General features: G+C 38.0%; 6 protein-coding genes and 4 long non-coding RNA genes across 16 annotated transcripts; 5 read left to right on the top strand and 5 right to left on the bottom strand.

Annotated features, from left to right (window-relative positions):
* Positions 1-2446: 2446 nt before the first annotated feature.
* On the bottom strand, positions 2447-20938 carry LOC136250928 (uncharacterized). Its single transcript, XM_066043274.1, has 12 exons — positions 20638-20938; positions 17161-17230; positions 15729-15868; positions 15355-15409; positions 13271-13344; positions 13141-13221; positions 9320-9400; positions 9077-9268; positions 7555-7624; positions 6451-6532; positions 4892-5078; positions 2447-2647 (listed from the first exon to the last, which is right to left on the bottom strand). The coding sequence occupies exons 1-12, from the start codon at positions 20865-20867 to the stop codon at positions 2524-2526; spliced, it is 1386 nt and encodes a 461-aa protein (XP_065899346.1). The 5' UTR covers positions 20868-20938; the 3' UTR covers positions 2447-2523.
* Positions 20939-63508: 42570 nt separating this feature from the next.
* LOC136248271 (uncharacterized) lies at positions 63509-195914 on the bottom strand. Its single transcript, XM_066040070.1, has 8 exons — positions 195743-195914; positions 118329-118592; positions 118125-118211; positions 117960-118071; positions 117687-117894; positions 102658-102838; positions 63925-64100; positions 63509-63632 (listed from the first exon to the last, which is right to left on the bottom strand). Exons 1-8 carry the CDS (start codon positions 195798-195800, stop codon positions 63627-63629), a joined length of 1092 nt encoding a protein of 363 aa, XP_065896142.1. The 5' UTR covers positions 195801-195914; the 3' UTR covers positions 63509-63626.
* On the top strand, positions 158521-166941 carry LOC136250924 (uncharacterized). 3 transcript variants are annotated; one of them, XR_010698824.1, is made up of 5 exons: positions 158521-158634; positions 158790-159057; positions 159109-159313; positions 165645-165929; positions 166317-166941. It is a non-coding gene; the product is annotated as an uncharacterized lncRNA (long non-coding RNA). The 3 variants fall into 3 exon arrangements; XR_010698823.1 differs by having other exon boundaries at positions 158568-159057; XR_010698825.1 differs by lacking the exon at positions 165645-165929 and having other exon boundaries at positions 158575-159057.
* Positions 170181-172778, bottom strand: LOC136250923 (uncharacterized). Of its 2 annotated transcripts, none has more exons than XR_010698822.1 (3): positions 171928-172778; positions 170779-171094; positions 170181-170714 (listed from the first exon to the last, which is right to left on the bottom strand). It is a non-coding gene; the product is annotated as an uncharacterized lncRNA (long non-coding RNA). The 2 variants fall into 2 exon arrangements; XR_010698821.1 differs by having other exon boundaries at positions 170182-170714; positions 171972-172777.
* Positions 171918-180877, top strand: LOC136250922 (C-type lectin domain-containing protein 180-like). Of its 2 annotated transcripts, none has more exons than XM_066043269.1 (13): positions 171918-172263; positions 172315-172482; positions 174254-174354; positions 174400-174477; positions 174897-174941; positions 175000-175047; positions 175986-176057; positions 176863-176991; positions 178804-178890; positions 179775-179898; positions 179947-180225; positions 180283-180368; positions 180501-180877. In XM_066043269.1, the coding sequence occupies exons 1-13, from the start codon at positions 172200-172202 to the stop codon at positions 180792-180794; spliced, it is 1575 nt and encodes a 524-aa protein (XP_065899341.1). In that variant the 5' UTR covers positions 171918-172199; the 3' UTR covers positions 180795-180877. The 2 variants fall into 2 exon arrangements, with proteins under 2 accessions (XP_065899341.1, XP_065899342.1); XM_066043270.1 differs by having other exon boundaries at positions 171919-172263; positions 174205-174354.
* Positions 195915-207074: 11160 nt separating the features above from the next.
* On the top strand, positions 207075-212099 carry LOC136250921 (uncharacterized). 2 transcript variants are annotated; one of them, XR_010698820.1, is made up of 5 exons: positions 207075-208239; positions 208686-209950; positions 210361-210836; positions 211110-211304; positions 211354-212099. It is a non-coding gene; the product is annotated as an uncharacterized lncRNA (long non-coding RNA). The 2 variants fall into 2 exon arrangements; XR_010698819.1 differs by having other exon boundaries at positions 207075-209950; positions 211354-212093.
* Positions 212100-231969: 19870 nt separating this feature from the next.
* On the bottom strand, positions 231970-239263 carry LOC136248270 (uncharacterized). The gene is made up of 8 exons (XM_066040069.1): positions 239129-239263; positions 238994-239074; positions 238617-238697; positions 236982-237173; positions 236127-236196; positions 235998-236079; positions 233060-233249; positions 231970-232126 (listed from the first exon to the last, which is right to left on the bottom strand). The coding sequence occupies exons 1-8, from the start codon at positions 239182-239184 to the stop codon at positions 232003-232005; spliced, it is 876 nt and encodes a 291-aa protein (XP_065896141.1). The 5' UTR covers positions 239185-239263; the 3' UTR covers positions 231970-232002.
* A 14216-nt stretch (positions 239264-253479) lies between these two features.
* Positions 253480-269823, top strand: LOC136250927 (uncharacterized). The gene is made up of 2 exons (XR_010698826.1): positions 253480-253643; positions 269482-269823. It is a non-coding gene; the product is annotated as an uncharacterized lncRNA (long non-coding RNA).
* Positions 264823-272939, bottom strand: LOC136250926 (uncharacterized). 2 transcript variants are annotated; one of them, XM_066043273.1, is made up of 8 exons: positions 272646-272939; positions 270889-271264; positions 270444-270839; positions 269457-269558; positions 268151-268762; positions 266567-266768; positions 266244-266456; positions 264823-265164 (listed from the first exon to the last, which is right to left on the bottom strand). In XM_066043273.1, exons 3-8 carry the CDS (start codon positions 270459-270461, stop codon positions 265004-265006), a joined length of 1308 nt encoding a protein of 435 aa, XP_065899345.1. In that variant the 5' UTR covers positions 270462-270839; positions 270889-271264; positions 272646-272939; the 3' UTR covers positions 264823-265003. The 2 variants fall into 2 exon arrangements, with proteins under 2 accessions (XP_065899345.1, XP_065899344.1); XM_066043272.1 differs by lacking the exon at positions 272646-272939 and having other exon boundaries at positions 270889-271803.
* A 207-nt stretch (positions 272940-273146) lies between these two features.
* On the top strand, positions 273147-279433 carry LOC136248507 (uncharacterized). Its single transcript, XM_066040282.1, has 7 exons — positions 273147-274184; positions 275035-275153; positions 275203-275611; positions 276058-276163; positions 276659-276891; positions 276949-277266; positions 278968-279433. Exons 1-7 carry the CDS (start codon positions 273147-273149, stop codon positions 279331-279333), a joined length of 2589 nt encoding a protein of 862 aa, XP_065896354.1. The 3' UTR covers positions 279334-279433.
* The last annotated feature ends 5968 nt before the right edge of the window (positions 279434-285401 follow it).

Raw genomic sequence — 285401 nt, 5'->3', positions numbered from 1 at the left:
ATTACCACTTTCCCACAAGCTAGATTGTATGGTGTTCAATGAATTACATTGAATAGGTAATTTAGCAACTCTGAAGCTTCTACAAAGTAATGTGAACTTATTTAAGTAGTGTAGTTGACTCTCTATTATTATGCGCTCTGAAAGATTTATTATTCTTTGGGATAGCTACTTATGATACCTAAAAGGGAAGGCTGTGCCAGACTACTAATATTTATGACATATTTTCAATCCAGTGCTGTACGCTAAATCATTATAACTCAAAAGTACTGTTTCCTCCTATAATATATGTGACTGGATTTATGAAAATCTGGTCACATATAGCTTACTAAATATAATCTTAAACTTGTTAATTATGTTAAATAGTGTTGTGTATCTGTTTGTGCTGTTTATTAATTGTACTATGCATTAGCTCTGCCCGGTAGGGAAAAACAGCTTATGCTGATTACCAAGAGGGTAACTAATAAAATCTGTTGTTATACTGGTAGGACCTACTTTTCTTTCTACATAGCTGGACCATCTATAATAGAGGGGGATCACAGCCATTAACTTTGAAAGTAGTGAAACAAGGGAGGTCATCTACACCTGCAGATATATTAGTGGACATTAATCCCAGTTGCCAGATACTGTTAAACTATGGAACAATCTCCCAGCATCTATTGTTAACTATCTGTTCTAATTTTAAACTACAACTATCACACTGTCCTCTTATAATTAATGTTTATTCATGTTTTATATATGTATATTATACTTATTGGTTTTTAAACCGCAATCATTACTTTCAGGAGCCCATAAGCACCGCAAGATGAAGCAGTTCTGGTGACCAGGTGATTAATAATAGCCCAACTTAAGGTAATTAATTACCTTGATTAATAATAGCTTGTAGTTCTTCTTGTGGAGCATTTGTGCCTTGCGGTGCTTATGGGCTTCCGTTATTTTGTGATATCTTAAGGGAGGTCGTCTACACTGGACATTTTATCCCTAATTCATGATCTGCCTTAGTATGGGCTATTATTCAAAAACGTCTTGGGGGAGTACTGGCACTTTATAATTTCTCATGCCGCACAAGCCCTTTTACCTGTTTGGATATATAGCTATACAGCACAAAATAATACTTCAAACACTTAGTTTCTTTTACCCCCTCCTAGTTTCAGGTTAGGGCTAGTTAGCCATTCCTATAATATAATGCTGATTATCATGGAAATTTAGTGCATGTTACTTCTAAGCAAGTTTTGTTTTTTAATATCTTTTAAGACTTGCAGTGATGCAAAAACATACTGTCAGATGGATGGTTTTAGAGTGGAGAATCAATTATCCAAATTAATATGGGGGAAGGGGTGTTCGTATAATTGAATAGTACATAAAATCAAACATCCATTGATTTACATTTAGAGCTTTGTTCAATTATTCTAACAAAGCATACACTTTTTGAAGAAAAAAAAACACACACACCATTAAATTGGGCATTATAATAAGTCCACTGGTTTTTCCAAAATGATGATTTTGGTGCTATCCTTTTCATGGTAGTTGTGAGTGGTTTGGCAACACCAAAAGTTATGGAGGAAGTTACAGTGGAACCTCTGACACTTAAGGATCCAGAATTTTGACCTATTTGTGTTGCTTACTGGTAGACTGTATTGAGTTAGACCAACATCTATAATTTGTCCTAATTATGAAGGTTTTTAAAGAGTTTGTTTCAAAATGGTTACCTATACTGAATGGCAAATCTGTACAATATTAAACATATACCTTTATAATAAAGCAAAGTGCTTTTTCAGCTGACATTATGAATTTGTGTATACGCCTATACCAACCATTATAATCTCAGGCTCAATGTTGATTAGTAGTGCACTTTATATCCCTGGTGGGCTTAAAATGATCACTATATCAATGATGATGCCAGACATTTTTTATAGCTACAGTTACTGGAGCTATATAACTATGAATTTTAGTTTATAATAGTATATTCAGTAGTGATACAGTGGAATCTGTCTTGTTAGATGACTTGAGGTTGCCACCTACAGTAGTATACATGAACTGTATCAAATACAAGGCCCAGACTAGATGATAAGTGTGATAATTATTACAAAATGCGATAACATTTCGAAGGCTAAATACATGCGATGATTGTTTTGCAGACATATATTGAAATATTGCCCCGCCCTACTTCATACACTGTGGTGCGTGTTATGTACGGCTAGTGCATATGATGCACCCACCTCATGTGAATGTGCGTACATATGTGGTGGGAGTTGTGTATATGTGTCAAATATAATTGCGTACTGTAACAATCTACATAGCTAACTCATCTCTACATAGTAACATGCAAAATGAGGATACATTAGGATTGGCCAAAAGATTTCCAGCTCAGCTTATGTACCAAAGAGGCACTGAGGAGCTTAACTAAGTGTCTGGATTATGTAGACGCCCTCACTTTCAATTTCCCATATTTAATGGAATAAGCTCTTCAAAATTAATACATATATCATGTATAGTTGTTGATTCACTGACTAAGCTGATGGTGATTTAAGTTAGTGCTACAGAATCAATGGATGCTCCAGATGTACTAACACCTGCTTCATTTTGTGTAGTTGCTTTACTCCTGATTAAGTAACCAGCTGATGAGTTGAGTAACACTTTCTCTCCATGCCTGCAAGAAGCAAAATCATTATGTAACTTGGTAAATTACATTTATATACCCATACCAACCTGAATGTACTACACAAATAGTGACTTCTAGTTCTCTAATCACATGTAGGGATCCCCCCAATAACTAGGGCACCCACTACTAAAAACAATTTGTACTGGATGATGAAAAGTATCTTCATGCAAGAGTCATAATGTATTTGGTGTTGAATATTACACCATAATGTATTTATTGTACATTAAAAACAAGAAATGCAAAAAATATAGTATTCCAGACTGACCACAGTTGCAAGGCTACAGGCTAAATAATGCATTGTACAGCCAATATTCTCTGCCACAATACCTAACCTATGTCTGTGATATGACTTTTAGAGTTCTAATCAGTGTCTGCCTACTATTGGACTACACCTTGTCTTTACTTTTATCTGCTTGTGATGTTCATGCAACAAAACCATATCGAGGCTTTAACTTCTCACTTTCCTTGAATAGTTTATCAAGAGGTAATAGATTCCCAGTAGTACCTGTAGCTACATGATAGGTTTGTCACTGAAACAAAACATGATGACCACACCCCTTAATGATTTAGTTTTAACTTCTAAGGCTTTTTTGCAGTTGGGGAAGCTGTCTAAGGTGGTGATGTAGTGAGTGTTCTATTAGGATGTTGGTAAAAACGTAGGTGATCTCTATTATGAATCATGATATGAATGATGTTGTTACAAAACAGCTTGGAGGGAAAATCCCTATTGAACAAAAAAATGCTACAGTAGGAATTTCCAACATTGTAAAACTAATTGTTTTACATATACTAGTTTGTATATTCTCTAATTAATCTAAAAAATATTAGACTATTGTTTTTGAGTATTGTGATGTGTATACACAGGTTAATGACTTGATTGTTTGTAAAAAAAGCAAGAATTTTTATGCACTGGATGTTGCTAAACTCACTGGAATGCAATTAGATTACATCCCAGTATTGATTTGTACCAAGGATGATGAATATTTATACCTGGAATGATTATTTGGTGAATATAATTATTTGGTGAATATTTATACCTGGAATGATTATTAAATCATTCCAGTTATAAATATTCACCAAATAATTGCCTAGAGCTAGCTGACAATATACAGAGAAGAAGGGTCATCATTAAAGGCCTTTTCACACTTAATGCGCATTGAATGCGGATCAAGCTGCGGTCAGACTTGAGAGTGGATTGAATGTGCATCAATCTATTTTACACTACATATGCAACAACTGAATTCAATTCACTTTCATAGCACATTTATTAATTACCATTTACGAAATGAAAGTTTTAATGGCATCATTCATTATACTACCTTCTTCATATTCCCTAAAGTCAGAAAAGTATTCGCAGTGAGGAATGTTGTTAGTACACTTACAAAATGTTGGGTGCCAAGAAGCTGGTTAGTTCTTATGAGGAAACCTGCACGATTATTTCAGAAGGGTACACTATTCCTTCAACACTCACTCATGGTCACTGTATCACTTTCACAAGCCAAGTATAACACTAGGTATGCTGTCGCTTTAGTCTTGGAGCAATAGCCATGCTTTGCATGAGATATCTGGCGCCCCCTTGCCAATTGTAAGTGTTCAAGTGTTAATCGGATGGCTGCCGGTTCGAGGCTGCCCAGGTCCAGTCATGGATTTTTTTTCTTCCTTGTCCACCTTTTCAAACATACTTCCTGTAACAACTTTAAACAGGCTGTAGGACCAGGTGTCCTATAGACCTTCAGCACTTGTACTGTAAAGCCTTAATAAATAAATAACTAAGGGACCATCCATAAATTTCAGTCTTTATGCAAGCGTACAAAGAGTACTCTTTTTTCTAACCCCCTCCCTCCTTCACAAAGCATACTGTATAAATGTTGATACTATGTACAGTATATACACAATGATTATTCATCATTTTATAAGCGTACGTGTGATTTAACCCCCTCCCCCCTAGCGTACTCTTTGTACTCTTGCGTATAAAGGCTGAAAATAATGGATGACCCCTAAATAAATTGAGCTAATGCGCATTAAGTCCGGCCAATTCACCTCTCGAGGTGAATTGACATGAAGCCAGACTGAATACGCATTGCGGTGTAGGTGTGAAATCTTTTGATCCGGCTTCGATGCGCATTCAACTGTAGTGAGAAAGTGATAAATCCACCATGATAACTCCCACTACATATGTTCAAAATACATATGCATCACAGAAGGCAAAAACGTAAGGATCAGCACACTTACTTCACAAATACACCAAAGATGCCTATTTCATTGTTTATTTGCAACTGATGATAACCAGTTGTATCAATAATCACAGCCTCACTAGCAGGAGGGTTAATACGTTGCATAAGAATAAATGCAGTCCGCTCTCTTGAGTTCTGTATTTCTATCAGCTTTGCTTTAAGGGAATCATCAAAGTAGTTGTTGCCTACAAATTAAGAATGTAATTACAATACTGTACACTGCAACTGGTTATGAAAAATCACCTTGCTTCATAAAGATAGCACATATGTAGCTATGCATGTGCATTACTGTCCTTTCTGTTAATTACACACTTGTGTGCATGGAACACAAGCTTCTTAGATTGCATGACACCAATTGTACATTTTGATGGAAACCATTATATGCATTTAGTAAATGGTGTTTCCTATGTACTTATAATGAACGCTGATCGATTTGCCCTTCAGTGACAAATCATGCAAACAATTTTACAAATGGCTATCACTGCAATGTGTGTGAAAATTCAGCAATGATACGCAGTTGTTCATCACATCACAACAAACAGGTAGTGTTGCATTAATAATCAGTTCAATAATCATTATCAGGTGATATTTTAACACCAATATTAAGCAATGTGTACTATAATGATGTGGGGGAGGCTAGTTATTGTATATGTTGATGGTCTAGTGGTTACTACAAGCCATGCCAAAGTAAACTGTAAGGTTTTAGACTTTGCTCAATGTAAACTACGAGGTTTTAGGTTTACATGTAGCGCCAGCCATTTTTCTCAACTATTACTGTAAATCCGGAAAATTTCAACACTGAAATAATTTGTTGTTTAATTTTTAAATGCAACATATTTTCATCACTTGGGTAAATGATGAAAATTTGTTACAGCAAATTTAAAACACAGTGTAGCTAGAAGTGAAATGTGAAAATAGTACATTTGAAAATAAATAGCTGTTATATCTACATCAGTATCCAGAACACTAGTAGTTCTACTGGATTGATCGGCCTGGCATGGTGAGCCCATCCCCCTCCCCCCCAACCTGATGATATGAGCTCCTCGTGATTGGATGCTCATTGCACTGAAGTATAATGGAATTGAGCTTAACCCTAACATCATACCCTAACTGAATTCCCTCGTGGGTGGCGGCGTAGATAACACCAACAGGATATTATACTGTACGTCATGTGGCAGTAGCATGCTATTACTATAGCAAAAAAAATTTGTTGTTTTAATATTTTTTAATGGCGAATTTTATTTTAACCTAGAATGAGCTGTATACCAATGTTTATGTCACAAATGAGTCAATAATAATAATGAGTGTTAGTGTTATTAGTGTATATCAGATTGGTTATTGGCATCAGCTATTTATGACACTTAAATATTGGCTATTAGAATAATCAGCTAATTCAGTTATCAGTACAACGCTATAAGTAAGGAATCATTCCTCTAAGAAATTGAATGGATAAATGCCTTAAACATTTAAGGACTAAAAATGCAAAAGCAAGCTTTTATAAAGCAATACATCACAATCGGAATGAATAATTAATAAGTAACATAAACATAAGCTTACCTCCTCCTTCTCTTGAAGGTTTTAGAACATAGTTATGAGGATTGTTTAGCGCCATATCAATCATCTTATCACCTTCAGGACCCTGTCATAGTAGATGATAAGAATGGTGTATTGTAAAGACAGCAATAATGACGCTAGCTGGTCACTCACTGGTCAAACTTTCATAAATTATAAAGGTGGATCATTACATAAATTTCTCATCTGGGGAATTGTTTGCTGGTAAAAGAGGTAGTCACTAATAGCAGGTTGTACCATACATACATTTATCTGTACTTGGACCCACTAAGTGCTGTAAGAGATTTTAAAGGAATCAAATTGAAATAAAGAAAATCACTGAATGCTAACTAGACTACAGTGACATGCTATCAACACCATAAACTATCAAACAAATTTCACTACACATTGCGTACATGTATGTAACAGCGTTGAAACCGGGTTGGGTCATCTGGGTCACATTTTGTCTGGGTTATCCGGGTTTGACCTGCTTTACAGATTATCTGGATCTGACCCGGGGGTTGAATCACGTGAAAAATTAATTAATTAGTTTGATGTTATGGAAGTGTGTTAATGCATCATAGTCTAGTCCTGCTGTAGCCCAACTTTTTGCGAGCCACGCCCACTTTTTGGAATTAGTGTCTGTAGGCATACATGTAGCTGCACCCATTTATGAGTAGTATAATATACTATTGTAGTCTGTAGGTATTCATGAATCCATGTCTATTGCTGTCTGCAAGCTTACATGGGGCCACGCCCACTAATTGATTGTCGAGGCATAGTCTAGTATTGCGAAAATCCAGCTTCTTTCATGAACCATGACCACTTAGGAATGTGTGATATTGTTTGTAAGCATCACACCCACTCACAACAAACGCATTTTGTTGTCTTAAACTTACTTGGAACCATTCTCACTGACTGATCATAATTATAAACCTAACCTGTTTAGTTTTATATAGCTACTATTGTTAACATTTCTAATCAAGCACTCAAAATGAAACCCTTGCCACACGCCTCAGTTTTAATTAATCTGAAGAAAGTCCGGGTCAGTAGATCATCTGGGTCAGCAGTAGTGACACAGTTTCAACGCTGATATTTAGTAGTACATACTTCATCAAGAGCATACTGTCCTACAAAAGTAGATCTTATTCTTTGTACTGATGTTACATCACTGATCAAACTGTAAAGAGATAAATATGATATAATATGTACTGTACTACTGTATTATCCAATGGTAATACCATAATGCCTGGTTAAAATGGATGCAAGCTTAAATAAGGAAATTGTAGGTTGTATTCAAGACTATAAGTATCTTCTCTACCATACAGGTTATTATTTTCCTGGGATAAAATTTTCGAATCTCACTAAAACTCAAGAGCAAAAAAAAAAAAAAAAAAAAAACTAACACAAATCACTTTCCTATCACAAGCATACTGCAATTCACAAGCGAAATTTCATAATTGGAGCATTTCATCAATAATCCCGTCACATGGTACGACAACAACCAATTATTATACATTTGCTCCAGTATTAGACTAGGTCTAATTTAGACAGGACACGTTTCAGTAATTTTGTAATAAACAAATTGTGAATGCTGATTGCTGACATTGAGAATTAAGTTATTGTGATATTATGTAGCACAGTAGAAGTTTGCCACATAAAATCTCAATAATCAAATCACATACATCTATGGTAGTTTATTTTATTCCAAAAATTTTGAATTTTAAGTTTGATTAGGGATCATAGAAAAAAAAGTGGGAAACAAAGGAGGTTGCCTATACTTACTGAACATTTAATCCCTACTTCCCATGACTGAATTAGGGATTAAATGTTCACTAGTACAGTATCCTATTTTTTTTCTATGATCCCTAATCAAACTTAAAATTCAAAATTTTCCTTATAATTTGTTTGTTTGTTTACTTTTTCTGTAACATTATTATGACAGGTGAATTCACGCATATTGCATCAAAAGAAAGGATGGCACCAGAATTAATGTTTTCATCTGAATGCGCGCACCAGCTATCAATAATTGACTCGAAAGTGAAGTGTCATTACACTTCACTTCCACTTATGTTCAACCCATTACACAGCACTACAAATGAAGAACAGCAGGAGAGGTGCCTCTGTAGTTACTATGAAAAGTACAGACCATTCCCTCTCCCCAACTATCAATTGCTGACTCAAAAGTGATATGGCCATTACACTTCGCAATCACCTATTTTCAGCCTGTCACACAATATTACAAATTAAGATACCTTTGCATCAATCCAGTCACCAGGGAAAATACAAATGATTCCCATTCACAAATGGGAAGCCATGCATTGTGCTACTGTGAATTGACACCTTATACTGTCACCAAAAAGAATGGAACACAGGAGGACAAAGGTAAGTGCATGATGCATGCATTTTACATTCTGCGGTATGCCAAAAGGCACATCTAGGGCCAAAGCAACATTGAACAGCACCAATACTGCCAAGGCACCATGCATGATGGTATTGTGAAGCTGGTTTTTGGGTGATATTATTGGCCAGAAAAACCCAAACCTTCATGATCCCTAATATACAGTACTACCGTACTGTATGATATTGTTATCTGTCAATATGTACATGGCATGTGCCCATTTCCACTTACTTTTCTAATACAGTTGCATTGTATAAAACCTGCTGGATTTTCTTAGAACCAGATAGGTGATATGAAATTGATGGACACTTAATAGCTCTGGACTTCTCCACCAAAGAGTAAGCACTCCAATCCTTCTCAGACACAAACAGATCAGGGTGATATGCACTTCTGTAGTAAACAACTGCCACCTCTGTGCCATTTCTATATCACAACAAGAGTGAAGGATAATTCTATATACTGTGTGTAACATACACTATTAGTCTTCCATCAGTGTCTAGAGTAGCTACATCATGTAACCAGCTAAGAGTACACCTTATCATCTTGATGTGATGTCTGTAAGATAAACATACTATGATCGCATTACATGTTACTCACTTAACATTTACAAGTATAAGAAAAAATTAGGAATTTTAAACTAGAGTAGGGACAATGTAATACCACTGCAATAAAAAGTACTGAACAAGCTGGATCAGAGTAGTACATGATGTCCAGATACTGTAAAACAGTAAGAAGGTCTGGCATAGTTGCCAGACTACTTCACTTATAAGCAGCTACGCAAGACTAACTCACTTACAACAATAGTCTACTTTCATACATACGTATGCTTTGTAGCATTGAAACCGGGTCAGGTCATCCAGGTCACATTTTCTCTGGGTCATCCGGTTTACAAATTATCCTGGTCTGACCCGGATTGGATCATATGAGAAACGAAATTGTTCGTTTGACACCATGGAAACTTATAAACGCTAGTTGCATAGCTCTTTCATGAGCCATGCCCACTTATTGCATTACAAACATACACTCAGCCACACCCATTTATTAGTAAGTGCAGTTTGTAGCACAAAACTGTGTCTGTTGCTGTCTGCAAGCTTGCGTGGAGCCACACCCACTAATCGATTATTGTACGAGTAGTATATAGTCTAGTCTTGCAGCTGGATAAGTACTTTTGTGAGCCACACCCACTTTAACATATTGGGGAAACTGCACTGCACTGATCCTGCACTGCACTGCACTAGCTCCTGCACTGATCACTCTGGCTATCAGTGTATGGTAACCCTGAGTCTAGGGTTGGGCAATATACCGGTATGACGGTAACAAGGCGATATTACAGCTGGCAATAACCAATACCGCCTTGTTTTTGAAAAACCGTCATAGCTACAGCTGCAACTACACACTTACACGTGTTAACAATGCCATATTGTACTTGTCAATCAGTATTACCAAGAGTTAATAATAAGAGAGGAGAGTATCTAACGCTGTATAGTCCTGTAACAAATGATTGCGCAGAAGTTAAACGGCTTCTTTTCCGCATAACGTACAGACTGGCTAGTATATTTTTGCATTTAACCACAAAGGCTATCCCAGACACAAGGGCGTGCTTTCAACTCGATGTTCAAGTTCATCACGAAGAGCATCGCTCTGTTGCGTAAAGAAGTGTGGCTGTTAACCTCGAAGATAACTCTGGGGGAGAGCGTCTGAGAAACCAATAAACACTGAACCAAAGGCGGAGCATCGCTTTGAATTTTCACTGCGTCGCCATGTTACCCTACCTTTGAGCATTCTTCAATTGAAGGAGCACTGTTCCCTGTACATACAGCTCAGTCTTTAGTTCAGTCTTTGAATATTCTCGAGGATTCATCACGGTGCGACTAAACTAATTGCAGTAAGGAAACAAACAAATACTAGAAGCCTGTACGTTACACGGAAAGGAAGCCGTTTAACTTCTGCGCAATCATCTATTACAGGCCTATAAAGCGTTAGACACTCTCCTCTCTTATTATTAACTCTTGGTATTACAGCACTTCTGTGATTGTGGGATAAAAATTTTGGCTTCACATTAGTAAGCCTTAGTAAATTATCTGCTAGCTATATACATAGATAGAAACTAGCTATCTCTCCTTCAAAATTTATATGCACTCCATGCTCTATAAGTTTTTCCAAACTCCTAGCTAGATGGTAAACAAAGTTCACCCATGCATTATATGCATTATACTGTGTAAACAGTTTTGAGTGTACTTGCTATAGTTCCGTGATATTTGCAATAATCGTGATAATAAGCTCCACAATAACTGTGGGAGGAAATTTTCAATATCGCCCAACCCTACCTGAGTCTAGGCCCCTGTTTGTATACTACATATTGTTTTAATAATCAATAAGACGTTTATCATCATACTAAGTATGCACGAAGCCACACCCAATTACTGTCTGCAAACTCATAGTAGCTACGTGGAACCAAACCCATTGACTGATTTTAAATCATAAGCTTACCGGCTTAGTTAGCACATAACTACTCGTTTACTCAACATGAATCGAACGCTCAAAATGTAGTCTCACTCGCTCGAGACTACTCAAAACATAGCTCTTATCGCACGCCTCGGCTTTAATTAATCTGGGTCACATCCGGGTCAAATCCGGGTCTGACCCAGATTGCTGTCCAGGTCAGTGGGTCAGCAGCATTGACCTGGTTTCAACACTGATGCTTTGTCATACTATTCCACAAGCAGTCCATTTCCTAGCTGGTGGCAGGCGACATCTTGTCTATAACAAAGAACAGCCCAGCTCACTGAACTACCCACATGTGTATTCCAATATGTTGGTACAATGACATTGCAAAATGTGCATGCCTGGAGATCAAAAGCTGTACTGTGCTACGGCCGCTCTAATATATGGAAGGATAAAAGTAAGATAATAGCGCACGTATTATTTGACTATCAGTATTCCAAAGGATTCTTCTTAAGTGAATTCAAAGAGTTTCTATGAAAGAAGTAGGGCCATAGCTGCAGCCACTTTTCTGCTACAGTTGACTGAAAGCATCAGGCAGGCAGGCAATAGAAAATTCTGTTCAATATTTTTATAATTCTGGAGCAACTTGACGAAAACGTTTTGAGTTGATCTGAAGGCACTTTTGGGCTAGACAGTACTGTCGTGTTGTCATAAGGGGAAATTGAGGCAAGTATTTGGGTGATATTTTATCGCGGGCCACACCCACACCTTCATTATTGTCCCTACTATATAGTACCATTGTACTGTATCGTTTCCATATGCTACATAATGGTTGGACAAGACAGTTTGATGTTTATCTAGGCCTAGTATAGTAAAGTACGCGTTGAGCAGGATCCTTAAAAACATGTAATAATTTATCTCATGGATAAATTACTCATGATCTTGAAATTTGACACATCTGTAGCACTGCTTGACCCACTAAAAATGTGAATATGTGACCTGATCTGCGAAAACCCAACATAATCATACATTTTTTTTTCAAATTCTAATACTTATAATCTACTTAGTCAAGTGCATGCTCTGGAAAAGTTTCAGCCTCGTGTGCCAATAACTACAGCCCTGCAAAGCGACAGAAAAATCGATTTGTACAACAAGTAGAGGGAAAATAAATAACAGGCACTTACTGAAACAGTTGTAACTTAAAAAGTTAGCAACATACAGAGTTGCAACTTGCACCATCGTGTAAACAGTAAATAGGAGGAATCAATTACTGAGTAAGTATTCCCTTGTATCACTTTTCTTCACTACATACAAAGGCGAATTCACTGAAGAAAGATCAATGGCATACTATTGCTTTGACTGGATGTAAACAAATGTCCATAACTCCTTTAGTCTACTGCAACAAAACGAAGATTTTTGAACTCCTCTTGAGTAAGCGAATAAGGTGGTATACAGGTTTTAATCGTTAGGCCCTTTCTTCACTAAGAACAAAGCATTCAAAAAAATTTACAGAATTTTTTAATAGTACACAAGTATTTTACCCATTGTAAACAATGCTATATACTGTAAAAATCATACATTTCCTTTGGGAAAGCCATAAAATGTAGTTTATAACAACCCTCTCCTGAACTTGTAATGGAGCCAAACCACACATGTCTGTTTCCAACCATCTGTTTGGCTGAAATGTTAATTCTCTTCAGAAAAAATCCACCTTTTCATTTTTACAGGGATTATAGCTATTTTTCAGGATCCAACTCAACTTCTATATACTAGCTACTTGACACACCAATGTCACAGTGTGGAGCATGCAAACACCATGGGAAAATTTGCATTTGGTACTGCCTACTCACCTTAGTGCTAAACTGCTTTCTATCCTGCTTTGATCAAAAACGTTTGACTCTTCGTTTTTCACCACCATAGCAAACACTGCCCTACAAACAACATGCATACAATTATCAGAGCATGCATAGGTTTCCCTACTTTGGTCGTCCATACTCTTTCCAAGCTAATGCCATTGCATCAGAGATCATTGAGATGCTATCCACATGTGCAATCTAAACATGTATAAATGTGATGCAATGACACAGCAAAACAAATTTAAAACCTTTTAGTGTTCCACCGATAATCGGATTGGTATTGAATTGAAGCCCGAAATTTGCCATTCCTGTACCAGTCAGTATCGGTTATTAGGCTACTATACCGACTAACAGTCACTCACACCGATTGTCATTATCATCATAAATGCTAGCAATAGTAATTAAAACTTGGGGCATAACAGATTTGAAGTAGTGTTAAGCATTATTCTAGCATAAAAGGTGCAAGATTCGCTCTGGAGAACTTTGAGTAACTGAAATTATCACACTCTCTTGAAAAAGATATACTCTAGTGCAAATCTATCCTAATAGAAATTTACTTTGTTATACAGTGGAACCTCAGTTATCTGGACCCCACTTATCTGGATTCTCAGTTAACTGAACTACAGAAATGACTGCTGTATTAGAGCAGTGACTGTTCTATTTAGGGTAGTTAATAATGCTGATAATTTAAAAAATTTTCTTTATTGCTGTTTTATGGTTATTTATACACAGTTTCAGAGATACGGACTGACTTATGGACCACCCCTGGTCCCAAGAGATTCGGATAATTGAGGTTCCACTGTGAAACACTAGTGCAAAGAAATACAAGACAATAAAATTATAGCCATGAGCAAACATAAAATAATTATATGGCAATTACCAGTATTGGTAGGTATTGGCATAGATAATAGAGTAAAAGGGATAGGAAATGCAAGCAATTTCCGGTTTGATTTCTGTTACGCGTGACTTGAAAGGACAAGACAGTTTTGTGCTCAAGCATGGGAATTAGTGTTCTAAGCAGTGTAAATAGTAATCCAACAGACTACAGCAAGTATTTAGGCCTATGTGAGAGATTTTGGCAAGAGAATTCAGACTGTAGATTTTGTAACAAAGCGCATCACATTAACCGTGATTGTTACATGCTGTCATACTTTCGTTCATAGTACCTTCATGCCTCATCCATCCGCTTCTTTTATAGCCCGTTCCACTTTCAAATCTTGTGGTAAGCTAGGCGTGTCACCAACACAGTCTTTTACCATTGCGTTGTACTGCAAGGTGGTTTAAACTTTTGGTAAAAAATGGAAGATACTTAGTCGTTTCTTCAAGCAACAGTTTCTGTTTTGCTCTGATATTTCCTCTGGTTCTCTCTGTTAAATGGTAAGGAATAGGTTTATCACAGTTAAAAGGACAGAATATATTTACGAAGAAAGTAAAGTGGTTTAAAGTAATTTTTGGGCCATTTTTCACTTTCAATCTCCTTTAATTTTGCGCATAACTTTTTTGAGGGTTGGTACCATCCTAGTTCCCTCGATTACTTCCTTGGGTTAATTGTAGCAAAGTTTCACAGTTTTTGGTTGCAAAATTCTGTCGTTACAAGAATTTGTTTCTCTTTGATACAAGCACAGCAAGCATAACGAGTATGTTCGTGACGTAATACACGGAATTCCAATAGAAATGTACGGATTTCGTGATGTCACGTTATTGCGTTTCCTATCCCTTTTATGGTATTGGTATCAGATCGGTAGGTATTTTTTCTGTATTGGTGGAACACTAGAACTTCTTCAGGGTTGAATGATACAATAATCATACAGTGTACCTTATCAAAGTGGCCACCTCTGGGACTAAAAATTATTCTTAATAACAAGGTAGTTTTATCACTGAGGGCTCGAAAGTACACATTTACTTCAGTACAGGATGTTGGACATGGCCACTTCAATAAGACAATCTTACTAAAAGGCGGACACACTACAACTTTGAGGCAACAATCCTGTAGGTTACAAAACCTGGGAAACTTACAGCCCTTCAAAAAGTTAATACATATTTAATAGACAGATCAATCCACATACTCATGCAAGGTCCTAAACTACTAGTTTAATAATGAAACCAAGAGTTCAAAAGTGGGAGAACACCTTGACAACTAGGACATGGTCCTACATGTCAAGTCATGTAACTATACAACGAATACATACAAAACACATTTATACGTACTTCTCCAGTGTAATGCTCTCTGTAACTATCATCCTTATGCTTTACTTGTAGAACTCTGCATGCAAAAAGGAAGCAAATTATACAATACTCTGAAGCCTGACAAAACAGACGTACTATGATAAGACATTAACAGTGCTCCCTTGATTATCCGACCTTCTTGGGACCAAGACATGTTCAGATAATTAAAAAGTTCGGATAATCAAAGCCCATTCTTTTATATACAGAGCCCTGTACAAATACTCTAATAGAACAGTCATTTCTACCCTTCGGATAACCAAGTGTTTGCATATCAGAGGTTCAAGGGAGCACTGTACATACAAATGATATTCTTTCTATCACAGATCTGCTTCACTTTTGTTCAATTATAATTTTACCTATGGAGTTTAGCAACTTCAGGGGAGATCCCCATGTAACTGACAGATATCGTGTTCATCTCCACTAGTTTGGGTGACACCATATCTGGTTCATCACTTAACATGTAGTCACATCTGCTGATACCTAGAGTAATGCCACTCTGCAAAGAATTAAAAATGGATCAGTATGAACAACTTGAAGGGACCCATGAATGTGCTTCACAGTAGAAATAAGGCTCAGTAGGGTTTTGGTTCAAAAACATAAAATCCTACGTAATTAATAGATTTCAGAATTAATCAAAATCAAGAGTAGTTGACCAATCATTGAGGAATGTTGTATACATGCTCAGAAAAGTACCGGTTCACTAGTACATGGTATTTACATGAGAGAGATTTATGGATATCATACAACTGTCTTGCATAAAATTTAAATAGTTCATGTCATTTCATGATTGTTTTGTTTGTGTTGTTAGGCACTGCTAAAGGAACATAGTCTTGCTTGGCTAACCCACAGAGGGTTTGTATCACTTAATACAATGCTGAGTTGAGTGGAAGCTGTTTAAGATAAAGATTGTAAGTCACCAACGAAATTTGATATCTTCAATTGTGTCATAGACCTGGTTAAACTTCATAGTGTAATGATAAGATCATGTATTCGATGAACAATTATAACTACTCAGTACATGAACGAAGGTCCAACACTTCGTAATTGTTGTAGTAGTGAAGTGAATATGAAGCATGATGCTAAAAGCGAAGAGAGGATGGACAATCAGCATTATCAAGAGATGTTTACTGCAGAAGGCTTAAATTTTTGCAGCTTGTCATGATTTCATTACTTACATAGCCACAATTAATTTCCTGTACAAACAGTTTTGAAAGGTTTCCAGGCTTTGGTATTGAGTGACACCAGAGCCTGTACAGATCAAGCGTGTGAGGCTAGCAAGACTATTTCAAACAAACCGCAATAAATACAAAATGTATCTTCTCAAGTATACAAAACTTCAAGGCTGCTCTTCATTCACATTAGAAAGAGACAAACCTACCACCAACAATAGAGAATCCCTTTACAACTGGTACCCTGTTATATAAACCTGTGGCTCAATCCAGCATAAATAAGCAACCTCACAAGTGAGAACAGTGTGGAAGTTTAATACAGACTCTATAAAACTTTTAGTTTTTCATATACGTACTGGCTGCTTTCTCACATGCATGGATGTGGACCAACATACGTAGAACCATACATACACACATGGTCTTTGGGAAAAGATTTCAGGAACCAGGCATGTGCCCGTGGCTGAATAAGCAAATATGGTCTTAATAATGTGACCACCTTAGCTGTTTTTGAAACCTACTAGAGATGACCACTGTGTGGTCATTGTGTGGTCATACAAAGGAATGTCTGTGAACTGTAGCCATAATTGGTACATGCATACTGTACAACAGCACTGATCACCTGTTTACTCTGATCAACTTCATTATAAATTTCAACTAATCTTCTGGTGAACTCATCATAGTTGAGTACCCTACACATACCAAAACAATACATGACTCCTTTGAATACAGCTGAATTTATATAAAGGGCAACACAGTACAGTAGTATAATGGCACGTACATCTGTAAATGTAGACAAACAAAAAGGTATTTTCTTTCAGTCTAGAAGGTGTATGTTAGGCAATATACCATATACCCTAAATATTTTGATGGGAAATTTTTTTGCTGATTTTGGAGTTTTGGGATCACCATACATTTTGGAAGTTGCTATAAATCTGTGAAAAATTTAAATTAGGTAACACAGCTCAACCTTGAAAAATTAATCCCTAGAAACATTTAGGCTATATGGTATTTACCCTGTAAATAACATGATCAGAACAAGATGCAGAGCATGCATAATAATCTCTCTTCCAAGGGCAGAGTGGATTATAACGGTTGGCCATTGGACATTTACCGACCAACTGGCTCGAAGACTGCCCAATTACGTACTGAGCCGGTCAAGGATGGCCGACTGATTTCCGCTAGAAAAGATCGATATACTCTAATAGAGCAGTCGAACAGATTTTTAAAAGGTGTACCTAAAAGGTTTTAAAAAGCGAAAAAGGTTGTATGACTTAGGGAATCGAACCTGCACCTTTCAACGAAGTACAATCTGCACCATTCTACCACATGCTCACACATTATTTTAGTGACTTCTAAAGGGGTTTTAAATGTCCTGCAGTTAAAACATCACATTGGATAATTTCATATCAAATCATCATAATGTTATTATTACATTTACTAGGACCACGTCACATACAACCAAGTACATACACCAACATAGCAACCTACCCATTGGGCAAGTATAAACAGTGCCATAGGCAGTACTCAGAGCAGTGTGTGTGTACCGGTGGAAATGATACATATGCATACATACACAGGCAAGGGAGTTTAACTGGCATCAGAAAGCCACAATACTAAAACACAACCTACACAAAAACCAAGTTAAGTTAGCTATATTGAAAGTAACTATATATTGTAGGTGTGACGTGTGTCTGAAGATTACTCAGCAGTGAAGTGAGGCTATGCAGAACAAGGGACATGGTGAAGGCACAATTAGCAATTGATCCCAATCAAGCCAATATGGCATAACAGACTCTGTTGTAACTAGAGGTGGCCACTGGTGATGTGCCAGTATATGTGCCAGTATATCAGCGGTGTGGCATTGGCACAGTGATCACAGTCTATAATATTATGCATACAGCCATGCACAACATACAGGAGATAGTTACACATTGTTGTATATGCAGTACTGCATCGGCTTCTTGTTTAGCTATTACAGACTCACAGTAGAGTAGTAGTTAAGCCGAGTGGAAAATAATTCCAGCTGCTAGCAAGCCAGACGAAAGATGAAGATGTATAATACAACTACCAGTACAAGTATTGCATTACTCATTACCTTGTTGTTCCAGCTGGTATCCCAACTGGTCATCAGCTGGTTGTTCACTGCATGACGCCTGGAGCGCATATCCTGCATACAAAATACATAGTTACAAACATTTAAACATACTTGTAATCTAATGTTGTTGTTTACGTGTAAGGTGGCCTCTGGCTCTGCTGTAGTCACCCTGTGGACGTTTACTAATCTTCTCCTGTAATTAAACAAGGGTGTGGTGCTGGGTGTTATATAGAATTACACGTACGGTAAAGTCATCAGCACAAACAGGCATACTTATTATACGGTTGTGCCTTCATTCACAGGCGAATCTATCCCCACTTAGCTCATGTCTCTAGGCCTCGTAGTTTTCTCAAACATTATTTACTTATTTATTCATTATTAATGACGTAATTTTAACCGCATTTCGTATTATTCTTAGTACTTAGTTGTATAATTATGTATGTGGTTTAACAACGTAACAGTGCATGGCTGCTGAAGGAGTTTTGGGTGTCAAAATACTCACATCTAAGCTTTGAAATTTTTTTCAGGGGTATGCCCCAACTTGGCATGCTTACGCATACTGCTAAGCATTGCCATACAATGTCAGATCATCTTTGACTTTGATCTGACATAATGTCAGATCAACAAAGACTAGTTATAATCCTCTCTGATCTTAGGCTAGAAATTAGCTAATATGGAAATCTCATACTTAGTTAATTTCCAGTCTGTTCCTAGATGATTTTTCTAGTACTACTACCTGGTGAAAATTAAAAGACAATTCAATTTAGGTATCAAAGTGGCTACTTCATGTGATACAGATAGAACCATTGTGCAGGATGGCAGATAGGTATTAACCAGACCACTTTTCTTTTTTTTTGTATTGGGTTGGAAAGGAAAAGGGTCTGGTGAATGCAGTATAGCAGTTTTGTTCTGGCACCTCCAGATTTTTGGGATCCTGCTACGTGGTTTCAGATTGTTGTGAAAGGCTTGTTGATTGGTAAGAACCACACATGATGGCTTCGCAATGGTTCTTAAACTAGTGGAAGCCACCATGCGCATCATCATGCAGTAGTGGTAAACATCAGTGCATAGGTTGAGCTAGGAACAATACACTTTAAACAATGCAATTGGTGTACAAATCAAGGGATAGCTTATGATTGCCAAATATGTGTAATATTTCAATGAACATTAAATACAATTTTTATTTTCTTTTCAGTAGTACATAAACGAATGTACTACATTCATTCACTGGTTCGAAGGGTGCATTATTTTAATGACATAATAAGTGATATTCAAATATGTGCATGTGCAACCTGGCTCATAGTGACAATTGGAATTACAGCAAAAGACCGCAAGAATTCGACGACATGAACAATTTTCACCGTGGACAGTTACACTTGAGACACTAGTAAGGAGTTGAGGATGATTGTACGCAAAGCCACTAGTTGTCTGTCAAGTTAATTAGCTTGTGCCACGAGTGACCACACCCACTGCTAATGGTGAAGTGCAGTTGGAAATCTTGCTGGACAAACTTTAAAGGAAGAATTTTCGCAAGTTGTGTACTACTGTTGTAAAGTCTTTAGCAGCAGCTATATCTTGCTTTGTGTTTTCTCCTTGACAAGAGCAAAAGTGTAGTTTGTGCAGATTAATTCACGAAATATCTGGCAGCCAAAACTCCAAATAGCCATTGTAACTACTTAGTCATCGTCTGAAAGCTTGATCTTCACCATGATTTTGCAGTTGTGACTTGTTGCCATTCTTGAAATTGAGTGCGTGAACAGACAGAAATAAAAACAGTATTCCAAATTTTGGGATTTCTAAATATTTAATGGATTTCTAATTGGATTTCTCAGATGGCGTACGAGAGTCCATAAGGTATGAACACAGCTGCATGAATAAAAGTTGGCTCTGCATACACGTAGCTAGCTGAGGGTTGATTCACCCCGCTTAAAAAGTTTAAAGTCTGGAAAGGTATTAGACTCATAAAAAGAGCACAGTTAAAGAATAAATTTTAACACTCACTGCTGTAAAGAATCCAGGAGTAATCGCTTGCTTTGACTAATTCCATCTATCAATAAGTTGAAATCTGTCTGTAGTTGAGTTAAGAAATCAAACTGCTTCTTCGGGAACTGCGTAGGCCACAGCGTAAACGGGATTAGATCTACCATTCTTTCCTGGTTAATACTTTTCTTCAACACGCCGTTCTCAATAGCGTGATTCTTAGCTTCCAGCACTAAACCTTCAAGATCCATGTCTATTCAAGGAACCAACAAGCTTGAGAATAAGGGAAATCGTCTTGTTCCCGTATATAAGCGCCTGCGCTTACAAGCTTAATTGAAAAGTAAACCGGTAATTGGGTAATTAATTGGCGATAATCAATAAATAGGTGCGTAATCTTTTTGAACACATGTAGTTACTGGGAAATAGAGATTGCTGAAATTTATTTATAAACAATTTTTGTCAATGACAGGGATCACACAAAAGGCATAAGCCTGTACTGGGTGCTTCCCCACAAAAATTACACACAACATACAACTATACCACACAAACAGCTACAAAAACAAATATACATGCAAACAATAAGATGAAAGTTACAGAAAATTAATTAGAATTTAAAAACAAAAACGTTTCAGTTTTAGCTTTAAATGATTAACAGAAGTTGTCAACACATCAAAAGGGAAAAAACAAAAGAAACTAAACAAAAGAAACACAAATCAGCATGGTAAACATACTTGCCATGGCATGGATCTCTATTTGGACTCACTGATACTATGCTGATAGCTACTGATGGCAGAGACTTAGGAAAAAAATAGTTTCCAAACCTAAAGCTAACCTGATGTTTGCCTCTTAAACGTAATAATAACTTTCACTGTCTGTATGAAGGTAAGTTTTTCGGTGAGTTCGAGGTAAGCTAGGATTGGCCCGGGTTTGCGAGTGGCAAATATCAGGTCAGCGTTAGGGTTAGGGTTGGGTTCAGCTTTGGTTTCTTCTTCATTGGTGTGGGTTATATTTGTAACATTTAAATAGTACAAAAACAAGAGGTGTGTTTGATACTAGAGTTATAGGTGACACTTCCTAATGTTTATACAACAAACAACCGGCTAAATAAATATTTGCACCGTGACCGGTGACCGGCTAAATATTCACTTTGTTTCATACTGTCATGTGTTTATTACTGTCGTTAATGATTGATTGTGGGTTTAGGTTATTGGCAAATAACCTCCTCTTCATAGCCGATACCGATACCTGCAAAATCACCTAAGTTATATCGGCTGTTAAAGAATTATCGGTGCAACACTTACAGCAAACTGCTAAGGAGTCTATTCAAACTGCAGCAACTGGCCAGTAGCAAACAAACACAACAGACGCAATCGTTGAAAGCTGCTATGTCAAGCAAGTTGATTTTTGGATATGGTTTAACAGAACTTAACATTATCAAGTACATATAACTAGGATCTCATTTGCCTGCCCTAAATCCTCAGTCACCACCTACAGTGTAGCTATATAAATAATATTTAGAAGTGATATAACACATTACAAACCTCACACATGATCATACCAGGTCACTAAAAACTTTATGCATATATATGTGCACACATATATGTATATATCCATGATTATGGTATAAGCAGCATGACCATTCACTTTTAGACAGTGTGGCTTTTCCCGTCACTCAATGCCTATCACATTACCCAACACCAGCTAAATTAGTCTAGGAATTGTGTAATGCCTCTGACATCACTATGTTTAGTTAGCATACCCATGCACACCAAGCATGTTAACTTTAATAATATTGTGATGTAATAAATTACATGAAATGACACATTTCTCCTATAATTATAAAAGTGAGCAAAATTAGTATATAATAATCATCCAAATCAGGATTTTTCCAGTCATCCACTTTTGTATAAAAATTTTACTATAAATGAATGATCAATTTCTAGTCGTCCACTTTAAGGAGTTTTAATCCCATATTTCTAGTTATTATATCAACTGATGATTTTAAAATAACAAGCAGGTTGATTAGGGATCATAGATATAAAAAGTAAAGAAACAAGGAAGATATATATTGCTTATAATTTATACTGGTGGACTTTAACCCCTAATTCAGTCATGTTTTACAGGGGCGTACTGAGGGGTTCAGGAAACCCCTTTGGATTTTACACACTACTTGAAACATTAAGAAATTGAAACTTCAGGTTTCCAGATTCTGGAATCTATCATGGAACAGGACATTTTAAACTTCTATCTTAGTTAAATAATAGTTTCTAACATGATAGTAAACACTTATAGCATTGTTCTGAGTTATAATTTTGGTGAAAAGATCGAGATATTCTAATAGAGCAGTCAGGAAATATAAACTACTCTAATATAACAGTCACTTAGCTGTAGTGGAAACCCTTTTCAAAATTCCTGTGCACGCCCCTGTTTTATATAGACTACATGAATTAGGGATTAGATTGTTATTGTTGATGCTTTACAGTGACCAGCACTGAAGGTCTGACAGCAACTTGTGCCGCAGCCTTAGGATTACCGCAAGGGCGGATTTAGGGGGTGCTTGTGGTGCTGAAGCACCCCCCCTCCAAAATTTTACCATGTGCAAGCTAGAAAGCTTCTAGAAGTTGCAGTATAGCATCTTATAGATATGCATTGGCAATGAAAAGATGGAAAGAGAAGGGAGAATGGTTTTAGAATTACTAAGAGGGGTTCAAATTATACTTTTGGTAAACTAAAAGTCGAAATACTCTAATAGAACAGTCAACTACTCTAATAGAACAGTCAACTACTCTAATAGAACAACTATCATAATGTTTTTCAAGAAGTTGCCAATGTGTTTTCTTGACCTGTGCACTGCTATCTTCACATTGCTCCAAACATCCTGCCATATACTAATCAGTTTCTGAGAACAACTTCTGTCAAATAGTTTAATATTATAGTGAGTATTTTCAGTTGTTGCTACATTGATGCTTGGGTTAACACGCTTAAGTAAAACAGTTAATCTCTTAGCATGTATACAGTTAACAAGGCTGTAGTATCTGAGAACTAGCTGTTTGTTTTTGCTTTATCAGTACCAAAGTTCCATGCTGCATTTATCTGAATCTAGCATCAATTGATTAAGCTAATATAATTTAATGTCATACAGGGTTTACACTCCCAAACCCCTTGAAGCTCAACTTTATAAGCTCAAATGATACCACAGCATTTACACTGTCGCATTATAAGGGATTAGTTGTGGCCAAAAACTAGTTGTATATGTATAAGTGACTTTGGACTCTGGCTGTAAAATTAATATGGTGATGAGGCCATATAGTTGAAAAAGTCAGAGTAACAGAACAGTCTGTGGCTATGTATACTACAAAGTTGGAGTTATTTTTGTGTGCATGTTAAATCTCTACAGTGACCTTAAGATCCAATCCTGGGTATGTCTTTGACAATCCACTATTATGTATTGCCTTATAATCTAATAGCATTTAAAGGTGTAGTTCTGTTTTACTAAAATTGCTTACAACCGAACTCATCCATCTTGTATCCCACAATCTTTCAGTACAATAGAGTATTTGGTTAAAAATAGCTTCCAGATTCAATCTTGTGATAGCTATATTCCAAAAATTACCAGAGGAAGCATCACCCCAGACCCCCCTAGCTGGAAAATTCTACGTATGCGTACTCTACACACTACATGGTGAGTATATACTTGCCCTCTCATCATTGTTACTGTTTGGATGTTATAGTTTGAGCCATGAGACTGTAAAGCACACTAACTATACCTTAAGCCAAGCAATACACTAAATTTAGTAATCTTGTATATTGATGAATTTACATTATTAATTCGTGAATTGATGTAATAATTAGCAAAAAACCAAACTTCAAAATTACTAAATTTAATGTACTGCTAAATAATTAAGGTATTTCAAGCACAAAATTGATGGCAAGTATTGATCATGTATAGCTGCATCCTTCTCCTTCCTGTTCTCTTTATGTAAAGAATATATTTTTAGTTACTGGCTGTGCCCTTATATGACAGCTAATATTACAACTGTTCTGAAATATAATGATGGTGTCATTCCATCATTATTACACTTAGGTGACTCGCAATGCTTTACAAGCATTGTGAAAGCATTGTAAATCACTTAAACAAAATGGCATCATTTTTCAGTCAAAAATATTGCCAAATTTTAATACTGAATAGGATAAATTTGCAAAATTTTTCTGTGGGAGACATGCCCCCAGACCCCCTTAGATAGAGCATGCTCTGCATGCTGAGTGTGTTTTGCATGCTATAGCTAGTTGCATTAACCAGATATCGCTTTTCTTAACCAACCAACCAACCATTATGTTAGCACCCCCCTTCTGAAATCCTAGATCTGCCCCTGTTATCTAACCTAATAATGGAACACAGAGACTAAATAAACTTAGAAATTACATGGCCAATAACTTATAATAAGGTGAAACAGAAAAATGTTCACTAGTGTATCTACAAGTATAGGCAATCTCCCATTATTCTTTACTTTATATCCATGATCCCAGAAAATCACCAAATTTTTTTTCTATTTGTTTGTCTACATTTTTGTACATAAGTATGACTGGTGAACCCACATTTACTGCATCAAAGATAAAGGGGCACCAGACTAAAATGTCATTTGAATGCATGCTGTACCTATATATCAATTAGAGAAAAGTGTATCAGTTATATTACTATTACATATATTTTAGCACATTACACAGACAAAGAATAGCAGGACAAGCCCTTTTGTAATCCATCCAGTCACTGTGGAAAATAGGGACAATTCTGAGAAGCTATTGCAAAGCTTATAGTTACACTGTTAGCAACAAGAAATGGGAAGCAAAGGAAGACAAAGGTAAGCCCATGGTTTGTCTACTGTACATACTGTGGAATGCCAGAAAGTACCAGTCTGGCTGAAGTGATGTTTAACAGTAAAAAAACCTGTAGCCTTAAAGCCATTGTTGTCTGAAGGAATTATTAACATTCCACTGAATAAAAACTCCACAGCAACCTATTCAAAGTATTTTTGGCTATTCTGAAGATACTTAGCCAATTGCCAAGGTGTCATGATAGCATTGTGAGGCTGATTCTTAGTCAATATTTTTTGTGCAAAGGCACAACGCACTAATATACAGTACTACTGTATTGTATGATTATCAAAACTTCTATATCTTAATCGATAACATGGATGACAATGAGCTCCTGTAATTAAACCATAGTAGAAAGCATGAAGGTTTCAACTTTCTTGTCCCAAAAAGCCAGCCTCACTTTTCCTTCTGTGTGACTAATACCAACCTATATAATTGTCTTCAGAGCAACCCCAAACCCTTCCTATATAAAATTTCAAAAAAATCATTTTAACAGAATTTTTAACTAGTCTATATAACTAGCTATTTATAACTGATGCCTTAGCCAAGTATAACCCAATTATGGATAAACTGTGGGCTTGATTTCTTCACTGTTTGACATCACTTCTGTCCAAGACGTGCATTTTATCCAACTGGACCAGCTACAATACATGCATCATTGACTTACTTTTGTCCACCTTTGTCCTGTGGTTCTTCAGTTCTCCAGTAGTTACATGCATACTGCATAGGTTTTGATTATGGTCAGGGGCGGATCTAGGGGGTGGGCTTTGGGAGCTGAAGCCCCCCCCCTTCATTTTTAGACTTTATTTAATCAATATGCTGAGGATTATAATGAAATTTTGTCTTAGCATAATTATATGATCACTAATAATAGAAATACTCATAAACCCACCTTGTAAACATCTTTCCAAGGCATTATTAGTGGATTTATGCTAAAGGCTATGCAACAAGGACCCGGATCAGCATTGGAGGTGTACAAGATCGAGATACTCTAACAGAACAGTCACCTAACTACTCTAATAGAACATTCAGTGTAAGCATAAAATTAAAGTTGGTTCTGTTAGGGAATTTTTCTAAATCTGCCTGTGCCTATTCAATGAAGTGTACTGGTCTGTTTAAAAGGCTTGTTCATCTACTTGTGTAGTTATTACCAGTATACTTAATTCAGGTACACAATTTCCATTGAAAATGCTCTCAGATTCAATCTCATATCATTCAAATTTCAAAATTTTCCAGGTTTCAACATTATCATTCTACCATGCATGCAATTGTGAGAGGGTGCATCATGTGCTTGGTTGTCTGAACTTACCCAAACCTTTCCATTAGTAAATGCTGCAGAGAGCCATATATATCTAAATTCAGAATATAAAATATCTATAGGCAGAAATGTGTATTTTATGTCAAAATGTCTTCAAATTGCAGTATTTTAGCATCTATTTTTCAAAAATTTCCTGGGGGAGGGTGGGGCATGCATCCAGACCCCTCTAGTTCTAGCATGCTTCACATGCTGGGAGGTGTACTTTGCACACCTCTACCCAAGAGATTAGTACCTTGAGTTAGCCCCCTTTTTATAAATCCTAGATCCACCCCTGACGGTAATGTAACTTTAGGCTTTATAGTGTGCATTCTGTAATGACTGGATTAATAAAGGCACTGTTCTGCATGCATTCATAATACTGTACATTGGGTGGAACAAGAAAATAAAGTTTAATGCCACCATTATACATAAGAATAGCTGGCTACTAAAATATTACTTGCAGGAACCCAGTTTAATTATACTCCATGGTATATAAAATTTTAAAATCCATATTTGGATGATTATTTTATGCATTGTACAATTTCTTTCCAAAAGTGGATTACTAGAACAATCCAAATTTGGATTATTACTCATTTTTCTTACTATATAGGAGAAATGTGTCACTCCCACATCATACCCTGACTACACCATACACCCCCAGTACACATGCATATACTCTCTCACCCAATAGGATTGTGCCACCACTGCTGTTGGCTATTGATACACTAGAACACAAGCAAAAACACATCACACCATACACTACATTACTATCATTATTGGCAATTTGCATGAATGCTTGGGTGGCAGAGTGGGGGGCTAGCATAGTTCTGCTTCATTGCCATCCGTCCCATCTAGAACACGGCTAAGGAAAATAGGGAAGGGGGGGTGAGAGCCAACCTGTACTAAACACATGACATGGCGTAGAATGAATTAAAGCACACTATACCCACCTTATATACCCCCTGCATCATGTGAGGTGTGATGCAACACATTATGTATTCTTGTGGGAACTTATTTTGTCTAATTCACTACGTTCAACTGCCAGAAAATATATCTCCCACATCATACCCTGACTACACCATACATGCATATACTCTCACCCAATGGGGTTGTGCCACCACAGTGGTTGGCTATTGATACACTAGGGCTAAAAAGAATATATTGCGCATTGAAGATACAATCCAATCTTTTTCGAGACCTCCAATCGGTTCTCCAGACTAGTGTTGTTTTAGTAATGCATTTGACTTTTAGTTTTAGTTATAGCTGTAGATAGAAAACAAATTTAGTTAAAGTTTTAGTTACCATCATTAATACATTTTAGTTATAGTTTAAGATGTTAGATTTTTATAGTTTAAGTTAAAGTTTTAGATATCATCTTCAATACATTTTAGTTATAATTTTAGATATTAGATTTCAAGAGTTTTAGTTTCATTTTACCATTCAATACAAATACAATATAGTACTAAATATGATCATTGGTCTTTTCTGGCCAAAATATCACTGCTGCACATATACCCATGTGGCTTTTGGATTTAGATGCAAATATGTAAGTCAGTTTATATGTTAGTTGCAATGATGTATTTAAATGGCGGTTAATGTTGGGAGGCATTCAATAATGTTACTTACTGACAGCTTGTAGTTGATGACCAGGTAGATGCAATAGGGTAAATGGGTTCCACAATGCAAAGTAGGCAGGAAACGGTGAACATTATAATCAGGATTACTCCATTATAACTCTCAAAGCATGCATTGGAAAAAAAGTGTACAGATGGCCACATGGAAAGTTGAAAAAAGTTTGGCTCTGCCCAAAGCCCACCCCTAGATCTAGGAGACTATATTGAGTACATTCAAAATATGTGTATATATTGTGAATTATAAGCAGTACAAATAATAATAAAACAAACAAAAATCATAAGCTAAATTAATAAATAAAAGATACATGTCAGGCTGGGGAAGGATATATGCACCCACATGTGAGTCTCATGGGGTAGACGTTTGCTCCAATTTCCTCCATTCCATGCATGAGTTGCCTCCAACTCAAAGGTTAGCTTGAGGTGTGATAGTGCTAGGTTTTATTAGGATATTGGTAAGAGGACATTAGAAATTCCTGTGGCTTATTATTACTGAAATTCTGTGATAGTTTAAGTTAGCTACGTCCTGCTTGACAACATCCCAGTAGTAACATTTTCCTTGTGATGATTACTAAATATCTTTATAGCAAAACACTTTTAGTTACTTTAAAATAAACTGGCAAATAGTAGCTATATGTGTTACTACAATATAGCAAGGTACATTTAGTTTTAAACAGTCAACAACTTTTATAATTGTAGGTGGTAAGTACTTTTAATTATTTGTATACTTGGCAAGTACTTTTAGTTTCAGTTAGGCCTAAATCTTTTGTTTCTCGGGCGAAATTCAGCCAAATAAAGGTCAGTAAAATAAAAATAGGCTATTTTGCTAGCTGAAGAGTGATATTGCGAGTCAAACGGTAGCTAAGCTACATTACAGTTGCTGTATACTTACTTTTTGAGAGCTTAAAGATAAATTTGCAACTCCTTCGTGGCGTTATCATTCTTTACAAGGTGATCACGTGATTAACATAGTTATTTTATGCTGAAAAATATAAGGTCGGTCGGGCCCGAGAAACAAAAGATTTAGTTGAAGTGGCCTTATTTGTAAACATTAAATGATAGTTTTAGTATAAGTTTCTGCATAAAAATTGAGGCACTTTTAGTCTTTTGACAAACGATAACTAAAAGTAAAAGCCCTAAAACCACTTTTTTTTTTTTTTTTTTTTGAAACCATCAGAATAATGATGAAATGACAAAATTACATACAGAGCCTCGGACACATGCGACTACAAAGATAAGATCCGCGTAGGCATGGCAAGGATACATACAAAAATAATTAACTACAAAACTTAACTTAAAGTGTCCAGGTTGGATTACTACGTGCATAAAAGATTCTCTGAGAGGAAGTTATAGCCACAGCAGCTGCTCTATCAAGCAATGCTTTCGTCTTGGAAAAACTCAGATTTGAAACTCTTTTCATAGATGTTACTGTCTCTGTAAGGTAATGGCCAAGGCAACCAATTTCAACTGTGTGGTAATGACTAACAAAACCCAAGCGGTTAAGCTCAGCAATAATTTGCAGATATTCTGGCTTCTCCTGCTTACGTTCTCGTGCAGCAGAAAGGTCAGCACGAGAATTAAATGGGCAGGTAAGTTCCAGAAGTACAACAGATTTCATTTTTAGTTTTAGTAACTAAAATTTGTTTTAGTTTTAGTAACTAAAACAACACTACTCCAGACTATCCTTCACATACCCATCTTTAGCATTCTCACTTCTTCCATCTCCCGTGCCTCTTGAAAATACGATCTGGCACATTGGCATTAGCTGTAGCAGTGACATCTCCTGACCTCATACTGTGAAGTCCGAACTCTTGGACTGGGAAACCCAGACTTTCCAACTTCTTAAGATATAGACTGCGTAGACAGGTGTAACTTATCCTTCCAGGCTCTCTCCATTCTTCGTATTTTTGGATTGCTCGGAACAGGAACCAGTGGCATAGCTAGACTTTTAGTGATGGTAGGGCCTAGGTGGGGCACACCCTTCAAGCTTCGCATCACGACAAGTCCGCCTATGCAATTATAAATACACAACATACGAGTCCATCTCACTGTGGACTCTAACACATTTATAAAGAAATCTTATTAAAGTGCATGGTTGTGCCTAGCTATAGCTAATATACTGCTACACTGCTGTTTCTGTAGCTAATTGACACTACAACCTACGCTATTGCTCGATCAGCATGCAATTTTACCTAATTTCTTCTTCCACAGCTCTCACGGATCAACTCTGGATCCAACTTTTAATCGGCTAGCAACATGTCACACATCAGCACTGTAGTGTTGGAGATCTGCTAAATCATAGTAGTGATGGGCGATACCAGGATTCTCAGAACGATACGATATCGACTAAAATTGACCGATATTGATACTTTTCGACATGATATTGTAACATTAATTTGCACGTGTAAATTGCTAATTTTCTCACATAATTTGATAGTAAGCTAGACGATGTGCACACTTATTACTTGAACGAAAAATGATCAATGTAGCGTAGACAGCGCAAAACTCAACGGTGACTTAAAAGCGGAAGTCCCATACAAAAGTATGGGAAGCAGGCTCACCACTTGAGCTAAGTGCAGGCCATCTCGCTTGCCATACACTTCTTTTGCAGGGAAAGAAGTGTATGGCGAGTAATATAGTGTGCATATCGTCTATCAGAAAATTGCTAAAGGTAGCTAATGGAAAGCTACAATTAACTATTAAATAAGCTAAAATAGACATTTTAAATTAACTCAGATCACGTGATGTATCATATCAAAATATCGAGTTTTAAAAATAAATTGATACTTTTCGATATCAGCAAAAAATCTAACGATACGATATAATATCGATATGTACTACTCTGCGTGGGCAGTTCAAAGGCACCGCCAGTGCCATAATTTGTATATTGCACTGCTGCAGACCGCAGCGAGTGCATTATAACTTATAACGCACTGGTTGCGGTTTTTTAGACCACAACGAGTGCATTATAAGTTATAATGCACCGACCGCAGTGCGATATACAGATATTGCACTGGCTGCGGTTTTGTGCAGCATAGCACAAGTGCCGATGGCGAAGACCACTACGACACCTCACCTAATAGGTGGAAAGACATTTCACATATCACTCGAATTCTTTTATAGCCTGACATGTAAAGGTCGATTGTGGGCCATAACGTCACCAATACGTATAATGTTTACAAGCAGCCAATGGCAATCGAAAAAGCCAACACGGGTGGCCACAACTCTAGTATGAGCTTAAATGGTGTAGCTTGGAGGTTAGAAGACAAGTAAGTAGACTGATGATGTTTTATAAGATATTGCAAGGTTCTGTCGCACTAGAACTACCCTATGAGATATCTCTCATCGACACTGTTACTAGAGGGCACAATAGAAGATATCAAACACCTTTTTCAAGAATTGATATACACAAATTCAGTTTCTTCCCAGCTACTGTCAGATTGTGGAATAGTTCACCTGACTCAGTTGTTAATTTGGATTCCCTTGAAGCATTCCGTAGATCTGCTACTGATTTCTTAAACAATTTATAATTTATAATTCTTTTTATACTTAATTAACTACTTAACTTAACTACATACTATATTGCACGTATACTCTTTCAGAGTCCTGCAATTATAATAATAATCTAGTCTACACATATATAAACGTACTTATACACCTTACTAGTGCTGGTCACTGTAAAGTGTTAATAATAAATAATAATAATAAATAGTCTGGTGCCATCTTAGCCCAGATTAAACTGTAGTCCACTTCGACAATGACTCAATAAAACAAATATATTCTAAATAATACTAACCTTTACGTTGGATTGTGGTAACCAGTTCTGTCATGCCAACAGATTCGAGTTTAGCCCAGGGGCGTACCGAGGGGATTTCCAGGGGTTTCAGGAAACCTCTTTGAATTTTACACACTACTTGATACAGTAAGAAATTGAAACTTCAGGTTTCCAGAATCTGGAATCTATCATGGAACAGGACACATTGCAAACTTTTATCTTAGTTAAATAATAGTTTCTCACACGATAACAACACTTATAGCTTATGATTTTGGTGAAAAGATCGAGATACTCTAATAAAGCAGTCAGGCAATATAAACTACTCTAATATAACAGTCACTTGACTGTAGTGGAAACCCCTTTTCAAAATTCCTGCGTACGTCCCTGGTAGCCAGTGTGAATAGTAAGAATTAGACTAGCATCATTTAGTAGTTAGGTTTTGTGTACTTAAAACGTCTATTTAGCTACTTTTTTTCACTCGAGAGAATCACTCTGGCGATTAGTCTGGCGCTTAGTCTATATGGCGATTGAGTGATCACGCTGGCATGCTGAGCACTACATGAGAGTCGAACAGCAAATGCAGGTTAGTGATATAACCCATAGCGTACTATCTCAGGAGGCTGCAGTACTGCAGGGGGAACGTCATCGCAACGTCTGGCTTGGTTACCCACAATCAATGTTAGAAACCTGGCCTTTATAAGTGTTACAGCTGTCTTGTGAGACTCTCCCCACCTATTAGGTGAGTGGTACATAACAGTTATACAACGTGCACTCGTGCTCTGCCTGTATAAACGCACTTGCCTTCGGGCCTAACGGCCCTCAGGCTTGTGCGTTTATATCAGGCAGAGCACTCGTGGCCGTTGTATAACTATATAATATCGTCCAACACTAAATCATAGCGGGCATTAAAAGGAATACGTAGTAGCACGTGCCTCATCACCTCGATAATCTTCTTAGTATCATAGGTCAAACCTCCAATCACTATTAGCATCACTATCAGCTCACTATCCATAACTTTTTGCAGTTGGCTTTTAAAGGAATACTGGCTTCATTTATTAAACCTCTTGCACGTCTTCTATCACTCAACACCTGTCAGAGTAGTTTTTTAAATTTTTTTTTATTTAATCAGGGAAAATAGCATCAGCCAAAAAAAGGCTGTTTTTCAGCTATGCCCTGAGAACACAAATACAGTATGAGTAACTTACAGTACATACATACGTACACAAAACGAAGTTACAACATGCAATACAATTTCTTAAATGTTATCACTTTGACTTGATATCATCACAATGCGTACAGCCTCATACGGACACCTTCCCTCCAACTGGTTCAATCACGTGATAGTGGGAATTAAATGGAATTTTAATTTTTTCCCCCCTCTGCCTGCTGATGTTAGTAATAGTGAAATAATAAGGAGATGTACCTGCAGCGATGATTTTCATATTAAAAACTGCGTGGTAGCGTTGTGAGAAATCGTCGCGCGTCGAATCACGTGATTTACAACATTTACTGACGGTGGGGCACAGGCCCCAGTGTACTGACAGGAACCTGCTATCACCAGGGCCGCCCACAGGGGGGGGGGCATTTTGCCCCGGGCCCCAGATCGATATAATTATTCTAATAGAGCAGTCAGATCTATATACTCTAATAGAGCAGTCACAGTATTCTTCAGAGGAGCAGTATATCTACCCAGCTTATAAATAGGAGATATGGTTGGTGAGGGGTAGCTATTGTCATTGTCAGCATGTAATGACTTTTTTTTTGGTCTTCAACTTACAGCTTGGGTGAATTTGTGATCATAGATTAGATTAGATTAGATTATCAATTTTTGTCAAAGACATGGGTACACAAAAGGCACAGCCTGCAAACGTGCTCCCCATACAGAACATACAAGTACAAAAAACAAACACTTAACAGTAACACAAAAACAAAACACAAAACAATAACATTAGAATACACGGATTGAAAAACAAAACAGTTATAAGATTATGCAAAAAGAAAACGACGAAGTGCAGTCCGGAACGCAACTGGATTAGTCAATTTTAGAATACGATGGGGAATGGTGTTCCATAGGAAGGGAGAGTTGATGAAAAAGGAAAAACGCCGGGAGTTAATAGTGGAGGATGGAATATATAACGACATTGGATGAGATCTAGTGACGGTGGTAGAAAATTGAAAATACTTAGAAAATGGGATAGCATAATGGAAACCTCCTTGCCCCTAGGGTCCCACTTTAACTCTTTGCCCTGGGCCCCCTAAATTTCTCTGGACGGCCCTGGCTATCACTTGTGGTCATTCAGACTCTCACTAGGTAACGTTCAAACATATATAGGTCCAGGACCATGCTCTATTATTATTATTAATACTTTACAATACAGTAAACGTATTGAGGGTCAACCAACAACCCGTGTTGGCAGCCCGAAAAAAATAAAACTTAATTTACTTAATTACAAAACTAAACTACCGAGAAATCGCTAGATAACCTACGTTATAACAATTACTACATCTGCAACCAAAATGATACGTACAAGGATTGTCAGCTGAAAAATGAAGTGTGAAGTGTTGATGTAGATACTTGTAGATGTTGACTTTAATGACTGATAGTGGCTGGCTTAGATCGATGGATGGTAATTTATTCCACAGTCTTGATATTCTGTTGAAATAGAAGTTCCTGGTGTAATTGTTACAAGTGTAGACATGGTTGAGTTTATTATTAGAGGATGATCTGGTGTTCGTAGTGCTAAAAGAAACATGATCATATATATTAAAATGGTTGGAAGGTTGCTTTAGAGCTTTGATGAAAAACATGATGTCTCTGGCAATAACCACCTCATCACCCTGCCTCAACTGGCCATTTTTGCTGTGCCTGATTTGAATTAACATCATTTCCCCGTTGACAGCAAAATCAGCTGGTGTGAGATCTACCAGCTCACTGAACCTGAAAAATCCACCGTACCCTAGAACACATGAGGTTGCAAGCCTCAAATCCGACAAGGACCCTGATTGTTCAGCATCTCTAACAACTGCCTCGATCATCCCAATGGTCATTGGCTCTTTTTTCACCACTGGCTTAGCTAAAGAACGCTGTATGCCTGACAACATAGCATTCACAAGGGGGTGGGTTGCTAATCCTGATATAGAGTGGACCCAGGACAATGCATTGCAGGCTTCTTCTGCTGCTGACTTTGATCCCGATCGTTCACCGATGAACTGAAGATACAAGGCAAATTCATGCAGCCTGGCTGGAATAGGCAGCAACTTGTGCGCCACTGCCCAGGTTTTCCATCTCCTGAAAGCACCACAGTACTTTTTAACAGTACTATCTGCACAATTGTGCATTATCATATGTGGCAACCTGCTGGAAAGATCGTTTAGCTCCGGGTCCTCCAGGTCTTTCATGAATAACCAGCTCCCATGTACTAGCATACCTACAGAACTAAAACCGTGCACATGTAGTGAAGTTATTCAGGCACTGGCTGCAGGCTGAATTCCTGTGTTATGGGCCATGACACTGTGTGACCAGTACAACCCTGGGACTGCAGCTGACACAGAATGCTTTATTGAGATGAGACCGACCCATCATACTTTTATAAGCCGTGACCAACACAGCATAAGCCCCTGAGCTGTGACTGACACAACATATATAAATAAATACCTCTAAGCCGTGATCAACACACATATTAAGCCTCTGAGCTGTGACTGACACAGCACATACCTCTAAGTAGTGACCAACACAGCATATACCTCTAAGCTGTGACCAACCAATAAGTCTCTGATATACCTCTAAGCTGTGACCAACGAATAAGCCTCTGAGCTGTGACCAACACAGCATATACCTCTAAGCTGTGTACCAACACAGCATAAGCCTCTGAACTGTGACCAACACAGCATAAACCTCCAAGATGTGACCACCACAGCATGTCCCTGAGCTGTGACGAACATGCCATACTTCTGTGCTGTAATCGACATGATATGCACTTAACTCTTGGCTGTCTGTCTAATACAGCTTATACTTACAACCCATAATTTATTTGGTCAGCTACAGCACTCTGAATGAAGTGTCTTTCCTTTTTAAAAAAATTATTATTTATATATATATATATATATTTTTTTTACTGCTTAATTGTCTAGTAACTTAACAATGAAACCTTATGGCCAGGATTGGGGGTATTTGGGAGGCCAAGGAATAAGTTTGAACCCGAAAGTCCCGGCAGAATCAGTGCATCACTTAGTGGTAATTCAAGCCATTCTATAATGAAGTCTGCTGGTTCAGTGCCATTCGAGAACAGTAAGGGCCAGAAACTAAGCCATCGGGGAACTATTAGAGTACATTTAGCAGCTGCTGCTTGTGCACCCTTGGGACTTAGGCAGGAGGGAACAGCCAGTTGTTATTGGTACCCCAGTCACACGTAAATGCGTCCACAGTTTCTGATCCAGGAGCTCAGAATCTAGTATTAAATCTATCAAGGTGGGCATTATTTGGGCTGGCAAATCTGTCAACACCATGTGGACCCCAAAGCTAGCAAAAACAGATGAGTTAAACATATAGTCATCATGGTCCACAATACGGCTATAATAGTCAGCAAACTCATTCCGTTCCCTTGGTATCCATTCAGGCTCCAGTCTGATTGAGTTATTAACACACAGAGAAAATATTTCTAAAGTTTCCACTTGCAAGACTACTTTGGGGCTACTGTTCTAACCACATTCTCATTGTCTATGAACCAGTGGACTTGCTCATTTGCCAGCTTTCCTGAAATGACTTTTAACACCAATTTTACTTCTCACAACTCCCGCCATATAGAACTTTGGGCTGCTTCCTCGACTGACCATTGCCCATTAGCTACTAGGTTACCATGTTCTACTGTATAGCGACCAAAGCCTGTAGAGCTAGCATCTGAATAAACAATGTGAAGGGCTGATGACTTAGGCCATATATTCTATCCATTAAACTCTTAACTTCTAGCAAGCCAGAAGCCCACCTTATCCTGCTCTTGCTTAAGTTTTTGCTACCATGAAATTCTACTATTCAGTACAGCAAACAAACTACGAGTCATTAGTCTGGACACTGAGCCAAGCGCTAATGACATTGAAATTATTGATCCCGTAATACTAGCTATTCACTTTGCACCAGCCAATTTGGCATTATTCAGCTCTAGCAATTTAGTTTTTAGTCTATTTATTTTGTCATTGGGAACTGAGAACTCACTCTTAGACAGGTCAATAAGGAACCCAAGCCATTCGATGCTATGGGAAGGGTCCCACTGGCTCTTTTCTACATTAATGACAAAACCAGCACACTCCAAGTCTTTTTTCACCGAGGCACTTTCCCTTACGGCTCTCTCTTTCCCATGTACAGCCACAATACCATTGTCAAAGTAAATAATAGCTTTTAGACCTCTGCCTCTCCACAACCAAATAAATGGCTGTAGAAACTTAGTAAATAAGTAGCAGGCACTAGAAAGCCCAAATGGCAACACTGTAAATACATAGAAAACACCCTTCCACTGAAAACTTAGGAATTTATAACACTCAGGGTGGATGTCCACATGGTAATAGCCTGATTTGAGGTCGAATTTAAAGAAGTATTCGTTATTTTCAAACATAAGGGCTACCACACGTACATCTTTGTTTTGAAAGTCAGGACATGTAGAAATTGATTCACATACCTTAAATTCAATACCAAGCGTAACTTCCCACTGCATTGGATACAACAGATAGTAGGGCTACAACCATGCAGCTGTACGTCCACCCTGATGATGCAATGATTTGTGGTTAAGGTACTTATTGCTTCATCCACAAAGCTCTGGTAGGTCTCTGTTGACTGGTGGTTATGTTGGATATGGGGTGGGGGAATAATTTTAAGGGCAAGTGATAGCCATGTTCAATGCATTCAAGTATGTGGGAAGGTGCATGTAGCACATCCCTCCAAAAGTGTAAACTTTGCTTAAGACGGCCCTGCACATCTGTTATTTGCACTGGCCTTTGGCTTTCTAGCTCCCAAAATTGAGTTATCTCTGAATTCACTTTATTGTCAGGCATACTCTTATCATCACTTGCATGCTCATGAGATAGAATATCAACACCTTCTTTTGACATAACCTGGTTAATACCAACCAGCTCATTAACACATACACTAGGTGTGGTTGAGCTACCACAAACACTGTCATAACATAGACAGCTCCTCTAACCCTGGGCTAGGCTCATACACCTCAGCATTGCTTACCACATGCTGAGAAAAAGGATACAGTCTGTTGGGCCCTGAGCAGAACTTGGCTAAATGTCCGTAGCCACCACACTGGAAACAAGGTCCAAGTACTTATGGCTTGTAAGGTCTCTGAGGCGTCATGGCAGGTGGGCCACTGCTCCCTCCTCTCATAATATCCAGGAGCCTGATGCTCACCCCACTGCGGGTATGGCTTTAACCGCCTCCTTTTCCCACCTCTGCCTCCACCTCGATGCTTGAAACTCTTTTGTGCTTATTTAGCATCTCGTTTTGCATCCTTCTCTGCTCTGTTCTATTTCTTTTTTGTCCTCAGGATTGGATTCCAAGGGATCTTCCTGATAGTGGGCAACTGTGTCCCATCCATGTTTGGAGCTAAAAGCATATCGAACTGCTGCTCCATGACGGTATATTCGTAATTCACTTCTATGACAGACACATGTATGCAGTAGAGGTGCACCAATATCAATATCGGTGGAAAGTTTACTTTTTAGCAGATATGAGCAGATATTACACATAAGTACTATAATTGCCCAAGGAATGCTGTAGTTGGCTCAGTAGCACAATGGTTAAAGTGTGGAGCTCAAGTTTGAGTTTTTTTTTGTGATGGCTATGGTTCAAATCCTGAATTGGTCACTTTTTCTTTTTTGCACACCTTTTTATCATCACCTTTTTACAATTCTTTTCTTTTCTTTACTTAGGTTTTAGTGAACACCTTTTAAGCTTTTTGCCACACTTTAAAAACATTTATTGTAGTGTCCATACTGAAAACCTTTTATTCTCAGATATCGGTGTCAATATCGGAATTGGTCAGTTTTGTAGCCAATATATCGGTTATTATCGGTATATTGGTGCACCTCTAGTATGCAGTCAACCTGTACTAAACATGTGGCATAGAATGAATTAAAGCACACTATATCCAACTTATATACCCCATACTGGGTGAGCTCCAGCGTGATGACGACCAATTCATTATTACAAGTACACTGAAAATTTTAGAATTTTCAACTAGAGTAGGGACCATAGCACATCGATAAAAAGTACTGAAACAAGCTGGAGTAGTGCACGATATTAAATCACAGTAACACAATAAGAAGTGTTATATCCCTACTGTGCACTTCCATTATGGTATCTTGAGCACAGTAGGGATATAACACTTATGATTTAATGTTGTTCACTACTCCAGCTTGTTTCAGTACTTTTTATTGATGTGCTATGGTCCCTACTCTAGTTGAAAATTCCAAATTTTTCTGTGTACTTGTTTGCTAATTTTTTTGTAAATAATAATTATGACTGGTGAACCCATGCATACTGCATCTGAAATGGTGCCGCACACCCAAATTATCATCTAAAAAGTGAAGTATCCATTACAATTTGTTGTCAGCTATGTTCAACCTGTTACACAGCATTTTGAATCAATAACTGCTCGAAAAGTACCTCACATACCGCAAGAAAGAAATGGTGCCGTGCACCCCAGATATATCAATTATCATCTGAAAAGTGAAGTATCCATTACGCTTCGTTGTCGGCTATGTCCAACCCGTTACACAGCAGTATGAATCAAGAACTGGTTGAAAAACACCTCTGATATCAAAATACCCGCTGTGACAAATACGGACGATTTCTATTACGAAGGGAAGCCATCACGTGCTATCGCCAAATTACACTTTTTCGTAGATGTATGGGACACAAAGGAGGACACTGGTAAGTCCATGAAGAATGCATTGCATGTACTGCGGTATGCCAAAAGGCACTTGTAGGACCGAAGCGACATCAAACAGTGAAAAAATCGAGCCCGTAGCCTTAGCCGTTATCGAGTTAGCTACGGCTTGTCTGAAGGCATCAGTCAGTCAGTCAGTTACTTACTCAAACAGTAGAAAATTTTGTTAAATAAACTATTTTTAAAATCCCGTAGCAACTTGCTGAAAGCATTTCGGATCTATCTGAAAGCTTGTTTGGGCTTAGTTTTACCTAACTAATACTGCCTCATCGTCATCAGGGAAAATTGAGGTTGTTTTTTGGGTGATATTATTTCGTGGGCCATGCCTACTCCTTAAGCTTCAGTATGAATTTACAGATTTCCCAGTTAGGTGCTGGAGGGCAAACACAGGTAAGGGGGGTGTTTCCATACACTACTTACCCACGTACATGTAGCTTTGATTGACTGTTTGATCATTGTTCTTTACTTAAAATTGGCCTTCTCCATTTACCTTTTGATTTGACCACAATTGTGAATTGTAGTATGGCAGCTATATTTTAGAGTAGCACCCCTTGACAGAGAATTAATTATTAAAATAATGTATGAAAGCTGGAGGACAATAGCTACTAATGTTCACCATGACTCTGCACGAGCATCCCTCAAAGTACACACAGACACACAACTACAGACTGATCTGACTCGCTTCATCATTGTTTTAATAAGCGATTATCAGTACACAGTATGATGCAGAGGTTGAGCCTGCAGCCTCTCGGAACATTTCAGCAGAAAACTGACAATGTTCAGGATGGGGCACATTTAGACATGGATTTTGGGGTGGTTGCTATGAAAATGTTATATGGACATCACAGTGCTTGCATTCATCTAACAGCGGAACACTACATAAGAGGGCACACGAGTAATGAATCTGTGTAGTGAAACACAGTTCACTCTTTTAGTACTGGGGGAATGGGTCAGGAAGCCATTGTGTTTTACAAGTGACTAGCCAGTTTATCAGACAAACGGAAAGATCCACATAATGCTGTACTGGATAATAATTTATGTAGACTGTTATTTTGTTTACTGCATTCAGCAATAGAGTGCACGAGAGAAGTATTCGATCATCACAGGGCCATTAAAACTCCTGTGGCCTTGGAATCAACTGAGTTTTCATTAATAGTTCTTGTGTTTGCTGATGCTGCTAATAATAATAAGTATACACTACCGAGAAGTACTGGATGTATGCGTTTACGTGGGATGCAATACAACAAACCTTTGTAAAAGAAAAAAAGATGACAGAGTGTACTGAGCTACCAAGTGAAATCCAGCTACGCCACCCAGGAATTCTTCACTGCCCACTCTCAAAATGTGGCTGCTATGGCATGACACAACCAGAGTGTATTTACTCACATTCATTGCCGTATTTTCAATTCACAATTACATGGCACATCTGACAGGAGATATCCCTATCACACGGGCTAATATAGATGAGGATATATCTCGTAAACTTTAAGCAAAGTGGGTGAACTTGCTGACAACGGATGCACCATTCGCGATATCACGTTTGATCACCTGCATGCATATCACATCACGTGAGACAAATTGACATCGGGATTCTTCCTCCACCAACATCGCTTATCGGATATTGGTGTCGGACGTTGGTGACCTTTCAGGGCCACCATAAATATTGGTTGATACCAATATCATCGCCAACACCGATACGATATACTGATATATAAAGCTGAACTATATCTTTGTTATGATTGAGCTACATTATACTCTCTGTCATATAGTTAAACAAGGCTGGGAAACAGTAGTTTTCTACTTGAAATAAAGTGCTACACTACAAGAAGCCATAGAAATACATGCGTAGCTGACATTCATTGTTACAATACTTACCAGTCGCACAACAAATAGTCATAGTGGAAAGCTACAGTATAAAAAGCAACCATGGAATAAATGAACCAGAAACACAACTTGAAACAGCCAGCCATCTTTACAAGCTATTAAAATATGGAGTAATGTGGACCAATCTTGGTGGGAGCATGCATTAAAATATTTATTGGGTTCTTACTGTCTAGGTTGTTAATTGAGGCCACACCACAACAGGCAACCATGCATTGCTGGTGATTGTTAGTACTTTGAACTAGCATGACTAGCAAAAAATTTAAGTGTAAAGTTTCCTAGTTCTAATTTAAATCACTACACTTTATTTTATTAGTATATACTGTAGGATCGGTATTGGTGTTTAGACTCAGTATATCAGATCAGTTTAAAATTTCTCTATTGGTACACCTCTAATTAGGTAGTATTCACTTATTTATTAGCAACTCTTCATTCACTCCATTTCCTCTGCAAATAAAACATGGCATTCTCAGCAATAATTAAAAATGCTAACAAAACGGAAACGCCACAGAATGGAACGCCTTACCAAAAACATAAATGGAATGAGAACTCTCTGCTACTATAGAAAAGCTTGCTGCACATATTGATAATACATATAGTTGCCTCGAAATTAAGTGACATGATAGTACATTATTACACATACAACTACTTGCATGATATAAATTTGGTTCAGCAATAAGCAGCAACATATTGTTTTAAAAAGTTTTCAAATACTATTATTGTTGAGAAAAATTTGCTAAATTAGCTGTAAGGTCGTAATCACTGGAGGGAGGTGCAAAGATTTTCAAGTGTTTCAGTCCTATTCTCTTTAATAAAACCATTTATTGCATTCCAATGTGTCTTCACAGTACATCGCATTACCAGAAAAAAAGAGTATCTGTCATGAATAGTCTCTCTAGGTTGATCTGGCTTGGCATCGGGATGACGTACATAAAAATGTTCATTATAGTTGCCAGGATATTTCGTATTCACTTTGTCAGCCAAATCATAATCAATTAATTTACTACTTCCACCTCGCAAGAACACCATATTAGCAAGCCGCACATCAGAATGTACTATTCCTTTACTATGGAGCAGATCCAGTGCTTTGGCAACACCCTTAAAACATTCCGGTCCTATCTGTAGGTCTTCTTCCTCTTCAAGGTAATCATAAGTAAACATCTGAAAATGGCTGTCTTCAGTCAAGGGTGTCAGCTCCATATTGGCCAAGTAATTTTCACCAAGACAAGATTTGATTATCTCTATATTGGGTAAGCCATAGTCGTTCCCCTCAAAAAACTTATACACTCGATTGTCCCAAATATATACACGCTTATTACAACGGTTTGTTAGAGGCAACAAACTGGGATCTAAGCAATTCACGCCATACTTGACTGTGTCAAAAAAAAGTGCCAATTCGGTTTCTTCGGCAACATTTGCCTCCTTTATCTTTATGTATGCCAGATTCTTTTGTCCAGGAATGCATAAAAGCAGCTGAAATTTTTTAGCTGTGCAAGGCATTATAAACATTGGACGAGCATCCTTCATTACGATGGACATACAATGATGAAAACTTTGTGCAATGGCATCATCCATTTTAGAGATTTTAAAATCACCGACCAACTTTGGACACTGTGGAAAGCTGTCTTGTAATGAAGCCATATAGAAGTCAGGAATTGACCCACCGTGAACCGCACACTGGTGGAGGCAACAATGTTTAGGTTGTAGAAAATTTCCAAATGCCATTGACAACAGGCTTGCGTACATTTTCTCCTCAATTTTTTCTTGAAGCCTCAATTCGGAAGAATAATTATCTTCGTTCAAAATCTTCTGCACAAGCTTTGAGAGCTGTGTATCTCTGGAAGGCACATAGCTATAGACACCCATTGCAAGATGATGTGCAAACAAAGGATACTCTGTAGTTTGACTCATTATTTTCTCTCTTTCCTCTTTAGTTCTTGATGCTATTGATGCGCATGATGCCAAACTATACTGACACAAGTTGTCAGATATTTTGGAAATGCAACAATTTCCCTCCTTGAACACATCAAACAGTGTAACGTCAATATCAATATGCTGTCCCAAACTTGTAGCAACATATTCATCATTTTCGTGGGAAAGTTTTAACATATCCATCAACTCACTCAGAGTCTCACAGTTGAGTAAGTCTACTGAAGCTGTGTAGGGCAACTGCAGGTATTTGCTTATCTGTTTAATGTACAGTGGATTGTTCCTGGTGGTAGAGTATTCGCGAATGAAAGCCCCCTCCATTCTGAATACCATCTTCAAACATTATTACTTCAACAGCGGGATTATATAAACAAACCAGTTGATTTCTATGCTCATAATACTTGTAATTCCGTACCTTCTTATTTTGGTTTACCCATACCACACACCTGCTAGTATACATGTACAGTGAGCTATCTTCCGTAGTGTCACTGGCATAATGACGCAAAAACCCATCAGGAAGCAATCTAGAACCATTTAATTCCGCTATAGTATCACCTCTAGATCCGTACATGTCTTTAATGACATCATCACGCCGATAGTGAACTGGTGCTGCTTTTTCAGCTCCATACTTGATCCAAACTGTACGTTCTATGATATACTACAAGTAAACCGGCACATATAAACCAGAGAGACTACTTACCATCCACGCTAGCATTTGTCTTTGCTTGCGTTTCCACATGGCTGCTTTCCCTACATTGGATAGAATCGTGTAAATTTGCTTGTCAACAACACAATGAGTACCTTACTGTTTAAAATTCATTGTTTCGAGTGGGTCCTTTCAAACAGCTTACACTGAAGCCAAAACCTCAGCCAAAACTCACACCGATGGTCACAAGAAAGGCTACCAAAAATCTATGCTGATCATATTCACATGAAAAAATTTCACCTGCTTAGTCATAATGTTAATCGTTTATTTGTTCCTAGAGTGTTTATCAACTATGGCAAGCGAACTTTTTCTACCGAGGAACTGTTTTATGGAACAACCTTACGTCCACTGTTATTGGGGCTGCCACTTTGTCATCATTTCGTAATTATTATCTTAATTCTTGTTTTTTTTGTATATTATTAGTTATTGTATGTGTCTATTGTATGTTTGTTCAGGGCTCCACTGAAAATCAGTTTTACTGAGTGGACTCCCTGCTTAAAAATTACAATTCAGTACAATGGACGATATCCGCAATGACGAAAATTGATGTCATAATTGATAAAATGGCCGTGTTAGTGTGGGGGCTTCAGAGACTTTAGCACACAGTATTCGAAATAAATGTTGTCTATAATTTTCTACACTTGGAACCACGAGATAATAAAGGTAAGAAGTAGTACAAGTACCGTGACGAGGCAAAACGCGTTCCAATAGGGAAAGCAGACCGAAAATTTTTAATTCGGACACAACTAGGCTTATTTGTATTGCATTATATACTATATGCCTCACCTTCGCCCTTTTTCGAATTTATAAACGCTATCATAGGGAAACACTATCTCTCCCAATACCTTCACGTGTATAAAATCACGTGACCATTCGATGACAGCTTATCAAGTTGCTCTTCTTCCCCAACTTAAAGACTGTGGTACCGTGGTTATTTTTGTGTCTACTAACGGTACATGTTAAGGTAGCAGCATCGTCTCGTCAGAACTATTGTTTTTGAACTATTGTTTTTGTCTAGCACTTCAACATCTAGTGCTAGGGGTGGTGGCAAGGGGTGCTGGTTACCCCGGGAAAAAAAAAGTTTTTGTGCGTGCTTTCGCTAGTTTCACCCGGGACGCGTTAATTGGAGTGATGGAAACCCTTAAGCGAACTGCCAGTTCACCGCCTAATAAAGACGGCAAAAGTATTAGAGACGAGGACTGTGCACTTTGCTGCAACCCAGCTACAGATAGTGTTATAGAGTGTATATGGTGTGAGGCTCGTCTGCACGCGAAGTGTGCAAAGCTAAGTGAAGAGCAGTGTATTCTAATTGGTAACGCTACTAGAAATGTTGTGTTTTCTGTAGCTACCCCCTGTCTGGAAGCACTTCCAGAAGCTTTCAAGTCTTATGACGGTTTTTCGCTCGTAGACTCAAGAGTCTCAACCATTGAGAAATCAATCAGTGACATGCAAACCTCCACCCTTCAGGGACTAAAAGCAGAACTAACAACTCTTCAAACAATTACTTCTAACCTTGCAACCAAAGTCAAAGATCTGTGTACTCAGAACACTACACTTCAGGAACAGTTGTAAGTGGCTTGGTCTGATTTGACAACCAAGTCAACTTCGTCCCTGAGTGACTCTGATGCAGCTTCATCTACCTTTGATGTAGCTAATGAAATTGCTGAACGTGACCGATGCAAGAGAAATATTATTGTTTACAACCTTCCCGAAAAAACGGAACGAGCTGCTGACAAGGTTAAGTTTACTGAAATGTGTAAAGAAATTACTGATGTTGAACTAAAAATTACCACAACTTTTCGACTTGGAAAGAGGGTTGAGAGCAAACATCACCCTTTGTTGGTCATGTCTGGGCACTACCAATGTAGCTCATGCCTGAGTGCTACCGACGTATAGTAGTTTGTGTTTACGTGCTACCAACATAGCTCGTATTGTGAGATGTAGACTCATGTTTGAGTACCAACTTACCTCATTTGGGTGCTAGCAACATAGCTCATTTCTGGGTGCTATAGCCACTCATGTCTGGCTACTGGTGATGTAGCTCATGTCTGAGTGCAACTGACAGCTCATTTTGGGTGTTACCAACATATTGAGTGCTACCGATGTAACTCAGATTTGGGTACTACCAATGTAGCTCATGATCGTGTTTGAGAACTGCTGACATAGCTCGTTTGAGTGCTATACCGTCTTAACTCATGTTTCAGTGCTGCTGACATAGCTTATGTGTGAGTGCTACCAATGTAGCTCATGTTTGAGTGCTACTGGCGTAGCTTATGCTGTGTGAGTGCTACCGACATGGCTCATGTTGTGAGATGTAGCTCATGTTTGTGTACCAACTTGAGTGCTACCAACATAGCTCATGTCTGGCTACAGCTACTGATGTAGCTCATGTCTGGGTGCTACTGACAGCTCATGTCTGGGTGTTGCTGACATATTGAGTGCTACCGATGTCACTCAGGTTACTACCGACGTACCTCTTGTTTGAGTGCTACCGATGTGACTGCTACCAATGTATTTTTCTACAGTTGTGACTCATGTTTGAGTGCTACCGACATAGCTCATGTGTAAATGCTTTTAACTTACCACATTTGAGTGCTACCGATGTAGCTCATGTATGGGTGCTACCGACGTAGCTTATGTCTGGGTATTACCAATGTAGCCTATGTCTGATTGCCACTGATGTATAGTAGTTCAGTTTGAGTGCTACTGACATAGCACATGTTTAAGTGCTACTGACATAGCTCATACTGTGAGATGTAGCTCATGTTTTAGTACCAACTTACCTCATTAGAGTGCTACCAACATAGCTCATCTCTGGGTGCTATACGTGTCTGGCTACTAATGATGTAGTTCATGTCTGGGTGTTACTGACATATTGAGTGCTACTGATGTAACTCAGGTTTGGGTGCTACCGACGTAGCTCATGTTTGACTACTACTGACATAGCTCATGTTTGCAACATAGCTAGTGTTTGACTGAGTGCTACCAATGTAGCTCATGTTTGAGTGCTACCGTTGTAGCTCATGTGTGAGTGCTACCAACATGGCTCACATTGTGTGAGATGTAGCTGATGTTTGAGTACCAACTTGCCTCATTTGAGCGCTGCCAAGTCTGAGTGCTACTGACAGATCGTGTCTGGGTGTTAATAACACATTGAATGCTACTGACAGCTCAAGTCTAGGTGTTAATGACATATTGAGTACTACTGATGTAGCTCAGGTTTGAGTACTATTGATGTAGCTCATGTTCGAGTACTAATGACATAGCTCATGCGTGAGTCCTACCGATGTAGCTCAAGTGTGAGTGCTGCCAACGTAGCTGATGTTTGAGTGCTACTACTGATGTAGCTCATGTTTGAGTGCTACTACTGATGTAGCTGATGTTTGAGTGCTACTACCAATTAATGTAGCTGATGTTTTGAGTGCTACAAACGTAGCTGATGTGAGTGCTACTGACGTAGCTGATGTTTGAGTGCTACCGACGTAGCTGGTGTTTGAGTGCTGCCAACATAGCTGATGTTTGAGTGCTACTGATGTGAGTGCTACTGAAGTAGCTGATGTTTGTGTGCTACCGACGTAGCTGATGCGAGTGCTACTGACGTAGCTGATGTTTGTGCTACTGACGTAGCTGATGTTTGAGTGCCACCGACGTAGCTGGTGTTTGAGTGCTACCGACGTAGCTGATGTTTGAGTGCTACCGACGTAGCTGATGTTTGAGTGCCACCGACGTAGCTGGTGTTTGAGTGCTACCGACGTAGCTGGTGTTTGAGTGCTACCGACGTACTGTAGCTGATGTTTGAGTGCTACCGATGTAGCTGGTGTTTGAGTGCTACCGACGTAGCTGATGTTTGAGTGCTACTGATGTAGCTGGTGTTTGAGTGCTACCAACGTAGCTGATGTTTGAGTGCTACTGATGTAGCTGATGTGTGTGCTACAGAAGTAGCTGATGTTTGAGTGCTACCAACGTAGCTGATGTGAGTGCTACCGACGTAGCTGATGTGAGTGCTACCGACGTAGCTGATGTGAGTGCTACCGACGTAGCTGATGTGAGTGCTACCGACGTAGCTGATGTGAGTGCTACCGACGTAGCTGATGTGAGTGCTACCGACGTAGCTGATGTGAGTGCTACCGACGTAGCTGATGTGAGTGCTACCGACGTAGCTGATGTTTGAGTGCTACTGATGTAGCTGCCAATCCACCTGTCCCCAACTGAACCAGGCCTAGCTATCATTCCCCTTTTCCCTCCCTCCTAGGGGCTATACTTTAAAATGTGGAATCCAACCAGCTTAATTTGCGGTCAACCAATCCATAAATTCCTTTCAAAAGAAAATTCCAGCAACTTTACCCTAAAAGGCCAGGTACCCTCTACGCCTACCTCCAGGATGTACTATATTTCACTCCCTTCCTGTGTGAAGGGAGGAGAATGATCGATGACTGGTTAGTGGGGACTTCCGGTGGTAGGTGATAACTCACTCGGCGAGACGATACTGGAGCATCTACCGATAGAATCAGTTGTGATCTGTGTGTGCCACCGCGGCTAGAGCACTATTGATCAAACTAGTGCCGGTGTCACAGTGATATATGTTTCCCCGGGTAACGTGTTTCCCGCACACATATCCCTAGGGATCCGTGTTTCCCCGCACACATATCACTAACTCGCTAGCGACCTACAAGTCACAGTGATATGTGTTTCCCCGGGTAATATGTTTCCCCTTTATAAAGTCATGTGCAACGTACGTAGTGTTATAGCATATAGGCGCGCATACACTTTTAATAATCATAGCTAGCAGCCATACCTATACAACTAATGCTATAATTATACATGTTGATGGAGGAAATCAAGCCATTCACTGGCATTCAACTATAACTGCTAAACTGTGCTGTGATTTGGCTATGTAGCTATAGCATCAGTTTAATAAAACAGTAGCTACAAGTACATGTATATACAATAAAATACTATCTCTAGCTATATAGAGTAAATCATGTGATTGCAGCTATGTAAAACTAATCAATGTAGCTACAGCTTTGGCATGCAGTCAGTCATTATCTACCCCCCTGCCGGTTCTATCTGGGGTTCCCCAAGGGAGTATTTTGGGACCTCTACTCTTCATTTTTACATGAATGATTTACCGTCTTGTGTTACCATCAGTAAAACTTTACTATTCATTGACGACACCAAGATTTATAATACTGTTTGTAGTCCTGGAGATATTTCACTGTTTCAAAATGATTTAGACTCAGCAACTTTGTGGAGTACGAGATATAATATGTCCTTTAATCCAAAAGAGTGTCCACTTATATTAATGCAAAAGTCATCACCAATTACTAAATAGCTGACACACAGGTTTTAACAAATAGTTCACATAAAAATCTCGGAATTATAATATCATCAGACCTATCTTGGGATCAACACTACAAAAACATAAGACCTACAGAATGCTAGGACTGCTCCATCGCAGCTTTAGCAAGCATCAAACAATGACAGCCAAGAGAACTTTGTATATTTCCTTAGTGAGATCGCAAGTTATATACGGTTCAGTGATTTGGAAACCTAACCATATCAAGCAGAGGGGGGACTGAAGCCCCCTTTCATATTTAGGCTTTACTTGATCAATATGCTGAGAATTATAATGAAATTTTGTCTTAGCATAATTATATGATCACTAATAATACAAATACTCATAAACCCACCTTATAAACATCTTTCCAAGGTATTATCAGTGGATTTATGCTAAAGTTTATGCAACAAGGACCTGGATCAGCATTGGAGGTGTACAAGATCGAGATACTCTAATAGAGCAGTCAGCTAACTACTCTAATAGAACATTCACTGGAAACATGTAGTTGGTTCTGTTATGAAATTTTTCCAAATCTGCCTACACCTATGCATACAATGAAGTGTATTGGTCTGTTTAAAGGGCTTCATTCATCCACTTGTGTAGTTAATATGTATGACAATATTTAATTCAGGTACACAATTTCCATTGAAAATGCTCTCAGATTCAATCTAGTATTGTTCAAATTTCAAAATTTTCCACTTTCAACATTATTATTCTAACATGCACCTATTCAGTGTTGTGCAGTTGTGAGAGGGGTGCATCATGTGCTTGGTTGTTTGTGCCTACCCAAACTTTTCCATTAGCAAAATGCTTCAGAGAGCCATACCTATAATCTAAAGGCAGTATATATAATCTACAGGCAGAAAATATTATGAATTTTATGTGGGAATGCCTCCAAATTGCAGTATTTTAGCATCTATTTTTCAAAATTTCCTGGAGGAGGGGGGGGGGGGGGGGCATGCCCCCAGGCCCCTCTAGTTCCAGCATGCTTTTGCTGAGCCCCCCCCCCTTATAAATCCTAGATCCGCCCCTGTCAAGGACATCACACTTATTGAGCAGGTCCAGAGAAGAGCAACAAAGTTTATTTTAAATGACTATAGTTCTGATTATTAGTATAGCTAGCTAGTATAATTATTGTATTAGCTTATATAGTAGCTATATAGTTAGTTAGCTAACTATAGCTATATACATGCAATATGCATGGGTGTCTATTAGCTAGATATAGCAATATATCTACTGAATGGTTGGATCGCGTACTGTTTGCAACTATAGCCATATAGACCTTGGAGTTACTGCACGATGGCTATATCTTAGTGGGAAACACGGATCCCTGGTGATATATGTGCGGGGAAACACGAATCCCTAGGGATATGTGTGTGCGGTGAAATATTAAAAAAATCGCTACGGGAAACACATATCACTGACAGCCTTTGGTGGGAAACACGGATCCCTAGTGATATGTGTGCGGGGAAACACGGATCCCTAGGGATATGTGTGCGGGAAACACGTTACCCGGGGAAACATATATCACTGTGACACCGGAAACTTTCTTGAAAATCTTCCTGGTCACATTCTGACGGTTATCACTGTGGTTCGCGGGGTAAAAGTAGAAGTTGATACCCTGTTCATCACGATATCATTCCGTTTGAGGTAGAGATGAATTATCATTGCTCTCCGTCTCGCACTTTTACGCACGACGAGTTGAAGTTCGATCACACGAGCCAGCAAATGGCGCCTTCTGCATCACGTGCGTAACTGGCTGGAGGCGTGCGTGATTCTTTTTGTGCTAACTACAGTTAAGCTATTATTATTATTATTATTATTGGGGGTACAGGTAAGGAGGCAAAGCCTGTAAAAACCTGATCTAAACAATCAAACTACTGTACTACAAAAATAACTATACAATATCATACTGGTAATCATAATAAAATCTATCTAGATGTGTCTTAAACAAATTGGTTGAATGAACATTAACTGAGTCATATGGGAGTCCATTCCAATCTATTAACCTCCATTCAACGGAAGAACGGATTCTAACATGCTTGGTGTCGAATTGTAGCCAATGAAATAGGCTATCAGTGGTATAATTAGTGAGTGGTAAAGTGTAAGGTGCTAGAAGAAAGAACGGTCTAAACTTGCAATTTGAGAAAATACTAAAACTTTATGTGGCTGGGGTTTCCGGACACCAGTAAAAGTAAGCGTACCTGGCATTGCTATGGGAATTGCTGCACTCCACTGAGTTCCATGGCCCAGCAGAGACTGATAGCGTTCTGTTTGGCTGGTTACTTTGTTTATGGCAGCGATTTTTTTTACAGCAGAATTGTGTTATGCTGCTTCGGATCTTGCAGTTGTCTTGCAACGCTTTCAAAGATGCGACGTTTGATCTATTGCCTGGAAATCTGTACCAGCCCTTACCTGAACACAGAAACAGCATACTGGCCCAGCAGATCCTTGCTGCAGGCTTCTCCGGGCTGCTGGTTGTTAGTCTCGTGCCCAGACCGCTTTTTTTTCTTACTGTGTGGGGGCGGAGAAAAAAGGGTCTGGTGGATCTCCAATACATTTTTTGTGCAGCCGGATCTACAACTTTTGGGGATCGTTGATTAGTGGTGATGGATAGCAAAGGCTTGTTAACGAAGCGACAATAGGAAATACGGCGCGCGTACCCAAGGATGCAGCCTTGCTAAGCAAACGCGCACCGTATTTTCTATCGTCGCTTCGTTAACAAGCCTTTGCTATCCATCACCACTAATCAACGATCCCCAAAAGTTGTAGATCCGGCTGCACAAAAAAATGTATTGGAGATCCACCAGACCCTTTTTTCTCCGCCCCCACACAAAAAGAAAAAAAAAGCGGTCTGGGCACGAGACTGTTGATTGCGCATTCAAGTTGACACGACGCAGGTAATGGGCGTGGAATCCAGTTGTACTATCTCTAAATCATATATCCGTTCACTGTATAGTGTGATTGACAATTTTTGGTGCATACGGTCGCTCAAAATTACGAACGATGCCCTCAATCTACTGTTAACACGCGTATAGAAAGTTTTTTTTACACAAAAATATTCTACATGCGCAAGCAAATCGTGACGAATCTCACTAATCCTTGAAGCTATCGAGATAAAACGTTGGTATTTTATAGCACACAAATGGGGTACTTAGGCACTCAAACCATAGCCTGATTGGTTTCCATTCCATCCTTCAGTAGCGGATTAAAAACGAAGTGTCCGGAATACCCAGCTGTCCGGAAACCCCCTTACTTACCTTAGCATATATTGCAATACAAAAAAGCCTAGTTGTATCCGAATTTAAAATTTTCGATCTGCTTTCCTTATTGGAACGTGTTTTGCCTCGTAACGGTACGTGTATTACTTACATTTATTATTTGTTAGTCTGGAAAATTTACTCCAACAAAGATGAGCCAGTAGCTATTATCAGTGTCAGATTACATATTTGACAGTGTTTGCACATACAGTTACAAGTTGTGTATTAATAGCTACAAGTGTACAATATCAATAATTGTAAGGCACGTGTGCTAGCTACATTAAGACTGTGGCGATTCATTACAATTACCATGTCAACCATGACTGACTCACGTGGTCTGCTAGACTACAGAACCTTAGCTTATATGAAATTCAAACCATCTTGTACATCTGCAAGATGTCTTGTCAGCTACCTGACTCCTATCATGCCCACACTGATTATATGGTCACTTGCCGGTATCTTGAAGAAGCAGAATCATGATTACTATATATGCACTCTTTACATGAACTCACCCTGAAAATGCCCATGATACAGTAAAACACGTCATTAAGCTTAGCTAAAAGGATACACCACTTATTTATTTATTTTATTTAAAAACTTTACAGTGCTGCTGGAGACTGATGGTCCATTGGTATCCTGTACCAGCGGCCAGAAGTTATGCTTATCAAGTAAATACTAACCCTACTATTATAAAGTACAAGATGAGAATTACATTGATTATAGCTAGTGTGTTAAAGAAAGTCAAAGTTTGGAGTTCTCGGGTGCTTGCTGCAATAATACACAAGGACACAATAAGGAATAAGTACATTTGATATCTGAGTTAAAGTTTAATAGGAAGTGATTCCAAAGGTAAGTACATAGTTTTTGCTTGATGGTAAGAACATTAAGATCCAAATCAATGACAGGAAGGTGATTCCAAATTCTAGGCAGTCTGTTAGTATAGTGGTGTTGTCTGAAGACCTGGTTTAATTGGTTCAATTTATGATGGGTGGCATGTTGAGTGTTGCCAGTAGCAAATGAGATGTATTTTGTGATGTTGAAGCTATAATTGATTACAATGCCTTAAATTTGAACAATAATATTGGTAAAATTTTGTAGTACTTGTGTAATGTATCTTTACTTTTATTCTAACAGGAAAATCCACCAATTGAGTTTGGTAGACAATCATCTTATTTCATGAGGACACTCTGCCAATCTTACCGGATGACATATCTGAGCTTTACTCAGAAATTCTTTCGCCATCAGGCCACCCTGGTGGAATTCATTACCTGACATTATTAAAGAGCAACCTTCATTCACCAACTTTTATAATGACTTGAGGCTTCACTTCATAAATTTAACTAATGTTTTATGTGTATTTACTGTGTTTGTTTTACTGTTATTTATTGTTTTGTGTTGTTTTTGTTATTGCAGTGATCTATTGTGCATTGTGATGTTTTTGTTACTGTGTTGGTATTGTTCTTTGTACTCCAACAAGGAGGAATGGCTTTAGCCGATTGTTGTGAGTTAATTACTGGTTATACCATGGCTGTGAAAGATTTTGCTGATGCACCCGAAGCATGAGAGCCGCAGGCCTGAAGGCTAAGGGTGTATATTAGTAAAACCTAAATGATTATTTTATTGATCATTCGTCATTTAGTAACTGTCAACTAGCTGAAATTTAGCAGCTACAATGAGCCTACCCAAACCTGTAAACCCAAGCCTACAATTAAATGCTTCGTGTTGCTCAATATAATGAGTCAAAGTGTATCATCAGTATCATATTTTTGAGCTGGTTGGGCACCAAAGCCATATGAGCAAACCGCATTCCCATGATGTTGCCCGTGCAATATCAAGATATTTCCCAGGAAATATGCGAATTAAACTCTGAGTGGAACCTTTGAACGCCCACCCATAACCACAACTTTTTAAAGTGAAGTAGGCATTCCAGCCCAAATTGCAATTTTTAAATTTTGGAAAAATGGAGTATTGATTGCTGATCTCAGAAATATATAGTTTGTTGGGTTGGAATTTACTACTTTGACATGCAAGGTGCTTAAAAACTGAAAAAAGGTACGTTTTTTTCTCCAGGGGTCTCCATACAGCCATCTAGCAACCTGAAACTGCAGTTGCTTCTAGCTGCAAGTTTGTACATGTAAGGGGAGTAACTTCAGGTCTTATCATATCTCAGTGATCTGTGTATGCTTTGTGGTGAGAAAATATGTTTTACCTAGTCTCGCGTGGCCAGACCTTTTTTTTTTCAATTTGGTCAGGAAACCAATTAAAAAGAAAGAAAAAAGAGGTCTGGCCACGCGAGACTATATTTCACCTACTGCACACTTCTCAATACAATGGCATAGCTATAGCTAACCATAGGCAAGATATGTCAAGTAAGTAAAAACATCAAATTAACAACTTATAAAGGTAAACAACTAAAGTGGAGGTGTCACAATGCCGGATGCAACAATACCTAAGGTGGAGTTGTGGTTTCAGTTACGGTAGCTATTGTTATGCCGACTTTGAAGTGGTTTATACTTTGAACTGATGACACAGCCATCAGAAAATTGCTGTGGAGCTGAAAATCGCTAACCCGAGCGAAGTAACTATGTCCTTTATTAAAGTAAGTACCAGTGACTACCTTCCACCCGACAGTATGTTTTTTAAAGTTTAAAAAAATAATTTGTTTAATACACATGACAAAAAAATGCTATTTAAAAAAATATATATATTTTACGTACATTACAAGGCTTGAAATGTTTACAAAACAATACAAAACATATTTGTAACGCGCACGATAAACTAAGATTTCATGATGATCAGCGTGTGGACAAACCCCATAGCGATTTTTAACCTCATTGGATCTCAGATGACGGATTAATCCTAAGTTAAACATGTTCTATTATTTGACTGCGAAAAAATTCTTAAGTTAAACACGAGTTTGTTATTTTGTGCCAGGGTTCTATTGGAGAATATACGGAGAATTTTTTAAATTAAAAAATCTCGGATACTCGAATGCCTAAGTGAAGTGCTTCTATACTCTCGCATGGCCAGATCGATTTTTCTCTTTGTCATTGGGTAGGGAGAAAAAAGGGTCTGGAACAGTTCGAATCCCACAATCGTCTTGACACGTCACGAGGTTACGTCATAAGTATGCACCCCATGCGCTTAAACTCCATTGTAACAAGAATGCCACAACAATAAACAAAGACTTAACTTACCTAAACAACTAGCAATCGATTCAGCCTCAAAGGCAGATGGGTTTCTGGGTTTCGACAGAAACCCCCTTTTAAATTTAGCTCAGTGGCAGTCTAAACCCATAAAAATTGTTGTACTGACAATTTGTCATAGCAAACAACTGGTCGTACAGACAATGACTTAAAAAGGGAGAAAATCCCACGTGTTACACATGGGAGTGATTTAAGTCAGCGTGACCACGTGTAACACATGGGATTGTTTTAAGTTAACCTTATACATGGGACGGATTTAAGTCAAACGCGTTTGACACAAAACGATCCCTAGTAGTAAAGGTAAGAGAGTGTATACCTGGGACGATTTTAAGTCAAATACAGAACTGTAATTTAACTAAATATATTTGTATTTATAAATTCTGCGCATGCGCATAGCGTGACATGCGTGGGAAAAGGTATCACGGGCGAAAATGTGTTACCTCGTGTTGGCTTGACCAGGAGAGAATGTGGCGTGTAGTGACAGTGTTATTGGTTTATTTGGTGATTATCCCACTTAGCCAAGAAGACCCATTGGTGAAAAATGCTGTAGCGGTGTTAGTTATGATGTCCATGCTGTCTCTAGCGTATTTTGCGGTCTTATTCATTGGTGGTGGCAAGCCGGTTAGTGTCAATGAGCACAGCTTAGAACAAGACAATATGTAACTATTGGTGCTGGATATTACGATATTTAATCCCTAATTCAGTTACAACTATTCTACTGACTGGCTTTATATGACTGAAGTAGGAATGAAATGTCAACTAGCATAACTGTAAGAGTACAGTAGATGATTTTCCTTGTTTGATTGCTTTTTATTCTACTCAATTGTCAAAAGTTTTCCTTATACTTTATACAAAGACATACCTGCCGTTTGGTGGTTAACTCGAGCACGATCTTTCTCGGTGTTACAAGCTAGTTTGCTGCTTTCAGTGTCTGAAGAAAACCTATGAATAAAGAATTTTTTTATGTATGGAAAAATGTATACAGCTGTATCATTTGATTCATATATATGTCACACACAGCATTGCATGCAATAGTAGTGTGTGATTTGTAGTAAACATTAGACTTAAGGGTGCTCTGTACAGTTAGTACAAGGCTTCCCAAGACATAGTCTGTTTTGCACTAAAAGAAATATTATGGTCACTTAATCAGTCTGTGACATGTTGATGCATTTAAGTACCTGTAAATTAGGTATCCCATAGCAACAAGCGCACGCATCTTGCTATTCTACACCCTATCACTTAAATTAGAACTACTCCATCATTTTTAATCCAATAGACATGAAATTTTCACACAAGCTACTTTAGTAATTTTGCCAAAGAAGAGCGTTTTCCATTTTTAAATAGCAAGTTCAAATGATGAATAAAGTGGAAGTAAAGAAAAGGATTTCTGGGAGTGTCAACCCGAAAGATAAATATGTGATGATTGAGAAGCTAAAAGACAAAAATAAAAATGCACAATGGTTTGTGCTGTTTAGCATGGTGTATCATAAAAGTATCAAGGCTCTTGTGTGTAAACTGTAGGACTAGTTCTAGTATAAAGGGAAAAACTGTAACTCATGTTGTAAAGCAAATTTAGCAGTTGGGTTTGGACTAAACTGTGTACTAGTATTAGCTTATATCCAGTAAAAAAAGTACAGAACATTTGCTAAAACCATTTGTAAGTTATAGAACAAATCAATTTTCATAGGAAGCCATATAAGCGGAATGTACAGAGCACCCTTAAAATGCTCCCATATAATTATAGAAACTATCTAATATATAAGGTGTCTTTTAAGTGTAAAGCAATTGACTTAAATCAATCCCATGTATTACACATGGTATGGTTTACTTAAAACAATCCCATGTGTAACACATGGGAACACTTACTTAAATCAATCCCATGTGTAACACATGGGATTTTTTGTAGTTTTAAGTCAACATCTGCATGACCTTCACTCAGCATTGTATCAAGTAAACTAGATAACATACAGTTCATTAAAATTTATTGCAAGCTTTGAATGCCTTATCAGTTTACTAAATCAACCAAAATTTTATGAGGCAGCTACTTCACAAGCCGTCCCGAGCTAGAAGGGAAGCCTCGTGCACTGACATAACCTAGACCTAGTCAAAGGCTGTCCAGCCCCATGCATGAAAGTGAGTAGAGGGGGAGAGGCATTCACGATGTGTTCCTTGGGATTAGCTAAAGGTAGTATTGCAATGCTGTATAGAAACCTTATAGCCACTCAGAGCCGAGTGTAATGGTGTATGCGTATATAATGGCTTCAATTAATGGAGCAATTAACGCTGGGTGGCCACAAAAGCCAAGCAAACCAGACATGGTTAAGCTTAAAAGCTCAAATTTGGAAATTGGATTTGGCGAAATCCAACTTCCTAAACTGTAAACAATAAGACTTTAGCTCGTTGCGCGCTGTGTGAGCAAAGCGCTAAAGTTTAATGCTTTTTATGTAGTAATAATTGGATGATGGAAAGATCCCCTTATCTGGAAAGATCCCCTTATCTTGCAGTAATAGACAACACTCTTTAAATGATGACCATAATTCATTAACATTTGAGTAACTATCAGATGATCATATAGTGGAAGTAACATTGAGTGGAAATCTGACTCCCATGGAGCCCTATTATATAAATAAATTTTTCTTAATTGTTCCTGCACTATTGGCATACTTTTTGTTGAGACTGAAACTAGACCAGGTAAAACCTTGCATTCTTCTACAGTAGATGGACTATTGGTAAAAAAGAGACATCTAGTATGTTTTTATTTCAAGTTGGAGAGTTTACCATTTGGTAGAGACCATGGTCTTGAATAATATCCAAGAGATAATTTAAGACACCTCCATACCCGTCATATCTATCTATTATATAGTTTAATTCAGGGGAAAATGTCACGTGTAAGCCAAGTCTCTGTACCAATGATTATGTGAGGGTTTTTGGAATTAATTAGTTCATGTAGATTTGAAACCTTATTTTGAATTGACTGAAAATTAACATCTAAAATTTTGAGATTATTATTATTTACTACGTAATGTTTCTCTTGAATATAGGGGGGTGTGAGTCCTTACTACCCTTTGACACAATCTTACCTCTTTTTATCATTATTTCTTTCTCACCCTGTGCCTTTCTTCGTTTAAGTTCTTTTCTAAGTGCCTTGTTTACTTCACGCTCCTTTGCAGTAAGGTCTGGGGACACATAAACTTTATTCCATCTTGTACTCTTCCTTAGGTTATAGGTTGCACTTTTAATTATAGAGCGCTCATGTTGCTCACTATCTAGTGTGGTCAACAACAACCTTGATCTATTGACTATTGTCCCAGTCTTGTAACTTTGACAGTGTACAATCCAGATACACTGAACTCTGATTCAAATATTTCTGTAGCCACTTTTAGATCGAGAGTCTATTTGCTCTGGCACATTGTAAAGAATGACATTGCATTTCCTTCGATCTCTGTCAAGATATTCTTCAATTACTCCAGTAGTTGGAGTGTGAGTAAGAGGAACAGCTGCAGTTGGATTTTCTTCAATTGATACATCCATTAGTGTTGAGTGAATCGATGAACTTTTTAGAAGATCAAGGCTTTCTACAACTGCATGGTTTTACCAGCTTCTCCATCATGGCTTTAAGAGACTTAACGATTCCTCGTACAATAGTGTTGGTAAATTTAGTACAGTTGATAGAATTTGATTGGGAAGCAGGAACAACATTTTCAGTGGAGTGTTTATTGAAAAGTTTAAAGACCTCTGTCTCACAGGGTTGACAAAACCAGTGAACGGCACTGTTCACCTCACCAATAGCATCTAACACTTCCTCAGAAATGTCGTAACATTTGGAACAGTACCAAAGGGAGCAACATTCACACTGTAATACACCACTGAGAGAATCATTACATTGACTGCAAGCACTGGTCTAGCTCAGTGAAGTGGCTAGGCTGCGAATTAGGCTGTGAAGCAGAGACTTGAACATGATCATTTTCACGAGTAGGAGGTTTTTCATAAGGCTTTTTAGTGGTCTTTTTCTTAAACTTTGGCATTTCTACTCAAACTCTAAATACTGCTCACCTCAGTAACAAAGTGCTAATAAGTCAGCCTAACAAACTTGCAAAGCTCTTTTCATTTACTGTTGACAATTTAGAGGATGACAGATCAGTCCAGTAGCAATTATAGTATCAAAATTTAATACTAAGTCTCAATTTTCTTGTACTAGCTACTATCAATCACTTTTTTTTTCATTCACCAGAAATCACCGCTCTGCAAGAGGCACTGATACAGTCCACGTTATGAATCAATTCGCACTTCATCCACTGTCATGACGTGTTAAAAATCAAGTGCTTACTAGAATGGGTTCGGTATGCATGTCCTCGATCTTGACAGGTGCAAAAGCTAAAGTCCTTCTGAAATAAAGTGATGGAGCTCCATTTCCTTCCCCCTTCGCTACCACACCTGTTACTGCTTGTATAATAATAAAAGGTCTACAGTCATATTAACACTCTTTTTAAGAGATCATGTGATTTACATTTATTGGGTTTGCCAAAACATTGACCCGCCGTATCCATGAAACATAAGATTAATTTGTCATGGCCTAATGGATAATGGTAATGACCTGCCCACCCACACTTTACATTTGGAATTTTCTGATGAAAAACAGAAAATCACCCTGATTTTGGAAAATCAGTCTTAAATTAATATCACATTTGAAATACATAGAAATCCACACTTACATGTGTGTAACCACTGAAGAACTCATGCACCTAGTAAAATATTTCACAGAATTTCTTGTAATTCAGGACTGATCTAATCACTGTAAAGCATGAGTAGATGCTTATAGTGCAATTTTAAATGTTGTACAATGTGACATTAAGACTAATTTTCCAAACTCCGGTCACAAATAGTGGCCATAATGACTGAAAAACAATGTAACAGGCTACCAGGAATGGTGCATCTGTTCTCCAGTTGAAAGTGGTGTACGTAAATAAAAATTAAGAGCCTTTGTGTAGAGAATTTGAATATGAAAACATGATAAACAAACTATAAACAGTTATGAAGAAACCTACTGATGTGTGTAATTTGTGGTTTAAAGAGGTTTGCTTGAGTTACGCTTCTGTAGTGATGCGTATAGCAACATAATTGATGAATTATGAAATATTTGGTGAATTATGAAATGTGGTAAATTTTAATGTACTGCATGCATTGTTACAAAACAAGGCAAGAAACAAAGCTATAGCATGCTCAGCTATATAGTTAATTTTAATTCAAGGGATAGTATTTTAGTTTTTAGAAGTAGTACAACATCAACTTGTTTTCAGTGGAGATAAAGTGTTTAAAATGTAGGATGTATGCTGAGATAGTCAAGACATATGATGCATTTATCTATTCATTTTATTTTTTTTACAGATCAGCATACAAATTAAAGACCTAATTACGATTAAATTACAGACCTGATGGTCTACCAGTGTCTTGCACTGGTAGCCATAATTAATTACTTACTTACAAATTACAATTAGCTATCTACAAATAATAATTACAAGGGGTAGCTATAATGAGTAAAAGAAAAATTAATAGTTTGTATTGCGATATAATAATCCCAAGACATTGAAACATGACTGCAATCTATGGATAAAATTGAGCAAAATCAGCCTGTAATTTTAGTAACAACACACTTAACCAACCTTGAATGCTTTCTACATCCATTAGCAGTAAATTTGAATCAGTGATATAGATTGCAAGTATAAATATAGAAAGAGAGAGACAGAGAAAATGCAAAAAAAGTTACTGTACGTATCACTAAACAAAGGTTGTGCCAAAAAGCTTCAGAAACAGAATAAAAAAGGTTCCACCATAAGATGCAACAGTGAAAAAAACAAGGAAGTGTCATCAGCTGGACTCAAACTCAGGACCTCATACTTTCCAGAGGTGTGCACTAACCACTAAACTATAAGGATCACACATGGAAACAATGCTGGTTTCCAAGTTGTTTAAAACATGCATAGTTGAATGGCATGGGTGTGTGCAGTGAGATTTAGGTGTACTCACAAATGACGAATGATGGCAGTTGGAAGCTTCATTTAAAAGCTACAGTATTATTAGATATTGAGCCCTTAAGTTGAGCTGAATCCTGAAAAACAGCTAAAAATTAAAAGTGGATTTTTCTCAAGAGGGTAAACATTTTTCAGCCAACCAAATGGTTAGTGGTGACAGCAAAGGTGTCAACAACAGAGACGTACAGTTTGGCTTCATTACAAGTTCAGGAAAAGACTACAATGGACACTGCACTTCTGTGGCTTCCCCATAGGAAATGTATGGTGAAAATTTTGATTGGCCATTAATGTTACGTCAGACTTTTGAATGAAAAGATTTTGAAATATTTTTAGCGGGTCAAGTAGTACTACAAATGTGCCAAATTTCAAGATTATGTGTACTTGCATCCATGAGTTATTAAATGTTTTTGAGGATTCAGTACATACTATATAGTAGCACAAAAAAACACTTTGTGTGCATCAGTTGACGAGAAAATTGTTGGATGCCATGGGAATCACCTACAATTGAATTGCAGATGGTCAGACAACTTTTCAGCTCAGATTACAGATTCACACTGCTTGAAGTATCTTAGTTTACTACAGTGGTATATCCCCAGTATATGGAACAGTTAATTGTTTGTTATTTTAGTAGTTTTTCAGTAAACCTGCATTCACTGATGTTTTACTGAGAGTTTAAAACTTAGTAAAATAATTATGCTCCATATACTTAAGTTTACTGACACTTTACTATCAGTATAACTACAGTAAGGCATCATAACAAATTAGTAAACTAAGAACCTTCAAGCAGTGTCAACTACACATGGGAAGGGTTCTGCCCACAATGGTCAGCAGTGGTTCAAAGAGACCAGTACCTCTAAAATCCAACCAGTACAATTCTTACATATATCACTGATGTACATGCAATATACTCTAATACAACACACAGCATATCACTTCATGTGAACTTTAATTAGGCCACAACTCACGAATTCCTGGGCAGAACCCTGCACATGGGGCATACGTTTATATAAGTGCAGTACAAAAAATGACTATAAAATCTATATCTAATACTAAAAAACACAATAAAAGTGCGAAACTTTAATTTCATATAAGTCCTAACAACTGATGTTTCTTGTAGTGCAGTAACTTCCACTTCTTGTTACCTTAATCCTACAAAAATAAATAAATAGTTATCTCATTTTGATATCTGCATGTCTTAACAAGTAAATAATACATTAATGTATCCTAGCATGTGAACATTTATGCATTGTGTACACTGACACAGGCATGCATGCAAGAGTTATGGATCTCCATGTACGTGGGTGTCTCCAAGTCTATGTGTGATGTATATAGTTGATGCATGCTACTGGAGAATATCGATCTTATACACATAAATTTACAAGAACATGTAATATAGTGCATAACTGTGGACAGCACATGTATAGTGCTTAATATTGCTAACCTGTACTCCATTAAAGTCAGTGAGTATCTCTTTCATCAGTACTCCAGCATTACACTTTCTCTCTTTATAATCTCCTACATGTAAAGCCACAATTTTTAATTGCCCATGCACCTCCTTGAGGACTGGTGATCCTGAAGAACCCTCATCTGTAGTACACGTATACAGCAATAAAGGACCTGGAGGCAAAATAAATGCACAAAAAGATCATTTATGCTTATGTGTAGCTGATAATCCTAAGGAATTTTATAAAGTTGGAATAGGGATCATAGAAAAAAGTAGTGAAAGGGAATAGCTAAAAAGTAGGGACCTGCCTATTATGTTCAAAATTTTATCTATTATGCTATGCTGCACTGCTCAAAAACTTTACCTATTATGCTCAAATTATGCTCAAGCTTTATGCCTCATTTCTCATGTTTTGCTAATAAATTTGCAGTTATGGCACATAATAAGTGGCTGAAACACAACTTTGTTCTTCAAAATGCATGTGACAGAAAAATCGATATACTCTAATAGAACAGTCAGCTGCCTGATTATTCTGTTAGAGTTATCGACTGTTCTATTAGAATATATCAATCTTTTTTGGTGATATGCATTTTGACCATCAAGGATTTGTAGTATGGCTCAAATATTCTTCCTATGATGCTAGCATTATGCTCAATGCTTTCAGGCACATATTGTTCTCATAATTATGACAGCATAATCAGCGGGTCCTTACTAAAAAGTAGTGAAACAAAAGAGGTTGCCTATACTTGCAGATATACTAAAGGACATTTAATTAATTCCTATACGTACATCTGTAAACCAAGACTGAATAAGGGATTATATGTCTGCTAGTATATCTGCAGGCATAGGCAACCTTCCTTGTTTTACTACTTTAGTTATTCCCTCATTTCACTGCTTTTTTCTTTGATCCCTAATCCAACTTACAATTCCTTCTACTTGTTTATTACTTTTTTTATAACCCATACATACTGCATCAAAAGGAAGAATGACATCATGCAGGCATGCCATTTAATTAATTTTGTGCCTGAATGCATGCCCCAACTTTCAATTATTACTGAAAAGCCAAGTGCTATTATGTTTGGATTTCAGCAATGTTCAGCTGCCTTATATAGTATTACATACGTATGAAGAACAGTACCTCTTCAATCAATCCAGTCACTATGGCAATTTTTGATTTAAAAACATGACAGTCAGCAGAGAGAAAATTATGTGCTACCACAAAATGCATTGTCTTATTGGAAGTGTTTTGGCTGCCCTGTACACACTTTTGGTCTTGCTTATACCTCACAAGATTCCATGAAGGTATTGTAAAGCTGGTTTTGGGGTGATATTTAAAAGCCTAAACATTCATAATCCTTAGTAATACAGTACTATGATACCACAAATTAAAGCACAATAGTGTCAAACAGTATGGTAGTACTGTTTCAGAAGCAGGGATTCTCCCAAAAGTGACACGCACTGCCTAAAATACCACCTTTAAAAACCATCCTAGAGACATCTTACATGAAAAAATCACCTTTACAGATAAATATTAGTCCATTTAACATCAAATAACAATAACAAATACAGCATTAAAAGCAAGAAAACACTTACAGGCAGCTGAATATAATTTTTTTTAAATCACCAAAGCTCAATTATTTGCCCACCTACCTGCCCACCGGCCAGCCAGCCAGACAGGCACTGACCAGCCAGGCAGGCAGTTGCAATGCTTTTTTAATTTAAAAAAAATTATTAAAGCTTGCTGAAGGTCTGTAGGACACCTGGTCCTACAGCCTGCTCAAAGACATTAGATACTAAGACATTAGCTACTTAAGGTGTGTTTGAAAAGTTGCAGAAAGGAGAAAAAATCCATGACTGGACCTAGGTAGCCTCGAACCTGCAGCCATCCCATTTACACTCGAACGCTTACAGGAGTCTACCAGGCGGTCAGGATGTTTTCTCCTTGATATTTTCATGTAATTATATCCATAGGAATTCCAGGATCACAGTGTGGCCTGTAGGACACACTGTTAAAAATCATTTTAATGTGGCATCCACACATAGCATGGGAATGCAAAAAGCAAGTAGTCTTGTTGTGTACATGGATTTGCTGTAACACTGCAGCAGCTGTTTTATTTGTGGAATCATTGTGAATGTTGTAATATATGTAAATGTGTACTATGGCATGTTTACAGTATATCTGTGCACGCTGCTAGTAGCTGGTGTACCACACCGTGAGTATATTGACAGGAATAAAGAAGAAAACAGCTTTTTCACGCATGCATTGCTCCATGGCCCCTTCTCCAAAGCTCTGCCAGGTAGATTAGGCCACACAGCAAATTGATTAAATTTGTAACAGCCATTTGTGAGATATGGGTGTTCAAAAATTTGTTCCAATTTCTTTGTTTTTTTTTTCTCCTTGCTATGCCATACAAGGGCTACGGGGAGTTCAATTTATTTTCACACACTGTGAATGTCAAAAAACTTACCAGAATTTGAACCAGGGATCTCCATACCTAACACCCATATCCTCTGCCAATAGAAGTACTAGATTGTTCTAGAACATTTTATATGCATGTTCCATTTGAAGTCCTCAAAAAATGTGCACTCTATTAGAGTATTGCTGTAAATCATGCAATACAATACATTTTTTAAATTAAGCCTGTCTTCAATATTCATCATTGTGTCTGTATAGAAAAGAAGAAATGCGAGTAAAAAGAAACTCCAAAGTCAGCCATAAGCTGGTTTGGGGGCCTTATAAAGTACAAAAAGAAGTTAATTCCATGCACAAACAGCCAAGCTGTGAAAAAAATGGTGCAGCCTTTAATTAAAAAGCCTGGGTGAAAAAGTTGTGAAGTCAAAGGTGGCAGCCAAAAAATGGCTGCAATGATGTTAAAGCTGATAAAGTTTAGTAATGAACATCATTGCAACCGTTTCTTGGCCGTCACTTTGATTTCACAACTTTTTTGGCTTTTTAAGGCCACACCATTTTTTCACAGCTTGCATGGATTTACAGCATGCACTTTGCACTTATTGGCCTCGCAACTCAATACCCTGAATCTTGATATAACGTATAACTGAATTAGGGTTTAACCATTTAGTACGGTATAGCACCAAATTATTTTCGTTACATCAAGTTGTGACAGTTCTTTCAGACATGGACAGCAAAATAAATACAGCTTCCATGGAATAAATCTAGGAAATTGAAGTGCTCCAACAAATAGCCTCTGGCCACGGGTCAACTGAAAAGGGTGAAAACAGTTTCTGCTGTAGATTCTGATATGGTAAGCAACAGTTTGCATTTTCTTCCAAGACATTGACCAAAATGAGTATCATATTGCAATCATAATAGGTTTTTTTTTGCGTTCTGCTTCTAAAAGTTTAGTGCTAATGATCGACTGAATGACTGGCCAAATAACTGTTGCCTTAAGCTAATGCTAATACAATGGGCTTGATTTTTTCACGGTTAGATGTTACTTGGGCTGGACATATATATCCCTTTTGGTGAGCTACAGGAGATACAGTGCATGCATCACAAACTTACCAATGTGTCCCATTTTCTTAAGGTGTCAATTTTCAGGTGCCTTGAAACTGGGTCACTACTACTGACCTGGATGACCCGTATAGCAATCCAGGACCCAGAATAATTTAAATTGAGGCATATGCCAAGAATTACATTTCAGGCACTTGACTAGAGTGTTAATTGAGTACAAGGGTAGTTATATGAAAACTAAACAGGTAAGGTTTATGGGTGTGGCTTTGTACATATCTAACAAATTTAACACATCATACTGATAAATTAGCATAGCTCCATGTATACTTACAAATAGTATCACACATTCCCGATATTAAAGTGGGATGAATGAAGCTACAGCTGGCCAACCACAGACTAGACCATGTCTTGTACAATAACAACCAATCACAGGCATGGCTCCACATAAGTTACAGATACCTACAAACTGCAATGCTACTGATACTGCACATATGGCTACAGTTAGTAATCCTGATCTGTGCACAAACATCTTCACTGCAAAAAAGGGCGCGCCCAAGAAACTACAAGTACAAGTAACTGTAATAACTGCAACTAAAAGATCTGACTCTGGTGTGGCCAAGAGAGAATGTAAATGCCACTAAGTAAAGAATTTTAAGGACAGCCAAATGACTTGTCAATTAGAGTTAAAGGCATTAATTAAGAAAGCAATAAGACTGAATACAGAACATCAGTCAGTGCAAAAGTCTCCAATATTCAATCTTTACTTAGTGGCATTTACATTCTTTCTTGGCTGCAACAGATATCAGATCTTTTTAGTTGCAGTTGCTACAGTTACTTGTAGTTTCTTGGATGCTTTTTTTACAGCGAAGATGTTTTTGCACAGATTTCATTAATTTTTGCAAACAAATTTACTAGAATATACAGTAAATGGTAAATAAAATAAAGTAATGCACCATGACACCATTTTTGTGTGAGTAAAGCACACTTCATTTTTTACAGTATGCTGCACAAATTGCATCAACTACTTACTAGCTACCCTCCTAATCCAAAAATTTGTTGCTATGCATTGCCCTGGTATACACATACCTGATGAAGTAGAACTGGTTAGCACATTTACTGTATTTACTGCTAATAATTATTCTAATATATAGAGCAATCACTAACATCCTGCTCTTTTTTAGGGTATCCTAAGGAAGAGTGATAATATCCATCAGTAATCCAAATAAAATTGGACCATCAGGAACACTCCTTATAGTTTTGGAATGGCTCATTAGCTACCACCAAAGTTTGCTAATTACCACAGCTGCAACAAATTTAATGCCATTTCCATTATTTCCTGTAACTATAGTGTTTAGAACCTTAGATTAACTGACTGTTATATTAAAGTATTCGACTGCTCTATTAGAATCTTTCTATTGAGTGTGGTGCACTTGTGAATCGTGGACCTTTTCAAAAGAGGGTACCTTATCTGAACCTATCAAACAACCTAGATATGGACCTGCTTGAATACTGTAGAATTTCTTATAGGAACCACATTAATGCATTCCACATAATCTTTATGCTATGATGTAGCATATAATTGACCATTTATCGAACTTTAAAAATCAACATTATGAATTTGAAAATATTATTCCGCATATTCATAATGTGTTTATTTGGATAACTCCAATGGTGTAGCTTCAGGGTTCTGTCCAGAAATTCCAGAGTGGTGGCCTGAAGTTAACATGAACTGATATGCTGTGTGTGTTATATTAGGGTATATCGCACATGTATCAGCGATATATGTAAGGATTGTACTGGTCGGATTTAAGAGGGTACTGGTCGGTTTTTAGAGGTACTGGTCACTTTGAATCACTGCTGACCAGTGTGGGCAGAACTCTGTATAAGAGTTAATGTGTACACATTACTGCACTGTTGATATTTACGACTGATAAATAGAAACATTAATGGAATTGCCATCACAGAGCTACAACTCCATTGTAACTTTGCCTGAAACATTAGCCTTTTCCAAGTGAAAGAGTCTCCATGAGGACTGTACAGACGAACAAGGATGACAATATACTTGTAATGTGCCAAGTCTATGTGTGAGAATAAATGATTTGTTATTGTAGCACATGAGTGCATGCTGGTATCACAGCTATACTTCAGTTACAATATCATGGTACTTAAGTTATATAACATGTACATTGATAAAATAATGAAGACACAGAGATCGCCAGAGTGTACAGCATGTAGCATTTGACAGTAGGTTCCAGTGTTTGAAAATTGGTAATTTAATTATGGTGTGCAGAAACAGTTTAAAAGTATAAGAGGAATCAAATGCTTTCAAATGCATATATATATATTCTACAAGGAAGATGCTACTTCCTGGTGAAAGTTCAAGGTTGATACATGACCTTTCCAGCAATATATTTATAAGGTATGGTATTTAAAAATAGGTTGATTACACTAAGGTCTTAACTTTCATCAACAACGCCTCTGCATCTGAAGGTTGAGAAACAAATTGGTAGGAGAAAATGCATGGGAAGATATACAAGTTACGTATCACTGGCAAACACTGCTTTGTGAGAAATTTTAATGGTGAAAAGGAATGGTGCAATAATCTTTGAAGGCAAATGCATATAACAACATAGAACTATGCAGTCACATTTATTAAAAATCTTCTTTAGTCAAATAAATTCAGTCATGTAGCTCATATTCTAACCACAGGTATGGTTCTGATGATTGAATCACTGTGTCTTTCAGTGTATTAACTGAAAAGCCCATGGCCAACTTTAGAGTCAATCTTGTCAATAAAACAAAGATATTTGGCAGTTCTTGGCATTAATCCAAGGAAGTCCCTGGGGAATTACCAAGTATCAAAACTCTTGACACAAGTCTCGACATAATTTTGTTGGCCAGCATGGCCAATCATGTTAAGTTCCGTGGTACCATGCTTTGAGAATTTTACTGGGAACTACTGTACAATGATGAAAAATAGCCTTGTGTGTTGTAAGCACCTGCAAGAATTCTAACAATAAGCACCCTGCACAAAAAAGGTCAACACGTTAGTCTCGTGCCCAGACCACTTTTTTTTCTTTTTGTGTGTGGGGCATGTTTTCTCTGCCCCCACACAAAAGAAAAAGCTGTCTGGGCATGAGACTAGGTAAGACTAATGTCTGCTGGGCTTGCTTAGCAATTAGCATGGCCAAGTAGGCAAGATACTTCCTTTGTATTAACTCTCCATAAATTGAGTATTGTACTAGTGGGTATTATATGGCATCTATTTGTTTCACACGTTTTTGTGGTAGGTCTCAAAATTACATTATGGTTGGAGTGTGAAGTAGTACAAGAGTAAGCCTTCTCTGACTATTATTTTGTTCCATGTGTTCTTGTGGTCAATTTTTGGTAACAAGTGTGAAGTCAAGTGGTACAAAGATTATGGCTGGAGTGTGATAGTGTACTTGTGTTTGACTGCACGGTGTCTTAATGTTCACATTTAGGCAGGTTTCCATCTTGCCTGGGATATATTTTTTGTTTATTTGATTACCTATTATTAATACAACTCAGATTCCAACAGATGTTTCAGAAAACATGACTTAATTTTGAAATAAATTAAATCCATGTCATAAATTCTATTTAGTGCCTACTTGTTAGACAGCAGTAGGTAGAGTTTACTTTGATGTGTGGAGGTCTCTTATTCACAAAAAAAACTTGTCTTATTGGTAAGACACTGTGCAAAGTAGACAATTGTTGCACACACATTAATTTGTGGTATTGCCCATGCACATGTGATCTCAATAAACCAATCAATCTAATCATCAGTGAGTTGGTATAAGCTATGCAAGTGACATTCATTACATGGTGTCAGAAGTGGAAGCAGAGCAAGAAGCTTCCTGTGATTACTTCTACGACTAAACCCATATTCCTTGGTACCAGGCATGGTACCCGTTCAGGCGAGTAGTCTAGTTGTCTGTATGTTTCATCCTTTCCAGGGGAAACCAGTTACTACCTGTGTTGGAGGAGACTAAATTAACAGAAAGTGTACCCACAGGACCATGAGGTGTGCAGGTGGGCAATATCCAGAATATGGGAGAACAAGCAGTTACGCCAATTCAGTTACCGCCCCCAAGTGCTTTGGATGTCCACAATGGACAAGTGTCAGAGAAATGGGCTAGATTCAAGCAAGCATGGGATGATTACACACTAGTGATGGAATTAAATTAAAAATCAGAAGCTATACAGGTAGCAACTCTCCTGACCATCATAGGAGAAGACGTGCGTGAAGTATTCTCCACATTTATGTGGATGAATGGTAGGGATGAGGCCAAAATATAGTAAAACAGAAATTCGAACGGTACTGTTGTCCGAGAAAGAATGTCCTGTTTGAACAGTACTGTTTCAACAGTCGTGTGTAAGAAGAAGGCGAGATGTATGAACAATACCGAACGACGCTTCATACGCTTTTGCAAACATGCGAGTTAAACATTATCACACCGCAAGAGATCTTGAGGGATCGCCTAGTGCTTGGCATCAAAGATGATAAGGTTCATGAAAGACTGCTGCATGATGCAAATTTGACATTAGATAAAGCAGATGAAATCTACCGTGCAGCAGAAAGCATGGTGCATTAGATGAGGTGGTGGGAGAAGGAGTGACAGTAAATACAATTGCGAGGAAATGAAGGTAGTAGATTTAAGTGCCAAGCTGACCAGAGAATGCTGGAATTGTGGTAGAAGACACCAGTTTCATAAAAGAGAACTCTGTCCAGCTTATGGGAAAACATGCAACAAATGTAACAAACCTAATCATTTCGCAGCAAAGTGCCACACGCAGACTAAGTAAGTGTGATAAAGCCAGAAGAAGAAGTCACAGAGTCAGGGGTTTCAGCTGTAAAGGGTTATCTGGATCAGAAACAGAAGTCTCAGCATTCAGCATTGACAACTCTCATTTGGTGACAGTGCAACTGAAATCAGGGAACTACTGTATCTTCATTTTCAAGTGGACACTGGAGCTCAGTGCAATGTGGTGCCAGTGGCATTGTACAAAAAAGCAGCAATGGATACCAGGGTAGAAAACATCTCAGCAACTTAGTCAAACATTACTGCATACGGCGAGACCACATTACCAGTGGTCGGTACAGTAGTATTGTTAGTGGGAAAAGGCGGTAAGAGGTACAAGCTGAACTGCAAGTTAGTGAACTGCAGGAACATACATCCATTACTTGGAAGAAAAGGTTGTTTGAAAATGAACATCATCTCATATTTAGACAATGATGAATTGCATAGACCAGCCACTGATAACTCACCAGTGTACATTATTGAAGTTGACAGTTCTATGAACAAAGAAGAATTGATCAAGCAGTATCCAACAGTGTTTGGACCTGGTATCGGTAAGTTGCCTGTTGAGTACCACATCCGCATCAATGAACAGTGTCACCCAACTCAGCAAACACCCAGGCAAATTCCTGTTGCAATTTGAGACCAACTGAAAGAGACTCTAGATCAACTAACACAATAAGGTGTATTGAAACCAGTGACAGAGCCTATATACAGCTTGGATTAGCTCAATGGTAGTTGTGAAAAAGAAGAATGGCAACTTACGTATCTGTTTAGATCCAAAAGACCTAAACTGTGCAAGCCAAACATCAGCATCACCAACTGCCTACTACTGAAGATGTTACAACTCGATTACATGGAGCCAAACTGTTTACGTCCGCAATGGGTTCTGGCATGTCTCTCTGGATGAGCAGTCCTCACTACTAACCACCTTCCACACACTATTTGGATGATATCGATGGACACGAATGCCGTTTGGCATATACTCAGCCCCAGAAGTGTTCCAGTGCAAAATGCATGAAATGGTAGAGGGCCTCTGTGGTGTCGAAGTGGTGGCAGATGATTTTGTTGCAACTGGTCCTAAGGTGACACAATTGAGGAAGCCAGTAAAGATCATGATCAGAACTTGGGAGCACTTTTGTGTTGCTGTCATGAGCAGGGTGTCAAACTCAATACTGACAAGATAAGTTAAAATGACAGAAGTTCCCTTTATTGGGCATGTAGCAACAAGTAAAGGGTTATCTATTGACCCCTGCAAGGTAATGGCTATATGTGACATGCCTACTCCAATAAATGTTGCAGCAGTACAGAGACTGTTGGGTCTGCCTAATATTTGAGCAAGTTCCTAACACACTTATCAGATATCACCAAACCCCTGAGAGACTTGACACAAAAGGACATTGAATGTACTTGCAATTGGGGTAGTGCTCAGCAGACCGCTTTTGAGGCACTGAAGACAGCTGTGAGTGCACCAGTGCTGCGCTACTACAATTTCAGTGAGAAAGTTACACTCATCACAATCAGGTTTGGGGGTGGCACTGCTGCAAGGAGGGCAACCAGTATATAGCATATGCTTCCCAGGCACTCACAGAAACCGAGACACGCTATGCACAGATTGAAAAGGAGCTGTTGGCAATTGTATTTGGATATGATCATATTGATGCATATGTGTATGGAAGCAACGTGATGAATGTGGAAACTGACCACAAACCACTTGAATCAATCATGCTGAAGCCATTAGATAGAGCGTTTGCAAAGAATGTTGTTACAACTACAAAAGTACACACTATCCAAGGAAGGGACACAAATGTTTTTAGCTGATACACTGAGCAGCTGCAGGGCACACCGTTCAGAAGTACACTGTTGTGAGTTTACAACTAGTTTAGAAGAAATGGACCAAACACTGTCACTAGCAATCAGTGACAGCCAGTTGAAACAGATCAAACAAGCCTCTACAGATGATTCTATTTTGTCAGTTTTACACCAAGCAATCTTCAAGGGGTGGCCACTAAATAAGATTGAAGTACCTGAAAGTATACGCTTGTATTTTGATGTTTGGGATGAAATGACAATACAGGATGAGTTAGTGTTTAAAGGTCAACACTCGATCATTTCAACTGTACTTTGGAATGAAGTGATGAGCAATATTCATTCCACACACATAGGGTTAGAAGAGTGCCTTAGGAGAGTACGAGATAATGTTATTGGCCACATATGACTACTCAATTGAAAGATTATGTATCAAAGTGTGATATTTGTTTGGCATTTAGAGAAAGTCCAGGGAAAGAATTATTAAAGAAACATGAGTTCCCAACTCATTCTTGGTCAAAGATTGGTATAGACCTATGTGAGCTGCATGGCCAAACACTGTTAGTACTTGTTGACTACTATAGTAACTTTATTGAAGTAGAGCGTGTCAGCAACTTTACCACTCAGGGGGTTACCAAGGTACTTAAGGAAATGTTTCCTAGGTAGGAGTACCTGACCAAGTGATGTCAGATAATGGACCACAGTTCTCACCAGCCAACTTCAGAGATTTTGCTACAGAGTGGATGTTAACTTCATCACCGCATTATCCCCAATCAAATGAGAAAGCAGAAAATGTGGTCAAAAACTGTGAAGCACCTTTTCAGCAAGTGTCGAGATGCAGGGAAATCAGAGTACCAAGCATTATTAAGCTGGAGAAACATACCAACAGAGGGCATGGGAACCAGCCCAGCCCAACACTTTCTTGGGTGGCAATGCAGAACTCTATTGCCAATTTTTACTGTTTTATTGCAGCCAAATTTCCCAGTACAGAAGTATATACAGCACGCAGCACTAGTAGGTATGAAGTCCAACTTTGGCAACTTTTCACATGCCTGGATTATACCAATTTTAGTCATTTTCAGACTAGCCAATTTTGGTAATTTATTTCACATGTCTGGATTATACCATTTTGGTAATTTTTAGGATACACTGTTATAGTGAAGAGTAACCACAACTCTTAAAGAGTTCCCATAATAGGGAGGATTTAACACCCCTGGAGAGTAACCATTACTCTAAAGGAGTAACAGATGCTCTGAAGGTTGTGTCACTTACTCTTCAGAGTAATGGTTATTCTCTTCAGAGTGTCGGTTACTCTCCAGGCCAGGGGTGTTAAATCCTCCCTACACTGGGAACTCTTTAGTGTGGTTGTTACTCTTCATTTTTAACAGTGTAGTTTTTGCCAATTTTGGGCTTCTTAAAGTAGCCAATTTTGGCAATTCCCAAAGTAATTAATATAGGCAATTTTCAAACTAGCCAATTTTGGCACTTACCAAAATAGCCATTTTTAATGATTGCCAATTATAGCAATTCTATTGGCATTTTTAAAATGTTATTCTGAACAATACTTGTGGGTGTTTTAGTATCGAAATCTGGTAAAAACATATATGGACCTTAACCACAATGACGTCAGAAGTACAAGATGGCTGTGTTATTTGGGGGCCTAATGTAAAGGCGCCTAGGTAGAAATTTGATCAATCATATTTCAGCCAGGAAAGAAGATATTGAGCTCTAAGCAACAGGTACGGTAATTGCAAGACAATACAATAAATTATTTGTATCGCATGCTGGAAATTTTCAAGATAATTATTGCTTGTGTGCAGTATTTTTTGCTATTTTATACCCATACCTGTTGACTGCTGGTTGGTATCTTGCGAAATATGATTGATCAAAACAATTTCTCCTTAGGCGCCTCAAGGCTATAGCCAGACTTTTATATGGGTAGGTTCTTTTAGAAGAAAAGGTGGACCTTTTAGTATTCAGGGTGTGCTTCCCCACCATGCAAAGCATGCTGAAGCTAGTGGGGTCTGGGGGCATGCTCCCCCCCAGGAAATGTTTTGAAAATAGATACTTAAAGGATGAATTTGGTGGCATTTCAGTCAATAATAATAACACAAATTTTAGGCATCAAATTCAAGCTCAAGACCAGATATACAGTGGATGACATCTGGCAAAGTATCTCTCCTGTTACTGTAATTATACCATCTGTGTCTAAATGTATTGGAATGTCACAGTAAATATGGATGGGAAAGCCTCTCAGCAGGGGCAGTGGAGAAGGCCAAAGAGTGCTTTAAGACAACGAAATTCACACATTGCATGGAGTTGAAGTATGGATGTTATTCATGTAGTCAAGACCCATATTGTAATGGAAGCTCTAGTTTAGATGTCCCATTTAGTATGTTTTTGTAACTGAATAAATTTAATTAAGTAGTTACAGAGCAATGTAAACGTGACTGTTCTATTAAGGTGGTTGCTCTATTAGAGTGGTTGACTGCTCTATATCAGAGAGAGTATCTTGATCATTCGTTTCAAGCACTGAATAAGCTACTTGAAACACTTCTTATTAATGGTATTTAGTAAAACATAGCTAATGAACTTTTGCTACTGAAAATTTGGACTTGTATACTAAAATTGTGGACCTTTTTGTTAAAATTGTGGACATTTTTTCCAAGAAAGCAGTTCTTCAGAATCCCCTGACACAGAACCCCCTGGACCCCCCCTGGCTACAAGCCTGCACCTGTACATTAGTCTCCCAAATAACCTGGCCATCTTGTTGAATATTATTATGATTAAGAGTATTAACTGAACTACATAGTATAACTATTGAGATGGCGAACGATCATTGCCAAATTTTGTAATTACTTAAATTGGCAAGGTTTGTAGTTGCCAAAATTGGCAAGGTTCGTAATTGCCAAAATTGGCAAGGTTTGTTATTGCCAAAATTGGCAAGTTTTGTATTTACCAAAATTGGCAAGTTTTGTTGTAATTACCGAAGTTGGCAAAGTTGTGGAATGACTAAAAATAAAATCAGTAACTGAAATTGCCAATATTGACAATTCATTGGATTACCAAAATTGGCAACTTTAGGAATTTCCAAAAAGCAATTTTGCCAAAATTGGCATAAGCTTTACTTGTCAAAAATTGAAGAATTGTGCTACCAATACTATTTTTACCAAATTTGGATACTAAAACCACAATCAATTCTTTATATCAGGAATTCTATAAAGAGAGTACATAAAATTCCAAACTTGGGAACTTTCAGCTACTGCTTACAAGTTCCAATGTTGGTAACTTTGTGAAGCTACCATAATGTGTACAGGAATAGCAAAATTTGACAATTGCACACAACCTGAAAGTTGCCAAAATTGACATTTCTGGGAAATGATCAATTTTGGCGATTTCTGGAATTGCCAAAACTGGCAATTATGCACATTCCAGAAGTTCCCAAAAGTGGCAACTTTCGGGCATGTGCATTATTGCCAAAAACACTTTCATTACACACTTCGCACCAGAAATATTGAAGCAATGTCAGAAACTCTACTACGACCATCATGTGAAAGATTTACCACCAATTCATCCAGGTGACTCAGTCCAGTTACATTTACCAGGGCAAGTGAGATGGACAGTGGGAGTGTGCACTAAGATAACAGACCCTAGAAGTTATGAGGTCAAGGTGGGAAACACTACATACAGGAGAAATCAACAACAGCTGATTCTTTTGAAGACAAAACAACAGGGATGGTCACCAGATCAGATAGAGGAGTTCCCACAACCTATGTGCAAGGATCAGTATCCTGATACACCCAGCAGTGTGGATAATAATTCAGCAAGCAACACAATGCCTGAGGATAACACCATGATGTCACAAAGGTAAGGGCGAACTACTAGAAAGCCAACTTGGATGGCTGGCAATGTACCTAGCTAAGCAAAAAACATTTTACCCCCTCCCTTGTAGTAATAAATAATTTTTGCTTTTTTGATAAACTAAATTGATTTTTTTGTTGTTGCTGTAGAAAATCATTATGTAGCTGTATGTCATCTTGATCTGTCACATTTTTTTGCTGTAGTTTTATTTATTTATTTATTTGTTAGAGGGGAGATGTGGTGAGTAGACAATTGTTGCACACACATTATTGATTGTGGTGTTTCCCATGCGCATGTGATCTCCATAAACCAATCAATCTAATTATCAGTGAGTTGGCATAAGCTACACAAGTGACATTCGTTACAGATACCTGACTCAATAGGACACTTATTTACAAACCACAATGACACCCACATATTAGCCTCTTGCTAGTATTCAACACATCAGTGCAATTGGAGAAGAAATTACATTCAGGTACTCCCATTTTTGTAGGTTAAACCATTATTGTGGCAGCTAACTAATACTTGAAAAGGCCAGTAATTCAGTTTTTGACCTTTGCCCCATTACATCATGTCCTAGACAGCCATGCTGGTACTGACTAGCTACACACATTCGCTGCCATTCTCACACACATCTCTAAAGCCTCAAACACAACTTTACAAACCTCTATCATGCTCCATAGATCACTGTGACCTCAAATCTCTTGCTCACTGAAATGGCCTCGGTGTTTAGATGCAGATTTTCCATGAAGTGTCCACAATTTGTATATTTTATTTAGTGCCCACTTATTTACAGGTGTGTTTCTTAGCAAGGGGTCAGCAATGAGTAGTAAAAAGAACTTGTAGGCCATTAAAGAGAATCTGTAAATCTCATCTATGTATACTAACAATGTGACAAGATAAGTTTGCTTTTTTGATTAAGCGTTTTTCATTTTTCAGCATAAATCTTTACTATAAATCTCTGTGAAAATCTTAAAAATCTCGTACGTGATTTTTTGCCCATCATTTCTTAGTAGCGTGGGGTTGTGTGATGTCAATCGCAAGTTGGCTGGTATGTTTATGTGCTAGTAGAACCTCCTCTAAATTTTGACCCTTTACTGTTGCACTGTCTGTCTCTGCATGCTATAGCTAAATGTGGTTATAGTGCATGCCATCAACTTTTAACTCTAAGATTTCTCCTTTTCAAATTGACCATGCAATTAAAGTGTTGTTTTCTTGACAGGTCCAGTACAATTCAGATATTGGTGGGAAGGTATCTTTCATAGAGACCAAACATGCACTTGGTGACTTTCCATTTACAGCATAGGTTCTTTGTAAAGGAGATCACTAACTGGTACGCATGTGCACATGCACTATTTTACATGTTCACATGCATACATTGTATATGCACTAGATGCACACACAATATACATGCACAGTAAATTATAATGCTATTGACGATGTCTTAATAAAGAGAGCTAGCTTGTCTTATAGTTAGTGTCGTGGCCAGTGCTATGATGATGCTTCTAATATGTCTGGGAGCAGAAAATTAATGGTGTTGCTATGCAGATTCAAGCAAAAGTAAGTCGTGCAGTACTAACTCACTGCTATGGGCATACACTCAATCTTGCAATAAGTGACACCATCAAGCAATCTAGGCTATGCAGTGACTCCATGGATACAGCTTTTGAAATAAATTTCCCCCCAAACGAAATGCAGTATTTGACAGGATTAAAGCTGAAGTTCCTAGAGATGAAGATGGCTATACTATGGATATTCGAGCATTTTGTCCAACTAGGTGGACAGTTAGAGGTGGCGCCATTGCAAGTATTATTGAGAATTACGATTTACTGTTACAAGTCTGGGAGGGATGCTTGGAAACAAAATTAGACTCAGACGTAAAGGGGAGGATAATTAGTGTTAAAACACAGATTTCACAGTCAAATTATTGTTCTGCTTGCATCTGTGTAAGAAAATTTTGCTGATTACAGATAATTTGAGTAAACATTATAAAAGCAAACTCTGTCTGCTGCTGAAGGTCAAGAAGTTTCCAGGCTTACTATTAGAACGTTAAAATGCATGAGAAATGGTGAGGCATTCGATATGTTTTTTGAGCTTGTTGAATTCGTGATAAGCATGATGTTGGCAAGCCTTCCCTTCCACGACAAAGAAAAGCTCCTCATCACCTGGAAGTTAGCACAAGTAAAGGTTACCATAGCACTTCAGTACAGTAACACTATCGTCAAATATATTTTGAAGCCCTTGACTGTGTAATTACAGGGATCACAGACCGCTTTGATCAGCCAGGATACACTCTGTTCAAAAGTCTTGAAGACCTTCTGGTCAAGGCTGTCAACAATGCTCCATATGATGAATGCTTTAAAGATATCACATCCTTCTACAAAGATAATTTAAACCCTAGTGAACTGTCTACACAGCTGAAAATGCTCACTGTTCATTTTGCTGAACAAAGCAACAAGGTCACCCTACAGGACTGCACAAAATATTTCCAGAGTTTATCAGCTGTACAGCATTCCTTTTATAGCCAGGTTTGCATTCTGATGTTGTTAATTCTGGTGATGCCTGCAACGAATGCAGTAAGCGAAATAAGTTTTTCAGCTATGCGAAGATTTGAGAAGTACAATGACACAAAGCAGATTGAACCACTTAATGATTTTACATCTTAATAAAGAAAAGCTGGATAGTCTTGATTTTAATGCTATTGGCAACCAGTTTATTCAAGAAAGTGAACACCATCTTCAATTCTTTGGCAAGTTTGAGTAGCTAATGCTTGTAAGTCGTTGACATATGCCTGGTTGTAAATATGTGTTATAGCAGTGAAACTAATCCAATACTTATAATACATGATAATTACAATAATTACATGATTACCACATGATTACAATGCTGTATTTAATAAATTGTTATGAAAAATTGAAATTCTTTTCAGCTACCTGAAATGAATATAATAACATTCATAATTCAGTGAAATGTGAAATTGTATGAATGTGTGCAAAATACCATTAATATCATGTCAAAGTGGTCCCAGATTCAGTTTCACACTTTGCACACCAGGCACACTTTGCATGCCAACTCTGTTTCACCCTCATAGTATTAAATTTACCACAGAAGTCTACCTGACCAATGTCAAATTGCTTCTGACTCCCCTGATTATGCAACACGGGACAGTGATTTATTTATAAAAGCGCACTTTGTGAAATATTGTATTGCTGCATGTATTAATTAGCCATTGTTTACTTGCAAGGCATATGTGATAATTATGAGCAATTGATCGCTAGCTATTTGGCTTTACTGTGCATGAGCACCATTTCATCAGAAACTTTATTCACCCCAGGTTTGAATTTGGGAGTGACTTGTGCCTGAGTAAAGGCAATCACATGATAGTGCTTGGGTGGCGCTAAATGAAACTATCTTGGAAACACTCTCCATACGGAAGTTACGTTCTTCATGCTTTCACAGTACGTTTATATGAGGGTTTGTGTCCACGCCATGTCTTTCAAAGTTATTATCTGGATGAGGTGCTTGGTAAGCACAATATACTGTACAGGCATTCCAGTACTAGAAAACTCCTGTGCCAGTATTAATCCACAAAAGGCAGTTATATTCAATGATAATATGGCGATAACACTAACACAAGCCGAGACATCGGCATAATAAAGTAAGCCTGTGCTTATTTTTGCGGTTGCGACAAGATAACAATAAGATTACAATTCCGGCACCCATTGTACAATACATGTACATTTCTAATGGGAATGATTGCATACCCCTGTAATTCAGGGCTACTGAAAATTATGAAACCATCTTTAAATGTAAATAACTCACAGTAGTAGCCAAGCACGTTTTAACTGTGGCATATGCTTTGTAGTTTCTTGGCCGCATGCCTCACTACCATGAGTCTTGGTAAGTGGGCGTGGCTCATGAAAGAAGCTGGGCTGCAGAAGGACTAGATAATGATGCATTAATGTACTTCCACATTGTCCAACTAATCGCATGTGATCCAATTTAGGTTGACCAGGGTAGTCTGAAAAAAAAAGCGATACAGACCATGACCATGACAAAATGCGGCCCAGCTGACCCGATCCAGTCTCAACACTGGTAATGTATGCTTTGGTTTAAGTCTATTATGCTCCAAAATCTTCCAATTATTCTTTCTGGCTATTCTTTTTTTATCCACCTATTATTCCCAAAATTATTCCTGAAATTTGTGCTACGTAGATATAAGCATATTAATTATATAAGTGACTAAATTACGGGCTTAAAGCTGACTGCTCTATTAGAGTAAGTGACTGCTCTATTAGAGTATCTCAATATTTTAAACTTTTTTATGCTTGCACTGTTTCTGTATTGAAAATATTTTTGTATCAGACTACAAGAAATACTTAAATTTTGCACCAACTATTCCTAGAACTTGTCCAATTATTCAATTTATTCAACTACCTATTATTCCTGGAATTATGCAAGCATAATAGATAGACACATGCCTATCACAAAATTGTACCTATCCAATTTTTACACCACACCTGCCACAGCTAAAGTGAGTAAATTGAATGTTGACACACTTCATGTACTGTTCTCCATATATATGGCTGTGCTTTACAGTGACTACAGGTTGTAATTAGTATTTTATGCTATGCATTTCAACCTGCAGTTCATATAGACTAATAAGCCTGTCTGAATTTTAAGTCCTGTGTTTAGCAGCATATAGCACTCCCTATTCCCTTATCCAATTGAAACCAAATTTGCTACAGAAGTGCCAGCTAGGTAGGGGAGTTCACATTCCAAATTTAAAGAAAATTGCTCCTGCCATTTCCGAGATACGAGCGGCCAAAGTTTGGGATTTTTTCTTCGTTTTTTCTTCTTCTACTTCTTTTCGCACACTTTGCAAAATCCACCATAAAACATGAATGCATGCTCCAATCGGGCAGAAATTTGGCACACTTAATGGGCCCATTAAGGCAAATCTCAGTACCAAGTTTGGTAGGAATCCGATGAACATTCACGGAGTTATGACCGATTATTTGCATAAAATAAGGTCAAAGGTCTGTCAAGCCCACAGGGTAAACCCCTTGAAGGAGTGAGCTGAAAATTGCTATGTAGATGGAGTAACTATTGTAGGAGTGCCTTTTTGTGGTTTGAAAGGAATCCAGTTAAAGGCCATCGAGATATGACACAAAACTCAACCTGTGTCACAATTACACGATCGATTTTTATGAATAAAAAACTATTAGTTTTCACGCCTACCAGACAAAGCTCTTAGAGCAATGAGCTGAAAATCGGTGGGTAGCTGGAATTATTATCATAGAAAGTTCTTGCAGTGGTACAGAAGAATCGGATTACAAACCACTGAGTTATGATTCCAAAGCCAACTACGTGTAGCATATGCGAGATCCAGATACTCTAATAGAACAGTCATCCTAATAGAGCATTCAGCTACGTTCATAACTTACTCCATTATAGAATTATATTACATTGCAAGTTATTCTGTAGTGAGTTCAGCTACAAACAGTTAATCTTATAGACAATTCAGCTACAAGCAAGTCACCCTGTAGAGAGTTCAGCTACAAATATGTCGCTGTAGAGGTTCAGAACATTATAGTCACACTGAAGAGAGTTCAGCTATAAACAAGTCACCCTGTAGAGAGTTCAACTACAACAAGTTACTCTGTAGAGAATTCAGCTACAAACAAGTTACTTTATACAATGTTCAGCTACAAGTAAGTCACTCTGTAGAGAGTTCAACTACAAACAAGTCACTCTGTAGTACAAACAAGTCACCGTGTAGCTGGAGAGTTCAGCAACCAATCAAAAAACCAACCTGTAAAGAGTATACAAACAAGTTATAATTATCTCTATAGAGAAAGTAATAACTCTAGAGAGATCAGCTAGAAACAAGTCATCCAGTAGAGAGAAGACATCACCTTATAGAGAGTTCAGTTACAAAGAAACCACCATGTAGAGAATTCAACTGCAAACAAATTACCCTGTAGAGAGTTCAGCTACAAACAGATCACCCTGTAGACAGTTCAGTTAGAAACAATTCACCCTGTAGAGAGATCAGCTAGAGAAAGTCATCCTGTAGAGAGATCAGCTAGAAGGATCACCTTGTAGACAGTTCAGTTAGAAACAAATCACCCTGCAGATAGTTCAGCTACAAAAAAGTCACCCTGTAGAGAGATCAGCTGTAAGAAGTTACCTTGTAGAGAATTCAACTACAAAGAAACCATCATATAAAGAGTTCAGCTGCAAACAAAGCACCCTGTAGAGAGTTCAGCTATGAACAGATCACCGTGTAGAGAGATCAGCTAGAAGAAGTCACCTTGTAGAGAGTTCAGCCACAAAGAAACCACCATGTAGAGAGTTCAGCTGCAAACAAATCATCTGTAGAGAGTTCAGCCAGAAACAAGTTCACCCTGTAGAGAGATCAGCTAGAAACAAGTCACCCTGTAGAGAGATCAGCTACAAAGAAACCATCCTGTAGAGAGTTCAATTACAAACAGATAACCCTATAGAGAGTTCAGCTAGAAACAAGTCACCGTGTAGAGAGATCAGCTAGAAACAAGTCACCCTGTAGAGAGTTCAGCTACAAAGAAACCATTCTATAGAGAGTTCAGTTACAATCAAGTTACACTATAGAGAGATCAGCAAGAAACAAATCATCTTGTAGAGAGTTCAGTTGCAAACAAATCACCCCATAGAGAGTTCAGCCACCCTGTAGAGAATTCAGCTAGAACAAGTCACCTTGTAGAGAGTTCAGCTACATAGAAACCACCACGTAGAGAGCTCAGCTGCAAACAAATCACCCCGTAGAGAGTTCAGCTAGAAACAAATCATCCTGCATGTAGAGAGTTCAGCTATATATAGAAACAAATCACCCTGAAAAGAGTTCAGCTACAAACAATGAGAGTTTCAGCTACAGTTCAGTTATGTAAGAAGTCACCTTATTAACTACAGTATGTGATAATCATCATTCACGTAGATTCCCTAAAAATTCGGCAGAAATAAATTAATTCCGATCATGTCTGGCCGAACAATTAGGAAAAAATGTACCAACCCAGCGCTGTTGTCGAATTTTTAGGAATCCATCCTAATTATAGTCTGCACGCTTCGTGGCTATGTTATTTGCGATCCGTTTACTGTTTACTTTCTGGATTTCTTTCTACAGAGACCAACTACAGGAAGACCTTGTGGAGGAACTGCCAGATGATACTGGCCGCAACACTCACTTGGCTGCAGCATTAACTTACATACCGTGACTGTCTACATTATCCAGGAGAGATGATCAATGTTATTACTACATCACTTTTGAATACAATCACTCAGACACAACTAATAAAAATGAAAACCACAATCAATAAGATGATTATTAAACCACGTTTCTCATGATAATTAATTAAATCTTGCTACCAGATGCTGCATGAAGTGTTCCATGACTTAACAGCGTTATCTGAAAGTGTATCATGTTTGTGGGTTCCAAGAAAGATGTTATTTTGTGAACAGAAACGAAGATCGTTTTGCAGTAGCCGCCCACGCGTGTTGTCACACGATGATATCATTGGGCACGTTCCCTGAACAATTTCACACTTGGTGCTTCATCCAGCATCGAGGTAGCTTATTTTGTGAGGTACTGGGAATCCTCAGTACTCAAGACCTTCGTCAACTATAGTACTCCAAGTGTCGAAAAATTAGCGCGCTTATAATTAGAAACTTTCCCTGTGCTTGTCGAAATTTAGAGTACAATGCGTTCAAAGCACGGGGAGTGCAGAATATTTAGAGATGCCGAAATTTTAGGGAATCTACGGTTTTACAAATATTTAATCAGACAAAAGCTATACACACAATTACTTCCTTTGTTCCACAATTCCTGCACTAAAGAAAAAAACAAGTTAAAAGGAAGCACAAGAGCCAGTTAGGATTCGGCACCAAATTCACCTGAATTGTCGTAATTAAATTTTTTACCATTAACCTACCATCACAACCATTTCTTGGCCGCCACCTTGGATTTCACATCTTTTTTCACCTTGGCCTTTTTGGGGGCCGCACTCTTTTTTTACAGCTTGGATGTTTTGGTTTAGATACCATAATGTATCATGAATCCACCTAACTTCAAATTTCAAGGTACATATCTTATAAACCCTGGCTAGCCATGGTACATTTACATGTACCATGGCCTTGATGTGGCAGCAGTACCACCAATTTTTTTATATAAAACTCGAGCTGAAATCGATTGTGGGAATTTAGTAGTGGTCATGTGATGAAAGCCATGCTTCTGATTTTGCATCCTGCAACACTCAGACGGAAGCGCATTGTCACCTTTTGCCAACCTATGAGTTGAGAAACATTGGTTTAAGTTGAGAACTAGTGCTATAGGATATTCACAAGTTGTTCACCACATTTTCGAATGTGGACTACACTAGTGTTGTTTTAGTAAGGACTTTTAATTTTAGTTATAGGCATAGTTGGTTTCGTCAATAATTTTAGTATTAATTTTTCTTGATTCCTTTAGTTATTGATTTAGTTATGGTTATATTCTCTGTGTTATTTTAGTGTTAGTTATAGCTTAAAATGTAAAAATCTTTTAGTTATAGTTTTAGTAACATCAAGAGTATATAATGGGGAGGGAGAGTATTGAACTACGCTATATGCTATGAAAAATGAGCCCATAAAGCTGTATGGCATCGTCAGTGTTGGGAGTAACGCGTTACTGTAGATTCCCTAAAATTTCAGCATCTCTAAATATTTGACACTCCCTGTGATTTAAATGCAATGTGCTCTAAATTTCGGCAAGCGCAGGAAAGTTTCTAATTATAAGCGTGCTAATTTTTCGACATTGGAGTACTAGTTGACGAAGGTCTCTTGAGTACTGAGGATTCCCAGTGACCTCACACAATATACTATCTCGATGCTGGATGAAGCACCAAGTGCGAAATTGCTCAGGGAACTAGCTATAGCTACCGCAAAACGATCTTCGTTTCAGTTCACAGAATAAAATCTCTCCTGGCCCCACATCTCCTTGTAACATGATACACCCTCAGATAATGCTTTTTTAAATCTGGTAGCGAGATTTATCACGAGTTAGTTTAATAATATTATTGATTGTGGTTTCTATTCTTTATTAGCTGCATGTTGAAATCCTTAATATTACGTCTGGGTGATTATATTCAAAAGTGATGTAGTAATGACATTGACCATCCCTCCTGGATAATGTAGGCAACCATAGTATATAGCACTGTGGCCAAGTGAATGTTCAGTGTTGCGATATCGTCAGTTCCGCCTAAAGGCATTCCTGTTGGTCCCTGTAGAAAGAAATCCAGAAAGTAAGCAGTAAACGGATCGCAAATAACGTAGCTATGAAGCGTGAAAACTGTATTAGGGATAGATCCCTAAAAATTCGACAAAAGCACCAAGTTGGTACATTATGTTCCTAATTGTTTGGCCAGACATGAACGGAATTAATTTATTTCTGTCAAATTTTTAGGGAATCTACGGTACTTATGTAAGGCGTTACGTAATATTATTACTTTTGTGGTAACTAAGTAATATAACGAAATAAGTTATAAAAACAGGTAATATAACTCAAGTTAAGTACTTTACTTACAAATGTAACGCATTACCTAAGTAATATAGTTACTGTAACGAATCTAATATTACGTAATATTATTACTACAAGTAATGAAGTTACTAATCTTGTTAGTAATCCACTGAGTAACGCTTAGCCTCAACGAAGTAATGAAGCCTACTGAATAAGCTTATTCACCAGCTTCTTACTTATAACCAAGATTTGCACATAGTCCAACAATGCAATCATGTCATGTGATAAGGTGGTAGTTTCACACGTGACAACTTAAGGCTGTGGACACAAAGTAATATAATAAGTAATATTATTATAGTTACTTTATTTTATGGGTAATATGTAACTGTAACTAAATAGTTCAGTTGCAAGTAATATGTAATATGTAACTAGTTACTTTTTATAAAAGTAACTTGCCCAACACTGGGCATTGCTCAAACGACTTGGTGATTTGTGTTGATTGGTGACTAATTATAAGTGCAGTGGGCTCACTTTGCACATGTGACTACTGAGTGAAAGAACAGTGTACTCTAGAAAAGTATGGCATATTACGCAGAGGAACTCGCTGTACAAAGAGAAAGACAAGAAGCAGCTAACCCGGTAAACAAACATCGAGGTTTCATCATGATTGAGTGAGGTCGAGATTTCAATATTTCATCATGGTAGAGATTTCATCATGGTAGCCATCCCATGCCTCGCCTCGACAGTTCTACTAGTTAAAGTGACATGTCTAGATGGAATTTCAGCCAATGCGATTCCATATGGACCACCCATTAAAACATTTAAGTTGTTAAATCTGAGCAATCAACAGCAGTCAGGTTTACGAGAAGAAACAAAGGTATGCGGGTTGCTTTACGGGCTCATTTTTCACAGCCTATAGCACAGTTCGACACTCTCCCTCTCCATTATATACTTGGTAACATTTATAAAAACGTTTTAGTTTTATTTATAGTTTTAGTTGTACATAAGAAAATTATCATGTGGTTTTAGTTATAGCTTTAGTTATCTTAATTCTTAATTATTCTGTTGTTTTTTAGTTATAGATTTAGTTTTAGTTATAATATGGATTTGCTTTTAGTTACAGTTTTAGTTAACTAATACACATCTGCCTTATTAGGTGAGACCAAAAAAAAAAAGGTCACAACCAGCTGACAATAGCTGCCCACCTCACCAGCTATGTATTTATAGCTGATAAACTATATGAAAGTCCTTGCATAGCTCGCTACACACTGTGACTAATTTTTTAATGTGACTGCTCTGTTAGAGTATCTCGACCTTTATCATGGTTTTCAGCCCCACTCCAAGAAGGATAATTTCGGCGTGATATCATTCTGAGGTCCCCCCCCCCCCCCCCCTTTCGCTGCCTATGGCACACCTGGAAGTACATTAGTTGCATGACTTTTCATGTTGTCTACGATGACACCCTGAGATCTGTTGGTTAGAAAAGCTTTGAGCCAAGTTAATATTGGTCTACAAATTCCATAATGGGAGAGTTTTTGATACAGCCAGGCATGTGGGACTTTATCAAAAGCTTTGCTAAAGTCAAGAGTTAAAACATCACACTGGCCTCCTTCATTTAGACATTCAGCAAAATTATTAACAGTGGTAATTAACTGGGTATCTCAACTTCTGTTAGTGCGAAAACCATGCTGTTTGTCACACAGTACTTCAAATCTTTGCAGATGTTTTGATATATTAGAGTACACAATATGTTCTAATATTTTATCACATACACAAGTGAGTAAGATAGGTCTGAAGTTACAGGGGTCTGAATGGTTTCCTTTTTTAAAAACAGGAGGCTTCCTTCCAGATCTCTGGTAATTTACCCTGGTCCAATGATCCTTGAAATATTAATGTTAAGGCAGGGGCAGTTTCAAGGCTTGAAACGAGCTGGGAGATTATCAGGCCCATTAGCCTTGTTAGGATCAATGTTACTCAATAATTCTGCAACACCCTCAACATGGATTTGAATAGAATCAACACAAGGGAGAGGCTCACTTTCCATAGTTGGAATACAAGAAGTATCTTCATTTGTAAACACTGATGAGAAGTAGTTAGCAAATATGTTAGCTTTAGCCAAGGGATCAGTGTGGGTTTCACCCTGGAAATTAAGTGGGCCCACACTGCCAATGTTGTCTTGTCTCTTACTTTTAATATACATAAAACCATAGCTTCTTAGTTTCTGTATTTTTGCTTGAGTCAACCATATCAGACACATATTTGTTATATGTAGATTGGCATTCTCGCTGGCATTCTTTTTTAAGCTTAGTCCAGTGTTGTAGTTGATTAGTTTTATGAGCATGGTTATAAGCACATTGTTTTCTTCTAGATAATTGGTTATCCATGGTTGTCTAGTGTTGGAAGAGCTTAGTTTAGTAGGAACTAAATCTAGACAAGTATTGCAGATTGTTATGAAAGTATTCCATAAGTTTCAACAGGTAAGGATGAAGTGTGAGAGGTAGTAAATTCTTCACATAGTGAACTGATTTGGTTTTTAATGTCTTGGAAATTAGTTTGAGACCACAAGTATATAGTTCTTTTACTGGGTTGAGATGGACGGGCTGTTACCAGTGATTTAACAAGGAGTGCCTCATGATCACTGATCCCACTCACTGCATCAGAAGATTTGACAAGTGAGGGCCTGTAACAAAGATGTCAAGAATATTTGGGTCTCTTGTTGGGGTACTATTCATTTGAGTTAATGCATTGTCAGATATAAGATCCAGAAAAGTATGATTTATATTCATTGAATAAGAGTGACCTGATATACAGAAGTTAGACCAGTCAATATCCAGTAAGTTGGTATCTCCAGCAACCCACAGAGCTGAGTTAGGATAGTCAAAATGGATTTGGTTAAGTTGATTACAAAGCTTTTCTAAGTAAGCATCATTACTGGATGGAGGATGATAAATAGAACAGATGATGAGTGAAGAGTGGTCTGCAAGTTGAATTTGACATGCTACTAATTCAGATGTGGAGTCACTACGTTGGATTTTGCTGGTACTGAGGGTATTACGACAAGCAATAAAGACTCCTCCATATCCATCAGGACGATCTTTTCAGTACACTGCATAACCAGAAGGGAACACTTCACTAGATACTATTTTAGGTTTTAACCATGATTCAGAACCAAATACAATATCAGGGTGATGAAGATCAAGTAGGTTCATAAAAGATTCTTTTTTTAGCTAATAGTGATTGACAGTTTAATATCAGGGAAGATACTAATATAGCTTCAGATGGATGATTGTCTACATAATTTTCAGTAGTAGGGGGGGAATTAACAGGAGATAATGAAGGGGAGTCAATTATGGAAGTAGGTAATTCGTTATCAGTGTGAAGTGAAACTACTTGGTCCTCCGCACTATCTTTCCATTTTTTAGCACATGAACATCCTCAATTTTGTTCAACTCTGCCAGCTGTTGCCTCAGAATCTTGTTCAGCTCAAGAGGAGTGAGGTCTGGAGTAATAAAATTATTTCAGGGTTTGTGGATAACCTCAGTTTGGTTTCACTTTTCATGATGGCAATTTTCTCTTCTGCTTTACTTAAAGAGATCTTAAGAAGTCGAGGTTTGGTGGATTTTTGACCCAAGCGGAAGGCATTGGTGATGGTAAATGATGTTTGTAAGTAAATTTGAAGCAGAGACATACATTTTTTAATGTCATCTTGTTTTCTTGAGGGTCCATCTGAGGCAGTTGATTCTTCTACATTATGAATTATGATATTTAGCTGACGTTTTGTGTTAATAAATGTTGCAAACAATCTATATAACAATGTAGTAGCTTATAAATATTGTAAAATCGCTTAATTGAACTTTTCCATGATACTCTTAGTTCATGTTAGCAAATGCAGCACATGTTGCTGTCAGACCTTCAGTGCTGGTCACTGTAAAGCACTAATAATAAAAAAAAAAAATTATGTAGTCTCAACATTAGTGGCTGCTGTGACCCATAATCAAATTTTACAAGTTGGTCTATATAATAAATTCAGTGGCCAGTCTCATACTGGCTTCAGTGATTAATCACCTGCAGGCTATTAGCCTGCAATTGGCATAGTACATGCGTATCAGTTGTATCATATATCCTCATGAATTGCCTAATATGTACACCTATGCCTTTGGGCTTGCAACCCTCAAGCTAAATTGGATGTATCAAGACACACGATAGTGTGTCGTGCGGCCCAAGAAGCCGGCGCACCACACCGTGAGTATATTAACATCAAGACACACGATAGTGTGTCGTGCGGCCCAAGAAGCCGGTGCGCCACACCGTGAGTATATTAACAGGAAGAAAGAAAACGCAATTTTCACACCTATGTAGCTCTGTGATTCCTTATCCGATTGGAACCAAATTTGCTAGAGACCTGCCGCCCAGTTAGGGGAGTCTACATACCAAATTTGAAGAAAATCGCTCCAGCCATTTCCGAGATACGAGCGAACAAAATTTCGTTTTAATTTCTTCGTTTTTTTCTTCTTCATCTTCTTCATTTCGCACACTTCTCAAAATTCACCATAAAACACGAATGCGTGCTCGGATTGGGCTGAAATTTGGCACACTTAAAGGGCTCATTAAGGCGGATCTCCGTACCACCTTTGGTAGGAATCCGATGAACATTCACGGAGTTATGACCGATTATTTGCGTAAAATAAGGTCGAAGGTCTGTCACGCCTACAGCGTAAACCCCTTGGAGGAATCAGTTGAAAATTGATATGTAGATGGAGCAACCATCGTAGGAGTGCCTTTTTGTGGTTTGAAGGAATCGGGATAAAGACCATGGAGATATGACACAAAACCCAACCTGTGTCAAAATTACGTGATCGATTTTATGAATAAAAAAACTATAGTTTTCGTGTCTACCAGGCAAACCGCTTAGAGCAACGAGCTGAAAATCAGTATGTAGCTGGAATAATCATCATAGAAAGTTCTTGCAGTAGTACAGAAGAATCGCATTACAATTCACTGAGTTATGATTCGAAAGGCAACTACGTGCAGCAAATGCGAGATCGAGATACTCTAATAGAACAGTCACCCTAATAAAGCATTCAGCTGCATGTATGATTTACTCAGTTATATTACATTGCAAGTTATTCTGTAGGGAATTCAGCTACAAACAAGTCACCCTGTAGTCAGATCAGCTAGAAGAAGGTACCTAATAGAGAGTTCAGCTACAAAGAAGCCATCATGTAGAGAGTTCAACTCAAATAAATTACCCTGTAGAGAATTCCGCTACAAACAAATTGCCCTGTAGAGAGATCAGCTAGAAGAAGTTACCTTGTAGAGAGTTCAGTTACAAAGAAACAATCATGCAAAGAGTTTAGCTGCAAACAAATCACCCAGTAGAAAGTTCCGCTATGAACAGATCACACTGTAGAGAGTTCAGTTAGAAACAAGTCATCCTGTAGAGAGATCAGCTAGAAGAAGTTACCTTGTAGAGAGTTCAGCTATGAAGAAACAATCATGCAAAGAGTTTAGCTGCAAACAAATCACCCAGTAGAAAGTTCCGCTATGAACAGATCACACTGTAGAGAGTTCAGTTAGAAACAAGTCATCCTGTAGATAGATCAGCTAGAAGAAGTCACTTTGTAGAGAGTTCAGCTACAAAGAAACCACCATGTAAGAGAGTTCAGCTGCAAACAAATCACCTGTAGAGAGTTCAGCTAGGAACAAGTCATCCTGTACAGAGATCAGCTAGAAACAAGTCATCCTGTAGAGAGTTCAGCTAGAAGAAGTTACATTGTAGAGAGTTCAGTTACAAAGAAACTACCATGTAGAGAGTTCAGCTGCAAAAAAATTGCCCTGTAGAGAATTCAGCTACAAACAAATCACCCTGTAGAAAGATCAGCTAGAAGAAGTTACCTTGTAGAGAGTTCAGCTACAAACAAATCACCCTATAGAGAGTTCAGCTAGAAGAAGTTACATTGTAGAGAGTTCAGTTACAAAGAAACCACCATGTAGAGAGTTCAGCTGCAAACTAATCACCCTATAGAGAATTCAGCTACAAACAAATCACCCTGTAGAGAGTTCAGCTAGAAACAAGTTACACTGTAGAGAGATCAGCTAGAAACAAGTCACCCTGTAGAGAGTTCAGCTAGAAGAAGTCACATTGTAGAGAGTTCAGCTACAAAGAAACTACCATGTAGAGAGTTCAGCAGCAAACAAATTGCCCTGTACAGAATTCAGCTACAGACAAATCATCTTGTAGAAAGATCAGCTAGAAGAAGTTACCTTGTAGAGAGTTTAGCAACAAACAAATCACCCTGTGGAGGGTTTAGCTACAAACAAGTCACCCTGTAGAGAGTTCAGCTAGAAGAAGTTACATTGTAGAGAGTTCAGCTACAAAGAAACTACCATGTAGAGAGTTCAGCAGCAAACAAATTGCCCTGTAGAGAATTCAGCTACAGACAAATCACCTTGTAGAGAGATCAGCTAGAAGAAGTTAACTTGTAGAGAGTTCAGCTACAAACAAATCACCCTGTAGAGAGTTCAGCTAGAAGAAGTTACATTGTAGAGAGTTCAGTTACAAAGAAACCACCATGTAGAGAGTTCAGCTGCAAACAAATCACCCTATAGAGAATTCAGCTACAAACAAATCACCCTGTAGAGAGTTCAGCTAGAAACAAGTTACACTGTAGAGAGATCAGCTAGAAACAAGTCACTCTGTAGAGAGTTCAGCTAGAAGAAGTCACATTGTAGAGAGTTCAGCTACAAAGAAACTACCATGTAGAGAGTTGAGCTGCAAACAAATTGCCCTGTAGAGAATTCAGCTACAGACAAATCACCTTGTAGAAAGATCAGCTAGAAGAAATTACCTTGTAGAGAGTTCAGCTACAAACAAATCACCGTGTAGAGAGTTCAGCTAGAAGAAGTTACATTGTAGAGAGTTCAGTTACAAAGAAACTACCATGTAGAGAGTTCAGCTGCAAACAAATCGCCCTATAGAGAATTCAGCTACAAACAAATCACCCTGTAGAAAGATCAGCTAGAAGAAGTTACCTTGTAGAGAGTTCAGCTAGAAACAAGTCACCCTGTAGAGAGATCAGCTAGAAACAAGTCACCCTGTAGAGAGTTCAGCTAGAAGAAGTTACATTGTAGAGAGTTCAGCTACAAAGAAACTACCATGTACAGAGTTCTACTGCAAACAAATTGCCCTGTAGAGAATTCAGCTACAAACAAATCACCCTGTAGAAAGATCAGATAGAAGAAGTTACCTTGTAGAGAGTTCAGCTAGAAGAAGTTACATTGTGGAGAGTTCAGCTACAAAGAAATTACCATGTAGAGAGTTCAGCTGCAAACAAACAAATTGCCCTGTAGAGACAAACAAATCACCCTGTAGAAAGATCAGCTAGAAGAAGTTACCTTGTAGAGAGTTCAGCTACAAACAAATCACCCTGTAGAGGGTTCAACCACAAACAAGTCACCCTGTAGAGAGTTCAGCTAGAAGAAGTTACATTGTAGAGAGTTCAGCTACAAACAAATCACCCTGTAGAGAGTTCAGCTAGAAACAAGTTACACTGTAGAGAGATCAGCTAGAAACAAGTCACCCTGTAGAGAGTTCAGCTAGAAGAAGTCACATTGTAGAGAGTTCAGCTACAAAGAAACTACCATGTAGAGAGTTGAGCTGCAAACAAATTGCCCTGTAGAGAATTCAGCTACAAACAAATCACCCTGTAGAAAGATCAGCTAGAAGAAGTCACCTTGTAGAGAGTTCAGCTACAAACAAATCACCCTGTAGAGAGTTCAGCTACAAACAAGTCATCCGGTAGAGAGATCAGCTAGAAGGACCACCTTGCAGAGAGGTTAGCTACAAAGAAATCACCCTGCTTCATCTTTTCTTCTTCCTGTAGTAAAGAAAAAATTACAGGTTAAAAAGCCCTAAAGCCGTTTATGGCTGGCTTTGGGGTATACAAATACAAAAAGAATTGAAATCTAATCCAAAACAGCCAAGCTGTAAAAAAGAGTGTGGCCCTGAGAAAGGCTATGGTGAAAAAGATGTGAAATCCAAGGTGGCGGCCAAGAAATGGCTGTGATGGTAGGTTAATGGTAAAAATTTTAATAACAACAATTCAGGTGAATTTGGTGCCGCTTGGTCTTGGCACAAAATTCACCTGACTTGTCTTTATTAAAATTTTTACCATTAACCTACCATCACAGCCATTTCTTGGCCACCACCTTGGATTTCACATCTTTTTTCACCATAGCCTTTCTCAGGGCCGCACTCTTTTTTTACAGCTAGGCTGTTTTGGATTAGATCAAGACACACGGTAGTGTGTCGTGCGGCCCAAGAAGCCGGCGCGCAACCCCGTGAGTATATTGACAGGAAGAAAGAAAACGCAATTATCGCACCTCCGTAGCTCTGTGCTGCCTTGATGAAACAAGACAAATTTTTCTGTGTACATTCCCTCCAACTTCAGTACTCCACATTCCAAATTTGAGCGAAATCGCTTCAGGCATTCCTGAGATATGCGACTTCAAAAAATGGCTTAGTTTCTTCGTTTTTTTTCTTCTTCTTCTTATTTTTCTTCCTCTTTTCGCACACTTACAAAAACTGCTATAAAACGCGAACGCGTTATCCGATTGCCTTGAAATTTGGCACACAGAAGGGGGATATAAAGGCGCATTTCTGTACCAACTTTGGCTGGAATACCATAAACAGGCAAAGAGTTATGAGCGATTATGCACGAAAAATAACACCAATATGTTGTCACGCCTACAGGGTAAACCGCGTATGGGAAGAAGCTGAAAATTGGTGGGTGAATAGGTTAACTATTGAACCTCAAACCTTTTGTGGTTTGAAAGAAATCGAGCTAAAAACCAGGAAGATACAGCGAAAAAACCAACAGTGTGTAACAATTACGCAATCGAGATTAGCAAATTTTTATTATTATTATTATTATTATTATGCTTGCCACGCCTACCAGATAAACCACTTGGGGTAATGCTTTGAAAATCGCTGTACAGATGGAGTTATCATCTTAGAAAGGCTCTTCAATGGTGTAGAAAAATCAGACTTAAAGCCACGGAGTTATAACACGAAATCCAACTTGGTGTAGCAAGTGCGAGATCGAGATACTCTAATAGAGCAGTCATCCTAATAGAGCAGTCACCCTGAACAGAATTCAAGAGATCAGTTAGAAATAAGTAACCTGTATAGAGATCTGCTACAAACAAATCACCCTGTAGAGAGTTCAGCTACAAACAATTCACCTTGTTCAGACATCAGTTAGAAGAAATTTTCTTGTAGAGAGTTCAGTTACAAACAAATCACCCTGTTGAAAGATCAGCTAGAAGATGTCACCTTATAGATAGTTCAGTTACAAAGAAACCACCATGTAGAGAATTCAGCTACAAACTAGTGACCCTGTAGATACATCAGCTAGAAGAAGTTACCTTGTAGAGAGTTCAGCTACAAAGAAACCATTCTGTAAAGAGCTCAGCTGCAAACAAATCACCTATACAGAATTCAGCTACAAACAAATCACCCTGTAGAGAGATCAGCTAGAAGAAGTTACCTTGTAGATAGTTCAGCTACAAACAAATCATCCTGTAGAGAGATCAGCTAGAAGAAGTTACCTTGTAGATAGTTCAGCTACAAACAATTCACCCTGTACAGAGCTCAGTTAAAAGAGGTTTCCTTGTAGAGAGTTCAGCTACAGACAAATCACCCTGTAGAGAGATCAGTTAGAAGAAGTTACCCTGTAGATCGTTCAGCTACAAACAATTCACCCTGTAAAGAGATCAGCTAGAAGAAGTTACCTTGTAGAGAGTTCAGCTTCAAAGAAGCAATCATGTGAGAGTTCAGGTACAAACAAATTGTCCTGTAGAGAGATCAGCTAGAAGAAGTTACCTTGTAGAGATTTCAGCTACAAAGAAACCATCATGTAGAGAATTCAGCCGCAAACAAATCATGTATAGAGAGTTCAGCTACAAACAAATCTCCCTGTAGAGAGATCAGCTAGAAGAAGTTTCCCTGTAGAGAGTTCTGCTACAAACAAATCACCCTGTAGAAAGATCAGCTAGAAGAAATCACCTTGTAGAGAGTTCAGCTTCAAAGAAGCAATCATGTGAGAGTTCAGGTACAAACAAATTGTCCTGTAGAGAGATCAGCTAGAAGAAGTTACCTTGTAGAGAGTTCAGCTACAAAGAAACCATCATGTAGATAGTTCAGGTACAAACAAATCACCCTGTAGAAAGATCAGCTATAGAAGAAATCACCTTGTAGAGAGTTCAGCTACAAAGAAACTATCATGTAGAGAGTTCAACTACAAACAAATCACCCTGTAGAAAGATCAGCTATAGAAGAAATCACCTTGTAGAGAGTTCAGCTACAAAGAAACCATCATGTAGAGAGTTCAGCTACAAACAAATCGGCCTGTAGAGAGATCAGCTAGAAGAAATTACCTTGTAGAGAGTTGAGCTACAAAGAAACCATCATGTAGAGAGTTCAGCTGCAAACAAATCACCTGTAGAGAGTTAAGCTACAAACAAATCTCCCTGTAGAGAGATCAGCTAGAAGAAGTCACCTTGCAGGGAGTTCAGTTACAAAGAAATAAACCATGTAGAGAGTTCAGCTGCAAACAAATCACCTGTAGAGAGTTCAGCTAGAAACAAGTCACCCTGTAGAGAGATCAGCTAGAAACAAGTCACCTTGTAGAGAGTTCAGCTAGAAGAAGTCACATTGTAGAGCTACAAAGAAACTACCATGTAGAGTTCAGCTGCAAACAAATCACCCTGTAGAGAACTCAGCTACAAACAAATCGCCCTGTAGAAAGATTAGCTAGAAGAAGTTACCTTATAGGGAGTTCAGCTATGAACAGATCACCCTGTAGAGAGTTCAGCTACAAACAAATCACCCTGTAGAGTGTTCAGTTACAAAGAAACCACCATGTAGAGAGTTCAGCTGCAAAAAAAATCAATCACTCTGTTGAGAGTTCAGCTAGAAGAAGTCACCTTGTAGAGAGTTAAGCTGCAAATAAATCACACTGTAGAGAATTCAGCTACAAACAAATCACCCTGTAGAAAGATCAGCTAGAAGAAGTTACCTTGTAGAGAGTTCAGCTACAAAGAAACCACCATGTAGAGAGTTCAGCTGCAAACAAATCACCTGTAGAGAGCTCAGCTAGAAACAAGTCACCCTGTAGAGAGATCAGCTAAAAACAAGTCACCCTGTAGAGAGTTCAGCTAGAAGAAGTCACATTGTAGAGAGTTCAGCTACAAAGAAACTACCACGTAGAGAGTTCAGCTGCAAACAAATCATCCTGTAGAGAGTTCAGCTAGAAGAAGTCACCTTTTAGAGAGTTCAGCTACAAAGCAACCACCATGTAAAGAGTTCAGCTGCAAAAAACTCAATCACCTTGTAGAAAGATCGGCTAGAAGAAGTTACCTTGTAGAGAGTTCAGCTACAAAGAAACCACCATGTAGAGAGTTCAGCTGCAAACAAATCACCTATAGAGAGTTCAGCTAGAAACAAGTCACCCTGTAGAGAGTTCAGCTAGAAACAAGTCACCCTGTAGAGAGTTCAGCTAGAAGAAGTCACATTGTAGAGAGTTCAGCTACAATGAAACTCCCATGTAGAGAGTTCAGCTGGAAACAAATCACCCTGTAGAGAACTCAGCTACAAACAAATATACAGTGTAAAAAGATCAGCTAGAAGAAGTTACCTTGTAGAGAGTTCAGCTACAACGAAACCACCATGTAGAGAGTTCAGCTACAAACAAATCATCTGTAGAGAGTTAAGCTAGAAACAAGTCACCCTGTAGAGAGATCAGCTAGAAACAAGTCACCTTGTAGAGAGTTCAGCTAGAAGAAGTCACGTTGTAGAGAGTTCAGCTACAAAGAAACCACCATTTAGAGAGTTCAGCTGCAAACAAATCACCCAGTAGAAAGTTCAGCTATGGACAGATCACCCTGTTGAGAGTTCAGTTAGAAACAAGGAATCCTGTAGAGAGATCACCTAGAAGTATCGCCTTGTAGAGAGTTCAGCTACAAACAAATCACCCTGTAGAGAGATCAGCTAGAAGAAGTCACCTTGTAGAGAGTTCAGCTATAAAGAAACCACCATGTAGAGAATTCAGCTGCAAACAAACACCCTGTAGAGAACTCAGCTACAAACAAATCGCCCTGTAGAAAGATCAGCTAGAAGAAGTTACCTTGTAGGGATTTCAGCTACAAACAAATCACCCTGTAGAGAGTTCAGCTACAAAGAAACCATTCTGTAAAGAGCTCAGCTGCAAACAAATCACTTGTACAGAATTCAGCTACAAACAAATCACCCTGTGGAGAGATCAGCTAGAAGAAATTACCTTGTAGATAATTCAGCTACAAACAAATCACCCTGTAGAAAGATCAGTTAGAAGAAGTTACCTTGGAGAAAGTTCAGCTACAAAGAAACCATTTTGTAAAGAGCTCAGCTGCAAACAAATCACCTGTACAGAATTCAACTACGAACAAATCACCCTGTAGAGAGATCAGCTACAGTATAAGAAGTTACCTTGTAGATAGTTCAGCTACAAACAAATCTCCCTGTAGAGAGATCAGCTAGAAGAAGTTACCTTGTAGAGAGTTCAGCTACAAAGAAACCACCATGTAGAGAGTTCAGCTGCAAAGAAATCACCCTGTAGAAAATTCTGCCAGAAACAAATTGCCCTGTAGAAAGATCAGTTAGAAGAAGTTACCTTTTAGAGAGTTCAGCTACAAAGAAACCATTCTGTAAAGAGCTCAGCTGCAAACAAATCACCTATACAGAATTCAGCTACAAACACATCACCCTGTAGAGAGATCAGCTAGAAGAAGTTACCTTGTAGATCGTTCAGCTACAAACAATTCACCCTGTAGAGAGAGCAATTAGAAGAAGTCACCTTGTAGAGTGTTCAGTTACAAACAAACCACCATGGAGATTTCTGTAATCATGCAATATAATATTATGTGACCGGATTTGCGAAAAGGGGTCTTCCACACACATCCAATTCCGTAACCATTGGAGACCATAACTCAGTGTTCAAGTAACATATTAACCTGACAATTTCATCTCGTATTCAGCTATAGTAGTGCTCACCACTGTCCAAAATTCAAGGCAATAGCTCTTTCCAATCTGAAGGTATCAATTGTCAAAGTTGGCAAATTGGATGTGTGTGGAAGACCCCTTTTCGCAAATCCGGTCACATATGTATTATACAGTATATATAATTTGTACATTTACTGATAAAATATTTAAAGTACATCTACTTCATCTTTTCTTCTTCCTGTAGTAAAGAAAAAAACATAGGTTAAAAAAGTCCCAAAGCTGGCCATAGGCCGGCTTTGGGGTATACAAATACAAAAAGAAATGAAATCTAATCCAAAACAGCCAAGCTGTAAAAAAAGTGTGCGGCCCTCAGAAAGGCTATGGTGAAAAAAGATGTGAAATCCAAGGTGGCGGCCAAGAAATGGCTGTGATGGTAGGTTAATGGTAAAAATTTTAATAATGACAATTTAGGTAAATTTTGTGAAGCGGCACAAAAATTCACCTGAATTGTCGCTATTAAAATTTTTACCATTAACCTACCATCACAGCCATTTCTTGGCCGCCACCTTGGATTTCACATCTTTTTTCACCATAGCCTTTCTGAGGGCCGCACACTTTTTTTACAGCTTGGCTGTTTTGGATTAGATATACTTATCAGGCAAATCACTCAGGCTCATGACACAACTACTACCAGTACTATGGTACTGTATGATGAGAATTGCAGCAAAAATTTTTCATATAACCGGTTATAGTAGGGATCAATACACAATCAAAAGTACCAAAGCAAAAGAGATCATCATCTGAAGCACATATCTAATTCCTAGTTAAACATATATACATACAAGTAAACAGGAATTTTCAACTAGAGTAGAGACCATAGCACATCTATAAAAAGTACTGAAACAAGTTGGAGTAGGTACGATATTAAATCACAGTAAAACAATAAGAAGTGTTATATATATCCCTACTGTGCATTTCAAATATGGTATGTTGAGCACAGTAGGGATATAACACTTCTTATTGTTTTGCTGTGATTTAATATCGTGCCTACTCCAACTTGTTTCAGTACTTTTTATCGATGTGCTATGGTCCCTACTCTAGTTGAAAATTCCAAATTTTTCTGTGTACTTGTTTGTTAACCTTTTTTGTAAATAATTATTATGACTAGTGAACCCACGCATACCACATCTGAAATGGCGCTGCGTGCCCCAGCTAGCTATATCAATTATTATCTAAAAAGTGAAGATTCCATTACGCTTCGTTGTCAGCTATGTTCAACTGGTTACACAGCAGACCTGAATGAAAAGCACCTCTGCAATCCACACAACGGCATATACTAAAAGAAAGAAATGGTGCCGTGCGCCCCAGTTATATTAATTATCATCTGAAAAGTGAAATATCCATTACGCTTCGTTGTCGGCTATGTTCAACCCGTTACACAGCAGTACGAATCAAGAACTGTTCAAAAAGCACCTCTGCAATCAAAATAGCTACTACGAAAAATACGGACGATTTCCATTACGAAGGGAAGCCATCACGTGCTACCACCGAATTGACTGTCAGCAAAGATGAATGGGACACAAAGGAGGACACTGGTAAGTCCATGAAGAACGTATTGTAAGTACTGTGATATGCCAAAAGGCACCAGTCGGGCCAAAGCGACGTCAAACAGTGAAAAAATTAAGCCTGTAGCCTTAGCCGTTATTGAGTTATGCTTGTCTGAATGCATCAGGTAGTCAGTCAGTCAATCAGTCAGTAGAAAATTCCGTTAAATAAATTATTTTTAAAATTCCATAGCAATTTGTTGAAAGCGTTTCAGACTTTCAGGTCGATCTGAAAGTTTGTTTGGGCTTAGTTTTACCTAACCAATACTACCTCATTGTCATCAGGGAAAACTGAGGCTGGTTTTTGGGTGATATTATTCCATGGGCCACGCCTACTCCTTTGTGGTCCCTACTATATAGTAACTATCGTACTGTATGAATAGAATGGCTAAGGTACGTAAGTATTAAAATTGTACTTTGAGTGACCATCTCCACTTGGTTATATTTTTTGATAATTGGTACTCTCTGACCTTGAATTCAAGCTTTTAATGGTAAGTCTACTTATGTATGTATTGTTAACTAGTCAGTGCCATTTACTTTTGCTAAGAGTACATAATACTATACTCTTGCTTCTGATACACATAATGATGGTAACTCACTGCTGACTTCCACATCTGAAGATGTGAATGCTAGATCTTTCCCACAAGGATGCTGAACAACATACACCTGATCTTTATCTTTAATAGCAGCTGGTTGATTCAAATCAATAGATTGAGAATCTATTTGGACACCGGAAGCAGCTACCTTACCCACATCTATTTCAATCACTGTATAGTCCAGCTGCATATATACAAATGTTGCAATATTAACTGTATCATTAGGGAGTGACTTATTGTAGGGATCATATGTGTTTTAAATTTTACAGCAAAACATCAACCAGACATTACTATGTTTGCTGAGACATATGTATATTAGGGATTAGTCATGGAGGTTTGTATCTTCTCACAAAAAAAATTGACCAGAACCCAGCGTCACAATACCTTTTCATGGTGTCTTGGCAGTATTGGTTAGGTACGTATAGCCAAGCCCAAAAATGTCTTCAGAAAGAACTGAAATGCTTAAAATAGGTTGCTACAAATTTAAAAGTAATATTATTCAGTGGAATTTTCTGACTGACTGCCTAACCAACTGCCTTCAGACAAGTGTAATTCGATACCAACAAAGGCTACACAGGCTTGAGTTTTTACTGTTTGGCATCACTTCAGCCCAACAAGTGCCTTTTGGTTGCTGAAAACTGCTACACTGCAGAAGTGTCATCATTCACCACCACAGCCAAAAGACCACATTCTGTTTGATAAAGGGGCCTTCATCACACAACAGCTGGCTGATGAGCTTCATCCAATACCAACTAGCCATGAGACCATTTCAGTGTCTTCATTTGGAGCACATTCAGAAACCGTGCAGTAACTACTATGTTTGTACATGCCCCAATCGTATACAGATTTTGGTTCTGATTGTCCCACAACTTGCTGCACCAATCCTAAACTCTTTGCGTGTTCACTTACATGCTGTTCCTCATTTACAGAATCTTCCACTGACTAACCTGATATCTGGGGATGAGAACTGTGATATCTCTGTTCTATTGGGGCAGACTATTACCGGCACTTCATACAAGACCACACAGTTTGGGGCAATGGACCAACTGCCGTTCAGTCAAAGCTTGGTTACCTTCTGTCTGGCCCACTCCAGTTACCACAGCCTATGGCAACGGCTAACCTTCATGTTGCAATCTTCCATTGTACCAGTCATCTTATGGGTGAGAATCCATGTTTCTGGGATTCATAAACCAGTGGTACTACTAAGGGACACTTGAATGACTTTCTTCAGCAGTACATGAAGACACACATTAGAGTGGATTCAGATGGAGCCTACAGCTTACGTTTTTTTATGGAAGGAAAATCACCCTCCTCTATCCTCAGTGTCCTCTCATCCATGGCTGACAGATTGGCTAAATCATCAGAGCTGTTGACACAGTATGGCACCGTCATAGCAGAACAAGAATGGAAGGGGTTCATTGAACAAGTGGCTGATACTGATTGTAGCAGCAGTGTACACTCCATCCCACACCATCTGGTAAGGAAGGAGTCAGCTACTACCCCAATAAGGATAGTGTATTACTGCAGTTGTAGGCAGTCCCATGGTTCCCCTAGTTTAAACTATTGTCTCCATGTAGGTCCCCCTTCCTTAATGACCTCAGTGCTACCCTCTTGCGGTTCTGACAACACGCTATCGCCTTATCAGCAGATGTTGAGAATGCATTTCCTAGATACGATTGACCAGAATTACATGAGGTTTCTATGACTGTCTGATCCCAACAATGCTAGTAGCTCTTTTGTTATTTACTGATTCAGAGTGGTGTTGTTCGGAGCCACTAGTTCCCCATTTATGCTTAAATGCTACCCTAAAATTTCATCTAACACAGAATGCTAATGCCACATCCAAGGACTTGGTCCACAACTTGCATGTGTACAACTTGGTGTCTGGATGTGAAGGTGAGGAAGCTGCCATTCAGCACTCACTGAATCCTGATCAGTGCTAAGCAGTGCTAGGTTCAACTTGCATTTGTGGTCCTCAAACTGCTCACCTCTCCATGTTACAAAATGAGGTCATTGAAAACAATAACTCAGTGAAGGCGTTTGGTATGCTCTGGAATACTCAGACATATTCAATTCATCTATTGCCATGCATGGGCACTGGAAATCTACCTGCACTTACCAAATGAGAAGTCTTGTGTTGGTCCTTGACTACCTGATCCAATTGGCTTGATAACACCAGTCACAATCTCTGCCAAACTAATTCTTTAATAATTGTGGCAGGAGCACATTGGCTGGGATACCACATTGACTGATGATCTTTGTGCCAGATGGATAGTGATTGTAGATATCATCATAGGCGCCACAACACTTTTGTTTCCCCATCAGTATGCTGCATCACTATTAACAACTCAGAGCATGAGGGACCTTTACTAGTTATGTCAAAGTCAAGGGCAGCTCCACTCAAGCAACTAACTTTACTAAGGCTTGAGTTGAAGGCTGCTGTGCTTGCAGCTGAATTGAGCTCCCCGTCAAGACAGCCTTGGACCTTGACTGTACTGTGTAGTTTTGGTCCATAGTCAGATTGTTCTAAACTGGATATCCAGACATAAGCCATTTGTAAATCACAGGGTTGAAGAGATCCGTGCAGTCTCCACCAGCTGGAAGTACTGCCCCTCCCAGCTGATCTCAGGCATTACAACTGAGCAGCTCAGATCGCTACATCTTTGGTTACATGGCTTCCTACACAGTCTGCCTGGCCAGCCTAACCTGTGTCAGGAACTAGTAACCACGACACTATCACTATTAAATATTATGCAATGTACTTATTGTATTGTACTATCATGTGCATGTACTCCTTTTAGTGCACTTCATTAGTACTGTGAACACGTGTACCGGAAGTGATCCGTCTTCATATGAATGGCCATACTGAATCATTTCAAACCTTCATGTTATACTTCAAGCTATCTATCACATTTTGGTGCTGTATTGGACCAGGGATTCAGATTGCTATGGACAGTCTTCAATGCACCTGTGCTTCCAGATGTGGTGGGTGCTCCTTCATCACAAAGCTCCTCGCCAAGGCTCAGACGATCACCTAAGCTAATTCCGAGACCATGTCTGAATCAATCTCCGCTACAGACAGAGAGGGGATAGACAATGCTCTCAGCCAGCTCTCCATGAAGAAATTCCAATTAGAAGAACTTGACCATGCGTTCAGTTAGGACAAAGTAGTACATCTCAGTGTCCCCAACTTCATCTTCTAGTTCTTGTTCCATTGTTAATGCTGAGGTGATTACTTGGTCACCCTACAGAAGTTCTCCAATTCTCCCCTACCAAGGATTAACAATCAGCCAGCAACTGGTCAACCATCTGAATCTGGGTTACAGTCAGTACATACACCAAGCACTCAAGAAGAAACAAAAGGTGAAGCAGCCACTGTAGCTTGTGGAAACCAGGTTTTAATGCAGACGGCATCAACTACAGCATTGAATACATCAGGTGATCAGTCTATCCCTGTCAGAATGATATTGGATTCGGGTAGTAAAAGGACATATATAATTAGCTGAAAGCCTGCAGTTGAAGTTGAGTCACCCTGAGAGTGTCACTGTAGCAACATTTTGTGTCAGACAAACTAAGATGGACTGATCCACTTTTTACCAATATTTCCGATACGAGTATTTGTACTGAAATTATTTGCTAATACCGATACCGATACTATACATTGAAGCCTAGACAAGTTTATTATAGAAAGTTCATTGTTGTGATACATAGCTAGCTATTAAAATATCACAGTAATTGATTGATCTCAGTTCAATCAAGTTTTAAAATATTCATTGTATAACAGCTAAACATGATAAACATCATTGTTGATTACTAATTTCTTGATTTGAGGTAGTTTTCTTGTAAGCTTATTGATAAGGCAATTAATTGCGTGGGCGGCCGATAATTGTACAGTGTTTGTTACAACTTTTCAACCAAACCTTTTCATGAAAAAGCAAGCCAAGTAGTCATAAACTTACTTCTTGGGGAACAACTGCACTACCATTTAATTACAAAGGATTCACATGCTCTAATATATTAGAATACACACGGAGCAGTTGCAGCAATACTTGGAAAAGAGTAACAAAGGCGAGGGGTCCGAAACAAGCTGGAAATCTCGTAGGTTTATCTTGAAATCTTTACTAGAAATCTCTGGAATCGAAATCTGAAATCTTAAAAATTTCATTTCCGGAAATTGTCGGATACACACTGATATTACACGTTAATCTAGTCTTGAAATCTTTTGAATCTTCACCAGAATCTTGAAATTTTGTGAAGATTTCAAAATCTCATAGGCAATTTTTGCTTGGTTTCGGACCCCTCGAACAAAGGCTTTGTTTCGCTACTTTGTTAGCTCAACAAAGTTACTGATTAGCTCAACTAAGTTATTAGCTACTGGAAACTTAGCTAGAGATGGTTTAATAAAAGTGGTGAGTGTCTACTGTGGTATCTGTACCTTGTATTACCGATACCGATCCGATACCACTGGTATTGGTATCAGTCCACCTTTAGTACTGTCCAACTGAATTACGACTTACCCTCAAAGAGAAGCTTATACTGATTGAAGCCAGTGTAGTGCCACACATTACTGGAAGAATAAACCGTGTTCCTATTAACTCAGACAATATTGCCTTCCTCAAGAACAAAGACTGGGAGTCCAAGTTAGCTGATACCCTTCCTATTGATTCTGAACACACATCTATTGAACTGCTGATTGGTAATGATTATTATTTCGACTTACTGTTGCCAAGAAATTGGGAGATGGCTTATTTTTGTTTCAATCCAAACTAGGATGGATTTTGGGAGGACGGTATTTTGCTATTGCAGACTCTTACCAGTACACCAAGTTTTCTGGTAAGCATCCTTGGCATTGCCCCTGAAGGTATGAAGACAACAACTCACATGTTTAGCAATGTCGACTCGCCACTTGCAAGTAATCTGGACATTTTCTGGAACCTAGAATCAATTGGAATCACGGATTCACCTTTAATCACTGATGATAAACAGGCTCTGGAAATCTTCAACAATACAGTCAAGTTTGAGAATGGCAGATAACTAATGTCCTGGCTGTGGAAAAATTCTGATCCTTTACTTCCAGAAAATTACCAACTGGCTGTTGGTTGACTAAAATCCACTGTCAACAACCTGAAGAGGAATCCAAAATTACTTGAAAATGTATACTGCTGTGATTCAAGAACAGTTGGAATGTGGAATAATTGAGAAGGTACACAGTGATCTTAAGCAAGGTGGCGTTACGCATTACATACCACAACATGCTATTATTACTCCAACGAAAAGTACCACAAAGGTACGGGTAGTGTATGATGCCTCTGCCAAAACAAGGCAGACCAATAAGAGCTTGAATGATCACCTTCTTCGAGGACCAGTGATGCTACCTGACCTCTGTGGATTACTTCTTAGATTCCGTCTACACCCCATTGCAGTAAAAGCTGATGTAGAAAAAGCTTTTTTGAATATAGGCCTACATGACCAAGACAGAGATGTCACATGATTTTTATCGTTGAAGAATCCAAAGAATGCCCTCACTGAGCAAGACCTGGAAGTGTTCCGATTTTGCAGAGTAACATTTGGAGTTATCTCCAGCCCATTTCTTCTAGCAGCCACAATTAACCACCACCTCCAACAGAGTGATCGGCCCATCACAAAGGAAATTCAACAAGATTTGTATGTGGACAATCTTATCACAGGAGTTGACACTCTTAAAATTGCTGAATTTCTTTACAAGTAAGCCAAGAGTTTGTTTTCAGGTGCTGCCACGAACATCAGGGAATGGGCATCTAATTCTAAACAATTTATGGATCTTCTTGCACCAAAAGACAGAATTGTGAACTGTGAAGAGAAGGTACTAGGTATTAATTGGAACTTAGTGAGTGATGAATTATCATTGTCTAAACCATCAGCCAGTAAGCTTCAGCATGTATCCACAAAATGTGAAGTACTACAAGCCATTGCCTCAGTGTTTGACCCTCTAGGTTTTTTTGCTCCTACTGCTTTGGAAGCAAAACTTTTCATGAAAGAACTTTGGATTGAAAAGTGTGACTGGGATACTAAACTTGATGACAAACAATTAGTAGAATGGCTCCAAGTTTGCAAACATCTTGAAGGCATTCCTACATACCAAATCCCCAGACACATTGGTATTGGCAATGAAAAAAGCATTGAATACGGTCTGATCTGTTTCTGTGATGCCTCTAGGAAGGCTTATGCCACAGCAGTCCTTATGCACCAATCACTCAATGACACATACAAGGCTGACCTTATTTTTTCCAAAACATGCTTGGCTTCACATAATATAACCATACCATGGCTCGAGTTTGTAGGGTACTCATTGGTGTACGAGCACTGAAATTTGTTTCAAGGGAGCTCCATTTGCAGGTTACCTATAAAATAGTGTTTACTGACTCGCTGAGTGTACTACACTGGCTGCAAACTAAGAAGCCATTGTCCCCCTTTGTAGCAAACAGGTTGACAGAGATCAAGATTCTTATTGATGCAACCTTTTAAACACGTGCCTACAGAAGAGAATTCAGCATACATGGCCACTAGAGGAAAGCCACCTGATGAGTTATCATCGATGTGGTGGAACGGTCCATCTTGGCTAAGCCAACCTATGCAGCTATGGCCAAATTCCAAGACACCAGAACTGGACACTAAGCTCCAAGAACAGTTTGAGTTCGAACTGAAAGGTAGAGCTACTGTGTTAGAACCTGACCTTGTAGCTGGAGAAAGTTCCCTGAACCTACATGGCACAACTCTCAAAGATATCAATGAAAACAAATATCTAATCCAAAACAGCCAAGCTGTAAAAAAAGTGTGCGGCCCTCAGAAAGGCTATGGTGAAAAAAGATGTGAAATCCAAGGTGGCGGCCAAGAAATGGCTGTGATGGTAGGTTAATGGTAAAAATTTTAATAATGACAATTCAGGTAAATTTTGTGAAGCGGCACAAAAATTCACCTGAATTGTTAAAATTTTTACCATTAACCTACCATCACAGCCATTTCTTGGCCGCCACCTTGGATTTTACATCTTTTTTCACCATAGCCTTTCTGAGGGCCGCACACTGTTTTTACAGCTTGGCTGTTTTGGATTAGATTTCATTTCTTTTTGTATTTCTATACCCAAAGCCGGCCTATGGCCAGCTTTAGGACTTTTTTAACCTATGTGTTTTTTCTTTACTACAGGAAGAAGAAAAGATGAAGTAGATGTACTTTAAATATTTTATCAGTAAATGTACAAATTATATATATAATACATGTGACCGGATTTGTGAAAAGGGGCCTTCCACACACATCCAATTTGCCAACTTTGACAATTGATAACTTCAGATTGGAAAGAGCTATTGCCTTGAAATTTGGGCAGTGGTGATTTCTTTGTAGCTGAACTCTCTACAAGGTAATTTCTTCTAGCTGATCTCTCTACAGGGAGAATTGTTTGTAGCTGAACTATCTACAAGGTAACTTCTTCTAGCTGATCTCTCTACAGGGTGATTTGTTTGTAGCTGAACTCTCTACAAGGAAATCTCCTAGCTCTGTACAGGGTGAATTGTTTGTAGCTGAACAATCTACAAGGTAACTTCTTCTAGCTGATCTCTCTACAGGGTGAATTGTTTCTAGCTGAACAATCTACAAGGTAACTTCTTCTAGCTGATCTCTCTACAGGATGATTTGTTTGTAGCTGAATTCTGTATAGGTGATTTGTTTGCAGCTGAGCTCTTTACAGAATGGTTTCTTAATAACTGAACTCTCTACAAGGTAACTTCTTCGAGCTGATGTATCTACAGGGTCACTAGTTTGTAGCTGAATTCTCTACATGGTGGTTTCTTTGTAACTGAACTATCTACAAGGTGAGCTGATCTTTCTACAGGGTGATTTGTTTGTAACTGAACTCTCTACAAGAAAACTTCTTCTAACTGATCTCTGAACAGGGTGAATTGTTTGTAGCTGAACTCTCTACAAGGTAACTTCTTCCAGCTGATGTCTCTACAAGGTCACTAGTTTGTAGCTGAACTCTCTACATGGTGGTTTCTTTGTAACTGAACTCCCTACAAGGTGACTTCTTCTAGCTGATTTCTCTACAGGGAGATTTGTTTGTAGCTGAACTCTCTATAGGTGATTTGTTTGCAGCTGAACTCTCTACATGATGGTTTCTTTGTAGCTGAACTCTCTACAAGGTAACTTCTTCTAGCTGATTTCTCTACAGGACGATTTGATTGTAGCTGAACTCTCTACAAGGTAATTTCTTCTAGCTGATCTCTCTACAGGGAGATTTGTTTGTAGCTGAACTATCTACAAGGTAACTTCTTCTAGCTGATCTCTCTACAGGGTGATTTGTTCGTAGCTGAATTTTGTACTGGTGATTTGTTAGCAAGCTGAGCTCTTTACAGAATGGTTTCTTTGTAGCTGAACTCTCTACAAGGTAACTTCTTCTAGCTAATCTCTCTACAGGGAGATTTGTTTGTAGCTGAACTCTCTACATGATGGTTTCTTTGTAGCTGAACTCTCTGCAAGGTAACTTCTTCTATTGATCTCTCCACAGGGCGATTTGTTTGTAGCTGAACTCTCTACATGGTGGTTTCTTTGTAGCTGAACTCTACAAGGTGATTTTTTCTAGCTGAACTGTCTCTTTCCATAGTTGCATGAACTCCCTACAAGGTAACTTCTTCTAGCTGATCTCTCTACAGGGTGACTTGTGTGTAGCTGATCTCTATACAGGTTTCTTATTTCTAGCTGATCTCTTGAATTCTCTTCAGGGTGACTGTTCTATTAGGATGACTGCTCTATTAGAGTATCTCGATCTCGCACTTGCCGCACCAATTTGGATTTCGTGTTATAACTCCTTGGCTTTAAGTCTGATTCTTCTACACCATTGATGAGCTTTTCTAAGATGATTACTCCATCTGTACAACGATTTTCAAAGCATTACCCCAAGTGGTTTATCTGGTAGGCGTGGCAAGCAGTCGTTTTTTTATTAGCTGATCTCGATTGCGTAAATGTTACACACTGTTGGTTTTTTCGTTGTATCTTCCTGGTTTTTAGCTCGATTTCTTTCAAACCACAAAAGGTTTGAGGTTCAATAGTTAACCTATTCACCCACCGATTTTCAGCTTCTTCCCATACGCGGTTTACCCTGTAGGCGTGACAACATATTGGTGTTATTTTTCGTGCATAATCACTCATAACTCTTTGCCTGTTTATCTTATTCCAGCCAAAGGTGGTACCGAGATGCGCCTTTATATCCCCCTTCTGTGTGCCAAATTTCAAGGTAATCGGATATGGCGTTCGAGTTTTATAGCAGTTTTTGTAAGTGTGCGACAAGAAAAAGAAAAATAAGAAGAGAAAAAAACGAAGAAACTGAGCCAATTTTTGATGTCGCATATCTCGGGAACGCGCGAAGCGATTTCGCTCAAATTTGGAATGTGGAGTGCTGCAGTTGGAGGGCATGTCCACAGCAAAAATCGTCTTGTTTCATCAAGGAAGCACAGAGCTACGGAGGTGCGAAAATTGCGTTTTCTTTCTTCCTGTCAATATACTCACGGGTGTTACGCGCCGGCTTCTTGGGCCGCACGACACACTACCGTGTGTCTTGATTCTTCACTTCTAAAGTTACTGAGAGTTACAGCATGGATCCTAAGGTTTGTTGACAAGTTATGGAAGAGAGATCACAGAACGGGGCCATTATCAGCTGAAGAAGTGCAAGTTGCAAGGCTTATGTGGGAGAAAAACATCCAATTGAAGTCATACTCTGATGTAATTGACAGGGTACAACAAGGAAGAAAAAACAATACAGTTCACCAACTGAATTTGCAACTGGAATCAAATGGTTTGCTCAGGTGCCATGGACAATTTGGAAATGCAGACTTAACACAAGGAGCCAAGTTCCCGAAGCTCTTGCCGAAGGATGAATATTTTACTCAATTGGTTATTAATGATGTGCACACCAAAATCCTTCATTCGGGTGTTTCACAAACCTTAGCAACAATTTGACAAGTGTATTGGATATCCCATGGTCGTGCAGCCATCAACAAGGTTCTATAAAATTGTAGAATATGCAGACGAGTTGAGGGGCACCCCTTTGCTATGACACCACTGCCTGATCTACCAAGAGAGCGAGTCGCTAAATCCCTCCCATTCGAGTACACTGGTCTAGACTATTTTAGCCCTCTGTATATCAAGACTTTTGCGGCAGTAACTGACCAGACTGATGGAGATAACTCTAAGAAGGTATGGGTGTGCTTGTTTACTTGTATGACAGTCCGTGCCGTTCATTTAGAACTAGTGGAAGACATGTCAGCAGATGAGTTCCTCCTTGGTTTGCGTTGGTTTATCTCCAGATGAGGAACCCTTCAGTTGATCATTTCAGACAATGCCCAACAATATAAGTGTGCAAGCACAGCTCTTCACAAGGCATGGAGTGATGTAGTCACAGATGAGAAAGTATGTGATTTTTCTACCAAGTGTTACATTAAGTGGAGGTTTATTGTTGAACTAGCCCCATGGATGGGAGGGTTTTACAAGCGATTAGTGGGATTGACGAAACGCGCTCTTCAGAAAACTATTGGCACCCGATCTTAAAACACAGAGGCAATTGTCAACAGTATTGACAGAGGTAGAGGCAGTTATTAATTCACTTCCATTGGACTATGTACATGCTGACATCAACTCGAGCATGGTCCTTACACCCTCACATTTTCTTTCACTTCACTCAAACCATGTCATTCTGGACCTCACTGAAGAGATCGATCCAGAGTTTAATGTTTCCAGGATAATCTCCTCTTCACAGCAACTGTTAGAAATCTGGAAGGGTGGACAGAAACTCTTAAATCAATTTCGGATTATTTGGCGACAAGCGTATTTATCAAACCTACGTGAAAGATCTTGGACACTACTGAAAGGACCTTGCAGCTCTACAGACTTCACTCCAAAAGTGAGAGATGTTGTATTAGTTAAAGAAAACCTCCTAGAGGTTCTTGGAAAGTTGGTCGTATTTGTGAACTATTTCAAAGTCGAGATAAGAGAATTAGGTCTGCAAGAATTGGATTTAATCCTAATAACTTTATTAACAGAGCTCTTAGCTTCCTCTACTCCATCGAGTGTCCAGATGATAATGTTACTGACATCAATGTGAATAAACATAAGTCACCATTAGCACCCACTGAAGATGATAATGATCATTTATCTGACTGTAACACGGAGGCTGATGTAAACGATTTAACACCTACCATTCGTCCTACTCGTAAGGCCTCAATTGAAGCAAGGTAAAGACATAGACAATGGCTAAACTCTAGCAACTTTGATGACAGTCAAAGGAGAGATGATGAAATAGATCAACCCAACTTGCAGTCTCATCTCTGCGGGGAGTGTCGCAATCTGTATTGCGAGTGATGTAATGCTGTTATTACATCATTTACAAAGTAGAAAAACGTGTTTTATTCTAATTATTGACACTTGATTTAAAGTTGTGTTGTAACACGTGCTTTGTTTTTGTTCCTAATTATAGTTGTTTGAATAGTGAACCAGTGCTCGCGTTGTCTGTAGCGACAAGCATTATGGACAGTGATAACAACTTCTTGAAGGTCTACATAACATGCAATCAGTATTAAGCGACAACCTGATGTAGCCTTATCCTTTAAATTCCCTTGGAAGGAGGATCATCCCCTCCTGCCTTCCCATTTCTCTATTTGTGCCAAGCATACCAGATCCTTGGCTCAAAGGCTAGCTAAAACTCCAGAATTTCTACACATGTATGGCCAGATTATTGCCGACCAAGAGTGCAAAGGCTTTACTGCAAAGGTGAAAGACTTCAAGAAACATCAGGCACATTACACACCTCATAGACCTGTTAGAAAGGTTTTAGAAACTACACCTATCAGAATTGTTTACGACTGCAGTTGCAAACAGTTGTCCCAGCATCCTAGTTTAAATGATTGCCTTCACACCGGCTCACCCTTTCTGAACCACCTGTGTACCATACTTTTGCGCTTTCATCAGTATGTATATGTTTTCTCTGCTGACATTGAGAAAGCCTTTCTTCATGTTCAGCTCAGTGAATCTGACAGAAATTGCACTCATTTTCTTCGGCTTTCTAACCTGCATGGTCCCAATAGCCCATTCCTACCTTACCAATTCAAGGTGGTATTATTTGGTGCTAGCTGTTCACCATTCATACTGAATGCAGCACTCACATTCCACGTGCAGCAGCACCCATCACCTGTGTCTACCAGTGTCTTAAAAAGTTTATATGTTGACAACATAGTTTCAGGCTGTGACACTGAGCAAGAGGCCCTCCAGTACTTTCTAGAGTCCCGATCATTAATGAATATATCTAAATTTAATCTACATACTTGGGCATCTAACAGTCAATCTCTGAGAGACTTAGCTAAACAGCACAATGTTGTTGATGAGAAAGAGATTGTTAAAGTCCTTGGCTTGTGCTGGAATATCAACTATCTCTTTGCTCCAAACCTGATGTTACTACCACCACTCCAGTAACAAAGCGTGAGATTCTTCACAGCACATCTTCAATCTTTGACCCACTGGCTGCCAAGTTATTGCTTCAAGATCTTTGGCAAGACAATGTATCCCGGAACACTGAACTGAATGAAACCTACCAGCTCAAGTGGGTTTCTATTGTAGCGGACATCTCCGTTGCTTTGGAACAGCATTTTCCACAACAGTACATTCCTATGCTCCAAACAGTAGACCCTTCCCCTACCATCTTATATGTCTTTGCTGATGCCAGCCCATAGGCATATGGAGCTGTTGTATATATTCGACATGGTAACTATTCATCACTATTGATATCAAAATCTTGTGTAACTCCACTAAAGCAACACAGCAGGAGCTCATGGCTGCATCCATAGCAGCTCACCTAGGCTCCTTTGTAGTGGACTCACTTAATTACAAATACAACCTTCACTACTGGTCTGATAGCCAAATAGTTTTCTGCTGGCTCCAGACTAAGAAGAAGCTTAAACCCCTTATTGCACACAGAGATCCTGGCCATCTCATCATCCTGGAGATACTGTCCAACTGCTTGTAACCCAACAGATCTTTTAACCCGTGGACTGCCAGCTCAGCAACTGGCCAACTCAACACTGTGGAGATATGGCCCACTATGGCTATCATCTCCTACTGAATGGCCCACCTGGAGCCCTTCAGAAGCCTTACTTATATAGGCTAGCAGTATTGAAGGCTCGTTGTCACCAAGTACTGACCACAACACCACTTTGTTGACACCTACCAATGGTATACACAACCTAATTGACCCCTCTGCCTATAGTAGCTACACGAAATTGCTAGATGTAACTGCCTACAAGTTAATTAAGCCAAGAGGGCCATTGTCTCCTTCCGAATTGTCTACAGCAAACATTCAGTGGATTGCCAGTATCCAACGTAGAGGTTTCCCAGAGGAGATGAACAGTCTACAATCAACAACTCACTCCTCTTGTCTGCCACTGGTGAGACAAGTCTGACTGCATCTGGACCACAAAGGCCTGATACGCTGTGGTATCCACAACACATCGCTTTTAGAGTCAGCTAAGTTCCCTTTCCTTCTGCCACCCAAGGATCCCTTCACTTCACTCCTTATCTGGCACACTCACAAGAGACAGCATCATGCAGGGGTGAATATGACACTTACTGCTCTTTGTCAAATGTATTGGGTGCCACGTGCAAGGAAACGAACCAGAGCCTTGCTGAGGAAGTGTGTGACCTGCAGGAAACTAGCTGGATGACCATACACTGCACCAGATCTCCCACCACTAGTGAAAGCCCATGTACAACAGTCCATGTCCTTTGAGGTCACTGGCATTGACTTCACAGGTGCATTGTATGTGAGAAGAAATTGGAAGAGAAAGTAAGGTGTACATTTATCTATTCACATGTGTTGTGAGTTGCACAGTACACTTGGAGATTGTAATGGATCTCACTGTAGAATGCTTTCTGCAGGCCTTCTGATGCTTTAGTATATACAAGTTAAACCCCAAGCAACACCTATGAATGCCCGCACTAAAGTGATATAATCATCATCAATAAGTGCTATATAGGTGATATGCTAGCAAAACTTGTGATACAACAGGCTGGAAATCATATTCTAGCATAAAAGATGCAGGATTTGCTTTGTTAAAAGTTAAGCAGCTGCAATTTGCATTGTTTGCATGAAAAATCGAGATGTTCTAATAAAAAGTATCCTAATAGTACAATCATGCATACTTAACTTGGAAGGAATTTACTTTGGTGCAAAAAAACTAGTGCAAATAAATACAAGCACTATAATACAGTTTGCATAGCCATGAACAAGCAAGCACAAAATTATCAAGCAATTATCAAGCAATTATTAGTTTTTATTGATTATTGCATAGATCCTTTGGTATCGAATCAGTAGGTATTGGTAGAGCACTACTTTGTCCATCATTGTATTTCAAAGCCAGTTTATGGTTGGCTTTAGGATATTTAAAATACAAAAAGAGGTGAAATCCATGCAAAACAGTCAAGCTGTATAAAAGAATGTAGCCTTCAAAAAGCCTGAGTGAAAAAGTTGTGAAATCAAAGGTGATGGCCATGAAAATGCAAGGTATTAAGAACATATTAATTTTGTAAGATGTCAAATCAAAACTAGCAGCCTTGTCTTCTTCCAGCTCTATTTTGCTCCAGATTTGTTCTAGCAACACATTAGCACATTTGTTAACCATGTTTAGACTGTCAGCACTTTGATCAGCATGAAATATTAACATTACATGACTAGATTAATGATGCTCACTTATTAGGATAGTATCACGATAGCTTCCTTTAATTGCTATAGGAAGGATTGTAATGTTTATATACTGTATATGTTAGAAGGTGATTTTTTGCAGTTGGAAGAGAAGTTATTTTGTTACTTTATACAGACAATATTATTACAGTAACACGTTAAAATAGCAACGTGTTGCTTATACTACTAGCCCATGTGAGTAACGCATTACATTTTTGCTGTAAGAAGTAGTATTATGTAACAGGTTACCCAACATTGTTTACCATTCACTCTTATCACTTACTTCTTCTGATGTGTAGAAGCCATTCTTTTTAAAAATTTTAGAGCCTTCCAATGTACGCTGCTGGCCAGGAAGCAAATTATCAAATACTATGCGACTGCCCGTAGCATCATTCTCGCTTGGAATCACATGATTGTTAGTCATCAAAACCGTTGAATAATCTTTCTTACACTTCATATATCCCACAAATCCTGTGCCAATCTGAGCTGGTCTGAAATTATAAGCATATAAATACCTATGTATATACATTTCATTATCAGTCACAGTTGCCCTTACGCAATAACACGGCATATTGGTTTCTTGGTTGCGTTGTAGACTGCATCTGGAATTGTTCCTTTACCACGGTCAGCAGCACTAGAATAATCAGCCTCTGGATGAACACTTGATGCTACAGAGAGATGAACTAAGACACCGTACTATGTATGCATGTATAATTCATACCATTTTTAAATGTTTTCAAACCTTTATTACCATTTGGATTGGTAACATCTGGCTGGTTTTGGTGTGAACGTTTGGACCGAATGGGCACTGTAAAAGTATTATATTGACCCCAGCAATAAGCAAATGTTTAACATATGCAGCCATACATTAACATATAATTGTTTACATGTAACATCACTACATTGCAAATTTCTTGGCACTTACTAGAATCCAGTTGTTTAAATCCACTATCACTTCTTTGGGAATTTGTAATGCACAATTCTAACTTGCGCCATGTTGCATCCACATCTTGGCTTAGCCATTTAGATAGTGCATCTCTGAAGCATTCTCGTGGTTTAAAGTTTTCATTCATTTCAATGACTTTAATCAATGATTTTTGTAGGCCAAGAAGAGTAGCAATGGTCTTCCAATATGGAGCATATGTTGTCAAAAATTGAATGAAATCCTTTTCAGTTGGTCTTTCATCCACTGTATACAAAGCATAAAAGTAACAAAAAAAAACAAACCAACACAGTATGACATACAAGTAATGTTAAAAGTTACATACAGCTTTGACAGGAAAATTTGATGAATTATAACAATTCGCCAAATTCATCAAAATTTCCCCGTTAAATTATTACGCTGTACAGTAAGCCATTATAAACTTTTGTTAAAGATCTATATAGTGTAAGATGTACATACTATTTCCTAGCCTGAACTAATAGCACAAACACTATTTGGTGAAAATGCTCGACTCCCTTGGACCTGGAAATGTGTTCCACAAGCCTTTTGCAAGTTTCATGGCTTTATTTAATTGTGGCACGGTCCCTAAGGTAGTGAAGAGCACTGGAGAAGTGAATTACTTGTACAAAAAGATGAAAGAGGTAAGTTTTTTCATGCTTAAATTGTTCCAGAGAGTACCGAGGTCAGTTTTTTGCACTGTCGACCAGCTGAGAGAATCAGACATTGGCAGGTAGAAGATGCAGTATCAGCATTGAATGACCAACAACATGAGCAGTAGCCAGATAATTTTTGACTCTCAGTGCAGCCAGTTACTGAATTGTTAGTGCCATGCTTCAAACTATCCCTGGCAGAGCAACCCTAACAATGGTACAGAGAATTTCAGTCTCATACTGACCTCCTTGTCAAATCGTATTATCATACAGTACAGCATATTAGGTGTCATGGAGGTTTGCACTCACTGAAAATGTAGACCAGAAACCAGCCTCACAACACCTTCATGGCACCTTGGCAGCATCAGTTAGGTATAATCTAGCCCAAAAGTGTCTTCATTGTGACCCGAGACACTTCCAGTAGGTTGTTACAAAATTATAAAGCATTTTTTGTCTTACTGACTCATTTACTAAAGTCTTCAGACAAGCGTAATTCAATAACAGCTAAGTCTATGGCTTGATTTTTTTCGCTGTCAGATGTTGCTTTAGCCCAACAGGTACCTTTTGACATACTGCATTATGTACAATGCATGCATTATATTTGCCCTCCTTTGCACATTTAATTTTGCTGTGTTAATTTGCAGTAGTGCATCGTGGCTTCCTTGTACGTACTGACTTTCATATTTGTATTGGTACGATTTGGTAGTAACTGAATTGATTTCAGAGATGCTTCTCATATTGTTCTTCATTTGCAACACTGTGTAATGGGCTGGACATGGCTGAAAATAAAGTGTACGGTCACTGTACTTTTCAGTAACTGATAGTTGGGGCACATGTTCAGGTGCAAAATCAAGACACATAGTAGTGTGTCGTGTAGCCAAGAGAGCCAGTGTACCACACCATGGGTATATTGACAGGAAGAAAGAATACAGCATTTTCACTTGTGCATAACTCCATGGCTCCTTCTTCAAAGCACACGATTTTTGCATTATAGATAGGGTAGGCCACACAGAAAATTTCACTGTGCCACCCATTTGCAAGATATGGGCATTCAAAGTAATTTCTTCTTAAGCTATAGGGGGGATACGGATGCTTCCATTTATTTTTGCACACTTTGTAAAAATTGCTATAAAACACAAACATGTAACTTGATTGCCACAATCTGGTACTAATGAAGAGCATATAGAGGTACATTCATGTACCAAGTTTGCTGTGAATCTGATGAATATCCAAGGAGTTATGAGCTATTATTCACGTAAAAATCAAATTTCTGTCATGGCTACACGGTAAACCGAGTATGGGAATAACTTGAAAGTTTGTGTGTACATAGGCTGATCATTGTAGCATTGTCTTTTGATGGCTTGAAAAGCAATAGAGTTACAGCTACAAAGTTATTAGGCAAAAACCAAACAAGTATGGAATTGTGGGATCGAGATACTCTAATTAGGCATTCCAGTTTCCAATATGTTTTTTTCTTTTAATTCTCTCCAATAGAACTCTGGTACAAACTAACGACATGTGTTTAACTTGGGATTGTTCCGCCATCTGTGTTCCAATGAGGATGAAAATCACAATGGGGTTTTTCCATACACTAATCATCATGGAAATCTTCATGCATGCTACATCTAAGTTTTATGTTGTTTTGTAATCTTTTATAGCCTTGTAATGCATTCAGAGTACTTCAATACTTTAATAAAAAATATACTGTTGGATGGAAGGTATTCACTGGTGTTCCTTTAAAGTGTGTAGTTGCTTTGCTTGGGTTAGCAATTTTCAGCTACACGACAATTTTCTTATATAGTTGTGTCACCAACTCAAAGTATAAACCGCTTCAAAGTTGGCATAACAATGCGATAATTGAAACCACAACTCCACCTTAGATATGTTGCATCACTGTGACACCTCCACTTTAGTTGTTTACCTTTATAGGTCATTAACTTAATCTTTTACTTACTTGAGATAGCCACTTGCCTAAGGGTATACACCATTGTATTGACAAGTGTGCAGTAGGTGAAACATATTTACTCACACAAAACATACAAAGATCACTGAGATCCAACAAACCCTGAAGTTACTCTCATTACATATACAAACTTGCAGTTAGAAGCAACTGCAGTTTCAGGTTGCTAGATGGCTTCCTGATTCAATTGTGCCACTTTTTCTATTAAATTGTATGGGGAGCCCAAGAGAAAATGTATCTTTTTCAAATTTTAAGCACTGTACATACCAAAAGTAACCAATTCCAGCCCAACAAACTATATATTTCTGAGATCAGCAATCAATACTATCTATTGAGCATGTTTTTCCGAAATTTAAAAATTGAGCTAGTTGGAATGCCTACTTTAATAGAGCAATCGCCGCAGGATAAAAAAGGTGCACAAAAGAGTTCAAACCACGGACCTCTATACCTAACACCCACATCCTTAACCACTGAACTGCTATGTTGGCTGATCACCTCACTTAATTTCTGTTTTATAAATGAAAATTATAGTTTAAATCTGCTTATAAATAAATGTTTATGTAATAGTTTATACCATGGCTGTAAGTGATTTTGTTAATTTGTACAACCGCATCCTGAGGGCTGCAGGCCTGAGGGTAAGAGTGTATATATCAGCAAAATCCCGACACAATTGTGATATAAGTGATCATATCACTCAGGACATAGGTGAAAGAACTACAGAGTACTCACCCCATTTGTTTAATACACTAGCATCTGATGATTGATTGTGATTTCAATTACATGGGCAAATAGCTCTCAGAACATTATTCCTACATCATAATGTTTCGACACATGCCAGGAACTTTCGATTGTGGGATTGATTTTTGGGGTGTAAAGTTTTTAAAGCTACATTAAACCTTTGCTATTGTGGCAGTAAATTAATACGTTAAATTAAGTATAAGCTACTCACCAAGTTGTCTTGTTTTGTGGTCTGCTCAATGGCTGACACACTCTCCCCCAACGCAGTGGGTAGAAATATGAATCCATGCCTCACCCAAGAGATCGCCTTACAGATCATTTGTCTTAGGATGTAGTTTAGTGACTATCAAATCATCTAAACTTAGCAACTACACTGAGCCTTGCCTAATGTGTAAACTAAAACCCACAATAAAATGCTCCATGTCGCTCAATAATACAAGTCAAAGCATTTCGTATCTTTGAATTGGTTGAGCATCAAAGCCATGAGAAAACCGCGTTCCCATGATATGGCCTGGGTAATATCTAGATATTTCCCAGAGTTAAACCCTGAGCGGCGCCTTTGAACACCCATGCTAAAGCTATCTAATCCAAAACAGCCAAGCTGTAAAAAAAGTGTGCGGCCCTCAGAAAGGCTATGGTGAAAAAAGATGTGAAATCCAAGGTGGCGGCCAAGAAATGGCTGTGATGGTAGGTTAATGGTAAAAATTTTAATAACAACAATTTAGGTGAATTTTTGTGCCGCTTCACAAAATTTACCTAAATTGTCATTATTAAAATTTTTACCATTAACCTACCATCACAGCCATTTCTTGGCCGCCACCTTGGATTTCACATCTTTTTTCACCATAGCCTTTCTGAGGGCCGCACACTTTATTTACAGCTTGGCTGTTTTGGATTAGATTTCATTTCTTTTTGTATTTCTATACCCCAAAGCCGGCCTATGGCCAGTTTTGGGACTTTTTTAACCTATGTTTTTTTTCTTTACTACAGGAAGAAGAAAAGATGAAGTAGATGTACTTTAAATATTTTATCAGTAAATGTACTATATAATACATATGTGACCGGATTTACGAAAAGGGGTCTTCCACACACATCCAATTTGCCAACTTTGACAATTGATAACTTCAGATTGGAAAGAGCTATTGCCTTGACATTTGGGCAGTGGTGAGCACCACTATAGCTGAATACATGGTGAAATTTGCAGGTTAATATGTTACTTGAACACTGAGTTATGGTCTCCAATGTTTACGGAATTGGATGTGTGTGGAAGACTCCTTTTCGCAAATCCGGTCACATATATTGATTACAGAAATCTACATGGTGGTTTCTTTGTAACTGAACACTCTCTTCTTCTAATTGCTCTCTCTACAGGGTGAATTGTTTGTAGCTGAACGATCTACAAGGTAACTTCTTCTAGCTGATCTCTCTACAGGGTGATGCATTTGTAGCTGAATTCTGTATAAGTGATTTGTTTGCAGCTGAGCTCTTTACAGAATGGTTTCTTTGTAGCTAAACTCTCTAAAAGGTAACTTCTTCTAACTGATCTTTCTACAGGGCAATTTGTTTCTGACAGAATTTTCTACAGGGTGATTTCTTTGCAGCTGAACTCTCTACATGGTGGTTTCTTTGCAGCTGAATTCTGTACAGGTGATTTGTTTGCAGCTGAGCTCTTTACAGAATGGTTTCTTTGTAGCTGAACTCTCTACAGGGTGATTTATTTGTAGCTGAAATCCCTACAAGGTAACTTCTTCTAGCTGATCTTTCTACAAGGCGATTTGTTTGTAGCTGAGTTCTCTACAGGGTGTTTGTTTGCAGCTGAATTCTCTACATGGTGGTTTCTTTATAGCTGAACTCTCTACAAGGTGCCTTCTTCTAGCTGATCTCTCTACAGGGTGATTTGTGTGTAGCTGATCTCTCTACAGGTGATTTGTTTGTAGCTGAACTCTCTACAAGGCGATACTTCTAGGTGATCTCTCTACAGGATTCCTTGTTTCTAACTGAACTCTCAACAGGGTGATCTGTTCATAGCTGAACTTTCTACTGGGTGATTTGTTTGCAGCTGAACTCTCTAAATGGTGGTTTCTTTGTAGCTGAACTCTCTACAAGGTAATTTCTTCTAGCTGAACTCTCTACAGGGTGACTTGTTTCTAGCTGATCTCTCTACAGGGTGATCTGTTCATAGCTGAACTTTCTACAGGGTGATTTGTTTGTAGCTGAACTCTCTACATGGTAGTTTCTTTGTAGCTGAACTCTCTACAATGTGACTTCTTCTAGCTGAACTCTCTACAAGGTGACTTGTTTCTAGCTGATCTCTCTACAGGGTGACTTGTTTCTAGCTGAACTCTCTACTGGTGATTTGTTTGTAGCTGAACTCTCTACATGGTGGTTTCGTTATAGCTGAACTCTCTACAAGGTAACTTCTTCTAGCTGATCTTTTTAAACTGCACATTTGTTTGTAGCTGAGTTCTCTACAGGGTGATTTGTTTGCAGCTGAACGCTCTACATGGGAGTTTCATTGTAGCTGAACTCTCTACAATGTGACTTCGTCTAGCTGAACTCTCTACAGGGTTACTTGTTTCTAGCTGAACTCTCTACAGGTGATTTGTTTGCAGCTGAACTCTCTACATGGTGGTTTCTTTGTAGCTGAACTCTCTACAAGGTAACTTCTTCTAGCCGATCTTTCTACAGGGTGATTGAGTTTTTTGCAGCTGAACTCTTTATATGGTGGTTTCTTTGTAGCTGAACTCTCTACAAGGTAACTTCTTCTAGCTGATCTTTCTACAGGGTGATTTGTTTGTAGCTGAATTCTATACAGGGTGATTTATTTGCAGCTGAACTCTCTACATGGTGGTTTCTTTGTAGCTGAACTCTCTACAAGGTAACTTCTTCTAGCTGATCTTTCTACTGGGTGATTGATTTTTTTGTAGCTGAACTCTTTACATGGTGGTTGCTTTGTAGCTGAACTCTCTAAAAGGTGACTTCTTCTAGCTGAACTCTCTACAGGATGATTTGTTTGCAGCTGAACTCTCTACATGATGATTTCTTTGTAGCTGAACTCTCTACAGGGTGATTTGTTTGTAGCTGAAATCCCTACAAGGTAACTTCTTCTAGCTGATCTTTCTACAGGGCGATTTGTTTGTAGTTGAGTTCTCTACAGGGTGATTTGTTTGCAGCTGAACTCTCTATGTGGTAGTTTCTTTGTAGCTGAACTCTCTACAATGTGACTTCTTCTAGCTGAACTCTCTACAGGGTGACTTGTTTTTAGCTGATCTCTCTACAGGGTGACTTATTTTTAGCTGAACTCTCTACAGGTGATTTGTTTGCAGCTGAACTCTCTACATGGTGGTTTCTTTGTAGCTGAACTCTCTACAAGGTAACTTCTTCTAGCTGATCTTTCTACAGGGTGATTTGTTTGTAGCTGAATTCTCTACAGGGTGATTTATGTGCAGCTTAACTCTCTACAAGGTGACTTCTTCTAGCTGAACTCTCTACAGAGTGATTGATTTTTTTGCAGCTGAACTCTCTACATGGTGGTTTCTTTGTAACTGAACTCTCTACAGGGTGATTTGTTTGTAGCTGAACTCTCTACAGGGTGATCTGTTCGTAGCTGAACTCCCTATAAGGTAACTTCTTCTAGCTAATCTTTCTACAGGGCGATTTGTTTGTAGCTGAGTTCTCTACAGGGTGATTTGTTTGCAGCTGAACTCTCTACATGGTAGTTTCTTTGTAGCTGAACTCTCTACAATGTGACTTCTTCTAGCTGAACTCTCTACAGGGTGACTTGTTTCTAGCTGATCTCTCTACAGGGTGACTTGTTTCTAGCTGAACTCTCTACAGGTGATTTGTTTGCAGCTGAACTCTCTACATGGTGGTTTCTTTGTAGCTGAACTCTCTACAACGTAACTTCTTCTAGCCGATCTTTCTACAGGGTGATTGAGTTTTTTGCAGCTGAACTCTTTACATGGTGGTTTCTTTGTAGCTGAACTCTCTACAAGGTAACTTGTTCTAGCCGATCTTTCTACAGGGTGATTGAGTTTTTTGCAGCTGAACTCTCTACATGGTGGTTTCTTTGTAGCTGAATTCTCTACAAGGTAACTTCTTCTAGCTGATCTTTCTACAGGGTGATTTGTTTGTAGCTGAATTCTATACAGGGTGATTTATTTGCAGCTGAACTCTCTACATGGTGGTTTCTTTGTAGCTGAACTCTCTACAAGGTAACTTCTTCTAGCTGATCTTTCTACAGGGTGATTGATTTTTTTGTAGCTGAACTCTTTACATGGTGGTTTCTTTGTAACTGAACTCTCTACAGGGTGATTTGTTTGTAGCTGAACTCTCTACAGGGTGATCTGTTCGTAGCTGAACTCCCTATAAGGTAACTTCTTCTAGCTAATCTTTCTACAGGGCGATTTGTTTGTAGCTGAGTTCTCTACAGGGGCAGCTGAACTCTCTACATGGTAGTTTCTTTGTAGCTGAACTCTCTACAATGTGACTTCTTCTAGCTGAACTCTCTACAAGGTGACTTGTTTCTAGCTGATCTCTCTACAGGGTGACTTGTATCTAGCTGAACTCTCTACAGGTGATTTGTTTGCAGCTGAACTCTCTACATGGTTTATTTCTTTGTAACTGAACTCCCTGCAAGGTGACTTCTTCTAGCTGATCTCTCTACAGGGAGATTTGTTTGTAGCTTAACTCTCAACAGGCGATTTGTTTGCAGCTGAACTCTCTACATGATGGTTTCTTTGTAGCTGAACTCTCTACAAGGTAATTTCTTCTAGCTGATCTCTCTACAGGCCGATTTGTTTGTAGCTGAACTCTCTACATGATGGTTTCTTTGTAGCTGAACTCTCTACAAGGTGATTTCTTCTATAGCTGATCTTTCTATAGGTTTATTTGTTTGTAGTTGAACTCTCTACATGATAGTTTCTTTGTAGCTGAACTCTCTACAAGGTGATTTCTTCTATAGCTGATCTTTCTACAGGGTGATTTGTTTGTACCTGAACTATCTACATGATGGTTTCTTTGTAGCTGAACTCTCTACAAGGTAACTTCTTCTAGCTGATCTCTCTACAGGACAATTTGTTTGTACCTGAACTCTCACATGATTGTTTCTTTGAAGCTGAACTCTCTACAAGGTGATTTCTTCTAGCTGATCATTCTACAGGGTGATTTGTTTGTAGCAGAACTCTCTACACGTGATTTGTTTGCGGCTGAATTCTCTACATGATGGTTTCTTTGTAGCTGAACTCTCTACAAGGTAACTTCTTCTAGCTGATCTCTTTACAGGGTGAATTGTTTGTAGCTGAACGATCTACAAGGTAACTTCTTCTAACTGATCTCTCTAGAGGGTGATTTGTCTGTAGCTGAACTCTCTACAAGGAAACCTCTTTTAACTGAGCTCTGTACAGGGTGAATTGTTTGTAGCTGAACTATCTACAAGGTAACTTCTTCTAGCTGATCTTTCTACAGGATGATTTGTTTGTAGCTGAACTGTCTACAAGGTAACTTCTTCTAGCTGATCTCTCTACAGGGTGATTTGTTTGTAGCTGAATTCTGTATAGGTGATTTGTTTGCAGCTGAGCTCTTTACAGAATGGTTTCTTTGTAGCTGAACTCTCTACAAGGTAACTTCTTCTAGCTGATGTATCTACAGGGTCACTAGTTTGTAGCTGAATTCTCTACATGGTGGTTTCTTTGTAACTGAACTATCTACAAGGTGACATCTTCTAGCTGATCTTTCAACAGGGTGATTTGTTTGTAACTGAACTCTCTACAAGAAAACTTCTTCTAACTGATGTCTGAACAGGGTGAATTGTTTGTAGCTGAACTCTCTACAGGGTGATTTGTTTGTAGCTGATCTCTATACAGGTTACTTATTTCTAACTGATCTCTTGAATTCTGTTCAGGGTGACTGCTCTATTAGGATGACTGCTCTATTAGAGTATCTCGATCTCGCACTTGCCACACCAAGTTGGATTTCGTGTTATAACTCCGTGACTTTAAGTCTGATTCTTCTACACCATTGAAGATCCTTTCTAAGATGATAACTCCATCTGTACAGCGATTTTCAAAGCATTATCCCAAGCGGTTTATCTGGTAGGCGTGGCAAGCAGTCGTTTTTTTATTAGCTAATCTCGATTGCGTAATTGTTACACACTGTTGATTTTTTCGCTGTATCTTCCTGGTTTTTAGCTCGATTTCTTTCAAACCACAAAAAGTTTGAGGTTCGATAGTTAACCTATTCACCCACCGATTTTCAGCTTCTTCCCATACGCGGTTTACCCTGTAGGCGTGACAAAATATTGGTGTTATTTTTCGTGCATAATCGCTCATAACTCTTTGCCTGTTTATGGTATTCCAGCCAAAGTTGGTACCGAGATGCGCCTTTATACCCCCCTTCTGTGTGCCAAATTTCAAGGCAATCGGATAACGCGTTCGCGTTTTATAGCAGTTTTTGTAAGTGTGCGAAAAGAGGAAGAAAAATAAGAAGAAAACGAAGAAACTAAGCCAATTTTTGAAGTCGCATATCTCAGGAATTCCTGAAGCGATTTCGCTCAAATTTGGAATGTGGAGTACTGAAGTTGGAGGGAATGTACACAGCAAAATTTGTCTTATTTCATCAAGGCAGCACAGAGCTACGAAGGTGCGAAAATTGCGTTTTCTTTCTTCCTGTCAATATACTCACGGGGTTGCGCGCCGGCTTCTTGGGCCGCACGACACACTACCGTGTGTCTTGATATACAATACAGTTATAAGTCTGTCTTCAATAATCATCAATTATCGGCACCATTTCATCACACAATTGTAATTCCTTAATTCAATGGCATATGAACTTCTGGTTTGAACTATTTAACAGAGCAGTCCTTCGTCTCTTAGCGCACCAAATTTTAATTATCTCACGTGAGTGAACATCTTGTTACAAGGAAAATCGTGATGCCTATTGTGTGCCAATTATTGGCATGGGGTACCTATAATGGCAACTGTACTTTTGTGCTCGACCAATTATCAGCACAATGTGCGATTTTGTGTGTAACTCCATGATACCTTGTCGGTTCTTTGTGAAAGTTTTATGGGAGGTGCAGTCCTTGGATAACTTTGTTTCACAGAAGTTTTATGAAGATGAGGCCAGCCGTTCAAGAGATATTCAGGTTAGACATAAAAGCATACTGGTTTCCAATATACATAGCTAAATTTATTTTTACGCAATTTCATGCTTAACCAGCATAGCTTGTATGGGGCTTTAACAACAATAATCACAAAATAAAAATGATTCTAAGAAATGTTTTAGAAGATATAACAGCCCATTGTAGAACTTGGTAGCCTCCATATACCCTGTAGCCTCTATAGTTTACAAGTGCCGATAATTGGTGCCTGCCGATAATTGGCGACTTACGCTATAGAAAAGAAGAATGTGAATAAAAACAAACCCCAAAGTTAGCCATAGGCTGGTTTTGGGGCCTTATAAAGTACAAAAAGAAGTGAAATCCACACAAAAACAGCCTAGCTGTGAAAAAAATGGTGCAGCCTTAAAAGCCTGGGTGAAAAAGGTTGTAAAATCAAAGGTGGTGGTCAAGAAATGGCTGCAATGAAAATAATTTTTCTAAAATGGTGTGCATTGTTTTAATTTATTAGCATTAACATCATTGCAGCCATTTCTTGGCCACCACCTTTGATTTCACAACTTTTTTCACCCAGGCTTTTTAAGGCCGCATCATTTTTCACAGCTTGGCTGTTTTTGTGTGGATTTCACTTCTTTTTGTACTTTATAAGGCCCCAAAACCAGCCTATGGCTGACTTTGAGATTTATTTTTACTCACATTTCTTTCCTATGCAGACACAATGATGATTATTGAAGACAGACTTATAAATGTATTGCATTGCACGATTTACTTCAATATTTGATAATATTTTGGTAATACTCTAATCTAATCAAAAACAGCCAAGCTGTAAAAAAAGTGCGGCCCCTAAAATGGCCTTGGTGAAAAAAGATGTGAAATCCAAGGTGGCAGCCAAGAAATGGCTGTGATTGTAAGTTAATGGTAAAAATTTTAATAATGACAATTCATGTGAATTTGTGTTCGGCACCAAATTCACCTGAATTGTCATTATTAAAATTTTTACCATTAACCTACCATCACAGCCATTTCTTGGCCGCCACCTTGGATTTCACATCTTTTTTCACCATGGCCTTTTTAGGGGCCACACTTTTTTTTACAGCTTAGCTGTTTTTGATTAGATATCACTTCTTTTTGTACTTGTATACCCCAAAGTCGGCCATAGGCGGACTTTGGGTTTTTTTTAACATATCCTTTTTTCTTTACCACAGGAAGAATAAAAAGACAAAGCAGATTTTTAATACTTCAACTGTTTTTGATTTTATCAGTAATTATACAAATTATATACATATATTTATTACATGTCTATTATTCCCTACTGGATAACTTGTTTGCAGCTAATCTCTCCACTAAGGGACTTGAAATGTAGCTGAACTTTCTACAGGTTGATTTGTTTGTAGCTGAACTCTCTACAGGATGGTTTCTTTGTCACTGAACTCTCTACAAGGTGACTTGTTTCTAGCTGATCTCTCTACAAGATGACTTCCTCTAGCTGATCTCTCTACAGGGCAACTTGTATCTAGCTGAACTATCTACTAGGGCTGCACCGATTCCATTTTTTACCGATACCTCAAGTACCAAGTACTCAGCTGGGAAGTATCTGCAAGTACAAATACCGATACCAAGTACCTTAAAGTAGCTCCTTCATAGTTCACACATTTATTATATAGTGGTATTCTTGTACGCGTTTTCAGTATGGTTCATGTTTATAATGAAATGGCCAATCAAGATTTACAAAGAAGGAAGTCACTGAAATGCAAACCAGTGGATATTCCAGTACTCCTCTGGAGAAGTATAGATAATATCATAACGGTGCTTGCAAAATCACAAAATATTCTAAGTACTTCTAGCTACCTGATTGCTCTATTAGAGTTATTGACTGTTCTATTAGAGTATATCGATCTTTTTTCAGTAAACACATGTAGGTTTCAGCATAGATCAGTAATTTTGCTGGTAGTTATTAGTGCTACACTTGATGCTTTTAGGCGTCCACTGTGCTAGTAAAATAAGCAAGTACACACAAACGTTATTTTATTCTCGCACGTGATAAGAATCGGTATCTGCAACAATATAATGGCCGATTCCGATACTTCATGAAAACAGCAGTATCGGCCCGATACCGATACCGATACTAGAATCGGTGCAGCCTTACTATCTACAGGATGATCTGTTTGTAACTGAAATCTCTACAAGGTGACTTGTTTCTAGCTGATCTCTCTATAGGGCAACTTGTTTATAGCTGAACTCTTTACAGAGTGGGTTCTTTGTAGCTGAACTCTCTACAAGGTGACTTCTTTTAACTGATCTCTCTGTAGGGTGACTTTTATCTAGCTGAACACTCTACAGGGTGATTTGTTTGCAGCTGAACTCTATACAGGATGGTTACTTTGTAGCTGAACTCTCTACAAGGTGACTTGCTTCTACCTGATCTCTCTAGACGGTGACTTCTTCTAGCTATCTCTCTACAGGGTGATTTGTATAGCTGAACTCTCTACAGGGTGATCTGTCCATAGCTGAACTCTCTACAGGGTGATTTGTTTGTAGCTGAACTCTCTACACGACGGTTTCTTTGTAGCTGGTCTCTACAAGGTGACTTGTTTCTAACCGATCTCTCTACAAGGTGACTTCTCCTACTACAAGGTGACTTGTATCTATAGCTGAACTATCTACAGGATGATCTGTTTGTAGCTGAAAGCTCTACAGGGTGATTTGTTTGTAGCTGAATTCTTTACAGGATGACTTATGTCTAGCTGATCTCTCTATAGGGTAACTTCTTTCTAGCTGAAATCTCTACAGAGTGGGTTCTTTGTAGCTGAACTCTCTACAAGGTGACTTCTTCTAGCCGACCTCTCTATAGGGTGACCTGATCTCTCTGCAGGGTGACTTTTATCTTGCTGAACTCTCTACAGGGTGATTTGTTTGTATCGAAACTATCTACAGGGTGATTTTGTTATACCTGAACTTTCTACAGGGTGATTTGTTTGTAGCTGAACTCTCTACAGGGTGATCTGATCTCTCTACAGGGGGTGATTTGTTGTAACTGATATCTCTACAGGTAGATTTGCTTGTAAGTGAACTCTCTACATGTAGTTGAACTCTCTCCACAGTGACTTGTTTGTAGCTGAATTCTCTAGAGAGTGTAGCCGAACTCTCTACAAGGTGCATGGCTTGTTTATAGCTGAACTCTCTTCAGTGTGACTTGTAATGTTCTGATTCTTCTGAATCACTACAGCAATATATTTGTAGCTGAACTCTCTATGGGTGACTTGCTTGTTGCTGAACTGTCTATAAGATTAACTGTTTGCAGCTGAACTCCCTACAGAATAACTTACAATGTAATAGAATTCTATAATGGAGTAAATAAATTAGCTGAATGCTCTATTAGGGTGACTGTTCTATTAGAGTATTTCGATCTCCCATTTGCTACATGGAGTTGGCTTTTGAATCATAACTCAGTGGCGAACTCAGTGGTTTGTACTCCGATTCTTCTGTACTACTACAGGGACTTTTTATGAAGATTATTGCAGCTATACACCGATTTTCAGCTCATTGCTCTAAGCGGTTTGCCTAGTAGGCGTGAAAATTTATACTTTTTTATTCATAAAAATCAACCACGTAATTGTGACACAGGTTTTGTGTCATATCTTCATAGTCTTTATCTCGATTCCTTTCAAACCACCAAAAGGCACTCCTACGGTGGTTACTCCATCTACATAGCAATTGTTAACTCATTCCATGAAGCGGTTTACCCTGTAAGCGTGACAACAAATCGATCTTGTTTTATGCGAATAATTGGTCATAACTCCTGAACTATTCATCGCATTTCCACCAAATGTGATACAAGGATTCGCCTTTGGACTTCTGTTCTGTGTGCCAAAGTTCAAGGCAATCGGAGTACGCATTTGCATTTTATAGCAATTTTTGCAAGTGTGCAAAAAGACAAAGAAAAAAATTGAAACTTTGGCAGCTCGTATCTCGGAAATGGCTGGAGCGATTTCCTTCAAATTTGAAATGTAGACTCTCCTAGCTGGCGGGCAACTCTGTAGCAATTGTGGTTCCAATTGGATAAGGGATCACTGAGATACAAAAGTATGAAAAATGACATTTTCTTTCTTCCTGTCAATATACCCACAGTGTGGCGTGCCGGCTTCTTGGGCCGCACGGCGCACTATCATGTGTCTTAATAGAGTGCACATTTTTAAGGACTTCTAATAGAACATACATAGAATGTTCTAGAACAATCTAGTACTTCTATTGGTAGCTAGATCTATGAAATTACAAACACTTAATTAATTATAAGCAGATTTTAACTAGCATAAAGCAGAAATTAAGTGAAGCGACCAGCCAAGATAGTAGTGGTTCAGTTGCTGGAGTTAGGTATGGAAACCCTCTGGTAAGTTTTTTTTGACATTTTTCACTTTTTTTAATCCTGTGGTGACTGCTCTATTAGAGTATCTCAATCCCGCAATTTTACACTTTTTTGGTTTTTGCTTTATAACTTTGTAGCTGTAACTCTATTGCTATTCAACTATCAAAAGGCACCGCTACGATGATCAACCTATCTATACACCAATTTTTATGCTATTCCTAACTTGGTTTACCCTGTAGCCATGACAGAAGTTAGATCTTTTTTTACGTGAATAAACGCTCATAACTCCTTGGACATTTCTCAGATTCATGACAGACTTGGTATGTGAATCCACCGTTACACGCTCTTCATTTGTATCGAGTTATATGTTTGCATTTTATAGCAATTTGGCCACACAACACACTACCGTGTGTCTTTCTAATCCAAAACAGCCAAGCTGTAAAATAGAGTGCGCCCCACCAAAACGGCTATGGTGAAAAAAGATGTGAAATCCAAGGTGGCAGCCAAGAAATGGTTGTGGTGGTGGCTTAATGATAAAAATTTTAATAATGACAATTCAGGTGATGAAGTTGGTGCCAAAAACAGCTTGGCTGTTTTGGATTAGGGGCTTCTTTAACCTATCTTTTTTCTTTACCACAGGAAGAAGAAAAAGTTTTAAAGCAGATTTTTAATACTTTAACTATTTTTGATTTATCAGCAAATATACAATTGACATGCAAATCATTCCCTACAGGATAACTTGTTTGCAGCTGATCTCTCTACTAGGTGACTTGAAATGTAGCTGAACTCTCTACAGGGTCAGTTGCTTGCAGCTGAACTTGATTTGCTTGCAGCTGAAATCTCTACAGGATTCTCTCTATGGGGTGACTTGTTTCTAGCTGAGCTCTCTACAGGGATAACTGTTTGTAGTTGAAGTTTTACAGGGTGATCTGTTTGTAACTGCACTCTCTACAGAGTGGTTTTGTTTCTAGCTGATCTCTCTACAAGGTGACTTGTTTCTAGCTGAATTATCTACAGGGTAATTTGTTTGTAGCTGAACTCTCTACAGGGTAATTTGTTTGTGGCTGAACTTTCTAGGGTGGTTTGTTTTTATCTGAACTCTCTACAGGGTGACTTGTTCGTAGCTGATCTTTCTACAGGGTGAATTGTTTTTATCTGATATCACTAGGGTGACTTGTTTGTAGCTAATATCTACAGGGTGAGTTTTCTCTAGCTGAACTCTCTACAGGGTGATTTGTTTTTAGCTGAGCTCTCCACAGGGTGACTTAATTGCTTGTAGCTGAACTCTGTACAAGGTGATTTGTTTGTGGCTGAACTCTCTACAGGGGAATTGGTTTCAAGCTAATCACCCTAAAGGGTGACTTGTAATGGCCTGAATTGTTAGAGTGATTTATCTGTAGCTGCATGGTGACTGTTTTATTAGAGTATCTCGGCAGTTGAATGCTCTATTAGGGTGACTGTTCTATTAGAGTATCTTGATCTCGCTTTTGCTACACATAGTTAGGATCCCCAATGAAAAAATCGACTTTCACCAAATAATTTCCTTACTACTGCAGGATATTTAGCTTGTTGTCCTGATATTTGAACCACTACAAATTAGAAGCCGCGAGTCTTTTAGATTGAGAAATCGGCACATCATATTTTCGCGTATTGCGTGATTTGCAGTAAAAACATGGAATTGTAAGTGCAGCTTCTTGCAAAGGACTGAGTTGAACTTTCTTATTAGCTGTATGTTATCTTAAGTTGTTGTGCTGTGTAAATATGCATAGTAATGGTAAACTTCTAGCTGGGTGGCTTACAATGGCTCGTTTTTGTGTCTGCAAAATCATGAAATTGGGTTTGAATTGCTCTGGCTCCTACCACGAGAGAAGCCAGATCTTCATCACAGCATGGTCATGCAACTGGATGCTCCCTCGGTCTATAATGCAAGTTTGAAAAGAATCCTAAACTGTACGCTATCTGGCTGGTGACGACAAAATATTACGGTGATTTTACGAAAAATAATGCAGCCCACTGCTTGTGCAATTGAAACTACTTTACTAATTATGGGTTAATGTTGCAACTAACCACTTACACTTTAAATATATCAAACCGGATGACACGAAGCTGCAGCTGCTTTGGTGGCAGAGATCGCCGATGTCCCATATTGGCGATAAAATATTTCAATATCACCAGCCAGATAGCATACATCCTTGGATTCCTTCCATCTTTGCAGTATAGACTAAGTAAGCATCCAACTGTGTCACCATGTGGTGAGGAAGATCTGGCTTCTCTTGTCGTAGATGGTAGTGCATTCAAAACAATTTTTATGAAGCTGTTTTGAAGAAAGCAACCTTGTGCAAGCAATACAGCCAGACATTTGTCAATAACTATGCAAGTTTGCAGAGCATAGCAAGCCTAGATAACACCTAGCAAATAAAAAGCTCAAACCATATCTTTGACAGTAGCTAGAATCTGACCTAGGCCTAGCTTGGTCAGTTTCTAGCCCCGGTTTCTAGCTACTGTCAAAGAAATAGTTTGAGCTTTTTTATTTGCTAGGTGTTATCTAGGCTTGCTATTCTCTGCAAATGTGCATAGTTATTGACAAATGTCTGGCTGCATTGTTTGCACAAAGTTGCTTTCTTCAAAACAGCATTGTAAAAAAATTGTTTTGAATGAACTATACCATCTCCGACGAGAGAAGCCAGATCTTCCTCACCACATGGTGACACAGTTGGATGCTTACTTAGTCTATACTGCAAAGATGGAAGGAATCCAAGGATGTATGCTATCTGGCTGGTGATATTGAAATATTTTATCGCCAATTTGGGACGTGGCGATCTCTACCACCAAAGTAGCTGCAGCTTCGTGTCATCCAGTTTGATATATTTAAAGTGTAAGTAGTTAGTTGCAACATTAACCCATAATTAGTAAAGTAGTTTCAATTGTACAAGCAGTGGGCTGCATTATTTTTCATAAAATCACCATAATATTTCGTCGTCACCAGCCAGATAGCATACAGTTTAGGATTCTTTTTAAACTTGCATTATAGACTGAGGGAACATCCAGTTGCATGACCATGCTGTGAGGAAGATCTGGCTTCTCTCATGGTAGGAGCCAGAGCACATTTTTCATGATTTTTCAGACACAAAAATGAGCCATTGTAAGCCACCCAGCTAGATGTTTATCCATTACCATGCATGTTTGCACAGCACAACAACTTAAGATAACATACAGCTAATAAGAAAGTTCGACTCAATCTTTTGCAAGAAACTGCACTTACAATTTCATGTTTTTACTACAAATCACGCAATATGCAAAAATAGGATGGGCCGATTTCTCAATCTAAAGACTCGCGGCTTCTGATTTGTAGTGGTTCAAATATCAGTACAACAAGCTAAGTATCCTGCAGTAGTAAAGAAATTGTTTGGTGAAAGTCAATTTTTTTCATTGGGGACTCTAACATAGTTCGCTTTCGAATCACAACTAAGTGGTTTGCAATCCAATTCTACTGTACTACTGCAAGGACTTTCTATGATGATTATTCCAGCTACATACCAATTTTCAGTTCATTGTTCTAAGCGGTTTGCCTGGTAAGCGTGAAACTAATAGATTGGGTTTTGTGTCATATCTCCATAGTCTTTATCTTGATTCTTTTCAAACTACAAAAAGGCATTCCTATGATGGTTACTCCATCTACATAGCAATTTTCAGCTCATTCCTTCAGACCTTTGACCTTATTTTATTTGAATAATCAGTCATAACTCCATGAATGGAATCCTACTAAACTTGGTACTGCCAAATTTCAGCCCAATGGGAGCATACATTCGTGTTTTATGGCAGATTTTGCAAGGTGTGCAAAATGAAGAAGAAAAAATGAAGAATTAAAATGAAATTTTGGTTACTTGTATCTCAGAAATGTCTGGAGCGATTTTTTCAACTTTGGTATGTAGACTCCGCTACCTGGCCGGCACTTCTGTAGCAAATTTGGTTCCAATCAGACAGAGCTACATAAGTGTAAAGATCGTGTTTTCTTTCTTCCTGTCAATACACTCATGGTATGGCGCGCCAGCTTCTTGGGCTGCACGACACACTACTGTGTGTCTTGATACCGTAGGCGGGGATAGTTACGCTTGGGAAAAGTTTCACGAATTGCACTCTACTTTGTATACCGGCGTAAAAGTTTCGTGGTGCTGATTTTGCATACTAATTTATTACTGTACAAATACAACCATGTAGAAGCTAACCAGCGTAAAAGTTTCACGATAGCTACTGCAATTGCAAAATTCGCGAAACTTTTCCTACGCGTAACTTTCCCTGCCTGCGGTAGTTACTTTAATCTACTACATAACTTTGTTAGATACAAAAATAGCTGAACTCTCTACAGGTGAGTTCAGTTTGTAGCTGAATTCTCTACCGGGTGACTAGATTAAGGTGAACTTTCTACAGGGTGATTTGTTTGTAGCTGAACTTTCTATGGGGTAGCTTGTTTATAGCGGAACTCTCTAAAGGTAACTTGTTTTTAGCTGAATGCTCTACTGGGTTATTTGTGTGTAGTGGGCAATTTGTTTGTATATAACTGAAGGGTGATTTGTTTGTAACTGAACTCTTCACAGGGTGATTTATTTGTAGTCAAACTCTTCATAGAGTGATTTGTTTGTAGTTGATCTCTCTGCACGATGGCTTGTTAGTAGCCACAGGGTGGTTTGTAACTGAATTCTACTGGGTACTTTGTTCATAGCTGATTTCTCTAAGGTGATTTGTTTGTAGCTAAAGTCTCTACTGGGTGACTTGCTTGTAAGTGAACTTTCTGCAGGATGATTTGTTTATAGCTGAACTCCCTACAGAGTGACCTATATGTCACTGAACTCTCTACTAGGTGACTTGTTTGTAGCTGAACTCTCCACAGGGTGATTTGTTTGTAGCTAAACTCTCTACGGTGTGACTTGTTTGCATTTGAACTCTCTACATGTGTCTTGTTTCTAGCTGATCTGCTGAACTCTCCACAGGGTGATTTATTTGTAGCTGATCTCTCTACAGGGTAACTTTTTTTTGTACCGAACTCTCTACTGGGTAACTTGTTTTAGTCTACTTGGTGACTTGTTGCATAGTCGAATTCTCTACACAGTGACTTGTTATGTAGTTGAACACTCTAATAGAGTTACTTACAATGCTGAACGCTCTAATAGGGTGACTGTAATAAAAATAATAGCATCTCAATCGTGTACTTGCTACATGTAGTTGGATTTTGTATTATAACTCACTCTGATTTTACTATACTAGTGCAAGGACTTTCTATGATGATTATTCCATCTACATACTGGTCTTTAGCTCACTCTTCTTAGCAGTTTGTCTGATAGACGCGAAAACTAATAGTTTTTTATTCATGAAACTCAATCATGTAATTGTGACACAAGTTGGGTTTTATGTCATAATCTTTATGGTCTTTATCTTGATTCCTTTCAAACCACACAGAGGCACTCCTATGATGGTTACTCCATCTACATAGCGATTTTCAGTTCATTCCTTCAAGGGGTTTATCCTGTGGTCGTGACAGAAGTTTGATCTTATTTTACATGAATAATCAGTTATAACTCCATGATTCTTTATTGGATTCCTACCTAACTTGGTACTGTGATTCGCTAAAAAGAACCTTTTAAGTGTGCCAAATTTCAGTTTGATCATCCCAAGGGGTTTAGATAACTGAGGTTCTACTGTATTTGCTTTTTCTTCCCCCCCTTAAAGTTAGTAAAACATCAGATCCTCGACATTTAGTCAATCCCATCTTGTGACATGTTTGGATTATCCCAGATTTGCAGATAGATTCTTTTAGCCTATTCTCGAGCAATTCTAACAAGCCATAGCGAGCACTTATAGTGTAATCATTAATTTACATCCTGACCACCTGGTGGACTCCTGTAAGCGTTCGAGCGTAAATCGAATGGCTGCAGGTTCGAGGCTACCTAGATCCAGTCATGGAGTTTTTCTCCTTCCTGCAACTTTTCAAACACACCTTACGTAACTAATGTCTTTGTGTCTAACGTCTTTGAGCAGGCTGTAGGACCAGGTGCCCTACAGACCTTCAGCACTTGTGCTGTAAAGCTTTAATAAAATTAACTAGTGTCCATTTGGTTCTACTTGGGGTACTTAGAGATAATGAGTCACTCTCTAGAATTCCTATGGATATAATTACATGAAAATAACAAGGAGAAAACATCCTGACTGCCTGGTAAACTCCTGTAAGCGTTTGAGCGTAAATCGGATGGCTGCAGCTTCGAGGCTACCTAGGTCCAGTCATGGATTTTTTCTCCTTCCTGCAACTTTTCAAACACACCTTATGTAACTAATGTCCTCGTGTCTAATGTCTTTGAGCAGGCTGTAGGACCAGGTGTCCTACAGACCTTCAAAGCTTTAAAAAAAATTTTAAAAAATTTAAGCACCTTTTTGGTTGCTAACTGTCTGCTACTACAGCAAGGACAGTGTTCAGTCCGTGCACGGTGGCTGCTACTTTATAAGTCATTTGCAATAAATCATTGTGTTCTACTTACTCTTAAAAGATTTTCATGTAAGTATTCTTACTTATATTCACATGGAAAGCTGTACAAATTGCACAAATTATGACATAATGCATGGTGACTGCTACAAACGCTTTCGTTTTTTCTAAGCAACAAGTGATATTTATAGGAAGAAAATTGTTTCAGTGCAAGCATATAACTTCAAGAAGTATAATTTCCACTTTCATTTTTCAAACTTTCCTTGATTTGGTAAAGTATTTTGAGTGAAATGAAAATGGATTTTGTAATTTTCATTCCTCCATAGTAGCAATTTATCAAGTATACTTGTGAACATGTGAATAAAAAACAAAATGATTTATTAACATTGTACTCTTAAAGTTGTTTACAAGGCTTCCCTAAAGGTTATATCCTGATGACTACAGCAATAATACGCATGGCTACTGTACAAGCAGGTGCAGTAATCACAAGAATATTTACATCTGCACTGATGGGACAAAGGAAGGTGTTAATTGGAAGACAGTTATGCAACACAAGAACCAGGAAAAGAAACAACAGGCTTTAATGCAAAGACCACTTTGGACGCCCAACAAAGAGAACAGTTATCACAACCAGATTAACCACAACTTTATTTTCACTATTACCACCTAGAATACCATTACTGTCTAACTTGCCTTCACTGTTTAGTCCATCCATATCACTGCTATTATGGACACCTCTGTCACCATCACCACCATTGCTACCATCCTCACAGAACCTTATGTCACCATTTAGTAACAAGTCATTACTGTCATTGCCACTATCAAAGTATGGTTTACCTAGTACACCACACACATTTTCAAATTCAGTTATACAGTCAGCAGATGTGTTATTAACACCACTACGACTACTGTCAACACATTCACCCATGCTAACACCGCTGTGACAATCAGTCTAGCTGGCTTACCCAGGGAGTTGTTATCATCATGTGTAACACTGCCAATGTCATCAACATGTTTGCCGCTCTCATCACCACATCTATCATTGACACTCAAAAGAGTTAGAAGGATGACACTACCACCTCTAAACTGCAATGTAGTTAGCTCTGTATGCCACAGTCACCAGTGTTTTCACAAACTACAAGATTTTGCTTCTTCCACCCATTCATTAACACTCGCTACACATCAATTCAAACCTGACTTGAAAGGTAACCATATTTGATCATGAAATCAGCAGAGATGCCCCCATTTAATAGTTTACTTAAAATCCTTGATGAAAACTATAAGCATTCCACAAACTTCTCCTCATGCTGTTTCAAAAAATTTTGGTGCAGCTCCTTTGCCACATATCTACAAGTATACCTTAATACATTCTCTTTGTCCACTGTTAACTCAGTTGGTATTTCAGCTGGTTGTTCCACGTGTGTTTTAAACATAGATGTCAGCATTTCTTCAAAAATTTGCTGGTTCATTAGTTGCATTGCTAACGGTTCTCCTATGATATGAGGAGACAACTTAATGCCTCGCACAATTCCTCCCAATAGTTTGCAATTTGTTGGCTCGTATGTATGCAAATTCCATCCATATCATTTCTCTAATTTGTGCTGGTGTTGTTGGCTTGCTTATGTGTAGCACTGACTGTATGGTAGATACTTAAAACATCCCTGGCTGTAAGACTTGAAACAACACCAGGACGTATTCCCAGTCCCAGCTATCTCCACAGCTAGTTCATCCCTAGCACAGACTTTCTTGAGTGAACTGTGCACCTGACAGGCTTGCTCATTATTTTAGCTCCATCTACAGTACTCACAATGTCTCTTCTTTGGTCAGTACTATTTGAGGTACTATCGAACTCTTCACAGTTGCTACCGTTACATTATGTTTACATTGGCGTATTTTGTAATACTTTCACATGACCACAACGTGAATTGTCAATCGGTAGTTAAGTGTGTCATTAATCCCTGATAGGGTATATTATCTACGGTCTGACTAGTGATGCATGGTGAAGCTTTAACTATAAATAGCTCCCAGAATTAATCCAGAGTATATAAAGATTTTATTAAAGAAATCCTGTACGCGTAAAAAGTTCAATGTTCCAATCTATTTGTCATGAATTACACTGTGCAGCAATATCCAGTCTGTAATGATTCAGAAATATCCCAAAACTTACAAAAAATCGATGAGATGCAGTAAATTTAAACAATAAAATAATTATAGCAAGTTCAATTATTTGCAGCTGCTTAATTGCTTTGATCTTGATCACCTAATTTATCATTGCAGCTGACCTCAAATTTCCGCTTTTGAGCCAAACTTCCTAATATGCTGCACGTGCTCCCCATCTATCACACTTATAGTTGTGTTTGATGCTGTGTGTTACAACACGTGATATACCTGCAGACTGTGAGATCAGTAAGACCAAGTACAGAGTGTAGTAAACTGCTTGCAATGCTTGTGATGCAGCCACGTACACTACACTGTTCATTCTAATCAACGCCCACCATATAACCTATGTTTTGTAACGTTTTCCACAGTAAATACTGTACATACCGCCCACCGTGTTGTTGGTTTTTTTTTCTTCCAATTTTTATGTGACCCCATTTCTGTTACAGCTGCATGCACATGTCTACGGTTACTCATGCATGAGCTGTGGTTATTGCTCGCTGAACACACTAGGGAATGCCAACCAGTCCTCCCATTTTTGTGCTCTTCTTACTACACACATTGGGTGGCTCAAAGCCTTGACTGGGTGTCGATTCCTCAGGCATTGTAATTAACTTGCTTGTTTCCTGCAATACCAAACTATACATATAAATACACAACCACATGTATATATATATAAAAAACACATCAGATAAGGTACGCTAGTATGCGATCGTGATTTCGTAAACTGGGGGCCCATTTGGTGACAGAGTAACCATTGTACAAACCAATGGGATGGGAGGGAGGGATTCGCCTTTGTCTGTGGCATGATGGCTCACCCTTAACAACTAACAAGTCACGCTGTTCACACTAGGAGGCACGTGTTGAACATTGCGCATGTGCAAATTCCAATTAATGCTCACTAACATTTCTAACCAATGCGTGCATAATTAATAAGCTCCTACATTAACTTGGTTTAAATGTGCATGTAAACCTCATTTAATGTAGTTCGCTCACCTCTAACGTACTTGTCACCAATCTTTGTCCCACAGCGGTGTTACTATCCACCACCGTCATCTGATGGTGGTGGGGTTGGTAGTTGTACAAGGACTCTGTCTGCCATGGGAAAACCTAACAAAAATTGTAGGTTGGGACTTAAATTGGAAAGTTATATGTATATTAGATGGGTTGGTGAATACTTTTGAATGGCAAAAGGGGATTTTTCAGACTTTTGACATAGCTTGGGTGTATCAGGCCATAGAAAGGCATGGGAAATGACTTTCCACCCAAGCAGGACCCTGGGTTATACTACTACATATACAAGCCAGAGTAAATATCTTTAACTGACTCTTCACGTATACAAGCAGCATTATATAGAGCACACACAACATAATATAAATGTACAAGCATGTAGCCCATTATGTGTATGCATGCACACATCTGCAATATGAGTATCTTCATACATGCTCTAAGTATTTACCAGTTGCATGAGTGGATTACGTGTAATAATACTGCGGAGCAGGGTTGATATGAGGATACATTTGGAATAGGTCTCCCATCAGTACCAGCTGCAGTTTAGTCAGGATGCACTATTAATGTTCCTGACGAAGCAGTGCAAAATTTGAAGATACATTGAGTATGTGTTGTGACCAAAACACGTGACTGGTTAACTATGGGTGCAAACAAGGTGGTCCCAGTGTGCTAATTCTTATTACTAAGGAATAGGAAGCCAATTAGATAGATAGCCTCAGTGATGTATGAAAACATCATTGAAAGGTACTAGCCAGCATGCTACTTAAGTATGTCAGCAGGCAGTCTTCTTCCATACAGTAGTTGAAGGGAAAGCCGGCGGTGGTGATTGACTGTCTAGTTTGTGGGGTGTCTGTGGTAATGATTACATCTATATCCTATTGATATAGCACCATTGGAAGGTTGTGGTGCTAATCATTAAATTATTCTACTGACAGTGTGCATGATAAGAACAGCTGTTGTATGACTAATCAATGAAGCGAGGAATAATAACAAATCAAACATTTTTTTTTTTCTGATTGGAGGCTCTAATAGTCTTGGTTTCAATTGAAGATGTATAGGTCTGCAAGTGTAAAGGGGAATCATAAGTAAATGAAAATTGCTACGTGTATAGCAGAGAATATACCCTTGTTGTAAATCTTAGGTAAATGGTTCCTTTTGGATAGCTGGACACCTAATCCGACATGAATCCTCATCGTGGAGGGTGGGTTGATAGCAATGTTCCACTAAACAGAAAGAACACGGTTCTTACCTTGTCTACACTTCACTCACTCCACAATATCCCCTATGCATGGGTGGATTAATGAAATTTGTAGTATGTTGTGTAAGGTGGCCGAATTAGAGTTTACTGATAGGTGATAACTACTTTCTGTGCATGGTAGCTAGTGCAGATGGTAAAGGTGAAAGAAGGGTACCGTAGGCTGACATTGGTATATCTCATTTAAATAGCATATCGTGTATAATTACACATACAGGAGCAAATCTACAGTCAGACCTCATGTGGGAAATCATGCAATATGTAACTATGGCAGTATGGGAAGGGAAGAATGTATTGTAGTTAGTTAAGGAATATAGGTTTAACCCCTTTTCTGTTACACCTTTTCAGTCATGAAGTCAGTCACTAGGTCAAGTCAATAAGCCTAAGTCCTTGAAATTAGGTTAGGTAATCCTAAGGCTGCAGCACATGTTGCTGCAGACCTTCAGTGCTGGTCACTGTAAAGCATTAATACAAATGCGATGGACGTCAAGACATACCTGCCTAGTATAACAAGCTGTTTACCACTGTTATATTTAGTTTTATGTAGGATGATGTATTATGTCTATTTTTCTGTATTTAATAGCTAGTCAGATGGGGAAGATGACATACCATTGCTGCTGCTGCTGTTTGGTAAGCGGACAATGGTCTACATCAAGTGATTCACTCAAGATCGCAGACATGGAAGTGTTTAGCTGTGGTGTGCTTTCAACTAATAAGCAAATACACAGTTTATGAACGTACTCAAACATAACATATATGGATTACAGGGAGGTGCTCCTGTTAATCAGCCAAAGGTAAAACCTAGCATTTAAAGCTTGAGGAATTACAGGCTGTCATGGTCATAACTGACATAATGAGCTGCACATGGATAGTTATTAAATACGATGCAATGTACGTATTATAACAGTGCACATGTAATCCCAGTTGTATACCCTGTCTGAAGCTAATCCTTCTAATCTTGCTATCACCATGATACACAACAGTTTTAAGGGGGCTTTTCGGTACCCTTTGACCCTTACACTAACACTGTAGATTGTGTTTCCAATTAACAGTACCTAACCTGGCATAGTATAACAGAATAATTGAGTAGTTTTTTGCTACTATGCTGAAGTGGAAGACACCAACATTGTGCAGGTGCAAAGAGTACCATTGGCAAGGCTAACTATATGAGTGCTAAATGTGCAACAATTAACAGGAATTAACTTGATACAATAACACTTTTTAATTTACAGACCCCACCTTGTACATAGGCAAACAAGGTGGGGTTTCTTATCACAAACCCCACCTTCCTAATTTACAGTGTAGTGGTACTGCAATGGCTGGAAGCTAAGTAGACTCATCACCTGCTAGCCACAGTGTGTTACCACAAGCCAAAGTTATGGTGAAAAGGCAGCTCATGATCAGCCACTACTGATTTCTGTTGTTAGTAAGCCCGTCATTACCCGTACATACATTTTGAAAACACTTCTCTGGGTGACAAGTCTGTGCGCAAAAGCAGAACTATCCATGCTATACATATATATGTATACTTCTAATTTATTACACCACTTGTAATAAGAACACAGCTGCCAATGGAAACGTCAAATATAACTAGCTGTTTAACACATTAAAAACACCATCGCCACTACTTACCGAGACGGGTGTTAGATCAGTCACCTTTATCGCCATTCGATCCAGCGTTGCTTGTATCGAGATGTTCTCCACCGTGACGATGTATGATGTCATAGTCTATCAACGCGTATTGACGTGTAGTACAGACCTGGCGATGATGCCACTCCTCCATCACATTCAGAGCAGTGCCCGCCGTCCAGGGTTTCATGTTATCCAATCTCTATCCTCCGTCTTCAGCCCGTTGGTTTCGCTGTTGTGCTCAGAGAAGACCTCTGAGAAGACGCTTGTCATCTATCCTCCCGATTTTGCACGGACGCTAAAGAGAAGACGCTCGCCCATAAATTTCAATTCTGGGGGTCTTCCTTTTTTCTCTTTGTCTGTGGCATGATGGCTCACCCTTAACAACTAGCAAGTCACGCTGTTCACACTAGGAGGCACGTGTTGAACACTGCGCATGTGCAAATTCCAGTTAATGCTCACTAACATTTCTAACCAATGCGTGCATAATTAACATTGACTTGGTTTAAATGTGCATGTAAACCTCATTTATATGGAACAGTTGTAACACAGGCATGAGGACATACATATCAGGCAAAGCCCGAATGCCCCGTGTTACAGCTAATATGTAACACTTATCAGGCTGATAGCCTGTACAGGGCGATCAATCACCCAAGCCAACACGAGTGCAGCCACTGGCTGTATTATATATGCATACCTAAAATTTTTGATTATGGGCCAGCAACTAGTATGTTCTGGTTACATTCGGTTACGATGAACAGACATATCCTAGAGATATCACGGAGAATTTAAGTTACGCAAGTTTATTGTTTTAATCAGTGCTATTGAATTGTTTATGGAAAAAGGATGGAGTTCACTAAAGGCCTAGACAGGTAAGCTTGCTTGTAGAGTGGTTACTCTGTGCAGAGTGATAGCTTCATGATGAGGGCATGTCCGTATTCAAAAACGTCCGGAAATGATTGATGAATAAGCTATAGCGCCAGTTTTCACCTTAGCCCAACATTTTTCAACTCGTAGGATGGCGACAATAACAAAATACTCTCTGTCTGACTGGTTTTCATGGTGAAATCCAAGTCGTGCATCCTAATCACATGAGTATTAATCAATCCCCACAATCAATTTCGGCCTCGGCGCCTATATAATCACTGCCCAGTTGTAGCCTGGTCTACATTTCATATGTAGCCCGGTTAGCCAGGCTACATACAAAATGTAGCCTGGGCGGCTCCTTTGATCTGAGGTGTGAATGTGTTACATGTAGTAGTTGTAACATAGGCATGAGTAACTTGCCTGAAATATACACACAAGCACGAGGGCGCAGCCCGGCATATATTTCAGGCAAATCACAAGTGCCCATGTTACAACTCACTTGGGTGACTCGCCTGCAAGTGTGGGAAACTGCAGGAATGCTTTGCGAGTGTATTTATATGGGACCATGTGAATTTCGATTGTGGATTACGCTGTAAGAGTAACAATAAGGTACTGCTGAGAGGCCAAATGTAAGTGTATCGACATGAGATGGCAGATTGCTTTGATTGTGGGTACGTAATGAAGCCCAAATACGAGCTGAAAAACTCATAATAAAGCTTATGTGCACTATAAAGTACTTACTATACTAGCCATGAATAAACTAAAGCAGTGATTATGTTTACAGCACTATAATAGCCTAGTCAATTAAGCACCATGCCCAGTCACTATGCGTGTGTGACATCGCTCCAGGTGTCAAAATAGCAATATAAAGGTGATTCAACAAAGTCACTTGTCATTTTGCCAATGCAAGAACACAATCATCTGCAATACATTTCCTATGGAGCATTCTGACTATATTCTTATATATTCATCAAGACACACGGTAGTGTGTCGTGCGGCCCAAGAAGCCGGCGCGCCACACCGTGAGTATATTGACAGGAAGAACGAAAACGTAATTTTCACACCTTTGTATCTCGGTGATCACTTATCTGATTGGAACCAAATTTGCTACACAGTTTCCCGCCAGCCAAGGGAGTCTACATTCCAAATTTGAAGGAAATCGCTCCAGCCATTTCCGAGATACGAGCTGCCAAACTTTCGTTTTTTTTTTCTTCGTTTTTTTCTTCTTCGTCTTTTCGCACACTTGCAAAAATTGCTATAACAAGCAAACGCGTGCTCCGATCGCCTTGAAATTTGGCACACAGAAAGGGAGTCCAACGGCGAATCCTAGCATCAAATTTGGTACAAATTCGATGAACGGTTCAGGAGTTATGACCGAGTATTCGCGTAAAACAAGATCGATTTGTTGTCACGCCTACAGGGTAAACCGCTTCATGGAATGAGTTGAAAATTGCTATGTAGATGGAGTAACCATCGTAGGAGTGCCTTTTGGTGGTTTGAAAGGAATCGAGATAAAGACCACGGAGATATGACACAAAACTCAACCTGTGTCACAATTACGCGATCGATTTTTATGAATAAAAAAATATTAGTTTTCACGCCTACTAGGCAAACCGCTTAGAGCAATGAGCTGAAAATCGGTGTATAGCTGGAATAATCTTCATAGAAAGTCCTTGCAGTAGTACAGAAGAACCGGATTACAAACCACTGAGTTATGATTCGAAAGCCAACTCCGTGTAGCAAATGCGAGATCGAGATACTCTAATAGAACAGTCACCCTAATAGAGCATTCGGCTAATTTATTTACTCCATTATAGAATTTTATTACATCACAAGTTATTCTGTAGGGAGTTCAGCTGCAAACAGTTAATCTTATAGACAGTTCAGCAAGAAGACAGTCACCATGTGGAGAGTTAAGCAAATATACCACTATAGAGATTCAGAACATTACAAGTCACACTGAAGAAAGTTCAGCTATAAACAAGTCATGCACTGTGTAGAGAATTCAGCTACAATTAAGTCACTCTCTAGAGAATTCAGTTACACAGAATTCAGCTACACACAAGTCACTGTGGAGAGAGTTCAGCTACAAACAAATTACCCTTTAGAGTGATCAGCTACAAACAAAACACTTTGCAGGGTGTTCAACTGCAACAAATCAATTACCTTTAGAGCGATCAGCAATGAACAAATCAACACAAATCTACCTGTAGAGAGATCAGCTAGAAACAAATCACCCTGAAGAGAGTTCAGCTACAAAAAATCACCCTGTAGAGACATCAGCTAGAAACTAGACACAATGTAAGGAGTTCAGCTACAAGCAATCACCCTGTAGAGAGTTCAGCTAAAACAAATCAACCTGCAGAGAGATCAGCTACAAACAAATCACCTTATAGAGAGTTCAGCTACAAACAGATTACCTGTAGAGAGATCGGCTACAAACAAATCAACCTGCAGAGAGATCAGCTATATACACACAAATCAACTTGTACAGAGATCAGCTACAAACAAATCACCTGTAGAGAGACCAGCTAGAAACTACACACAATGTAAGGGCTACAAACTAATCACCCTGTAGAGAGATCAGCTACAAACTAGACACAAAGTAAGGAGTTCAGCTACAAGCAAATTACCCTGTAGAGAGTTCATCTACAAACAAATCAACCTGTAGAGCAATCAGCTAGAAACAAATCACCCTGAAGAGAGGTCAGCTACAAAAAATCACCCTGTAGAGAGATCAGCTAGAAACAAATCACCCTGAAGAGAGGTCAGCTACAAAAAATCACCCTGTAGAGAGATCAGCTAGAAACAAATCACCCTGAAGAGAGGTCAGCTACAAAAAAATCACCCTGTAGAGAGATCGGCTACAAACAAATCAACCTGCAGAGAGATCAGCTACACACAAATCAACTTGTGGAGAGTTCAGCTACAAACAAATTACCCTGTAGAGAGATCGGCTACAAACAAATCAGCCTGTAGAGAGTTCAGCTAAAACAAATCAACCTGCAGAGAGATCAACTACAAACAAATCACCTTATAGAGAGTTCAGCTACAAACAAATTACCCTATAGAGAGATCGGCTACAAACAAATCAACCTGCAGAGAGATCAGCTACACACAAATCAACTTGTAGAGAGATCAATTACAAACAAATCACCCTGTAGAGAGATCAGCTAGAAACTACACACAATGTAAGGAGTTCAGCTACAAATAAATCACCTTATAGAGAGTTCAGCTACAAACAAATCACTCTGTAGAGAGATCAGCTAGAAACTGGACACAATGTAAGGAGTTCAGCTACAAGCAAATCACCCTTTAGTGAGTTCAGCTACAAACAAATCAACCTGCAGTGAGATCACCTACAAAAAAGCACCTTGTACAGAGTTCAGCTACAAACAAATTACCCTGTAGAGAGATCGGCTACAAACAAATCAACCAGTAGAAAGATCAGCTACACACAAATCAACTTGTAGAGAGATCAGCTACAAACAAATTACCCTGTAGAGAGATCGGCTGCAAATTAATCAACCTGCAGAGAGATCAGCTACACACAAATCAACTTGTAGAGAGATCAGCTACAAACAAATTACCCTGTAGAGAGATCGGCTGCAAATTAATCAACCTGCAGAGAGATCAGCTACACACAAATCAACTTGTAGAGAGATCAGCTACAAACAAATCACCCTGTAGAGAGATCAGCTAGAAACTAGATACAATGCAAGGAGTTCCACTACAAGCAAAATCACCCTTTAGTGAGTTCAGCTACAAACAAATCAACCTGCAGTGAGATCACCCACAAAAACGCACTTGTACAGAGTTCAGTTACAAACAAATCACCCTGTAGAGAGATCAGGTAGAAGAATTCACCTTGTAGAGAGTTCATTTACAAAGAAACCATCATATAGAGGGTTCAGCTACAAAGAAATTACCCCGTAGAGAGTTCAGTTAGAAGAAGTCACCTTGTAAAGAGTTTAGCTACAAAGAAACCATCATGTACAGAGTTCAGCTACAAAGAAACCACCTGTACAGAATTCAACTACAAACAAATCACCCTGTATAGAGATCAGCTAGAAGAAGTTACCTTGTAGATAGTTCAGCTACAACAATTCACCCTGTAGAAAGATCAGCTAGAAGAAGTCACGTTGTAGAGTGTTCAGTTACAAAGAAACCATCATGTAGAGAGTTCAGCTGTAAACAAATCACTCTGTAGAGAGTTCAGCAACAAAGAAACCGCCATGTAGAGAGTTCAGCCTCATACAAACCACCTTGTAGAGAATTCAACTACAACAAATCACCCTGTAGAGAAGAAGTTACCTTGTAGAGAGTTCAGCTACAAAGAAACCACCATGTAGAGAGTTTAGCTGCAAACAATTCACCTGTAGAGAGTTCAGCTAGAAACAAATCACCCCGTAGAGAGATCAACTGGACGAAGTCACCTTGTAGAGAGTTCAGCTACAAAGAAACCATCATGTAGAGAGTTCAGCTGCAAACAAATCACCCTGCAGAGAGTTCAGCTACAAAAAAATCACCCTGTAGAGAGTTCAGCTAGACGAAGTCATCTTATAGAGAGTTCAGCTACAAAGAAACCATCATGTAGACAGTTCGGCTATAAAGACACCACCATGTAGAGAGTTTAGCTGCAAACAAATCACCTGTTACAGAGAGTTCAGCTACAAAAAAACCATCCTGTATATAGTTCAGCTACATTTCAAGTCACCCAGTAGAGAGATCAGCTGCAAAAAAAAATCCTGTGGGGAATAATGAGCATGTAATAAATATATGTATATAATTTGTATAATTACTAATAAAATCAAAAATAATTGAAGTACTAAAATTCTTCTTTAAGTTCTTTTCTTCTTCCTGTGGTAAAGAAAAAACACATGGGTTAAAAAAGCCCCAAAGCCAGCCATAGGCCGGCTTTGCAGTATACAAATACAAAAAGAAGTGATATCTAATCAAAAACAGCCAAGCTGTAAAAAAATGGTGCGGCCCCCATAAAGGCCATGGTGAAAAAAGATGTGAAATCCAAGGTGGCGGCCAAGAAATGGCTGTGATGGTAGGTTAATGGTTACATTTTAATAACGGCAATTCAGAAGAATTTTGTGCCGCTTGGTCTTGGCACCAAATTCACCTGAATTGTTGTTATTAAAATGTAACCATTAACCTACCATCACAGCCATTTCTTGGCCGCCACCTTGGATTTCACATCTTTTTTTACCATGGCCTTTATGGGGGCCGCACCATTTTTTTACAGCTTGGCTGTTTTTGATTAGATTTATATATCATGACATTTTAGCAGATTTGTTACTAGATTGATTTATCCTATATTCTTATGTGATTCTAACAAGCCATAGTCATCAACTATAGATATAGTGCACACTCAATCCCTAATTCAATCATGCTTGTCGGGGCAGAACCATCAGTGAAGTTAAGGTCTTGCCATGCGGATTTTACAAGATTACATTGTTTTTCAATTAATTACAAAACCATTCTGCCATGTAAATGACTCACAGTTCTGGTAACGTTTCATTTATTGTTTGCGGTATGTGCCTTTTACTATCTTGGCCTTTGCAGTTGCTACCATGCATCTTGACAAAACAAGTCATTTGTCACATTGCATGCCAAATTTTAATTATTTCATGTGAGTGAGCATCATGTTATAAGTGAAATCGTAAAGCATATCATGCACCAATTATTGCCATGAGGTACCTATTATTGGCACACTGTACTTCAGTGATTGGCAGACCATATGCAAATGAAAATCTGTGTGTAATTCCAGGTGCCTCATTGATTCTTTGAGGGTTTTTCTTACAGCATATATGTACAGTTCTCTGTTTCACAGAACTTTTATGAGACCAGCAATTCAAGAGATATTCAGGTAAGACATAAGAAGCAAAATTATTTTTACGAAAGCCAGTAGCTATACTTTAGCAACAGTGATTCAAAATGATAAGAAATGTTTCAGAGGGTACAACAGTTCATTGAGTTTGCGGGTACTATATACTTCATGATTAAATTAACAATTCCCGATAATTAGTTCATACCAATAATTGACGACTTACTCTACCAGCAGGTGATGTGTTATCATAAAGGTTAGTCAAGGCCTTCGAAAAAGCAAAAACTTACTTTTTATACTTGTGTGAAATCAACCAGGAATTTAGGGTCACCTCTCGGATTTTGACAAACCTTGTCGTGTTTGTAGTACCTGTGGTGCTTATCACTCATGCAAATTTTTAGCTCCATACACCCCATAGTTTCTGATTTATGACCACAAATATTTCATGAAAAATTGGTCCATCTCTAGTTACAAAATCGATTGTAATTTGCACTGTGTAAATATTTTTAAAAATGATTTTCACTGATGGAAGACTGTTGATTGACTTTTCCAGTAATCCCTAAATTATGGGATATCTACTTAATTATGGTTCAAAAGTACTGTATTGAAAACTTTAATCCTTTATATTTTGAAAAATGCTGCTTGAAATTCTTTGATTTCTTTGGTGAATAATGAATGGGTCATGGTCTATGTTTGATAAAATTTTTGTGGTGGGACTACAATGGGCTCAAGAGATATAATGAATTATGTTGTGGTATGTAGTGGAATTTTGTAGCCTATTATTGCTGCATGCAAGTATACACCTCCAATAATCAATCGCAACAAGGCCATGCCAAGTTTGTCTTACAGAGTGAAGATGTCTAGGTACAGTGCAACCTGTATTAGTGACCACCTGTGTTGAAAGACCATTTATGTGATGTAGCAAATTTATACTTTTCTAATTGGATATTTAATGGATAGCACCAAAGCATCAACCCTTTCTTGCAAATCCAAAATATGGTCCTTATTAGACAGGTGAACTTTAAATGAGATCACCATGCATCCACAAACATGTGAATGTTGTATATACCATCTCTTCAAAAATACTTTAAGTCATATCCCGCTATGGTGCACTTACATACACAAGTTACATACATGGCTACATAGGTACAACAGACCTCAAAAAAGAAACCCAGACACCTTGATATCTAGAATATGTTTTCTTGATCTTACTTTATAATTTTAAGTACGCTTGGACCCAATACAAGTCTGTGGTTCTCACTTTATCAATGGTCCAGGCAATAGAGAAGAGTTACACTGTATACAGTAGATGCATTACTTGTACCAAGAGTTTTTTATATTATGAACACTTGCTTGTACCTCAATGTATGATTTATAGTACTGTAATTAATAAATGGTTTTGCAAAGTATTTTGCTGCATTCACGCTTTGAAGGTCAGTACAGGCAAATGCACTTGAAAACAAGGTCAACATGTTTACATCCTGCATGAGTATGTGCATGAATTTATGATTTGATCTTCAAAGCAGTCATGAGTGTAAAGTAATTTAGTAATTTATTTCACACATTGAGGTGCACGTAATGCTTGCATATGGTAAAACCCCTACAGTGCTCATATTACAGAAACCACAGAGGCATCTTGATCCAAATGTATGTACACCATTAGCAGGGGCGGATCCAGGGTTTGGCAAGAGGGGTGCACCATGACCAGCATAGTAGGTAGCTATATAAAGCAGAAGCACAGAACCCTGGAAGCTACAGGTATCTTATGACTGAAAATTTTGATGTAGTGTATAGTTTTAAGCACAAATATTTAATAAATCATACTTTCTAAGTGGTCTGCATTGATCAAGGGCTGTAGGGATCATGCAGTGATATGCAGTCACAAGTTCAGTTACAAACTCAAAGTAAGTTGTTGTACAGAATGACATGCAAAGGACCAAATTCCAAGCAGGCTACATAGTTAAGTGTACATATGTCCATGGATTAGTGCTACAGATGCAAGTTGCAAATACTGTGGAAGTTAAAGTAATTGACTGACTGCTCTTTTGGAGTACTCAATCTTTTGTGTGATTTTTGGAGAGGAAGAGGGGCATGTTCCCCCTGTGGCCCCCCTCTGGATCCACCACCGACTAGAGTGGGAATATAAACAGGCATCCTGCTTATCAAGGTGTCCAGGTATCTCTTTGAGGAGTTTTGTTGTGTACCTATGCAACCACATAAATAGGGCTATGTCCAGTACAGTGGGATTCAACTTAATAAAGAAGGTGTTTCTGAAGAGATGGTACAACATTCACATGATATGTTTACGGACACATGGTTGTCAGGTCAGATCTGTAATTGAAAATCAACTTAACTATTTTTGGATTTGCTAGAAAGGGTTGATGCTTTGGTGCTATACCAATTAAAGTAACTGCAGCATATAGATGGTCTTTCAATACAGGTGGTCACTAATACAGGTTGCACTGTACCTAGACATCTTCATTCTGTAGGACAAACTTAATTGGCATGGCTTTGTTGCTAGTGGTTATTGGAGGTGTGCACTCCCATGCAGCAATAATAGACTACAAAATTCTACCACATATCACAACATAATTCATTATATCTCTTGAGCCCATTGTGGTCCCACCACAAAACTTTTATCAACATAGACCATGATCCAATCATTATTCACAAAAATTTCAAAGAATTTCAAGCAGCATTTTTCAAAATATAAAAGATTAAAGTTTTCAATACAGTACTTTTGAACCATAATTAAGTAGATATCCCATAATTTAGGGATCACTGGATAGGTCAATCAACAGTCTTCCATCAGTGAAAATTGTTTTTAAAAATATTTACACAGTGCGAAGTTACTATTGATTTTGTAACTAGAGATGGAGCAAATTTTCATGAACTATTCAAAATATTTGTGGTCATAAATCAGAAACTATGGGGTGTATGTAGCTAAAAATTTGCATGAGTGATAAGCACCACAGGTACTACAAACACACCAAGTTTAGTCAAAATCCAAGAGGTGACCCTAAATTCCTGGTTGATTTGACATGGAATGACCCCTATGTCAAGCAGTAAGATACGTTTTCTGTGCTCTAAAATGACAGTCAAGCATCAAAATATATGCATACCAGCAATAATGATATTTGTGGCAGTGGGAACATGAAGAAAAAAATTAAAGTGACTGGGATGAGAAATCATTAATCAAGTCCTCCTTACCTTAAGTAGCTATCAGGCAACTGAACCACACTAATGGTTCTAAATTTTAGAGATATGACTTGGACTCAAAACAATGAAAAGACCTCTACTATGGCAGTGCCCATGCACAGTAGTAATAAAAAAATGTAGTTACTTGCTAAATTTACATTACAGCCACAATGACAAGGTGAATATAGCTTATAGTTTAACAAAACTTTGCATGCAGTACCAATGCAACTTCAAATGTAAAATTAACTTACGAAGTAGATATATAGCCAGTCACCGGTCATAGTGCTTATATTCATTTAGCCAGTCATTTGTTGTATAAACATTAGGAATCCATTCCTATGGCTAAGAAATATGCTTGTAGGACTAGGAACAGTGCTCCTAGGATAGGGTGAACAACACAAAAACTCGACATCCTCCAATCAACTACCTAACTATATTGTCATGTGTTACACTGATTCTGGTATTCGTTTGTAAAATCATGTCGTTTTGGCCGAATTTCAGCATATAGATGGCTAACAAACTTTAACTTTTACCACACTCTGCATGCAGGTACTTTACCTAGTACTGGTAATTGCTGACCCACAGCACAGCTGCTGCTTGTCCTGTGCTCCAGATTGTTGCATCAAAAAGCCGCACAGATCGTGCTGCCACCCGAAACTGACCAATAAATTAAACCACCAAATATACTTTGAGTTGATAATAGACTGTTGAGGGTGAATATCATGGGATATGAAGAACCCTATGAATGAATAGCTGCAGCAAAAAAAATCATGCGATTTAAAGATATTTCTAGTATTTTCTATGAGAATAAAGTGACAAACTTGGCTGTCACACTGGTGTTACATATCAAAACATGCTATTGGGATTTGTAAAGTCAGAATGACCAAAATGAAAATTACAAAGTTACTGCCAGTAATCATTTTATTAGCAAGCTATACTATGCATTACCAGTAGCGTTGCACCGATAATCGGTTGAAGTATCGGTAAAAGCCGATATTAGCTAATTTTACAAGTATCAATATCGGCTACAAAGCGGAAATAATTTGCCGATTAACCCAAACCCACAATCAATCATTAATGACGGCAATGAACAGGTGAAAGTAAAGGTGGTGCATGAATGCAGCAGTAAGTGGTTAGCTGTAACAGTGTATATTTATCGGCCACCCACATAATTAGTTGATCACTCTTCACAAAGGGTCTGGAGTCCCACTAAAAACACTGTTTGATAAGCTGGCTTAGATGTTTTATAACTACTTGGCTTCCTTTTCCATGAAAGGGGTTAGTGACAAAACTGTTGTAAAAGTCGGCCGCTCACGCAATTAATTACATTATCATTACAAATGCAGTTTATACACATAAACTGAGCTAGATCGCCTTGGCATTGTTAACTTTTATGACACAATTGAGATGAGTGTATTGGGTCACTATCTGCCAAGTTCATTATCTTCTTTTCGGAACTGTGTGAACTTCATTCAAAATAATTTCACTATGTTAAAATCTCAATGTAAGAGAATCTTTGATTTAGCAGCGGCAATTTCAATATCCTCTTCTAGGAGAATATTTATGGCGAAGAGCTGCCAAGAATGGTGTGTGGACTTTTGAACATTATGTTGGCAAGACATTTTTCATTATTAATTGTGTGTGTTTTTTTTTGTTAATTGTACTCCTTGCCATGCCCACCTGTGGGGCTTTTATGCCCTATTTTTGTGGTAGCATGTGTCCGAGGACATTTGATTGTAATTGTTTGTGTCATCAATAATACTGATGGTTCTTCTCTCTTAGGTGATTTTCTGCTCCTCCTCCTCTGTTCTGAAGAATTGAAGAATATCGGTAAATATCGGCAGATCGGTTACAGGAATAGGCAAATAATCGGTATCGGTAAATGTGAAAAAATGCATATCGGTGCAACACTAATTACCAGTGTGCTTTGTTTGTTTTTGTCCTTAGATCATAAAATGGATTAATTAAACTCCGATTGTCTGAAAGGTTTCAGGCTGGATGACCACTTCTTCAATTTCTCCAATACAAACTCCATACATTATGCATCACTTTGTATTTTCAATTTTTACAAGCACTAGACACAATCAAATATCTAGTACCGTTCAACTCCTTATGAATTGCTCAATCCGATTCTGCCCAGGGACGATGTTTGCTGTTTTCCAATCTGTTGGTACTTGACATTGTTGCAAAGAGGCTTGAAAAATCATTGTGAGGGCAAGGGAAAGTTCAGGGCTGAGTTGTTTGAGCAGTTGTGTACATATGAAGAAGTTTGTCACATGGCTCGGACATTATTTTGCTTAATCATGAAACACTGTAATTTTCACAAGCTAACCTGCAGAACTAATTCACAATGCTTTTGTTCATTGTAACACTAATGTAGTGAAGGTTAATGAGTGTCAAGGCATTGAAATAGCTCAGAGCATTCCCTTCCAAATATCCGCCATTCAACTTGCCGCCATAGAACAAGTTGAGGTTGTGCTACTTCTAAAAACCAGGCGCCATGCAGCAAACAAACCTAACTGGAATTAATTAACAGTGTATTAAACTAATATTTATATTGGGTTTTACTTTGCTGCTACATACACAGTTGAATCATAATAATTTGTATTTCATAATTGATGAAATATTTCATAATTCTATAATTACGTTGCTAAAGAGGTGTACCTTGAACAAAATGCTTTAACCTACTAATAATGCACAGAAGTACAGTACCGCTCAATATTAAGTTCACAGCGCACGCGTTACGCGTGATTTCCACACGCGTGAACTGCTGTACATACACGCGGCTTGACTTCGTGTACACGCAACTACATGCGTGACTTGCTACACGCATTACGCGTGTAGCTAAAGTGCACTACGCGTGTAGCTGAAGCGCACTACGCGTGTAGCCGAAGCGCACTACGCGTTTAGCCAAAACGAGTGTAGCTAAAACGCGTGACACAAACTCTAATTAACGCGACACCGACACTGGGGTACTGAGTTCAACCATAAATAGTATATTCTACTGTAGAATATACTATCTGTGGTTCAGCCTGGTAAGCCGTATATTAGTGCATGAAGTTATGTCGCGTGAACCCACGTAGCTATAGCTTGTGTATTCCATACAATATATACTGCTTGTACTGTAAAATGTAAATATAGCTAGTTTATACGAGCCTGCAATTAATGCTATGTGTGTTTTCTTCTCTAGATCTGGGCTAGACACTAACCTTAAGAAGTTGAGCTGTAACTGCCCTAGTTGGTAAACACCATGGATAGGATCTTGTCCAGTCGATCTGAAGATATTCAGAGACGAGTCATCTATATAAAGATATACAAAGTTTTATCATAATTATTATGTTTACTGTATTAAAAATGATAACACATCACATGACTATTTTAGTGAATTGTCACGTGAGTACTGCATGACGGCCACGTGTACGATTAGTGTCAAGGATGAAGACGAAACGCTGTGGAAGGTGTGGTTCTTGTAATACCTTTTTGCTGGTATTATCAATCGTTTTTTACAGACCCTTCGTCCAGTGATGAATCCAGAGTTACTGCGACCCGAGCGCTGGTCAGTCTTCTTTGAATGTCATGGGACAGCCTACGCCGCTACGGCTACCATCTCCGGAATGACCCGCGACAAGTATGAGGATCATGGATAAAACGCGATCAAACATACAGTGTAGTATGTGATAAGAAAGCTAGAAACGTAAAGCACAGTCTTTGAAGGTAAAAATTGTATCTAAGATTATAGCGAGACTTCAGTATTGATGGCTCATGCATGCAGATAAACTGGCAATCTTTTAAACAAGGTGCGTGCCCACAGCTCTACAGCCATAATACCTCCTGTGGGCAGTGCCAGGTCCAAGAATAGAGGGTTTGCACGCGAAAAGTATTGTGGCGCGAATTATAAAAATGCTTAATTGTTGCTAGTCTGATATTTGTGAGGTTTACTTTTCAATGGAGCGAATGCACTTACTTGGTCACCACGCTTTAGCAAATAAGAGAATCTATCAAAACCTACAGTGTGTAGGATAAGGAACAAACATTAACTTCATACAATTTTAATGATAGTTTATAGAAGTGACTAACCTAGTGAACTTATTCCATTCTATACTAAACCATTGAGAATGGTTGTAGCCTTCACTCGCGTACTTCACAAATGTCTGACAAGCAATGGTTGTTAAGCATTTTACGAAAATGCATCTCTACACATGCATTCCCTCTATTGTTTTCTGAAAGTATTGTGTGAGTATGTCTGTGTTTGTTTCTTTGTTTGTCCACACCCACACTAGTACTTGTATAGCAAAACAGCTTTCTCAGCCTTTCTGGTACATGACAATGTTTATGAGCATTCCATAAGTCTTTTACTAAACTTACAGATATTTGTAGGTACACAATGGCATTCTAATTTGTAAAACTAGTTTCTGGGCAACTCTGTAATTGGAATGCAGCTTTTGTAGGAGGGAATACTTTGATTGACTGATTTCATTGTAATTCATTTATTGTTTTATAGTTCACAAATTGCTATGCACTGCGATGGAAGCACTATTCTAACAGAATGCTTTGCAACATATGGTGCCCAGGTAGAACTACATAAGTGTCTGGCTTTTATGAGTGCGTATCTCAACATCAACTCTGTAATTGCATACGATTAAGTCTGATGTAAAGTAAAGCTCTCATTATTTAAAACGAATGGTGACAAAGATGACTACAGGGTGTATCAACTGTAAACACTTTTTATTCACTAGTAAACGAATTTCTTAATGGTAAATTTACTATATAAAATATCCTTTTATAAATTAATATTTGTTACACCACTTGTTTGTTTTTTTTTGTTTGAGATCAGCTACTTGCTTGCCCACTCTTATTCCTGGCGCTTTGATATTATGTTGAATGCTTCCAATTAGAAGATAATGAGGCTGTACAATTATATGATGCAATTGCTAAGCTTGCATTGTGTGAAAATTACAAAGGTAGATACCAGGCATTATGCGTAAGTCTCTGTATTAACAGTATTGCTAAAACACAATGGAATACAATATAATTACAATGCTCAATTCTATTTGTAAGGGAAAGGTAATGTGTTGCAACCATACCTGTTGGCATGTAACTCCATTTTTTTCTCAGTTAAAATATGACCTAACCAAAAAAATTCTCCGTAGGCATCTGTACTCGAAAATAAAGTCCCCATGGCTATTTTATGTTTGTGACTTCATTTCCAGTAGAGGTCATTAAAATAGGTCTCAAACTTTTAACACTGAGGTGCTGATTTTCTTATAGGGCTTTGCTTTATTCTGACCCTGCTGTAATGAAATACCTATATGTAAACTAAACAGCTAGGAACCTGTTAATTAATCAGGACACTTGAAAATAAGGGCACCTTTGTAACCTGGACACTTGGTAACGCTTCCAAAGTATCCCTTAGCATGTAAATTGACCTGGAAAATCAGGGCACTTCAATAAAGGACACTTTTGGTTGGTCCCAAGGTGTCCTTAATATACAAGTTCCACTGTACACTTAAGATGCTTTTCAATACATTGTTATACAGATAAACAGGTGCTATATAGTAATTATTATACAGTACGGTAATGCTGTAAATTAGAAATTATGAAGATCAATTTTCCTACCAAAAATATCACCAGCCTTCATGAAAGATTGGGTTGGTTGGGCAAGCCCAAACATGTCTTCTGACTCATACCCTTCCACTATGAAATTTTATAAGCCTTCTATTTGTGACCATCTCAGCAAAAATCCAACTTGTTAGCACAAGCATGCGTATTGAGAAAAACGAAATTTAAAAATAATTCGTAAAATTACACATGCTACAAAGAAAAATATGCAAGTTTTTATTGGGCCAGTATTCAAAGAAGGAAGACTCAAATCGATTAAAACTATATACCATCTTATTCGCCTGCTCATGGAGGGTTCAAAAATTTTGTTTTATTTCTGTATCTTCAATGGTATGCGTGTCACATGCATTTGTTTACGATGCAGTGAACGTAAACAAGATCGTCATTGTTTCTTCTACCAAACCACTTTCATATCCATGTGTGCAAATGTCTACAGGGCTAACACTATACCTTGGCTGATGTACTGATGCATGGTGAACATTTTAAGCCAAATTGCAACACTGTAGACTAATCCAAATGGAAGTTATGGCTGCGAATGTAAGCGCCTGTAGTTTATTTTCAGTATAGTCACTGTACAAATCGATTGTGTTACTCTTCCTACTGGATAGTGCTATAATTTCAAAACTACACACCACAGAAGGCTGAAACTTGGTGATCCATTCCTTGGACACTGCTAATAATGCTGAGTAAATAAATAAAAAAAAATTATTATGTGAACAAGTCGGGTTTTTGCTGAGACGGTCACATTTAACAGATTATGGACTTGCTCCTTTGTGTTCCAGTTGATTTTGCTGGCAACACATGGTGTTTTGATTTGAAATAGCACTCTGTGAATGTGTTGGCTATTATGCTGATTGCCCAATTTCCGTAGTGACTGGATGATTGCAGAGACGCTTCTCGTACTTTGTAACTGTGTAATCGGTACAGCCAAAACAAAGGGATATAATGTAGGACTCTCACAATAATATCAAAGATGGGATAAAAATGTAATCGATTTTTATTTTGTAATCAATTAATTGTGTAGTATGCACATCATCAATATAAAATTCTAAATGAAAAGCCTCTTTACTCACTACAACAAAGGCTCTCCATGCTATTCCATAAAGGACTAAGTTATGATAAGCCATACAACCGTGCGAAATACTAAGTGGTGTTAAAATATACCCAAATCTATTGAAAACAGTAGTGATCTCTCTATAGCAGCCATCTTGATAATTAATCAAAACATGGAGTAATCTAGGAAGGGAGAATGTGTTAAATATATGTGGCGCCCAATTCATTGTCTGGGTAGTGTTACAGAGGCCACACCACCATAGGTAACCAGGTATTGTTGTGCTTTATAACAAAAGTTATACCCGTATATACATAGATTCTGATTTCTTAATGCTACAAATTATATATTAGTACACCTCTATAGCTGGCTCCAGTGGTGTATCCATGCCTTAAGAGATGGCTGGCTACACTCACCTACACATTTCACCCCAACTAGTGTAAAATGCAAACCCATTCTTAGTGGACTCTATGTACATTTTGTTAAAAGCTGTTTCAAAAATGCATAATTGTATCTAGCTAGATAATAATATGCTACAGTGCTGTTCCTGCAGCTTATTTCTCTACTCTAATGTTACTGCATGAATAATATAGAAGCTAGAAATGAAAACCAACTTATTACACCTTCTTGTCTTGTTCTCATCTGCACTTGCACATAACTCATTCTATTCCAGCCTGACTCTTATTAATAATAAAATAGTAGTATGGCTTAATTCAGTCACCACTAATATTTCATCGCCAACCAACTTGTCTGGCATAGTAACATCAAATAATTTACCAGAGAGTTTGATCATCATTTGTCACTTTATAACCTCACCAACAACAGAATCTGTGCTGCTCCTTATTCCAGAAATGTGCCATACGTGACCATTTCAGCGAAAACCTGTCTAGTTCACACAACCTCTAAAATATTTTTCTCAGTATTATCTGCATTGTCCAAAGAGTGGTTCACCAAAGTTTCAGTCTTCTGTGGTGAGTAGCTTTGGAATTACAGGGCTAGAAAGTAGGAAAAACAAGGAAATTGATTTGTATAGTGACTATACTAAAAATAAACTACAGGTGCTTACATTCGCAGCCATAACTTACATTTGGATTAGTCTACAAAGTTAGGATTTGGCTTACAATGTTCACCATGGATTGGCAGATCAACCAAAGTATAGTTTTAGCCCTGCTGTTGCTTGTGCATAGGTGTATGAAGGCAGTTTTGTCGAAGAAAAGGAAACTATTTTGTTTGCGTCAACCACATTGTAAACAAGCGCACATGACACGCAAACCATTGGGACTACAGAAATGAAACAAAGATTTTTGATCTCCGTAAGTAGGTGAATAAGATAGTGTATAGTTTTAATTGATTTGAATCTTCCTTCTTAGAGTACTGGCCTGATAAAAACTTGCATATCTTTCTTGTAGTATATGTTATTTTAAGTATTATTTTTAAATTTGATTTTATCAATATGCACATGTACTTGTGAGTTTTCACTGAGACGGTCACATATTGCAGCCTGTAAGTGCTGACAAAGATTGCTAGTGTTGCCAGCTAAACCACTAATTGTAACTACCTATCAACTGCTGTCATTCCTTCAAGTATGGTGTTCAATTCATCCAGGTTAATCAATTAATTGAGTTAGTAATCGATGATTAATAAATTAATCAAAACTGAGCGCCCTAATTTAATGTCCACTAGTATATCTACAGGTATAGGCAACCTTCCTTATCCACATTTTAGTTATTCCCTTTTGATACACTACTTATTTTCTTCGATTCTTAAATTTCCAAATTTATTTAGTGAATTTCAGGGTAGTTTATTAAGCATTACATAATACGTATACGATGGTCTGATATGTGTCGATTTTGTACTATAAAAAAAAAACCAGTGTAGCAAGCCATTTAGTGCATACTATACCTCCATATCAGGTTGCTATAGTAACATATTTTAAGTTCTTCAAATATTGTTGACAAGTAGAGCCGGCCAAATAGTTGAAAAATATCTACTATTGCAATATTAACTTTCAAATTGTATCGTGACATTTAGCCTCTACGCTATCATGATGGGTGCGACACTTCGAAATGACCAATAATTTGTTCCATTCACAAACCATATTCTTATCTTTTCACAAGAAAGGAGCAATGATTAGGTGTAAACAATAAATTAGCAACTTTGTTCACAAAATTCCCAATTGTACAAGCAGCTAACTACTGATCTGTCATTTATACTGTATTACCAATTACATTTTTCATTACTATTAATTGTCTTTGAAACTTTTGCTATTGTCCAGCCCTATTGATGGTGTCACCAGATGATCAAGTAAATTTTCAAATGTTACTTGTTTAACCTTCGCTGAAGGCTAGTTTATGCTTTTGACAAGGACGCACAAAATTTGGAATTTTCAACTAGGACCATAGCATTGATAAAAAAATACTGAAACAAGCTGGAGTAGTGTACGGTATTAAATCACAGTAAAACAATAAGAAGCGTTACTGTACATGTCCCTACTGTGCATTCTATTATGATACGTATCTTGAGCACAGTAGGGATCACTTGTAAGTCCATGAAGAATGCATTGTATGTAGTGTGCTATGCAAAAGGAAACTGTCGGTCTAAAGCGACACAATAGATTGAAAAATCAAGCCAACTGTTATTGAATAAGGCCTGTCTAAACGCATTAGTTAGTCAGGCAGGCACAGGTAATAGAAAATTCCACTATTTTAAATTTCACAGCAATTTTTTGGAAACGTTTAAGTTATGCCAAACTGTAATCATGTAAAGCCGCATTCATAATATACAGTACTATTGTACTAATGATTATGCACGCATTGTAGCTACAATCAGCAAAATACATAATTATGAAGATTCTTGAAGAGGTTTGGCTAATATATAATATGCTGCACTTTATACAGCATAGTACTTTTTTCTTCTTAAAATATTACTGGATACCTCCTTTGATAAGCTTGGGATCTCTACAAAGATCCAAAGTTCCAGAATTATTTGTTTATACTTTCCCAGATGCTTTTTCTATTGGTTGTATTTGTGGAATTATTTGCACGTGATACATTATATGTAACCAAATCTGCAAAAGGGGAAACTTGTAGCCTTTTCTATATTTTCCAAGTTTGACGATTCATATTTCATCAAGTGTTCAACCTATTGTCTTAAACTTACATCCAGAAATAGCGCAATGTTAGGGTGTAAAGTGACCAAATTTTCAGGCTGGCATCATACTTACACATGAAAATATGGATTGTCGAGTACATATACAATTAGAAAGGCTATAAAACTCCTTTTTCGCAGATCCAGTCAAATATGTGACCCACTTAGCAAAAGCCAGCTGTTTTTGCACATTGCTTGAATTACTTTTACACTATATGTTATCTATAGTAACAAAGGAGTGGACAGCCAAAGTTTCAGTCTTTTATGATGAATAGTCTTGGAGTTATAGTGCCAGACAGGTGGAACAGGAATAAATTCAATTTGTACAGCAACAATACGGAAAATAAATTACAGGTGTTTGTTTAACCGATCATGACTCACAACTGAGCAAGCTCCAAAGATGGTGTTTGGCTCAGTCTGTTCGCCATTAAGTGGCACATCAGTCAGTTATAGTGTTTTCCGTGTACGTCTCTGTGTGGATAAAGAAGGCCATTTCAACAACTAGATGATACGGTAAACTTTATTTCTACTGCATTGTAAATAAGCACCATACTGTGATATCCCAATGAACAGGAGATTCTGGTGGTGTATAAGTTTTATTGATTTGAGCTGTGTTTCAGTACACATAACGAAGCAATTGAAACATGCATAAAATTTTTATGTAGCATGAGTATTTTTACCCAGTTTATTTCAATATGTTTTAAAGTGAAATAGAATTTTGCAAAACAAATGGCTGGTTTCCCCTCAATGGGTCACATATATACATATGAATTTTAATGACACCCTAACATGGTGCTGTATGAAAGCAAAAGTACAAAGTTTGATACTTTCATGAAAATGTACAATTTTTTTTCAATACTATAAAGCAACACTGTATTATCATCATATTTCTGTTTGCAGCTTTTATCATCTGAGACTCTGGTTCCTTATAAAACCTGGCTGTTGCAATGACAAATTTATTGTTTGACAAGTAAAGGCAAGGATATGCCTGCATTGGAGGTGGTGTGGTAGTTGTACAGTAGAAACAGAAAGTGTTGCAAACATGTCAGAAAGAAATGGTATGATGTCATAAAGCGACAAATAACTAATGAAGAGACAAGGTTGTGTTAAGGCTATAGATACTGCAGCTGATACCAGAGGACTAAAACGACTAGAGAAAAATAATGTGTGTACGTATATCTATACATGATTCCTTTTTTGCTGTCTGTATGCCTTGCTACATGTGTTTGAATGCCATACCATTAAATATCTGAGGTTTAGTAGTGGATTTGCAAGTGATTCCATATGTATGTTTAAATCCTCTATTTTTAGAATAAAATTAGAACTAAACCTTGGGGAAAGCTATAATTCTCTACCTCCAAGTATCTAGGCTACAGATTTGAAAATGTAATTAAATTATAAATGTACTTGGTTTGTTTAATTGATTTTAATTTCTTTAAATAACTAAATTTACAGCATTACATTTAGGCTATGTGCTATTGTACCTGTGATTTGAAAATGCAATTAAATTATGTTTGTACTTGGTTTGTTGGCAAATAACTCAATTACAGCATCATGTTAAGTGAGGTGTTTGATAAGGCACAACTGGACATTGAAATTGCTTTACTACAAAAATTTAACTGTTCAATGCTTGTGGTGTTTTTGAAGTGACTCAGATGAGGGAAGCAATTGATGTAGGAATTCCACTGGTGTTCTGATCCGGTTTATAGATAAAGCCACAAAAGAATTGTACCTGTACCAGTTACGTAAAATATGGCTTACAGCTACGGCTTATATAATTCATGTATCACTGGAACAACTTTCAAAAGTAGCCACTTCCACGTGCACTTTGTATGAATGTGTTTTGATACCTTTTATTGCCTATCACTAAAATAAACTCATTCACTGCAAAATAACAGGTACCTACAGTATTCAGGAGATCTAGGACATCATGTGGGCAATGGAGGTGTGAGCCTGAATTGCATGAGTATCAAGCAATGGATCAGAGCTGGTTTGCTCAGCCTTTGCAATGACCCAGGGTAAACCATGGTTTGTGCAGAATAGAGTGTTCATGGCCAATGAGGCCTGTAACTAAGTCTACATGGATTGACAGATGAGTTACTCTACTGGAACTGTGTTGTGATTGTTGACATCTTTAGAACTTCCATGGCAGTTGTAATAGTTCATCAATGATAATTCAGTCTTGATTCATTGAGATTCCATGCATGTAGGACTATCCAAGACAGCCATTTATTGCTTACTATAAAAGGGTACTGGTCTAACCCACTGCTGTTAGTATCTGTAGTTTAGAGATTGAATGTACCTTCCTATTGTATTTAAATTCTTGCAATTACTTCCAATACTTTTACCAAAATAAGCATATGAATCTTCGGTCATAAGTAATGTCATTTGAGAAGCAGGAGTATAGTCAGAGCCCTCAACCAAGAAAGTGACATTTTCCAATGATTTGGTAGGTGAGACAGCATCCATTATTGCTTGCAGTCCAGTACAATCACCTCGATGGCCTAAGAAAATTAATTTCACTGTCAACATGCTTACCACAGGAGAAGGTTCCAATTAAATTCTGGTAACTATGGCTACAGTAAAACAACATTATGTGTGTAAATTAAAAGACAACATGCATACAGTTGTAGATAATAACAATTAAGTAGTTGAGTCACTTGGAAAATCAAACCATTTAACTGTAAATGTGACCAGGCCTGCGAAAATAGGGTATGTGGGCACATGAATTTTGCCTACTCTTTCAAACTTTCATAACTTATTGTACCAGTATGTTATGGCAATGCAATTTTGAGCATCTAGTAAGAATTTAATTGGCTTTATGATGCAAGTTACTAAATACAAACATTCTGTTCCAGCATGGCGATATAACCTGTAGAGTGATGCACTGTAGCTTGTGCCCACATGCCCTGTTTTCGCAGGCCTGATCACAATACTTTGGAAAGTGTTTATATTTAAAATACTGTACTGACAAGTAAATGTAATTGTATTTATATTTAGAAAATGCCTAGTGTAATTAAATACTATGCACGTATTTTACTCCAATTCCGTTAATAGCTAGCTTTGAATAGAGGATGCACAATAGGTAGTGGATATAGTGACACATCACCACACACAGCTGCAGGTAGTGGATATAGTGACACATCACCACATACAGGTAGTGGATATAGTGACACATCGCCACACACAGGTAGTGGATATAATGACACATCACACACAGGTAGTGGATATAGTGACACATCACCACACACAGGTAGTGGATATAGTGACACACCACCACACACAGGTAGTGGATATAGTTACATACCACCACACACAGGTAGTGGATATAGTGACACATCACCACACACAGGTAGTGGATATAGTGACACATCACCACACACAGGTAGTGGATATAGTTACACATCACCACACACAGGTAGTGGATATAGTGACACACCACCACACACAGGTAGTGGATATAGTGACACATCACCACACACAGGTAGTGGATATAGTTACACACCACCACACACAGGTAGTGGATGTAGTGACACATCACCACACACAGGTAGTGGATATAGTTACACATCACCACACACAGGTAGTGGATATAGTGACACATCACCACACACAGGTAGTGGATATAGTTACACACCACCACACACAGGTAGTGGATATAGTGACACATCACCACATACAGGTAGTGGACATAGTGACACATCACCACACACAGGTAGTGGATATAGTGACACATCACCACATACAGGTAGTGGATACAGTTACACACCACCACATACAGGTAGTGGATATAGTGACACATCACCACATACAGGTAGTGGATATAGTTACACACCACCACACACAGGTAGTGGATATAGTGACACATCACCACACACAGGTAGTGGATATAGTTACACACCACCACACACAGGTAGTGGATGTAGTGACACATCACCACACACAGGTAGTGGATATAGTTACACATCACCACACACAGGTAGTGGATATAGTGACACCACCACATACAGGTAGTGGATATAGTGACACACCACACACAGGTAGTGGATATAGTGACACATCACCACACACAGGTAGTGGATATAGTGACACATCAGCACATACAGGTAGTGGATATAGTGACACACCACCACACACAGGTAGTGGATATAGTGACACCACCACATACAGGTAGTGGATATAGTGACACATCACCACACACAGGTAGTGGATATAGTGACACATCACCACACACAGGTAGTGGATATAGTGACACATCACCACACACAGGTAGTGGATATAGTGACACATCACCACACACAGGTAGTGGATATAGTTACACACCACCACATACAGGTAGTGGATATAGTGACACATCAGCACATACAGGTAGTGGATATAGTGACACATCACCACATACAGGTAGTGGATATAGTGACACATCACCACATACAGGTAGTGGATACAGTTACACATCACCACACACAGGTAGTGGATATAGTGACACATCACCACACACAGTTAGTGGACATAGTAACACATCACCATGCACACAGGTAGTGGATATAGTAATACACACAGTTAGTGGATATAGTAACACATCACCATGCACACAGGTAGTTGCCATAGTGACAGATCACCAAATACAGGTAGTGGATATAGTAACACATCACCAAACACAGGTAGTTGCTATAGTGACACATCACCACACACAGGTAGTTGCCATAGTAACACATCACCAAACACAGGTAGTTGCCATAGTAACACATCACCAAACACAGGTAGTTGCTATAGTGACACATCACCACACACAGGTAGTTGCCATAGTAACACATCACCAAACACAGGTAGTTGCTATAGTGACACATCACCACACACAGGTAGTGGCCCATGACACATCACCTGTAGCTACCATGAATTACTACTGACAATACCACCTCTGGCCCTGATAAAGAATTATTCATGCAATTTATCAAATACGTATGCCTTGTTGTGTTTGGGACCTACTGTACAAGAAGCGGCCTCAGGGTTGGAAGTTTCACAGTGAAATAAATTATACTGAATACACCAAAAAGCTACTTAGTAGCATGAAATTATTCCACATTATATAGTACTGTAGTACAGTATTATATTTAAAATGAATTTGACATACAGTAACCATACTGTACTTCATCACAAGCAAATTATTATAACACTAGAAGACATTAGATGAAAACAGTAATTGCAGTCACACACACACACACATACAAAGTATCACACAGATAAAGACATAACCACAAAATTAAACAAAGTTAATGAGCACAGCAGGGATCAGTTACACTATAAAAGACAAAACGAAAGAAAGTCACCATGAGTGATAGTTATTGATAAACATTTTACGTACCTAAATTTTGGCTCACCACCAACTTCCATAATATTACAGATGTTCATTGTAGTGCCGGCAAACTGCTGGAGTTAGCCAGCACCAAACATTTTGAATTTCTGCTTTGAGTTGCTCTAGATTTCTTGGTTTCCACAACGTATTCCTAAGGTAGCTCATCATGGAACCCCATACCCCTCTCTATGGGGTTTAATTAAATCAGGGGATTCTGGTGGAGTGTACCACCAATTCCAGCATCACTGTGGATTCATCAGTAAAGATACAATTAGCAAGGTCTCTTTGGTTCTTTCACCCAAATAAGGCGTTTTGTTTTGTTGAACTACAATGATAAAATAATGTTTCTACACTAGTATGCCCACAATATACAATATGCCATACTTAAATCAACCACACAGTGCACTGTAAAACCTACCCACCCCAGTATGGGGAGAGTAAGGAAATACAGTGAAAGAAAGTCAAATTCCCAAACCTGGGAATAATAGTTAGGTCAAATTCCCACATAAAAGGGTATAATATCCCTTCCTATAACATGAGAATAATAAGGAATTACTACTCTGTACAATCTGCGATCATGGTCAAAGTGATAGGGACATTGAGTATGAGTCGTCCATAGATCAATCGATTGATCCATAGACGACTTGGATCAATCATCCTTCTTGGACTTGCTTGCCCTGGTTGAAGGATAGTGGTGAGTGTTTTCACAAATTTCCATGTTGTAATTGTTAGGATTGTTACAAATGGTGAAAAACCATAAAAGCCAATAGGAAATTTCTTGGGAGAGTTATTTTAGAGAATGGCTTGTAATTTCAGAGTTACATAGTTGCAAAGTGAAAGCTGATGATAGTTGGTATCAGATAAATATAACAGTTGGCCACCATACATTTGCTGTCCAAACTCTGTGTTTGACAATAACTCGGTTTGCTCAGACATACTGTAATGCTCCAGCTATAAAAGAGGATGGACCCTAAAGGATACAGTTTATCTGTTTGGTTCATGGCTTAATCGTACTGCTAATCATCATAACTACCACTTGGTTGCTAGGAGACACTACATTCTCACAAGGCCCATTCAATTAACAATGTTACAGCAATTCAGACAAGTTATAAGAGCAATGAATGATGTGAATATATAGTTGATACAAGAATTAATTACCATGTACAATCTAATTCCTCATTCTCTATAGATCGGACACTAACCGGGTGGACTCCGTGATATAGAAAGCAGAGCTGCTGCTGATGCTGTAAAATGGATCCCGTCCAGATCTGAGGACTTCCCAGCGCTGAAACAGTGGTCTGGCTGCGCGAGACTAAGACGAGTCCGAGGACGAGTCAACTATAACTTTTATAAATAACACATCACGTGACTGTTTAGTGACTTATCACGTGAACATCGCATTGCTGGCCACGTGTCCCTAATCACTGCTGATGGAGATGGAGTTGGAGTCAGTTGCTCCCCCAAGAAGAAGCGGCAGACACAACACTGTGGAAGGTACGTGATTCATATTTTTTTAAACTGGCCTATATGTGTTATTTGTTATAGACTCTCCGTCCAGTGACCAATCTAACGGTGCTACTCATGCGGTAGTACTTTTTGATTGCGATGGCACTATTGCCTTAATACCCAGAAGTCGTATGTTGTCCCGTGACCAGGAGACCTGCGTGGTGAAATGGCCTTGCGGGAAACTGAAAGGCAACATTGCTTTTGAAGGTAAAAATTATTATTTTTAATGTAGCATTGTGAGCTTTCTTGAAAAGTTTCTCTGAAATGTGTGTGCATCTTTGTTTTATTATTATTTTTTTGTTTGTCTACACCCAACAAATCATCTTTTGGTTACAAAAGTGCTGATTAAAGTACTTCATAGGCCCTTTACTAAATTTACAAATACATGTAGGTTAGCTTTATACAAGGTGTTCTAATTTGTGAATACTAGTTCCTGGATGATATGTAAATACCTATGCCATGGCTGTACATGTGTTGTAGCTCTTAAAAACGATGAGCTGGCAGAGAGTGCAAAGATCACATTGAGTCTATAGCTTGAGACTTTTTCAAAAAAAAAAAAAAAAAAAATCTTGGGAAATAACACCATTTAACCAGGTAAGCGCTGGCCAAACTTAAAGGTTTTAGATATCGAAGATTTCATAACAAATGTGTTAAATCAAATTTTGTGAATATCAAAGTAATGGTGGTCACTTTGGCCAGAACTGTTCACCAGTTACAGTATTCTTGAGAAAGTACAATGAAAATATGAGCATGTGAGCTTGTGTAAGATTTGTCTACCTTTTCAAATTTTCATAACTCAAAAGCTTTTAACAATATCACCTTATCCTTATTTAATTGGCTTTATTATACAAGACACAAAATGGAAATACCCTAGACCTTAGAATTTACCTCTTTGGTATAGTTCCGTGTTCACACCCTGTTTTTGAGGGGCATAATTTTAATGTCGATTCTACTCAAGGCCCGATACAGATATACTATTGAAGACATGACAATAAAACAAGTACATAAATATAGTTTTACAACAGTAGGAATGAAAGCCTTTTTGTTATGTGTTGATTACATAAAATGCAGGCCTGGTCGGTTGTTTGATACATATCTGTATATTCATGCAGACTCACATGGATTATTTAATGTTAATAACTTCAAAGAAACAACAAGGAAAAGAATCATAACCCAAGTCTAATTGGCATTCATTTTCCAATTGTGTTTAATACCCCTCAGCTTATCATTGAAATGGGGGTTTATTAGAATCCTGATTTCATAATTCATTATTGACTTATACACTCCATTCACACTAGCCCAGCAGCATGTTCAGAATGGTACAGCTCGGTGAAAAGTGCAATGTAAATGGTGTCTGTACCATGCCCAATCGAACCAAGCCAGCTCACTTGATTTCACCAGGCCACTAGTTTTTCATAAGGCACATTAAATTATAATTCAAATCACTCGACGTTACACAGAGAATCAAGAATCACAGAAACCCTGTTTTGGCAGGAAAGAAAGCCATGCAAAAGTTTGCTGTTGTTGGCAGTTGCTCTACTTGATTACTTCGATCCGTGTTGCCATTTCTACAGTCCTTTGCTGCTATCTATCCATTGTTGCTCTTGTAGGGATTCAAGATTTCTAGCAGTAACTAAGCTTGGAAAACAAAAGCTGCTATGATTTTAGCAAACTCAGTAATTTAATTGTGTGCTTATACAAGCCAGGTGATTTAGCGTGTGAGCGAGACTGTGTAGTGTGAGCAGCAGCCACTCTGGGCTGGACTGAACTGAGTCAAACTAAACCGTGGTATGCATGTTATTCTGTAGTTCTCAAATTACACTGGTAATTAAGGAAGCACTTGCAGTGTGACCAGGGGTGTCTAGGTAGAGCTGCATATAGTGCCTGGTTTTTAGAAGTAGCTCAAAATCATCTTGTTATTGCATACAGCAGCTATGTTTGAGTAAAGAGTATGAAGTAAAGCTGATTTCTTTCTAAGGGACGGAAGAGGAATGCAAACTTAAGGAGACCAACATGAATGATGATGAAGACACGAATGACGTGAATAATGTAGAAGATGCCACTGATCCATTGTCACAGGTTATTTTTAATTTGCATTATGTACATTAAAGACACTATGCACAGGTAAATGATCATGAGAATGTTGAGGGAGTGAAAAGGAAACAATGTGATGGCAGAAAGCCAAAGAAGAAGAGGAGACTGGTAAGTATATATATATATATAGTATATTTTTTTTATGAGGTACTGTGCCATGTATATATGGGCCTAACTTTTTATACTGTACAAGCTGCCTATTTAAGAAAAAGGGTAATTTGAACAGTTACATAGTGCAGTGGTACTACATTTTGTATTTTTTTTTAAATGTATAGTGTTTAAATTCTCCCATACCCTTTTTCTGATGAAAGGATATTTCATTGCTTTAGTCAGGAGCTCATAAGTACTGCATCTTTGGCACCTATAAGCTCCTGTTTAGTTTTGGTATGCTTTTGTGTGTATATGTATATCATAACTGCTTTGTAATGTGGAACTGACTTTTGAAATGAAATGACCACTAAGCCAATCAATAGATGTATTAATTGTCTCAACTGTGCATATTGTTTGATACACTTTGTATGTTCTAGATTAAATCAGGTATAATAACTAAGGACCAGGAGAAGAATAAAGAAGTATGCACTGTGATAACATGCAAAGTGTTCATGTTGTTAAGTGTATGCATTGCTACAGAATAAGATGAAGAAGACAAAAGAGAAAAAGAAAAAGAAAGTGAAAAAGGTAAAGTCATGTGTAAGGGAAAGTTGGCAACTGCCAGTGTAGCATTTCTCAAAGGTCATTAGGAACTGTTGATAACTATTAAAATATTTCACACTTTAAAACTGAAGTGCTGATTTTCTTAAAAGCTTTGCTTTATTCTAACTCTACTGCCTATGATTACAGAACAATCAGATACTACTAATCACTAATCGAAGTAGTCCATAAAGCATGATTGTTCATTGCCATCTACGTAGTGCATGCCTTAGTATCACTTCCCAAGAAGGCTGTTGCAGTCCAAGTTCTTCTAAATAGACCTCACTATACTACTCTGCTGAGCTTATAAAAATGCACAGTAAGATTTCTAAGGTGTTTATGTATATGTTAAAGCATAGCCGCGAGTGCTATATGAAAAATAAAGCATCGATACCGAGCGCCGAGTGCTTTATTTTTCGTATAGCACAAACAAGGCTATGCTTTAAATGATTTATGGAACTTTCTAGTCATGTAGCTTCACTATATGCTAGGACTTGTAATTAACTCATGTTGCATGAACTATTAGCAGCCTGAACACACATAAACTAGTTTAACAGAGTAACTCGCGCATATTTCACCCTAGTTTGGCATGGTAGATGTTCATTGCATCTTTTGCTCGCAACCCACAATCGATTCTATTGTGAGTCACATCGTGAAATATTTCTGTGATATCTCCAGGACTTGTCCGTTTACATTAACAAACGTAACGGCAACGTTACCTTCTCCCACCCATCATCGAAGCATTTGGGTATGTCTATAAAAGCAATCCAGTGGTAGAACTTGTATTGGCTAGGGTGATAATTAAGTTCTGTAAACATTGCTATGTAGTTGGATCACTAAATTTTAAGCATACTTACAGATGTCAAATCTAATAAACATTTTGTATCTTTAGCTTTTTGTACATATTGACTGTATTTTTATTGTAGGATGATTTTGTGATCCACGTAGGAGCTACGCCACCATCATCACCTGGTTCTATGCCTCAACCACTGCTACAGGTTAGATGTGTAAATTTTAAACCTAGGATTGTACTTGTTTCCATTTGGATACTTGTATTGAGGGTGGAGAGTTACTTGGGAATTCAGCTCTTTTACACATTCCACTCAAACTATAGCTTTGCGAATGTAGAAAATGCAGTGTCATTGCTACACAAAAAGAAATGGGCTAAGTCTTATGATCACATTGTCAGGAAAAAGGTCCAGAGTGATGTTAATCATGTAACCTTCTCCTTGCATGTTCCTGTCTGAAGGCATCATTTACAGTATTTTTGTTAATAGAATTTATAGATTGTAGAAGAGGATTTGTGGTTGCTCTAAATGTGTTTATTTACTGACCTATGTCTAGCTAATACTGCCAAGCTGTTATAAAGAAAAGTTAGGCTGGTTTTGGGTGACATTTTTGGGCAAGAATACCTAATGTTGCTGTTGTTGACCATTGATATTCTTTTAGTACATCTACACAGTACAGCTCTAGGCAGTCCAAAGTAGTTAGCAAAACCTGGCCTTACTGTGTGGTATATTGGGAAAAAACAACAACTTTGTAATAGAGGCTTCTTCCACAAAGATAGTATTTTAAAGCATCATACTGTTAGAAAGTCTAAAATGGTGTGCAGTGGTAGTAGGTGCACAAAATTACTCAATGAGAAAACACTGCCATAGTGTAAGGGTACCCTATATATATAATGTGGGAGTGTTTATGTAAATGGTATAATCTTGGACATATCCGTTCACCAAATAAGGGACAGTGTAACAGTAAGAATGACTATGGTTCATGACTTATGCAATAATTATGAATGTGTTACAGAGTACTATTGAGCCTGTGGCATTTTATGATGGCCCCAATCCTTTGGAGGATCGATACAATACTGATGAAGAAGGAGTGACCCCAATAACCACAGTGGAATCTAGTTCTTTGTCTGGCAATCATGAGCAGGTATCTTGTCTTTTTTGTATTCAGTAATATGTAAAAAATACTTTTAATTCATCTATCATCTGAGCTCTATAGAGTATAATAACTGTTTGATTGTTTAAATGCCACTGAAATGATTGAATTGCATTGAGTTTATGCCTGGCCAATTCAACTGTGAAGCTACAGTAAGATCTCACTTAGTGGCCACCTCATTATAGTACTAGTGGCTACTTTAGTAGGCTCCAAGCACAAATCTGATGTACTTTCTAAGGCCACCTCATTATTGGGGCCAGGCCACCTCATTATTGGGGCCAATTTTTGTTTGGTTCCACAGGTGGCTCTGTTAATGAGGTTTCACTGTATATTATCTTAGTAGTTTTTGACAGATATACACAGTGTTGGGCAAGTTACTTTGTAAAAGTAACAGTATTACATATTACTTGCAACTGAACTATTTAGGTACAGTTACATATTACTCATAAAATAAAGTAACTATAGTAATATTACATATTATATTACTTTGTGTCCACAACCTTAAGCTGTCACGTGAAACTACCACCTTATCACGTGATATGATTGCATTGTTGGACAATGTACAAATCTTGGTTAAAAGTAAGAAGCTGGTGAATAAGCTTCATTCAGTAGGCTTTGTTACTTCATTGGGCTAGGCGTTACTCAGTGGATAACTAACGAGTTTAGTAACTTCGTTATTTGTAATAATAATAACATCAGATTCGTTACAGTAACTATATTACTTAGGTAACGCGTTACATTTGTAAGTAAAGTAACTTGAGTTATATTACCTGTTTTTATAGCGTATTTCATTATATTACTTATAGTTACCACAAAAGTAATAATATTATGTAACGCGTTACTCCCAACACTGGATATACAGTAGTGATAGGCTGTAATTACAGTGACAGCACTAGAATTTCTCGATACTACTAAAATCTAGTTGACCAAGTGTCTAGGATTTTGTAGTATGTATAGGGTTCTTGTAATTCCAACAGATACGCTTTTTCTGACATGTTTCTCAAACAAGGCAGTTGGAAAGGAATGTAGTTTATGTTTCACGCCACCTGTGTTTATATACCGTGTGTATAGGTTACTGAGGTGACTATTGTATCACTCCAGAGGTCTGTAAATAGTGCAGATATCTGGATTCAGACTATGGAGGTGCTATGCAAAATTATTGCTTTTTAATTGCATAGTTCCACTTGGAATTTTACATCATCCCGAGTAACCATAATACAAAACTGGCTATAGTGAATAAATGAATTGAATTTTGCTGTACATTAAGTTTATCAAAAACCTACCAGTAGTTAAGGCATTAAAAATGTCATGTGTATTGTGCATAGTTACCTTGGCTCTTCTGCGGTGACCCTAAAGGTATAAACATTGTTGTTGGTAAATCCTATTACCAACAATGTACTTGTAAAAACCAGTATCAGCAACTAATCAATAAGTTTTGTATTTTGTAATTCTTTGAAATATTTGTAATTATGTTGCTAAGGAACCACAACTTGAACAAATTATGAATACTGCATAAAACAGTTTATCTATACCATTTTCTTGTGTGAAAAAGCCTTTCAATTGTATTTAATTTTTGTTCACATATATATACCCTATATATTTTAAAAGAATTCGTTGTTTCAGGAGGCCAGCTACATTGTATGTTTGGTGACCATACACACACACACGCACACACTTTTTAAGTGCACACGACTGTGTTAAAAACTATAGCGCTCTTGTTTCACGACCTCAAATAAGTCCCTCAATTTAATAAATGATGTGTAGTAGCTTAGTAGCATCACTATAATATTATATTGTTTGTAGGCTACAACACTGCATTCTGAAGTTCACCAGATAAGAGATTATCAGATGACGATAGGCAAATTTTTGGTGGAGATTGGCGAGTATCAGGTATGTACTTCATATGTATGTAGTGCTTATATAATATTTTTTTTATTATAATGTGATCCAGGATGTTCTACTTAACTTTACACTCTTTAAACTCTTGATTATTATATATGACTGAATTTTGGAAAACCGTCAATCTATGTACAATAGTACTTTTGTATTAAAATGTTTTTAAAAACAATGGGTAAAAAACACAAGCTCTAGAAAACAAATTCAATGCAAGCTTTTTGTTGTCTCACTGGGGAATGGATAAATCCTAGGCATCGTCGTGTTCGCCAGTTGATAGGGAGTGCAAATATATGTTACATCTCCATACATGAAAGGGTTTCAAAGTTAAAGACGTTTGTTTACATTGTGGTGACAAAAGGATTTACCGATGATCATTCTTCAGTGAATTTGCCCTGAAGAATTTGCCTTCTTTCTCAAACATGGAAGCATACCTTGGGCAAAACCTATAAATATCAATTTTTTTGCTGTCTAGTGCTGTATTTCTCACACTGCTTAATTTATGAAACTGAAACTTATCCACTCCATTCCTTTGTCCCTGTAGACAATCAAACACAAATAAAATGAATTTGAAAAATGTGCAGATATCGATGGTTTTCTAAAATTACAGTAGGTCACAAATGTGTGTATAGTATACAGAAGGAAAATTAGCACTGAGGTTGATTTATAATTCATGGGAATTTTACAATACGCAAAGATTCAATGATGTGCAAGTATTTCATTTATTATGAAATCAGCTGCTGAATAGAGTCTTTCACATAATTTGGTTCTTGTGTATCTAGTCATTATTGATTTTCCAGCTGCACTTAATCAGTTCAGCACCATGTACTGGTTTAAATTTTGTGGCATGTTATACTTACACTGATGATGTATGTATTTAGAAAGAGCAATTTGGAGTCCTGAACAATCGAATTGATTGCTTAGAGCAACAAGTTAAGGTTTTGCTGGCATCAGGGGTTGCCAGAGCTCTAACAGCTCCTCATGGGTCAGCATTAACTGGGCTAGGTGAGTAGTTTATTTTGTTTATGTGTATGAAATTGTCATTTTCTCTAGTTCCCTGTGCAACTCCTACATTGTCTCGGTTAGCATCGCCAGCAACCACTACATTGCCTCTATTGACCACCACAACATGTACACCAGTAACAGCAACCACTACATTGCCTCTATTGACCACCACAACATGTACACCAGTAATAGCAACACCTACATTGCCTCTATTGACCACCACAACATGTACACCAGTAACAGCAACACCTACATTGCCTCTATTGACCACCACAACATATACACCAGTAACAGCAACACCTACATTGGCTAGTGGGTCAGCAATAAGTGAGTAATTGTTTTCTCTGATTATGTGTATGGACATGACCATTAATTTTTCTCTAGTTCCTTGTACAAGTGAAACTCCATCAGACCATCAGCAAGAACATCAGGCAAACACTGCAATGTCTCCAGATGGCGCAATGAATGAGGTGGGTTCTGATATTGTTTAACAGCTGATAGTGTAGTGACTAACCAGCAATTTTTAGTGTACTGATTGTATGTGAAGGTCTTAAATGCTAATAGTGCAAGAAACAATGTATTATTCAGGTTTCTATTTGCAGCTCATACCATCTGAAATTCTGGTGCCTCTGATAATGAAGCACAAAACTAGAGCAAGACTGGCAGTTGCTATGACAAATATATTGTTTGACAAGGACACCAGAATAAATTCGAACTGTAGAGGCCGGGATAAACCTGCATTAGACCCAGTTAAGTTGATGTATATAAGAAGAAAATCGTACGAGTGCCACAAATCTACAATCAACAACGAAAAAGATAACTGGGAACTAGACTGCATTAAAGCCATTGACAGTGATGCAAGGGGAATGAAACGTACAGAAAAGAACAGAAAATGACGTGTGCATCAATCCCCTTGCTGTCTGTATATGTATTCCTTGCTGTTCACATGTGTCATTGCATTAATTTTAGCCTAAACATTTACTATTAGTTTGATAGTTTTTTTTTGTGGATTTGCATGTGGGATATTCAGCAATCGCCATAGTTTACTTGTAGTTACACTGTTATTTTTCACTGCATGTGAGTGAAACTTTGCAACCATGTCACCACAAATGCACAACTAATATATATTTCACATTAACCTGTTCCGCAGTATGTGTATCGGTGACCTTTATTTTTGCAAATATTAGGTTAGCGTTCAGGCTTCCCTCGTAGATCCTCCCAGATTGTTACATGTGTACCCCTGCATCATCTATCCTAGGGGTTGTGCTAGTACAGGTATATGAGAGTAGATTTACTATATTCCAAAGTAGATTTAGTATCATTTCTGTCTGGGATAACATTGAACGTTCTTTGTATAAGACATTTCCATGGTGGCAGATCACAAGTTTACTGAAATAGACAGATACCTATTCAGAAAGTCTAAGGCTCTCAACTTTCAGTCTTGTAAAGTACAACATACTTGGCATGCTCATCACCAATGGCCAAAGGAAGCTACCACAAAACCCTTTGCAGAAGTTAGTCTTCATAATTATTTTACTTAAATTGGTAAGTATGATGAATCAACATGCGGATGAGCTTATAAATTAATTTTGAGCATTTCTTAACTCACTGAGATTCCATAACTTCAGATCTTTTTAATTGATCACCTAGTCATGCATCCTTACCATGTGAGTACTAATCGATTCCCACAATCAACATTTCTTAATGTCTACATTATTACTGCTCAGTTGTAGCCTGGGTTAGCCAACTGCGAAACATAGCCTGAGTGGTTCCTTGATCTGAAGTGTAAATGTGTTACATGATAGATAGGCAGGAGCACAGTACTATTGGGTATTCATAGGGTTTAGAATGATCCTATATTATTGCAAGCAGATTTGTATTTCAATTCTTGTGATTATTTTGTGTTGACGAGTTGTCTTCCAGACTAAACTTACCCTGCGGTAATGGACTTCGTGGTTTCTTCTACAGTGGATTGATGATGTCATTTTGGAGTTGTAGCAGGTTTTCTTTGTAATCGGACTATGTGATATGAAATCTACACTATTTTACTTCAATGATACTTAAACTACTATTCAAACATTCACTATTAGACTGCCTTGTTTATAGTCCTGTTGAGTTTAACCAACCAATGTATATTTATTTGATATGTAAGCTTCTAGCAAAATCACGATGGTTTTAAAACTACACATGTACATGCACGTACAAAGCCAAAATGTAAGACTGCCATTATACTGTAAATTGTCTCACTTACCCAATTGACTGGGAAATTTATGGACTGTTCAGGTGCCTATAATTATACACTATAGGTGTCATTTACAACTAGTAACCTGCAGCAGTCTATACTTTAACTCAACTATACTGTATGTGAAGGTGTGCCCCTAATCTCACATTCTAGAGTGTATGCACATAACAGATAACTGCACCCACTATTGATAGAGGCTGCACTGATTTAAACATAGCCATAAGGTGCAGAGTAGAAGCTTTGTTCGTTACTATACTACTGTATTTTGTTGTAATTCTTGGTGCATCCACTAAATGTATAGATTAATGACGCAGTTGCCATAATTTTAATTTGTACATGTTGTTTCGGCCTCAGATCAAACTCCATGCACAATTGAAACTTGTATTCTGTTGCCATGCATGCACTAAAGTATGGGTAAATTAAGAATTGTTGACATTTTTCAGTTAGGTTGCAAGCATACATCTGTTTCAATACTAAGATACTGTAAAACTTGTAGCATTACAATAGTTTGTACCCACATGCCCAGTTCTTGCAGGCCTGGTCACATATACTAACACTCTCTTTAGAATTTAACTCACAGGAGGAAAAACACAGACAAAGCTACACACAACACAAGAATTTTTTCCATTTTATGTAATAACAGTAAACTTTGAAGAAACATAAATAAATCATATGAACAAAACAAGGATTAACAGTTACTGCATAAAGAAAGCAGTCTGGTCATGCTCAACCTGAATAAGATCATTTGGAGCCATTCCTAAAGAGTTTCCGAAGTGTATACTCCGACCACGTACAACAGCCAACCAGTAGCTAATCATGATCATACATTTATAATATATTTACCACGTACAGTTGTAAGCGTAACAACAAAAGAGAGACAGTTCAGTGTTCACATGATAGTGAATCTCTTCGCATAGAATATTAGCTAGCTACTGGGAGTTTGCGCAGTCCCATACATTAGTCAATTAACCCAGTAAATTCATGAACTGGAAGTGATTTTGTAGACCATTTACTAAGTGATTGTTTCCAAAAAATTAATTATAGGCACAAATGTACAGTAACCTTGTGCAAATATAGTAATAAATTATTAAATTTTAAATTGCAAGTGAATGACATAACATGCAAACCATCTATAAAATTTATATACACTATACACCACTTGAAAATGTATATTAGAAGACATCAATTACAGTTAGCAGGTGTCACACTTGCATTAGCATCAGTCAAACAATAAGTACTGTATAATAAAATAAAAAAACAGAAGTGAATCAAACAAATAGATGGCCAGGATAGTACATACCTGAAAGGGCAGTTAACTTAATCAATATCCACTCGGCTCACCACCAACCTCGATAACCTTAGGAATGACCTTTTTAAGGTGGCCTATATATTTACGGCAAACTGCTGGAGTGAGCTTTGACCAGAAACTTTCAATGCCAGACTTTAACTGTTCTAAATTTCTAGGCTTCCACGTATTCCGAAGATATTGCTTCATTGAACCCCAGACTAACTCAATTGGATTTAAGTCTGGGGATTCGGGAGGAGTATACCACCATTTGACTTCATTGTCTTCGAAGAACTTTTCAATTAATTTCGATGAATGTTTGGGGTCATTGTCTTGATATAACCTATGGCTGTCGGCAAATTTCTGCTCTATAAATGGCAAAAGACCAGCTTCCAGAATCCTTTGGAGTCGTTGAGCATTCATTATCCCGTTGAACATAACAATTTTGGTTGCCCCCCTTGCTGAGATCCCACCCCAAATGTGTACCTTGACAGGGTGCTTGGCCCGTTGCTTCAGTACTCGTGGTTGCTTGATCTTTCTAAAGCAGATCCTACTGTGACTATCAAGCTGCACTGTACACTCGTCCGAAAAAATGCAATTTGCGAAAGTCTCTTTAGTTCTTTGCTGCTCCTTTGCCCAAATAAGACGTTTAGTTTTGTTGAGCTAAAATATTAAATGTACATTTATGGGATAAACATATTTGTAACTGGGCCTGCGATAATAGGGCATGTGTGCACAAACTACACCCTGTCACACAATGGGTCATATCTCAGTACTGGAATAGAATATCTACATTCTATAACTTGCATGGGTAATATGTGCTGAAATTTCATAGCCATAGCATAATAGTATCAAAAGTTATGAGCCATGAAAGCTTGAAAAATTAGGCTAATTTTATGTGCCCCATGCCCTATTTTCGCAGGCCTGGTCACATTTTCATTGGGATGCCAACCACTATGTGGAGGCAGAGATATAGTGGAGATTTAACCTTACACTATAATCTTACACAATATGATAGCAGTAAAGAGTTTTCTGTTGTTCTGCCACAATGTCCTCCTGGCAAAGCAAATTTGGCCAGGGTGTTGGTTAAAGTGACTAAACATGTGGAGCCAGAGAATACACTAGGAGGGACCAGGTAAATTCACCTGTATACTGTTGAAAAATGTACATACAGTAGCACCAGCAGTAGTGTTCATAATGGAAACTGAGCTACAAGTAAAGTCTGAAGGATGCCTTAGGGGGAATACCCAAGAGTGCACTACACATTACTACACAAGGCTCAACATTGCGTTTATGCCAACGTGCGCCAAAGAGTAGCAGCTGATGCAGTGATAAAAAGTTCATAGTATCAAGTCAACACCTTTACAGTATGCTTTTAGGTATGAGGGAGTGGTAAAGCAATAAGAGTATTCTATGTACATGTATGTTTGTAAAAATACTGAAAATTACAAATAGCTTCTAACCATTAATAGTTCACCTAGGGAAATTGGAAACAGTGAAATGGAAACTGGAAATAGTCAAATTGTCATATAAACGTACCCTAGAGTAAAACCCTTGTTTATTAGCCACCTCTTAAAGGCCACTTTCTTATAAAGACAACCTCTGTACAAAGACCACATTGCAATCAGATCTCAAAGATGGCTAGGAACCACTTTGTGATCACCTTTGATAAAGACCACCTCTTTACATGGTAAGCTTCAAACATGTATTTCATGACTCGTATCAATGTCATCTCTTTGTCGACACTTCACTCAAATCATATACCATCATCACTTAGTCCTTACCAACATAAATAATACTATGGTACCAGAATGTATTATATAATATTCCATGTAAGTGAAATGTAGCTATGTAGTACACTACAACCTACTGTATCAATGAAGATCCTAGTCTTTTTAGCTGTTTTGATAAAGCGGTCTAACATGGGATGCTTGGAACTTAGCTGTTATCAAAATGTGAAACAGTGAAAACCTGGATATCCTCTTATTCACATACTCAAGAGGAGTTGGAAAATCTTTGTTTCATTGCAGCCATTTCCTTATGTATGTCACGTTGAAGCAATCATACGCGATTGATTTTTTTCATTAATTTCATCTTTGCAGCTTCTGTTTATGGTGAACATGATGGTAAAAGTTCCAACTCCGTGTAACACTCTGTTTATGAGTTACAATAGTTTTAGCAAGTGCCTGTAATATATTTTCTCGATACTTCTTGTACAAATCAATCGTTCTGTTGTTGCTACTTTGTAGCACTATAACTCTAAAAGTTCTTGGCATGTGAAGCTGAAACTTCGCCAGAGCATACACTTGGCCATGTAGATTATAAATATTAAAAGTTAATTTGAAATGTGTAATTATGTCAGGTTTTTGCATATCCGGTCACATTTATGCAAATTAAAATATCAGTACACACTAAACGCTATATGTGTTTTAACATAGTGCGCCAGCCTGAAGTTCTGTAGATGGAAGGCCATTCCAGCTACTGTATCAATCAACTGCGTTTGAATCTTAACAGGGTTTGACAAAGTTTAAATGTACAGCTGGGTTCTAGGAGTAAAGACATTCAATGAGTTGGACCTGAATAGAAAATAATATTATTATACCCTGACCTCTTGAATACTGCTTACATTTGGGATCAAATATTCAGTATACACAAACACATTTTACTACTTACTTATTTTAGGCCTTTATTTAGGAAATGACTCGAGGGGGTAAAACAACCACAAAGAAGTCAGTGTGAGTGTTTATTACAAATGAAGTAGGATTCCAAAGTACAGTAGCAAAACAAGAGATGATGGTAGCTATGAGGTAAATTAGAAATGATGGTAGCTATTTGGCATAGTGCACTGATTTTTATCACTGGAACCCTATTTCATTTTAAAATTAAAACTTGCACTACCTAGTTTGTTTTGTTATACTGTAGCATATGTAGCTATAAAATACACACGTGACTGTGACTGCTATGTTAGAGTATCTCAATCTCACAACTCAGCTACACAGTAGATCAAGCTAGTGAACATAGAAAAATTCCTTGCTTGCCTATGAAGCTAGATCATTATTGTGGTATATTCTGATTGTCTATGGGGGTGTGGTAATTCGTAGCCCATGTACTAGAGTCTGTTTATAAGCATCTAAAATAGTTTTGTGGCTTCTAAATATGCTTGCTCAAGGATACACCCACAACCAACCAAAATCCGTAGCCAGCCTTCAGCCGGCTGCACTCCTCCTGGTTTAAAGATGGAGCAGAAGCCATGAAATGCATGGCCCTTCATCAAACTGCGCCAATGTAACAAATACCCTGCCGTTCTGGTTAAATTCATGTGATTATGTCTAGATACCTGTATCATATAACCCTCCCTGTTATATAAATAGCAATAAAGTACTAGGGAGCCACTACTGCTCCAAGTTTGTCAATAGTACTAACCATTATAATATTTGATACGTCATACTTACTTCACGAAGCAGTTGACAATACTTTGGCCGGGTACAAACCCAGCCCATTTGCCTTCTTACACGTTTTATTGTGGAAGAAGACACAGGTATTTCCGGCCATCGCGATGCGAGCATGTCCTTTAATTTCACTGCTGTAATTTCATCATCTTGGTTGAGCATTTCTTCTATAAAAGTCTTCATTTCATCCGTTATTTTTCTCGGTCTTCTTCTCCGCGGTAAGTCTACTACAGCTTGATGTCGCCGGTATTTTGACAACAAGTAGTAAATGGCTCGCAGTGTCACTGGTGTAACTCCCTCTTGTTGTAATTGGTCATAAATATTTTTGACCTTCCAGCCTTGCTGATGCAACGCAATGACTCTATTCCTCGCTTCCAGGCTTAACCTCGGCATGGTAACACGTTTTGTCACTATCGTAAATTACAAGGTATGTAGAAAACCGATAGAAACCGGTGTATTTCTAAATAGTGCTCAACATTAAACAACAATACAGTCACAATAAATAAAAGTCCAGATCGAGGTCCAGATGCCAGCTTTAAACTCCATGATTGAGAATGAACGAAGACTGAATTAACATCTTCTCCGTAAGGTACAGTATAGATGGTGGTCGAGAATGACTGGATCGGTTTAATCAAGCAGTCCTTTATTCATGGCAACACTGTGAGTCGTTCGGACTGATCCTGCAGTGAATAGAACACTTATTAATGTAAGAAACACTGTAGCTATTGTATCACTGTACAGTACAATGTTCTTTTAGCGTGCTTACAATACAGATGCATGCGTAGGAATGAGACAAGCTACACGCTACACCCGTGTAGTTACTGAGTGTAGCTAGGGCACGCGTGTAGAGTAAAATGTACACCCGTGCACTGAATCCATAGCACTCGTGTAGAGTAGCGTGTAATCGCGTGAAAAGTAGCGTGCATTTTTATTATCCACGCGTACATTTACCTAGCACACGCGTTTTAGTGCTCAACAGCACGCGTTGTGTCACTACGCGTGCATGAAGTTTAATTTGGGCGGTACTGTATATTCTTATATGTTTTATAGTTTGTCTATAACATTTTCTTACGCAAATTCTCCAGGTAAAGCCTAAAAGCCGCTCTTCATTTTCGTTCGCATATGCACGGGCATTCCCCCTTTTCAACTCAAAGGAATTCAATATGCCCGGTAGCCTAGGAGGCCAGTTGTGTTGTTTTTGGTTGTTTGATGTCCTTACAGCCCTTTGGGATAGGCCTTCACTGCATCCTTATAAACTCGTTTCACCTGTATTTCAAACCAGCATACATTAACCATCTTAAACCAAAACTTACCTACAATAAGTTTAATACAGGCTCTATATGGCCTTTATTTATCACATAAAGGCTGTTTTTAGCAAACAAAATTTTGCTCATGTGGGTGCAGAAAGACAAACAAATATACAACCATACAGAGGGTTGTGGAATCTTTGCAATACAGGAAGTTACCAGAAAAGTGACCTATCAAAGATGTGGTGACATATTTAAGTTGATGGATCACGTTTTCGGTTGGAGCTTTACGGTTTTGTTGCAAACAATCCGCAAACCTCTGTACGAACACACACACACACACACACACACTTATCGGAAAACAATTTCAGTAAACTAGGTGCGTGCCCACCAAAGGCCGGCTGTGGGCGCTCGTCTGGTTTAAAAAGTACCGTATTTGTCTGGTTAATAGCCGTGACTGCTATTATAACTTTCAGCAAACAAAACCCTGTGGCTACTATCCGACAGGGGCATAGCTACACCCGGGCCTGCATGGGAACAGGCTCAGGCAATCATTGCTGGTGCCCAGGTAGCAAGCCTGATGATAGCGGCACCAGCCTGGGCACACCCGTAATTAATACACACCAAAAATACACACTCACTATCTTTTTGGAGCACCTTGTAATACTTTCCATAATAGTATCATCAAAAATCGTGTATAGTTGAGTTTGTCAAGATTCCTCCATCAATTTAGTAATTTTTTATGTAATGCCCGGTATCACGTGATAACAACATTTTAAGATTTGAGCGCGGGTTGAATCAAACCACTCAGTGGACAACACTACTCTGATATAAAGTAGTTAGACATCTAATGGTGTAGACTGATGAAAGATGGACAACAGCCAATTCCCAGTCGGTTGTGGCACCTGTCTTACTGGAGGCAGGACTCAATAGGATCCGCAGCATTGTTTAAAGCTTGTTATACAAAAGTGCTCAGTGAGTGCAAGTCGAGTCCTCGGTGCAAGTAGAGAAGACAGAAGAGTGAAAAAGGAGTCGATGCTGGGGCTGGAGTTGTCACTGATGAAGTATTATGATGCTTATAAAGCACTGTATCACGGGCAGACGGAGGAGTGAAAAAGAAGTTCGATATTGGAGCTGAAGGCTAAGTTAGTCCATCATTGTTTAGTTTTAGCTTCTATATAATTCATGCAGTAGTATCTTAGTCTAATAAGCTACACAAACAACAGTGTATCATAGTAGCTAGCTAGGTACATGTATATCAGTAGTGCACTTTTAAACAATTTTTCGAAAGTAAATGTGTAATAAAGAGTCCACAGAGATGGGCTTGTGTTTCTTGCTAAATAGTTTGCATGGGGACAATCAGACCTTGTGCCTGGGCAATCCTGAAAGCTAGCTACACCCTTGCTATCTGAGAGTGGCTACTATGGGCTTGTTGGTGTGGCATTTATATGGATTCACAAATGATTGACCTTGCTTAATCATTGGTCAATACTGTTGTTCATTCTAACTTCTCTCAAAAACACTATTTCTTGGCTAAAAACAACTCCTTTGCCAGGTTTCTGCTTCAAACATGTCTTATCAACACTTGCAAAAGTATGTTCAGATACAAGCCGCAGCTGTTATCTGAGGGCAGCCCTTGTTACAATAATTCTAGGCTGTGGAGTGGCTATTATATGCGCCACGGCTATTAACCAGTCAAATACGGTAAGTGATTTTCAACCTTAAAAATGATGCACTTAAAATTTCCTCTGATTTCCTTCTGCTATAGCTCATATTAATTGCTATTCACTGCTCTTTCCAAATCTGTTCTGGAATCTGAGGTATCTATCACGTGTCACAGGTTATTACGCCTTTTAGTGCATGCCCCCGAAACACCCAATACAAAATGTTAGTCTAGTGCCACCCACCCCTTCGCAAAAAGTAAGGGTCTGGTGAAATACAAATACTAAATCATTTCTACCACCCAGATTTGGCGGTAGCCAATTAATGCGTGCCAATGACGTTCATACAGAAATCGCCTTGGCAACACAATGCTTTTGTTCAAATTGAAGTGCAATCATCTGACGTAATAAGCATTACGTGTGCTGTCTAATTGAATTCCTTTTGAAATGATTTGGTATTTGTATTTCACCAGACCCTTACCTTTTGCGAAGGGGTGGGTGGCGCCAGACTAACAAAATATATGGGGAAATTTGCTACACCTGGTCGGTTTAGGCCATTTTGATGCACCAGAATTTTCGTGAATTGGACTTCTTTTGGCATTATTGTACTTGCAGAGAGTTGCTCTACACATATCAAACCCGGAAAGTTACTAAACAGACTTGAGGTAGGCGGTACACAATAATTAATTTAATTTTTCAATGATTTTTTGATCGAAATGTATTGGACATGCCTGTTCCATCTGGCATTTTTGCCATGAACAAAGTATAGCAAATGTCCGCAAACTTCTTGATATGGGTATATTGTCTGGGCCAGTAGCTATGTGAGAATCTAGGTTATCTAATAAACTCTTTACTCCATGCATGTCAATAGTGATTGGAGCAATATCTGAAATAATAGATTCTTCCAAGGTTGGTGGAGTAGATTTTTTTGTCACTGAAAACAGATGAAAAATAATTGCTGAGGATTTTTGCCTTTTGGTGTGTAGCATAAGCAATCATTTATCAGATTAACTCAATTACCGGAAACGTATGTTTCAATTATTGGATGGGCATTTTACTAATAAAACAGTGGAATTCTGTGGTACAAAGAAATGGAATGGTTGACAAAGACTGTTTTATGTTTGTTGAGGGTTATAATTCTACTAATAAAGGAATGGACAAAGGTTTACAGCTTATTTGACTTCTGTACTGTAGGCTTGGGGCTGTCTTTGGATGCGAGTTTACCCTGCGCGATCAATGGTGTTTGTTCTCCGTAACTTTGGCTACTATTGAACATGGCAGTTGAACTGGCATGCTCATAGATGACATGGCGGCTGTGGTGAAGGTAAAGGTTGGTGAGAATATAGTCCAGAATAGTGTACTACCACTTAAGAAGCATGGGTACTCAATTTCATCACTGGAAGTGAAGTATGCCGCCATGCTATCCCTACAAAACATCTGAAACCAAGAGATCAAGAACAGGCAAAGTGAAGGATCTAGAATTGGTTGGGAGCTTGTTGTTCCACTATTCATTACTGCAGAACTGTTAAATGACCATTGTGTGTTCAATTATCAAGCAATTTGTGCATACAGTTTTACTAAAAAAATTGTAACTCCTACTTTATGCATTCTAACGTTCTAAAAATTTGCATGGATGTCCATTAGACACTCACAATTGTGTGGGATTTTTGTCAAAATTCTGATGGCTTTAGAAATAACCTTGTCATTGGTGGTCACAGCTAGATATTGTTCCGGCAGTAACTGAAACACACAAGCATATGTGAGTTCCGGCAAACGAGTTATGGTTCCAGTAACTGGTTGTTTCGACTCCACACCTTTTCATCTGTTACTGGTCAGGGAAGGCAGCTATTGACATCAAACTTAGGGCACAGAAGGATGATATCTAGGGGAATACCTCTACCAAAATTTATGCCTGAGGAATGTTTACAGCGGAAGGTATGTTCCGTGGTAATAAGGGTGTCGGATTGATTGCTTACACTACAGAGCAGTTGCACAAATAATTACATTAAATGCGCTTAGAAAAACGTGTTGCAAGAATCCATTGCCACAATGCATAAAAATTGCGTATTTGATTCTACTGCCACAGTGCAAGTATGGACAGCTTAGCCACTACAGTGTTACATTCACCTATTATAAGGTATCAATATACTATAAGGATGAGGGGTCTGGTTTCTGAAACTACAATAGAATTCTGCTTTTTGCTAACACGCTCAAGAAGCCAGATGCCTATTCACGTTTACCATTGTGTTAAGAGTTTTTCTGACACAGTTATGAAGAAAGAAAGCAGTTTAGCCTTGCCATATCAACTTTTGGGTGGACCTGTTTTGAACATGGGTGGGCGAATACATGCTATATTTTGCCATGTAGCCACAAAGTAGACCGGCTATGCTCTCACTACTCTAGTATGTTAGTACCTGATAAGACAATTATCAACACCGACATAGTTTCGCTTTTAGTCACTCTACCATAGCAGGAAAATGAAGTACGCAATTTTCCCAGCACCTGGCTGTACAAATGCCAAATGTTTTGCCGCACGTTTCAGGCGAATGCCGAACCTGTGACGTCAGATGCAACCGCTGACCCATTTTGAGATAGTTACCGTGTTTTTCAGGTTTCTTGCAAAAGTACAAATTGGAAAAAGATCACGTGCATACATTCATGTGCAATTGTTTGAATTTTGCTGGAATGGCTACCGTGTTTTTCAGGTTCAGGAACACCATACAAAACTTCTCAATAACTTCTCCACCAGGAATAGACTTTAGACATTCTCCACCTTCTCTAGCGTGCAATTATTCACGTGCTCGCACGCTGGTGATCACGTTTGTTTTGATTTTTGCAAGAAACCTGAAGATATTGAATTTATTTGGTTAATAATCTATACATTAATATTGAAAGGGACACGCCCCCAAAAGTACGTAAAATGCTTAAAACGGTGTAAAAACAGTGATTTTCGTGCATTTTTGAAGTGCCCACAACACTACGTAGTGATACCAACAAAAAACTGTCTGCTAATTACTCACATACTTTTCCACCTTATTTTCAAGACTGTAGCTGCAGCAGATACGTGGGCCCAGCACTGTTTCTGAACCTGGTTCGTCACTTTTCCCAATGCATAATGTATTGTGGGATTCACCCGTTACCAAGACTATGGGAATTCACCTTAAACTAATTAGTCTAAACACAAAAAACTGTCTGGAAAATTGTGTACATGAACAGTACTCCTGGAATTCGAGGGAATTGTACAAAGAGTTGTTGCCCTCGAGCGGGCCATTCAGTTTAAAGACAAACTGAGTTAAGGAGAGCCGCTTCTAGAAAGTGCTGCGTGAGTAACTTAGTTTAGAATAGCTTTGTTCTAGTTTCTGTAGGCCTATATAAACAGACACCATGTTTCCTAAGCCAACTTTTAGTGGGTTTCTCATAGGTTTTTGAACTTACCATGTCGGTAGATATGCGGAATTCTGCTAAAATCTGTACTATTCAGCAGCGGCTAATCACTCATCAAGATAAACTACGTGCGAACAAGTACAAACAAAGTACAACTACGTGCAGCAATTATGATTATGATTATGATTATATACTGGGTCGAGACAGCATAGCTGATAATTGACCCAGGTAATTACAAACAAAAAAAAAAAACATTTAACACATACATGCATACATAAAATTATTTATTGTGTGATGACAAGGTGGTTGGTAAGAATTTCTGTGGATTGCTCTTCAATAAAATTAATGAAGCCTAACTAATGTTACAGGTGTTTGCAATTGAATTAGGCGACTTTGCAATTGAATTTGTCCCGTTTGCAATAAAGTTCGTCGCTTTTGCAATCGAATTCATCCGGTTTTCAATTGAATTCGTCGGTTTTGCAGTTAAATTCGTCAGTAACAAGAATGGCAGCTGGAGCAAACACAAAAACATGATGTAGCAGCTGCTACAAGAACTTGTTCAAGTACAACAGTGGTAAACAACTCTTTATAAGGCAATAATTCTTCCTCTACATGCAGCCTATCCAGCAACATACTTAAGTAGCTAAAGTCTAAGTAGCTAAAGTCTTTGAGCAGGCTGTAGGACCAGGTGTCCTACAGACCTTCAGTACTTGTATTGTAAAGCATTAATAAATAATAAATAAAATAAAATTCCAAACTCTACTACGCCATTTGCGATGGGTGTGGTCACTCGCGAGCAAGCTAATTAACTTGTCAGACAGCTATCAACTTCGTGTACTACCAGCTCCAACTACCTTGTAGTATCTCAAGTGTAACTCTCGATGGCATAAATAATTCATCTCTTAATGAACGGTTGGTTTCTTGGAGCCGTTTTGTTTATGACGAATTGTAATACAAACGCGACGAATTCTATTGCAAAACCAACTAATTCAACTGCAAAACCGACGAATTCAATTGCAAAACTGACAAATTCAATTGCAAACAGGACGAATTCTATTGCAAAACCGACGAATTCAATTGCAAACGGGACGAATTCAATCATAAAGGCGACGAATTCAATTGCAAAAACCTGTAATACATCACGTGTGTGCATGTATGATAGTCTGTCACAAAATCAGTAATTTTATTATGTTCGCAATCCCAATGGCTATTTTCAATATGAAAACATGGTAGTGGTGGAATACCGCTGTTATCCTTTCTTAGATAATTTTTTTGAGATATAAACCTGAACATTATTATTATTATTATTAAATACAGAGAAAAAGGCATTGTGCCTGTGAGTCCTGCTCATTAAAATAAACAATTACATTAAGAATAAAAATTATTAATCAAAATTTTAAAATTGTCAGTAGAATTAGACGACACTACATAATTGGGTAAATTATTCCACGAATTGATGGTTCTTACTGAAAAGAATTTACTGCGAACATTCTTTTGGGCATGAAGTTTAAAATGTTTGAAGTCATGTTCCCTTGTGGCACTTGACAAATTCAGGTGGAAAAATAATCCAGGTTGAAGATTAATATTCCCTTGTAAGATATTATATACCATAATCATGTCAGCATGATACCTTCGATATGACAATGTAGGAAGCTTGAGGGTAACCAGACATTCATCATGCTCTAACTGGACAGATCCTGAACACATTTAGTCGCACTCTTTCCATCCTGTCACTATCTCCAATATAATTGGGTCCCCATACAACATTAGCATATTCAAGGTGAGCTAGGTCTTACCAGAGCCTTGTAGAGTATTGGAAGGGTCTTTCTATTTAGAGTGTTAAATGATTTTTTGATTAATCCCAATACACGATTAGCTTTGTTTATAGCAGAGGTTGCTTGGCTATGGAACTTTAAGCTAGAATCCACTATTATTCCTAGGTCTTTATGTTGTGATACTACCTGTAGGGGTTGTCCATCCATATAATATGTACGACACTGTGACGGGTTAGAGTTACCCAGATGCATAGCAAATGTCTTTACAATGTTGAAATTCAGCAACCACTTCATTGACCACTCTTTTGAACGAGGGGTCAGCAGCAAACTTAAAATCTCGTAGGTCAATCCTGAAAATCCTTACTAAAATATCCTGAAATGAAATCTGAAATCTTTTGTTGAAGATTTTACGGAATCTCTAGGATATTTCCGGAAATTACGTGCGGTTTTTTCTGAAACCTTTCCAAAAATTCTTGGAAATATCTGCAACAATTTTTCAAAATTTTGAAATCTTTGCTAATATCTGAAATTCGTAGGCGATTTTGGTTGGTTGCTGACCCCTCGCTTTTGAATAATGCAAAAACAATAGGCGTTGGCAGTAAGGAGCGGTGTCACACCCTACTACTGTACGCGCACCGCAGCGAGCGGTCGGATACAGTGGTAGGGCGTGATACTCTAAACCTAGAAGTTGATGGCTCGAGCCTCGGTTTCGTCACTTATTTATTTACTTTAATATACCATAGCTATCGTGATTTTAAAAATTGCAATGACTGGCCAAATATGAACAGCCAAAATACTTACGGGGCATGTTGAGATACACCAAACACTCGCCGGCTTCTTCATCAATAGAGGAGGCCATATCGGGTAGCAATGAGTCCAGTTACTCTAGTTCTCAGTCTGGTTCGTGTAAAAAAGTTTTGCAGGAGGCGTTCCCGAATCACGTCTACGCAAACAAAACAAATGAATCTCGTGCCCAGCCGCGGGCCCGCGCTAATGCGTTTGGTGACAAGGGCGGTTTTAGGGGTTTCCAGAAAAAAAAGAGAAACCCCCACTGAAATAGCGCGCTCATCTAAGATTCGTGTGGGTGATCAAAATCAATCTCGTTACGTGCAGACTTTAACATGGTGCGCTCCAGTGGCGTAGCCAAGGGGGGGCAAGGGGAGGCATTTGCCTAGTCTCGCGTGGCCAGACCGCTTTTTCTCCGTCACGGCGCTTATCGATTAGAGATTATAAGCGCCGTGACGGAGAAAAAGCGGTCTGGCTACGCAAGACTAGCATTTGCCCCCCTTCACTAAGTGATGTTTTTTTTAAACTTCCGTCACAAGCTTTCCAGTAACTGACGCATCCCATATTACTGTTTGTGTGCTACTACGCGAGAGCACACAACATTCAACTCGTTTGTGAATGGTGATAATAATACGATGATTTCTTGCGCGCTACAAGCAATTAATAAAACCACCCTCTGTAATAAAACGATGCGCTAAAAATAAGGTATGCCCGAATCCCCAGGGTTTCCCCGTATAGACACTAGGCCTTCACCGAACGAAAATATTAGACACAATTCTATATTTAGCCTACACTACTCACGTGATAGTGCATTTTTCGAATCTAAAGACAGATAACCCGCTCAAAGTGACTTCGCAAGACTGAGTCGCAACTCAGAAGTGACAAGTGATATGCAATGATGCTACAAACCTATGAGGTGATAAAGTGTTAAATGAACCAACTTTATTTTCCCCAGTTAATCACACTGGATCTTCGTACAGCGTAGTGGCATGCCAGTTTAATTTTTTTCACTTTGTCAGCCAGTCAGATGATCCGTCACAAGCTTACAAATTCTGCTAACAGGAAAGGTATAGAGTTGGGATTTCGTTTTGAATTTCGCCGGCTAAAGTGAGTGAGCTCGTCATACTATGCCACTGTGCTAGGACTGCAGCACAGACTGTGGCTGACGTAAGTAACTGTGACACATTGTATTTGTACTAAAATATTCACAATATAGTTCTACTGGATTGTGGGCGAATTCGTTGGAGTACAGTTGTGGCACGTGCGATGATGCTCGACGAAAATACTTCCATTGATAAGTGATAATTGGTAGCAATCAGTAATGAAGTAGTTATGTAGCTAGTTACATAAGCTGTAATAATACAACACCGTATGTTGGCTAGCCCACCATTAGGTCATTAACCTTTTGTGCAATTACGAACAATGTCGAGTGTTTTGTGGGGGATGCCCCCCACCACCATCTGGCTAACTACGCCCCTGGTGCGCTCCCGCTTACGTGAGCTGAGTACCTTATGGTTAGGCACAATCTGTGAATTTGTGCAGTTTATAAATTGCGCTGCGCATTTGTGAATGGGAATCGATTTATTATCTATGATTCTATGGTGTGCCATTTGTTTCAAAATTATGCACTGGCAATGGTGATAATATTGACTCGGTTTGATTGCAAATCGAGTCGGTCCTAAAATAAGTCGGCTTGGTTTTGATTGCAAACTTAAATAAACCGACTCGATTTCAAGTTAGAACAGACTCGATTCTGAAACTAACCGACTCGATTTCAAGTAAAGAGCCTTGGTTAAAACCGACTCGAGTTTTAGTCAAAATTGACTCGATTTACAAATCCATACAAATATTTAAATCGCGAATTTTTGTAACACTTGTATGCGCCCATTAAAATAATTCATTCAAACAGTTGTGGCTCAGGTGTGGCCAAGGGGCCACTCACGCTATGAAATTTCGTACAACCACACAGAAATTAATTTCAAAATTTGGAGTGAGATCAGAAATTATTTGGCACGGACTTTTCATTAGTGCGCGCCCCGTTATCGTAACATCACCTGTATTACCCATATCTATGCAAGAGCTATTACATAATAGAAATCATTTAAGTGTTGTACATATAAGCCATCTTAGAAACCACAATTCTGTAGCAGGGGCGGAGGAAGTAGTTGATATGAGGGGGGGGGGGGGCTGGGCTGGGCTGACCCAGATTTAGTCTCTGGTTTGGTATGGTGAGAGCAAAAAAAAAAAAAAAGGTCGCAACCAGCTGACAATAGCTGCCCACCTCACCTGCTATGCATTCATAGCTGATAAACTACATTAAAGTCTTTACATAGCTCACTACACACTAGGGACCCGTCGATTCCGCTAGCAAAATTTTTGGCATAATGGGTGGGTAAAAGCAATGAGCAAAATGCTGGCATAATAGGTGCAATTTTTGTGAAGTGGACATAAAAATTGCACAAAAGATCAAGATACTCTAATAGAACAGTCAGACGCGCAAAGATCAGTGTTGAGCAAAATTATATAATTCTTGAGCAAAATATGGAGCCTAATAGGTGAAAAATAAAAGAATTGCTGGAAAGAAAAATAGGTAGAAAAAAAGCAAAATAGACTGGTCCCTACTACACACTGCTCTAAGGCCACTCCAAATAAATTCTCTGTTTCCCGTCCACCGCCCGTATCTGGTTACTGCCAGCTCTAAATATTCCATTATTCCGTATTTTTCCATTATTTTCTGGTTATTCTTGTATACTGATAGGCTCAGTAAAGGCTATCTTGAACAGTGTCAGCAGTGCTATCAAGTCAGCACAAACTTTACGTTTGTGTTATTTTTGCAACTTACAAAGGAAGGAACAAGCTTAAGCATGCTTTTTTATGCAGCCTTTTTGGCAGTGCCAGGCAAATAATGGCTTGAAAAGTTGGCCAATCTTATAATGAAATAATGGAAATGTACCGCCCGCCCGCATGCAAATATGCCTGAGTCCAGGACGGGAAACAGAGAATTTATTTGGAGTGGCCTAATACTGCGACTGCCTTATTAGAGTGACTGCTCTATTAGAGTATCTCGATCTTTATCGCAGTTTTCAGCCCCACTCCAAGAAGGATAACTTCGGCATGGCATCATTCTGAGGGGGGCTAAGCCCCCTCTCAGCAGACCGAGGGGGGCTTTAGCCCCTAGCTCCCCCTTTCCGCCGCCTATGTTCTGTAGTGTCTTCATTTTGTACTGCTTCAGTGAAATTTACAGCTCAGATTTCAGTCTTTATAGGCATAGCAGATTTCAGTGGACCTCACAAGGAGCAACTGATTTGTTTGCAGTTTTAGTAACTAATATTCATTCAAGAGGTATGCAAGCTATATAAATTTAGCTATCAGTACTGAATTTTGTATTTGTGTGTGGTAGCTTTCACCTAGGGAAGTGCATGGGCTGTTAGCTTAAATAGTTGGCTATTTATAAATGTGAAATTGAAGAAAAACAACTGAAGCTAGCTATGTAGAATTCTTTTTATTTTACATCCAGCACTGAGCATGAACTTGTGACAGTCATATCACTCTGTGCTGACATAAGCAGCATGTCTTTATAATTATATAATGAGAATAGGCTTAATTTTTGTGGTTGTTATTATATGATTTACGATAATTATTAGGCAGTATATAACCTCATTTATGGCTCTACATACGTACGTATACTGCATGTGCCAACTAAGGTACTATACTGTAGCTAGGGTATTTTCATTAATTTAATGGTACTGTGATACCTTTGTGTATGCATGCAAGTAGTGTATAAAATTTAATATTAATTTTAGTCCTGCAGTAGTTAACTCTGGGTGGTCTAAAAGTACAAGGGGATGACCAGGGTGTACAGCATATTGAATATCACTGTGATTGCCTAGTAAATAGAATTTTGACTGAGTTTCCAGTGGTTAAAAAAGAAGATTGATGAGTAATATGAGAACACAGGTGAAGTTATCTATATGTCTGGTCTGTTTACAACCAGACGATGGAGGAACAATGGTGTTTTGTGAGCAATGTCAAGAATGGTTACTCCAAGACAAATGCATATCTCCAAATGATGAAGTTAAAGAAGATGCTGACTGGTTCTGTGAACAATGTATAATGTATTGTACTATAAATGCTGTTTGTTACTTACCTGCATGCACTGTTATCTTTTACTGCCTGGATTTACATAATTGCAACACAAAAAAGGTAGTATTAAGTTTATTTGAAATTTCAGAAATTAATTTTGAAATTTCAAGCTCAAACCTTGAAATTTTTACGAAAATCTGAGAAATTTCAAATTTCGTACACGATTCTGAGCGTGAATGGCCCCTTGGGTGTGGCTGTACTCTAGTTGTGGAGCCAGTGGTACAAGGACTACGCGGCAATAACTAAAGGTATGAGACACACTTTAGGGTTTTGTGTCATGTTGTCCAGCGTAGTAAAATATGCTTTCAATATGTATTCAATTAAAGTGCACCCGCACCACACAAAAAGGCCATGTTAACTGCATTACTGGTTAATTCAGCAGATGGACTGAGTGCTGTAGTAAATAATTTTTTTGAAGTATGCCTATTGTATAGAGGATCCAGAAACACAAATATGTATGGGATGCCATTGCATCTGATCTTATATCATGTAGAAATATTGGAAATCATGTGAAACAATTGATGCTCTTCTGGACATGACTTTTTGTAACTCAACTCAGCAATGGTTATTAGAGACTGTTCGAAGAAACAGTGAAGGAGGGATATTTGTCAGTATATATATATATAGTAACAAAATATCCAGGGCCGCCAAGAGAATCCAAGAAAATTTAGGGGGCCTGGGGCAAATCAAGAGCATGGGGCCCTATAACTACAGTTAATGTAGCTTTGGGACCAGGGCAAATTGCCCTAGTCCCCCCCCCCCCCCCCGTAGGCGGCCCTGAAAATATCCAGTGCTAAATTTTGGAGAAAAGTCTGTGATTAAGTAAAGTATGCTTTAATCATCAAGAAGTTTTTGACCAAATGTGAAATTCGTTCCACAGTCACAGTTAAGCAGCTTTAGCCACAATACTCCACAGGCAATATGGGTGTATAGTGAATAAGAACAAAAGCCGATTTGCAGTGGTAGTTTTTGAGATGCTAATAGAACGTCCCATGTTTTGTACGTCCATAGTGACCTAGGTTCCGTAAAACATCACGGCTATTACATGACATAAGTTTCAATGTAATGGCATGAGTGTGGTAACAGGATTGTATCTGGTTCTATAGAAATTGATAACTGCAGGCCTTAAATTAACGTGCGGTCAACAGACAAAATCCGCACAAATAGCACAATGTCTGCACATAATTAGTTTTGGGTGGACACACATGTCCTTGCAAAACCAATAGTGGTACCATAAAAGTGGGATGGTATATTTGGCGGAAACACCAGAATCATCATTTACAGATTATGGACAGTCTTAGAACACCCATCAGAAGTTAGCTACTCACTGTTACGTATATAAATACAGTTCATAGAACTCACCACGATTAAAAGCTCATGGTCTTTGTAGCACTGATTTTCTATCTTCTTGTAGCTTAACATTATCTTATAGTGTGGTCATACCTCACCCCTCACACTCCATAGTTTGAAGCACATATTACTAGAAGCGCCTTCAAGGGGTGTACTTATAATTGAAAATCTGTAAACGCCATCCCGAGAAAATAGAGTATGGCCACCCAAGGCTAAGCCTGACCATTCAATACCAATTGTTCTGCAATTCAAAATGAGGTAAACAGTCACATAAGTTAAAGAACATTCTAGAATGCTCTTATCACATGTTTGGTACCTAACATGCGCTTTAAAATATGGTAATCAATCAATCAATATGGTATGTTAATTGGAGAGTGATGATCAATAAATCATTAAATCAATTGAGATAAGTCTACAGTCTAAGAATTGACTGCCACAGATGATGGCAAGCTGCAAGAATACAGAAAATTGGTACTACAAAGGCTGTGTGCTTCGATTAATCGTGGTGAGTTCTATAACCTGTATTTATATACTTAACAGTGGGTAACTAACTGGTGATGGGTATTCTAAGGCTGTTCATTATCTGTAAATGATGATTCTGCTGTTTCCGCCTTTCCACTGAATATACCATCCCATAAAAGCTGATGTGTACATGTTTGTTTGTAGTGCTAACAATAACAGTCACTTTGTTGCTAGGAGATACTACTGTACATTTTCCCAACCCAAGGATTTACCAATTCCACCTCCCCTTTGTGTACTGCTATCACCAGCAGCTGTAATGACCACAGCCTGGTGATATGTTGCAGCTATGTGGTTGTGTTTAACCTCAAAACTTTCAATGGAAACTCCCTATTCCACTTCCAGCAGTGTATATAAAGTGCTTCTCTAGCTGATGTCTATACAATTTGACTCTATGTCTGTACATTTGTGAATATGTAAGGACATTTGTCCTCAACACCTTAAAAATTAAATTAAGGCCTGAATTAAGTAATAAGTATTAGCTACATAACTTCTCCTCAATTAGTGTGTAGATTACTGAGTTGAATTTGTGTTTCACAGTGGCCTCTTATTTACTTTTGATCTGTAAATGGTCATAGTGTGGGTCTAAACAGTGTCATAGTGAATCATGTGTCACAGTCCAATTTGTGTTTTCATAGGGCAGAAGTTACATGGTGGAATCCAAGATTGTGGACAAGAGGAGTACAGAGCCACTAAGAAGTTGAGGGGGTTGGAAGCATCATAAGTGCTATGAAAATTATTAAGATTCCAACTCACTAAGGTGGTAGCATTGAATTATAGCAACGTACAGCACTGAGTGGTGACCATCATTTGTCTGCCCTCGAACGAGGATTCGCTTTGCTGTTTTTGTAGTTCTGTGCACTTCCCAAGTCAAGCACAAGAGACTACTAGCTTGTACACTGTATGCTAATTTCTTGGCAGACTGTTTACACTATCTCTCTATTGGGACTCCCCTCTACAAGAGAATGTATCTAGAATATTACTTAGGGGTGGGATGGTAAGGAGTACTAAATTTGCTGCAGTAAATATCGGAAAGATACACTGTTCAATAAAATAATTCCCAGAATTACTATAGATATAAGGAAATGAAAATGTGTCCCTAAATTCTGAATGAGTATCCCTATAAGATGCCTCAAGAATTAATATTGTATTTGTGCATGTAAATGTAAATCTGAACATTCAGTTTGTACTGTAGCTGAAACTGCGAGTATTCATTACCGTATGTAGCTGCATTTATGTCAGTACTTGGCTTTGGAATGGCTTATAAATTCCTATGTATAAGTGCCTGAAGGTATATAGAATCTAATCCAAAACAGCCAAGCTGTAAAAAAAGTGTGCGGCCCTCAGAAAGGCTATGGTGAAAAAAGATGTGAAATCCAAGGTGGCGGCCAAGAAATGGCTGTGATGGTAGGTTAATGGTAAAAATTTTAATAACGACAATTCAGGTGAATTTTTGTGCCGCTTCACAAAATTTACCTAAATTGTCATTATTAAAATTTTTACCATTAACCTACCATCACAGCCATTTCTTGGCCACCACCTTGGATTTCACATCTTTTTTCACCATAGCCTTTCTGAGGGCCGCACACTTTTTTTACAGCTTGGCTGTTTTGGATTAGATTTCTTTTTGTATTTGTATACCCCAAAGCCGGCCTATGGCCAGCTTTGGGACTTTTTTAACCTATGCTTTTTTCTTTACTACAGGAAGAAGAAAAGATGAAGTAGATGTACTTTAAATATTTTATCAGTAAAGGTACAAATTATATATACTGTATAATACATATGTGACCGGATTTGCGAAAAGGGGTCTTCCACACACATCCAATTTGCCAACTTTGACAATTGATAACTTCAGATTGGAAAGAGCTATTGCCTTGAATTTTGGACAGTGGTGAGCACCACTATAGCTGAATACGTGGTGAAATTTTTAGGTTAATATGTTACTTGAACACTGAGTTATGGTCTCCAACGGTTACGGAATTGGATGTGTGTGGAAGACCCCTTTTCGCAAATCCGGTCACATAATATTATATTGATTACAGAAATCTCCATGGTGGTTTCTTTGTAACTGAACACTCCACAAGATGACTTCTTCTAATTGCTCTCTCTACAGGGTAAATTGTTTGTAGCTGAACGATCTACAAGGTAACTTCTTCTAGCTGATCTCTCTACAGGGTGATGTATTTGTAGCTGAATTCTGTATAGGTGATTTGTTTGCAGCTGAGCTCTTTACAGAATGGTTTCTTTGTAGCTGAACTCTCTAAAAGGTAACTTCTTCTAACTGATATTTCTACAGGGCAATTTGTTTCTGGCAAAATTTTCTACAGGGTGATTTATTTGCAGCTGAACTCTCTACATGGTGGTTTCTTTGTAGCTGAACTCTCTACAAGGTAATTTCTTCTAGCTGATCTCTCTTCAGGGAGATTTGTTTGTAGTTGAACTATCTACAAGGTAATTTCTTCTAGCTGATCTCTCTTCAGGGAGATTTGTTTGTAGTTGAACTATCTACAAGGTAACTTCTTATAGCTGATCTCTCTACAGGGTGATTTGTTCGTAGTTGAATTCTGTACAGGTGATTTGTTTGCAGCTGAGCTCTTTACAAAATGGTTTCTTTGTAGCTGAACTTTCTCCAAGGTAACTTCTTCTAACTGATCTTTCTACAGGGTGATTTGTTTGTAGCTGAACTATCTACAAGGTAATTTCTTCTAGCTGATCTCTCTACAGGGTGATTTGTTTGTAGCTGAATTCTGTACAAGTGATTTGTTTGCAGCTGAGCTCTTTACAGAATGGTTTCTTTGCAGCTGAACTCTCTACAGGGTGATTTGTTCGTAGCTGAAATCCCTACAAGGTAACTTCTTCTAGCTGATCTTTCTACAGGGCGATTTGTTTGTAGCTGAGTTCTCTACAGGGTGTTTGTTTGCAGCTGAATTCTCTACATGGTGGTTTCTTTATAGCTGAACTCTCTACAAGGTGACTTCTTCTAGCTGATCTCTCTACAGGGTGATTTGTTTGTAGCTGAACTCTCTACAGGTGATTTGTTTGTAGCTGAACTCTCTACAAGGCGATACTTATAGGTGATCTCTCTACAGGATTCCTTGTTTCTAACTGAACTCTCAACAGGGTGATCTGTTCATAGCTGAACTTTCTACTGGGTGATTTGTTTGCAGCTGAACTCTCTAAATGGTGGTTTCTTTGTAGCTGAACTCTCTACAAGGTGATTTCTTCTATAGCTGAACTTTCTACTGGGTGATTTGTTTGTAGCTGAACTCTCTACATGATGGTTTCTTTGTAGCTGAACTCTCTACAAGGTCTATAGCTGATCTTTCTACAGGGTGATTTGTTTGTAGTTGAACTCTCTACATGATAGTTTCTTTGTTGCTGAACTCTCTACAAGGTGATTTCTTCTATAGCTGATCTTTCTACAGGGTGATTTGTTTGTACCTGAACTATCTACATGATGGTTTCTTTGTAGCTGAACTCTCTACAAGGTAACTTCTTCTAGCTGATCTCTCTACAGGACAATTTGTTTGTACCTGAACTCTCACATGATTGCTTCTTTAAAGCTGAACTCTCTACAAGGTGATTTCTTCTAGCTGATCTTTCTACAGGGTGATTTGTTTGTAGCAGAACTCTCTACAAGGAAACTTCTTCTAGCTGATCTCTCTACAGGGAGATTTGTTTGTAGCTGAACTCTCTATACGTGATTTGTTTGCGGCTGAATTCTCTACATGATGGTTTCTTTGTAGCTGAACTTTCTACAAGGTAACTTCTTCTAACTGATCTCTCTACAGGGTGATTTGTCTATAGCTGAACTCTCTACAAGGAAACCTCTTTTAACTGAGCTCTGTACAGGGTGAATTGTTTGTAGCTGAACTATCTACAAGGTAACTTCTTCTAGCTGATCTCTCTACAGGATGATTTGTTTGTAGCTGAACTATCTACAAGGTAACTTCTTCTAGCTGATCTCTCTACAGGGTGATTTGTTTGTAGCTGAATTCTGTATAGGTGATTTGTTTGCAGCTGAGCTCTTTACAGAATGGTTTCTTTGTAGCTGAACTCTCTACAAGGTAACTTCTTCTAGCTGATGTATCTACAGGGTCACTAGTTTGTAGCTGAATTCTCTACATGGTGGTTTCTTTGTAACTGACCTATCTATAAGGTGACATCTTCTAGCTGATCTTTCAACAGGGTGATTTGTTTGTAACTGAACTCTCTACAAGAAAACTTCTTCTAAATGATGTCTGAACAGGGTGAATTGTTTGTAGCTGAACTCTCTACAGGGTGATTTGTTTGTAGCTGATCTCTATACAGGTTACTTATTTCTAACTGATCTCTTGAATTCTGTTCAGAGTGACTGCTCTATTAGGATGACTGCTCTATTAGAGTATCTCGATCTCGCACTAGCTACACCAAGTTGGATTTCGTGTTATAACTCCGTGGCTTTAAGTCTGATTTTTCTACAGCCTTTCTAAGATGATAACTCCATCTGTACAGCGATTTTCAAAGCATTACCCCAAGTGGTTTATCTGGTAGGCGTGGCAAGCATAATAATAATAATAATAATAAAATTTGCTAATCTCGATTGCGTAATTGTTACACACTGTTGGTTTTTTCGCTGTATCTTCCTGGTTTTTAGCTCGATTTCTTTCAAACCACAAAAGGTTTGAGGTTCAATAGTTAACCTATTCACCCACCAATTTTCAGCTTCTTCCCATACGCGGTTTACCCTGTAGGCGTGACAACATATTGGTGTTATTTTTCGTGCATAATCGCTCATAAATCTTTGCCTGTTTATGGTATTCCAGCCAAAGTTGGTACAGAGATGCGCCTTTATACCCCCCTTCTGTGGGGCGTCTGTATTTAACGGATCGGCGGATCACGTGATATGCATACTCAACTCGATTTTGAGCACTGGGAAATATTTATACCCTAGTGTAACATACAGCATACTGTAGAATTCATATTTTATCCACAGGTAGGAAGCCTGAAGAGATTTCAATCGATACTATATAACTATAATAATTAGAGCGCGCGCGTATTAAAAATTTAACACACGTACAGAGTAAGATTATTTTAATTCACCTTAAAACTGAATCACTGATGTATTCTTTACACCAACACAATATTCAATAGACTAGTTCTGTATTGCAAAAACAAACGACAAAGGATACGCTAGCGCACTCACGTGTGAATAGGCTTTTAATATGTTGGCGTGTATCCTTTGTCGTTTGTTTTTGCAATACAGAACTAGTCTATTGATTATTGTGTTGGTGTAAAGAATACATCAGTGATTCAGTTTTAAGGTGAATTAAAATAACCTTACTCTGTACGTGTGTTAAATTTTTAATACGCGCGCGCTCTAATTATTATAGTTATATAGTATCGATTGAAATCTCTTCAGGCTTCCTACCTGTGGATAAAATATAAATTCTACAGTATGCTGTATGTTACACTAGGGTATAAATATTTCCCAGTGCTCAAAATCGAGTTGAGCATGCATATCACGTGATCCGCCGATCCGTGATCCGCTAAATACAGACGCCCCCCTTCTGTGTGCCAAATTTCAAGGCAATCGGATAACGCGTTCGCGTTTTATAGCAGTTTTTGTAAGTGTGCGAAAAGAGGAAGAAAAATAAGAAGAAAAAAACGAAGAAACTAAGCCAATTTTTGAAGTCGCATATCTCAGGAATGCCTGAAGCGATTTCGCTCAAATTTGGAATGTGGAGTACTGAAGTTGGAGGGAATGTACACAGCAAAATTTGTCTTGTTTCATCAAGGCAGCACAGAGCTACGGAGGTGCGAAAATTGCGTTTTCTTTCTTCCTGTCAATATACTCACGGGGTTGCGCGCCGGCTTCTTGGGCCGCACGACACACTACCGTGTGTCTTGATTTCGACTTGTAAAACTACTGTAAGCAAGGGAGAGAGTCTTTTATTTAATACATTCACCTGTAGAAGAAAGTTAGACCTTTTTAACACTAATTGGCACCAATGAACAGTTTAGTGTTACCTTTACTTATCTTATGAACACTGGTACTTAAATATTTGTTCAACTCTAGATCAGTACATTAACTTCAGACAACATATGCACGTACCATCAGACGATTGTTCAATAGTCACTATAGTAGTCTGCTGTTGATGAGAAACGGTGGATTTAAACACTACACTTACTTTGCCTCCATTCTTGTTTTCATCAATGACCTACTTTGATACTATATCTGATCGAACCCACAAACATTCCATGTCTAGTTTACCTAGCCACAAAATCTACATAAATAAATTAGTGAATCAAACAAAAATTTAAATGCATACCTTGTAGTAGGTTTCTGATCTTGTAACCCTTTCTTGTATTATCATTTCAGCAATATCCTCTTCATTATCAATCAAATTGGTAGCATCTACTGGTTTTACACAAACATGAGGCTTGTGCAAGGAGCAGTAGCGGGACCTCAATTCAGGTGTTAATGGGCAGCCAGTTTTAACTTTGCCAGGGAAACCTTGGTATGTAACAAACCCTGCTTCTTTAGCCAAGCAAATGTCATGATGGTTTTTGAGATTGCCATCTATTACAAGTACACTGTTGCATCCTTGTGCATCACACTTGTGACCTACACATCCATAACATATGCGTATTATTAACTGACATACAGCTGTACCTGTATATCTTTCAGAAAAACATTGGTGAAATGTAGGAGTTATGTGTCTCAGAATTTCATTGAAGCATGATGGTCTAAATACTTTTTGTTCTGGGCCAAACTTTGCTGGGTACCAACTAAGGACACACAGTACAGCATAAATCATGTGAGCATCTTCTAATCTCCTCCTGTATAAAGTTATTCTGTCCTTTAGCAATAGAACCCTACACAGTAATTGAAATTTTGTGTTTATTATATACACACTATTGTATCGTATATTACATTTTCTTACCCTTGATCATAATCATTCAGAGCATCTTCTACGGTCATATGTTCATAACCATGAACACAATTGTATATCTCAGCTCGCTGCTTGTAACTCAGTGTTCCAATGAGGATTTCTGCATCCAATTGAAATAATATTTTGGTCTCAAATGCAGTTTCTCGTGACAAAATGAAATAAGGTAATTCTTTCCAGTTATCATCATATACTACCTCTCCTACTTTTTTGGAATGATAGCCATAGTGCTGCACTGTATTACAAGTACCTTTCCTTGTGTTTTTACATATCTTTCTAAAGTGAATGGCTGTTACAGTTCCAAGAGTGTCACTGTAAAGAGTTAAATGACTAGGTCGATCAGCCTTTACAGCCAGCTCTCCTCCACAGGCTTGACATTTTGAAAGTGATGATATTAACACAATACCAATTGGTTTCCATCTCGACCTTGCTTGCTTAGAAGTAAATCTATCAAACTTTTGTCACATAAGAATGCATCTTTATCATAGTATTGCATATTGTCAACCTGTGTCTTGATTTTGGATTGTGTCAACTTTTCTTCATGACTCCCACTTGTAGCAAAGCTTGTAACTATTTTCCAATAATCAGGTAGATCTCTAGGAAGGTTGGTTGTAGCAAAAAGTAACTTTCTCAGTACAGAGGGAGAATTCACAAACTCAGCTAACTCCTTTAGAAGTTGCACTGCCATGACAGGAATTGCAACTGCACAGAGAAACTGCTCCCACAAATACACTGTACAGTCAATTGTTCAGTATATAAATAACCTTTGACAACAATGACCTTTTAGTCACTCCTAATGATTTAGTTCTTTGATGATGGAAGTAACAAAGCAAGGCTAATCACCAACTCTTAATGTGTTCGTAAACTTTGAGACATTAGTTGACTAAAGGAATGCAATTAATTATTGTGTGTTTCTCAAAATTAAAAAGCAAGACTCATTATCATCTTATAGGTGTCCATTCCTTCTGCAGTCATATAATTACTGGAGTTTTATTAACAGCAAATGCCTTAAAAGTGATGTCACACTTCCATACTATAAAAGTGACATAATTATGTGACCATTTACAGTAGTTCTTTTGCCTTAACATTGATTTGAGTGATCTAAAGCTGCTGAGTTGACTGCATTGTAGCACATTGCAGCATAATGGCTAGTCCAATACAAACAGATGTACAAAGGAAGAGTGATTTTTAAAAGAAGGTGGATGATACATACAAGAACCTTCAAACATGCTGGGAAGTGGATCTGAAATGGTCTAGTTATCCAGAAGTTATAGAGAAAGTAAGAATAATTATGAATATACTTCTGCACAATCATGTAACTAGATTGCACAGGAAAATGAAGAAGTAGAGCTAAGTTTATGTCACACACAATGCTTCTTTTACTACAGTTCAAACGTTTAAGCTTTAATAATGGTAGTAGATTGTATGCTATTGTCATATTTATGTAAGTATGTGCCTACTGTCAGCTACAGCATTTCACCACACACACACACACAATGATTAATATGAACATAGGCGGAACGTGTCATTAAAGAGCATGGGGATGCAAATGCAATTTCTTTAAACATTACATAAAAGCTGATAAGGGACTTTTATCTGACCCTACTATACAACAAGGCTAAACCACCAGCAATTGATAATACTACACATATGCATCAATTTTATATCTACGTATACTTGTCAATGTAGGGCTGCAAACAGATCAGGAAAGCACTTAGTGTGGCATCATCTGCAGTTGTCTGTGGATTGATCATCCTTGTCTCTTTCTTTATTTCACATTCAGAGACATGTGTTGAAAACACTAGCTGGGTTGAACAAGCTATTGTTTGGCTAACTGTTGGAATGCCAACTGGGAGTGGCAAATCGTCAATTTTTAAATATTTACTGAAGATTGTTAACCTCGTTCAGAAAAAGGGTCAAAGTTTCTGATGATTCTCCTTTGTGGCATCTTGATGTGGCAACTTTTGAAAAAATGGGAACATTGATGGATGAAAATGATGGCCGACTGTTAGGAATTTATGATGAAATGACCACTTTTCTAACACAAATTAATTTGTATAAATCAAGGGGCCATACTGATTCACATGATGTGGCAGTTTTTCTGCATCTCTTTCTGCATCTCTTTCTGCAACTCTACAATGGACACCCTTGGTCCAGGAAAACAGGTAAGTCAAAGCATGTTAGACTGCACACAATACTAAAATACCATTGCTGCTATTTATTTATGATACCCAATGCAACTATATTCAAATATGAAATACACAAACTACATTTCTAAGCTTCTTAATCATAGGAAAATGATTATCTGCACAATACACATGTATGTATGTATGTATGTACATATTATTACAAACTATACCACATTCTGATGTTTTGATGAAAAGCAACAAAACTAATGTATTTTCACATGTTTACACCATGAATTTCACTTTTCTTAGTTTAATACCGGAGAGGCTAAGTTTAGTATGGAGCACACAAGTCTGGTTGTAGGTGGCTTTACACAGCCCCTTGTAGCAAGATCAATGATTGAACAGCCAGGAAGCACTGAAAAGAGTCTAGCCCAAAGATTTCTTTGGATTTTCCCACAACCTCTCAATTAGAACCAATTGATGAAACATTTACCAATCTAATAGGTCAGTTAAGATTGAATCATTGCCAAATTATGTGTGTTATGCTTTGTAGTTAATTTACTGGCTGCACAGCTACCACGGAGTACTCCTAACAGAGCTTCACACAATAAATGGATGTTAAGGCCAAATAAACGAGATGAAGAAATCATGAATAACTATGAAACAGGAAGTGCAAGTTAGTGAAGCTGATGAAGAAAAGCAAGCCCGGAGGAGACGGTCCGGTTGGTCAGGCCTGAGCCGGACCAATAATCTGGAGTTGAACCAACTAGCTGACCAGCTCGAATTATATTACTCTCATGCAATCTTTGGACGATCACATCTACATGTAGCTACGTACATTTTACAGATGTCATTGAAAATGCATGACACGAGTAGTTACCTAGTTTCTCAGCCTAACTAAAGCACAAACTACACGTATAGTACCTCCAATTACCTTACAGTACAGCGTAGCATTCGTATCGTTTTGTACAGAAATGATTGTGGGTTCTACGTACACGCACAGTATCACGTGTGCTGACAATTGGCATTTATCACGTGTAAGGCAGGTGCCTTCTTTGATTCTAAACCAGCACACTTATATCACAATTTAATCTTCACAAAATAATCATTAGAATTCCCTGGCTTGTCACTCTTGGCTTCTTTTACTGGGCGAAGGGCTGGCAGTGACAAACCGCCAGATGACTCATTCCGCGGCAAGAAGCTGTACACCCATACATTACATGGCGCCATCTGGATGAGATGTTGAGTAGAAATCACTCCTCTTCAACTACCCACTTGTCCTGTCGAGATACTGAGCAAACTCTCAGTCTTACCCACATCGCGCCATTTTCGAATACTGATTGGTCTCGTGACTGTCCACCAGTATATTTACGTGATGATCCGATCCGTTCACTTCATACAAACCAGTATAGTAGTATACTGTATTTTTGTAGCTGTGTAGCTTTTTATTGTAGCTGTGTGAATTCACTGTATAGCTACAGCTAACTGCCTAGTCGAGTCGATTAATTATATCCTAGCTAAAGGGGGCTATGCTGCATGCATAGATAATATATACCTCCGTGTCCGGAGGTATATATTATCTATGCTGCATGGGTTCCCTGTGAAATTTGGGGGGAAAGTTGCAAGTTGCTAGCTAATTTTACTTTAAAATTTAGCATCAATTTTAAATTTTAAGGCATTTTCAAGCCTTTAAATTGCAAAAAATTCTGCAGCTCCTGGGAGTTGCATCCCAGACCCCCCTTGAACTTCTAATTGCTAGCTACAACTAAATGAACCATACAGCAAGTTTCATGCTGTGTCCCCTGTATGTCAGGTCTACAATTATACATAGTATAGAAAGTCTGCAGAACAACAGATAGGTTTGAGCATACACAGTAAAAACAAACTAGTGAACGTCACTACTAAATGTAGTGAACGTCACTACTAATGTCTGCCACAATACTCACTATTTTTGTGTAGTGACGTTCACTACTATTTTTGTGTAGTGACGTTCACTACTAATTTTGTAGTGAATGTCACTACATTGACCACCAAGTAGTGACGTTCACTGCAAAATGTAGTGACATTCACTACAAAAAGTAGTGAACGTCACTACTTAAAAGTAGTGAGTATTGTGGCAGAGCAATTCACTACTAAATTTTTACAGTGTAGCTAGCTAGCAGTGAAATATCACTAAAATTGCATATCTGAGTGTCTAATTTTCAAAATTTCCTGTGGGGGCATGCCCCCAGACCCCCTAGAATGCTCGTGCTTCGCACACTGTGCAACAGCTCCTCTCTCATTAATTGGCATGTATATAGTAGCAATTTCAGTCAATGGTCTGACCAACTCAATTTTCCCTCCTCCGGCCCTGGAAAAGTAAGAGACAGCAGAATTTATTACAAAATATAATTTCATCCAACGGCAGTTGCAAGCTTTCTGTGAGCAAGATGATCTTATCAGTGGGTTTCTTAGTAAAGCAAAAGGGCAGCTATTGAGAATAGCAACATGCCTACATGTGCTTTTTAAGATAAGCACTCCTAATGATATTGATGAAACAATAGATGAACTAGCATTAAAAGCTGCAATTGATTTCATTGAAGTTTGCTGTGATCATGCTTTCATGATAACAGGAAGGCGTAATATTTTACACAGAGTGGAAAACGATGAAGACGGTGGTGGTAAGTATGTATATGTGTACAAACAAGGTATGCACTCACATACCACTGGCCATTCACCAGCTGTGGATCCATGCCGGAAGTAATGTATTAGTTGATAATATGTATTAAATGTGTTCTCACCAAACCTGCCTCAAATTACTTCCTTTGCAACTTGGCAATTTTGGTTTGATACAATCAAGCACCTTCAGAATGACTTTCAACAAATCCCTTTCTTTGTTTTACATGGTTGACTGCAAGGTACGCAATCCACGGGTAGCTCGACATTGCCATTCTCTTCAGTAGACATCCTTGTTGATCCTATTAGATTGAAAGACACTATATAGTAGGCTTCAAAGAACTGAAGCTAGGAAAAAAGCTGACTGGTGATCTTAGGCAGGGAATATATAGGGTGGACATTTTAACACTTTTCTTTGTTACTGTGTATGCTCTACTGACACTTTTCTTTGATGTATGCTTATAAGAGCTGTTGTAAAAAGGAAATGAAGCAATGCAAAGTTGATATGGGAACCGAATTCTTCGAAATATAATAATATTGTCAAGTGCCTAATTATGCAGTTAAAAGTTACTACACAGCTAGCATTTGACTGTTCTATTAGAGAAGACTTATCTTTATTGTGATATTCAATACAGTATCTCACATCTGTGGTAAATCATACTTCAGGCACCTTATGCATGCTCAAAATTAAGCTAGCGTGACTAGCAAGTCATGGATGTCTTAGTAGTTCATGACGTTATTATGTGTTACTGGATTGACAATTGCCGAGTGAAGGTTTGTGAATTTTCTAGGTCACATTATAGAAGAGGTAGAGGCTGAAGGTAAAGCAATAAGGCATCAGATAATTCAGCAATAAAATTGGATGATAAAAATAATTTCTTATAAGAAAAGTAAAATGCACTCTTAGACTAATTAAACATCCCGATATATTTCAAAATGTAACTTTACTGATATAGCTATATATACCACTTTAGCGTGGGAGTTCAAAGGTGCCGCTCAGGGTTTAACTCGTATATTTTCCGGACAATATCATGAGAAAGCGGTTTGCCAATGACTTTGATACTGACCCAGCCAGTTCAAAGAAACAATGCACTTTGACTCGTTATATTGAGCGATATAGAGCTTTGTATTGTGAGACTCATTTTTGTAGTGGTTGCTAAGCTGAGTATATTTACTAAGATAAGACTAGTTAGTTGTTAGTAAAAGATAGTGAAAGCACAAAATAATTGTTTGGGCGATCATGGATGTGTATTTCTACCCACCGCGTATCAGCCTTTGAACAGACCACGGACAGCAAAGCTACATACTATTGCTACGTTGAAATAGATTAGTCACTTACAATCCTAAATACTTAACTTAGTATAATGACTGTCCCAATAGCGAAGTTAGTTGGCTTAACTTAGTACAAATATGATAACAATATAAACTCAATCCCACAATCATGAGTTTTCTAACATTTCGTGTTGAAGCATAGTAACGCATTATTGACATTTTAACGTATGGACAATGTTTTGATGGCTATTAGCCATGCTTTTAAAACCACGATCGATTTTCAGGTGCTACTGTATAAAACAAATGGGATGAGTTCTCGTTAGTTATTTCACCTATTAGCAGTGGCGGAGGAAGTAGTTGATATGATAGTCTCGCGTGCCAGACGGTTTGTGTGGGGGCGGCAAATAAACCGTCTGGTCACTGTTGCACACTTTCCGTGAACTCACTGGAATGCAATTAGATTACATCACGGCATTGTTTTGCGCCAAGGATGATGCAATAATCGTTCCAATCACCTCTTTGAGCAGACTAAGACAATAATTGTACTGGTAATGTCCTGGTGACGTATTCGAAACATTGCTGAACGTCTTCCTCGACAATTCTGTCGTTTCACAAATCCGTAGCGAACCAGGATCGTTCTTATACGAACGCTTTTAAGAGCCCTGTACTAGGGAAACAAAGATCCTAAGCCCATGGCGTTGTTAAACTTTCGAAAAAGTAATCTGTAGCCGAGATTCAGTTCTTTATTACACTAAGAATTTGAATTATTAGTGGTTGTTTCGTCACAGAGTGCGCGAAGCGATCTGATTGGCTCTGCCAACATTCCGGCAGTGGTCCTGGAATGTGTGCAACAGTGACCAGACGGTTTATTTGCCGCCCCCACACAAACCGTCTGGCACGCGAGACTATTGATATGAGGGGGGGCTCCGCTGGGCTGACCCAGACTTATTTCTATAGTTTGGTAAGGTGAGACCAAAAAAAAAAAAAAAAGGTCACAACCAACTGACAAGAGTTTCCACCTCACCAGCTACCATTTCTAGCTGATAAACTACATAAAAATCCTTACATAGCTCGCTACACACTGACTACTTTATTAGAGTGACTGCTCTATTAGAGTATCTCGATCTTTATCACGGTCTTCAAGAAAGATAATTTCGGTGTGATATCATTCTGAGGGGGCTCAGCAGACCGAAGGGGGGCTTTAGCCCCCTAGCCCCCCCCCCCCCCCCCTTTCCGCCGCCTATGCCTATTAGGTGAGTGTGCCTCAAGTGATATATATCACTTATACCACGGCTGTGAGGGATTTTGTTGACATATACACCCGTAGCCCTCGGGCTTTGGGTGTATATATCAGCAAAATCCCTTGCAGCCGTGGTATAACTATTAAATATGATGCTGGTAATTTTCACCCTGACTTTTGTTCTGTGGGCACTTAGCTATCTCATATATCATTGTGCAGAAAATTTGATGCTGAGATTGTGATTCTTAGCTGTAGAGCTATTTCATGCACATTTCTAATAGTACATGGATGTATATATCGAGCATCCAAATGTAATAATAATGCCAAAATGGTGCTCTTTGTTTGGAGGACACTATAGATTTTGATTAGGTTTTGTATGTAGTTTAGTTACTTGTACTTAGTTTGGTATATAGCTTGTAATTAGTCTTTGTATTCTTTTGTGTTATATTAGGGATGGGCGGTATTGCATTTTTGAATAACGTTATGGTATCAGGAGAAATACCTCGGTATCACTAAATACCTTTTAAACTTGGGTAAGCTATGATTTGCACTTATACCCACATTTTTTAAAAGAAACAAATGAAACAACGATAATATTGTGCCACAAAGTAAGTTTTGAAGTATCCCAAAAAGTAAAAACCATTGTGAATACTTCAACATGCACTCACAGCTGTGTGTTTGTCCACAGCGTAATCATGGTTGTATGAGGCTTGACTTCATGTACGTATGGTCATCACTAAACTACCAAAAATTAATTACTACATCAAATTCGGTATTCGGTATTTTTAGAAAACCACTTCAGTATCTGAAAAATACCTTTTTAACTACTAATACCTAAATACCTCCCAACCCTATGTTATATATAATTGGCACAAGTTAGCACAAACTCTAGGAATCATTTTAAAGCCTAAAAAAATGTAATAGTATAAATTGCATGGATACACAACTTGAATGACAATATTTATTATTACTAGAGAGTCCTTAATTAATTAATTGTTATTATCATATAACCATTTACAGTGGTGGATCCAGGGAGGACAGGGGGCATGTCCCCCCCTTCAAAAAATCACATACAATATCGCGATACTCTAATAGAGCAGTAAATCACTCTAATAAAGCATCCACAGTGTTCATGAGGCAGTGTAGCTTACCTATGAAGCTATAAATAAGGATTTTATTTTACATATGTATGTAATACAATCTATATTTGGTAAAGGATAGCCATTATTGCTGTGACCTTGTTTATTTTGCTCTTCAACTTTTCAGCAATGTGCACCCCCCCTCTTTTCCAAACTCTGGATCTGCCCCTGATTTATAACATTGTGGTCACAGCTTCAGGATTGGAGTAGCAGAGAAGGGAATAGAGGATTCATGATCAATCATCAAGACCTGGGGGGATGGAAACAGTATTGCACATCAGCAAGGACATCAGAATATAGTATATGCAACCAGTGCATGAGACCATGCAGAGCCTTGATCACCACTGAAATTAAGCAAACTTTCAAACTTTATGTATATAGCAATTAAAAACTAAAAGTTGCAGTACTTATGCTTTGCTGAAAGAGCATGCCCCCATGCAAACTCCCTTGCCCGTTTAGCAGAATAATATAAAGGATTGAGCCTCCTTATCATCATTGTTTATTTATTTATATTAAATACTGCAAACCTCCCAAAATGGAGTATTTATGCACACATACAAACAATTACACAAAATTTGTAAAGTAGCTAGGTTAATACAAAAATATTTCAATACTCTCTTCTTAATTTGTTGCTTCAAAAACTGTAGCTGGTACACTGTTCCACATTTTAAGAGTTGAAGATAAAAGGAGTGCAAATAAACATCAATTTGAGCTTGCAATCAGTGTTGGAATCTTTGTGAATGACCTCTTGTTCAACTATCCTGGCCTCTATATCAGTAGGGACCTTAGCTACCACTTTTACCTTTGTTTGCTCTGGTGCCCCTGATGCATCAGCAACATACAGTAGCTATAAGATAAAGCTAGTTAATGCCCCTATAGGCACTTCATGTATCAAAAACTGTTGATACTCTTATGTGGCAAGAATGTTTTATAATTCTACCTATAGTGGACTGGACTGTTATACGTATATTAAATCCCTAACTTATTCGACTGTGCATGTTGTTATCCTAACTCATTTGCTATTATGCATGGGACTCTCGCTTGCCTATAATAAAAAGAAGAGAAAATTAGGATTTTTTAAGCTGGATTAGGGATCAAAGAACAATAAAGCAGGGAAACAAGGGAACAGCTAAAAGTTGTGAAACAAGGGAGGTTGTCTATACCTGCAGATATACTAGTGGACATCTAATCCCTACTCTTCAGTCTATGACTGAATGACTGAATTAGGAATTAGATGTCCACTAGTATATCTGGAGGTATAGGCAACATCCCTTGTTTCACAACTTTTTAGCTGTTCCCTTGTTTCCCTGCTTTTTGCTGTTCTTTGATCCCTAATCCAGCTTAAAATTCCTAAGTTTTCCTTCTGCTTGTTTGTATACTTTTTTAATAACACAATTGTGACTACTGAATCCACATGTACCACATCCACGTGTACCACATTAAAAGAAAGAATGGCACCAGGCATTCCATAAAATAATTTTGCATCTGAATGTGTGCCCCAGTAATCAATTATGCACTGAACAGTGAGGTGGCCATTACGCTTCATTTGTAGCTATATTCTGCTTGCTTTACAAACAAAGGACAGTACAAGAAGCTTCTCTGCAATGATTCCAGTCGCTACAGAAAATGCGGGCGTAAAACACAACACAGCCGGAGGGGAGCCATATCACGCTATCGCAAATTGATACCTTGTGTTGTCAGCGAAAAGAACTGGAACACAAAGGAGGACAAAGGTAAGTCCATGATATGTGCATTGTACATGCTGCGGTTGGTGAAAAGGCACTTCTCAGGATGAAGCAACGTCAAACAGTGAAAAAATCAAGCCCGTAGCCTTATCCATTGTCAAGTTATGCTTGGCTGAAGGCATCAGTTAGATAGTTAGTCATTAAATAATTTTTTTTTTAAAATTCCGACTTGATGGAAGGGTTTTGGATCACTCTGAAGGAATTTCTGGGCTTGGCTATGCCTAAACAATACTGCCAAGCTGTTATGAAGGAATTTTGAGGGTTTTAGGGTGATATTCAGTTTTGGGAAAGAAAGCCCAAAACTGCATGATCCCTAATATACAGTAGTGTATGATAGCTGTCTGTATGCACCGTTTTAGTGTTGTGCAAACTGTTAGTTAATAGAGGTGTATCCAATAATGACAACTAAGTCACATGATCCGATGTATCTGTATGCCTTTGTTGCATAGATGGATCGAGGACATCCTTAGTGGGTAACTCATTCTAAGGTATCAAAGCAAAATTTAGTAGCATTAAAGTGCTATCGATTTTCTCAGTTGCAGGACATTTAGTTTTATGTATAGATGTGCATGGATTCCTTATGTCTCACATTACCGTCAATCATGCAAGACATTCTGAAGGAGCTAGATATATAATAATAAAATCATGATTTAGAATTGACTGATTACAATTGCTAGAATCTAAAAGTATCAACTGTGCACCATTGTCAAGTGTGGGTGTGACATTGTTTATAGTCTGCTGTTGATTAGATATGGATGTATACAAGTTATTGATGGATAAGATGATATCACTAGTATTATATCGCAAATCGGCTTTGTGTAAAACTTGCTCAATCTCTTCAATAGAACAAACAGTTCAAGATACTGTTCCCTATGCACAACTATGATTGAACAAACTACAGTACAACATATTATTATACATATGATCAAAGGTAAATTCTGCCTATGATGCTTATATTATATATATATATATAAAGAACTTTGCGTGGGAGGATCAAAGCAAAAAGTGTTCTATATTTGCCATACAAGCACAAGTGTTCTATATTGGGCAGTTGTAGAGCACTCTAATAAACCACAGTTCTATATCAGGTAGTTATAGAACTGCCAGGTCTATTTTGTATGCTAATAGCCTACTTTGAGTGAGTAATCGCTCATTCTGGCCAGTACAACTAATCAACCAAGCCAGTGTAGGCTGATAGCCTGTACTGCACTGGCTGACCAATCAGCCCAACCAGTAAGAGGAGAATCACAGGATTTAATTTATAGACACACTTGAAGATTTTGATGATGGTTGCTTGCAGTCAGCACAGTGAACGTTCTTACTATGTTTTGTTCACATAAACAGACAAGTCCTAGGAATATCACAGCAATGTGCTTATTAAAGTACCACAATCAAAAACGTTGTTGAGGAGATGGACTAGACTCACAAAATGACTAATGCAGGCACAGCACAGTGTAACACAGGTGCAATGCCTATTGTACCAATGATAACACTACTCTGTGAGTTTCTAATTGTTTCGTGTGTCTTGTGTGTATCTCAAGTTGACAGTTCTCTATACCAGATAAGGCACTGCCTTTCACTCATGCTGTACAGGAAATATATCACACAAAGAGTGGTCTCGAGATGAAATATAGCACGAGGCGAAGCCGAGTGCTATATTTGTCTCTCACCCACTCTTTTCATGCTATATTTCCCATATAGCACTTGCGGCAGTGCTTTATCTAGTACACATACACACACACACACACACACACACACACACATATATATATATATATAAGATGATTTGCTACTGCATTTACCAGCACAATGGACTCAGCATCAAGCCAAAAATTGCAATCAGAATTCAATTCCCATAAGTATTCTAATTGCACTTTTAACTCCAAAGCTTACTATATTATACTAAAATACAATTGGGGAATCGAACATGATGGAAGTTATATGTGCTAATAAGTCACTCTCTAGTAAGGGTTTCTATATGTATGCAAATACATGAAATATTAACCAGGAGAAAATATCTTGACCACCTGGCAAAGTCCTGTATAAGTGTTTGAGAGTACATTGGATAGCTACAGGATCTACAGTAGGTCCATGGACAGTTATGGATTTTTTCAATTGTAACTTCTCAAACACTTAATACAGCGTCTTTAAAGGCTGTAGGACCAGAGGTACCTTCAGCACAACTTTTGCTGTCACTATAGGCTTAATAAACTGACATATATTTGTGCAATAATATTCTGTCACTTTGAGATAATAAGTAACTTTCTAGGGTTCTATCTAGCTCAGATCATGCAAACATTCAAGTGTAATCCTATAGCTTTTCTGCAACTTGAGTAAGTTATAGATCTAGAGATTATATATATGTATAGGTCAGCGTTGAAACCGGGTCGGGTCATCCGGGTCACATTTTCTCCGGGTCATCCGGGTTTGACCAGGTTTACAATTTATCCGGGTCTGACCCGGATTGGATCACGTGAGAAACGAAATTGTTCGTTTGACGACGTGGAAAGCCAACTTATAAATGCTATCGCGTAGCTCTTTCGTGAGCCACGCCCACTTATCGCATTACCAACATACGCTCAGCCACGCTCATTTGTTAGTAAGTGTAGTATGTAGCACGAAATTGAGGGTACCTATGGTGAGGAGTAGCTATTGTCAGTAGGTGAAGACTTTTTTTTTTTTTTTTTTTTTGGTCTTCAAGCTGAAGTTGCAATATTTACTCAACACGAATCGAACGCTGAAAATGTAGACTCGTTCGCTCGCTCGAGACTAGCCGAAACACGTCTCGTCACATCCGGGTCAGTGGGTCATCCGGGTCAGCAGTAGTGACCCGGTTTCAACGTTGATATAGGTGCCTCACCACTCCATGTATGCCAGTAGCTATATATTCCAAACTGCTAGCTATTTGTACAGCTATATATCAAGCAAAATTTGTGTTTTCCATTGAATATCAGTTAACTGGCTACGATTACGCATTACGACGACATAGTCTCGCGTGCCAGACGGTTTGTGTGGGGGCGGCAAATAAACCGTCTGGCCACTGTTGCACACTTTCCGTGAACTCACTGGAATGCAATTAGATTACATCACGGCATTGTTTTGCGCCAAGGATGATGCAATAATCGTTCCAATCCAGACTAAGACAATAATTGTACTGGTAATGTCCTGGTGACGTATTCGAAACATTGCTGAACGTCTTCCTCGACAATTCTGTCGTTTCACAAATCCGTAGCGAACCACGACCGTTCTTATACGAACGCTTTTAAGAGCTCTGTACTAGGGAAACAAAGATCCTAAGCCCATGGCGTTGTTAAACTTTCGAAAAAGTGATCTGTAGCCGAGATTCAGTTCTTTATTACTCTAAGAATTTGAATTATTAGTGGTTGTTTCGTCACAGAGTGCGCGAAGCGATCTGATTGGCTCTGCCAACATTCCGGCAGTGGTCCTGGAATGTGTGCAACAGTGACCAGACGGTTTATTTACCGCCCCCACACAAACCATCTGGCACGCGAGACTAACGACGACACCCACTACCTACCTAGGTTTGCCCCCCATGCTGGGTAAGGGATTGCTCGTTACTGCACGCCCACGGCTTCCCCAACGGCTCACGTGACCTCAGTAGGCTTGGGTGAGACACGTGGGCGTCAGTTCCCACTGTACCCAACACCAGTCACAGTGTATTGCCTAATGCACCTATCAATGTTAAGCCCCACTACCCCCCTCCCGGGCTTACTAGGGGATTAGTGGGGGATTTTGACCTGATTTGATCTGAAACTCTGCCCCACTAGTGGGGCATTTGACCGCTCGAAATTTTAGGCGTTTGTTTTAACTTGCAAGCTGAAGGAATTGACCTGTTTCCTAAAGTACCTAACAGCCATACTACATGGAGATTTGACCACTAGTCGTTCCCCCATGGGTGGAGAATTTGATTTTTCAAAAAGTCAAATCCCCACCATTTCCCCCACTACGCCCGGGAGGGGGTAGGTGGGGGATAACATTGATAGGTGCATAAGCACAATACACTGGAATTCAGACATACCCCTGGGAGAGGAGAGGTGGGAGAAAACTAGTTCGCACTTCTGCTCGTGTATGCTTATTGTTCCGTGCACGTGATGCCGGATAGCCTGCCACCATTTCCGTCCTCTATCTCCGTGACACTTTAAAGAACCGGCTACGATCGGCCAGTTAACCTGGGTTAAACTGCGTCTAACCCTCATTTAACTGGCTACGATTACGCATTTCGACGACACCCACTACCTACCTAGGTTTGCCCCCCGTGCTGGGTAAGGGATTGCTCGTTACTGCACGCCCACGGCCTCCCCAACGGCTCACGTGACCTCAGTAGGCTTGGGTGAGACACGTGGGCGTCAGTGCCCACTGTACCCAGAGGCTGGGTTGCTATGCAATCCAGGCCTCACCCAAGCAACGGGGGTTTCTTTAATTTGTTTTAGTTTGTTTGCTTGCTTACCCTTTGCTTTGACCCCTCAATCATATGCGCTCTGGATTCGGGTCCTGTCAAACACTCAGCATATTTCCCTCACTTAACCATATGTATGCACCACCATTTTGTCCCACTGTGCTTAGCATACTATTAGCAACGTTTCAACAACGCAGGAGCTTCCGAAACTAAACAATCAACTCTGCTGTCTATATACACCCCCTTTTTGTCATATCGTGTAATTAACAACATCCATATACCATTTACCAATTAACCCTAACATACCCGTTAATATTTGGAAATAGCCTTCTGAGTAAAAGGCTTTTTGCGATACATGTACCGTACTGATAAACTATTGTATAAATGAAGTGCCATCATTTAACATACTGTAATCCATCCCTGTCACTTTTATCTCAATGCTTATTTTTGCTGTGTAAAATGTCTGTAGGATAATTTTTAAAGGCGGAATTTTGGACGGCACACGAAACATTCACCACGATCCCTACCTAAACGGTACGACTGTACTGTTTGATACAAGTACTGTACTAATTGTATTGTCACCATACACCTGTACCAATGTCAGAGTCCCTTGTAGAGTCTATGGTGGTGTCCAATGATCATGTTACCGCAACTGCCCAATGCTCTGAATGTCAAAGTGAAGAAATATGCCCAGTGCTCTAAATGTCAAAACGAAGAAATTCGATGGTACTCCCACTGGCACCAAGGTAATCTCATCTTGTTCAAACTCATTACGTTCGTCGCTGTAGATTCTCAGTAAACAGTCCTGGGTGCTTCTGCCCATGACCTACTGGGGTCTAACCTGACCGCATTGATGTTATGTTGCACATGCACACACACTCTGGCATGACACCGAAAAGGTTTTTATTAATTGCTGGACAAGCTTAAGAGACTTAAGTTGACTCAGATGAGAAAAGGCAAAACTTGGGAGTTACAGTGACTAAAAATGAAATGAAGCACTGGACGATCAACCATGCTAGCTGTTCAGGCACTGGTGAATTGTATTGGCATGTGGTGATAACAGGGCGATCGATGTTAACTATAAATAAATACATTCAGCACAAGAACTATTCTAATGCTATGCTTAGGAGAAAGAGAAATCACTTGTAAAATATGCAGTAATTATAACCTTTGCAGCTGGATCGTAGTTGTATTACATCTGAAATTGAGATAACAAAAATTCATGGTAAAAATTTGTTTAAAATATTTTCATGGTCTCAGACCAACCACGAAAATATATTTACCACAACAATTTTCCTACCTACAGCACACACACACACACACACACACACACACACACACACACACACACACACACACACACACTACACACACACACAAAGCCTCTGGCAGCCATGTACAACACAGCTATTGTCACCCAACAAGCCGGCACTAATTGACACCAGGTCCTCATCATAAACACACACTCACTACACATGAACACTATACACGCACACACACTACGCACGCACACACACTCACACTCTACATTCACACGCACGCACACTTCACACAGACTACATTGTAATATGGGTAATATTGGTAATAGTGGTAATATGGATAATAGTGGTAATATGGGTAATAGTGATAATAACACACACAAAGCCTCTGGCAGCCATGCACAACACAGCTATTGTCACTCAGCAAGCCAGCACTAATTGACACCAGGTTCTCATCATAAACACACACTCACTACACATGAACACTACACATGCACACACACTACGCACGCACGCACACACACACACACACTCACACTCTACATTCACACGCGCGCACACTTCACACACACTACATTGTAATATGGGTAATAATAAATATTGGTAATAGTGGTAATATGGATAATAGTGGTAATGTAGGTAATAGTGGTAATATGGGTAATAGCACACACAAAGCCTCTGGCAGCCATGCACAACACAGCTATTGTCACTCAGCAAGCCAGCACTAATTGACACCAGGTCCTCATCATAAACACACACACACACACACACACACACACACACACACACACACACACACACACACTACACACACACTACACACACTACACACACACACACTACACACAGACACACATACAATATGAGCAATTGGCATTTGATTCCCAACTTAGTATAAGATGTCAATGGTGGGTGCATTGTTGCCACCAAACTTGAACAAAACATGCATCAGTGAGTATCAAACCTGAAGTCTACCAATTTCCAGACTCTATACCTCTAAGCTGTGATGTATCATGTCCACCTCCACCTGCCAACCAAACACACAACATACACATGGCACACACATTTTTGAGAACCTGAGCTCTCCATTTTTATGTTTTGTTTATGGTATGTACACAAAGGGACTAAAACAGGCCTATGAACCATTATTTTGCCTATGACTAAAATTTAGCTTATTCTCTGTATGAGCAAGTACAGTTAGGAATCAACAAAAGAAAGTTATGAAACAAGGGAATAGCTAATAAAGTAGTGAAACAGGAGAGGTTGTCTCTACCTGCAGATATACTAGTGAATCCCTATACTTCAGTCTTATAACCATGACTGTAGTAGGGATTAAATATCCACTACTATACCTATTGGTATAAGCAACCTCTCTTGTTTCATTACTTTTTACATAGCTATTCCCTTGTTTCATAATTTTTTTTGATCCCTAATCCAACTTAAAATTCCTTTTCTGTTGTTTTTTTGTAACAATTTGTAAAGATATAATCACCCCTGTATCCAAAACAACTGCCTACCAGCAATGTTTCTTTCCACACACCAGGAATAGCGTTCCAGATCACATCATTGAATCAGAAATAATTATATAGCTACTCAACTTGGATTTGTTATAGCACTTTACTTTAGGGTCTAACTCTCCTATATATTACTAGGGTCTAGCTAATCTTCCTGGATATTACCAACAGCACCTTAGCTGCTATTCCAGTATATAATGATTCAATAAGCAAATACCACATCAAAATGAAGAATGGTGACTCACATACGAATGTAGCGTCTGAATGTGCACCCCAACTATCATTCAGTAATGAATAGAGAAGTCCCGTTATGCTTTGTTTTCAGAAATGTTCAGATCACTATGCAGCGTTGTAGAGGAGGAACAGTAGAGTCTGAGAAACACTTCTGCACGCAGTAAATAAAGCTATCACAGAAAATACAGACTTTTCGTGACACTCAGCAGAGAGGAAACATATATATGCATTCTGCAAATTGATACCTGGTACTGTCAGTGGAGGGTGATGGGACAGTGACACAAAGGTAACTCCATGATGGACGTACTGTAGATACTAAACCAGTCAAGTGGAAGCACTCCCTAACAGATAAAAAAATCAAGCCCAAAGCCTTAGCAGTTATTGAGTTGCACTTGTCTGAAGGCATCAGTCAGTCAATCAGTTAATCAGTGAACCTGTCAGCAGAAAATTCACTATATATATATATATTTAAAATTTTCATATTAAGTATTTCAAGTCATGCCGAAGGAACTTTTGGGTTTAACTATACCTAACTGATACTGCCAAAGTGCCATGAAGGAAACTGAGGCTGGATTTACATAGTATAGCATATATCATACAGTATGATAGTTTTGGGCTTTGCTAGCCAAAAAATAAGCAATACAGCGGTGAATCAGTTGTGTACCTATGAAACAATAACACATGAGAGTGTCACATGTATAGTACATGTACTTGAATACATGCAGTAAAGATATTTATACACTCTGCACTATTTAGTTATAACTATGTATTTAGTTGTAAATGCTTTGCATAATGACAATATTTTAATATTGGTGACACGAACGTATATGTAACTACAATCAGGGATTCACAACAGTAACATCATTCCTATAGGTTTAGGTATGGACAATCATCGTTACAGGTCCAGACATATGAGTAGCCATACCTACTGTAATGTAAGTCCACAATGAAAGTTATATTTTGTGAACAGAGGTTGAAACTGTGAACTGTAGTGGACCTGTAACAGATGCAAGTCATACCTGAATGTCCACAGTACACAACCATCTCAAATCCCTGTTTTATGGGTTGCTACAATTAGATGTAACAAATGAGAATCAGTTAATCCACATCATAAGTTGTAAAACACTTGAAGGCAAAACATTCAGGGTATATGAACTGACCACTTGGATGATAAAATTACCAACAGAGGTATGATTGATGGTCCACAGGTGCACGATAGCATTAGTCACAAAGTGACAAACAGTAAACATTCTGAAATTATCCAATGGTAAGAAAATCAAGTATGTACCATGAGGTTTCATTTGGTATTGTCACCTCATAGTTTTGCTTTGTAGCTGATGTATGTACAAGTGTGTATGTTGCTGTTCGCTGCTTTCTGTTACTATATTGCTGCCATGCACTTCTTGTTGAACTTCACCGTGCCACTGACATACTACAACAGCTGAAGTGACAACAGCAACAAAATACAGTACTTTAGCAATGAAAGACACATACTGAAATCTGAATTTGTGCTGACTGTATATGCACAATGCCACATGAGCTGACATTAATCGCTCTCAATGATATGTATGAAAAAATCAAGCATAATGAGTGCTGACATTGAACAAATGCAGGCGGCATACGGGAAACAGAGAATTTATTTGGTGTTACACTTCATCTATTCTTACGTTAGTTACAGATGTACCTATTTTATGCTTTTTGACAAAAAAAGTTGTCTTCTCCATGAGGCAAAAAACAAGGATGTTGCATGATGTCTTGCTCATGCACATGACATTGGTTCATTCACACACAAAATATCATAGCTACATACACACTCTAGAGGCCAAATTAGCAAGAGATCAAGGAAGAGTAAACATTTTCGTAACTTGAAAAGTAAAAACCAGTAAACTTATATCTCCATTCTCCTTCTCTTACAACAAGTGTTGTTGGTATCAAGTTACTGGGAGATAGACACTGCTAGCTACTAGTCTACTAAATTTTGTCATGGACAAGGCCATAGGTTGTGCCTCGGGTTGTGCTAAACAATTTATTATTAGCTTTACCAGCTGTATAACTTACAAACCAACTCTTCAAGGTTAGTGAATCTCCTGGGTGCCTTTCTAGCGAATAAATCACCCTTTCAATGTAGTATCAGGTGCAATATGTCAACAGGGACCTTGCCAACCAGAAGTGGTAGGATTTATCATTTTACTATTATTAATTCCAAAATCCTTTGTCACAAGTAATGGTATTCCAGTAATTGGGGGTTTACACTAATTTCGCAACACTTCATGCCCACGGGTGCCCCTGCAGTAGTCCAAAGTTAAGGTTAAGGTTTGGGTTCAGCTTTGCTACTATAAATTCAGGGTTTGGGTTCAGCCATATTCTTTAACTAGTGTAAAAGTAATTTTAAAAATTAAAACATGGGAATAGAGATCGCTGAAAAAGTAAAGAAAAAAGAGTCAACCAAGCCAGCATGTTAAACACACAGAGATCTCTATTTGGACTCAATGGATATGGTAGAAATGAAGGTTAGAACAGTAATTTCTCCGTAAATCAGGGGCAGATAAGTACTGAGAATTCTTCTGTATAAATGTTTATTTGAGTCCAAATAGAGATCTCTGTGTGCCAGTTTAACATGCTGGCTTGTTTGACTCTTGTTTCTTTACCTTTTTCAGCGATCTCTATTCCCATGTTTTAATTTTTTAAATTACTTTTACACTAGCTTGTTTACTTTTTTATAAATCCATTTATGGATAATAAGATGTGCTGGTGGTGCTTGATATTACACAGTACTAAACATGTATATTAAAGTCACATGCAGTAGCTGTTAAGTAGTCAGTTAATATTATCAGAGTTAGTTCCTTACTATTGAATGTACCTTGTACTATATAGCTCTGACATATCCAACTGTACAGCATGCTGTGGTCAGCAATAGTATGGCTTCAGATTTATCATATAGGCATGCATACTTGTGCAGTTATCGATCACAGTAAGTCAAGTACGCAATGGTACACAACAACATCGTTGCTCAGGCATGAACTTAATATACTGTGGTTAAACATAGATAATGATATAGGGCTTCCAAATAAATGCATTAACATGATTAGATTGGATACTTATTAACACAATTAACACATTGGTTACCCTTGCAGAAACTAAGTCAGAAGATCAATGGCAAAGTGAACCTACAAGAAGCAAAATTGCTTAAAAATGGGTGTTATCATTGTGATCTGCATTAAAAAATAGGTCATGGATATGAAGAAAGACATAGGAAGGAAAGTTATGTAGTTTTTATCCCCAAAAATTACTCACATTTTGCTCTAGCCCTGTGAGAAAAAAATAAGAATAATAAGAAGATGAACAAAATGACTGAAAATGGCAGATTTCAGTTCTTTAAAAAAGTATATTTATCAAGTCCTTTTGACTTCATCTTTGCTAGTGGACCTAAAATTCTTCCAAATTAACTTCTAAGGCTTCTTTTGAGGTTGAAAAACTTTCTAAGGTGGTGTTTAGTTGAGTGGTCTATTAGGATTTTGGAAAAAAACATAGGCGATCTCTATTATGAACCACTACCATGGTTCATGATATAGGCTAGATCACTATTTTTATATTAGCCATCTTGTTTTTGTAAGTACATCTAAAATTCAGGGTTCTGGCAGCTGGCAGCGGTGGTACAGTGGTTATGGCTCTGATGCATTACGAAAAGTCCCGGGATCAAGCTCAGATATCTCACTTTTTTTTTGGTTTTTTGCAAGTTTTAAGTTAAAGTCACAAAAGGCATCAAATTAAGCATTGTGAAATTAGTGCTTCCCGTAATTGGGTAATTGGTGATAATTAATGAATAGGTGTGAACATGTAGTTACTGGGAAATAGAGATTGTTAAAAAAACAAAAGAAACAAGAGACAAACAAGCCAGCATGTTAAACATACTTGGCATAGATTGTCATTTGTCCTTCAGATCACTTTTAATTGTATACTGTCTTATCTTCTCAGTACCTCACCATCTTTGTAATTCCACATGTGTATCTGTAAAGCAATAAAAATAAAATAACTACTGGCCATGGCACGGATTTCTATTTGGACTCACTGATACTGATGGAAGAGACTTAGGAAAAAGATAGTTTCCATAAATCATCTGCGTATATGGTTATTTGAGTCCAAATGTGCATTTAACATGCTGCATGCTGACCTGTTTGACTCTTGTTTCTTTTGTTTTTTTTCAGCGATCTCTGTTTCCTGTCATCATCACAATTATTTTTTACACTAGCTAGTTTTAGTCACTATCAAGTCAATCATCATGTACAGTAGCTGTTAAGTATAGCTAGTTAGCTAGTGTTAACAAACACCAGTGCATATTGTTTCCTTAACTACAACTGTATGAATGTACTTTGTACTATATGTAGGCAGTGTATATAGCAAGCACTTGTGATCACAAAAGTCAAGTATGCATGCACATAGCAGTGGTAAACAACAACATTGCTGCTCTGGTATGAATTTAATATAACTAGCTATGTACTGTGGTTAATGATAATGTCAGCAGGGTTTCTAAATGAAATGTGAATAGATCGGATACTTATTAAGAACTGAAACAAAGATTTCCCTTGCAGAGACTAATTAAGCAGGAGATCAATGGCAAAGTGAACCTACAAGAAGCAAATTTGATTCTTAGTGGATGTTAACATTGCAATATGCATTTTATAAAATGGGTCATGAAAGACTTAACATGAAAGTCTATGTAGTTTTTATTCCCAAAAAGTACTCAGAGTTGACTCCCTGCTTCATAGGTTTATTGTTAGCCTCCTTGTTGCAGGTCCCTAGAGGGATAGTTGTCTAATAAATTGCTGTAGGCCTAGGCTGACTAGCTGTGAAAGAAAATTAATAAGATGAACGAAATGGCTTTCAACTTCATATTTACTAGTGGACCTAATGTTCTTCCAAATTAACTTCTAAAGTGTCTTTACACATGTACAGTAAAAACAAACTAGTGAAGGTCACTACTAAATGTAGTGAAGGTCATTACTAATGTCTGCCACAATATTCACTATTTTTGTATAGTGACATGACATTCCAGCACTACTAATTCACTACTATCTACTACGTAGTGAAAGGTCACTACAAGAGTAGTGAACATTGATCACTAACTACTTAATAGTGAGTTTTGATGCAGAAATTAGTAGTGAACCACTAATTTTAGAGGTTGGCTTTCTAAAGTGGTGTTTAGGTGAGTGTTCTATTAGGATTTTAGAAAACATAAGTGATCTCTATTATATGATTCAGATACAGTGGTTATTGGTCATGATGATTGCTACAAGTTTGCAGTATTCCCAGCATAGCTAGACAATTTTCAGACACTTGTTACACTTACCATGTCCATGATTGTATCAGACTATGAGTGTTGTTTGTGCCCCTATGTGTTATGTACCATGGCCGAAGTGTTATAAGAGAAAAGAATGAGGTCCTGAAGGTTGAGCTGGCTCATGTTTAGATATCAGATGAGATTAGCATACAATGCCAGTAAATATTTAATCCTTGTAATACCATGTTATGAAAAATGTACTGCCCAATTATTGCACCATTTGCTGACCACATTAATATTGTGCAAAAGTTTACAATAGCCAAATAGTTGCAAATTTATGGTCACTTAAAATACTGCCATTTCCTATTATAATTTAATTTTATAAGGTACATACATATAATTATATAATAGTTGTGTACAAGCACTCATTATAGTATTTGTCGAAGACTTTAATTTTGAGTGAGAATCAGTGAACTAAGAGCACCCTCAGTAAATTGTACTTCATCTAACGTGTTTGGTAGACATTTGACTGAATAACCAGCTGATGAATTCATCAAAGTCTTTTTTCCATTCCTAAAATGTACATGTAAAGTAATGCTTACATGTAACTTGTATATAATATTATGAATATGCATGTATAACACATGTACTGTGATATTGCTAGGCTCTACGTCCATAAGGTGCAGTGTGTGTATTCAAAAACCAAACATGGATGTGTTTCTATATAGCAAACAACTTGACAAGATACAACAGCAACCTGTAGTGTCTAGACTTTGAAACACAGGGTTCTGCATAATTTACTTATGCATGTGCCATAACACAGGCCTTATTTAGTTTACCAAAGTCCATAGAAACAGTATTTCAAAGTCTATAATAAATCCCTCATATAAGCCTGTGTAAAGTCAGTGTATGGTTACTTGAATGAAGGATATATTTTGCAGGGATTATATAACAGTTGGACAATTTTCTCACCATACTTGGATTTGACACCATCTGAGCTATGCATGACTGTTTATTCTACCAACAATAACTACCAGTTGGTTGCTAGGATATGCTATATTCTTACAAACCAAGGGAGCTAGGAGGGACCACAAATATACTAATCAGTGCCAACCCCTCTGCTGTACTAAAACCCCATAAAAGTAGCTATACAAATGTTATGTGGATGTTTTATGGCTGTGACAAACAATACTCAGGATACTTGGCAGCACCACAACAGGTACGTACTTTTGTCTATACAGTGTATTGGTGTGTACAGTCAACTATATGTTTGTCTGATCAACTGCAAGTTTGTCTGACACTTGAAAATTCTCATCATAAGCCCTGGATCTGCATTGTGTGTGAAAAAACCAAATATATACCTATACTATTAATAAAATATAAATATAGGGTATTTGACATACATTTTAACAGTCATTTTAGGCATTCACATGCTTAACTTCATTGTAGTATAATGTTTAGATGTAGATACAATTGATGGCAATCATATCAAAATACATTACTAACCTCACTAATACCCCATAAATTCCAACTTCAGGACTAGTCTGAAGGAGTTGGTGTTTACTGTCACTACCAACAACCACATAATCTTGTGTAGGATGGTTAATGCGATTCATCAATGTATATGTAACCCTTGACTCCAACCCTTGCAAATGCAACAGCTTTTGTCTTAGGGTCTCATCCATGTAACATTCGCCTAAAAAAATTTAAATTGCAATTTGAGACATAATGTAGTTTGTCATGACCAAGAAAGCAAATGTGCCACACTGTTGTGTATATTACTAGCTCTATGATAAATTAAGCCATTTTGCAATGGAGCAAGTAGGACAGTCCACACACCAAATTTAAGTCAGCCATTCTTGAGATATATGCAAACAAAGTTTTGATTTTCTTCTTTTCAAGGGCCTAGATTTTCTTCTTTTTGCGCCCTTTACAAAAATCACTATAAATATAAATGAGTAACTTGATAACCCTGGTGCAGTAACACATAAAATGTATATAAAGTTTGGTACACATTCCATTAACATTCATAGTCTTATGACATGGCTACGTGGAATTCACATGTATAGCTAACTGTCCTATCAGAGCCTTTCAATGGTTTAAAATCTACAGTTGCAATACAAAACCAGTCAAGTATAACAATGCAAGGTTGAGGCACTCTAATAGAACATTCAACTTGAATAATATAGCTTCAGTTCAAACTACTTTGCCTATATACCCAAACTCTTTACCACTCCTAGCAGTTGTTTATTAAAGTTCTACTTCAGGTGTAAGTACAGTATATAAATATTTATAGATAATTTAAGGAATGGAAGGTCTTAAGCATTGTAAGTGTGTTGTATTGCAGGTTCACAAACAGTCTATTGCTAAAATGTTACAGCATATCAACCAAACAATGTAATATGAGTAACAACTTTAGGTAATATAAGTCAATCAGTTGGTTGGTTGGTCAGTCGGTCAGTCAGTTAGTCTGTCAGTGAGTGAGTTAGCCAGTCAACCAATATACAGTAAATTGTTTTAACTGAATGTGATCAAAGTACCACAGAAACTTACAAACATCTCTTTATTTTAAGAGAATGTCTGAGCTTAATTTTGTACTCACTAAGTCATCATAAATGGATATGTTTTGTTAACATTAATTAGACTCTATTTAGGCTGTTCTGGGTGGGTAATAAATCTCATATACTCCACCTTGTTTTCTAATATACTCCACGCCTTCAGGCACAATATAACATATGCTCAAAATCTAGGTTTATCCAATCGCTATGCATTGTTCACGTGCAGTGATTTAACGAGTGCTATTATTTTGTCACGTGAGGACGCATAGTTGCCATGGCGCTAGTATTATCACAAGAAAACCAGCCACTTTTGCCGAGCCTACAGCAGAAACAGCCATGGATGAGGTAAGTAATCTGAGCGTAATGTGAAATAGAGTCTAAAGCAGTTATACGGGCACAATGTGGAGTCTATGAAATTTATAAACCCTCAGGCCCTTAGTAGCGCCCTCGCTTCGCTCGTGCGCTACAGCCCGGGCCTTTGGGTTTATAAATTTCATAGACTCCACATTGTGCCCGTATAACTATTATTTAGACTAGGTGTATGGTTTGATGCATAGCAGTTATTGAGGTATTCAAAATACAATATATACCAGCAAGTAGTCAGTAAATACCAGTTCTACCTGTCAAGGTGATTGCTCTATTAGTTGTTTATTGTTTAATATATTAGGTATTGTACAAATGTATTCACTAAATGTCATTTACTTATGTTGTCTATGCTCAATTTCACATACAGGTAATGGAAATGGGAGAGCCATGGCTTTCAGTGATCAAGATACTCTAATAAAGCAGTAAATCACTCTAATAGAGCAGTCACATTTGTATTCTTACAGTAAAATAGCCTAAAGCACAGTTGAAAATTACCTGGGGCATGCTCCCAGATGGCATCTGAATCTGTATGGATTGTATGCTGTGTGCTTAACCTGCCCTTTGACCTGCTTCACCACCCCTGAATTTTATCCTAGCACTATAGGTGGTCACCACAGTTTCAGGAAATTACATGTAAATAACTAAGGAGAGACCTGGTCAAGTACTTCCTTGAACAGTGCATTTTATTTGCCAACAAGTAACTTTAATCTATGCATGTGGTATTGATATGTACTTATTGCAGACCCATACATTGAACTACTCTAAAACTCATTCAAGATTACTTTTTAAAGTACTCATCAATATACTATTCACAATGTGGCCTGCTTTTGTATAGCAAAATTCACAGAAAACACAAACTTATTGAGTCCATGCCCATGTCAGTCTTTCTTTTACCGTATCAATGACTATCTGTACTACATTCAGCAGAATGAATGTAATTGCACTTAACTAATATCCATAATAGCTATCAGACCCCAAACAACACTTTACTTTTCACCTCCACTTTCATTACAAATAATTGGGATACTGTAATAGAGTGCATGGTTAAGTAACTACTCTAATGGAGCAATCAAAGCTACAGGCTCACCTTACAATCTTAGACTCTCTTAAAAAATCATATCACTCATCACAATTTTTTGTTTTGTTTTGTGTCATGTGCTTTACCTACGTAACTGTAGCCTCAGCAATCATTAGAAATCATTGCTAATTAATACATAAGATCTTATGACATGTACTAAGCTTACTAGTCGTTATCTAAGTGAGTTAATCAGAAAGCTGACATCAACCAGCACCAGACAGAAGCATGTACTGTGTTTAAGTATCTATGCTATTTAGATACCTTTGTAATGATTCAATAATCATAACGCTTTGCCGTCATTGATTATTGTACCAATCTGAGTGCAGCTATATCTAAAATAACATAGATATAGGACAAGTACAATAACCTACATTGCCATTACAACAAAACAAATGTATAAATTATTGGTATGTTTGACATGAGTGTACACTTGTACATTTACCAGTCGCTTCTCTTTGAGTCTTTAAAACATACTTTTCAGGATTTTTCAATGCCATTTCAATTATTTCATCACCCTTGGGCCCCTAAACAAATCAATCTTGGAATACCAACAATACCTAGGAATACATACCTCATCTAAAGAGTACAAACCAACAAAGGTAGAGTTTATCCTTTCTATCATACTTGGATCATTTAGCAAGCTGAAATATAAAAAGGTATTGCATCAATTAAAACTTTATTATAACTCCCCAATCACAACATTGTTTAAGCATATAGTGTGTGGAAGTGTCAAAAGCTGCTGTCATAATTTGTAAAGTAGTTGTTGTACACAGCATGGTTATGAATGACTGTTGAAAACAGCAACCTACTAAATTGCTATTTTATTACAAGCAAGATTGCTCTTCATATAGCAAAAGCTTTTCCCTTGCATATCAGGTGAGTCAGGGCAAAACATGTATAGTTGAAGCCAGTTCTCTATTACATCATCACTGTTCTAGACTGTTATACACAGGTGTCTTTGATCCGCACTTGTTTCAATGCAATAAGCTGTCGGAAAATGTATACCTTATTTGTAAACATGTTGCCTAAGAACTTTCTCCAAATAAGATTTATAAACATAACTACCATAAACCTAATTGAATTATTACAATTTTTCATTTAGGTTTTTAACAATATGCTTGCAACATTTTCATCCTGCAAAGATATAACCACTCATTTTATCACAGTTTATGTATCACTCTTCTTTTAGGTATAATGAAAGTGATGAGTTTCATAAAACAGCAAAAGTCACTTATGGCCATTGTGTGTGTGTGTGTGTGTGTGTGTGTGTGTGTGTGTGTGTGTGTGTGTGTGTGTGTGTGTGTGTGTGTGTGTGTGTGTGTGTGTGTGCGTGTGTGTGTGTTTGAGAGAGAGAGACTTTTGCATGCATAAGCAGCTTTAACACACACTGTACACAAATACAGTACATATCATCACATTTGTGTACCTTTCTAGAGCATGTGGAGTAGAAATGACTTGCTGAATCCTTTTAAGTGTGCACAGATGATGAGAAATTGGTGGACACTTGATAGCTTTGGATTGCTCTAACATCAGATATGCACTCCACTGCTTTTCAGTTGGAAAAAAATTTGGATGGTATCCTGATCTGTAGTAGACTATGGCTATTTCAGTATCATTCCTGTGAATAATAAATAGTTAAATGTGGTAAAACTGACTAGGAATCCATGCACTTATTTTACATGCAGATTATACTACAGGATGAGAAAATTTAGCATTAGACTCTGTTTGCCTTTTGCAATTCTTCAGTGCATTTTTAACCATTTAACTGAAGTGTAACTTTTAAGGAAACTCTTTGGCACAATAAAGTTTGATATAACCACAGATAATAGGGAGTTACAGTGGCAATATCTTCTCCACAGTTGACAGTTTCAACATCATGATCAATTCAATTTTCACTGATGATACATACCTTCAATCATCGGTTAATGCCAAACAACTTCACATACCTTCTAATGCTCCTTATTGTGATAGTGCCACATCAGGCAACCAAAGAAGTAAACTTTGAGACAAACTGATTGTGTACCACAGTAAACCCATTCAATAAAATATAGTGAAAATGAAACCATGGGGAATAAAGCCATGCCAGGCCTATAGTAACAAGCATTAAACTATGGAAATGATATTACTATATTTCCATGCATACACTTTCTTTCTGAAATCACAAATCAATAAAGATTCCAGCTTTTAATCATATACGGCATGATTAAATGTTAAAAATTGTGGCTATTGTTTAGAAGGAATATATGTATTGACTTACTATAGTACTGCAAGTATACAAGCAAGCATGCAAACACAAGCAATGTGTGGCAAATGATTTACAGCCATACGTATGTAACACAGTGCATGGACAGATTAACAGATCAAAGATGCAGTAGCCTGGCTAGTCACTTACCTGGGCTATATTTAGATGTAGACCGGCTGTGACGTTTATATAAAACACTTACGTTTGTTTTGATTGCAGCATTTGACAATTCATGTATATGATAACTGGAAATCAATGGCATACAGTTTGCTGTTGGCCATTGAGTTACGCAAGTTACTACAGAATGCAAAATGAGTGGCAAGAGGTTAGGCAAAATGGATGAATATCGTTTAGGTGGTCATTTATGCAGGTGGAGTGAAGCCACACACTAAACACTATTCCTATCATACTAATAGTGGCTATTATGTGTCTCAATGTTCATGTTTTACTATACCAACGTCCCATGATGCTTTCTCACAATTGAAAGTACAATGCTCATCATCATAGTTGGCTGGTACAATGTAATGCAAACAGTTGCTTACTGAGTACCATAATCAAAAATCAGAAATTCTGTATAATAATTATGTTCTGTAAGATTGTGCAGCAAGTCCTGAACCCTTAGCAAAAGCTGATGATTGTGTTACACATTAGCTGTAACACAGGGAACTTGGGATTTTGCCTGATTTGTATGCCCTTGCCCGTCAGACTTGTGGCTCTCAGGAATACATATCAGGCAAAGCCCTCGTGCCCATGTTGCAACTATTATAATATATATATATTGTAGTACACCAACCTTTACACTATACTATTGTAACATACACTAGTAATCCATCATCTTTACTGGTGGTGGCCGTATCATACAATTCACCAAATGTATACCTCACAACTTTTATGTGATACCTGAACAGAAAAAATGATAAATTTGTATGTCATCGTCATAATAATACTTATGCTTATTCAAATTTTAGAAATGTAATATGGTAGCTTTCATAGTGTACTATCTAATTGCATAATATAAAATTTCTGTGACTGTGAGTTGAGTACATACATACGTACGTATATATATATGGTAAACCAGTAGCTACGTATGTAAAGAAAAGTTACCAGAGATGTTTAGATAGATGCATGCTTTTCATAACATGACATGAAACATCAATTATTCAATTATTGATGGTTTGTGTCATGCTAAAACTTACTCTAAAGCCATTTTAAGTTCAAACCCTCCTAACTCAAAGATATTTGTTTCATTTTCATTTATCACCATTAGTATTGCCGCTCTGTGGATCCAGAATATGATATTACATCTTCAACATGTTAATGTGTGTACTCACTTTGGCTGTCCATACTCTTTCCAAGCAATAGCCATAGCAGAACAAACCATTGACATTGCATCAGGAGGTAAAACCTGTTAGATATGGATGGTATGTAAGTGCATAATTGCGATGTGTGACGTGAGAAGCCTTTATAATAGTATTGAAAAAGGGATTACTGCATGTGTGTGTACTCACATGGAATGTAAATTATCTGGAGATCAGGATTTTTTTACATTCAGTGGAATAATAAATATAATACATTAGGTGGGTTGGGCGTGCAAATAAGATACACATTTGTGTCTTCATATGCTTGTTAGCTTTGCTCTGCATGTTTTATTAGAGTATAGGATGCCAATTTTTGGAACTCCACTTGTGCTTGATACTATATTATAAATTTCTTTGCTTACATAATGTGGAAATGGTATAAGTCTTGGACAAAAGCAGAAAGTGTACACCTGAGTAAGTAGAATTCTAGGAAAACGGGAATGAGACGGGAACGGAATGTGAGAATCACAAACTGAAAATGCCTGATAAAGGTCATCATGCCAAAATACAAGTTAGATTTTGCAGCACAATGATTTTTTGTAGCATTGTTGAATCCTTCCACAATAATGTTCGAAATACTCTAATAGAGCAATCAGTTGCTTTAAAACATGCTAATAAAGCAATCAAGAATATATGTCTCACCAGGGACACAGGGGTGGATCTAGGATTTATAAAAGGGGGGGCTAGCTCAAGGTACTAATCTCTTGGGTAGAGGTGTGCGAAGCATGCTAGAACTAGGGGGGTCTGGGGGCATGCCCCCCCAGGAAAATTTTGAAAAGTAGATGCTAAAACACTGCAATTTGGAGACATTTCCACATAAAATTTTCTGCCTGCAGATATTTTATATACTGCCTTTAGATTATAGGTATGGCTCTCTGAAGCATTTTGCTAATGGAAAAGTTTGGGTAGGTACAGACAACCAAGTACATGATGCACCCCTCTCACAATTGCACAACACTGAATAGGTGCATGTTAGAATAATAATGTTGAAGGTGGAAAATTTTGAAATTTGAACAATGCAAGATTGAATCTGAGAGCATTTTTAATGGAAATTGTGAACCTGAATTAAGTATTGCCATACATATTAACTACACAAGTAGATGAATGAAGCCCTTTAAAAAGACCAATTCACTTCATTGTATGTATAGGTGCAGGCAGATTTGGAAAAATTCTATAACAGAACCAACTACGTGCTTCCAGTGAATGTTCTATTAGAGTAGTTAGCTGACTGCTCTATTAGAGTATCTCGATCTTGTAAATCTCCAATGCTGATCCGGGTCCTTGTTGAATAAACTTTAGCATAAATCCACTGATAATACCTTGGAAAGACTTTATAACATGGTTTTATGAGTATTTGTATTATTAGTGATCATATAATTATGCTAAGACAAAATTTCATTATAATACTCAGCATATTGATCAATTAAAGCCTAAACATGAAGGGGGGGGGGGGCTTCAGACCCCCCCCCCCCCCCCTTCATCCGCCCCTGGGACCTGCATTGAAGGTCTGAGAATTGATGGACTATAGCTGGCATAGGTCAGGTATAATGTAGACTAGCTAGCTCATTAACACTGAAAGCTACTCCCTTGAGCCAAAAACATTTTATTTAAAGATTCGACTATTAAACATGAAGAGGTTTTCAAAGTATTCTAGTTTCTAGTTAATTGACAGTGCCTATTACAAGCTTTGTAAACTACCTCTGCTGTTGCAGATAAGAGGTTATATGATGGAATATGCAGCAGTCGCTTGTCAGGCTGAAGCAGCTCCCCATGACTGTTTATATAGTCCTTATAGTCTTCTTATTGAACTTACTTTGAGCAGCTTGACACATATGCACCCCATGATGGCCCACCAGGCGACTTTATTCTAAGGTTGCAGGAACAACTTCCTGCTTCTATATGCAGGCACTGTCAGTTTATTTAAATCTCTTTATGTCAAATGGTTGGTTTTTAGGGAGTAGATAGTTTTCACAGAGATATCTCCAACATTCTTGACTGCTCATTAGAGTATTTTACTGCAGATGACTGCTCTATTAGAGTATTTTGGTTGTATTAGCAGAGGAATCCAACAATGCTGCAAAGAAGCATTGAAATTCAACCTTTATATTGGCATGATGACTTTTCCAGGCATTTTCCGTTCCCATTTTTGCTTTCCATTCCCACCCATTCCCGCTTTCCTAGAATCAAGACACACGGTAGTGTGTCGTGCGGCCCAAGAAGCCGGCGCGTAACTCCCGTGAGTATATTGACAGGAAGAAAGAAAACGCAATTTTCGCACCTCCGTAGCTCTGTGCTGCCTTGATGAAACAAGACGATTTTTGCTGTGGACACTCCCTCCACCTTCAGCACTCCATATTCCGCGAAATCGCTTCAGGCGTTCCCGAGATATGCGACTTCAAAAATTGGCTTAGTTTCTTCGTTTTTTTTTCTTATTATTTTTCTTCCTCTTTTCGCACACTTACAAAAACTGCTATAAAACGCGAACGCCATATCCGCACACAGAAGGGGGGTATAAAGGCGCATCTCTGTACCAACTTTAGTTGGAATACGATAAACAGGCAAAGAGTTATTAGCGATTATTCACGAAAAATAACACCAATATGTTGTCACGCCTACAGGGTAAACCGCGTATGGGAAGAAGCTGAAACTCGGTGGGTGAATAGGTTAACTATTGAACCTCAAACCTTATCGAACTACAAACCAGGAAGATACAACGAAAAAACCAACAGTGTGTAACAATTACGCAATCGAGATTAGCTAATAAAAAACGACTGCTTGCCACGCCTACCAGGTAAACCGCTTGGGGTAATGCTTTGAAAATCGCTGTACAGATGGAGTCATCATCTTAGAAAGGCTCTTCAATGGTGTAGAAGAATCAGACTTAGAGCCACGGAGTTATAACACGAAATCCAACTTGGTGTTGCAAGTGCGAGATCGAGATACTCTAATAGAGCAGTCATCCTAATAGAGCAGTCATCCTAATAGAGCAGTCACCAGAAGAGAATTCAAGAGATCAGCTAGAAACAAGTAACCTGTATAGAGATCAGCTACAAACAAGTCACCCTGTAGAGAGATCAGCCACAAACAATTCACCCTGTAGAGAGATCAGCTAGAAGAAGTTACCTTGTAGGGAATTCATGCAACTATAGAAAGAGATAATTCAGCTAGAAGAAATCACCTTGTAGAGTTCAGCTACAAAGAAACCACAATATAGAGAGTTCAGCTACAAACAAATCACCCTGTAGAGAGATCAGCTAGAAGAAGTTAACTTGTAGAGAGTTCAGCTACAAAGAAACCACCATGTAGAGAGTTCAGCTAGAAGAAATTACCTTGTAGAGAGTTCAGCTACAAAGAAACCATCATCTAGATAGTTCAGCTGCAAACAAATCACCTGTAGAGAGTTCAGCTACAAAGAAATCTCCCTGTAGAGAGATCAGCTAGGAGAAGTTTCCTTGTAGAGAGTTCAGTTACAAAGAAACCACCATGTAGAGAATTCGTTTACAAACTAGTGACCCTGTAGAGACATCAGCTAGAAGAAGTTACCTTGTAAAGAGTTCAGCTACAAAGAAACTATTCTGTAAAGAGCTCAGCTGCAAAAAAAATCACCTGTACAGAATTCCACTACAAACAAATCACCCTACAGAAAGATCAGCTAGAAGAAGTTACCTCGTAGAGAGTTAAGTTACAAAGAAACCACAATGTAGAGAATTCATTTACAAACTAGTGACCCTGTAGAGACATCAGCTAGAAGAAATTACCTTGTAAAGAGTTCAGCTACATAGAAACCATTCTGTAAAGAGCTCAGCTGCAAACAAATCACCTGTACAGAATTCAGCTACAAACAAATCACCCTGTAGAGAGATCAGCTAGAAGAAGTTACCTTGTAGAGAGTTCAGCTACAAAGAAACCATCATGTGGAGAGTTCAGCTGCAAACAAATCACCTGTAGAGAGTTCAGCTACAAACCAATCTCCCTGTAGAGAGATCAGCTAGAAGAAGTTTCCTTGTAGAGAGTTCAGCCACAAAACAAATCACCCTGTAGAAATATCAGCTAGAGAAAGTTACCTTGTAGAGAGTTCAATTACAAAGAAACCACCATGTAGAAAGTTCAGCTACAAACTAGTGACCTTGTGGAGACATCAGCTAGAAGAAACTACTTTGTAGAGAGCTCAGCTACAAAGAAACCATTCTGTAAACAGCTCAGCTGCAAACAAATCACCTGTACAGAATTCAGCTACAAACAAATCACCCTGTAGAAAGATCAGCTAGAAGAAGTTACCTTGTAGAGAGTTCAGCTACAAAGAAACCATCATGAAGAGAGTTCAGCTGCAAACAAATCTCCCTGTAGAGAGTTTAGTTAGAAGAAGTTACCTTGTAGAGAGTTCAGCTACAAAGAAAACATTCTGTAAAGAGCTCAGCTGCAAACAAATCACCTGTACAGAATTCAGCTACAAACAAATCACCCTGTAGAGAGATCAGCTAGAAGAAATTATCTTGTAGATAGTTCAGCTACAAACAAATCACCCTGTAGAGAGATCAGCTAGAAGAAGTTACCTTGTAGAGAGTTCAGCTACAAATTTAAAGAAACCATCATGTGAAGAGTTCAGCTGCAAACAAATCACCTGTAGAGAGTTCAGCTACAAAGAAACCGCCATGTAGGGAGTTCAGCTAGAAGAAGTTACCTTGTAGAGAGTTCAGCTACGAAGAAACCATCATAAAGAGAGTTCAGCTGCAAACAAATCTCCCTGTAGAGAGTTCAGTTAGAAGAAGTTACCTTGTAGAGAGTTCAGCTACAAACAAATCACCCCTTAGAGATATCAGCTAGAAGAAGTCACCTTGTAGAGAGTTCAGCTACAAAGAAACCACCATATAGAGAGTTCAGCTGCAAACAAATCACCCTGTAGAAAAATCAGCTACAAACAAATCACCCTGTAGAAAGATCAGCTAGAAGAAGTCACCTTGTAGAGAGTTCAGCTACAAAGAAACCATCATTAAGAGAGTTCAGCTGCAAACAAATCTCCCTGTAGAGAGTTCAGTTAGAAGAAGTTACCTTGTAGAGAGTTCAGCTACAAAGAAACCATTCTGTAAAGAGCTCAGCTGCAAACAAATCACCTGTATAGAATTCAGCTACAAACAAATCACCCTGTAGAGAGATCAGCTAGAAGAAACCACCATGTAGAGAGTTCAGCTGCAAAGAAATCATCCTGTAGAAAATTCTGCCACAAACAAATTGCCCTGTAGAAAAATCAGTTATAAGAAGTTACCTTGTAGAGAGTTCAGATACAAAGAATCCATTCTGTAAAGAGCTCAGCTGCAAACAAATCACCTGCACAGAATTCAGCTACAAACAAATCACCCTGTAGAGAGATCAGCTAAAAGAAGTTACCTTGTAGATAGTTCAGCTACAACAAATCACCCTGTAGATAGGTCAGCTAGAAGAAGTTACCTTGTAGATTATTCAGCTACAAACATTCACCCTGTAGAGAGCAGCAAGAAGAAGTCACCTAGTAGAGTGTTCAGTTACAAAGAAACCACCATGGAGAGTTCTATGATAAATATATGTATTATATATATATAATTTGTACATTTACTGATAAAATCAGAAATATTTAAAGTACATCTGCTTCACCTTTTTTTCTTCCTGTAGTAAAGAAAAAGACAGGTTAAAAAAGTCCCAAAGCTGGCCATAGGCCGGCTTTGGGGTATACAAATACAAAAAGAAATGAAATCTAATCCAAAACAGCCAAGCTGTAAAAAAACAGTGCGGCCCTCAAAAAGGCTATGGTGAAAAAAGGTGTGAAATCGAAGGTGGCAGCCAAGAAATGGCTGTGATGGTAGGTTAATGGTAGAAATTTTAATAACGGCAATTTAGGTGAATTTTTTTGCCAAGACCAAGTGGCTCAAAAATTCAGTTGAATTGTCGTTATTAAAATTTTTACCATTAACCTACCATCATAGCCATTTCTTGGCCGCCACCTTGGATTTCACATCTTTTTTCACCATAGCCTTTTTGAGGGCCGCACTGTTTTTTTACAGCTTGGCTGTTTTGGATTAGATTCTACTTACCCTGTACACCTGGGTAAGCATAACAGAGAAAGTCACTCATTGCAAATCACTATATCTCACAAATTAAAGCATGAATGCCCTAAACTGATATAATAATTCCTGCTATTGTGTAAGGAATTGTTTGACTGGCTATGCAACTACTGTTTGCATAATGGCAACTACTGTTTGCATAATGGCAACTACTGTTTGCACAATGGCAACTACAATGTTATATAATTACAAGTATAAGAAAAAATTAGGAATTTTAAAGTAGAGTAGGGACAGTGTATAGTGCTGCAATAAAAAGTACTGAAACAAGCTGGATCGGAGTAGTACGTAATGTCCAAATACTGTAAAACAATAAGAAGTGAATATCCCTACTGTGCTATACTCAACGTACAGTAGGGATATTAATTTTCTTATTGTTTTATAGTATTTGGGCATTACGTACTACTCTGATCCAGCTTGTTTCAGTACTTTTTATTGCAGCACTATACACTGTCCCTACTCTAATTTAAAATTCCTAATTTTCTCTTATACTTGTTTGTGAAGTTTTGTTGCAAGCTCATGGCCACTTAATAGCCAAAACCAGTCACAACATTTAAAAAGAGTTAATCACAGCACTATTATACTAGATTATAACTGATCAGTGGGCGTGGCTCTACATAAGCCTGCAGACAATGGATTTGTGCATACTTGCAGACTGATGAATGGGTGTGGCTACCATATGTCTACTGACAGTAATTTACGTAAGTGGGCATGGCTCACAAAAGAAGCAGGGCTACACTATGACGTGTGGTAACATGTCCACAGTAAATTTAGCACGTGGGGTCAGACCAAAATAATCTGTAAAGTGGGACCTGGATGACCCAACTCAGTTTAACACTGTTAATAAATAAATTATTTTATTGACTTACACATTGCTATATAGTTTGCTGTGAGTTGCTCTCACTGATCGATATCGACAGCAAGTCACAAATGCGTGTGTTCAAATAGTCTGGTGCTACTGGCGACCGCATGTATTCGAATAGTTTAATGCAATATACACTGGTAGTACTGTAGTCTATTAACACTCAGCAGTAGAACCTTGACTGATGGCCATGGCAAAGAAGGATAAAAGGTAAGACAATAGTGCAAGCATTGTATGTTTATCAATATACCAAAGATTTTTTTCTTAAGTGAGCAAGAAACGTTTCTGCAAAAGAATTAGGGCTGTAGTTAGTTTTCCACTATGCTTGACCGAAAGCATCAGGCAGGCGGGCGGGCGGGCAGGTGGGCAGGCAAGCAGGCAGGTGGGCGGGCGGGCAAGCAGGCAGGCAGGCAGGCAGGAGAAAATTCCGTGTTTTTTTAAAAAATTCTGTAGCAACTTGACAGAAACGCTTTGGGTCAATCTGAAGACACTTTTGGGCTTGGTTTTACCCAACCAATACTGTCATGTCATTGTGAGGAAAGATCGCAGCAGGTTTTTGGGTTATATTATATCACGGATCGCCCCCACACCTTCGATGTCCCTACTATACAGTACTATCATACTGTATGATACATCATAAAAATCAGACTGTCAGCTTTGTGTTCACATTCAAGCACTAGTAAACAGTGTCCTAATATTCTAATAGACACAAAATGAAGTGTTATACATTAAGGCTGGTTTGAGATGACTATACAACCTATGAGCAAGCGCAAATGAACACATGTCCCAAAGTCCATCCAACAGAAAAGATGAATCATAATCTTGCAACTGTTTCTCTTGCCTTTCCTTACTCTTCCCTTGTGTGTGGGCTATGTGATTATCATTTTGAAAAATGTATGTGGTTATCATTTTGAAAGTATGCTGTTATTATGTTAACAACATGATAATACAAACCATTTGCAGCTGTTAACCTGAAGGTGTGTATCTTACTTCATCAATGCATGCAGACACAATTAAGATCAACTGTACTGGACAGTAAACCTATTTTTCATATTACATACGTGGATTGGCTATTAAAATCAGTTTTACATATGTCCTATTCTCCAGATAAATTTCTTTAGTGCTGCATGTCAGCTGCACTGTGATGCTTTGGAGCTCTGGAGTGCCACTGGTCAACTGAGAAATAAAGTTAGAGACATAGATATTCCTGTAAAACTGCCCAGACGTTCCTCCCACAATTTAGTCATTATGTAATGCAATTACTTAATTTTAGTCACTTGTGTACGTAATGCTTAATTTGCAAACATAATTTTACTCTCAAATTTTACTCTATAGTTACAGTCTATCTACCTAGTTGTAGTATTTGATAGCAAATTAGGTCTTTGGAAATGCATTAAAAGTAGTTGTAATAGCTAATAACATAACAAAGGTAACTGGCACTTATCCTGGTTGTAGATGCTAGGGAAGCTGTTTCAGATGATTTGGTGGCAAAGAGAAGTAAACTGAGTGTTTTTGCCACTACCAATGACACAATCAGTGTATGTTTCTTTAAGTGATGAACTATACTGATTTTGGCTTAACTATTGTAATCAACAGTCAAGAAAAACTTATCAGCAGCTCAAGAAGTGATATTAAGACCTTCCAAAAGGGGAATTTCATGGGGCCCTTCGAACCCTTTGGATCCACCACTGCTAAAGCTTGGTCAAAAAATTAATCATAAAGAGATTTTCTTGGTAGTAGCTATAAATATATGTTCTCAATAAAGTAATCCCTATAGCTAACACCAGAAATTGATGCAGATGCATTCTCTATTGCTATTTTATACAATGACATGTTCAAGAAAATACAATACTAGAAAAAAGAGCTCATAGCAGTTGTTGACACTTCACAGTGCAATTGTGTACTACCTCCATATACACACTGTCATCTATTTATATACGTACCTGCTGCTTTGTCTTAGCAGTTTTGTTGTATATCTCAACCAATCTCCTTACAAAATCATCATGTTTGATAATACTGGAAAATACATAAAATATATAATTTTGATCAACAACGTACAACATACTACTGAATAGTTCATGTGGCCAGTGTCACATCACCAGTTAACTAGCAACAATAATTGTTCATACCAGTAATTCTAATTATATTCCACTGAAGCTGTACTTTATAGAGATTACAAGAACTGCATGGTAGTAACTACCCAAACAGTTCATATAATCTCAGAGGAATACGTCAAACATACAAGAAGTCATGCAGATACTAGATTTTAAAGCTAGTAACCTTATATAATCATAGAATATCTTGTTATTATAACACTTGTCCCTTACTCCTACTCCTATGATAATGTTACTAGCTATAACTTTATGCATCAACACACGGTAGTGTGTCGTGCAGCCAAGAAAGCCAGCTTGCCACACCTTGAGTATAGAAAGAAAACGGCATTTTCACGCATGCATAGTTCCATTGCCCCTTCTCCAAAGCATACTATTTTTGTATTACAGCTGTCTACCAGGTAGGGTAGGACACAGAAAATTAATTAAATTCACATTAGCCATTTGTGAGATATGGATGTTCAATTTTTTCTTCTTAAGTTGTAGGGGGTCTACAAGCTAGGGGCTTTGATTTCTTTTCACACACTTTGCAAAATTGTTATAAACACAAACATGTAACTAGATTGCTGCAAACTCTGGCGCAAACTAGAATTAATGTTCTAAGTATGTTATGAATCTGATAAATATCCTATGAATGTATAATTATTTGCATTAAAAAAAATCGAAATTTGCTCACGGCTACAGGGTAAACCAAGTATGGGAATGACTTGAAAATCAGTGTGTACATAGGCTGATTATCGTAGCAGTGCCTTTTGATGGTTTAAAACACAATGGAAGTACAGAGTTATAAAGCAAAACGTAAAATCATTGGATTGAGATACTCTAATTAAGCAGTCACCATGGGGTAAAAAGGCACACAAGAAATGTCAAAAAAACTTTACCAGGGATCAAACCAAGGACCTCCATACCTACCATCCACATCCTTAACCACTGAAGAACTGCTTTCTTGGTTCATTTAATTTCTACTTTATAAACGAATATTCTAGTTTAAATCTGCTTATAGGTAAACGTTTATAATTTCATAAAGGAAATTATAGAGGTTATTCTAGAACATTCTATGTATGTTCTATCAAGTCTTAAAAAAAAATTGTGTGCTCGATTAGAGTATCACAATAATATTACCAAATATTGAAGTTAAGCAAGCAATACACTTAAAAGTCTGTCTTCAGTAATCATCATTGTGTCTGTATAGATGTGAGCAAAATCAAACCACAAGGTCAGCCATAGGCTGGTCTTGGGGCCTTATAAGATACAAAACCCACACAAAAACAGCCAAGCTGTGAAAAAAATGATGTGGTCTTTATATAGCTTGGGTGAATAAAGTTGTGAATTCAAAGGTAGTGGCCAAGAAATGGCTGCAATCATGTTTGTGATAATAAAGTTTAATAATGGCTGTAGCTATGCATTATTAAATTTATTTTCATTAATATCATTGGCCACCACCTTTGTACATGTACAGCTGCTTATAAAAGCCACACCATTATTTACAGCTTGGCTGTTTTTGTGTGTGGATTATTATTGCTTGTGACCCACTCATAAGCCTTGATAAGTAAGTAACTACAGTGTAGTTCGGTATCTTAAACACACTGCTCATGCATCAGGGTTTTCGTCTGAGCATTACATAATTATGACCAGCAAATCACTATGTGCATACAGTTGCACATTTCAATACATGGAAAATACTATGGACTACTTTGTGGCATTGTCAACTTTAAGAATTGTTGTAGTTACCAGTAACCACCATAAATTTTATAGTATTGTAGCAAGCAAGAAATTCCATAACACTAAAGCACTTCTTATTACAAAGGTTCAGTAGTAATAGTTCTTGTACAACAACATGGAAATCATGCCTCATGCAATTTTAGTTTCCAGCCCATGCACATATGTAACTTCCACTTAAATGTACCAGAACTATTTATTAGGCTTGTGTATATTACTCAGCATGCAATGCGAAATAAAACACGCACACACATATTATATATAGTTATAACACGGGTATGAGGATATGACAATAATATATGCATGACTGCTGAGAGCACGCTAGCTCTCGAGGGAGAGTGTGTATATTTTGTCATATCCCAAGTAATCATGTTATAACTGGTACATTCTCCACCACAGTAGATGAAACAATCAGAGATATAGTAGTTTATAGTGAAATAGTACCTGTTAGTGATTGAAATCAGTAGAATTGTTGATGGATTAGTCTTTAGCAATCCCACGCCCATCTACTCATTATTACTGAGTTATCCACAAAGGTTACAACAGTTTATTGACAGTCACCAAGGTAAATAATGTTGGTTGATTTCAGTGCTTGTAATTAGAGACTTAATTGTTTACCATTTAGGTAAGGATTTTGTGGAATGCGTGAAGTTACACCATAGGTATATAGTAAGTGTAACCACAAACTGTGGTATACTACTTATATACCACAGTTTGCTGCGGTGTATCAGTTATATACCATTGCGCAGCACTTTGATCTTCACCACAGGTGTAGTATATATGCATGCATGTAAAGTAACAGCCTGCCAAAATACAAGCCAGCATGCAAAAAATAAATCCATAGCAAAAATGTGTAAAATAAACCACTTAATAAACAAATGCAGTGATGTGCATCAACACATTACTTGGGTTACAGTTTGGTAACTGGCTTCATTCTTAGGACAAAGAGCTGTACTGTATGTGTAATCACTTTCATGATGCACTGTAATATATATGTGTTGAGTGTATGGTATAAATGTAGCATAGTATACATTACTGAAACCTAATCTCAGTACAGTAGTAAGTTTGCACTTTATCTCAATAAATATTGACCACCTTCATGGTGCTTTGGCAGTATTAATTAGGTATAACCAAGCCCAAAAAGTGCCTTTAGTTTGACCCAAAATGCTTGAAATAGGTTGCTGCAAAATTCTAATAATTTTTATTTAGAGGAATTTTCTACTGCCTGACTGACTGATTGACTTACTGATGCAAGTGTAACTTGATAACAACTGGGGCTACAGACTTGATTTTGCACTGTTCATCACTACTTCAGCCTGAATGTGTGCACTGTACAGTATGTACATAGGTACATGCCTTTTGGCATACCACAGTACATACTGCATACATTAATGCACACATCATGGACTTACCTTTGTCTCCCATTATCTTCATTGACAGTTCAATTTAAGGTGTCAATTCACAGTAATGTATGGTCTGCTTCCCTCCATTTGTAACAGGAAATCATCTGTATTTTCCGTGGAGACTGGATTAGTTGCAGAGGTACTTCTTGTAGCTACTGTTCTTTGTTTGTAATGCTGTGTAATGGCTGAACATAGCTGAAAACAAAGTGTAATGGCCACTTAGCACTTTTCAGTGATTGATTGTTGAAATGTACATTTCAGGCAAAACAATATAAGTCTGATACCATTCTTTCATTTGATGTGGTATGCACCAGTCATTGTGAAAGTAAACAAAGAATACAAGGAAAAATTAGGAATTTCAAGTTTGATTAGGGATGATAGAAAAATTATTGAAACAAGGGAGGTCGCCTACACCTGTAGATATACTAGTATCAATGACATGGCTTAAATGTCCACTAGCACAAGTACACAGAAAAATTTGGAATTTTCAACTAAAGTAGGGACCACAGCACATCGATAAAAGTACTGAATCAAGCTGGAGTAGTGCACAATATTAAATCACAGTAAAACATAAGAAGTGTTATATCCCTACTGTGCTCAAGATACCACAATAAAAATGCACAATAGGGATATAACACTCCTTAATGTTTTACTGTGATCTAATATTGTGCACTACTCCAGCTTGTTTCAGTACTTTTTATTGATGTGCTATGGTCACTACTCATAGTTGAAAATTCCAAAATTTTCTGTGTAGCTGTTTGTTAACTTTTTTTGTAAATAGTTATTATGACCGGTGAACCCACTCATACCACAAAAGATATGGTGCCGCGCACCCCAGCTATATCAATTATCGTCTAAAAAGTGAAGTATCCATTATGCTTCTTTGTCAGCTATGTTCAACCCATTACACAGCATTTCGGATCAAGAACTGTTCGAAAAGCACCTCTGCAATCCATGCATACTGAAAGAAAGAAATGGTGCCACGCGCCCCAGTTATATCAATTATCGTCTGAAAAGTGATGTATCCATTACACTTCGTTGTCAGCTATGTTCAACCCATTACACAGCAGTACAAATCAAGAACTGTTCGAAAAGCACCCCTACAATCAAAATAGCCACTATGAAAAATACGGACGATTTCCGTTACAAAAGGAAGCCATCACGTGCTACTGCCAAATCGACACTTTTTGCTGTCAGCAAAGATGAATGGGATACAAAGGAGGACACTGGTAAGTCGATGAAGAATGCATTGTACATACTGCGGTATGCCAAAAGGCACCTGTCAGGCCAAAGCAATGAAAAAGTCAAGCCCGTAGCCTTAGCTGTTATCAAGTTACATTTGTCTGAAGGCATCAGTCAGTTACTTACTCAGTCAGTAGAAAATTCCTTTTAATAAAGTTTTAATTTAAATTCCATAGCAACTTGTTGAAAGCGTTTCGGATTGATCTGAAGGCATGTTTGGGCTTAGTTTTACCTAACCAATGCTGCTTCATCATCGCCAGGGAAAATTGAGGCCAATATTTGGGTGATGTTATTTCATAGGCCACGCCTACTCCTTTGTGGTCCCTACTATATATACAGTAACTATCGTACTGTATGATAATCTTAAGATGTAGGCAACCTTCCTTGTTTCACTACTTTTTTATGACTATACCAATCAAACTTAAAATTACTAAATTTTCCTTGCGCTTGTCAATATAACCACCTATATAAGTTGAGGCCATGACTCAGATTATTACACTTTATCATCTATTATTATGCATCAATGCAATCAATAAATGATCTTATAAGGTATGTTACATAAGCTAGATAATCCCCTACATACCAAAAGATAATGATGGTGATGACCACAGATATTTGTGATCTAACTAAGTGACCAATGTGACAGTAAAATGTACCTGGTAACGTGGTATGTTTATTGTTATACCTTCACTCAACTGTATAATGTAATGGGATGTTATCATGTATATGAGCTACTTTTCTCATTACTTATATGGTTTCATAAATAACTGATGCATGTACATTATGCAACATTATGACCTACTATTTGGATACTGCTACAACAATATGTTGCATGAGTTTAGAATAATACTATAATACTGTAGCCATCTCAGTACTGCCACAGTACTAGAGTAGATTGAAAAAATCATGGTGTCAAGTCATGGTAGCAAGTGATGGCTTCCCTAATGGAAATCATACGTAATTTGCATAGTGACTGGATTGATTGCAGAGGTGTTTCTCATATCGTTGTTCATCAGTAACGCTGTGTTATGGGTCGAAGATATGTAGCTGAAGATGAGTGTAAGTGACTTAACTTTTAGTAATTGATTGTTAGGGTGTGTGCCAAGATGAAAACATTGAGTCTAGAACCATTCTTTCTTTTGATGCAGTATGTGCAGGTTTACCAGTCATATACTGAAAAAGTAAACAAACAAGCACAAGGAAAAAATTATTAATTGATTAGGGATAGAAATAAAAAGCAGTGACACAAGGGATGTTGTCTACACAATAGTTAGTTATTATAAGTAATTAAGTACATAACTTCAGGGTCTGGTACTTGTTACCAGATTCCTTTAGTGCAACTTGCTCATGCAGCTATAACTACTGTTTGTATCATTATGTATTTTTAACATTGCACTATAAAGCTTTTACTACTACTAAATATGTTAGTAGACATTTAATTCCTAATTCAATCATGGCAACCCGTATAAGCTGTGTCAAACATGACATAGCTACAGTATCAGCTAAGTACAATTTATCAGTTATCACTCAAATTATCGCCAACTAACCTTTGTAAAGAGTCCATCAGAAGTATGTTGTTTCCCCCAAGTTTATCTACTAGAATATTATAATCCATTTGTACTTGTAAAAGAAAATCATAGTGTTTTTTGGGAAATACAGAGGGCCATAGAGCGATGGGTACTAACTTCATGACAATTTGTGGCGCAGTAAATATTTCCTCAGTCTTCGCTAGTACTCCATACTCAACAGCACGATCCGTAGCATCCTGGATTAGCGATCCAAATGTAGACATAATCAGCAGGTAATCAGTCTTGTGGAGCAGGATGATTTTGCTAAGTTATAATAACCGGAACTGGAATCTTGAATGGTACCGAACGGATACTGACTTGCTTTGAAGATCGAATTACTCTAATAGAGCAGTCAGCTATTAATATTCTCTAATTAAACAGTCACTAATTTTTATGTAAATATTTTCTACCCTTTTATTGTTAGATTCTCCTCCTGTCTATAAGTAAGTTTACAGAGCACAGTATGGCTATTAAAACTATAGCTAGTTATGCCAAAGAATATCCATCCCAAGTATAGTTTATAATGCTGTGTGAACACTGACCTATAGCTACTTAAAATAATACAGGAAAAGAATCCAAACAAAAATGCTGTTAATACATTTGTGGGTTGAGCATAGCAATAATAATAAACATAATAATAATAGCTGAAAGTGGCCACTTTTCACTTTTAAATAATGGATTATCGGAGCGTGTGTGTTTTGTGTGTGTGCAGCATGTGTGCATGTGTGTGTGTGTGTGTGTGTGTGTGTGTGTGTGTGTGTGTGTGTGTGTGTGTGTGTGTGTGTGTGTGTGTGTGTGTGTGTGTGTTTAGATGTACAATTGTTTGTGATATTTCAGGCACAATTTTCTTGCTTTGACGTGTGGCATATACCGAAAAGTTCACCAGTCATAGCTATAGTTGTGTTACAAAAAGCAAACAAACTGGTTTTAAATTAAACAGGGCTGGGGCAGATCCAGGGGGGGGGGGGGTGCATCAGGATAGTAGATATATATATCTAATCCAAAACAGCCAAGCTGTAAAAAAAGAGTGCGGCCCTGAGAAAGGCTATGGTGAAAAAAGATGTGAAATCCAAGGTGGCGGCCAAGAAATGGCTGTGATGGTAGGTTAATGGTAAAAATTTTAATAACGACAATTCAAGTGAATTTTGTGCCAAGACCAAGCGGCACCAAATTCACTGAATTGCTGTTATTAAAATTTTTACCATTAACCTACCATCACAGCCATTTCTTGGCCGCCACCTTGGATTTCACATCTTTTTTCACCATAGCCTTTCTCAGGGCCGCACTCTTTTTTTACAGCTTGGCTGTTTTGGATTAGATTTCACTTCTTTTTGCATTTGTATACCCCAAAGCCGACCTATGGCCGGCTTTAGGGCTTTTTAACCTGTCATTTTTTTCTTTACTACAGGAAGAAGAAAAGATGAAGCAGGGTGATTTCTTTGTAGCTGACCTCTCTGCAAGGTGATCCTTCTAGCTGATCCCTCTACCAGATAACTTGTTTGTAGCTGAACTCTCTGCAAGGTGATCCTTCTAGCTGATCCCTCTACCAGATAACTTGTTTGTAGCTGAACTCTCTACAGGGTGATTTGTTTGTAGCTGAACTCTCTACAAGGTAACTTCTTCTAGCTGATCTTTCTACAGGGTGATTTGTTTGTAGCTGAATTCTCTACAGGGCGATTTGTTTGCAGCTAAACTGCTGAACTCTCTACAATGTAACTTCTTCTAGCTAAACTCTCTACGGGTGGCTTGTTTCTAGCTGATCTCTCTACAGGGTGACTTGTTTGTAGCTGAACTCTCTACAAGGTAACTTCTTCTAGCTGATCTTTCTACAGGGTGATTTGTTTGTAGCTGAATTCTCTACAGGGTGATTTGTTTGCAGCTAAACTGCTGAACTCTCTACAATGTAACTTCTTCTAGCTAAACTCTCTACGGGTGGCTTGTTTCTAGCTAATCTCTCTACAGGGTGACTTGTTTGTAGCTGAACTCTCTACAAGGTGATTTGTTTGTAGCTGAACTCTCTACAAGGTAACTTCTTCTAGCTAATCTTTCTACAGGGTGATTTGTTTGTAGCTGAATTCTCTACAGGGCGATTTGTTTGCAGCTAAACTCTCTACATGGTAGTTTCTTTGTAGCTGAACTCTCTACAATGTAACTTCTTCTAGCTGAACTCTCTAAAGGATGACTTGTTTCTAGCTGATCTCTCTACAGGGTGACTTGTTTGTAGCTGAACTCTCTACAGGGTGATTTGTTTGTAGCTGAACTCTCTACAAGGTAACTTCTTCTAGCTGATCTTTCTACAGGGTGATGTGTTTGTAGCTGAATTCTCTACAGGGCAATTTGTTTGCAGCTGAACTCTCTACATGGTAGTTTCTTTGTAGCCGAACTCTCTACAGTGTAACTTATTCTAGCTGAACTATCTACGGGTGGCTTGTTTCTAGTTGATCTCTCTACAGGGTGACTTGTTTGTAGCTGAATTCTCTACAGGGCGATTTGTTTGCAGCTGAACTCTTTACATGGTAGTTTCTTTGTAGCTGAACTCTCTACAATGTAACTTCTTCTAGCTGAACTCTCAACATGGTGACTTGTTTGAAGCTGAACTCTCTACAGGGTGATTTGTTTGTAGCTGAACTCTCTACAAGGTAACTTCTTCTAGCTGATCTTTCTACAGGGTGATTTGTTTGTAGCTGAATTCTCTACAGGGCGATTTGTTTGCAGCTGAACTCTCTACAAGGTAGCTTCTTTGTAGCTGAACTCTCTACAATGTAACTTCTTCTAGCTGAACTCTCTACGGGTGGCTTGTTTCTAGCTGAACTCTCTACAGGGTGACTTGTTTCTATCTGAACTCTCTACAAGGTGATTTGTTTGTAGCTGAACCCTCTACAAGGTAACTTCTTCTGTAGCTGAATTCTCTACATGGTAGTTTCTTTGTAGCTGAACTCTCTATAATGTAACTTCTTCTAGCTGAACTCTCTACAGGATGACTTGTTTCTAGCTGATCTCTCTACAGGGTGACTTGTTTGTAGCTGAACTGTCTACAGGGTGATTTGTTTGTAGCTGAACTCTCTACAAGGTAACTTCTTCTAGCTGAACTCTCTACAGGATGACTTGTTTCTAGCTGATCTCTCTACAGGGTGACTTGTTTGTAGCTGAACTCTCTACAGGGTGATTTGTTTGTAGCTGAACTCTCTACAAGGTAACTTCTTCTAGCTGAACTCTCTACATGGTGACTTGTTTGTAGCTGAACTCTCTACAATGTAACTTCTTCTAGCTGAACTCTCTACGGGTGGCTTGTTTCTAGCTGATCTCTCTACAGGGTGACTTGTTTCTAGCTGAACTCTCTACAGGGTGATTTGTTTGTAGCTGAACTCTCTACAAGGTAACTTCTTCTAGCTGACCTTTCTACAGGGTGATTTGTTTGTAGCTGAACTCTCTACAAGGTAACTTCTTCTAGCGGATCTTTCTACAGGGTGATTTGTTTGTAGCTGAACTCTCTACAGGGCGATTTATTTGCAGCTGAACTCTCTACAAGGTAGCTTCTTTGTAGCTGAACTCTCTACAATGTAACTTCTTCTAGCTAAACTCTCTACATGGTGACTTGTTTGAAGCTGAACTCTCTACAGGGTGATTTGTTTGTAGCTGAACTCTCTACAAGGTAACTTCTTCTAGCTGATCTTTCTACAGGGTGATGTGTTTGTAGCTGAATTCTCTACAGGGCGATTTGTTTGCAGCTGAACTCTCTACAAGGTAGCTTCTTTGTAGCTGAACTCTCTACAATGTAACTTCTTCTAGCTGAACTCTCTACGGGTGGCTTGTTTCTAGCTGATCTCTCTACAGGGTGACTTGTTTCTAGCTGAACTCTCTACAGGGTGATTTGTTTGTAGCTGAACTCTCTACAAGGTAACTTCTTCTAGCTGACCTTTCTACAGGGTGATTTGTTTGTAGCTGAACTCTCTACAAGGTAACTTCTTCTAGCGGATCTTTCTACAGGGTGATTTGTTTGTAGCTGAACTCTCTACAGGGCGATTTATTTGCAGCTGAACTCTCTACATGGTAGTTTCTTTATAGCTGAACTCTGTACAACATAACTTCTTCTAGCTGAACTCTCTACAGGATGACTTGTTTCTAGCTGATCTCTCTACAGGGTGACTTGTTTGTAACTGAACTTTCTACAGGGTGATTTGTTTGTAGCTGAACTCTCTACAAGGTAACTTCTTCTAGCTGATCTCTCTACAGGGTGACTTGTTTGTAGCTGAACTCTCTACAGGGTGATTTGTTTGTAGCTGAACTCTCTACAAGGTAACTTCTTCTAGCTGAACTCTCTACATGGTGACTTGTTTGTAGCTGAACTCTCTACAATGTAACTTCTTCTAGCTGAACTCTCTACGGATGGCTTGTTTCTAGCTGATCTCTCTACAGGGTGACTTGTTTCTAGCTGAACTCTCTACAGGGTGATTTGTTTGTAGCTGAACTCTCTACAAGGTAACTTCTTCTAGCTGACCTTTCTACAGGGTGATTTGTTTGTAGCTGAACTCTCTACAGGGCGATTTATTTGCAGCTGAACTCTCTACATGGTAGTTTCTTTGTAGCTGAACTCTGTACAACCTAACTTCTTCTAGCTGAACTCTCTACAGGATGACTTGTTTCTAGCTGATCTCTCTACAGGGTGACTTGTTTGTAACTGAACTTTCTACAGGGTGATTTGTTTGTAGCTGAACTCTCTACAAGGTAACTTCTTCTAGCTGATCTTTCTACAGGGTGATTTGTTTGTAGTTGAATTCTCTACAGGTGATTTGTTTGCAGCTGAACTCTTTTACATGGTGGTTTCTTTGTAGCTGAACTCTCTACAAAGTGACTTCTTCTAGCTGATCTATCTACAGGATGACTTGTTTCTAACTGAACTCTCTACAGTGTGATCTGTTAATAGCGGAACTTTCTACTGGGTGATTTGTTTGCAGCTAAACTCTTTGCATGATTGTTTCTTTGTAACTGAACTCTCTACAAGGTGACTTCTTCTAGCTGATCTCTCTACAGGATGACTTGTTTCTAACTGAACTCTCTACAGTGTGATCTGTTCATAGCGGAACTTTTTACTGGGTGATTTGTTTGTAGCTAAACTCTTTGCATGATTGTTTCTTTGTAACTGAACTCTCTACAAGGTAACTTCTTCTAGCTGATCTCTCTACAGGGCAATTTGTTTGTAGCTGAATTCTCTACAGGGTGATTTATTTGAGCTGAACTCTCTACATGATGGCTTATTTGTAGCTGAACTCTCTATTAGGTACCTTCTTCTAGCTGATCTGACTACAGGGTGACTTGTTTGTAGCTGAATTCCCCACAGAATAACTTACAATGTAATATAACTGAGTAAATTATAAATGCAGCTGAATGCTTTATTAGGGTGACTGTTCTATTAGAGTATCTCGATCTCGCATTTGCTGCACCTAGTTGCCTTTCGAATCATAACTCAGTGATTTGTAATCCGATTCTTCTGTACTACTGCAAGGACTTTCTATGATGATTATTCCAGCTACATACTGATTTTCAGCTCGTTGCTCTAAGCGGTTTGCCTGGTAGATACGAAAACTAATAGTTTTTTTATTCATAAAAATCGATCGCGTAATTTTGACACAGGTTGGGTTTCGTGTCATATCTCCATGGTCTTTATCCCGATTCCTTTCAAACCACAAAAAGGCACTCCTACGATGGTTGCTCCATCTACATATCAATTTTCAACTGATTCCTCCAAGGCGTTTACCCTGTAGGCGTGACAGACCTTCGACCTTATTTTACGCAAATAATCGATCATAACTCCGTGAATGTTCATCGGATTCCTACCAAAGTTGGTACGGAGATCCGCCTTAATGAGCCCTTTAAGTGTGCCAAATTTCAGCCAAATCCGAGCACGCATTCGTGTTTTATGGCGAATTTTGCGAAGTGTGCGAAATGAAGAAGATGAAGAAGAAGAAGAAAAAAACGAAGAAATTAAAACGAAATTTTGTTCGCTCGTATCTCGGAAATGGCTGGAGCGATTTTCTTCAAATTTGGTATGTAGACTACCCTAGCTGGGCGGCACGTCTCCAGCAAATTTGGTTCCAATCGGATAAGGGATCACAGAGCTACATAGGTGTGAAAATTGCATTTTCTTTCTTCCTGTTAATATACTCACGGTGTGGCGCGCCGGCTTCTTGGGCCGCACGACACACTATCGTGTGTCTTGATATGGAGCACGTGGTCTGTGGGGTATAGCTAAAGATATTTCAGGAGAATCAGGACTAAGTTTTTAATGTAGAAAAACTTTGTGGAGTCATATACAATGGCATACAAAGGACCATATACATTTAATTTGCGAAATATCCTAGCAGGCCATATAACTAAGTGTGCCTATGTGGGATGGTGCTGTAGATGAACTCAGATAAAACTGTGAAGGAATTTTAAGTACTTTTAATTAGAATATTTCGATTTTTTATGGATTATTACAATTTTTTTTTTTTGGGGGGGGGAGGGGATGCCCTGGATCCTCTACTGTTTGAGTAGGGTCAGATCACAGCAATAAAAAACAATGAAACAAGGGATCAGTGGCACCTACAGCTACACCTACACTATGTATATTTCAGATATGGTTGTACTATACTTATATACAAGTATTATAATGATCATAACTGATCATAACTGATTGCTGTGAGTCCACAAAAGTTTCTTTAAATATTAACCTCTACCCCATTATTACTCACAAGCTGTCTTGAGCAATTAATATAGTGGGATTTAGATACCGTTCTGTAATTATGTTGCATTGTTTTTGCGGTTGGTGAAAACCACCCAACTGTTCGTAATAACCGGGTATCTAAGACTAGTAGAAAATACTTTCTAATACTTACCATTAAAGAAAACCATGCTTGCCTATATTTGTACTACACCTCCAACAGTAATGGATTTGATTAAGGCATGCTTCACATATTGTATATATAGGGCTCTGTAGGACTGAGAGTAGCTAGAATAAACCACTGGTAAGTAAAATGTCTAATTATTATTTACTTGCTATATTACGTATATTAGCAAAGTGCATGAAAAAGTGAAGAACTATATACAATGACATTGACAGCCATTCATGAATACCAGGACTACTGAGCTTTGAGTATCATCACCCAGGCTAAATTTAGGTGGACAGATCAACCCCAGGGCATTGGCTGTGGTTACCATGGCTAGATACCTGGCTTGACTATGCCATTGATTGTACAAGATAGTAGGGATTGATTATTACAGTGGACATTTTTCTTACAACTATATATCTACCGTATGGAGCTAAGATACATTTGCCATGTTACTTTTTACTACCTTTGGTCTGAAAAAGTCATTTTGATAAATCCAATTAAAAGAAAACCTTGAAATCAGAGCAAAATTTTCTGATTTTATGCTATAAATGTGCCAATCAGTAATTCAGCCACAAAGAAAAAGTGGCTAGTAGCTAGTAGATTTAGAGTTTGTCACAAAATCTGTGACTATAATATTTATTAGTTAGGTGTACAGCTCTAAAACTTGATTTTGAAGTAAATCCAGCTGAGTCTGAGTGAAAGACAGGTTAGAGAAGTGTTGTTTCTGTCAATTGTCCATGTAAGCAATGCATCTATTATACACTGGATTGGCTTTGTTGTTGTCTCTCTTTTTCATTGTTCTGCTCTGCTATTGCCATTAATCACAGTGCTTGGTTGCCATCTGGTCACTTTGACTGAGCTCCACCTCTGATGGATCTGTTAAGAGTGGAGTCTCAATTGATGGATTATATATATGCCTATTGATTTTTGTGTACATGTACTTACAATAGTTGGAATCGCAATTGAAAAAAATACTGGTTAGCAATTATAGCCATTTTGCAAGGTTTTTGACAATATTCTTCTTATTACACAGCCTTACACATGGAAATCAATATGTAAAGCTAGCCTATGCTAGCTTGCTTTGACTAATGAAGGCCTGGTATAAACGTGTAGGTGATTTTCATGACGTAGGCAAAATGACACCATTAGTGTGCCACTGCAAATCGATGGTTGACAACGTGCTGTTAATGAACAGAAATGGGACACAAAGAAGGACAAAGGTGAGTCCATGATGCATGCATTGTATATACCTCAGTATAATTATAAGTGTGAAGTCTGTATGCCAAAAGGCATCTGTTGGGTTGAAGCAACATCTAACAGTGAAAAAGAAATCAAGCCCATAGCCTTAGCTGTTATCGAGTTACACTGATCTGAAGGAAAATTCCACTGAATAAAAAAAATTACGATTTTGTAGCAACCTATTGGAAGCATTTAGGGTAGTACTGAAGGCACTTTGTTATACCAAACCAATACTGCCAAGACAGTAGTACTGTACTAGTAATCTTGGGGGTTTGTATTGATGAGAAACTAGTTATACAATGCCTTCATGGCACTGGACCGTACGATTGAGTAAGTCATTTGTGAGACTACTATATCAACAATGGATATAGGTCATGTACTGTACATACTACCTGTAACATGAATTCTCACTTTAATTGCAAATATGAAATAGTATATTCCTTAACCATTTTGTATATGTAATCACATACCTTCCCAGTGTATATTCAGTGTTTCTATTAGCCCTGAAACGCAACCACCTACGGATGTTAAGTTTATGATGCTTGAAGTATGCTTGGATACTGAAAGCAAAGGTCAATATCAAAGTTTGAGATAAATTAAAAGCACTTGGATTAACTACTAGCAACGTAATCAGCAAAATTACAGAATCCATTGTATTGAGCAAATTATTCTTTGTAAGGTTGAATTATCATATGCGTTATGACAATTATCACACAAGCTGTTTGTAGGTAATATATCATGTTGGAATAGTCACTGTTAGCAAAATACACAATCAACATAATCACTAGTCGACATATCAGATAATATGCAGCAAACCAATTATACTTTTCTGTGTAACAGTCTTGAAATCGATCCAGTAATGGTGTAACCTTCTTGATGATGATATTTTTCTTCTTCAAAAATGGTTCAACAACCAGCAACACTGAAAGGCCAAGAACTATGATAAGTCCACAGACTAAAGCTACACTCCCATATACTGCATGACGACCAGTGAAATATTTCATTTGAGGAGACAAATAGACATACACCTCATCAACATACCATTATACATTCTCAATGACTCCAACCCCAAATCTTTCCGGCATTCTTTGTACTGTTTTGTGTGTGTTAATTGATGTTTTGTATCCCTGCTTTTGTTTGTTTTGTGTATTTTGTATTTAGTGTAGTTTTGTAAATTTCTTTGTTTTCGTTGTTTTTGTAATGTTATATTTTGGGCTGACACCTTGTACAGGCTTTGCCTTTTGTGTATGCCTTCCCTCGTGGTAAAATTGATAAATCAAGACACACGGTAGTGTGTCGTGCGGCCCAAGAAGCCGGCGCGTAACACCCGTGAGTATATTGACAGGAAGAAAGAAAACGCAATTTTCGCACCTCCGTAGCTCTGTGCTTCCTTGATGAAACAAGACGATTTTTGCTGTGGACATTCCCTCCAACTGCAGCACTCCACATTCCAAATTTGAGCGAAATCGCTTCGCGCGTTCCCGAGATATGCGACTTCAAAAATTGGCTCAGTTTCTTCGTTTTTTTTCTTCTTATTTTTCTTTTTCTTGTCGCACACTTACAAAAACTGCTATAAAACTCGAACGCCATATCCGATTGCCTTGCAATGTGGCACACAGAAGGGGGATATAAAGGCGCATCTCGGTACCAACTTTGGCTGGAATACAATAAACAGGCAAAGAGTTATGAGCGATTATTCACGAAAAATAATACCAATATGTTGTCACGCTTACAGGGTAAACCGCGTATGGGAAGAAGCTGAAAATCGGTGGGTGAATAGGTTAACTATTGAACCTCAAACCTTTTGTGGTTTGAAAGAAATCGAGCTAAAAACCAGGAAGATACAACGAAAAAACCAACGGTGTGTAACAATTATGCAATCGAGATCAGCTAATAAAAAAACCACTGCTTGCCACGCCTATAGAGTAAGCCACCGATGTTCGGCCACCAGGAATTTTCGGACACTCATACGCAGAAACTATGCAACGTATTCCCTTGCATTTTGCATTGCTATTACCTTAGACCCTCACCATTTAGCCCACCAAGTTTCGTAGGATTTCTTCAAAGACTGTGTGTTTGGCGAGCCAATAAGCATGTGTCCGAATCGCATGACGTTTTGGCCAAAAGTATGGATTTTCGGACTGTAGCTCGCAAAGCACAATAAATGCACGGATTTGGATGAAATTTGGCATGCAGCTAGGGTAATCACTCAAGGTTCAGCCCACCACGTTTCAGCTTATAAATCGATTCTATGCCTCAGTAATTATTAAATCTATAAGCGCATGTAGGCGTATCAAATATCGGACATTTATTGCCGCGAAAAACTACAACTGCTGATCAAATTTTTGAGCAAATTCAGATGATTTCAGCTTCTACACACCATAAAGAGCAAACAAATCACAACTGATTGTTATTTGAGAGCTCATATATCTTGTGACAGTCTGCAACTGCTCAGCTGACAAACTAGCTATGCACAGAGAGCCACAAACACCTGCAGCAGCTAACTGATTATGATTTATACCCCCCAATTCTGATTTGCTGTTTCGGTGTATGAATCACTGAGTTATTTGGTAATTTGTCAAATTTATAGGTTAATTACATGCTTTATTTGTACAGCAACATAATATTCTCACCATTACATATAAAGTTTACAATCTCTAATAATGCAGTTAATAATTTATAGTATTATATGTATAAATGCACTGAAGACCACTAAATGCAAGTGTTATACAGCTGTAACATTCTATTCTGAATTGTCGGCATGACTCTCATCAGTTTCTTCTTCGTAACTTTCATTGCCTTCAATGCATGCTAGCTCTTTTCTAATTGTTGCAGCAATCCTGGCATACCCCACAACACCCACATAACTTCTACCTTTCTGTAGGGAAATGACTCCAGTAGATACTGTAAAGTAACATTCATAATAACACACATGCAGCTAGGTACGTAGCTAACAGGAATCACAAATTTGTTTCCCCTTATACTGTAGCTATGCTGTATTTTTATTGATTAGTAGAGATGGAGTGCCACATTTGTTATCCCATTCAATTTCCAAGGTTTAGTTCATATCATATATACATAGGTGATACAATAATAGAATGCCAAATTTGTTATCCCATTATGAAATCTATAGACTCTATTTAGTTACTAGGCTGTTTTGTGTGGGTAATATGTAAATATCATATACTCCACCTTGTTTTATAATACATGAATGCTCCACACCTTTAGGCACAATATAACATATACTCAGTATCTCCAGCCTCGGGCCTTTAGGCTTATAAATTCCATAGATTCTGCATCATACCTGTATAACTATTATGTGTATTAATTGGTGGAGTTACATTTAAGTATGAACTAAATGTACGTACATTGCCCCAATGTTGATGTAAAAGAGAACGTTGATCAGGGATCCATACGATTAAGCATGGCATGCATCCAAGATAGAGCCCTTCCAGATTAGTTTTCTCATTGAGCAGTCATGTATAGCTATTTAAACTTTCTGAATTGGAAACATTTTCAAACTTAGCCACCAAATTCAATTCTGAGGGATAGGCAAGTCCTCCAAATAATATTGTAAGAGAGATGAGCATTTTCAAGACAAATTTCTATTCGTAAAATTTAGTAATCTCAAAATAATAAATTATTGTATCTGTAATGCCCCCCACTTACAATCTATTAGTCATACACTAATATTGTAGATGTTTCTCTGTGCGTTTGTGCACTGATGTCCAAACACTACATTTAGGCCAAAGATTAGACTGTTTAAATGTGATCTACGCCAAGGATATAATGTTCCACTACTACTACTATGTATGAACAGTGTACTTGCAGTTTAAGTAGAGTTGATTTTACTCTCAGACTCATTAGGCAACCCCAGAGGTAGGACGCAAGTATAGTAGGAGTTTCAGACTTTAGATTCATATTCAATGAAATTATAAGACTGGCCTGAGTATAAAGTATATAATTTATATTGTTAGTTTTACCTGAATACTGGTCTGTTTCAACAATGATCTCCATGATTGTGTTACCCGGGAATGATAGCAGTTCAATAATGTTCTCCCGCAGCTTTTGTTTGTTGTCAACAACAAATATATTATGGTGCCTCTTGGAAAAGTGCTCCTTTCTCACTTGGCCATCGATAGAAAAATGACCCAGGACAACAACACCTACGGCATCAACCAGCTGAAATCCACTTCCTATAATCACCACACATTATCATGAAGAATATAGCTGTGGTACACCAGTTTGTAAAACATGCAGACTTTGTAATATTGTAAACAGCAATCACATTATTTATGTAATTTACCTGTACAAGAAATGCTTTGATCATAAAAGAAAGCAACCTGCACAGCTTCAACACATTGTCTCAAGGATTCTTCCACCATCACTGCTTGCTCACGGCATGTGCAAATCATAGCAATATTGAAATATGGAAGCGTTGCACTCTCCAAGCAATTTATCTGCCTGCAGGTTAAAGCCGCTTGCCTTATCTGTGTATCATCCCATTCCTATACAGTACAATGAAATAGTACATAATAGTATAGCTACAGTATATAAGGTGTATAACATATTATATTTATGTAGACAGTATCCGGTGCTGTGGTAATGATCATTAAATTTTTGCTTTGTATTCATAAATATTATGTAAACACATTAACCACTCAAGTTTGATAAGCACTCTTGAAGAGCATATATGTACACTGCTATACGTATATACACACAGAGAAGTGCATGCACCATAACTATACAAGTTTATGATGTGTACAGCCTGATAAACCCATCCAAATTATATTAATCCCTGTGCGCATTACAAAGAAGTACAAGACAAAAGTGCAACAAAAGGGTGCCAGATATGATAAACAGTACTAGTATAGCCAAACTGGACTTGTAAATAATTTATTGCCCAATGAAAGATTGATGAAATAACATGCGCACAACTAGGCTAGTTCAATGGGTTTATTAGCTCATGTGAATTACACCTGGCTTTAAGAATACTATGGGGTGAAGCTTTATCAGAGGACCAAAGAAAGATCATCGCTGCATATGCATGCTATAGCTAATAAGAGGTGCTGCAAAATTAGGCTACCATAATAGCATAATTGCTTTACAGTGACTAGCACTGAAGGTCTGACAGCAACATGTACAGACGGTATTTCATAATTACAAACAGTTAGTAAAAAATGGTGTCTATTTATAGGCTTTCTAATATTTACACTCCATGCCTTTCGGCACAATATTATGTTCAATACCTCAATGAGTACACACTCCTAATTAACATGCAGTAATATTACAAGGGTACATGAATTTATAATCAGGTCCTTAATAGTGGTCTCACTGCACTCGTTCACTACAGCCTCTGGCCTTCATGTTTTGTAAATTCTATAGACTCCACGTTATGCCCATATAACTATTATGCAATTATTACCTATGCTGATGGTTTTAATTAATGTTTCTCCTGCTTGCAAAACCCACCACAATTTGTGATTTGTTTTGACAAAACCAGGCTTCCTGAGCTCTGTGTATAACCTTCACAAAGCAAAGTTTCACAGTTAAAGTAAATGATTATCTAATTTCCTCACTTTAACCAACTACAACTTTACCTCTCAGAAGCTATTGACCTAGAATTTTCACCCAAGGCTTTGACAGTATTATGAGAAAAAGTCCAAAATTTGGACTCCTCCTTTGAGTTATGGTCCTTAAGCTAAAAAACTAGATGTGTGTGGATTCTTGGTTTTGTCAAATTCATGCAGTCATATAAGTATGGTGAAACATGAATCCTGGCTGATCACCAATAGGTGTTAGCTCTCGTGTTAACATTTATGGATTTTTTGCTGGCTAAGAAATCTTTCAACACTGGCCAAATACCAGTCATGGTGAATTGGTCATGTACCTTAGGAATTGAAGTAAGGATCAGGTTAGATCCTGAGTATGATGGATACGACTGCTGCACTTTAGCCAGAGTAATATTATTGATGGACAGTTCAATGACAACAGTTTCTGATCCCTGATAGACATGTCTGTTCTTCTCATAATGTTTTTCTCCTTTCAATGCAGCTTGTATATATGATCGGAAAGAGTCTGGGACACCTTTGTTGAAATTTAAGCCAAGGAATTGACTGAAATTTTCTTCACTTGTGTGCCAAGGAAATCGAACCCTTGCTTCTTCCCATGATGAGTTGGTGGTAGTGGCTCTGGCAAACACTTTCTTCACATTCTCTAGAGCTCTGAAATTATTTGATTGCTTTTTCATCTCTTCTAGAATTATCTTACAATCAGCTACTTGTTGTAAAATTTGCTCTTGGAATGATGGGGCCAGATTATGGAGACACTGGAAGTGGTGTTGTTTGAATTCAGGCTTTGAAATAAGGCTCTTTTTGCTTAATTTTTGATCCTTGAGCTTTCCATCTTCAAACTTCTCCATCACGATCACAGCCTTCTCCCATACCAATGGAGCAAACGCTGCTTGTGAAAAAATATTTTCACATTGCGTTCTAGACATATCCTAAAAGAATGATAAAATTAATTAATACATGGCAGCGAATACAGACCAACTGATGTGGATGACCGTTTGAAATACATGCATGTGTAAGAAGTAACTTTCGCATATTTACATAGGCTAACACTGAAGAAAAGAGGTACATGGATGTGTGATAGCTAGTTCTAGTACTCCATTTGACTCAAAGTAGAGCATGGCCACATGGTATATATCTGTTAAGTAGGTGAGTAAGCAAGTCTTGTCACAAGTTGACTTGGTCCTTATTTTATTTTGTAAAGGTAGCTAAGGCCATTATTTGTGTCCTATGGCTGCGTTAACTTAGCAAATAGGTGTGATATAGTATAGTGTGATAATATAATATTATGTTAGTAGTACATTGTGTATACGGTGTTGTAGTGCAATAGCTTACAACACTGTTACTGTCTCTAAGCTTACACCTTAGAGACAGTAACTTAATTGTGAGTAGATCCACTATTTGAATCCAATATGATATACCAAAATTTTTGCCATACAATTACAATGGGAAAGCCATAAAGTAAACAGTGTTGTATGAGACTACATTTCGTAATTGACAAATGTCTGCTCTACACACCTAGCTATACTGTCATCACTCTAGTAGACAAAAATTAAATAGCCCACATTCACTTTATAATGTTTTTACAGGTATCAGCTATACATTAAAATACTAAAGCTAGCTTACTGGTGTTAAAATGCATTCTTTACAGATCTCCTTCCAATGGATTGTTGGGGCTGGAATGTCTTCACTGCTTATGCTATACAACATAGCCCGACAAGACTGGACCTACATATCAAAATAGTATTTTGTAAGCTGTTAGAAATGATAGAGTAAATCTACATAAAATCATAAAATTATGACAAATGCATGCAATAAAGCAAATAACAGTGATATTAAACATGTATATATCATAATGGATTTGTTTTTGTGCAAACATTAAATAATTTTACATAAACTAATTAGACAAAAAAATATTTTTTTTGTGATGTGCTCTTCTAAGTGTATATGTATACTGTATATACTGTATGAAACATTTGCTGTGGTACTGGTAGCTACTAGTAAAAAAATAATTCGTGAGTCAGGTACTTTGATGCTGAAAGCTGATAGCTACAGCTACAGTAATAAAGGTAGTAAACTACACAGTTAATGCTGGGACAGCCGTGAGATATAGACATGTAAAAAAGTTATGTGTGAAAAATCATTGCATATGAGCAACAACAAAAGTAAAATATACTGTGCATGTATGCATACATGCAGTACCTATGACATAGGCAATAGAGATGGGGGAGGAGGGGGCCATGCATACAAACCCCCTCCCCCCCCCCCACACACACACACACACACACACACAAACACACACACTTTTTGGCCAATGCTTGTAATGAAAGATCCATATACTCTAATAGAACATTCACATTTTATGCCTAGCTCTTTAAAATTGTAACTACTCATGTAATAACACAGTGGAATAACCTAAAATGCTAACTCAGAGCTTATAAAACCTGATAATTCTCCTGGAAGAATGCCCCAGATCCCTAAAATGGCATGCATGAATCTTGTATGACTTAAACAGTCATTACCAAAGTTGCCCCCACTCTTTGGCCTGCTCCACTGCCCCTGATACATGTACATACCTCTACCATATATATACAGTATTAAATAGAAACTTACATAATCTTTGTGGCTCATACGGTGTATAAAATGGCCATTGTTGTTGTGTCTTGAAGCAAGCCTTAGTGACTCCTTTTCACTCAGATTGATGTACACTTCAGCAAAACACTTGGTTGTAGAGAGAATTACTAGGATTTTCCCTTAGCAACTCAGCCTTTGCAGCCACTGTATGTTGTCCACCTAACACCTCATACCGATACGAATCCTTGTATCGTTCAGTAAAATTCTCCTTGTCCACATTAACACACAGTGCAGCAATTGGTGGCACGCCTGGTCCAGTTGGATCTTCCTGTATGCGTTTCTTCAAGTTGTTCACAAAGGTGGTGTCTAGTTTTCTTATGAGCCTAAGATCAGACTGTGGCTGCATCAGGTTACTAACAGGCAATCGAAACAATCCTATACATGAAACATGAAACTGCCATGTAATTTGTTAAGTATAACATACCCATTCTCTTTGATAGTATCACATCATCAATTGGGTTTAAATGAAGTGGTGACTGGCCATGGTATGCACTACCAGTTGTAACTGTGCTTGGCCTTTCTAAGCACAGTCTCTTGGAAGCTGGTGGAACAACCTCAGAGTCAACACTAACAGTGGACTGTGTACTATGGCTGCTAGATGCTTGGCTGGATTCTGGGGAGCTACTTTCACTACGACGTACAGATTGTTGTGTTCTTGAATCTACCGTAGTGATTCGTTGCCATACAGTGATAAATTCTGAGGCGCTAGTGGTAGCTTTAAATTCTTCACTAAATGAGCTCTTGTTCCATTCAAAGTTTTGACGATTCACCAAAACTTTTGTACCAGACTTAAATATAATCTGTACAAAGAGAATTGGTTCATAAATGACGTGGCATTCCAATATGTGACTGAATTTTGGAAAATCACCCATATGGGCGCATTTGACACCTATAATATTTAATGATCAAATCACAAACTTTATAGTGCAAATCTACTTGTTGATGGTTTTTAAGCCATTCTCAATACCTTAAATTACAAGAAAATGCTTGAAATATTTTCAAAATTGTGCCCTGCGCTTATTAGCAACCCACTAAACATGAAAATTCTAATTATTTCACGTGCGCCCATATGGGTGATTTTCCAAAATTCAGTCACATATAATTATAGCTAATATGTACAAAAACAAGTGAGCTAAGTGAATGGCTTGAAATATCAGAGCCAGTAGTGGCACATGTGTTATAATATTGAGAATTGACTAGCTATACTTATTGGTCGATAGAAAATACCAACAGTCATAATTGACACCCTTGATTGGCAGCTACAGTTTTCATGGGAACCATAATAAATATTATGGGAAATCTATATGCAACTAAAATGTACATATCCTGCATGCTCACAGAAGATTTTCTTGACCCAGAATTGCTAGCGTAGTTATATAAAATGTAGCAAATTCATGTATAGTATGTTCACATTGAGCTGGATCCTCAAAAACATTTACTAACTCATGGATTTAATTATACGCAATCTTGAAATTTGACTCATTTATAGCACTGCTTGACCCACTAAAAATATTTCAAAATCTTGTAGTTCAAATGTTTGACATAATATTTATGGCCAATCAAAATTTTCACAATATACTATGGGGAAGCCATATAAGTACAGTGTCCATTACAGCCTTTTCCCAAACTTGTAATGGAGCCAAACTGTATGTGTCTGTTGTTGACAACTTTGCTGTTAGCTACCAATAATAATCCAGTTGGCTTAAATGTTAACTCTGTTGAGAAAAAATCTACTTTTAATTTTTAGCTGCTTTTCAGGATCAGCTCAACGTGAATGAACATACTATAGTTTAGGTTTTGTTGTTGTTTTATTAACCTTGCATGCCATACTCATACAGATATTTTATAGAGTCAGGTTGTGTATGGTCACATGAGACCGAGGTCTCTGTAATGTATTTACAGTAGCTACATGTTGATAGCTAACAAGGTGAGAAGTTACAAAACTTGAATTAAGAAATAACTGCTCAAAAAAGTATCTAAAACTCCAGTCAATTAACCTGTTAGGGAATTAAGATTTTCGGTATATACACCCTTAAGTACGTGTCAATATCAGCTCGGGTATCATTTTATTATTTACTTACGTACAATTAAGCTCGCTACGTAGGCATGCCCGGGCCTAGCTATGTGTAAACAGTTACCAAGAGTTGTATTAACTTATTCTATATAGTTCTACGTGTGTACCTCAATTGCATTTTCCTTGAACTGTTTCGCCTGAGTATACTCGCTACCGTAGAATATGTCTTTAATAACACCAAATGGTCGGCCTTTGTTACACGCTTCTTTTCCGTCGCGGCAAAATAAAATCCCAGATTCATTAGCCTCCAAATACCATCGTTTATTTCCTGGCATCCTTCTTCGCTCAGTGGTTACTAAGGGAGAAACGGAAAAAGCGGCAACGTAAGTCCCGCAAGCGCCCAGAGCCACTCCCGCATATTACGTAACCATAATATTACACGTGAGACACTTAGTAACAAGCAAGTGCGGAAGGATTAGCTGCTTTCGAACCTGAGTTTAATAGCTTCTTTATTTGTATGTAGCTAGCTCTACCCTAGTTTCATGTGAACGGCTATTAGTACGACGATACCTTGGTGTGTGTTACGGCACTGAGCTAGCTACCTAGCTAAGCCGGTCAGCAAGTGTCTAGGCGAGTGTTACCGTGGGAAGCTGGTTTGTTTGTAACTAATGGAAGACAGTCAGGACTCAGTAATTGTCATAAATGATGCAATATTCTTTGATGAAGTAGATGAAGAACTGTTGGAAACTTCGGCTGAAGATTTAAGCCAAAATGAAGACTCATTCATTTTCGTATTCAGTGAAGAAGACTCACTAACCGCAGTGTCTGAACTAACAAGGGGTAATGGTAACTTCAACAATTCCTTTCTAAGCAAGGACAACTGTTTCTTTACTGTTTTGGAGCCTGAAATACAACTTGGCATGTACCACTATTATAATAGCAATATTTTCATTGAGACAGATGATGATGATGCAGAATTGAACAGCATGATTCCTAGGTTTCACTCAACTCCTACCTCGAGTCCTCTTTTGTCATCAACTAGTAATCTTCTACAACAGCATGACACTTCTGACATTGCTACTATGCTAGCAGAGACAGATTCACTAATTATTTTGGAAAATGAATCAGTCTCACCACCTACAAAAAGGGGCAGATTTGAGTCAGGAACTGGTCTAGAAATTGAATGTTGCAGTCAATATTGTTTGTCACAGTTTGCTGCTTCTGAGCAGCTAGACTGCTTACTTTTTTTTCAATCCATGACCATTTCTGATCAAAACCAATTTCTAATTGGTTCGTTTCAATTGATGTCTAGTACAGGGTCTAACTCTATTCAACACATTATCAAGGGGAGAGCGGTTTGCAGGAAGGGGTATATGAAAATGTTTAAAATATCGGAGAAGAGGTACCAGCGAAACTTGAAACTGTTTCAGTCCAATCCAACTGTCAAGTTCACAAGAAAAGCAGTATCCCGCAGAGATTCAGTGAAAGTGTCAGAAGCTAAGGCTTGGATGACTCGATATTTCAACAGAATTGGTGACAGTATGCCACATATGGACCAAGTACATTTGCCACATGGGTTGGCAAAGAGAGATGTGTATTACATGATGAAAGGTCAACTACTTGAACAAGGATTAGAAACAGTTATGTCACTTTCACACTTTTATACCATTTGGGAGATGTCATTTAAGAATGTCGTGATTCCAAAGGTAAGTATACAGGGGGTGTACATATGTACAGTGTAACAGTGTAGTACGTACATACATACTGTACGCATACATAACTCTTGACTGTGTCTAGTTGCTTTGTTATATCTACTGTATTTTGTAAATGCCATAAGCACTACGCATGCAAACTGGGGGTTTCTATCGAAACCTCAGAAACCCATTTAGATCCACCACTGATATAGATGTATGCTTTGTTCAACAGAGCTCTGTAAATAAATGCATGTCCTTAGTACATGGGCATGTCCAGGATTTTTCCAAAGTGGTTTTCAGATAAAGTTTCATGTGCAGTGGTTTGAGGACACAGTTTAAATTTTATTAGATCCATCATCTCATGGATAGTATATAAACTCTTTTCCATGCTATATGCATTGTTTCCTTTAATTCCTAAATATCAATACCGGTTATAATGCATGGCTATAGTCTGCAATAATTCAAATACACACCCATCTCCAATTGAAAGTATCCCATTATAGTATATTGTTGCCTTGCCTTGTTATCATTATTAATCTGAGCTATTTGTGTTGTTTATGCAGAAGGTAAAATTTCACTGGGGGTTTCTGGAACCCCAAAACTCCCTTCAATATACCCCTAGGCAAAAAATTCATTGCCATGAACACTTTTACTATCATTGGGGTTTAGATATCTGAGAGTCCATTGCACTTGGAAATTTGTGTATATGTGTGCATTATGTGCAAAATTTGGTTGGCTGGTAAACCAGAATATTTAATATGTATATGCTCAATAAAGTGTTACAATAGACTAAGTGCGTACTGTGTACACTGAAAAATCAAGCTTGAAAATTTATGTACTAATGTTTATATTGTTTTTGCAGCACAGTCTCTTTAGTAAGTGCAATATTTGCACTAAATACAACAAAGAAAGATTGTTCCTCAGAAAAGACCGTCTGAAGAAGTTAAAGGACAAATACCAACGTCATCTCAAAAATGTCGAGTGAGTTGTGTTTATACTCTTATACCTTTTGTAATTAGAAATTGTTTAGGCAAGAAAGGAATAAATATCAGCACCACCGTGAAAAGTCTCGCAGCAATCCAAGCAAATATCTCACTGTTATTATTGACGGAATGGATCAAAACAAAACCAATATTCCAAACCTATGTCCAACTCCAAAGGCTGTACAGACTGTATTTAGACTACAAACACACTGCACTGGCGTCCTTGCTCATACAAGATCTCACAAAGGAAAGAAAGCCTACGCTCTGTATGACATTTGTCAATGGCCACAGGATGTCAACCTGACACTTCATGCTCTTTTACATGTGCTGCTTGACTTTGTTGAGAATTTGCCGGAGGTTCTATATCTACAACTTGACAATGCAGGAAACCAGAACAAAAACCGTTATCTCCTAGGTTTTTGTGCATTACTTGTAGAGAAGAAGATATTTCGAAAGGTACAGTATTACATACATTTATTTACTACATTTCTAGTTATTCATAATCAAGTTTACACTCACTACACTGTAGTGTCCATAGGACACCATAATTTCTCAATACAGATACCACTTTTAATTGGTGTCCGTGCTGGGAAATTTTGGTACCCTGTGAAGTGATGCACCAATAAGAGACTTTGCCGATTAGCTGACATTTGAACTCACATATTGGCCGATATATACCAATAACAGATCTGATGTTTATGTTTTTTGTCCTAAAATATCACCAGGGTTAGTAAATTCAATCAGCTCAATACATATTTATATATATATGCTGATAATAAACGATATCAAAATTATCTACTGATTAAACAGTCCTATGAACAATATAAAATTAATTTTTAAGTATTGAATAGTATTAAGCAAGCTTTAATTTTAGTACTGAATTTCTTTTTATTCAAATATAGGTAACCATCAACTTCTTACCTGTTGGTCACACACATGAAGACGTTGACCAATTTTTTTCCAAGATTGCTTCTCAGCTAAGAAAGACTGGTGCTGAAAGCATTCCTGGTGAGCTTGCATGTATTTCACAGTGTACTGTAGCTATAGGGACCCACTGGTTATTCTGGCATAATTTTTAAAGAAAAAATTTTAAACATATAATTTTAGCATACTAGAATAATTGTACCATACTATAAACCCTTCTTCCAAAAATGCTAGTCAAAATTAACAGTCAGCAACTCTAATAAAGTAATCAGGTAACTGACTGTTAAGCTACATAGCATTTATAATAGGACTTGATCAATGTTTCAGCCACTTATATTTATGTCCACAGAGACATGAAAACTGATGCATGAATATTGAGCACAATTTTGAGTCAAAACTTTTAAGCAGTGCAATATACCATAACAGGAAAAGGAATAATAGGTGGGTTCCTATAATAGCATATTATTAATGATGCCATTATACAGTGTATAATTATAGCTATAGACTTTTGCAAATTTGCTTCTTAATCTCATTTTATATATTAATATTATGTTTTGTATGCACTGCCTCTATATGCAGATCTCTTACATGCCACGACAACAAGCATGGAGCCAACTCCAACGGCCCATTTGTTGGAAGCAATTTACGACATCAAATCTTGGATAACACCACATTTAAACAGCTTTCATGGGCATAGCCAACCACATTGCTTCAAGTTCATCCTTAACGACCAAGGGAAGGCTGTGATGTATTTTCGAAACTGGACTACAAGCCCGTGGTGCTCTGAAGAGGAGGCAGCAGTGATTTTAAAGGTAATTATATGTACTTTAAGGAGAAATATCTTATACATGTAATTATGATCATCTTAGAGCCTGCCTGACACCAACCCTGGATTTGCAACACCCTCCTTTTTAAAAGTAGAGCCATCAAGGCTTTTTGAAAGCATACCAAAGTTTAGGAGTTGGGTGTCTCCTACTGCATGGAGTAATTGGGAACACTTTTTAGACAAAGGGTTAGATCAGTTTCGCAGTGTTCCTGACAGTAACAGTGGATGGCCATTGCCGGTTCTTCATTGTGCATCGCAAAGAACTCCAAGACCATGTGACAATGATATGTGCACCACTAATGCTGATGATGAAGGAAGAATCCTTGAAGACATGCTAGATGAAGAGAGAGTTCCTGTTCAGGTATGTACGTATGTAGTACAATAAATGTTTCGGGTGCTCAGTAGTTTACAGTATAATATATATAAAAGCAATGGAACCTCTCTTAAAAACTCTCCAAATTAAGCACTCAATCAACAAAACCTCCTTAATAAGGACAAAAATTTTGGTCCCAACAGATCACACCAATGAATTTTTACCTCTGAAAGAGGGAAACCTCTATATTTCAGCAAAAGTGGCCAAAAATTCTTGGTCCCAAAGTGTCCGTTATAGAGAGGCTCCACTGTGCATAAACTTTGATCATCTGTTTTGTATAAGCCAACAGTCGTATATTGATGACAAGCGTTTAATTGCATGTTAGACTAACTTAGACTCTATTTAGGCTGTTTTGTGTAGGTAATAAATCTCAAATACTCCACCTGGTTTTCTAATATACTCCACACTATCAGGCACAATACAACATATGTTCAAAACTAGGTCTATCCAATGAGTATGCATTTTTCATGTCACTTATTTTGTTGTGTGAGCATGCATGGTTGCCGTGGCGTTAGTATTATCGCAAGACAAAAACAGCTGCTTTTGTCTACGGTATGACCATGTACTTTTTACTAATTATATAAACGTTAGTTAGCTTTATAATGCAAGTTACAGAATGTAAATATGTAGTCCCAATGCCAAGATATAACCTGTTATGTGAGTTTGTGCCTACATGCTTATTTTTGCAGGCCCCGGTGGTAGGTACTGTAGCAGTGTATACAGTAGTTGTAATTGTACATTTCCTATGCAGAAGCTAGTATCTAAAGTAGAGTCAGTTCAAGTTAACATGTTTCTTGTTAATAAAACTCTAGTTACATGGGACAGTTGTCCAAACATTTGGTAGCACTGTGAAGCCCTTTAAATGCTGGAATTGTGGTACTCCCCTCTCAGCAAGGTTGTTACTACCCTCTCAGCAAGGTTGTACAAATTTGTTACTCCCTCTCTCTGTACGGTTTATTTGTTATTCCCCTCTCAGCAAGGTTGTACAAATTTGTTACTCCCCTCTCTGCAAGGTTGTACAAATTTGTTACTACCCTCTCAGTAAGGTTGTACAAATTTGTTATTCCCCTCTCTGCAAGGTTGTACAAATTTGTTATTCCCCTCTCTGCAAGGTTGTACAAATTTGTTACTATCCTCTCAGTAAGGTTGTACAAAGGTTGTACAAATTTTTTATTCCCCTCTCTGCAAGGTTGTACAAATTTGTTACTACCCTCTCAGTAAGGTTGTACAAATTTGTTATTCCCCTCTCAGCAAGATTGTACAAATTTGTTACTCCCCTCTCTGCAAGATTGTACAAATTTGTTACTCCCCTCTCTGCAAGATTGTACAAATTTGTTACTCCCCTCTCTGCAAGATTGTACAAATTTGTTACTCCCCTCTCTGCAGGGTTGTACAAATTTGTTATTCCCCTCTCTGCAAGGTTGTACAAATTTGTTACTACCCTCTCAGCAAGGTTGTACAAATTTGTTACTACCCTCTCAGTAAGGTCGTACAAATTTGTTATTCCCCTTTCAGCAAGGTTGTACAAATTTGTTATTCCTCTTTCAGCAAGGTTGTGCAAATTTGTTACTCCTCTCTCAGCACAAATTTGTTACTACCTTCTCTGCAAGATTGTAAAATGTTATTTTACTCCTATAACAAAAATGCATGCATGAATAGTGGTACTTACAAGATCCTTCCACCATATAGGTTTACACTGGAAATTACAGACGACCTACTTCAACCACTAGAGATGTTGTTACAGTTGATAATGTTAATGCAATTGAAGTTGGTAATCTAGTTGCTTTGAATGTGATGAATTGTAATCTCCGGCCGCTTGTGGCAAAAGTTACAAAGGTCAATGAAAGCGACATGGAGGTCATTTGGTTAGAAGGAAGTTACACTAGGCCTTGGAAAACGGCTAAGAAGAAGGAAGGTCGTAATTTGGTTGACTGGACAGACTCTGTGCCAAAATCTTCCATTATTCTCTTTGACTTCAAGCTTACACCATCAAACAGATTGAGAAAGGCCACTGTAGAACATTTGAAGGATGTTTACAGTAAAATAGATGAATAGTTATATTGACTTTATTCCAGTATACTGTAGAATTATGGATTACTATAAAAAATATATGAATATTATAACAAGATTTGTTCATTGACAAAAATACAAAATATAATGCCACTCTACTATGTTGATTACAGTACAAAATGTAAAAAAGTGCCTCCACATATTTTTTTGTTTATTCCATTTGAATGATAAGATCAGCATGTTCTGTGGACAAAGACAAAAATGTATATTAAACCAAGAAAAATCTGTTAAAATTACCAAACTATTAATAAAACTCAGTAGAATAATTGCATTTCATAACAAGTAGAAATAAATCAGAATCAGTTTGCTGCATAGCCACAGCAAACTGTAAAATCTTTATTGGAATATTCTCATGAGAAATGATACAGCATGCAAGAATTGTGAAGAGATTTTTGCTGTATCTAAGTGACTGCTCTATTAGAGTAGTTCATTTTGCCTGACTGCCTTATTAGAGTATCTTGCGTTTTATTCAAATTGTGGGAAGCCACTAAATAAAACTGATACTATATCATGTGAGAAACCATTGCTTACAACTAAAATAAAATTTGTAGTGTGTTCTGTTTATGTTAGATCCTTGATTTTGGAACCAGAAGTCTTGATATTGTCTTGCTCCTTGCAAGTAGCTATTAATATAATAACTTAAAATAAACTTAAAAGGGGTACTGAAGCCACTTAAAACTGCGTGGGTATAGCATGCCCTGACTGATGAATTTATACATGCCACTCTTCCTTATAAAATCAGGCAACTACAATAGATGTACATCTAAGTAATTTGGTATATGTTTTTCTTCAGTCCAACACCTATAAAATCTGTGGCATTTTCCAGATTTTATAGACACTTTGCATTTGCAAGATTAGATCTCATAAAAGAAATATAGCTTGACAATAACACAGTGAAGAGATACATTGCCATAACACACGTATAGCTCTATTGCTACCCACATGTATTCAACTATTCTGATTTTGGTTTTCCTTATCCATTTATTTTAAATAGGATAAGTTTGCATAGTGCAGAAATGCAATGAATACATTCACACCAACTATTTAGCTACAAAATTTGATTGAGATGTAATGTGAAGTGTATAGCTTGAAGAGCATGCAATGTAGCCCTGATTGTTGCTAGTGTTGAACTACATCCCGCAGTAAGTAGTTCCACGATAGCTCTGGGGATGCTGTATGTGTTTGATATGCATGGTCATGCACTCGAGGTCATTGATTAAGTTATTATTGGAAGGAGTTCAGTTAGACCATGGATGGCTTTACCATTGTAAGGATTGAAGAGTGATCAACATACTGGAACTCTGTATGATGACAGCAAGTAAACCTTGAGTAATTGCATAGCATAATAATAGTGGTTCATATTATAACAGTATACTTTTAATAAGGGAAAATACATGTACAGGCATGTAAAATTGCATGGATGATGCATACAATTTTAGGAAAACAATTACATAGACTCTAAATTGATCCATTTACTATAATGTATTATCATGAGTTTCCAGCTCTTGGATCATAGCAGAGATTATTGATAGCTATGTATACAAATCTTCATCAAAAGTAAGCACCTGATTGCAGCCACTGTACATGTCCTACACAATTAATCTTTGCAGGATATACGCAATGGAAGATTGAAAATGGCAACATGCTACGGATGGTTCAGTTTCCAAACTTTCACGAGAGAATCAATTTATACAATATTTATCTTTTTTCCTCCACTATGTGTCCATTAAACAAATTGTGCAGTCATTTATGCTTGTCACACTTATTACACTTGTAAAGCCTTACAGTGCAGCATTGTTATAATTACATCATACATATATTATGGCATGATGAAAGTAGCTTAATTGGTTACTTGAATGACAAATGATTCTCACTTTCCATTAATGATTTTTCCTTCAGGGAGGCACAAATATACAGGTACACTTACAAAAGATTTACACGATAGCAATTCAATGCAAAAATTTGCACAATATTGGCTATATGTATAGCGATGCATAATTAGATCTTTAACAAGGTAAAAATGCTTAAAATCATTCAATCACTTTAAAATAAAGGTTGCACATGGCTTCATGAAAGTTATAGTATAAAGGGCATGAAATGGTTCCTTCATATCAGTAGGATTCAGGACTGGGAGATGGTATCAAATTATTTTGCCTTGATATCTAACAAAACTTATAAGATTACAAGCAATTCCATTTTCCTTAGAAAAGAGAAGAGCTAATTCAGAGTGTGAACTTCTTATACTTAGTTTCAAGGGTTACATTTTCAGGAAACTTCTTCACACTATAGGTATAACCAAGAGTTCATATATATACATATAGGGAGGGATTATTATGAACTCTTGGTATAGCTATGTATTGGCTGTTAAACAATGTATGGCTTCTTACATGACATTTATTAGCATTATCTGATCATATTGTAAGTATAAAGACAAGATATACCCTAAAGTAGTCAGACAAAATGAACTACCCTAATAGAACAGTCACTTAGATACAGTAAAAATCTCTTCACAATTCTTGCATGCTGTATCATTTCTCATGTGAGAATATTCCCAATAAAGATTTTACAGTTTGTTATGGCTATGCAGCAGGTGTTTGTGGCTCTCTGTGCATAGCTAGTTTGTCAGCTGAGCAGTTGCAGACTGTCACAAGACATGTGAGCTCTCAAATAACAATTAGTTGTGATTTGTTTGCTCTTTATAGTGTGTAAAGGCCGAAATCATCTGAATTTGCTCAAAAAATTAATCAGCAGTTGTAGTTTTCGCGGCAATAAATGTCCGATATTTGATACGCCTACATGCGCTTACAGATTTAATAATTACTGAGGCATAGAATCGATTTATAAGCTGAAACTTGGTGGGCTGAACCTTGAGTGATTACCCTAGCTGCATGCCAAATTTCATTCAAATCCGTGCATTTATTGTGCTTTGCGAGCTACAGTCCGAAAATCCATACTTTTGGCCAAAACGTCATGCGATTCGGACACATGCTTATTGGCTCGCCAAACACACAGTCCTTGAAGAAATCCTACGAAACGTGGTGAGCTAAATGGTGAGGGTCTTAAGGTAATAGCAATGCAAATTGCAAGGGAATACGTTGCATGGTTTCTGCGTACGAGTGTCCGAAAATTCCTGGTGGCCGAACATCGGTGGCTTACTCTACCAGATAAACCGCTTAGGGTAATCTTTTGAAAATCGTTGTACAGATGGAGTAATCATCTTAGAAAGACTCATCAATGGTGTAGAAGAATCATACTTAAAGCCACGGAGTTATAACACGAAATCCAACTTGGTGCGGCAAGTGCGAGATCGAGATACTCTAATAGAGCAGTCATCCTAATAGAGCAGTCACCCTGAAGAGAATTCAAGAGATCAGCTAGAAATAAGAAACCTGTATAGAGATCAGCTACACACAAGTCACCCTGTAGAGAGATCAGCTAGAAGAAGTTACCTTGTAGGGAGTTCATGCAACTATGGAAAGAGATAGTTCAGCTAGAAAAAATCACCTTGTAGAGTTCAGCTACAAAGAAACCACCATGTAGAGAGTTCAGCTACAAACAAATCGCCCTGTGGAGAGATCAATAGAAGAAGTTACCTTGCAAAGAGTTCAGCTACAAAGAAACCATCATGTAGAGAGTTCAGCTACAAACAAATCTCCCTGTAGAGAGATTAGCTAGAAGAAGTTACCTTGTAGAGAGTTCAGCTACAAAGAAACCATCATGTAGAGAGTTCAGCTACAAACAAATCTCCCTGTAGAGAGATCAGCTAGAAGAAGTTACCTTGTAGAGAGTTCGGCTTCAAACAAATCACACTGTAGAAAGATCAGCTAGAAGAGGTCACCTTGTAGAGAGTTCAGTTACAAAAAAACCACCATGTAGAGAGCTCAGCTACAAACTAGTGACCTTGTAGAGACATCAGCTAGAAGAAGTACCTTGTAGAGAGTTCAGCTACAAAGAAACCATTCTTTAAAGAGCTCAGCTGCAAACAAATCACCTGTAAAAAATTCAGCTACAAATAAATCACCCTGTAGAAAGATGAGCTAGAAAAAGTTACCTTGTAGAGAGTTCAGTTACAAAGAAACCACCATGTAGAGAATTCAGCTACAAACTAGTAACCCTGTAAAGACATCAGCTAGAAGAAGTTACCTTGAGAGAGTTCAGCTACAAAGAAACCACTATTTAAAGAGCTCAGCTGCAAACAAATCACCTATACAGAATTCAGCTACAAACAAATCACCATGTAGAGAGATCAGCTAGAAGAAGTTAACTTGTAGAGAGTTCAGCTACAAAGAAACCATCATTTAGAGAGTTCAGCTTCAAACAAATCACCTGTAGAGAGTTCAGCTACAAACAAATCTCCCTGTAGAGAGATCAGCTAGAAGAAGTTACCTTGTAGATAGTTCAGCTACAAACAAATCTCCCTGTAGAGAGATCAGCTAGAAGAAATTGCCTTGTAGAGAGTTCAGCTACAAAGAAACCATCATGTGGAGAGTTCAGCTGAAAAGAAATCACCACTGCCCAAATTTCAAGGCAATAGCTCTTTCCAATCTGAAGTTATCAATTGTCAAAGTTGGCAAATTGGATGTGTGTGGAAGGCCCCTTTTTGCAAATCCGGTCACATATGTATTATATATATAATTTGTACATTTACTGATAAAATATTTAAAGTATATCTACTTCATCTTTACTTCTTCCTGTAGTAAAGAAAAAAAACATAGGTTAAAAAAGTCCCAAAGCTGGCCATAGGCCGGCTTTGGGGTATACAAATACAGAAAGAAATGAAATCTAATCCAAAACAGCCAAGCTGTAAAAAAAGTGTGCGGCCCTCAGAAAGGCTATAGTGAAAAAAGATGTGAAATCCAAGGTGGCGGCCAAGTAATGGCTGTGATGGTAGGTTAATGGTAAAAATTTTAATAACGACAATTCAGGTGAATTTTTGTGCCGCTTCACAAAATTTACCTGAATTGTCATTATTAAAATTTTTACCATTAACCTACCATCACAGCCATTTCTTGGCCGCCACCTTGGATTTCACATCTTTTTTCACTATAGCCTTTCTGAGGGCCGCACACTTTTTTTACAGCTTGGCTGTTTTGGATTAGATAATAATAACATCACTGTACTGTAATGCTCTCAGTAACTGTAATGAAGTAGATGCTACAGTTGTGTCTAGTATGAAAGTAGTAAGAGAAGTCCAGTAACAAGTGCAATGGAACGATTGATATATCTTGCTACTGTATTGCAGTACCTTGCTACAATAAGAATCACTGCAAAGATTAACCAAACACATAGCACATGAGAGTAGTGGATAAATTGCCGGTCAATTGCATCTAGTTCTTTTACAAAGCAAAGTTTTCCAAGAAACTGAGGTGTTAACTTTGCAAAACTCGACAAACCAGCTACTGTGTAAAATAAAGTAAACTATCTCTCACTTAAGATTACGGGATAGTGAACAACTGTTGAACTAAATCAAAAATTTGTTATAAATTAAGGCAAGATTGGTGTTGTTGTGTTGTGTATCAGCTGGTAACAGACATAAATTGTTGGTAAAATAATAGTGCTGACTATGGACAACAAGAAGATACAAGGAAACACAAGTAGTAGTGGTACAAGAAATGCCATCCAAACTTAGCAACTGGCAAACCTGTAAGTGCATGTACAGTTTTGCTCACTAATGGTGATATTTTCCTAAACCAAAAATCAGGACTGTCAAACAAGTTGTTAACATTTTGTACAACCAAACTACTGTACTAGTTTGGTATTAAAAACATCTTGTTTTAGAGCCATATATCAGCAACCAAACAAATTATTCACTGTGAGTCCCTCACAAGTGATGTTCTTCAAACCTCAGAATTGTCATTTAAGTTCTCATGGTTTTTCATTGGTCTGATTTTTGGTTCAAGGCTTTCACTAATTGACATGGGGACAACTCATGTTACCATGGCATAATTTGACTTCCACATCAATTAATTATATAAATACATAAATTCTGTAGAGAGGGAAACTTTGGCAAATAGCAAGCTATTATTGGTGAAATAAACTTCAGCAAATTGAAA

This window comes from Dysidea avara, chromosome 3, assembly GCF_963678975.1.
Source record: "Dysidea avara chromosome 3, odDysAvar1.4, whole genome shotgun sequence".
Taxonomy (NCBI): Eukaryota; Metazoa; Porifera; class Demospongiae; order Dictyoceratida; family Dysideidae; genus Dysidea; species Dysidea avara.
This window is presented reverse-complemented; position numbering and strand designations above follow the sequence as displayed.

Excerpts from the sequence above, each read along its gene's own strand:
- LOC136250928 (XM_066043274.1), bottom strand. The coding sequence starts at position 20,867 with ATGGATCTTGAAGGTTTAGTGCTGGAAGCTAAGAATCACGCTATTGAG. Across the intron at positions 13,222-13,270 it reads AAAGAGTATGGACGACCAAA|GGCAGTGTTTGCTATGGTGG; the intron begins GTAGGGAAACCT and ends TGTTGTTTGTAG. Across the intron at positions 6,533-7,554 it reads GACAGTATGCTCTTGATGAA|GGTCCTGAAGGTGATAAGAT; the intron begins GTATGTACTACT and ends CTACTATGACAG.
- LOC136250922 (XM_066043269.1), top strand. The coding sequence starts at position 172,200 with ATGGAGATGGAGTTGGAGTCAGTTGCTCCCCCAAGAAGAAGCGGCAGA. Across the intron at positions 174,355-174,399 it reads CCACTGATCCATTGTCACAG|GTAAATGATCATGAGAATGT; the intron begins GTTATTTTTAAT and ends CACTATGCACAG. Across the intron at positions 180,369-180,500 it reads CAGATGGCGCAATGAATGAG|CTCATACCATCTGAAATTCT; the intron begins GTGGGTTCTGAT and ends TTCTATTTGCAG.
- LOC136248271 (XM_066040070.1), bottom strand. The coding sequence starts at position 195,800 with ATGGCCTCCTCTATTGATGAAGAAGCCGGCGAGTGTTTGGTGTATCTC. Across the intron at positions 118,072-118,124 it reads TTTGAAAACATTTAAAAATG|CATCAAGTGTTCATCCAGAG; the intron begins GTATGAATTATA and ends ATCTCTCTGTAG. Across the intron at positions 117,895-117,959 it reads CCAATATGCCGTGTTATTGC|ACCAGCTCAGATTGGCACAG; the intron begins GTAAGGGCAACT and ends TTATAATTTCAG.
- LOC136248270 (XM_066040069.1), bottom strand. The coding sequence starts at position 239,184 with ATGTCAATGGTTTGTTCTGCTATGGCTATTGCTTGGAAAGAGTATGGA. Across the intron at positions 239,075-239,128 it reads AAAGAGTATGGACAGCCAAA|AGCGGCAATACTAATGGTGA; the intron begins GTGAGTACACAC and ends CTGGATCCACAG. Across the intron at positions 237,174-238,616 it reads AAAGATGATGGATTACTAGT|GAATGATACTGAAATAGCCA; the intron begins GTATGTTACAAT and ends TATTATTCACAG.
- LOC136250926 (XM_066043273.1), bottom strand. Across the intron at positions 268,763-269,456 it reads AAGAATGCATTTTAACACCA|GATATGTCTAGAACGCAATG; the intron begins GTAAGCTAGCTT and ends TCATTCTTTTAG. Across the intron at positions 265,165-266,243 it reads TGAAACAGACCAGTATTCAG|TATCTACTGGAGTCATTTCC; the intron begins GTAAAACTAACA and ends GTTACTTTACAG.
- LOC136248507 (XM_066040282.1), top strand. The coding sequence starts at position 273,147 with ATGGAAGACAGTCAGGACTCAGTAATTGTCATAAATGATGCAATATTC. Across the intron at positions 275,154-275,202 it reads CGTCATCTCAAAAATGTCGA|GCAAGAAAGGAATAAATATC; the intron begins GTGAGTTGTGTT and ends GAAATTGTTTAG. Across the intron at positions 276,892-276,948 it reads AGGCAGCAGTGATTTTAAAG|AGCCTGCCTGACACCAACCC; the intron begins GTAATTATATGT and ends TGATCATCTTAG.